Source organism: Diceros bicornis, chromosome 24, assembly GCF_020826845.1.
Source record: "Diceros bicornis minor isolate mBicDic1 chromosome 24, mDicBic1.mat.cur, whole genome shotgun sequence".
Classification (NCBI taxonomy): Eukaryota; Metazoa; Chordata; class Mammalia; order Perissodactyla; family Rhinocerotidae; genus Diceros; species Diceros bicornis.
Window position 1 is genome coordinate 21,358,758 of NC_080763.1, and position 218,651 is coordinate 21,577,408.

The window sequence follows — 218,651 nt, forward strand, 5'->3', positions numbered from 1 at the left end:
CTAGTAGAGCATAGATTGTCCTATCATGGTATCCCCAAATTCTGCAAAACCTTTTGTTTCTAAACAGTGAATAGCATACACAATGTTGGAAATTATTGATCAGAAATAAGTTTGTGGCAGAAAAACCAGAGTTGGCCCTTGTCTTCAGAAGGAGCACATAAGAGATGGATGCATTCCTGGCTACGCTGGCAACGGGCATCAAGAAACAGGGAAGGTGTTCATTCCCTCCTTTGGGAATCGGAAGCATCATTTGCTTTTATGCATCTTGTAGGCAGTGTCACTGCCACAAGTGGTGGCACTGCTACAGAGGCATCATGATTTGTCCTCATCAGCTGGGAGAGGATTCTGATTTTTAGGGGCCTTGACAATGGTGCCCTTGATGAGAATGAAGAATGCCCTCGAGCAGGGTTGAGAAGAAAGAGTAATGAGGCTGGATTTCCTGCATCACTAGGTAAGGACCACGGTTTTCTGCAGCCAACCATTCTCTCCGAGGACTTTTCTGTATGCCGTGTGTGTATGGGTCAGGGGGAGACCCTGCCCGCCGGTAGCTTAGGATCTGGTTAAAAGTGAAATGACAGCATACTTGAGTACAGCAAGTACAACGTTGACTCACTACATCACTTGAATGGGAATGCAGAGTAAAGGAGGGATCCACAAAAGACAGGTTTAAGATGGGAGTTTTCCCGAGAAACAAAGTTTGAAACATGTTTAGGAAGACTCTGGCAAGAAAGCAAAGAACATACACTAAAAACGAAGGAAGAAGTATGTGGGAGACACCCAAGGATAACTGGTCTTTGAGTTCAGGTGATGATTTACCCAGAGGAAAACGCAATTAGCATACCAAATCTGTTTCCATATTTACTTCGACTATACCTCCTTCCTTAAATGACTTGTAGAAGCCGTGGAGGATGATGACCTGACCTACCACATGGGCCTTTCAGCAGTGTCTTATGCTTGACGAAGATTGATTATCTAACATGGGCTGGCTGGCCCTTCTGTGCCTGGTATGCTGTGCCCTCTAAAGGGGAGAGATGGAAGAACCTCAGAAGCCAGGTTTATTGGGTTAATTCTTGGGAGAAGGAGTGACATACTCTTGCTGCCTCTGTTTGTCTTTTCTTTTTTTCTAAAATTGTTTTAGTTATGTAGTAACCCAAGGTCAATTCCTCATGCAGAAAGGAATGGATTTTATTGCCCTTTTAACCATAGCATACCTCAAGGTGGACTGTGGGTAAACTTCTGATTGTGATTAGTTTTCCTGGGTAGCAGACCTACTCAAGAACCACTAAACTCAAGATATGTGTTCAAAGATGATGTAAAAGTGGAAACAATGCTGGGAGCTAGATAAGTATATTTACACTGAAATACCTGAATTAAAGTGAGCTCTTCCTGTGAGGGCTGGTGCATCCTCTCCAGCAGTGGCCATTACAGTGATGAACACATGGTAATCTCTCGAATATCTGCCGAGGAAACTGAGGAGAGATTTTTGGGACTTTATCCTGCACCTAGATTTTCAAAGATTTTGTCCACCAAGAACTATAACTTATTAGGTAATAATTTGTTTTTCTGTTTACTAATCAGATTTTCCTACATATGTCATAAAATAGCATTAAACCTAATTGTTCAGTGAGATGACTGGGTTTTACCTTGCATGAGCCAGATAGTGAATGTACGCTTTCTCCAGATTTTCTGAAATGTTGAAAATGACTTGCATGCCATCCTTCTGCTGTCGTGGAAATCTGCTTGGGAAGCCTTGTTTCTGAGACTCCTGACCCAGCTTCCCCTGACCCTTTCCCTCCCAGTTCAAGGGTCTTCTCTGGAATAACCCAGCCAGAAGGTCACCACGTTTGTTTGAAAACTTCATCAGGCGTGAGGCCTGTAGCATCCTAGTGGAAGGGGGAGTGCTTGTCTATCCTGGGTAACCTGCACGGGGCCCAGGAGGCGCTGAGGACATGAGGAGGGTGTCTGCCTTCACTCTGATTTCTTTCGAGACTGCTCTCTAGGGCAGGAATGGGAGGGCCGGGCCAGACTCCACATGTTGTTAGTGTGGCTACTCTGGCTCTCAGGTTATTCCAGTGGGCATTCAGAAGTGAGTTCCAGGGGTGTTTGTTAAGGGCCTTCAGCCTTTGTCAGAACCCCACACGAAGCCAACCTGCCTGGGGGGTTAATGCTGTTTATGACATTTGACTCTCTGGTGACATAGGATACTGCCCTCGAAGTCAGGGTGCCTCTTTTGTGTCAGATGGGCCCATGGCGATGACCCCGGAGCTGCCTGCTCTAGGGAGAGACAGGGACCTGGGTCTTCTCCCTGCCCCTAACCACATATGGCAGGCCACCCTTTGGGGGACTCTTTCTAACTGCCAAGGATCAGAATTCCCCGTCCTCTCTTGTGCTATAGATAAATTCACGAGATAAGTCATAGACTTGTTATCAGTGATTATACAACTTTTGTCACTAAAGACGATTCACCAAGGCCCACCAAGCATTTGATCATCGTTGCATGGATTGATTTTTTTTTTTTAAGTCAAATGCGCTGGTAAACATTTTTGTGAGGGGAGGCGGGTGATCTGATCCAGAGGGGCCTGGGCCTGGGGGTTGCCTCACTCTGCCAGGCCGGGCTGATGTGCAGCCAGCACGCCGTGATCTGGGCTCTCTCCGCATCGGCGCCTGAATGCTTGGAAGGCTCTGCCTTTCTCTTCCTGGCAGCGCTTCAGCCTTCTGGCGGGCGGGTTAGGCCTGGCTGCCCCCTCAGAGGGCCCCTGCCCCTGGGGCTGGAGACAAGTCTGGCCCCATCTCCCCACTGGGAACTCTGCCAGCCCAGCTGTTTCCTGCAGCCCCTGCCTGACTCACCCCGCTCTGCCCCATCCCCAGTGCATGTTTCTCACACAACAAGCCCCTTCCTCCCAGGATTCTGCCTCCTGCTGGGGGGAACCCCCCAGGACCTGCTTCTTCCCTCCATTCTCCTGAGGTTTGACATTCCTGCAGCTCCCCGCACCCTCCCAGACACACTCCTTGGTCGTTCTCAGAGCGGGCCAGCCTTTGTCTGCAGACTGGCTCTCTGGACAGGGAAGCTGGCAGAGGAAAATGTCTTGTTCACCCTGATGCGTCTGAGCCAGATGAGGGGAACCAACATGGGCAGATTCACACAGACCACAGGGGTATGCCTCCCGGCTGGCCACCCAGCCATCCAGACCTTCAAGTGGGCATCCTGGTCCCTGAGGGGTGGGGACGAGCTGTCAGGGGAGCAAGAGGGAGCTGGGTGCCTGTATTCCCCGTCTTTTCCCTGGGGCTCCTGGGAGTTGCTCAATAGCTGTTTGGTGAATAAATGAAGTAAGAGGTGGAATAGGGGTCCATAGGAGGGGGTTTCCATGCAGGATGATGTAAACAGGACATGTGTGTGGTCTGTTTTAAGTAAGAACAAACATTAACCAATTTTGCCCTTGTTTACAAGGCTGTACTGGAGAGTATGGAGCCTGAAGTCAGTTCGCCTTATCTACTCAAGAGACCCAGTATTTATAAACAGGTGGGTAGGGTTGAATCTAAACAGGATTCTTCCCCAAGGCACGTTCGTGACATCTTGAGAAATGTATGGGTTTGTCCTGGGTCAGTGTCACCATGCTGAAGGCAGGAGGAATAAAGGATAGTACGATTCCTAACACTACTACTTATCCCTTGTTTAACCAAAAAGAGCCCCAGAGGAACCAAAAACCATTGCGCCATAAAACCAATATCTGTTGAGCATTTACTGTTAATGTGCCCCAGACACTACGCTAAGCCCATGACAAGCATTGTCTCAGGTCATCCCCACCTCACCATGTGAGTCGGGGCCTGTTAGCCTCATTTTACAGGTGAGAAAATGGAAGCTTCTAGAAGATGAGTAATATTCTCAGACTCACAGCAAGTAAATGGGAGAGGCTGCTCCAGCCCAGGGAGCTCTGGTGCCAGAACATCTGGACGGGCCTGGAGACCCATTTCTGTCTAACCGGATCACCTCTCTGGGCCTCCCTTTTCTCCTCTCTAAAATGCAGATTCTGACAAAATTTCTCACTAAAGCTGCTCAAACAACGGAGGAACGTGAGAGACCCTGAGGGTCTGGGACACAGCCCAGAGTGGCAGCCACAGGCAGAAATGTCTCTGGAGTTTTAAAAAAACAAAGTTTTTAGTTCATAATGTGTTTTGTTGTTGTTGTTTTATTCTGGTAAAATACACATAAAACTTACCATCTTAATCACTTGTAAGTGTGCAGTTCAGTGGTATCAAGCACATTCATAATGTTGTGCAACCATAACCACCATCCATCTCCAGGACTCTTTTCGTCTTGCAAAATTAAAACTCTGTACCCATTAAGCACTAACTCCCCGTTCCTCCCTCCCCCCAGCCCCTGGCAACCACCATTCTACTTTCTGTCTCTGTGAATTTAACCACACTAGGTACCCCATGTAAATAGAATCATACGTTGTTCGTCCTTTTGTGTCTGGCTTGTTTCACTAGCATGATGTCTTCAGGGCTCATCCATGTTGTTGTATGTTTGTTTTAATATAAAAATAACTACAACTCCATCATAAACCATCACCAAAAGTATTTAACCCCTCCCCCTCACATACACACACTCCCAATCTTAAAGCTGATGTTCCCAGAAGCTGTGCCTTGTCATTTAGTGTCTTTCTGTGTCCCCAAGACTACATACTCCAGTTCAAGGAGCACTTCCTCCCCACTCTAGCCGATGAGTGCAGCCTCATCGGCTGGACTTCAGGTCTGTGCTGAGTGCAGGCCTGTGCTGGAGGCTCTTCCATGGGCCGTGCGTGCGTGTGTGCGTGAGTGTGTTCCCACGTAGAAGGAAGGGGATGAGATCTCTGAGGCTGGAGCTGCTGGGTGGGAGCCAATCAGGACAGGTTTTCTGGAAAGCCTTCCTTTCACCCTTTCTTGCTGCACTCCTGGCTCTGGTCGCCTGCCCTGGGGCAGTGTCCTGCCCCAACTCCACGTTCTTCACCCTCCTCCTGGTGCCCTGTCCCAGGATCTGGATTGAGGAGAAGGGTAGATGGGGTGGGTGTGTATCAGGCTTGATGTCACTGAAGGACATCCCAGGAATTCTGTTCTTTCTCTCTGAATGGCCCTCTTGTCTGTGGGAAGGGTTGGGGGAGCTTTATTTCTGTCTCAGCTTTGAGGATAAAACTCCCCTCCAAAGGCCGGGTGGCTTATCTCATGACAGCCTCTTGTCAGACATACTGAGCATTGCTTTCTCACCCCATGGTCTTGCGTGGTGTTTTAAGATCCTGCCTTGGAGATGGCAGCAAGAGGGAGGAAAGAGGATTGGCGTGGGATCTGGAAGCTCAGCCTCAGCCGAGGGGCCGACTGGCCCCAAGTGTTTCAACACCCCCACCCCCATTCCCCCGACTTTGAATGACTGTATCAAGGGAGATGGAGGTATGTGTTGGAGGGTGGGGAGAAGGTAGAGAGACAAATGGAGAAATCCTCAAATGTGAAGAGTTCCTATTTCCTTTTGGATTGCTAGTTGGCTCTAGCATGGCTTCTGTGACTTTCACAGTGGAATATTCAGGTCGTAAGCTTGTTTTATTCTGACACTAGAATGCAACCCCCTACCAGAATGTAAACTCCCCAAGGCAGGACGGTCTGTAGCTGGACATCTCTTCCCAGCTCCGTGTTAGTGATGTTACCTTGATAGCTTGAACACAGCCATGGAGTATCTACACCATGGAAATTGATAAACGCTACAAAGCCACGCTTTTTCTCTCCTAAGAGCTGGTTGCTAAACATTGACCCCCAGCTTCCAGTACAGAGTAAGCAGCTATTCAAGGAATGAATAAATGAATGAAAAACCACCACCAAAAACAGAAGGAAGAAGAGAAGCAGCGTTCTCTAAGTTCAGTTCAACAAACGCCATGCGCCAGGTGCTGCGGGGAGCAAGCAGACATTTGTTGTCTGGGGTAGCCCGGCGTCTGAACTTCCCTCTGGGGAAACTGCCAATTCTTGTTTCCCACGTCCCTGCAGTGAGGGTACAGGTATGCTCCTGTTGGGGTTGGAGTCTACAAAGACCATTCAGGGCTTTTTCTGGGGGTAGCATGGGTCAGTGTGGCCTAAAAGTGGTGGTGGCAATACTCCAGTGTCCAGCAGAATACGTCCTAACCAGAACTGCTCCTGGGCCGTGATCTACGACCTTGGCAGGGACTCCAACCCATTTCTGTGCCTGATTCTCCAGACTTCCTGTCAATTCCATGATCTCCCAATGTCCTTCCTCTAAGCAACTTTTCTGTTTCAGTTAACTAAGTCCTTTTCTGTGGTTTGCAACCAAGAACACTGTGTGTCAGTTCAGTTTAGATGTACAAGAGGTCTCTTGGGGGAGATGCCTGTGAAGATGCATGGGGAGGGAGCAGGAGCAGGGAGATCCTTCAGAATGTGGTATAGACCTGAGAGGTGGCAGCTGGAGGCTGTGAATCAACCATGCTTCCAGCACCATCTCTCTTGAGGGCACCTGCAGGGTCGCCACAAACCTCTGATACAGGGTACAATGATGAAAGAGACAGATCCCTGCCCTTGCAAAGTTCACAATTTAGAAGGAAAAAGAGAGACAAACGTGTCACTGCAGTAGTTCTAAAGTGTTAAGGCAAACCCCACATGGTGGGAGCACAGAGGAGTGTAAGGGGAGGCTTCCTGGAGGAGGTGCATCCCGGGAGCCCTGAGGCTCTTAGGGTTTTGCTCTCTTCTTTCCAGCTTTCCATCCCAACCCAGCCTCACAAAGAGATCTGGCCATTACTTCTTGGCCATGTCCCCGAATCTGCAATCTGCAGAGATGGTGGAGATATAGGGAATCCAGGATACAGGTGGAGGGAGCATGGGTCAGAAGGAACTACAGTAGTCCCCCCTTATCTGTGGTTTCGCTTTCCATGGTTTCAGTGGTTTCAGACCACGGTCAACATCGGTCTGAAACTATTACATGGAAAATTCCAGAAATAAACAATTCATGTTTTAAATGTCGTGCCATTTTGAGTAGCATGATGAAATCTCACGCCGTCCAGCTCTGTCCCGCTGGGGACTTGAATCATCCCTTCATTGGATTCCCAACCATCAACAACCATGCTCCTGACATCCAACCATCAACATGCTCAATGATCCTCCTTCTGACATATCATTGGAAGGTGAATAGTAGCCTAGCGCTACATCACGGTGCCTACGTCATTCACCTCACTTCATCTCATCACATAGGCATTGTATCATCTCCATCATCACAAGAAGAAAAAGGGTGAATACAACAAGATATTTTGAGAGAGAAAGACCACATTCATATAAATTTTATTTCAGTATATTGTTATAATTGTTCTATTAGTTATTGTTGTTAATCTCTTACTGTGCCTAATTTATAAATTAAACTTTATCATAGGTATGTATGTATAGAAAAAAATAGTATATATAGGGTTTGGTACTATCTGTGGTTTCGGGCACCCACTGGGGGTCTTGGACGGTCTCCCCCGTGGACAAGGGGGGACCACTGTAACTTTTACTGAGTACCCAGTAGGAGCTTTATAGAGGCCAGTTACTTCTCTACTCCCCTACCCTCTGTATGAGGCTCGAGTGAGCAAGTTGATGCGTAAGGAGGTGACATGATTTGCCGAAGTTCACCCAGCAGGTTCCCAACCCAGGTCTGTCTGCCTCCAAGGGCTGTGCTCCTTCTGCCACCCCAGGCTACCCCAGACCCCAAGTGTAAGGGGGTCTCTGGTGCAGCCAGTGAGTGGTGTAGGGCCAGTGCAGAGGGGAATTTACAATGGGAGAGAAGGTTTTATACTATTTCCTGGAATCTTCTTTCTAAACCAACATTTTTTTGGTACCTCAGTTATGTTCTAGGCACTGTCTCATCACGTCCCTCTGAGGTAGCAGGTGAGGATGTCAGGCTTGAAGAGAAGAAGTACTTTGCCTTCACCAGTAACTGCTGCAGCCTGCTGGTGTGTCCAAGGCTGCCCTTTAATACCGTGTGCCGGTTCTTCTTTCCCACCCTCTGGGTCATCTTTGGGGTGGGGAGTAAGAAATCATGCGCCTGGGGGTCTGAGAAGAAGGGATCATGGGGAAAAAAAACAAAACAGGAACAGATCAGGAAGGTGCCTCGGCTGCCGACCCCCCTTGGCAGAAGCAGCTTCCTCCACTTTACAGGGGACCTTTGACCAACCTCAGAAAATTCCGGGCTGGTGGGGGCAGGGAGTGAGGCTTTCTGAATGGAAGGAACTATTTTTCCTTTTCTAGAGAGGTTTTGGGTAATTCCACTCCCTTTCCCTGCCAAGCTTTATCTTTGCCTAGGAATTCACACAAGTCCCTGGGGCTCCGGCTACACAGCTGCTACTTCTCTGCTCTTTGCTGACAGGTAAGAAACGGGCCAGATTTAAAATGCTGTGTGGTTTTTGTTTTTTTTGTGAGGAAGATCAGCCCTGAGCTAACATCCATGCCAATCCTCCTCCTTTTTCCCCCAAAGCCCCAGTAGATAGTTGTATGTCACAGTTGCACATCCTTCTAGTTGCTGTGTGTGGGACGCCACAAGCGGTGCATCGGTGCGCGCCCGGGATCCAAACCTGGGCCGCTAGCAGCGGAGCGCGCACACTTAACCGCTAAGCCACAGGGCTGGCCCCTAAAATGCTTTGTTTTAATAAGCATTTTGTCTGAGCATCAGTGATGGCCCCCAGAGATGAGCTGCAGGAGCTGGGGGTCTGAAGAGGGGGTGAGCTCCCCGCTGGTGACTTGTCTCTGCCCCAATGGAGGCCAGGGGAGAAATGACCAATGGCCAGTGTAGGCAAGGAGCTGAAGGCAGAAGATGGGGGAAAGGGACGAGCCTTGTGACCTCCCCACCTCCCATGTGCCCCAGGGGCAGTGCTATTTTCCTGGGGATAGGTGAATTCCAGTTCCAAAAAAGGGATGGCAGGCAAGGAGTGCCTTGGTTGAGAAAAGGAAGGTCAACTAGGAAAGGAAATTAATCATATTTACTGAGCCCCTACCTTGATCCCAACTAGTGCCCTAGGCACAGGCCCTAGGATGCAAGATTTACGGTCAGGGACCTCACAGCTGAGTCAGGGAGACTCAGATTCCCAGGGCGATGCACCACAGACCTACAGCAGACAGGGACGGAGACAGAGGGAGCAGGGGGACACCAACTCTGCCTGCTATGGTGTGGGGAAGGTGACTTTTGACCAGGGTCTTGAGGGAAGTAGGAATTTGCAAGGTAGAAGGGGTTTCCAGAGTGCATTCTAGGCAGTGGAAAAAGCTGACTGGGAGGTGGCAAACAGCAGCATGTGTGTGGAGAAACTTACCTGTGGCCAAAGTATAGAATTCAGGGGTGGAAGATGAGCCGTCGGCGGGACACAGAGGTGTGTTGTACAGAGGTGTGTCGTATGTAAGGTGGGCGTGGAGCAGGGATGGCACAGAACTGGAAGGCTTGGGCACAGAGCAAATGGGACTGGAGAGATGTCTGGTGCCGGCCCAAGAGAGGAGAGACGGGGTGGGAGGACAAGCCACGCCTTGGCACAGACCTAAGGGGATGGAGGCCCTAGGCATCGCCAGTCACTGTGGGGCCTCTCCACGGGGGCACTGTCCTCCCGCTGGGATTGGGGATGGTTGTCAGCAGGGCTGGGTGGGGGAGATGGGGCGGGGAGGAAGTCAGCCAGCAGTGGGGAGAGTTAAGTCCAACCTCCGCGGGCGTTCCTGGTGGCAGGGCCGACCTCCCGGGCTCGGGCTCGGGCTGGGGCGGGCACCGACGGAGCGGCACTGCGGGCCTGCGCGCCCGGGAGCTCCCGCAGACAGGTAGGCAGGCGGAGGGACGGGAACCCGGCGGCCGGGCGCCCCATCCCGGGGCTGCTGCAGGAATTTTCCCCGACCCGTCTCGTAGGGAAAGCGGAGTCGGAAGGGCGGGGTGGGGCCCTGGAAGAGACCCCGCCTGCGGCTCTGCGCTCCGCCCCGCGCGCCCCGGGGCAGGGGTGGGAGGCCGCCGGCGGGAAGGAAGCGCCGGGAGCCGCGGGGGCCGGTGCCGGGCGGGCGGACGCAACTCGGGCGGCCCCGCGCCGACGCCTCCCACCTCCTCGGACCTTCCCTCCGTCGGCCGCCGCCCCGGCCGGGGCCCCGGAGACCGAGCGCGCCCCTCCCGGAGGTGCGGCTGGGGCTGTGGGCTTGGAGCGCCCGAGCCCCGGGTCCCCCGTCGGGGTCCGCACGCTCCCGGCCGCCACGCGCCTCGCTTCCCGGCGGGGGGTAGGGGGGTGGGTGGTGAGAGGCACGTGCCCGGAGTGGGGCGCCTCCCCGGGCGGGCCGGACGCGGGGAAGATCCTTGCAGGGGGGACGGACGGAGAAGGGTGTCATGCTGGCCTCGGCCACCCCCGCATCTGCCGGGGACCCCGAGGTCCTGTGTGCGGGCGGGGCGGCGCGGGTCCCTCCCTCCGCGGGGACCCCTGGCGCCCACCCGCCCCCGGTAGCAGTTTTAAGTGAAGTTCTTTCCTCCTGTCCTTTCTACAGTCTCTCCCTTAGTGATGCTCCCCACCGCCCCTAAAGGCAGTCTCTCCTTTAGAGAAGCGTCACCTGTCGTTTAGGTCCGGCATCAGCCCTAGAACGAGGCTCCGGCAGTAAGGCGGGCTTCCCCTCCCGCGCGCGGCTCTTCCAGGAGGTGCCTGCGCGGAGCCGGGCGGCGGGGCCGCGGCGAGACAGCGCCCCATCTCTCACCCCCGCGGGCCCCAGGAACCTCTGATTTGACTGTGAAAATAACTAAATGAATCACCCTTGGTGCTTAATTAACAGAGCATGTACGTCGTTAAATGTGCTAGGTTACATTTTGCTGAATTTGGCTTACATAGGTTGTTTTATCCTTGTAAACTGGTCATTTTATTCTTAAAGAAAATTAAAGAGAACATTGGTAGAATACAGGTTTTTAAATTTAAGCATACAAGTCAGTACTTGTTTAATGTTCTGTACTGAACAGAGCACGTTGCTTATGTCGTTCTCCAACACGTATACACACATGCACGCACACTGCACACACACACCAGACTGCACTCAGACACTGTGCACGCACACACCGAACTCCACACAGGCACTCTGTTCACACGCACACACTAAATTGCACTCGTGCACACAGTGCACTCACCCTGCATACTCACACACACCGCTAATTCACACACCACACTGCACACACATACTGCTTATGGGAGCCTGCTTGTGGAACCGCCGCAGCAGAGAAATGCTGGCTTGGGTTTGAAGGAAGATACAATTAACATTTTAAAAGCATTTGAGTTGAATTTTGAGAGTGTCTTCGGAGACTTGTTTTTTAATCTATTAACGAGTTTTTAAACAACTGGTGTAACGGCGAATCTCTCGCTGAATTAAAACGGTGAGTCTGATAGCTTTAATTCTGAACTCGCCGTCTTTCAACAAGGAAGCGTTTTTAATTGCCCTTTTTTTTTTTTCTCTGAAGCCCTGAAAGAAGTTACTCTTGAACTTTTAGAAGCCAGTTGTACACGGGGCTTTTGTCCCCTGCGTATGTGATGGCACGGCCGCTGCCCCACGGCGTTCCCTCTGTCGCTCCGCGGCTCTCCGGGCCACCTGTGGGCCCCGCGGAGGGAGGGACCCGCCCGCACACGGGCCTCAGGCTGGGCGGCGCCTGTCCCTGCCCCGCCCGCTCACCCCGGCCTCTCCCGCAGGCCGAGATGCGGCTGCTCCTGCTCGTGCCCCTGCTGCTGGCCCCGGCGCCCGGGTCCTTGGTGAGTGCGGCCCTGCCCGGCCCCGGGAGGACCTTGCTGGGGAGGTGGGGACGAGGGTCTCGGCGGGGAGGTTGCGCCGGCTTAGGACCCGGGAGGAGCCGCCCTGTCGCCGGCCGGAGCCCCTTGCCTGCTGGAGCCCCCCGGCGGCAGTGGCGACAGTGACATCCTCAGGAGAGGGCCAAGGACGGGGAAGATGGTGTGGGGGGAGGCGAGACCCTGCCCCACTCCCAGCTTTCAAAAAGGGGTGTGCCAGGCAGGTTGCGGGGGCACAGTGTGCAGGAATGGTGACTTCCCAGCGCCCTCCCCTTTCAGAAGGTGCTGGGTGCTCGGTAACGCTGCAGAACCCCCTCCCTCGGGTGGTCTTCCAGGGCGGAAGGAGGGGCGCGGGCAATGCTGGCACCAGCCAAGGTGCAGCTAGGTGACCCGTCCCACCAGACGCCTGCTTGAGCCCAACCTCGGCTGCCCCTCAGCTGGGCTGTTTGCGCCCAGAGATTTGGGGTCCAGTCATTCCCCCCACGTGGGGTTAGCATCTCGAGCAGGGCTGTCCAATAGCACTTTCTGAGATGATAGACATGTTCTGTGTCTGCGCTGTCCAATAAGATAGACACTGGGTTCATGTGGTTAGTGCTACTGAGGAACTGAGTTTTTTTATTTGATTTTAATTAACTTAGGTTAGCCACACGTAGCTAGTGGCTGCCGCATTAGTGCCAGTTTAGTGGACACCGGAAGCCAACTGGCAATCAGAGGAACTGTTTCATTAACAGGTGCCCAAGGGATGGGCTCCCTGGAGAACATACCTGGGTCGGGAGGATATACAGGGACTCTTCTAGGCCACAGGACTCACCTTGGGGAGGGGAGGGTCTGCAGAGCAGAGCCTGGTCTGGAGGCCACTCCTGCCAAGCTTCTCCTGTTATGGACAGGATGGAGGGTGCAGAGGAAGCCAGGCCCTATCCTGCCCCTGGAGAGCTCTCCACACCGGGAGACCCTCAGCCCTGCCCAGCCCTCTGTGAGGCAAGGTGGCAGGGTCTGAGAGACCAAGGTCCAAAACTCTCTGCTGCTTGGGGAGGGCAGGGGCAATGCGCCTGTGGAGATGTGGGTCCAGGATGGGAAGGGCCACGAGGGGCAGGCAGGGATGGACGGTAGTGGTGGGCAGCGAGCGCTCCTCCAAAGCCCCACGGATATCCAGCACGGGCCACAGTCGGAGAAGTGGGCGGGCTAGAGTCCTCTTTCCTCCTGTCACCTCCACCACCTGCCAACTTCCCACGGTCACCTCTGCCACCCCTGTCCTTGCTCCCTAAATGCCACACTCTGAGGTCCTTGGCACAGGCTTCTTCCTGGTGCCTGGCTGCATGAAGACAGCAGCTCAGGTGGAGGAGCCTTGGTGCCAGTGTCAATACCCCAGGATGAAATCCCAGAGCCACCCCTTAACAGCTGCGTGACCCTAAGCACTTCACCAGCCTTAGATTCCTTTAATTTGTGGTAATAACACCCATCCACAGGTTGCTGTGCAGATGAGATGAGTCAAGGTTCACAAAGTGCCCTGGTCCTTTGGGTGCTTTCTCCCTTAGAAACACCTGAGTACCTTCTCCTGCCTCCTCCTCCTCCACAGGTGTGAGCCTTGATGGTGCTGGGCCTGGCCAGGCTGAGAATCTCCTCCCACCATCCTGCATTGCCAGCGGGAGGGGTGCGGTCCTGGCTCACAGCTCGGTTGCCACCACCACATCCCCCAGCACTTCTCAGCACCATTCTCAGTGCTGACAGGGATCAGCTTGAACAGAAGGAGTAGATGATTAAGGATGAATAAAGCAGAGGTGCCCCTTGTTGCCCCCCAACCCCAGACTGGTCAGGGGGAGGCTTCTTGAGGGGGTCTCTTGGTCCCCTAGTCTCTGCTTCCATTCCTACCCGCACACACCCTCTCATACACACACACACACCCATGCACAGTAGGCAGCTGATCCCCCTGGGAACAGTGCAACAGGAAAGGGGGCTCCTGAGTTGCCACAGGTGGGAGTTGGAGGACTGGGTGAGGTGCTAAGAGCAGCAAGAGGCAGGTGAGGACAGGTCCAGGGTGAGGTAGACCAGACTAGCTCATTTTGGCTTCACACCATCCTGCAGTTTGTGGTGTGGGTAATTATAGACGAACAAAACTTGCCTGTGCTGCTCCTGGTTGAATGTGCTTTCTTTCCTCAGAGAGACAGTGTGGAGTACTGGATGTCAACTTAGCAAATTCACCTATTTTATCCTCAAAATGAGTTTATTCAGGAATAGCCCAAAGAATTCAATTCAGGATATGCATGCTATGGCACACCATAGGCAAATCTAGAAAACAAAGGAGGGGAGCTGCTTTTATAGAGAAAAAGGGGGAGTAGGGAGGGGCTGTTCTAAACTAAAGTCCATTGGGGGAAAGTAACAGTTCAGGGCGGCAACAGCTTCTCATTGCTGAGCTGTGATGTTTCTCATTGGCTGGGCTGTTGCCGAGTGGGGAGAGAAATCTTCCTTCAGTAGTAAAGTAGTTGTACTTCCTGTAGAAGATGCAAATGTCTGTCTCTTCCTGTTTGGTGTAATTGAGATGTATTCTGGGGCGGGAGAGCTCCCCCTACAGACCTTCCTGACTCCAGTTTAGTTAAGATTTCTTTTATTAATTTCAACATTTTTCCCTGTTGATCAAGATCTTTCTCTGAAAGCATCACTGATTAACAGTCAGGTTCTCTGCACGTTGTGGTCTTGTCCCTTGGCGCCAGGAAGGACCTTTCCTAGTTGTCTTGTCTCACACTGGAGGGAAGGTGCATAGTGGTTGGAAACCACTTAGGCCACATTTGAGTAACAAGGAACGTTAGGAGAGAGAACTCTCAGGCATTTCTTATTCAAAGTCTATAGTTGTCTGAGGTCATAAGTATTGGAAATCATTTCAAATTGTTGAGCTAACATCACGTTATTGGGTACTTCATTTTTACAGGGGTTCAACAAGCAATAGGTACAGAACTTCACAACAAGTATACAGGGTAAGATTAAGAGCAAACTATAAGCCCAGTTTGCAGGATAGTTCTAAACCAGGAACCCAGACCTGAAGGTAACCAGTTGAACAAATCAAAAGACAGTGGATTGTTAGGTGAAATTTGTTGTAGCCAATGTGCTTGCTCTCTAATCTTATGTAATTGGGTTTCCACTTCCCCAGAGGCATTTATCCATGTGCAACAGGAGGTGTTCGCCACTGCACAGACACCTCCTTGCTCAGCAAGTAGATAATCAAGAGCCTTACAGTTATCCCAAATTACCTTGGCCAGTGAGTTAAGCAATCATGGCTGAGCTGAAGTTGCTTTGGCTGTGGAGTCGGCCAACTCTTCTAGTGTCAGGGAGAGATTCTCGATCATTTGTTTGTTCGCACTTGCTCCCATCCATGGGAAGAAAGCTGTTCCCATGGAGGCAAACCCAGAGTCACGTATGCCTCCTGGAAGTTCTTGTTGAGAGCAACTATGGAGAGTCAATGGGAGAGACCCGTGAGAGGTCTCTGGTTGTGCAGAGAGAACAGGACAGTGAATATGGCAAATGAGTTGTCAAGGCAACTGTCAAGGCAATGAGTTGCCCAAGCATAAAACAATACTAAAACATCCACAGATGAAGATCTAACCACGGGTGTACATAAGGCTCCCACATAAGTGATATCATCTATAGACTCATTCGTTGGCACAGAGGCATTAGCATTATATAACCAAGGCTCAGATACTATGTTGTTACATACCAAGAGGTTGCCTAAATATATGGATATAACAAGAAATTTACAGATAGCCTGGGTTACATTGGCAGCCCCACAGAATTTTTCATACAAATATTCAAAAGATCTTGTTTTTCCCTCCCAAGGCTGGGTTAAATTAAAGCAAAGAACAGGTTTAGTTGAGCTTACTACCCCAAGTCGTTACACTGGGCCAGCAGAGCAATTTAGACAAACAACAGCATCTAGAATCCCAGTGAAATTACTTATAGGGTGAGCTAAGGGGTCATTACTGTCTTGGACAGATCGAGGTTTCTGATGGCAAATTCAGCAGTCGGAGAGGTTTCCCCTTTCGCAAGGGATTGGGAAACGCAAACAAGGGCATTGTCCTTTTAGGAAAGGGAGGGAGAAAATAAAAGTAAGAAACAACAGTGGGAAGAGGGTATATGGCCCTGGTCCAGTCATCTTGGGAAAGCCGTCTGCCTCAGAGGCCAGCTGCTTCTCTTCCTGGTCAGTGTGCTCTGGAGGTCCCCAGTGTTGGTTCAGGACCAGCTGTCAGGTGGAGCCTTCTTTAGCTGTGAGATGTGTACCCAAGGCTCGAGTCTCTGAAGTTTGGCTGCCATCTGGGTAGTGAGAATGGCCTAGTATATTCCCTTCCAAGGAGATTTCAAGGACAGTAAAATTAGAAATGTCAGTTTGGAATATCATATCCAGACGTTTAAGGAAACTAGAAAAATTTAGGATCCAGTCCAGCTTACAGGTGTAACAAAACCTTAAAGACAATTAATAGGACTAGAATTTAGTATCTACAAACGTGCAAACAATTTCTCTATCCACAATAACCCCCATTTTTTAAATAATCATAGTAAAACTAATTTGTTTGTCTTAAACTTGGCCTGATTATTTATATAAATGCAGCAGGAATAGTGATTGACCACATAAGCTTTTTTTGAAAGATTGGTTTGCTGAAACCTTGTAAGCCGATTTTTCGGCCGATTTTTCAAGCAGTTTCTTAAAGCTGTCTGGTCATATCTGAGTCTATGTACTTCTTTCTTGAATATAACATTCTAGTCAAAGCCTTGGTAATGTAGCCAATATTTCCAATTGTCGTGTGTTGCAAGAACAGACCTCCAATGAACCCATGCGAATACATATATTGTCATGAAAAGAATACTTACGAGTTTCAAAATTCGGGAAGGATCAGGTAGAGAGAAAAAGAGAAATGTTTCAACCCTTGTTGCAAAGGTACACTTTACCAAATTGCTGTAAGTTATAGATAGCTTAAAGGAAAGGAGAAAAGGAGGTCCTTTACATCTGGAAAATAAAACATCAAAGCCATCAATCTTTCACTCAACTTTCAGAAATTCCCACCCTGTTATGGTCTTAAAGTTATCAAAACCTGTATTCCAGAGTACTTATCAAAGTCTTTTTCATGAATCTCTTTGAAAATGAAACATATTTGTAAAAGCACTGAAGTAAAACAGTAACTGTCTATAACTGACAAAAAACTTTTTAAGAAGGCGATGGGTAAATACAATTGACAATAAAATTTGGGTATTTTTCTCCTATACATTTCAGATAGTAATTAGAATTATAGCTAATAACATTATATTAGGACAGATCAGATGTTTAGGAATTTTATACAATTTCTAGAACACTTTTTAGTAATATTCACTCATACAATAAAACCTAAAAAGGCTTATTATCACTTATTCAACCATGCTTCTCATGTAACTTGACATACCAAATAAGCCTAATTAGTATAATCTCTCTTTTTATAAGGAGAGGGAGTAAATCTTTTGAGATGTCCAGGTGCCCTCTGGTAAGTCCCAAAGTTACATCCAGATCGAAAAGATGTCATTTAGAATTTGAATATTTTGGGAAGCTTGTCAAAAATATTTTAGACACTTGACCAAATAGGATCACAGATCATTATAAAATAATACTTAAGTATCTATTTGACCAAAAGTAACAGTAACAGGTTTCAAAGGCAAATACAAAAAGTGACATAGTTGTAAGCAAAACTTAACTCCTTTAATACTAAGAAGACTCAGTTCTCTTAAGTAGTTAAAGACCTGATAGAAACAACACAGGAAATTATTTTGACAAAACATCAGCCTCTGTTTAGGACAAAATCATTTTCTTTTCCCTCAACAAAATGCATTTCCATTCTGTATACCTTCCTTTACTGAAACACACAACCTACTTTCCTTTCCTATAGAGATGCTTCTCTTTTTATTTCTAGTAGCTTTAGTTGCATACGTTAGAATTCTTGACCCTTAGACTCCCCAATTCCTGGTCAACTAAGAAGCAATTGTGAACTATATTAACATTTTGCGGCTTGGTGAACTTAAAAACCTTTTATAAATTTCTAGAAACATGCCTTTTTTTTTGCTGATGAAGATTCGCCCTGAGCTAACATCTGTGCTAATCTTCCTCTATTTTGTATGTGGGTTGCCACCACAGCATGGCTGCTGACATGTGGTGTAGGTCCACACCTGGGACCTGAACCCCAGGCTGCCGAAGTGGAGTGCACTGAACTTAACCATTAGGCCACAGGGCCAGCCCCTAGAAACATGTGCCTTTTTTTCATAGAAGATTTCTTGGCATGGCATAAAACAGGTTCACTGACAGACTCAAATATCTTTAGTTTCTCTGCAATAGGAACCCAAAAGTAGATAAACCTATGTTCAGTGATTAATGTTTTAGTATTTTATCTTGTTTGGAAAATGATTTAAGTATTCAATAACTAACCATTATTTGGTTTAACTTAGTATAAACTTTGATCTTATTTATGTTAATTACTTACTTTTAACAATCATGCTTGGATTAGACATTAAATAGCCAACCATCATCTTAAGTTACTTTCTTGCTGACCAATTTTATAACAGAGACAGCATGAGCCTAATTGACTAGTGAACCCACGCAGAGAAAAAAATTGTACATTTGCATTACACCCAATGCTAATAAGTCTGAAGACATGCCTGTTTTTTATTTACACCACCAACCTTAAGCTAGCTTTTCTTTTTTTTGTGAGGAAGATTAGCCCTGAGCTAACATCCAACACCAATCCTCCTCTTTTTCCTGAGGAAGACTGGCCCTGGGCTAACATCTGTGCCCATCTTCCTCTTATATGGGACACCGCCACAGCATGGCCTGACAAGTGGTGCATTGGTGCGCACCTGGGATCCGAACCTGCAAACCCTGGGCTGCCAAAGCGGAGCGCGCACACTTAACTGCTACGCCACTGGGCTGGCCCCTAAACTAGCTTTTATTTACTAAAGATTAATCCTAAATCATGTGAACCTGAAAAGCATTTAAGTTAGTTTTATTATGTTTCTGAGATTTAGGAATACTTAATTTATAAGTGCTTAATTTCAAGCCAATTAAATAGAGCTTTTTACAAATCAATTCTAGCAATACCACCTGGAGATAGAAAAATATCACATCTCTATAACATACATACATAAATAGACATACATACATACATACATACATAGACACATAGACATAGCTTTCATTTTAAACTTTTAGCCATGTGTCGGGTACAAAACTCAAAAGAATAGTTGGAGCCAAATTGTATTTCTGGCAGAAGGACTGAGGTAAGGTTACTTGTTCAGATGGCCAAAGTCTTTTATTAAAGATTTTTATCTGCATTCTGTGAGAATCCTTTTAGAGCTGTTTTTGGAGTCATTTTGTCTATTATCAAAAGTCTAGACAATTGCTATTTAAAATTTTCCTTCTATGGGGCCAGCCCTGTGGCGTAGCAGGTAAGTGCAGGTGCTCTGCTGCTGGCGGCCCAGGTTCAGATCCCGGGCGCGCACTGACGCACCGCTTGTCAGGCCATGCTGTGGCGGTGTTCCATATAAAGTGGAGGAAGATAGGCTTGGATGTTAGCTCGGGGCTGATCTTTCTCACACACACACACAAAAAATAATTTTCCTTCTAGTCATTTATTTCCTCCAGTTAACTTAGAAGTAGGAGTTAGGGACTTGGCATTTGAATTCTTAGAGGGTCTGATTTTTTTTTTTTAATTGAGGTAACATTGGTTTATAACATTATATAAATTTCAGGTGTACATCATTATAATTCAATTTCTGTGTAGACTACATCATAGTCACCACCCAAAGACTAATTACCATCCGTCACTGTACACATACGCCCTATCACCCCTTCCGCCCTCCGCCCACCGCCCTTCCCCTCTGGTAACCACCAATCTAATCTCTGTATCTGTGTGTGTGTTTGTTGTTGTTTTTATTTTCTAATTATGAGTGAAATCATATGGTGTTTGACTTTCTCTGTCTAACTTATTTCGCTTAGCATAATACCCTCAAGGTTCATCCACGTTGTTGCAAATGGCAAGATTTCACCTTTTTTATAGCTGAGGAGTATTCCATTGTGTATATATACCACATCTTCTTTATCCATGCATCCATTGCTGAGCACTTAGGCTGTTTCCAAGGCTTGACTATTGTGAATAATGCTGCAATAAACATAGGGGTGCAAAATAAATATCTTAACACATTCGTGTTTTCACGTTCATTGGATAAATACCCAGAAGTGGAATTGCTGGATCATATGGTAGTTCTATTCTTAATTTTTTTAAGGAATCTCCGTACTGTTTTCCGTCGTGTCTCCACCAGTTTGCATTCCCACCAGCAGTGTATGAGAGTTCCCTTTTCTCCACATTCTCTCCAACACTTGTTATTTCTTGTCTTGTTAATTATAGCCTGTCTGAGGGATGTGAGGTGATATCTCATGGTAGTTTTGATTTGCATTTCCCTAATAATTAGTGATGCTGAATATCTTTTCATGTGCCTGTTGGCCATCTGTATATCTTCTTTGGAAAAATATCTGTTCAGATCCTTTGCCCATTTTTTAAATTGGGTTGATTGTTTCTTTGTTGTTGAGTTGTTAGAGTTCTTTATATATTTTGGGTATTAATCCCTTATCAGATATACAGTTTGCAAATATCTTCTCCGAATTATTAGGTCATCTTTTCATTTTGTTGATGGTTTCCTTTGCTGTGCAGAAGCTTTTTAGTTTGATGTAGTCCCATTTGTTTGCTTTATGTTTCTCTTGCCTGGTGAGACATGGTATTCAAAAAGATGCTGCTAAGACCAATATCGAAGAGTGTACTGCTTATGTTTTCTTCTAGAATTTTTATAGTTTCTTACATTCAAGTCTTTAATCCATTTGGAGTTAATTTTTTGTGTGTGGTATAAGATAATGGTCTACTTCCATTCTTTTGCATGTGGCTGTCCAATTTTCCCAGCACAATTTATTGAAGAGACTTTCCTTTCCCCATTGTATATTCTTGGCTCCCTTGTCAAAAATTAGCTGTCCATAGATGTGTAGGTTTATTTCTGGGCTCTTGATTCTGTTCCATTGATTCATGTGTCTGTTTTTGTGCCAATACCATGCTGTTTTGATTACTATAGATTTGTAGTATATTTTGAAATCAAGAAGTATGATACCTCCAGCTTTGTTCTTTTTTCTCAGGATTCCTTTGGCTATTCAGGGTCTTTTGTTGTTCCATATAAATTTTAGGATTCTTTGTTCTATTTCTGTGAAAAATGTTGTTGGGATTTTGATAGGGATTGCATTGAATCTGCAGAGTGCTTTAGGAAATATGGACATTTTAACTATGTTAATTCTTCCAATTCATGAGCATGGAATATCTTTCCATTTCTTTGCGTCTTCTTCGATTTCTTTCAACAATGTTTTATAGTTTCCAATGTATAGGTCTTTCACCTTTTTGGTTAAATTTATTCCTAGGTATTTTATTCTTTTTATTGTGATTGTAAATGGGACTATATTCTTAATTTCTCTTTCTGCTATTTTGTTGTTAGTGTACAGAAACGCAACTGATTTTTGTAGGTTGCTTTTGTATCCTGCAACTTTACTGTATTCATTTATTATTTCTAATAGTTTTCAGGTAGATTCCTTAGGGTTTTCTATATATAAAATCATATTATCTGCAAATAGTGACAGTTTCACTTCTTCCTTTCCAATGTATGTCCCTTTTATTTCTTTTTCTTGCCTGATTGCTCTGGCTAGGACTTCCAATACTATGTTAAATAAGAGTGGTGAAAGTGGGCATCCTTGTCTAGTTCCTGTTCTTAAAGAGATAGCTTTCAGTTTTTTACCATTGAGTATAATGTTAGCTGTGGGTTTGTCATATATAGCCTTTATTATATTGAGGTACTTTCCTTCTATACCCATTTTAGTCAGAGTTTTTATATATCTTGTCAAAAGCTTTCTCTGCATCTTGTTAGATGATCATGTGATTTTTATTCTTCATTTTGTTAATGTGGTATATCACATTGATTGGTTTGTGGATGTTGAAGCATCCCTGCATCTTAGAGGGTCTAATTTTAAAGAGGCAGGTTTTCACAAAGGGGAAGAGAGGAAGATGGCATTAGGGGCAGAGCCTGGGCACAAGATGGCTGCTGGGGCAGAGTCTGAGACAAAGGAATCTGGGAAGACAATATGGTGCCTGAGAGAAAGAAGAAGGGGGAGGGGAACATGAGGTTTCAGAAGCCATTTTGTTCTCCCTCACTTTTTCAGTTGTTTTGGCAATTTAGACAAGGTATCTTGTAGTGAGGTGATTTTAGAGCTTTGTGCGTCTCCAGAAGCCTCCAGGTTCCAACTAAAACAGACATAACATTTGTTTTGCTAGTTTTGTTTTCCAATTTTGTTTAGCTAGTTTGGGGAGATCAGAAGTTCCTCATAAGGCCATTGCAATTCCAGACTGCTTTTGATCTGTTTGGCCCACTTAGTTAAAAATGCACATACAGGGGGCCCAAAGTTCTTAAACATAAACCCAGCATCTCTGAAGGAGGGTTTCCCTCAGAACATTTAGATGAGTGGGATCCCACTTTGAAATTTCGTCTGAAAACCTGAGAAAGCTTGCTAGAGTCCTAGTCGTGATCCCCGAAGGAATCGGAAAACAAAAGAAAAGTTGCTGGATTCCTAGCCCTGATTCCAAAAGGAATCTGAAAACAAAGGAAAAACACCTAGATTTTCAACAAGCCTGAGCCCCAAAAGGAACTGTGCTACCTTCGGAAAATAACTGAGTACTCACCAAGGACGACACCTTGAACTCAAGGACAGAGCCTTGAACCGGGAGGACAAAGTCCCTCTCTGGAGAGGACAAAGCTTATCCCAATCCTGAGTGAAGTTGGAAAGCTCAGGACACAAAGGGAGCAGAGCTTGAAATCCAAGAGGCGACTCACCAAACTCAAAGCAGGCAGCAACTCACAGAAGCAGTGAGCACAAGGGGCTCAGTGTGGGTACCTCACTCAATTCTGGGGGTCGCCATCTCTTGGGGGGCCGCCTCCTTTGGATCTCACTTTTCTGACACTATATATGTCTACTTAAAAAGCAAATTTGCCCGTTATTTTACCTCAAAATGAGTTTATTCCAGAATAGGCAAAAGAATTGCAATTCAGGATATGCATGCTATGGCAAACCACAGGCAAATCCAGTAAACAAAGGAGAGGAGCTGCTTTTAGAGAGAGAAGAGGGGAATAGGGAGGGGCTGTTCTAAGTGAAAGTCCATTGGGGAAAATAGCAGTTCAGGGTGGCAATGGCTTCTCATTGGCTGAGCTGCAGCATTTCTCATTGGCTGGGCTGTTGCCAGGTGGGAGAGAAATCTTCCTTCAGTGGTAGAGTAGTTTTACTTCTTGTGGAGGACGCAAGGGGACCTCTCTTCCCATTTGGTGTACTGGAGATGTGTGCCAGGGCATGAGATCTCCCCTACAGGCCTTCCCTACTCTAATTTAGTCAAAGTTTCTTTTATTAATTTCCACATGGACAGGGCAGGCTCTAGGATCTGGCAGACTAGTTCCCTCAATCCCACCTGCTGGTGGCCCCAGGCGAGTAGATGACTGCCTCACAGGTGCTGGGTGTGTGAGGCAAGGGGGTGTTTCTAAGGCCCAGTACTTAGAGGGCTGTGTTTAGGCCAGTCCTTCCTCCACTTCATCCTGCCTGCCACAAGGTAGCTGGGTGGCAGGGGTGCCCCTTGTTGCCTTGCCAACCCCCGTAAGCCCAGCCCAGTCCCAGGGAAGGGTGGATTGGGGAGGCCCAGGTCACTGTGCTTCAGGAGCTGAGACTGACATCGAGACAGGCCATAGTCAGAGGGTAATTAGTAACCACACTAGGGCTGGCGGGACGAGAAAGCAGCAGTCCCTATGGGCCACTTCCAGAATTCTTATAATGTGATGAGGCTGTGTGTGTGCACATGGTGGGGGGGTGGGGTACTGTTCGTCCTTGGGAAGTCACCCTCCACCCCTGACGCTCACTATCTTCTCTTTTAAAATACGAACTTGATCCAAGTACATTTCAATTTAAATTTCATTGGAAGAGCACTTTGATAGTCTGGTTCACTGGTTTTTGAAAGCTTGGCGATTTTGTCCCCGTTAGAACTGAAGGTGTAGATGATTTGAAGAGTGAAAGCTAAGACCTTTGGTCTGGCAGGCCCTTCCCTCTTGGTTTTGTGTGTGGTTCAGCAAATTTAGCTGGCTTTGTTCCAAGTCAGGGTTCTGGCTCTATTATAAAACAAGGGTACTAGCTGCCTGGCACCAGGGGTGTTAGAAATGAGCTCTGAGTAACCTATGGGGGCATAAGCCTCCATCCTCACCTGAGACCCTGTGAGGGTACAGGAGGCTCACAGCAGGAGGATGATCTTGCTTTTCCACATTAGGACTTGAGTTCTTTCTCTGGAAAATGGGAGTGATGTTTTTCCTACAGATTCTTATGTGGTGATGCCCTAACATAAAGTCCCTTGCCAGCAACAGGACATATTTCCAGTGCACCCTCCGCCTCCTGGCAAAACTGCAAAGTCAAGCCGAACAGCTGTCCAGCTCCTCTAGCGTTAGGACTCATCTAGTGTCTCATTTGATCGCCCCAGTGAGGCAGGTGGGAACATAGCCCAGCGTGAGAGCAGAGGCCCGGGGTGAAGCTGACCTGCTGTTGTGTCCACTTGTTCCTGTGGCTCCCTCTCTCTCCACCTCACTTTTCTTATCCATGCACTGGGTCTGTCAGGTTGTTCTGATGATTAAATGAGATGACATGTGTGTAGCGTGTGGAGTTCTGATGCCGTGCAGAGTGTCAGATCTTTCTGGTGAGAAACTCTATCCATTAGGATTATATTCCTGTTACAGAGTCCCAAATAACAGTCCTTCAACAAGAGAGCCTTGATCCCTCTCTCACATAAACACCTAGAGATCCGAAGTCCAGGGACGTTCAGTCTCACAAAGTCTTCCAGGCTCTAGGGTCATTCTATCTTGGCCTCACTGTTGAAGCCTCTATTCCCAAGTTATCTCATAGTCTAGAAGGATGCTCCAGCTCTAGCCATCACATCCACTTTCCAGCCTGCAGGAAGGAGTACAGGAGGAAGAAGAAGAAGGACAAATGCACAGGCAAGCTATCTCTTAAGGAGATTACTAGATGCTGCTGCCCAACATATCTCATTGATGAGAACTTAGTGATGTAGCCACAGACAGCTGCAAGAAGTCTGGGAAATGAATTTTGGGGAAGGCACCCAGGTACCCAGCTAAGAGTCAAGGGTTCTCTCACAATGGGAGAAGAGGAGGATGGATACTGGGGGATTCCTGGGATTCCACAGATTGTCAGGAACCCCCGGCCCACCACACACATACAGAGGATTAGATTAAGTTCTTCTGGTGTGGCTTCTCCACTCTAGACCCTAGTGAAGCATAGCACTGCCCGTGGGCGACATTCCCTGGGCAGATGGAGCCCTACCTACCTTCCTGCCTTTTATATCTCCCTCCTGGAAGGGCGCACTCTGCTGATCCACGGGCTCCCAGGCAGGGGAATGTTTGCAGACATCTCGATTCTCAGACCAGACTCTGCATAGGCTGGGGGATATCATTGTCAGGGGAGAAATTCTCTGCCCCCAGCTTGGTGGTTTCCCCACTGTGCCTGGCAAATAGGAGCTGCTGGTGGTGGCTACTTTGACAGATGAGAGAACCACGGCTGAGCGAGGTTAGGTGATTGGCCCCGAGTCACATAGCTCCTAAGCGAGGAGCAGAGTGGGACCCCCTCATCTGACCCCTCATCATCTGCTGTGCCTCTGTCCTATGTTGCTTCCTTTTTCTTTTAGAGTCCCTACATCAGTGGCAACCCACATATGCCTGAGCCCTTGCACTGCCTCTGGCTGTAGGGTTCCACCCCCAGGTGGCCCCTGAAATTCCAGACTTTTCCTGGCTGCCTCCCCGCTTTCGTCCTCCAGGCTTGGCTCTCAGCTGCTTATGGTGAAAGCTGGCCAGTTCTGTAAATGACTATGTTCAGGGTGCCTGGCGGTATTGCCAAGTCCTGAAGGGTTGGCTCTAGCAGAGAGAATCCCAGGCTCCTTTTAGGCAGGGGGCCCTCGAGTGAGCCTCTGAGTGCCCTGGGGGGACTCTGAGTGCTGACTCCCGCTCCTGAGCCTGTCTTCTCCTCCAGGCCCCCCAGGTGAGGTGGCGGAGTGACACCTGGGGCCCCTGGGGCAGCTGGAGCCCCTGCAGCCGGACCTGCGGAGGGGGCGTCAGCTTCCAGGAGCGCCCCTGCTACTCCCAGAGGTAAGGGAGGCTGGAATGGGCCTACTCATTAAAAGAGGCTGTAAGGGAGTCTGCTGGGTCCTGGACTAGGTGTCCAGGGCCAGCACCGGGCCCCACGGCCAGAGCCCACCACACAATAGATTCATTCTGGGCACAGCATGGATGGAGTATTTGAAATCAAGTTATTTCCCACATACGTATACTCTGATTTCCACAATCTGCCTCATTTCGGACGAGCTGGAGCCACGCCTGCTTCATCCACCCCTGGGTCTCTAGCTCCTAATGCAGAGCCTGGCATGTGGCAGGTGCCGTAAATTCTTGTTGAACTAATTAATAATCTTCAACAATGCCAAACCTGTGCGGTTTCCCTACCCGCAGCCACTTTGTCAAGCATAGATGTTTCCCACTTCAAGTGACTTATTAAGCACCGACTGTGTGCCCTGCACTCTGACAGGTGCTATAGGGAGGTGGGCACAAAAGGAGGGGCGATGGCACCTTGCCTGCTAGTTGGTTTAACTCACTGTTCCTGAGAACCTGTGAAGAGGAAGAGAGATGAGCTATTATTCTAAGCACCTTACACTCATTTACTCCTTAAATGGCAGAATAACCTTACCAGGTGGATATATATTGTGTCTTTATCTCCAAGGGCAGAGTTTGGGTCTTCTCTGGAAATTTGCTTTCAGAGGTAGAGCAGCCCCAAGTTGGACAAACTGCTGGATAGTTAGGATTTTTTTTTTTAAAGATTTTATTTATTTATTTTTCCCCCCCAAAGCCCCAGTTGATAGTTGTATGTCATAGTTGCACATCCTTCTAGCTGCTGCATGTGGGACGCGGCATCAGCATGGCCGGAGAAGCGGTGCGTCGGTGCGCACCCGGAATCCCAACCCGGGCCGCCAGCAGCGGAGCCCGCGCACTTAACCGCTAAGCCACGGGCCGGCCCTAGATAGTTAGGATTCTGAGTCTCATTTCTCCCAAGTATAACATGGGGCTCACCGCACCTACCGGAGGGAACTGATGTGCCCTTCTGGCCCCACTTTGCCCACAGGAGCCCCACAGAAGCTGGGGGGCCTGCGGGAGAGCCCAGGAGGGTCGGGGCGGTTGGGTCGTGGGGGTTCGGGTCTTCTCCGTGCTCTTGTCTTGCAGGAGAGATGGGGGCTCCAGCTGTGTGGGCCCGGCCCGCAGCCACCGCACTTGCCGCACGGAGGTAAAGCCCATGGGGACGGGGTACCAGCTTCCAGGAGCCCCAACATCCAGCCCCAGGGCGCCCTCCCCTGGCTCCAGCCACCCCCACCCAGGCCCCTCGGTTAGCCCGGCCTGGGGGCGCTCCTGCCCCTTCCTCACCCGGCACCTGCAGGGAGAGGCTCCCCTGGGCAGCCCAAAGTCCCCGCACCTGGAGGGGGGTGCACGGCAGCCCTGGGGGCCCACTCTCTGCCTCCAGGAACTCAGCCAGTGCTGGGAGGAGGGGAACGGGACCCTGACTGGGTAGGGAGACCCCAGTGGTGGACCCACTCCCCACTCTCCTACCCCTCCGCCCCGCAGAGCTGCCCCGAGGGCGCCCGGGACTTCAGGGCTGAGCAGTGCGCAGAGTTCGACGGCCGCGAGTTCCAGGGCAGGCGGTACAGGTGGCTGCCCTACCACCGGGGTAAGCGGACACGCTGCTTTCGCTACCCTGGTCCCCATCGCTTTGGAATCTCTTTTATACACTGATTTTTCATCTCACAATTCTTATTACCATACTGTAGACACTCTGCCAAATACGTTAAAAAAAAAAAATCACCAGTGCCTCCAGCACGTGCCCGTGGCAACACAACACTGGGGGTGATTTTTTGGTCTTTCCGTCCTTTTATCAGTCTGTATACATTTCAAACAAAGCCATGGCCGTGTCTATGCCATTGGAGCCCCGTTTTGTTTGGCCTGCGCCCCTCAGCGTTGCTCCGTTGCGCGGAGGCGCGGGGAGGGGGCGCGGGGAAGGGGCCCGCCAGGTTTGCGCAAACGGCAGGATCGGCTGCAGGGGCTCCGCAGAGCGAGGGCCCTGTACTCAGGGTCTCTGGGGCCGGGGGCATGCTCTGGGCGACTTTGAGGAGGGTGTATGTCGTTAGTTTTTAGAGCAATACAGTTCAAGAAAGAAACACTCACTTGTATGTAATTAAAACGTTTTAGATGAGTCAGAAGGTACCTTAGGATTATCCTTCTGAGTGTTAGTTTTCCCTGCTCCCAGCAAATGACTCCTGGAAACTCTGGCACTCTGGATTCCAAATCAATGAGCATTTATAGCCTGTGTGTGCTGTGCGGTGGGGAGGGGGTCTTGGCAGAGGGGGTGGCCCCAGTGGGGCCCTGTGGCATTCATACGTCCTCCTGGATCCTGAGGTGAGCATATGTTGAAAATAATTTAAGTATATCCTTATTACAGAAAAATTGGAACATGGAGGAAGCATTAAAAAGAGTAGTAGAGGAATGTCTTCTTTGTTGTGGAGATTATTACAACACTGTTAGCACTTCTGGGCTGTTTAAACAATTTGTGTATAATATTTAGATAAAAATTAAAACAAGAAAAAAATGACCTTAACCCCGCCTCTTTCATGGCATCACTGCTAGCATTTCATTCTAGCCTTTTTCACATTTTCTCTCTATGTTTACATATTTGTAATTATTACATAGTTCCATTTTGCATTTTGTTATCTTCCCACATAACTATACGGTCTTCATAATCATTTTTAACAGCATAGTCAACATGTATAATAATCTATTGATAGATAATTTAAAGAGTAGATGATTAACACTCGGGCTATTATAAATAATGCTGAGATAGACCTCTTCAAGTGTCTAGCTTTTTCCTTATTTTGGGATTTTTCTTCATCTTGATCCCCAGAGATGCAGCAGTTTCGTGGAGAACGTCCAGTCTCCCTGACATGGGGCAGGATTCTGAGCTGCTTGGGGGGCTGCTGCAAGGGCTCTCCCCCAGCCATTCGTATGCTTCTGGCCCCTGCCCACGCTTCACCGTTGCTAGGATAGGCTGACCCTCTCTGGGGATCTAACTTGCCCCCTTTTGCCTGCCCCAGCCCCAAACAAGTGTGAACTGAACTGCATTCCTGAGGGGGAGAACTTCTACTACAAGCACAGGGAGGCCGTGGTAGACGGGACGCCCTGTGAGCCTGGCAAACGGGACATCTGTGTGGATGGCAGCTGCCGGGTGAGTTGTCCCCCCACCCACCTGGGAGCTGGCTTGGGGCTTATGCAGGGTGTCTCCCTGTCCCACACCAGCAGGGCCAGTGGCTCTCATGAGCTTGATGTTGTCTCAAGACCAGCTTCTAAGGTGCCTTACATCACAGATGCCCTATGACCCTCTTATCTTTGCCCTTTGAAAACTCTAGCCCCACAATAAGGGCAACCCCCTGGGTGGCAAGTTACAGAAACCTGACTAAAACTGACTTAAGCAAAAAAAAAAAGGCCATTGAAGTCTGGGCTGGCTGGCTGGCTGCGGGTGCCTGAATGATGCTGCTGGAAATGTCTCTCTCCTGGCCTCTTGGCTCTCCTCTCCTCCGGGTCAGCATTGGATCAGGCAGCTTCTTCCTGTGACGTGTGAAGATGGCCACCAGCAGCTCCAGGCATCAGCCGTCCCAGCCAGGCAACTCCCTGGGAAAGGGCACCCCATTCCCAGGAGTTCCATAAACCTGGGGTCACCTCTGACTTGGCTTGGGGCTCCCCCTGGACCACTCTCTTTGAGCAAGGTGTACAACCCACTGATATGCCCAAACCCACTGTTGGGGAGCTCTATCCAAGTGCTGTGGGAGAGAGGTGGCCCCCAAAGGAAAATCAGGTGTTGTTGCCAGAGAAGGGGAAATGGGTGCTGAGGGGGCAAAAGAGTTGGCCTGTCAGGCACAGGCCAGATCCAAGGTTTACTCAGATCAAGGTTTACTATTCACGGCTAATGAACAGTTACTGCTCCTCCCTGACCTGACCTGGCTGGTCCACCAGGGTTCGAGTCCCAGTGTGTCAGGGACTCCCTCTAGTCTCTCCTGTCTGTCGCCCATGTCTGCCTGGCAGGTTGTCGGCTGTGACCACAACCTAGACTCGTCAAAGCAGGAGGACAAGTGTCTGCAGTGTGGGGGTGACGGCACGACCTGCTACCCCATCACAGGCACCTTTGATGCCAATGACCTCAGCAGAGGTGGGGTCCTCCGGGGGTCCACAGGCAGTTGACACAAGGGTCTGTTGCTTGTCCCTTCCTTGCCTGTCTTCCGCTCTGGCTGCATCACCCTCATGCCACTGAGAGGGTCTGATCTGGCACTCAGCTCATGCCTCAGGGTGGAGGCCAAACACTTTCACAGGAGCCCATGGACTATGCTGGTTAGGACCCACTTATCCAGTCTCATCTCTTACTGCTGCCACCTGGATGCCCTCCTCAGCCCTTCCCCCATTGTCCCCATCTGTCCCCTCCCCCTCTCAGTCAGTTTGGGTGCCCAAGCCTGCCCACCCCTCTGGCCTGTGTAAAGCTGTTTCCTCCTCCAGGAACACTCTTCCCCAGGCAGCCAGCCCTGCCTGTGTCCTACTTGCCCTTCCCTGACCCCATCTGTGCTGCTGGGCACTTAGCATCCTCAGGGCCAGCTCCTTCCTGTGGCTTGGGTGGTCCCAGAGTTTCTCTGCCCCTCAGGCTACAACCAGATCGTCATAGTTCCCGTGGGGGCCACTAGCATCCGCATCGAGGAGGCGGCCGCCAGCAGGAATTTCCTGGGTGAGAGCACAGTTGGGCAGGGGCGAGTTCGGGGTGCGGCCGGGCTGCGGGTCCTGCCCCTGCCGCTGACTGGGGCTCCCTCCGACAGCGGTGAGGAACGTCCGCGGGCAGTACTACCTCAACGGGCACTGGACCGTCGAGGGCGCTCGGGCCCTGCCGGTGGCCAGCACCCTCCTGCACTACGAGCGCGGCGCCGAAGGGGACCTGGCGCCGGAGCGGCTGCACGCACGCGGCCCCACCTCGGAGCCCCTGGTCATCGAGGTGAGCGCGGCGGCCGGGAGACGGCCTCTGGGGCCAGTGGGGGGCGCCTGGGCCCCAGGAGGCCGTGGGCCGAGGCGAGCAGGCCCCACCTGGCCCTTCCTGCGCAGCTCATCAGCCAGGAGCCCAACCCTGGCGTGCGCTACGAGTATCACCTGCCTCTGGGCGCCCCGCGGCCCGGCTTCAGCTGGAGTCACGGCTCCTGGAACGACTGCAGCGCCGACTGTGGCGGAGGTGAGGGGACCTGGGGTGGCTGGAGCTTTCTCAAGGCTCCAGCCCTAGGGGGAGGTGGACTAGCGGGTGAGACAGCTGCGTGTCATGGGGGTCACCTTGGGGAAACTCAGGGGTCGGGGAACTCTGTGAAGGGCTCCCACCTAAGCTAAGAGAAGCAGAGGGGGCTTTCCGGAGGCCGGGGCATTTCACAGGAGTCGGTACTCTATTGGCAGCGGAGGCCAGGCCTAGAGCCAGTGACCCGGTGTCAGAGCAGGGCTGCATCACTCACAGCTAAAACTCTCCCAGCATCAGTTTCCTCAAATCATTTGAGACTTAATCAAGATGACACTTGGGACGTGTCCAGATGGTGGGGGGCCCAGAGTATGTCTGGTGAATGTTCACTGACTGGCTGCCTGTGGTGGCCTGGCCTCTGCAGGTCACCAGTCCCGCCTGGTGTTCTGCACCATTGACAATGAGGCCTACCCTGACCACATGTGCCAGCACCAGCCGCGGCCAGCCGACCACCGTCCCTGCAGCCCTCAGCCCTGCCCGCAGACCAAGCGGTGAGGCCTTTGCCAGCCCCCTCCACCCAGGCCAGGGCCCAAGCATTTGGGTGGGAAGGGGGCAAGGTCCCTAGGCTGCCTTAGGTGTGGAGCAAAGAGGTTGGGTGGCCCAGGGCTCCCCACAGCTGTGGCTGGAGTGGCGAGGAGGCAAGGGTGGGCCCTGAGCGTGAGGCCAAGGGCTATACTGTCCACCCTCGTGTGCCCACACAGTGACCAGACTGTCCAGGCTGGTGGCAGGAGGGCTGGGGAAGGTACTGGACGCCCTGTCTGTCTGAGCCGGCAGGGAGCTTGGCTTGGCAGAGGCCAAGCTGTGGGCCAGGGATTGGGCCAAAGGGCCTGTGGGCATTGGCAATGCCTTTGTTCGTGCACAAAAGACGTCTTACCTGTATGAGCCCAGAGTGTGGCGCCTTGCTGGGGCCCAGCATGTGTGCGGGAAAAGGGAATCTGCAGGCTACAGGCTCCCTGCAGGGCTGGTGCAGTCCTTCTACCCTCCTGGCCTAGGTGGCAGCTGGTCTCGCGGGATGGTGGTGGGCTTGGCTTTGCACGGTGCCATGGGGGCTGCCCTTTCCTCCGGGTCCCTGTGCCCCAGGGCCAGGCAGGGCCACTCCACACATGGGTGAGCATGGCCGCTCTGGGAGATGCCCCAGCTAAGGTCAGACCTGGAGGTGATGGAGTCTGGCTGGGGGTGATAGGGCACCTGGTGAGAAGGAGAAAGGAGGATGCAGGTGAGGACAGGAAAGCTGAGAGGGAGGCCGTCAGGCTCCGTGTTGCAGGGACCAGCACACGGTGATGGGAGATAGCGAGCAGGGCCCGAGTCTTGGCCTTTGTGCAGAGCTCTTCGCCCCTTACCTGCACAGGCCCAGATGTTCAGAACTCTCTGTCCCTCACCTGCACAGGCCCAGATGTTCAGAGCTCTTTGTCCCTCTACCCACACAGGCCCAGATGTTGAGAGCTCTTTGTCCCTCACCTGCACAGGCCCAGATGTTCAGAGCTCTTTGTCCCTCTACCCACACAGGCCCAGATGTTGAGAGCTCTTTGTCCCTCACCTGCACAGGCCCAGATGTTCAGAGCTCTTTGTCCCTCTACCCACACAGGCCCAGATGTTGAGAGCTCTTTGTCCCTCACCTGCACAGGCCCAGATGTTCAGAGTTCTTTGCCACCTGCACAGGCCCAGATGTTCAGAGGATGGGTTGGGGGGGGTCTCCAGCCCACTCCGGTATGTGAGAGCTGGTGCCCCCTCGGGCCTGGGCTCCAGCCCCTGCTCCTGGGCCAGCCTCACAGATTCCTGCTCCCTGCCAGCTGGAAGACAGGGCCCTGGGCGCCCTGCTCAGCCTCCTGCGGAGGCGGCTCCCAGTCCCGTTCTGTCTACTGCGTCTCGTCCAATGGGGCTGGCATCCAGGAGGCTGCCAAGGAGGCTGAGTGTGCAGGCCTGCCTGGGAAGCCCCCTACCACACAGGCTTGCAACCTGCAGCGCTGTGCAGCCTGGAGCATGGAGCCCTGGGGAGAGGTGAGGCCCCTGTCCAGACAGGATGGGGCGGAGATCAGGAGCTGGGTCTTGGGCCTGGGGCAGTGGCGGGGTAGGGCTGGGTGCTTGTCCTCTGCTCTGGAGACAGATCCTGGGAGTAGAGTGACCTGCTAGGTCGTCTTGGGAACTAGGAGCAGGTGCTTGGACTCCTCCTCTGGTGCTCTTTCTCCTTGAGGATCCCAGGCAGGGTGGGAAAGGCTTGACCTTGGCATGAAGAAGAAGCCAGGCGCATTGTATGGGGGCGAGGGAGGAGCTGGCACTGCCTGGGGCTGCTGGTAACTGTTTCCAGCACCTACATGTGATCAAGTTGCAAAAGAGGGGATGTGGAAAACGCTCCTCAGCCTGGTGTCAGCAGCCATGGTTCAGGCTGTGTGACCTCAAGAGAGTGACTCAGCCTCTCTGGGCCTGGGAGCTGGACATGGGCAGTAGGGTGCTGTCCATGCTTCATGCCAGGCTGGTGGGCCTCCAGCTGTCGACCTGGCATGGAGCCTCTGGGCAAGGACAAGCTCCTGCTGACAGCCTTGTCTTTACAGTGCTCTGTCAGCTGCGGTGCTGGGGTCCGGAGGCGGAGCGTCACTTGCCGAGGTGACGAAGGGTCTCTGCTCCATGCCACAGCGTGCTCCTTGGAGGACCGGCCCCCACTCACTGAGCCCTGTGTGCATGACGACTGTGCCCCCCTTGATGACCAGGCTTGGCGAATAGGCGCCTGGGGTCTCGTGAGTAATTGCTACCCCCCCAGACCTGCTGCCAATCCTGATCCCTCAGGTCTCTGACAGGTGGATGCCCATGTCCCATCCTTGGGTCTGACGTGCGTTACCAGGCGCCTCCCCACCCCAGCCCTTGTGGGCGCCCTCCCTCACCACCAGCCTCGGCACCTCTCTCCTTATGCATGCATTTCTCTCCTCCATCCCCATCCCGCGGGCCCAGTGCTCCAAGAGCTGCAGCTCCGGCATGCGCAGGCGCCAGGTCGTCTGTGCCATTGGGCCGCCTGGCCGCTGCAGAAGCCTGCAGCTGTCCCAACCTGCGGATGTGGAGCCCTGTAACACGCAGCCCTGCCATCTTCCTCCGGGTAAGGACAGGAGGGGCAGGGCGGAGCCTGGCCTGACCTCTTCTGCACTACAAACCTCACCAGCACCTCCTGCCTCTGGGTGTTTGCCTGTAATGTGTGAGCACTGGGACCGCTCTTCTCTTGCATCTCTGTCTACCGAAGCCTTTGCCACCCAAAGAGTCCAACTCTCTGCAACCTCACGAGCCAGCCCTGTTTCCTCCGTCAGAGGCAGCATCCCTTCCCCTACCCCCCATGGCTCATTGTAACCACTGTCACCCTCCGGTTGCTTTCCTTGTACTGCAGTGGTTGTATATGACTTCTACTAGCTATAAGCTTCTTGAGGGCTGAGTCCCTGACTTCCTTATTCCTGTTTATACTGCCACAGAGCTTAGTTAGCACGCAGTAGGCACTCAGTAAATGTTTGTTGAATGACTGAGTGAGTGCAGAGGAGGGAGGTGGTCCAGGAAAGACTGTCCTCACGTGCTGCTTCTGCCTCTGTCTTTGCCCTTCCCCTCACCCCAATGCCCACTGCAAAAGAAGGAGTCCTAGGCATGAGGGGCCGCAGGAGCAAGGGCACTGAGGCCAGCACTTACTTGGTGTGAGGATGTGATATGGAGGAAGGGTGAGGGTTGGGGCTGAGCTGGGGGAGGTGGTGGGTGAGGGGGTGGCCTTCTGACACTGCGGAGAGGTGTGTTTGGCCCTGATGTGCTGATGATGGGGGCCTGTGAGCCATGAAGGGGAGTGGTAGGATTCCAGTGAAGACACATGGCATGGTGGCTAAGAGCCTGTGGCCTGGAGTCACCAGCTAACCTGGGTTCAAATCTCCACTCTGTTGCTGACCGACCGTGGGGCCCGGGGCAGTGCTTCTCCTCTGATTCTCGGTGTGCCGTTCTGTACAATGGGTTGATGAGTGACTTCCAGGCTCATGGTGAGTCACTCGCACAGTGCTCAAACACACAGCGCTGGATAAGCAAAGGGTCTGGAGTAGTGGTGGTGAGGCCATGAGGGGGCCCCTGGGGTCCCTCAGCCTGAGCCTCGCCCTTGGGGTGCAAGAGCCAGAGGATCCTCAGGCTCCCATGGGTCCAGCTCCCTGGAGCCACTCAGTATCCCAGGGCCTTGGACGCCTTCCTGGAAGAAGTGGCCCTGTGCCGGCCCCAGAGACTGGTAGGATTCACATAAATAGAAAGGAAGGAAACGTAAAGAGAGTTTCAGGCCAGGCTGAATTATAAAAGGAAAAACCTTGATTGCTATTTTTATAATTATAAAAATAATGTATGTTCATTGTGGAAAATTTAGAGAAATTAGAAAAGTAGAAGAGAGAGAGAGACTTAAATTGCCCTTGACCTCATCCATTGGTGGGATTCATCTTTAGTGTATTTGCTGTGTGTGTGTGTGTGTGCTTTTGTATCTGCTTTTTCCCCTTAATGCCATTTGGTGTGTGAACATTTTCTAGTCTCATGATTTCTGGGGGCTCCACAGAAGTCTGTGATGGGTGAGAATTTAGAATTTCTGGTGTTTTTGGTACCTAATGCTGTAGCGCATAATGCGTCTGCCCAGGTGGAGGGGCTGGGGGTCCGATGAGGAGGCTCCCTGAGGGGTGGGCCGAGTGGACACAGGGGACTCACCATGGCCACTTCTGCGTCCTCCTCCTCCTAGGTTCTAGAGCAGTGCTTGTCAGTCAAAGTAGAATGCAAGCCACATGTGTCATTTAGAATTTTCTAAGAACTGCCTTAAAAAAGTAAAAAGAAACAAGTGAATTTACATATAATAACATATTTTATTTAACCTAATAAAATATTTTTAACATATAATTGACAAAAATTACTGATGGGATATTTTACATTCTTTTTTTCCACAAGATTTTTTTTTTAATTAAATCTTCAAAATCCAACGTATAGTTTACGTTTACAGTGCATCTCAGCTCAGATGCTAAAATTTCACTGGCATACATTTAGAGTTCATAAAATGTACAGTTGAGAAAGGAGATTCACATACATACAGTTGTTCCAGACATACTGGAGCGTTTTCCAACAAATGAATCAAGTGGCAGTTTTTAAATTTAAAATTAATTCTAATTAAATAAAATTTAAAACTCAGTTTCTCAGTCACTCTGGCCACATTTCAAGTGTTCATAGCTCTGAGGCCAGTAGGGTCCCCAGAACTGGCCCTCGGCCCAGGGTGGGGATGATCTTATCAGCAGACAGGAGGTCTGTCTGGGGGTGGTGCTCTTAGTGTTGGGCCAGATGCTGGAGGGCCTCCGGCTTCCGATTAAATTTGTGTAATAGGCCCTGGGGAGCCAATGAAAGTTTTGGAGGGAGACACCATGAAAGCTGTTTAGGAAGACAGATTTGGCACCTGCCTGAGGGTCAGACGGAAGTGGAGGCAGTTGGGAGGAGGATCCTGGTGGGGAGCGGGCTGCAGAAATCCAAGTGCTAGAAAGAGCCATGGAAATGAAGGGACAGGCTCTGGCCCAGCAGAGCCTGATGCCCAGAGGGTATGTGGGAGGGGGCCTGGGGCTCTGAGTTAAGCCCAAGAAGATGGAAGGGAAGAGTCCCAGGAAGGGAAGCCAGAGGCAGGATGGGCATGGCAGAAAGGTGCCTTTCAAGTTGAAGTGACAGAGGGACAGCAGGCAGAAATTCCCAGGCTGGTTGGGGACTGTGAACTCAGGGCCCAGAGAATGTTGGGAGATGACAGAACTGGGGAGAGAATTTGAATCAGCCTTATCCAAGGTTTTGGCCTGAGTGGGATAGGCAGTAAAATGAAAACAAAGATTTTACCAAGTATCTGGTAGTCTTCCAACCCTAAATAATTATAGTTTAATATTCCCTGGGGACTGGCAAGATGTAGTCCATATGGGAATGGAATTTGCACTTATTTTTTCTAACTTCATTCCATTATATAGTAATACGCTTATGGTGAAAAATTTGAAAACAAATAGAAGGAAGAGAACTCCCTCCCATACCTCCACACATGAAGCACTCAGAAACTTTCACTGTGAGCATTTTGGGGTGTGTCTTGCAAATCGTCTTTTATGCAGCATAAAAAAAAATCCTGTTGTCCTAATTTTCTCTACTCAGCCTTTTGCATTTTTATCTCAAACACTTTATGATGAAATTTTTTTGTCTTTTCTTTCCTTGCTGAGGAAGATTAGCCCTGAGCTAACATCTGTGCCAATCTTCCTCTATTTTGTATGTGGGTTGCTGCCACAGCACGGCTGATGAGTGGTGTATGTCTGCACCCAGGAACCAAACCTGGGCGGCTGAAGCGGAGTTTGCCGAACTTAACCACTACGCCATGGGGCTGGCCCCAAAAATCTTTTTAATAACTTTGAGGTGGTTAAATATCATATACCATAAAATTCACCCATTCTAATGGTACAATTTATGATTTTTAGTAAGTTCACCAAGTTGGACAACAAGATGATGAAAAATTTTAAATATATAGAAAAATTGAAGAACTGTATCCTGAGCTGCCATGTACTCACCATCTAAATTCTACAATTGATATTTTGTTATATTTGCAATTTCATTATCTACTCTTTCATTCCTTCATCTATCAGTCCAATTGTTTGTATTATGGAGCTTTTTTATTGAGATGAAATTCACATAACATAGAGCTAACCATTTTGAAGTGTACAATTTGGTATATTCACAATGTTGTACAACCACCAGCCCTCCTCTAGTTTCAAAGTTTCCATTAAGGAGTCACTCCCCATTAACACTAACCACCTTCCCTGGGAACCTGATCTGCTTTCTGTGTCTATGGATGTTTTTGAGGTTCATCCAAGTTGTAGCATGCATCAGCACTTCATTCCTTTTTATGGCTGAATAACATTCTGTTATATGGATATACCACAATTTTTTTGTCCATTCATCTCTTGATAGACATTTGGGTTTCCACCTTCCGGCTATAATGAATAATACTGCTGTAAACATTCATGTACAGGTTTCTGTGTGGACATATGTTTTCGTTTCTCTTGGGTGTGTACCTAGGAGTGGAATTGCTTGGCCGTATGGTGATTCTATGTTTGACTTTTTGAGGAACCGCCAAACGGTTTCCACAGTGACTGCACCATTTTACATTCCCACCAGCAATGTACGAGGGTTCCAGTTTGTCCACATGCTCATCAACACTTGTTATTATTTCAGTCTTTTGATTGGAGCCATCCTAGTGGGTGTGAAGTGGTACCTCACTATGGCTTTGACTTGCATTTTCTTAGTGACCAATGATGTTGAGCATCTTTTCATTTGTTTGTTGGCCATTTGTTTATCTTCTTTGGGGAAATATCTGTTCAAGTTCTTTGACCATTTTTTTAATTGGACTGTTTGTCTTTTCATCAGTCTAATTAAAAATTTGTGTATCATTTTTTGTTTGATGTAATCGGGATCAAGCATAGAGGCTAATTTTATATCTGGCTTTTCTTTTTGCTAAACATGTAACATTAGCATTTTCTCTGTGATTAAAGACTTCTGAAACATGGGAAGGGTGTTTTATGAAATCACAGGTACTGCTCATTTTCACTTCTGTTGTCCTGGGTTCCCCAGGCCCTGCCTGAGCAGTGGGGTGGGAGCAGATGTTGGTCAGGGCTGGCCACCACTCAGGCCCACTCTCTTCCTCCTCTCTGCACCCCTCCCCGACTGCCCTGGATCCCTGCAGAAGTCCCCAGCATGCAGGACATGCACAACAGCCCCCGGGACCCCTGGATGTCTTTGGGCCCTTGGGAGGCCCCCACCTCAGGTGAGAAGCTCAGTGGAAGCCCCCAACCCAGGGCCCTCTTGTCTTTGTGTCCTAGTGGGTGGTGCCTGGAGATGGAGGTTGAGGGTGGGGCTAGTGGTGTAGGGGGGATGGAGAGAAGCAGGTCTGATGTGGACACAGATGGAGGAGGAGGGGCCTGGTGGACACATTAGCTTCTCTTTTGTTTCCTCTTCTTTCTAGAATCTAGAAACCAGTGGTGGGCACCCCAGGAGAGACCCTCAGCCCAGAGTAATCCCAGAAGAGATCCAGACCCCTACCTGCCAGGCCTGGGCTCAGCACCCTCTCTGCAGCAGTCCTCACACCAGCAGCCCCTGTGGTCTGGTTCAGGCCCCCGAGACTGCAGACACAGCCCCTACGGGTGCTGCCCTGATGGCCACACCACATCTCTTGGGCCAGAGTGGCAAGGCTGCCCTGGGGCCTCTTGTCAGCAGAGCAGGTAGGTGCCCAGACAGCCTTGTCCTCCTCACCAGCTCAGAGAGGGAAGGCGGGGGGCGGGGGGGGGGGGCGGGGCGCTGATTGTACAACCTTGAGGACTTGCTGCTTCCTCTTGCCAAGTTTCCTAATGTGCCAAGTGGGGGTAGAAATCCCTGCTCTCTCTGCAGAAGCCTGTTGAGGTGTAACCTGAGGCTCTGAGAAGGCACATAGGGTATGATTCTAGCTCTCAGATCCAAACCAGGCTCGGGGAACCCAGCGTCAAGGCTGGAAAAGGCCGACCAACTTTCTTCAATTCCTAATAATCCCACCCGCTTCAGCCTTGGAGAGGGGCTGAGCCATCCGAGCTCCCCAGATGCCCTCCGTGTGGCTCTCCTCCTCTCCATGGCCTGCCCTGAACTTGTCCCAGCATGTGCCCACTCCCTCAGGGGCTGGGGTGCTAAGGGCTCAGACTTTGGGGCCAGCAGCCTGGGGGTGATTCCCAGCTCAGCCACTTCCCAGCTGTGTGCTGGGTGGCTTGGGGCAAGTTATTTGGGGGTCTGGATTCTCTCTGATCTTGGCTTCCTCTGCTGAGAATTAAGAACAATGACAGCCACTGGCTAGGGTTACTGTGAGGATGAAACGAATCACACGGTGCTTCACACATAGAATATGCGTCGACACATTCCTTCTTTCGCCTTCCTTCCCAACACCTGGTTGTTGGAGGTGAAATAAGTGGTGGGCTCCTTTGACACCCTTTTCTGCCCCATCTCCCATCTGCTGCTCTTTTGTAGAAACTCCCTAGGAACTGATATGTGGGCAGGCTCAAGTGAACTTCCCCCTCCGTGGTTTTGTGGTGGGATGTGTGCATTGAGGATCTGTCAATTGTTAGGGGCACAGTTCTGCTTACTGTGTCACTGTTACCCTCCCTGGTAGCCACTAAGTGGTCACTAGATGTGGGCAGAGACCAGGGTACTCCAAATGGTATGCCCTGCACACAGGGACACGCCACCTGGTCAGCCCCCAGCTCAGGGAGGCTCAGCACCTGGGTCCTGGGATGCTGGCGGCTCAGGGTCCCCGGAAGGGTGGGGATCAGGGCCGCGTGGTGAGGGGAGGCTGTGTGATGTCTGTCTAGGTACGGGTGCTGCCCTGATGGGGTGTCTGTGGCTGAGGGGCCCCATCAGGCTGGCTGCACAAGGTCTTATGGCAGTAACAGCACCAAGAACAGGCTGGGGTCGAGAGCAGTGACTTCCACAGTAAGTATCTGGTTCATGTGAGGGGGCAGGAGTCCAATGCCCTGGGTCTGCTCAATGCCACTGTGACCCAGGCTCTTTGCAGCTTTGGCTTTGGAGAAGAGAGGTACCTGAAGCCTACTGGCCTGGGCCATCCTCTTGAGGGCTCAGGGCTTCAGAGATGGGCCTGGGCTGGGGCTTGGGGGCTCATCCGACATTCTCTTGGCCTCTGATCTCCCTGGGCTGGGGTTATGCCCTGTGGGCTTATAATTCTGTGCCTCCCTCTTCCTGCCATCCTCCCCCAGGCAGCCCAGAGTCCCCCAAGAGTCAGACCTATTCCCAACTTCCCAACCCTGGGCTTCCTCCCCAGGCTCCCAGGGCCCACCGGCCCCAGGCCCAGCAGAATGAGCCCGGTGAGTGCCGGGGCTCCCAGTTTGGCTGTTGCTATGACAACGTGGCCTCGGCAGCTGGCCCCCTTGGGGAAGGCTGTGTGGGTCAGCCCAGCTATGGTGAGTGGATGCCCCTACTCATCCTTCCTGGTGGGTGGGCTCTGGTCCCACTGTGCCCCCCAACCTGAGGCAAAGACCTTCCTATTAGCTCAGTTATTCATTCATTTGTTCCACAAATGTTTATTGATCACCTACTGGGTGACAGGCCAGAGAACAGTGCCAGATTGTTCTTTTTCCAACAGTTTGCACTCGAAGCCTCTGGCTGCTTATGGGAGTTGGGGAGGGTTGTAGGTGAGGATCCTATGAGAAAGGAAGGCCTATCCGGCCCCCTGGGGGCTCAGCCTCTTCCAGAGGGAGAGATGGTGCGGAGTGGTCAGTACTGGGATGGGCAGGGGTGTCCCCACTCTGCCTGGGATGAGTCCTGGAGGGAGGTCATTGAGGCTGGACCACGGGATACATGGGTGGAGCTGCCAGGGGCCATTACAGGGAGGCTGAAAGTCAGACTGGAGCTGGTGGTCGGGGTCTGCAGGAGGCTGGGTACCTGGATTGGCTTTAAGCAGGGGCCATTGTGGTTACATCTGCATGTGGAGAGGTGGAACAGGCTGTGCTGGGGAGGAGGGCTGTTAGAACAGGCAGGCTGGGGGCTGGAGGTGGGTTCAGAGGCTGGCACAGTGCCCTGAGAACAGGAGCAGGCCCCTCGCTGGGCATCTGCACAGGCCCAGGAGCTCAGGGTTGGGTCAAGGTCAAGCCTTTGGGTTGCTCTGTGCATGCACTCCATGGGGGGGTGGGGCACGAGGAAGCAAGCCCAGGGACCTCCTGGCCCTGACCTCCTGGAGGGCTCTAGTTCTCTTGGGGGAGGTGTACAGGGCTGATTCCAGAGGCTGCTGTGGCCCCCGCCTGGGGCAGGTCTGGGCAGTGAACAGATTCTGCCCCCAGGGCCAGGTCAGGGGCCCAGGCAGGGGTGTAGACATGCTCCATAAACTGGGAATGGCCTTGCTCCTAAGTCTCTGAGGCTGAAGGGATGGTGGGTGCTTCTCAGCAGGGCTCCATTGGGCAGCATTTGAAGCTTTATTACTGGGCACTTTGGTGACATGGATCCTCCCTGTCCCCTTAGCATACCCCGTGCAGTGCCTGCTGCCCAGTGCCCATGGCTCCTGCACAGACTGGGCCGCCCGCTGGTACTTCATCGCCTCCGTGGGCCAGTGTAACCGCTTCTGGTATGGTGGCTGTCACGGCAATGCCAATAACTTTGCCTCGGAGGAGGAGTGCATGAGCAGCTGCCGGACGCTGCAACTTGGGCCTCGCCGACTCCAGCCTGGGGCCTCTGGCCAGAGCACCCACAGGGATGGTGGCAGCAGCAGTCCTGGACGCCAGCAGGAGGCCAGCCAGCACAGGACGGGGGCCACAGTCCAGAGAAAGCCCTTGCCTTCTGGTGGCCTCTGGTGGCGAGACCAAGAGCCTGGTCGGGGGGAGGCCCACCACACCCAGGCCTTTGGAGAACGGCCCTGGGGCCAGGAGCTTGGGCTCAGTGCCCCTGGACTGGGTGGAGATGCTGGGCGGCCAGTGCAACACCCCCACAGCTCCTCCTACAGGTGAGGCCCACCTTCCCCAGGTAGGAGAATAGGGCACCCAGCCCAGGGGCTGAGCCTATTGGAACTAAAACTTTGAGGTCAGCCAGCCCTCCCTCCCCATCCCTTACCTTGAATCCTCCAAACAGCCCTGTCTGGAGGGCCTTGTTACCTTCATTCTATGATAGGGAAGCTCAGGCTTCAGAGACGTGAGACTCACTTGAGGTCAGGTGGCCAGTAGATGGTGGCACCTGGATTCTCGATCAGATCTCACCAGTATACCCTGGGCCTGTGTAGCTGGAAAAGTTTACAGGCTTTGTGACCTTTGGCAAGTCACCCAACTTCTCCAAGCCTCAGTTTCTTGATCTGTAAAATGGTGATATTATCCCATAGGTTTGCTGTGGGTTCCAGTCGTTATTACTCTTGGGTCTGTGTCCTATTAATGAGAGATTTGGGAAGATTAAAAACAAAATAAACAAGCTAAAACTTTAAATTCCAGGGAGGCCAGGCATGTGGTTTAGCTCCCACACGAGTCTGGTGTGTGCTGCCTCTCCCAGCCTCTCCATGCCCTGGGCTTTGTGCCTACCCTGCTGCTGTTGCAGGAGCAGGTTGAGGTAGCAAAGCCTGGGTGTATGGTGGGGAGGTTGGGGAGGGCGGATTCCTGAGTCCATGGGCTTCTAGAGCTTGGCCTCCCATGGGACCCTCAGGCAAGTGCCTGCCACAGGATGGGCACCAAGCTATCCAGTGGGCACACTGATGAAGTGGTGGTCCCTGGTCCTGGCACTTGCCGGTAGGGCAGATCCTCACCTCCCACCTTTCTAGGATCAGCTTGGCAGGCTCAGAGCCCTCCTTGGTGCAGGCAGCCCTGGGGCAGTTGGTACGGCTCTTCTGCCCAGATGACACCTCCCTGGACCCCCAGGCCCAGTGGCAGAAAGACGGGGGACCCATCTCTTCTGACAGGTGTGCAACAATCCTCCTGCTGAGGCAGCCCCTTTGATCTCTCCTGGGATGGGAGGGTGAGTGTGGGGCTATGGTCTCTGGCAGGAGCACTGGGGGCTGCACTCATTGTTGCCTAAGGAGCCCAGAGCTCAAGCCCCTACCCTGTCATTTAGGCACAAGCTGCAGCCTGATGGCTCCCTGGTCATCAGCCCTCTGCGGGCAGAGGATGCTGGCACCTACAGCTGTGGCAGCAGTAGGCCAGGTGGTGACTCTCAGAAGATCCAGCTTCAAATCACAGGTCTCTGTCCCGCCCACCCCCATGGGTTCCCATGGGCCCCAGGGTGGGAGGGCCTGGGCCAGGGTGCCCCCACACTGGAGGGGCTAGGGTGCTTCCTTGGGCCAAGGCATCCTCGTGGTAGAGACCATGCTCCAGTTGGGCTGGGGTGGCTGTCTTAACCCTTGTGGCTCTCATTTCTCCACATGTCCGCTGCCGGCCTCATGGCCTACCCTCCCCTCCACCCCCTTTTCCCCACAGCTCACCTCTTGCTTCTCCTGGCCTCATGACAGGGGGTGACATGGCCGTGCTGTCTGAGGCTGAGCCGAGGCACTTCCCTCAGACCAGGGACCCAGCCCAGGGCCACAGTCCTCAGGACTCTGGCCTAGGGAGGGAAGCTGGGGGCCTGGGGGCTGTTTCCTCCTCACATCCACGGTCCATGACCAGGTAACAGTGCAGCAATGCCATCCTGCTCTCAGCCTCCCCTCCCTCTCAAGGGCCAGGGCCGATGGAAGTCTCAGTGGGTGAAAGGAGGGAAGGTGAATGTGTCCCCATGCTAGTGTGTGCTGTGACCAGGCTTGCTGGCCCTGCTCAGGGCTCTGCAAACTGAGGACTAGAAAAACATGGCTCCCTGAGCTTGGCCTCTTGAGAAGGAAGGGGAGCCCTCCCCCCCGACCCCACGCAGTGGGGAATGGTGCAGGTCCATGGGCCCAGGACTCAGAGGCTGAAGGAAGGGAAGACACCGGGAGCTAGAGGGCCTGAGACGGGCTGGAAGAAGGGTACAGTTTACAGGGGGGATGCACAGGGCTGGGGGTGCCCAAGTGAAGGACCTAGTGGCAGACGTGCATGGCGGGGAAGAGACAGTTGGAGATACTGGGTGGGGGGATGGAGAGAGGTAGAAGGTAGGTGAGAAAGCCAGAGGTGGCTTTTAGACTTTGCCCCAGGTAGTTGTGATGGTGTCCTAACCAGAACAAGCGGGGGGGGGGGGGGGGGGGCGGCGGTTATGGAAGCCGAATCTGGCTGCAGAGGGAGAAAGGGGCCATGACCTGAGGCTTGTGCAGAGGTCGTCCCCAGGCACGGATGGGAGCCGGGAAGGCAGCGTCAAGGACTCCCTCATGGCTGTGGGATGCTTGTTCTGCAGGCTGCGTCTGGACCGGAACCAGCCTGGGGTGGTGGACGCCCATCCAGGCCAGCGGATCCGGTTGACCTGCCGTGCTGAGGGCTTCCCCCCACCAGCCATCGAGTGGCAGAGAGATGGGCAGCCCCTCTCTTCTCCCAGGTTTGTTCAGCTCTTCCCACCCCACCCCAGCGTGTGGAGGCCATTGGGGGAGAGAGCTGCCAGGTGTCTCTCCCGGTCAGTCCTGAGCAGGACTCCAGGGGCTCTTGAGATGGAGCTGCTGGGTGCAGGGCTCCTTGGGCAGACCAAGATTTGGGTCTCCAGGCCTTTCCAGAGTGTAGTTAGTGGACAGAAGTAACAGGCCGGCTGAGGGAGGAAATGGAGGCAGACACATTTCTGGCTGTAATCATAATAGCTAACATTTATTGAGCTCACAGTGAATATGAGGCTTGTTCTCCATCACACAATCTGCAAAAGAGCCACATTGAGGTAGGTGCTATTTTATCCTCATTTTACACACAGAAGCTTACCACCACACAGCTCCTAAGTGGCAGAACCAGGATTTGAGCCCACTAAATGAGTATATGGCAAAAGTTAGAAACCTAAACCAGAATTATCTTGTATCACAAAAATTGAAATGATTTTATTGCCAGGCTTAAAAGCCAGGCATTTTCAATTGAATGAGAGTGTTGGCAGGTGGAGGACCTCAGGGCCTAAGGCAGACCGGCCTTTGGCCAGACCCCACTGGACAGCCTTTCCCGAGGGAAAGGAAGACCCTGCCCATCCCTGCCCCTCGCCGGCCCCCTAGGGCTGGAGCCAACTGACTATGCTTGGTCCCTAGACACCAGCTGCAGCCCGATGGCTCTCTGGTCATCAGCCACGTGGCTGTGGAAGATGGTGGCTTCTATGCCTGTGTTGCTTTCAGTGGGCAGGACCGAGACCAGCGATGGGTCAAGCTCAGAGTTCTGGGTAAGGTGGCAGTCCTGAGTGGAAGGGTGAGTGGGGCCAATGGCCTTTGAGGTCAGATGGCAGGTGGGGCAGGATCTGTGTCGTGGCTGACAGTGCCTCCTCCTTGGGCCCAGGGGAGCTGACAATCACCGGGCTGCCCTCTACTGTGACAGTGACAGAGGGTGACACAGCCAGGCTGCTGTGTGTGGTGGCAGGAGAAAGTGTGAACATCAGATGGTCCAGGTAAGGCTCTTTTCCAGGCAGGCCTGGTCCTCAAACCCTCATACCTGAGGTTGTACAGCCCCAGAGGTGGTCCACCTTTCTGCGGGCATGTTGCTGTTAGCACTGCCCCCACCCCTCATTCTTCTACTCCTGCCTCTAGGCCTGGTGCCATGGAGGGGGCTGCAGCACCCTCATCCCACACAGTGAAGCTCCATAGGACTCCTGTTTCTTCTGTTGGTTGGGCTACACCAGAGCTTCTCAACCACAGCACTATTGACATGTTGGACCCGATATCTTTGGGGTTGTCCTGTGCGTTGTAGAATGTTTAGCAGCATTTAGGCCATCTACCCACTAGATGCCAGTAGTACTCTCTCCCAAGTCATGACAATAGAAAATGTCTCCAGACATTGCCAAATATCCCCTGGGTGGCAAAATCTCTCTTGGGGTTGAGAACCACTGGGCTACACTCAGTTTTGGGGACCTCAGTGGTCTTTTACCTTAGATCAGTTGGCCTTTTGTTCATTCATCAAACATTTTTTTGCCCACTTCCTCCTTGCAATGGGTAGGACTAGGCTGGGCTCTGGGAATCCTGGGGTCATCTGAGCCCCCAGGATACTCCCAGGGAGATAGCCCAGGGTCCTATGAGCTCCAAACGAGGTTTGCCCTAAGTGCTGTCTGTACACAGAGGAGTGAGGCTGCCTCTTGTCTGGGAGAATCAAGGAAGGGGTGGCCATGGAGGTGACTTTGGCTGGGCCTTGAAGGCTGAGAGGAAAAGATGTTCTTGGTTGAGCCTCAAAGGTATTTGAGAGTTGATGCCAGGAAGGGAAGGGCCCTGCACACTGGAGGGGAGAGGTGATAGGCACTTAGAGGTGGGCTGCCTCTTCTGTGGCCTTAATGCCAGGGGAAGGCAGAGGGGAGCCCCTGGAGGCTTTTCAGCTGGTGCTCTCAGTCCAGCCTGCCCTGAGCAGGTCCTGGCTCTGATTATCCTATCAGGCCTGTATTTTCAACTTGGCCTCTCCTGGATCTTCCCAGCAGCAAACATGCTCAGGACTCCTCTCTTTAAAACAAAACCAACATAAAAAATACCCTTCTCTGAGGCTGTATTTCACTGCAGACCCTGGCCTTCCATCAGGCTCCCCTTCACAGCACAGCTGCCTATACTGGTTGTGCTGCCTATACTGGTTGTTTCCACCTGTTCCCTCATGGCTCAGCCCTTGAACTGGGGCCTCACACTCACCTTCCGCTCCAGGGATACAGCCCTGGCCAAGGCCACCAACTGCCTCCCTGTCTCTAAATCCTCCAGACACATCTCAGTCCTCACATGACCTGCAGTCCTCTCCCGCTGACCACTTGCTCCTCCTGAAATACTCCCTTCCCTTGGTTCCAGGAAACTACTGTCTTTGGTGTTCTTCCTGCTTCTCTGGCTGCTGCTTCCGTTTTCCTGGCTGGCTCTTCTTCTCGTACGCATCCCTTAGAGGCCAGTGTACCTCAAGGTCTGTCCTTGGATCTTGGTTTGTCTCTCTCTAACTTCACCTTGGGCAATCTTGCAGATACGCAGTTCCTGGGACCATCCAGTGCTGATACTCTCTGGGTCCAGACCTCAAATCTGACACCTCCTGGAATCTCACAGGCACCCCAAATTCAAAATGGTGGAAAATACCCTCACCCTTTACCCTCGTCCCTGCCCTGGATCTCACCATGTTGGAGGGGCACCACCATTACCCAAGCTAGAACCCTCTGTCATCCTTGATTTCTTCTTCTCTCCACCTCCCACATCTGACCCTCACCCAAGTCCCTTTATTTTACTGCCTGTGTCATCTACCAGGCGTGCACTACTGCAGCAGCCACGTACCTGGTCTCTGCTTTCAGGCTTGTCACCCCCACTCCCCCACTGCAGGCTGCCATCCTGTCAAAGTGCAAATGTTGTGTCAGTCCCTTCTCAGCTTACACCCCTCCATTACCCCAGCAGCCAGTTCAAACTCCTGACCAGAGCCGTGTACTCTTCCTTCCTCTCTCACTCTCCTTGCTCCGGCCATGGCCTTCCTTCCAGCTCCTGAGTCCCCCTATTCTCCCTCTCTGTTGGCCAGCCACTGCCTCCTCCTCCTCAGGTCAGAGAAGTCTCCCCTAAACACCAGCACCCCCACCCCCGTGCCCTGGAGGCAGGCTGTGCTTATGTCCTTCACCCAGCACAGGGCCTGACACCTCACGGCTGCTTAAAAGACCTTTGTTAATGAAAGGTGCGAGTGGGGTTCCTTTGTGGCTAAGAGGCAAGTTTACAATAACTTAGATCAGTGTGCTCAGATGGTGTAAGTTCACCTCACTTTTGAGTTATTTTGCTTTGTTAATGTTCTATCTTTTTGGTACTCTGTCCCATCTCTTTCTTGAAGTGAGGGTCATTTGTCCACAAAGAGGGAGTAGTTGGAATGGTCTTTGATTATCTGCTTCCTCTGTCTCCTGGCCCTGGGGCCCTGGACAGCTCTCCCAGTGTCCTCTCCCCTCCAGGAACGGGCTGCCAGTACGGGCTGATGGCCACCGTGTCCACCAGTCCCCCGATGGCACACTGCTGATCCACAACCTGCGGGCCAGGGACGAGGGCTCCTACACGTGCAGCGCCTACCGTGGAAGCCAGGCAGTCAGCCGCAGCACTGAGGTGAAGGTGGTCCTGCCAGGTAAGAGAGGCCTACCCCAGGCATTTGCTTGTTCTTGAGGGCTGCCTGCGTGCTGCGGAACGCGGGAGAGAGTGGGCTCTGCAGTCTGAGGGACTCTCGTCCAAATCTTGGCTCACTCTGCCAGTTACTGGTAGTGTGACTTGGGACCAGAGGCTTAACCTTCCTGAGCCTCACTCTCCTCATCTGTACAGTGGGCCATTCCACTGCCTGATAGTGTTGTAGTGAAGATGAAGGAAATAATGCGTCTGCTGGGCACCTGGTAATGGCTTAATAAATACGTATTGTTATTTAGACTTACTGATTTTGTTTTGAGAAATATGATTGATTGGAATTTCATTATAATACTTAAGGCAGACAGAACATTAAAATCTGTCCATTTTAATCAGGGTGGCAAAGAGTGGTTCTATGATTGAAAAGTGCCTTTTCGGCCATTTGACCATATGCGATGGGATTATTATTACCATCTTACAAATGAGACAGATATCCGGAGCTTAAGTGATGTTTCTGTGAGTCACACAGCAAATTAGTGGCCAAGTTGGGACTAGAACCCAGGTCTTTTGACTCCTTATATTTAATGTTCTTTTCATAAACTACCTGTAATAGTAGTAATGCAGGCAGAACTTGACCTGCATTCTTCAATAATTTGATATTTTAGCCTTATATTCTCCAGCTCTTGCTCTTTGACTTATATTTCAAACAATCTAAATACCATATTGTAAGATGTGTAATTTTCATACTACTAAGAAAAAATGCTATCAATTAAATGACACAATGCTAAGACACCATCAATTAAGATGCAGTCCAACAGAGGTGTTAAAATGTGAAAATAAGTACATCTCAGAGTTGATGAAATAGACTGTAGTTTAATGTTCAAACTCATACGAGCTCTATGTTCAAATAAGCCAGAGGGGAAGGGGAAGGGGGAGCTGACTGTCTGAATGGCAGGGTGGTGCCCTGGGCCGAGTAGCTGGTTCTCTTGGGGCCTGATACAGACCTGGGGGAGAGTGTGCCTCTTCCCTTACAAGGCCCTCCCTGTGCTGGTCTGCCTGGACGGACACGACTGTCAGGGCTGCAGCACTGCACCAGGAGCACTGTTATACTCAGGGGGTCGGGCCTGGCTGCCTCCTGTGTGCCAGACTGAGGAGGGTGGCCGGCCAGTGCTAGAGGTTGAAGGGTGTCTGGTAGAAATGTTCTTAGTGAGTTGGACTGACACGTAGGCTTCCAGTCTGTGAGCTCCTTAGGACAGTGACTAGGACTTGTGTCCCCAGGGCCCAGCCCAGTGCATGGCATCACTAGGTGCTCACGTGCATGAAGGCATTACTCCAGCAAAAGCACCATACCACAGGGGCTACTCTTCACCTCTATCATGTCCAGCAAATTGATCTCTTGTCTACATACTAATCAAACGTACAAGACTAGAGACAAACCAGAATGCAGATTTACTAAGAAAGGGAGCTGTTAGGAGGACCCAGATGATCATGTATGAGTAGCTATAGACATGTCCACGTGGGAAACCAAATTATAATCTGAAACTTGCTTGATGACAAAGTCTGGTGAGGCTCCTGATGATGTGTTGTCGGCCAAGCTGAAATCATGTGACGTGACTGCCTCCTGGACAGGATACTTATGGCCTCAGTCAGGCTACCTCTCTCCTGCGCTCTGCTGGATGAGTGTTGCCAACCTTAGATAATTTGGGGGCACCTTTCTTGACTAGAAGCTGTCTCCCTCTTCTCTTTAGCTGTATTCCATTGATTAGGCTGCAGATATCTGCTCTCACCTATTTGTCCTACTTGTAGGGTCTCACTGCTTGAGGTTGCCACACTTGGCCCTATTCATGGTTTGGTGACGTACTGAAGGCTACTCACACTCTGCTGTAAGGGCCATACTTCTACTGTGAGAACTTCTCAACCTTTTTGCCTAAAAGACTGGGGTGAGAAACAGAAAACACTGTAGGGATAAAATATAGGGGGTCACTCACTACGGCGCAGTCTCATTTTTCAAATGAGGGAAAGAGGCTATGGGGCAAAAAAGCACTGTTAAGCACTCAAATTTTAGCCATGGTTACTAGGTGCCCAAGGTGCTATTATGATCTCCACTTCAGATGGGGAAACAGAGGCAAAGAGAGCTTAAATAACTTGTCCAAAGTCACCCAGCTGGTAAGTGGGAGAGCCAGGATCGCACCCAGGCAGTCTGGCTCCAGATCTGGTGTGCTTAACCCAATGCTGAGCACCTCCTAACTCTGGGCCCTGGGATAGGCCCAGGGCTGCAACAGCTGAGATAAAGTTGATACCAAATTACTGATATCTTTAAACAATAGGCATAAATGGCTTGCTATTTATATAAATGTGGGAAGTTAGTACTCTTGTTATATTGATACACCAAACCTTTATAAAGTCATTCACTGGTTAGGTATGGTGTTTTAGAGGTAGTCTGGGAGGAAGCGAAGGGAGAGAGGATGAAGATGAGCTTTCCCTGGCCCCACAACGTCTGACGTTAGGGAAGGTTCTACTCAGGCCTATGCCAAGCTGAGTCATAAAAGCCCCTTCCTGAAAGAATAGGAAAGTTAAGTAGATGAGGCCACTTCAATTCTAAGATGAAGCAGCAGAATGAAACACAGGGATTTATGAGACACAGAAGCTCCTAGTAAATTCAATGCGGGTGGGGGGGCCACCCAATGCTTTCTGGTCAGTATAGTATTAGAGCCATAGTTCACAAGGCTGTTTTTCTATCACCTTGCTTAATACTTATTGCTTTCTCTGGGGAAAGTGGAAAAGTTGGAAAGATGGGGAACTAAGTGACTAAGATAAGCTGGGGTTATTGAAGGCACAAAACTTTTGAGGTTGGAGGAAACCAGCAGTGAGAGAGAGAAGACAAGACAGCTCCTGCCAACTCAAAATTTTACTTAGGGCTAATCCAACTCTCTTCTTCCCAATCCAGAGACCAAGGCAGTTGACATTCAGCTCTTCAGGTCTCCATAGTAAGGGCAGGGAGTTAACTTTGAGATGTTTAATCGTCCACTCAATATTTGGGAGTCTGCGATGGGCTATGCCCAGGGCTGCAGCTGCAGAAGAACAGAAGGACCACTGCACGCTAAAGTGAGGCCAGCAATGGGTGGACACTGTGATCCCTCATGTAGTTGTACACACAGGTGTTAAAAGGTTATGGAGTAGCTGCACTTGTTTTAGAATCTGGCAGTTATAGTGCTGCTTTCCCTTTAAGGAAATGAAATGGTAGGTGAGCATTTTCAGCATACACAGAGCTTCCTTACCACTTTGTCTCTCCCTGTTGTTTTGCAGCACTGGCCGCCCAGACGAGGGACCCCAGCAAGGAGTGCATCGACCAGCCGGAGCTGGCCAACTGTGATTTGATCCTGCAGGCCCAACTCTGTGGCAATGAGTATTACTCCAGCTTCTGCTGTGCCAGCTGTTCCCGTTTCCAGCCTCATGCTCAGCCCATCTGGCAGCAAGGATGAAGGCTAGCTCCAGCCCCAATTCTGAAACAACTCGTAGGGCTGGGAAGAAGACAAGACAGACTCTTGGTCTCCCCTCTCTGGCTGGCAAAGGGAGTTATCTTCTGGAGACAATAGCCGTTTCCCTCCCACCCCCCACCCACACCCCAAATCCCACCATGTTTAGCCACAGCAGCAGTCAGTACCACCATTCCCCTGTAGTCCCCAGCAGTGTCTGCTGAGTTGTCAAGAAGAGGACTCTGTTTGGATAAGGACACCCTTTACTTTATAACTTCCCTCTATAATTTCTGTTACACAGGATCAGTTCACTGCGTTTTAAAGCAAGCTACCAGGGTTCTCACTTCATTTAAAGCTGAATAGGGAAATGTGTAATGATTTCAAAGTTAAGACCTATCTCCCAGGGAAATACCAGCTCCTGCTGTGTCAGGGAAGTATTCTTTGACGCCAGATGATCTAGTTCTAGCAAACCGTGGTCCATTGCTCTAGTCTCTCTCGCCCTTCTAGGTAGTATAGCATTCAGCTTCAAATCCCATTTGTGTATACTGTTAACAGCATAATGTTTGTGAAAGCTCTCGGCAAAGTGGAATATAATGTAAGGCTCAGTATAGGGACTTGGGGTGAAAGAGCAGCAGTTGTATTAGTGTCTGCACATGAAAGAACTGGAAAAGCTCCTTACTGTCATCAGGAAGCTGTAGCCCGAAGCCCTCCACCTGAGGCCGACATGCAGCGCCTGGCTGTGAGGATCGTCTCACACCTGTATCGAGCTGATGGGCCTGCTCTGTACAGTGACCAACGAGGAGCTTCTCCTCAAGTAGGACTCTGTGAAGCAAAATGTTTGCTGCCAGATAAAAACCAGACTGTTATTAAAAACAGCATCAGCAGGATGGGGGGACCAGTGGTGGGGAGGGCAACGTAATAACAGGAAAGTGATTTCAGAAATGGTTTGTGTTGGAGGAAGTCATTCATGATCTCTCAGAACCTCTAACAACTCCTCACTGTAAAACAAGAGGCCTGGATTCAATGAGCTTCCGAGTCCCTTTCTGTGTGAACCTTCTAGAAATCCTCCAGAGGGCCAGCTGGGCCTAGTAACAGAGGTTATTCTTGGACAAAGGAAAGACAGGCATTACAGGGACTAAAGCTCTCAAAGGTGACTTTTATTACCAACACACTGGCTGGAAGAGACAAAACTGCATCAAGGGTGAATGACTTCTTGGTCTACCTCTCATTCGACAAAGGAAACATGGGCCAGGAGCAGAGGTCTTTTTTTCTTTCCATTTAAAAAATATTGAAGAACATTCCCTTTCATTTACTACGGCTGGTTTTGCTATAGAAATTGGAAAATAAGGGCCCCTTTCTTGGACTCCCCAGCTCTTTAATTAAACCAGTATTTGGCTAATTAATTGGCAACACGCTTCAGAAAGTAAGTTGGTTAGAGGTTAGCTCTTAGAACTAGTCACAGTATAGTAGGTAAAGGTTAGAGGCTGAGAATAAAACTCAATCTAGACCAGTGGTTCTTAACCCTTTTCTATATTGGGAGCTTTTTAAACAACCTGGAGTTCCACTCCCCAGCGATTTTGATTTAACTGGAGGATGGGCCGGGCACGAAGATTTTAAAAGCTCCCCAGGTGATTCTAATATGTATCCAAAGTTGAGAATCACCGCTCCAGCCCCAGACTTCTCAGAATGTGAACAGTGGTGAAATGCAGATGATTCTGATTGCGAGGTCTGGAGTGGGGCTGAGATTCTGCATCTCGAACCAGCTCCTAGGTGAAGTCCATGCTGCTGTTCCAGACCACACTTTGGGCAACAGGACTCTGACGTTAGAGATGTGCTTAGGATCAACCAAAGCCTAAAGTATGAATACCAATATGAATTTTAAGAATATATCATCAATCAGTCCCAATAAAAGATTTTCTAGCCACCAAATGAGATTTGCAGCAGCAGTAGAATGGAGAGAGAACAAGAACTAAAACCCATTTGCTAATAAAGGGGAAAGAACAGCCCTTCATGGGCAAAAGCTTCTACCATGAACATTTATTTTTGTTAAAGCAGATTATAAATTCTCATCAGTACAAATATATATAACTTACATTTGATTATAAGGCCAACGTTCAAAAGTAAAAATGAGATGGAATCTCACATTGTTACCAGAGGTCCAGTGGCTGCAACTGGCAATGGGATGTTCTGCTCACCACGGGGAGGGGAAGGACACACAGACACACACACACAGCTAATAAAACCAGAATCTCCATCCCCACAAAACTCCTGTGGGAACAAAACTTAAAGGACAAAACAAAACCCACCAAGACCCACATGACAAACCAACACAGTAACCTGCATTGCCGTCTATGGATATGATTATGTCATTGTCCCTTAGTGTTACAACAAACAAAGGATTAACATAAGGAAACAGCAATATATAAAAAAGTACATATTCTCTGTAGAGCATATTTAGATTGATTCCATTAAAATAATGACATTAGAATTTCATCATAGGTTTAAAACCAGGACAATACTGCTCTTTCATTTTATTTAAAACTACAACCTAGTGACTATATTGGTCATAAGCATGATTGTTGTTGCAATGTGCTACTTACAATGAATGATATCAAATAAGCTAGGGATCCTGTCTGCAACTTCCAATCTTTCCTCTTTTTTACTTCAATAGGCATCGATGATAAAGCAATCTTATGTACAATTTCTTACAGCTAACCCTTTTACCTTTGGCAAGATTACTTACAACTCATACAACTTTTTAATATTGAGAACTATTTAAAATATTCTAAATGCATAAAAATAAAGATTTTGGCTTTTTTGATATATATTTATAATATTCTTACTCAAAATGGAAGCTCAACTTTACCCCTAAAATATAGCTCTGCTGGGCAGCTGCCAATGTGCCCTCCTGGGAATTCTGGCAGCACAGCATGCTTCTTGTCCCCAGCCCAAGCATAGGCCACCCTGTTCTTGACCTTTAAGACAGGCCAGCACTAAGAGGAGGCAGGTGAATGGCCTGAAACACCAAGGGAGATCGTTTTGCTTCCCGTTGTTTTATATTCCAGGAAATGTGCTTTGAATACAGATTCTTGTTCAGATATGTCTGCCTCTCTGTTGCCAGAGATTTGTAAGGGCTGAGGAGGAGGAGGGGAACAGAGGGCAACATTTCCTTGACTTCTTTAGCCTAACCGCAAGACAGCTCTTCTCTAGGAATGTTTTTTTTCCACTTTTTTCAAAATCACCCCTCACTGCACTCTGTGCCTGGACTTGCTTCTTGGGGACCTTTGGGCTTAGTGAAAAGTATACTGATGGGGAACACAAAGTCCCCTTTGCTCCTTTGACCTCCACCCCCACCCTTGCCTAAGTATGGACAAAATGCATAAGCCATAGGGACTGCTTAAAGTTCAATTTCAAACGTCTTCTGTAAGTCACTGGAGAAAGGGTTGGTGGGGGAGGGGTTAGTACGCTGCTTGGACTTGCTTTCTAATGCAGCCCACTGGGCTTCGAAAGGATCCACCAGGCAGGTGCCTGCAGGAACCTCTGTGTGCTTGTCTCCTGAAGCCAACCTGCCATCATCTACACCATTGAAAGCGGCAGAACCATTGAGGTGCTGAGCAGGAGGCTTAAAGAAGGGACTGGCAGTAGCACTGCTTGTTTCATACTGAGGGAATGTCTGTTGCTTGACCAGGCTGGGAGACGGATGGGGTTGGGCAGCCTGAGGGTGGCCTGCAGTGCCAAACACGTTGGCTACCATCTGGGAGGGAGTGATGCCCACCACAGGCACATTTGGGGCTGGATAGGGCATCCCATTGGCCACAGGATAGGACTGGGCAGGGACAAAGGCTGGCTGCAGGGGTGGGACCACACCCACTGGCACAGGCTGAGAGGTGAGGAATGCATTCCCTTGGAAAGGTGGCGCTGGCTGGGAGACGGCTGTGGGTGGAGGTGGCTGGAGAACTGGCTGCAGAGGAGCAGCTGAGGCCTGGGGCTGCTGAGCTCGGACGCTCTTGGATACTTCCTCTAACCAGCGGTCGGCCTCAGAGGGAGTTCGTCTATGACCAGCCTGGAAGGGACCTGGAGAGGCAGCACCAGAAGATTGACCCCACTCAGTCCCTGGAATCAACAAAATGAAGAGGAAAAAAAATCAGTCATTAGGGGCTTCTTTAGTCACCTGATAACCCTGGTTATTTGAATGATCCTAATATGTGGAACAAGTCCCCCTAATGGGACATTTTGTGGTTTTGCTAGGTGGGAGGGGAGTCTCTATTAACACCTGAGGAGGTTGTATAGAAGGACAAAGAAAATCTGTTAGACCATGCTGCTGCTGTCTTAGCCACGTTGAAGAGCTGTCTAGATACGGCTCAAGTGCATTGAACCAGGGCAGCTGGCTGGCATCAGAAACCCTTCCCTATTGCTGTGGCTCATCCATGGTAGAGAAACCAGCTTACACATGCTCTAAAGGGCTTGAGGTGATTCACCTTCTGCTGTGGCAGAACTAAAAGAAAATAATCAGTGACTTGGTGCCATAACTGTGTCATAACTTCTGGCTCCTGCCTGGCTTCTAGACACCTGTTATCTTTCTGGTGAACTGCCTTTATTACTACTTAAAGTTTTTTGGTTTTATAGTTAATAAATGTGCATTATAGAAAAACTAGAAAGTACAGAAGAGCAAAAATAAAGTGCTTTTTGTAGCCCTTTTCGTAGGCCTGCCACTGTAGGAGGCAGGGTCTCCTCTTCCTATAGGCATATCCATATATCTCCAAATCCAGTGATAGACTCTCTCGGGGTAGGGTCCAGGAATCTGTACTTTATGAAAGCTCTATGGGTGCTTCTGTTCTATATTCCTAAGAACTATCAATCTAACCTTTTAGTTCCTCTCCTTCACTATCCCTTCTTAATAGCAGTTTATTTCCAGGAGGGAACATACTTTTCCAAAAAGGACTCCTCCCTGGTTCCCATTCAGGTAAACGGCTGATTTTGGAACCAGGGTCACTTATCTGATCCCAGAATCCTCACCACCATCTGTGGCCACCTTACCCGAACGTGTGGCTGCAATTTCCTTGTTAGCAGCATCAGGGGCATGGGCCCAAGGGTTGGTTTCACGCACAGGCATTGCTACAGGTGCTAGAGCAGTATGGGCTGGCTTAGCAGCAAGCACATGGAAGGCTGAGTCAGTGCCATTAGCTACAATGGGAGCAGACAACATCAATGGAGTTAATTCATGCAGGGTGTACAGGCGACCCCTTGGAGCTGGGTCAGTCAGGCCAATGTGCAATACTGGTGGAACAGATCAGACAGAAAGTTGCTGTTGGGATAACCATGCCAACTTGCAATGGATACAAAAACCTTTTGGCAAAGAGAGAATTAGAGGTTGTAATTAAAATGGCTGTCCTGATAAAGTCAATGACTGTTCTAGGAAAATATGCGTATGAGAAGAGAGGAAATGAAGCCTAGAAAAACAATTTTTCAAATTAATTGAACAGAGCTCCTCTGTCTTAGAAGCAGCAAAAATCTAATCTATATGGCTTAGCCTTTGGCAAAATGACGTAAATAAAGCATTTCCCTCTTCTATCACTTTTCCAAAAGATCGAATTATGCCAACAACAATAATAATGGGTTAAATACAATGATTCCTTATTATGTGCTAGGCACTATGTGCTAGGCACTATGTTTTTAGTACTTTAGTATGCATCATCTCATTTAATTCTCTCAAAACCCCCACAAGGCTGGTATTATCCCCATATTACTGATGAGAAATCAAACTTGGTATATGTTTTCATTTGCTTAATAAATTTGTAATTTGCTACAGAATTAATTTCATCTCTTTTTTGAAGATTATTTTTCCTTCAGTAATGTTCATAATATCTCAAAGTACCTACTATTCTTTCCTTGTCTCCCTTTATTAACATCTCCTAACCCTTGCTCCTTTACTTCAGATAGCTATTCCATCAGCTGCTACTCCTGAGCCCAGATCTCTATCATATTTAGTATGAAGCAGACAAGCAAGCACCTTCCCCTGCCCTATGGTATAATCATTCCCTCTTTAGGACTGGGCAACCATGCTTATGGTATTGGTACTATTTACCCAGGGGTTGTCGAAAAGACTAGCTCACCCATAGACTGGGAGCCCCTTAAAGGCAGGGAAAGGATATGTTCTATTCAGTTTTGTAGACCCACTGCCTTATAAATAGGCATAGAGTCAGTAGAATGTAACAGGTATTATATTCAGAAAGACCTGGGTTTAAACCCTGGCTGTGCAATTTGAGCAATTTCTTTAGCCTCTCTGAGCCTCATTTTCCTTGTCTGTAACACCTACCTCAAAGGATTCTTGTGGGGATTAAATGAAATGAGAAAATGCATGAGTCCTTACCATGATGTGACAGGCACTGTGCTAAGTGCTCAATAAATTATGCCTATTATTATTGGTATTATAAATATTTGTTAGATGACATGAAAAACCATTTGGTGTACAAGACTATAAAGTTTTTTCTTTTTTTAAAGTGACTGCCTGGAGGAAAAGCGTTTAGTACCTTTCTCCAATAGGAGCGGGGATACTGTCTCCGTAGCAAAACTTTTTCTGATCACTCTCTCTCATAAGAAAAGAAGAAATGGCAATTATACGAGCTCAAATTCTAAAAGTCTATAATTTAAGTTATATAGAGTCTTTGCTGAACTCTCAGTCAATACAAACTATTAACTCAGTATCTCTGAAAACAACTTTTAGTAACTCTTCAATGCCACAAAGGCAAATATTAGGACATTTGTTATAGAAGATGAAATGAACTAAGGAGACAAAAGAAGTGCCTTTTTCTTTATGAGCCTCTTCTGACAGGGTAGAGACGAGACGAGTCTAGGGCTTTTCAACTTTGGCACTAGTGATATTTTGGGTGGGGTAATTCTTTGTTGTGAGGGTGGCTATCCTGTGCACTGAAGGAGGTTTAGTAGCATCCCTGGCTTCTACCCCAATGGCAGTAGCAATCCCCCCACCCAAAGTTGTGAAATCCAAAAATGTCTCCAGAAAATGAAAGCCAAATTTTCCCTGAGGGGGCAAGATCACCCCAGAGTTGAGAACCACTGTGCTAAAGGAAGCATAATACTAGAACCAATTCAGGACTGCTGCTTCTGGAGAACTGGCTGGAACTCTGACCCTTAACAGTCAAGTGGCAAACAAAGCAGTGGGTTGGGACTACAGAAGCTCCTAATAGAATGGTATGAAAGACAGGTAGGTACATGCAAAATGACAAACACAGACATCTTAGGAAACAGGAAGGGAACAAAGCACAGAAACATTGTCCAATAGGGAAATTAATGAATCTGAGACATTATCAAACAGGGAAATTCAGGGGTCTAACCAGCTCTTGGGAAGCTCAGGATGCCAAGTGACAGTTAGTGAGCAGCATCATAAAAGTACTAGTTTCAAAGAGAACAGCTAAGCAGGGTAGGAGAGCACCAACCTTGAAAGGCAGGAGATTGTGGTGCCACAACTGTCACTGGTTTGGTCATTGGAGCGGATGAGAAGGGATCCTCGGAGGGTGTGCTGAAGGCATTGGTGATCTGTGAGCACAGGGAGCTGATACTCTCTGCTTCCCCTTCTACCTCTGGCACTGCAAGACAAACAGAAAGTAGTTCCAGAGAGAAAAACTGAACAATCCAGAAATGGAACAGTATGATACAGGTGGCATTTTATACTGCATCCCTTATTTGTGGAAGGAAAAGTCTCAACTGTCAGGTGGGGCTATTAAAAGCAGATTCAAAAAATTTATTGACCACTATTTCACTGACTTTTCAGATGAGAAGGTATAAAATGTCAACGATTCATGTTCTGAGGTCTATCTTCTTCCCTTGCAAGTCCCCAGATTTCTTTATTTCCTCTCCTGTGTGACATTGTTAAGAACTTGGTGTTTTTGTGCCAAGATGTTCAGTTAGCTAGATCTTTCTGGAAGACGGCTGCAACCTGCTTGTCTTCCAACCAGTTCCCAAGGCTGTGCCTGAGTTAAGTTCTGGAACCACCTGGTAACTCTATCAGAAAATGGGTTAAAGTCAGGGGCACCAGTGGATGCTCCATCCTTGTCTCTGTAATAAGCTATGACAATGTCATCACTCTCATTTTTCTCTAAAGTACCAAATATATGAACTGTGATAACAAGAAAAAGTGAACTGAGGTCCAGGACTCTAGAGGCTTTGTTCTTAATATTGACTCTGGGATATTTCTGTGTCACTGAGGAAGCTAATTATGTGTGCTGAACCTTTGTTTGCTCAACTGTGAAAAGAGAATAGTTTTTGTTCCCCATCTGCTCCAAAGGGAGACTGAAAACGAGGTATCTGAAGCATCCGCAGTTTCACTTTTTATAGGAGTTGAGAGCTGGAAAGACTCTCAGTAATCATCTAGTCCAACTGTTCTTTAGGCCTAGTTTCATCCATCAAAAAAAAGAAGGTAACTCTCTGTACTTTATACCACCATGAGTGGGAGTGCCCTACTGGGACAGAGCTTCCTCATATTCTGTTATAGCACTGGCTTGACATGTCTCAGAGTGAAGTAAAACAGGGCCCAATAAAAGTACTGACCAGATCTCACACTTTAGCTCCGGATCTTATGATGAGGATAGAGCTACCAGGGCTAGCTCAGCTGTACAGAGGCCAAACAAAGGCCTGTGTGGCAGTTCTGAAAGGTAATGATATGTGTGAGCAAGCCCACTGTCTCTGATGAACAACAGATCTTAGATTTATACAAGAGACCCATTTAGAGTTTCCTCCCTATGGAGCTAACCAGCCACAAGGACAATGAGTACTTATTCATTTCTTCTGGTACATCTGACAGTAATGCTATTTAACTCGATGTGTTTCCAAAGCCTTTTTGGTTAATTCCCTGCTGGGTCCCAAACGACAGAATAAGAATGTAAACTTGAGACCCCTGATGTTTGGAAGCAGGTTGGTTGAGATGTAGTACACTTCCATCAGGACAAACCACGAACCTTGTAGCTCAGGCAAGGAATTCCCACCATAGCTCTGTTACCTATTTGTTGAAGAGAAATGAATGATTCACGTCCCTCTCTGTGAACCTTAGTTTTCTCCCAGTGGGAAATGATACAAGATACATATAAGCATCAACCACCCTAAGAGAGAGAGGGGTAGCTAGTTTCACGGAATTAGTGTCTCCACGGGAAGTGATGATAATGCTTCAGTGCTAGAGCACCCAGTGAGTTAGATGGATGCTGCATTACCTGCATTTTTTATGGGGAAATCAGTCTTCCTCTGCATAGTGGAAGGCAACTCGTTGATGCGCAGGGATAGTTGGCGTTTAAAGGGTGACATCTTCTGGCTAAGAGCAGGAAATCCTCGGAAAGAGCCTTGGCGAGCAAGTTGTTCAATCGGTGCGTGTCGACGTGGGATGGCATGAGGATTGTTCATCTCCAGAGAGGCAGTGGCATCCGAAGTGGGAGAGGTGGGAGAGGACGGGGATGAGGCAGTGTTGCCAGGGGCCACTGATGAACCAACAACTGTCTTATCTGTTTCAGCTCAAGAAAGTCGAGAGAGAGAGGACCTTAGCAATGCCTTCAAATAATTTGAACTTATACACCTGAGGAACTCCAAACCCCTCCTAGGTCCTTTTACCCATCTCCTTCCCAATGTCTCTTAAAAGACACATTAGAAGCAGGGCTCAGATCTCCCATTTTTCAGACAAATAAAAGATTTAAAAGCCTACTATATGTCACATGGTATATCTACTGAGACACAAATATTAGATCTTTGATTCTTATGCAGTGATTCATAACTTAGACTCTGAACAAGATTAAAAAAACACAGTACCAGTGGACTCCTAATGTGAGGTCCTTTAAAGAATGATGGTTCACAGTTTTCAATGTTTGTCTGCTTGTTTGTTTGGGGGAGAGGACTCTGGGAGTGGCAGAGTCAGAAAAGTCTAAACAAAGTGTTAAGTTTGACTAGATGTTAAAGAATGTTATTAATCAGTCTCTAAATGATGGGCAATATGCATTTGAGGCTCATTTGAATAAAAGCATACAGAAGTAAAATTTTAAATTGGACTAAACCTAAATACAAGACTCTTTCCATGTGAGTACCAGCTGAGTCCCGTTCTGATCACGGTAACTCTCTACCCCCTCCCTTCACAATCCTCTGTAGATGTTAGTACTCAGATACTTTGGCAGTTGCTGTGTGTAGCAAAGAGTATTATTTGGTGGTATTAAAGAAAATGCTTGTAGTCTGAAAATCACTGAAGCACACTAAATAATAGCTATATATATTAACTTTTCTACTAAAAATAGCATGGTGTTTTTTATTCTTTGGTATTCTGGCACAGATGTTTACAAGAAATGAAAAAAATCATAATAACAATTTCAAATAAAAACATATCTTTTTTTGGCTTAAGAATTAGAACTGTTTGGGTCAGTATTACATTAATGATGTTATCTAAAATAGCTGGTTTAAAACTAAAAGGATATACTAAAAAATTAGCAAAATTATATTAATGTATATTTAAACTGAACTGTTTGATTCCACAATATTCCTTGTTGCTTTCAACCCTAGCTATCCACAAGAATGCAAAGCATTTTCCCCAAGGCTTATCACTTAGTTCTAAAATACACCCAACCCAACTTTAGACAATAGGCTCCTGAGTAACCTGAATGCTTCCGCAGGCATTTCAGTTATGCTGCCACGTGTACCTGAAAAAACTCACATTCTGCAAAATCACACAGTAAAATTAACAGGGCTATAGGAAAAAGAGGGGATAGCATCTCAAAATCTATGGACTTGTTTTTACTGAAGCACTAAAGAACAGCAATAGTCTAATAAGAACAGTATCACTCTGAAACCTCTGCCTGCATCTGCACCACATCACTGTCAGTGGATCCTTTGCAGCCTCACCCTGGGACTTGCTTGTACTTCTTCCTTCAAGACGTAGGTCCTTGGTAGCATTTGCTTCTCATAGAGATCAGATACATCAGAATTAAAAATCTGTTCCAGGATGTAGATTTTCCCAATTTTGTTTTTAAACACAGGGGATAATGTCTTTGCAACTTCTTCAACGGCACTCTTAACTTCTCCAGATAGTTTAATGTAATGGAAAGAGTAAACACTTTTGAAGCCACTAATCTAGCCACTCTAAAGGAAAGGACTTTGTTTAGATTTTCAGCTTTGTTCTTAAGATCTTCATATATTGCTTAGAGTTCTCTTTGTGAGAAAGCTTGTCCATGATAGCTTCCAAATATTAACCTGTTGAGAAAAACTGCTTAAATAAACACACATTGTAGGAGAACAGATTGTACCTTTCTTGGCATCTTGGATTTGTTTCATAATCTCCTCTCTTTCGGCTTGCTCGGTGGCTGTTGTGACACGGAATGATCCTTCTCTAGTAAAAGTGGTTCGACTGGCATCAAAAGTAGCAGTTACTCCACATTCCTTCTCCCGCTTCTGCTTACGTTCTAAACAGGCCGCAAAAGCACAGCCTACCGCATGGCTCAATCTTTCACCCTGTACATAACAGGAGGTTTGAAGAACTTTTTTAGAGGTACAGTACCAACAGTTACAAGTTAGCCTGGACCACAAATAAGTCTGTTTTCAAACAAGGCAAAATGTTGGGAATTCCAGCTTAAAGTTAGATTTTAATATATTAATATGCCAAATTAATTTAAATTAATAAATTACCTTAGGTAATCATTATGATACTTCACTATAGCAGGCACCGGGTAAAGCGACCACCAGCAACCTGTGCCTCTCTGAGCAGCCACCGAGACCTCCTTATTAGGCTCCCTCTGTCACTCATGTTAGCTCTGGCCACCAGCCTAGGAGACACTGCTCAAGGTTCTAAGCCCTAAGTCTTGACATGCAAACCTCTATTTGCTGTTTAGGGGAATATTTACCAAGTGTTTCTAAGAAACCACTGGAAAGGCAGGGCAAATTTAGGGAACTTAAATACACTGTTAACATGTCTAAGAACAAAAGGTGCAAACTTAAAAACTTCAGATAAATAAATACAACTCTAGCAATGAGAAGGGATCAAGGCAAAGAAAAGCTTCACTTTCTCAGTCTCCCCTTTCTGAATGCTCCCCTGGCCCCAGCACCCTTTCCCTTTCTAGGCCCTCGGTGCTTTCAGGCTTTCCCCCATACCTTCCCTATCTTCTAGCTCTCTCTAACCCCAACTCTACCTCCCAACCACACACAGGCAAAAGTCAAAGCATGCTTTCATCCACACTCTCTACTTATAAAGTAATTAAACAGATAAAAATGATTTACATATGGGAGGAGAGGGGGCTTATATGAACTAAAAATTGTTTTAAAGATATACTAGATTACCTAGAGCAAATTTAATAAATTCAATGGATTATTTTTACCAGAGTTATCTGTATTTACTACAGTTATCTGTATTAAACCATATCCCCAAATTGTGGAATAAAAAAGTTAGAGATGATATAATAACTGTTGGCATCATTAATAGTGAGAAGACATATTTGAGAACAGGGAGCCCTTTGTGGAGTTTTCAAAATCACACCATGTAGGCAGCTGCTCCTACATATGGCTCTGAGCAAGTAATTTCACTGGATTTTATATGCCAATATCAGATATCATAAGGAGAGCTAATTCTGAAATGCTTTTTGTCCCTAAGATTTCACATGACTGTTAACTAAGATTTCACATGACTGCTTATCTAAAGACTGACAGACTTACTCTTTATAAATCCACATGAGTTTCCATCTAATTACTTAGTAGGATGATACAAGGCTAGGCACTGAAGCATGCAATAGGAGAGAGTACCAAAGGAATCTTAGAACCATTTGTGTTTGAACATAGCTCTATTACAACGACAGAGGTAGAGGCCAAGGAAGCTTATTATTTCTCCTAGGCCTAGGGCCGAAGTTCTTGAAGATAGACCCCTCAAGCCCCACTCCAGACCCACTGAATGAAAAACTCTGGAGGTGGGGCCCAGCAATCTATTTCAACAAACCCTCCAGTAATTCTGATACAGGAAAACCATTGGCCTAGGAGATTCAAACAGCCCAAAGTGTCATAATTTACCAATAACAATTTTAAGGGGCCAGCCCTGTGGCGTAGCAGTTAAGTGTGCGTGCTCCGCTGCTGGCGGCCCGGGTTTGGATCCCAGGCGTGCACCGATGCACCGCTTGTGAGGCCATGCTGTGGCAGTGTCCCATATAAAGTAGAGGAAGACGGGCATGGATATTAGCCCAGGGCCAGTCTTCTTCAGCAAAAAGAGGATTGGCATGGATGTTAGCTCAGAGCCAGGTGATCTTCCCCACACACACACAAAAAAATCAATTTTAAAATTAACATAGGGAAACTCTTGAACTCTTTGGATTTTGTGAGTGTAGTGATAGCAAAATACACTGCTTCGTGGCTTAACGTCTGAGAGACAGAGGAAGAAAGAAAGCGTAGTTAGTTACTTCAATTCATTCTCAAAGTACTTCTGTCAAACCAAGCAGGAACGGCTGTAACAGTATTAGTCACCATTTTTGGAGCAGTTACTATGGGCCAGACCCAATGCTAAGAGTGCTTATATTCATTATCTAATTTAGTCTTCACAACTGTTATCTCCATCTTACAGAAGTGGATACTAAGACTTAGAGAATATTAAGTAACTTGCCCCAAATCCCACAGCTGAACCAAAATCAGGACTGGAACCCAGATCTGATTCATTTATACCACTGTCTCGAAGAGCTTTAAAAAAAACCTTCTGGTCAATTTTAGAGTATGGCCACCACTTCCCTTCCAGGTTAAACACTGGCAGGAGTTTATTCGGTTGTAGCCTTCATGAATGGCTATACTGCCTTATATTGTCTAGACTTTTAAAAATTCAGAAGTTACACCCTCAATGCTATACTATAGTTAAGATCATTATCATCTAAGAGATCTGTCTTTCATGTCAGAATTTTGGGCAATTTACATGAAGGATAATAGATTATTCTCTATTTTAAAACAAAATCAAAAATTTCTACCAGGTAATAATTCCTAGCATAGTTCATTGTACCATAATTTAGTATTTCTATTTTTTTAATTAACTGAAAATATACTCCAACTCAGTTCTTTCATTTGTTGTAGAATCTCTTTGTAAATAAATTTATAAGCACCTTTCAAATGCTAGTATCTTCTATCCAGATGTATTAGCAAACAAATACACGTAAGAATCTTGAAAAGAGTTCTAATAATGAAAAGTTTCAAATAAAGTCTAGCAGCCACCATCATCAGAGCACTTTCACTCTCCTTTAATAACCCTGGATCTCAGCCAAGCATCTTGATCTGTGAGTTGCAGGGTCACACCAAGAGTGTGAACTACTTGAATAAAAGGAGTGAAAGCATCCTAGTTTAGGCACTTACAAGTGCTGAAACAACACGTTCTTGTTAAAAATGTAGTGGAAACTGCTTGGCTGAGCCAACCCGGAAGGAGCTTGGCTAACTGAGGCTAGTCATGATGAAATCCACACTGTTGGACTCACCGTGTCCTTGACAGCCATGAAGCAATGACAGATCCAGCGCCGAGTGGTGCCATCACGACATATGTAAGAGAAAGCTCTATCAAAGTTCCTATCTGGGGCACAGAAAGACACTTTTTCTATTGTCTGGTCAACTATGAGGTCCTAGAAAAGGGAAGCACAAAGGAATAGAGGACTTATGAGGTTATTCAAGCTTTTCAGAAGAAACACAGATGTTCATTTCACAATACAGACTCCCTACATCTGATGCATCAAGGCTATGGAAGAGCTAGATCTGAGGCCAGCAGTCTGAATACTAAGAATTTGAGGGCCGGCCCCGTGGCTTAGCGGTTAAGTGCGCGTGCTCTGCTGCTGGCTGCCCAGGTTCGGATCCCGGGTGCACACCGACGCACTGCTTCTCTGGCCATGCTGAGGCCGCGTCCCACATACAGCAACTAGAAGGATGTGCAGCTATGACATACAACTATCTACTGGGGCTTTGGGGAAAAAAAATAAATAAATAAAATTAAAAAAAAAAAAAAATTTGACCTAGGAGAGATCCTAAGAGGCACTTTGCCCAGATGCCTGCCTCATCTCATCCTCCTGTTCTAAAAGAAATGCTTGCTGATTCTAGTTTTATCATGGTAGATTCCATGTTCAATTTGACAATATATGTCAATCAATATATTTAATCTAATTCCCATAATTAACATATTGAATAAAATCATTCCCAGAACAGTTCTATGTATTTATTAACTTACTGATCATTTAATTTTGAGCATGACTTTCTCTGTTTATATACTTGCTAAATGGCATAGTATAAACATTACACAAAATGTTTTCAAAAATCTTGAGGTTCTGAGGCTCTTTTGTGTGATATTCCCACGGCCTAGAATCCCTAGATGCTGAGGTGGGGCTGTAAGTGCTAAAACATACAATCAAACAAAATGGGTTTTATAAAACATCACTATGAGAATTCCTGTTGCTCCACAAACTTGCCAGTAAATTTTTAAAAATTTTGCAATTCTGGTGGCTCATTATGATTTTATTTTGCATAATCTTGATTACTATGAATTTCCTCTTTAGAAAAGAAGTCTTCAAGTCTTTTGAATTGTCTGTCATTTTGCTTACTGATAGGTAGGAGTTCTTTATATATTATAAATATGAACCATTTATAGATTATTTGCAAAATTACTTTCCCATTCATGATGGGTCAAAGGGTGACAAGCCACTAATTACTATCATCACCGAATGTGGAAAGAACCAAACTAATTAATGCCAGCCAGTGGTATAAGTAGCCACTAGGGGGCAACATCATTTTCTAACTATTGTATAAGACCATTAAAAACATAGCCTCCAGGAACAACAAAGATCATCCAAAACACTAATGAAAACTACACAAGTTCTTGAAAAAAGCTAATTAAAATGACTGTTATTTCCAACAGTAACGTACATTTAAGACTACCACTTCTCTTGAGCTTAGGAAAAAACAAAGCTTAGATGGAAGGTCGAAAGCTAAAATGCAGCTATATTAAATCACTTAAAATGTACCAGACAAGTTATCCATCAAAATTGCTCTTTACCTGCCAGACTTTCTCCCCCTTCCAGTGACATCTGAGTATTTTGAAAAATTGCCTTCTTGTTAAAATTTCACCAGACTTTAGGTCTCTTAGGACATTTTAATTAATAATCAAATGTACTTATCTAACACCTTATGCTCTCTAAGGGCAGAGTCTATGTCTCTCTTTTTATTTAGGCATGGAGGATCACTTTCTTTCAAATGCAAAATGCTACCTATGATTTGAGATATTGTGTGGATTTTAGATAAATGTTAACCAAAATGAGCCATTTATTAGTTAGTCCTTAAGATTTCACTTAAATTAGTTTTCAGTTAAATAGCCGGTTAATCAGTTCAAATATCACCTTCCAAAATTACAGTGTTTTATTAATGATCAAGAAGAAATTTCAGATGTGGTCCATCATCCTTTTTTTTTTTTTTTTTTTTAATTTTTAACTGTGGTAAAAGGTCCACCATCTTTTACATCAAATTTGTGAGGGTAAACTTTTTTTTAAATGTGTAAGAACAATAACAGAACTGAGATCTTAACATTAAGTGCAAATGCTTAGTACGCTGAACATGGCTGTGTCATGCACAGCAAAACGTTGAGAGAACTCTGTTCAGTTCTTCATAAGGTAAATGAGTAACCAAATTGGTTTCCAGAACATTAACTAGTCTCTCAGAAGATTGTACTTTGAACAAAGTGGAAGGACACAGAGTGACTACAACAGCTTAACGGAATTATATTTGATCACTGGGGATAAAAAAAATCCATATGAGCAGTAACATTTAAGCTTATAAAAATTTTACCTTAGTTTTTTCATCCACCACTCTGAGTCCGTCTGCTGATACCCAGAGGACTGCCTTAACTGCTTTCTTTCCAGTCTTTTAAGAGAAACCAAAAAGGAAGAGGGGGAGACAGACATATATAATATTAAAAAAAAGTCATTTTTCATAGAAAACACTGACTTCTGCCTTCCAAAAGTCACAAGTACAGATGGAGTCCAAGTTCAGGAGGGGTGCCGAAAGCCAGATACTCAAACCAAACTGCAGAAACATTCAGGAAAAAACAAGCCAAAGCCATTATTTTAGAAACACAATGCAAAACAATAAGATAAAAGTAAGTAAAGGAGAAGGGACAGATGGAATCAAAACGAAGATATCACATTCCATAACGGGCAAAGAATTCATAACTAGATTCTTCACCCGTTTTAAAAATCAACCAAGAAAACTAAGAGTCAGATAAATTTAAATACATAAGGAGTTACACCACAAGTAGCTTCTACGAGTGTATTTAGAGTAGAAAGTGATACATAAGTCTAAATTGAGATGCTGACCTTTCTACTATCCTTTGACCCCTATGTGTTTAGCAGGACCCTTGGTTACCTGAAATTTTCATGTTAAAAACCCAAGAAGTCTTCATTATTCTATTAACAACCTTTAAAAACCATTATTTCTTCTCTCAGGATTAACACAGAAATGATTTAGTTTTTAATTTGACATTAAATGCATGGAGACATTTTGGGGACATAGGAGGATTAAAAAACTGTTGAAAAAATATTGTTATTATAACATGAATTCTTTTTACTGGTTGAGAAAAGACTTCTTTTGGCACACAAGAATCACCGGAGAACAAGCTGATGTATGATTTCTCCTGTGATAGAATGAAAATGGGACAGTGGAGGTTTGTAATAGTAATTTAACAGCTTCCTTTCTTTTTAACTGATCCAAGGATACAAACAAAATAAAACAAAAGCAAAATGAAGGCTGAGAATAGATATCAGAACATCATAAAAAGCATAGATCAAAAGGAATCTGGTACTAAAGGTTGGAGCAGCACCCTCTAAAGGGATAAAGGAGGATTAAGAAATGTCTGCCATTCTCCTCTGGGTGTGTCCAAGCCCAGCACTCCTTGATATAGAAGGTGTGGGCTTATTTAAATAAACTGTGCAAGGTACTCCAGGGTCACCATCTCCACCACCACACATGTGATGAGACCCTATTATATGCCGGGCAGTGGAAACACTTGAAGAGTTCACAGACCTTTGAAAGGTGACATTCATATAAACAAAAAATAAATAATACAGTACTAAGTGCTACAGTAGAGCTGGAAACAATGTATAATGATGTCAGAAAGGAGGCATGGTCACATCTATTTGTGGAATCGGGGAAGGTTATTCAAAGGAGAAGATCAAACTGAGTACTGAGATAATTTTTCTGGATCCTCAGGTGGGGTAGGGAGGCAGGGAAGTGACAGAGGTAATGGACATGCCAGGCAGAAGGAACAGCAGTACAGGACATGGAAGCAAACAACACGGCAAGTCTGGGCTCCATAAACATTTCAGTATGGCCTGAAAGTAGGATGGGTGAGCGAGGTGCAGTGGGAGATAAAGAATAGGGAAGGCCTAGCCATGGAGGGCCTTGTATGCCTGCTAAAGAATTTTATCTTAATTCTGTGGGCAATTAGGAGCTACTAAGGAATTTAAACACAATTAAACAGATTTGCATTTTTAAAATATCACTTTGGCAGCAGTGTAGAGGGGTTGGAAAGAGACTGACAGGAGGCAGGGAAAGACCACAAGATTCTAGGTGAGAGAAAATGAGAGTTGAGGTCTCTTGGTGGAGATATGGATGGAAATGAGAAAGTTTTAAATGGTAAGTGTAAGGGAGAACTTGAGGATTTCTCTCTGGTTAGTGGCTTGGGTAACTGGGTGGAGAAGATACCACAAACTAAGAGAATAGAAGCAATGCAAAAACAAGTTTGAGAGGGGAAGAACAGGATTTCAGTTTTAGATGAGCAAAGTCTGAGATGTCTGTGCAACATCCAAGTGGAAACGTCTAACAGGCAATTGGATATACCGGTTGGAAGCTCAGTAGAAAATTCTAAAATGGAATTTTAGATCTGGGAGACATCAATCATGGGAGTAATAAGAGAGCCAAGGACAGGAGAGAATATCAATAATTAAAGAATTGGGAGAAGATGAGCAAATCCTTGAAATATTAGAAAAGGAATAGCCAGAGGGACAGGAGAATGCAGAGAGATTACGGTCATGGAAACTAAGTGAGAAGGGTTTCAAGAAGTAACAGGTAGTCCAAAACGTCAAATGTTGCAGAGTGATCAAGTAAGGAAAGATGTGAAAAGCATCCATTGGATTCAGCAATGAAGAAGACATGCTAGAGTGATAGAGGTTGTGATGGTTCATTTTATGTGTCAAATTGGCTACATTATCGTTGCCCAGTTGTTTGGTCAAACACTGGTCTAGTTGTATCTGTGAAGGTATTTTGTAGATGTGGTTAACATTTACAGTCAATTGACTTTAGCTAAAGGAGATTACCCCTGATAGCATGGGTGGGCCTCATCCAATTCACTGAAGGCCTTAAGGGTAAAAACATTTCCCTGGAAAAGAAATTCTGCCTCAAGTCTGTAACACAAAAAGTCTTCCTGAGTTTACAGCCTGCTGGTCTGCCCTATAGATTTCAGACCTGCCAGCCCCCACAATCATATGAGCCAATTATTAAAATAAATCCCCCCTCTCTCTATAGATGTGTATAGATAGATAGACAGATATAGATATCTAAATATATAGAGAGAGCGAAACTGATGGTGGCTCTGTTTCTCTGGAGGACCCTGACTAATACAGAGGTGGAAGTCAGACTAGGATGGATTGAGAAGTAAATGAAAGGCAAGAAGAGTCTAGGAATATTAAATACTCCCTTTAAAAAAGCTTTTCTACAAAAAGGAGAGCTATAGGGCAATGGGGGATAGGCAGAGGATCAATGGAAGTCTTTAAGAATTGTGATAGGGGCCAGCCTGGTGGCATAGTGGTTAAGTTCCCGTGCTCTGCTTCGGTGGCTTGGGATTCACAAGTTCAAATCCCGGGCGCGGAGTGACACAATCAAAGCCATGCTGGGGAGGGGTCCCGCATACAAAATAGAGGAAGATTGGCAACAGATGTTAGCTCAGGGCCAATCTTCCTAACAACAACAACAACAAAAAATGTGAGAAGCATGATATACTAGAAACAGAATGGGCTTTGGAGTAAGACAAATAGGAGTCTGAATTCAGTGCCACTATTTATAAGCTAAGCAAGTTACATAGCCCTCTGAGCTTCCATTTCTTCATCTGTAAAGTATCCATAGGGTTGGTGAAAGGATCAGAGAGATACACAGTACTTGGAACTTAATAAACAATAATAATAAATAATTGGTAGCCATTTATCATTATATTATTAAGAAATTTTATAAAACTTCTCCCAACAGTAAAGCTTCTTGAAAGAGTGATACATACTTTCAACAACAACAACAACAGATCACGCTTCCATGCTGCATGGGGAAAGCCAGTGGAAAGATGGAGACTGAAGGCCCAAGAAAAAGAGAAGAGTAATTTAGAGAACAAAGCCCTCCAGGAGGCGGGATGGGATGGGCTAGAATACAAGTTAGACAGGAAGAGGGAGGTCCTTTCCTTGAAATGGAGGGATGGAAGCTGAGTAGAAATGAAGATAGACTTGTAAAGGGGGAGTGGCAAGTTGAGGAAGTACACTCTGGAGAGCCACAAATTTATCTGTGAAGATGAGATTACCTGCTTTACTTTGCTGGGGGAAGGAAGGCAGACAGGCAGAGTAAGACATAAAGATTTAGAATAGCAGTATAGGGGCAGCAGAGCAGAGTGACTCAGAGCACAAACTCTGGAACCAGGCTGTTGTCCCGGTTTGAATTCTGGTTCTGCCACTTACTAGTATGACCAAGGGCAAATTGCTTAACTTCTCTATGCTTCAATTTCCACACCCGTATAATGATGTTAATCATCTCATATACCTCATGGGATTACTGTGAAGATTAAATGAATTAATATACGTAAAAGGTTTAGAACTAGAGAGGGCCACGTAATTCACTGTCCAAACTGGGGTCCCTCTGCAAGTGAAAGGGGGAACTACTAAAACCCAGAAACAGGTGTTATACTGGGACTGTTCCAGGCAAAGTGGGACAATAGTCACCCCACCAACAACAGTAACTGCCCATATTTACCTAACACTTATGCAGCATTTAGTGTTTTGTTGGAAGGTAAGCTCCGTGAGGGCAGAGTTTTTTCCATTTATATTATTCCCTGCTGTATCATCAGAGCTTAGAACAATGCTTGGCACAGAATAGGAGTTTAAGAAATATTTGTTGAAGGAATAAATTTGCTAAATATCTACTGTAGGGAATAGGAAACAGCAGATCAGTGACACAGAAGACTGCTAAGTAGCACTGAAAATGCTGTGTATAAAATGTGCAGTTTTATCAGTCTGCTCCCTGTGCATTTGTAGCCTGCAGTGTTCAGCATCTGAGGCAACAGACAGAACCACTTCAAGGTTGGGATGCTGAAGGCGGGAAAAAGAAAAGGTCATTTTAGAATGGGGCCGTTCTCCCATTTAGTCTTCTTACCATATACAGGGAAATATAGCATTTTCTTGGCCCAATTATATTGTTATGAAAACATCTCTGCTTTTTTGAGGTATGTCTTTATAATAATTTTTATGGTGTTATGCTAACGTATCAGTGAGGCACTGTATTTGTCATATTTCATGGCCTCTGATCTCTCTAAATAGGGGAAGAAAACAGATAATATGAATTCTTCTTGTATTTGTTCATATATTTGGGTGCTGGTTCTTGGGTGTCACTATAGTTGCCACATCACAGTTACTTCAGTCAGGTACTGAGACATTAACGCTCACAGAGGCCTGTAGCTGGAATTAAGTGCAGAATTTCTCTCACAAATTCTATAGTAGCAATGCTTCTGTACAATTTGTGAAATTTAGAGTCTTTCTTTCTGATAATATAAACTAAAATTCCTAAGCAATTTTTAGAAAATAATAAAAGTCACAGAGAGAAGATGAAAGTTTTTGCTTCTGTTTACCCTAAAACTGTCTACTTAAGCCAATACCCTATGAGATAAGGTCAGAATTAGCTCACCAAAGGACTTAAAAAAAAATAAAAAGATAACCCAGAGTAAGTGTAGAATTTACATACATCTTAGTGACACAAACATCCCTTAAAAAAAAAGACTACATAATACTTCAGAAACTAATAAAAAATGTGATAGTGGTAATGTAGTTATGAGACATTAAGAACTATCTCATCACCACTGTTCCAACACTTTCTATTTTAATAATAATTTCCAGGTTATATGTAGAGTTCACACTGACTAGTGTCAATGTATGAAAAACACAGTTTTATGACAAAGAGAAAATTGCTTATTCTTCAAGGAAAGAGAATGGGTCCAACATGGACAGAACTTCAGTAACTTAGAATTTAAACTAGTGAAATCTGAACAGAAGGATCAAGCTAACCTATGAGTGAAAGATGGAAAATGTAAGTATAACTGTCGAGTAACCACTCAACTCCCTAACTATCCAATTTAGAACTTTAAAATTAACATCTGCCTTAAACACCTTTTATTATGGCTAGATATAAACCAATACAGAAATTAAGCAGGCTCTGACAGTAGAGAGAATGATAGAGGTAGTGGATCTATCACAAATTACTAAATCAGGAAACTTGCTCTGCAAGTAAGAGAAATGCACAGATAATCTTAACATACCCAGTGAAGAAACACAAAAAAGTTGCCAAAATGACACGAAAATAGTTAGTTAAAGAAGCTCAGTACACTGTAAGATCACTTTCCCCTAAATATAAAAGCTACTCACAGTAAAAGGCAGTTGAAATAACCAAGTACAATAAAGAACTGCCATCTACCTACCTATATATTTATCTATCTCCAGAGTATGTTTTTTTTTTTTAGTGGAAACCACTTTTTAAAAAAATAAGTTGAAAAAGGATGAAGATCATACGTTGGACAGATCCTTACAGTTGCTCTTTAATTTTACATACTGCTATTATCTGGGGAAGTACTTTAGATTTCCAGTTGGAGAAATAAGTTTTTAAACTGTTTAAATCAGGGATTAGCAAACTTTCTGTGAGGGACCAGATATCAAATATTTAAGCTTTTGCGGGCCATACGGTCTATGTTACAACTACCCAACTCCGCCATTGTAGCACAAAAGCAGCCGTGGACAACATGTAAAGAAATGACATGGCTTTGTTCCAATAAAACTTTATTTATAAAAACAGGTAGTGGGTCACAGTTTGCCGACCTGTGATATAAATCATCATAATTCCTGGAAAGTGACCATTAATTAACGAAATATTAGGCCTGTTTGGAACTGCATCCCTGAATTCTTTTTCTTTCCCGTTTTTGTTTTTTTTTTTTTTTTTACAAATGTGTTTATATCCTATCTATTGTTTTAAACTGTGACTCAGATCTCAGGTGCTGTCCAACTCTGAAGTTCTATGATTCCCAAGATCACCAATGAGATAAGAGTGTGCAAATTAACATAAATAGAAGTGATATTTGGCGGCAAGACAATTCTGCTGGGGAGAATAGATAAGAGCAAAAGGGTTAAGCAGATGTTCTATGTAAGCCAAAGCAAAGAAATGCCATAAGGACACATGGAAGTCTAATTTGGCATGGTTATGAGATGTTTAGAAGCAACAGCAGCAAACAGACTAATTTGGGCAGGAGGGGCAGAGCAAGTCACTCTGAGCAACAGTGATTTGCCATTCTTTCTGCTACAAACCAAAGAGGTCTTCAAGGGTACCCAATGTGTAAAGAATCGCTGGTCAGTTTTTCTGTCACACCTACATACAGAGATAACCCAGTCATTACAGAGTAATAATCATATATTAACAGGCAACCATAGTATGGCATGCCTTGTATTAAATGAACAAGAGATTTTTCTTTCACAAGAAACTTGGCTTTTTAAAAAAAATCTTAGAAGAGCTAAAGTCTATAATTTGACGATATTTGAATTTCTGAACAGAATCACGTAATGAACACATTTTGTCTTATAACTCCAAGATACAGTGTGTATTACTCAAACGACAAAGTAGTGAAGGGAAAGAAACACAACTGTCTACAGCATTTGAGATTGACACTATCTCTAATGGCTGCTTCATTAAAAGTACAGCAACCTCTAATCTGGGACACTAAGACACACTATTTCCTGTACTCTCTTAAGTGAGAGGGGCCTTTAAAGGCTTTTGGAAAAAAATAAGGACGGTAGCATGTCATGAACCAAACAGCAAAGGAGAGATTTTTGGAAGCAATTTAGCTCTTCTAGTTTGCCAAGTCACTTTCAATTGAGGGGAGGGGAGAACCTAGGGATTATTCTAATATTAAGTTCAAATTTCAAATGTATAATAGCAGAAATGAAAATTCTACAGGCATCACAAATTCAACCTGTCCAAAACCAAAGTCATCATAACCTTTCTCACAATGAATGATTGCCCCATCCCCTTGGTCATCCATACCCAAAACTTGGGTCTTATCTTCTGTTTCCTTCTGTGTATCCTTAGGTTGAAGGAATAAATGAGTTGGAGCATGTTCTCTCTCATCCCAGTGGTCCTGCTCATGCTGTTCCTTCTGTCTGAAATGCCTTTCTCCTCTAACTTAGTTTAACTGGAACTCATAGTTTTAAGTCTCAGGCTGAGGTGTCATCTCCTTCCGGAAGCCTTCAGCACAACCTCTCACACTCATTTTTCCCCTCTGCTCCAGTAGTTCCTGCTATTGTTACACAACTTGGTAACCATTTTTCACCTGATTTCTCCCACTACAGGGTGAACTTGAAAGCAGTGCACATTTGCCATTCATTCACTTACGAAAATATTTTGGAGCAGCTACTATGGACCACATACTATTCTAGGCATTGAAGATTCAGCAGTGAACAAAACAGGTGAAGATCTCTGTCCTCAAAGAGGTTATGTTTTATTGAGGAAAAGACGAACAAACCAAGAAGTAAAATGTATGGTATGATAATGGTCATAAGCCCTATCAGAGAAAAATAAAGCTAGGAAGGGGAATAGTGAGTGTGTGTATACAAAGGAGTGTGGTATTTGGAATTTAAAATAGCGTTCTCAGTGAATGCCTCACTGAGAATGGGGCTTTTAAGCAGAGAATGGAAAGAGATGAGGAAGTGAGCTATGGACATATCTGGATGACGTGTGTTTGAGACGAGAGGTTATAGCAAGTGCGAAGGTCCTGAGGTAGAAGCATACCTGGTGTGCTCAAGGAATAGCAAGGAGGCTAGTATGGCTGGAACAGAGGGAGTAAGAGCGAGAGTAGAAGATACAATAGGAAAAGGGACAGAGGGAATTCATGTACAATGGCCTACAAGGCCCAAAAGGCTTTGGCTTTTACTCTGAGTAGGTGAGGAAGCTACAGGAGGATCTGGGGCAATGGAGCAACACAATCAGACTTCTGTCTTAAAAAGATCACTCAGGCCGATGTCTTGAAAACAGGTGGTAGGGGGACAACAATAAAAGCAGGGGAAGTACAACAGTATTGCAAATGATTCAGGTGAGAGGACAAACTGGCTTGGACCAGGGCACTAGTGGTGGAGGTAGTGAGGCAGGAACTGTCGATGGACTGGATATAGAGTAAAAGAGAAAGAGAGGAGTCAAGATCAGATCCACGGCCGGCCCCGCGGCTTAGTGGTTAAGTGCGCGCGCTCCACTGCTGGCGGCCAGGGTTTGGATCCCGGGTGCGCACCGACGCACCACTTCTCCGGCCATGCTGAGGCCGCGTCCCACATACAGCAACTAGAAGGATGTGCAGCTGTGACATACAACTATCTACTGGGGCTTTGGGGGAAAATAAAAAAAAATAAAAAAAAAAAAAGATCAGATCCAAGATTTTTGCCTAGAGCACAGGGACAGAGTTGCTGTATACTGAGAAGGGGAAGATTAGGAGAGATGTGAGAGAGAGAGATTAGGAATTTGGTTTGTGACATACTAGCATGAGATGCCTATTAGACATCAAAGTGGAAATGTTTAATGATGATGATGATGATGATACCTAACACTTATCCACTATGGCAGGCTGTTGTGTATAATTTGCTTATATTTACTCTTCACAACAATCGCATGAGGTTGGTATTAGTATTATCCTTTTTTTAAAGGTGGGGAAACTAAGGTACAGAATGGTTAAGAGTATGACTTTTCTCAAGGTCACAAAGCTAGTAAATGACTGAGCTAGGATTAAATGCAAGCAATCTGGCTCCCCAGAATCTGTGCCCTTGACCCCTATACTATACTGCTTCTAAGATGGAAATACAACTATGGCATTCAGGGGTGATGTCTGGAGAGATAAATTTCAAAATCATCAGCATAGAGATGGTCTTTAAATCTATGACACTGGATGAGAACATCAAGGGAGAAGTGTAGGTAGAGAAGAGTCCACAGACTGAGAAGTAGGCAGCAACATAAGGGAAAACCAAGAGAGTATGACCCCTGAACTCCAAATGTACAGTGTTTCACGGTTGGTGAGGGATAGGCTATGTCAAATGCTGAGATAGGTCGAGTAAGGTGACAGGACCATTGGAATCGTGATATAGAAGATTTGACAAGAACAGCTTTGGTGGAGTGGTGAGGGTAAAAGCCTGATTAAATAAGTTTAACAGAGGAAAGGAGAGCAGGAACTGAAGGCACCAAGAAGGAACCTTTTTTAAAAAAGTTTTTTTTTAATGCTAATGGGTGATCCACTAGAGAAAGGAAAACTTCTCCCCTCTCTGGAGGGGAGAAGGGGCAGCGTTGCAGGAATAAGTAAGAACTGGAGCAATAAGAATCTAGCAGAGGAATTGGCCTCAGCTAGGAGCACAGACAGTTCAGCCCTTGAACAGGAGGGAAAACAGAGCATATGGGCACGGGTGCAGGTAGGTGAGCAGATGTGGGGTAGTACATGTGAGTTTTCTTCTGACTGATTCTATTTTTTCAGTGAAGTAGGAAGCAAGGTCATCAGCTGAAAGAGAGATCAGAGTAAGAAATTCTGGAAGTTTAAGGAAAAAGAAGGAGGCATCAAATAGTCATCTACAAATGAGAGAGAAAATGGGCTGAAAAAAATGGAGATTGTTTTCTTCATCTTTGTATCTGGATAGCCTAGCACAGTTTTTAGATACTGAGACTTGAGGCGTGAGAACCACTGGGTTTTTATGAATACAAATGAAAAAAGATAACTCTAAAGGTTAATGAAATTTTTAATCTAGAAAAGGTCAGTGACCAAGTCATTTAACATACTAATTGATCATGACACAGGAAATAATGAAACCAATAATGAATGGAAATCTTCTGATTACTCTTGGGATTGTCTTTTTTTTCTTGAAGAATTTGTTATAATGCACTTCAAAAAGAAAAAATAAACAAAATCCTAATAGATGCATCTAATAAAATACAAGAGAAAGTAAAATTTACAGAAGAAAGGGCATGGGGATTTACAAAGCAAGAAGGAAGAAATGGAAAGAGGCAGCAGAAGTTCCCTCATTTTTAAAGGACCAAGAATGAAGATGAGCACTAAGTACAACTGTCATAGAGGAGAAAATCTGGGAAATCTAAAATAGAAAGTAGATGTGAGTACACTAATTTAAGAGTGGTCATTAATACCATGAAATGTTTTACTCTCCAGACTTAGGTGAAAACAATATAACCATGCATTACTTTTCAACCATGCATGCTCTAAAAAATAACCATTTCTAATGATGCCATTTAACAATTGTAGAAGCATAAAAACTAGAAAAAATATATATTTGGCAGTACATTAACAGGATCTGTTAGAACAGATACTATAATATTTTTGTTTTGATTATTATACAGTTAGAAGTGGCTACCCACCGCTCACCCCCCTCAAAAAAAAACTCAAAGTGACATAATTGCTGAGGGAGGAGTTCATAAACCCAAATGCCTACAGGGTTGACAGCAGGTAACCAAATGAGTGAAGCAGGATGAGTGTAAGGGCAACAGGGAGCTGCAGGGATTGTGGCGAATAGGCAACCAAAGGGCACAGTCACTACTCAGCTCAAGCCTCAAGCCACTGTTGCCACACAGAAAGCACACCATTTTGCCAGATCTTCTAGTTCTTATATCCTAGTTTTTATGTGAAAGCTTTCAACGTTTGAAATACTGGTAACTAATTCCAATTTATAAACTGTGCACAGGCCATATAACACGTTTGTGGGAAGCATTCAGGCCTTGAGCCGTCTAGTGTCCTCTGCATTAGACACTTCTCCATTCAACATAATTAAGGCATACCAGAGGAAAGCAGAGGCCAATACTTTTGAATGAGAGAGCATCAATATGGGGTAGGTGAACGAACTCTGCACCAAGTTTCAGAAAACCTTGGTTTCAGACTAGGCACTGCCAGTTACTAATAGCTGGATGACTTCTTTGAGCTTTTTTATTCATTTGTAAAATGTAGTTTCATGAACTATCCTGACTAATGCACTGAGCTGTTGTGAGTAGCAAATTAGAAGTAGGTCAAAGCACATTACAAACTATAACGCTCTATATAAATACAAGTAAATGGCTGTGAGATAATAGAAAATATATTTGGTCTCTGCCCCTGGTTCCTGAAACTCTTGTAATTTCCTATGTGACAAGAGCACTAGGAGCATCTGTTGTTCTAGCATTTGGTCTTTGACCCCGTCCTTGACACAAGGCTCCTAAAACCCTTGTAAATTCCTAAGTGATAAAAGCACTAGGAGCATTTTTCGCTCTATTGAGGCAACTCTGGGTGGGCTCCTGGATGGGGGTTGGTCAGCAAAAAGACCAAGCCAGGATTAGAAACTTGGAATTCTCAGCCCACCCCCCATCCTCCAGGGAGGGGAGAGGGGCTGGAAATGGAGTTAATAATTGATCATGCCTATGTGAGGAAGCCTCCATAAAATCCCAATAGTACGAGGTTCGGAGAGCTTCCAGGTTGGCGAACACATCCACACCAGGAGGATGACACACCCCAACTCCATAGGGATAGAAGCTCCTGCCCTTGGGACCCTCCCAGACCTTGCCCTGTGTATCTCTTCATCTGGCTGTTCATCTGTTTCCTTTATCATATCCCTTAATAAACTGGTGAATGTAAGTAAGCGTTTCCTTGAGTTCTGTGAGCCGCTCTAGCAAATTAATCGAAACTGAGGAGGGCATCATGGGAATCTCCAACTTGTAGCCAAATTGGACAAAAGTTGTAGGTAACCTGGGCACCTACTACTTGCAGTTGGCATCTGAAGTGGGGTGGAAGCAGTCTTGTGGGACTGAGCCCTTAACCTGTGGGATCTGATGCTATCTCCAGGTACATAGTGGTAGAATTGAGTTAAATTGTAGGACACCCAGCTGGTGTCACAGAGAATTGCTTGGTGTGGGGAAAAATCTCTACACATTTGGTGACCAGAAGTGAAGTGTTTTGTGTAAACAGCAAAAGAAACAGGAGAAAGACTCACAGGAGGTAGACAACTGAGTTTCCCTAATACAATAGCTTTAAAAAGAGACCAAATAGGGTGGCCTAGAAACATTTTATATCTCTTATGTTCAGTCAGTTCCTCATAAAATAGGAATACAGATTACTTAGCTCATGGGGTTCCTCAAATATATTAAAATTATAAAATCCTTTTCAAATGTTAAGTGCCATGTAATTACTTGGTAATAAAGTATTTGCCTAGTATGGCCAAATACACCAATGAAGCTGTCTATAATACTCCCTAAAAAGTTGAATACATTCTTGGCTTTCCTTAAAACAATGAGCAATTTAACGTAACTAGTTTGGAAAAAGTTATTTCAGGTTCTCAGTTTTTTTCCTTCTAAGATGTGTGTAAGCTTACAATGGGTTAATAATACAGTGCTGTTAACAGAGCCAGGTTTATCTATTCTCTAAAGCTAAAGCTTCTGGAGGCAGTGTTCCCATCAGCTGGTGATGCAGAAATAGGGAAGTGACTGAGTGGTCAGGTCCAGGATGCAACTTAGGGAAAAGAGGAAGCAGTTCTCCCAGCCATGATTTATAAATTCAGAATCAGGGCTAATAATTCTTCTATCTACTTACCTTTGTGCAAATGTGTTTGATGGAAACACTTCTTGATAACTATTGTTCTCTTTACCTTGGACCATTAAACCATACATTGATGTGAAGGCTAATAAAGTATGAAAATTTATGAGGAACTGTACTGGATAAAAACTCCCTATTATATGGTGTTGTATGAGATTCATTTTCAGTTTTCATCAGATCACAATTGACCTAGCAAACTCAACAAGCCAAGTCTCTTTCACCAGCCTATTTCTTGTAGATTAGTGTGAAAAGTGAGTTGAATGATGGCAATTTGAGAGATTTAAAAGGTTTCAAATTAAAGAAAAGTTTTTCATTTAAAAGCACATTTCTGGTAAGATTACGCGTGATGTTTTTCTCCCCCTCAGTTTTCCAAACTCTTCGAATGACTTCCTGTAATTTAAAAAATTGTATATTAGAATAAAATTGCCCTGCCATAAAAAGAATTCTCCCTGCAATAACATAAGAAAAGGATTCTGATAGTCACATTTGTTCATAGATGCCATTATGGGATTGCTCAGCATTTTTAAGGAAATCCTGTGGGAGTCAAACTCACTAGTATGATTTAAATATCTCCAAACAAATAAAATGTTAGATTGAATCACTGAAAAGTTTCTTTAAAGCTTTAATAAAAAGTAAACTGACTAGAGGTAAAATCCAAAATTAAATTACTACCTTTAAAGAAGAAAGTTAGAAAGTAAAGGTGAGTTTCCAGGAAGCTCTTTATTTACTAGCATGTTTTAAGGCTAAATCTTTTAAACTTCACTTGTAAACAATATGAAAAAAGAGTGTTTGTATAGCATAGTGATTAACAGTGTGGGTTCTGAAGTCACATTATCTGGGTTCAAACCCTAGCTTCTACCACTTATTATATCTTTGAATTCAGGCAGGTCACTTAACCTCTGTAAACTTCAGTTTCCTCACTGTAAAACATGGAAGAATAATAATTTCAGGATTTTTGTAAGGATTAAGTGAGATGATTCATAATTTTTTTTCTCATGCCATATAAATTTATCATGTAGCAAAATGCAGTGAAAACAGCTAAGAAGCATCGTGTGACCCAGTCCAGCTACACTGTAGGTGCACCATGACTCCATTATATATACAGCAGTGAAAACTGCCACCTTGGGAGTGAAAGCTATCTTTGTTCTCTAACACCATGTTATAACTTTTTAAAAAATATACTTTTAACATGTTTGTTTTTTTTTTTTGTGTGTGAGGAAATCAGCCCTGTGCTAACATCCGCCAATCCTCCTCTTTTTTTGCTGAGGAAGACGGCCCTGGGCTAACATCTGTGCCCATCTTCCTCCACTTTATATGGGACGCCGCCACAGCATGGCTTACCAAGCAGTGCGTCGGTGCACGCCCGGGATCCGAACCAGCGAACCCCGGGCCGCCGCAGCGGAGTGCACGCACTTAACCGCTTGCGCCACTGGGCCGGCCCCACTTTTAACATGTTTTTTATATAAACCAAATCAATATTTTCTACAACCTAGCCTTCATAGACAAGGCTGTTTTACTAAAGTAGACATATTAAAAACTGATCATTTGGAAGATAATTAAAATTGTATGATAATTGTGGTGATGTGAAATTGCTTTGAGAAATTCTATTTGGGAAAGAATAAATACTCCACAAAAAAATTTGCTTAACAATTATAGTGCCTATTTATAATGATGTAAATATCTATAGAATTAATTCTTTCCAGATATGGATCTCACATTCTGTGGACCTGTTAATTTGACTCAGACTCAAAATACCTACTAAAAAATTTTATTGTGACATGTGTGAGTAGATTATGACTTTTTATTTCAGATTGACAGCAGTAACTGAAACCATTCAGTCCAAAATCCTTCAAATTTGTTAACATTAGTATAAAAGTGACCTGAATAAGAACATGTAAAAACAGTTACAACTAAAATATTTACTTGAGAAAGAAATGGAAACTATTTGTTCTTTAAAATAAATTTCCAAGTAACAAAACCACCCAGTAAAGAACCAATTGTGATGGGATTTTTATATTTACATAAACTTTTAGCATTTACACTCAGTTATCCAATGACAATAGTTTTTTCTTATACTGCCTCAGTCTGAATTATTTTGCAGCACTTACTCAAAATTAAACCATGATAAACTTGGACACAAAAATGTTAGAAATGTATTTACCTATTTGTGTACTGTCACCCTGCATATTCTTAATTCTAAGGACATCTGAACATTAAACAATCATTACCTGAAAAGCATCTACATAAAGAACATTCCACATATGACAGATATTTGGTAGACTAATAATTAAGATAATTTTTCTTAGATTAGCAGCCCAGGTTAAAAATCATAGGATCCCCAAAGATAAGTTTATGTACTTTTACTTAATTCACCTGAAATTTAACTTAGATTGAAAAACAGTAATAGCACTGAATGTAAAATTTGGGGTGCATTTAATTTTCACTTGAATTTAATATTTCTTCCCATTTCTCTGTCAATATTGAGCACGAAGTAAAAGCCACTTGTTAAAAATTCAGCTACTATGCTAACATAAACAGTTTTGCAAGATCAAATTAAATTTATTTTAACACCTAGTCTTGAGGAGACAATCCTTTTTTAACCTACTTGATTTATTTATTGGACTTTCCTAGGAATCATCAGATTTAGTATTAACAGACACACAGGTAATATCATAGACAGCAACTTTCCAATTCATTAATTTCCATATACAGTCAAATCAATTCCTGTATTATAAAGAAACCAAAGTTGTACTTCTTTTTTAAAAATACGTCAGTGCTATACTAGGGGTGTAACTCCTTATAAAGCAAGCACAAATGTGGCATCAAACTTACTTTTCCAAAGAAGCCTTTGAAGAACTTCCTTTCCTGGAGGAACAGGGGGACAAGTCGAGCGCTATTATTGTATGGGCTAAATGTCCCAGGATTTCACACCAATAAGCAAATACAGAAGTCAGGTAAAGGGCAAAGTAGGAGAAGGGGAGGAGTGAGAGTTTTAAAGAGTTATCCATACCAGGAGTGACAGGGAAAAAGGAAGGGTGCGTGAAAATGCAGGGAAACATACTGTATGGTCTAAGAATCCAGGGAAAGAGTGAGAAGAAATCAGAACCTACATCCATGCAGAGCAACTAGCTAATCTAGTATTTTCTATTTACTTTTAAAACAGAAACTATCCAAATTTGGCAGCAGAGAAAAAGATTAGGACATACTGGTTTGGTGAGATTTGCATTTTAAATTTCATAATAGTGAGTAGTAAATAGAAGATTGGTTCCATATATATTTTTCAATTTAAAATCAGTGGTCAACTATCTGGAAGTCATCAATTAAAACCAGTCCACATTTGAATGACCGCATAATCACATTAAAAACATTAAACATCAACTTAAATTATGAGAGTGCAGCAAGGGTCCTTGTCAGACTTTTTCGTACTGAGTTCAAGACGTCACTTAGAGAAAAATCCTTACTTATGCATTAGGATCAATTTGTATGTATGTGTGTGCTGATCAATTCCACAAAAATCATGGGGAAATAACATATATGTTCTATTCCAAACAGAATAAATTATCTATACAGAACACAAGGCTAATGCTTTCACTGGAGCTGAGAAAACAAGCATATCTGAGAATCAAACCACATCTGTGGACCACAACTGAAATTTAAGGAATGGAATTTTGTTTTCTTTTTAAATGTTACTGTTTTAGAATAAAGAAACTTGTACTGACAGTTATAAGTATACAATTCTGAAACTATGTAGATAAGAGAGACATAGCTATCTATGGTCCCAGCACCAATTTTTAAGTATACACAAACTTTGAAAACTGGCCGCCATTTAAAATCTGAAGAACTTATGCAAAGTAGATGGGTTCTAACTCACCCAAGCTAGCTTAATTTTACATTTCCTACTTTTGGTTGAACTATACTATAAATCTTTACTTTCTACAATCAGTTTTTAATGTTGGATAAATGTCTAGAAAAAGACAACTATACTGAAATTTGACTCAGACAATTTATCAACTCATTTAATACTCTCAAACATTGAATAGTTTGTTTCTCCCTAAGAAAATCACAAACAGCATCAAATATTTCCACAGAATGTTTTGAACTTAAGCTGGAAAAATAGTAAAGTAATTGGGATAGTTATCCCAATAAGACTAAGCTTATTTCTGCTGCCAAGTTTGGTGACCCTAGTTTTGTTAGACTGTGAGTAACCATCAGCTTTTAAGGATGCAGCCCAAGTTAAAAGAGTCACCATTCTTGAGGGAGAGGGAGGTAAGGGAAGGAGATTGTTAATACTTAATTTAGCTCCCAGAAAAGCTCTTGTTAAACATAGTTTGCCTTCTTTTTATAAAAGACCTTCGATGTTAATGAAAAAAGTTGACGTGCAAAATGCATAAAAAGGCAGTTATTAGATTAGAGAATAACATTTATGTTTTTTTAAAAAACTATTAAGTTATGATTCTTTTACCTGCTAAAACAAGAACATATATTAAAACAAATATATCAAATAGTGAATAAAAAACCAACATATTAGAAACTGGTGGTATAATGAAACTAGTCTAAAACTAAGACAGAGAGGGTGAGACATTTACAGAGACAACGGGAAGAAAAGACCTTTTAAAAGGAAGGGCATCTTGGACGATGTCAAGCAAGATAACCAAAGACCCGATACACTTTTTACAAAATAGACTGATAAATGACATAACTCCTCACCTTGCAACTGATATGCCATAAAGGCACTGAAAATGGGCAAGAGTCGTTTCTGTAACTTATCTTATACAATCTAAGTTGCTAAGTGGCTAATTTGTGAATTATGTCACAAAGTAAATGAGTTGAAAATAGCTGTAACTAACTTTATGCATACAAAGTAAAAAAACTGTAAACATATTTATGCTCTGAGAGGCATATGTTTAAAACACTATAGTTACACTATCTTTTCATTTGAGAATATTAAGTACACAGATAACTTTTAACTGAAGTTCAAGTCTAAATTGTAAAGGTCTACTTTAAGGGGAAAAAAAAAAGCTATACTTGCAAATTATCCTGCTTCCTCAATTCCCCACAAATTTAGATGGTACTAGAATGTTACATTTTTAGTTCAAGGATCATTCAAGTGATAGGTTTAAGATGTTTGTTTTGCTACTTAACTGGTACATCTGAGCTATATAATTCTTTAAAATTTAAAACTCTGGCATTCAAACTAGTTCCATAAACATGCTGTTTCTTCTTTAATCTGTAGGCTTATACACTTTTACATTTGCTTCCATTTATTTGAAACTCTTAAGAGGAAGCTTTATGATCTATAAAAAACAAACAAAAAAAACCTCCAGAGGCATAGCTTTTGGCACAATATAAGCACCTGGCGCAGAAGATTTTAGATGTTTGTTAGATGAATATTTGGTAAGATGGGAGAAAAAGGCAACTATAATTTTCTGCATAGTAAAAATATGAAAAAAAGAAAAATCATGAATTTTTGTAAACTAGTATTATCTCAGAACAACAACATCCTGAAGACTTCTAACTTTCTGCAAGCTTCCCAGTATAGCATTAGAAAGGATATTTATAGAAGGGGGAAGTTTCATTGAGTATAGTAAACAGGAAATTGATCCCAGTTATCCAGGAAATTGATCCCAGTTATCCAAAAATACAATCTTTTTTTTAAACAGTACGTGTTTGCCCATGCAAAATTATATACAGCATTTGCTCCAAGTCTGAAAAATTTTGAAGAATTTCTTGAATGAAAACTTCAGAGGTGGTCAGTTTTCTCTCAAAGTTCAAAAGTTTAAGTATGTCCAGAAAAGCAATCAACATATATAAAACTTCATTTTAGACATAAAAGACCATAGGAAAATAAGGATCTTTTAGAGATACGCAAAAAGGTTTTATAAACTTTAAAACATTAAATACAAGATATGGTTATGATGATTATCATGTGTTTCCATTTGACCACATACTGAGGACTGAATTGTTTCCTATATATTCATTACAGAAACTTGTTTTTTTTGTGAGGAAGATTAGCCCTCAGCTAACATCTGTTGCCAATCCTCCTCTTTTTGCTGAGGAAGATTGGCCCTGGGCTAGCATCCGTGCCCATCTTCCTCTACTTGATATGGGATGCTGCCAAAGCATGGCTTGACAAGTGATGCATCCGTCTGCGCCTGGGATCAGAACCTGTGAACCCTGGGCCACTGAAGCAGAGCACGCAAACTTAACCACTATACCACCGGGCCAGCCCCTACAGCAATATTTTTTGAGTGGCTACTATGTGCCAGAAGACACTGTTCCAGGCATAGGTATAATTTTTTAAATGGCAATTTGGATGCCATTTCTGGTGAAAATAAAAACTCATTAAATTTTATTATCTAAACAGTCCTGTACCTCAAATAATCAGGCTTATAGTTTACAATCTTCTTGGTTAAACAAAAGGTAAAATAAAAAATAATTCACTCAACTAAAAAATTAGTTTTAAAACTCGACAGTGAATAGTGGCTATCTCTGGGATTGCAAGAGATTTTGTGTACTGTTTTTGTTCATTTGTATTTTATAAAATGAACATACACTACCTATATAATAAGGAAATGTTTCTAATTAAAAGCACGTTAAAAAACTAGACAGTTAAGAGGATTCATTGCTCTTTAAACAACTAAATACCATTTCTTAATATCTTCTGGGTAAACCTAAACCATCCCCAGTTTTTCCTTATTTAGAGAGTGAACATTAAGCCATACTCTGAATTAAAAGACTTTCTAAAGGCTCATTCCACAGTGACCTTCTAACTGTTAAGTTACGTAAGTTATAAGATTTAATAACTACAGTTTGTTTCAGGTCTAACTAGTCTGTTCATTAATTTGTCTGTTGTTTTCAGTCATTGGCATTACCACGTTTCAAATATTCTTTAACGACTAGTAGGGCAAATCACTGCATTACTTTTATGTGTTTTTTTTTTTTTTGAGGGAGATCGGCCCTGAGCTAACATCTGCCAATCCTCCTCTCTTTTTTGCTGAGGAAGACTGGCCCTGGGCTAACATCCATGCCCATCTTCCTCTACTTTATATGGGACGCTGCCACAGCATGGCTTGCCAAGCAGTGCATCGGTGCGCGCCAGGGATCCAAACCGGCGAACCCCGGGCCGCCGCATGCGTGCTTAATTGCTTGCGCCACCAGGCTGGCCCCTGCATTAGTTTTAAAAATGTTCTTAGTTAAACTTATTATTCTTGTAGTAAACTTAGAATTATTTTGTTAAAGAGATTGGACTTATATTTCTTGGAAATTTCTCGGAAATATATTATCTAAGGCTGTATGTAACTGGGGAATATATTCAGGTGGACATGGCAAGTCTATAAATTACAGTTTCATGTACCATAATACATGAATATGTCTCTTTAACATTAATGATGATTAATTGGAGGGCACAGATAGACTAGGCAAGACTCCAATCATTTAAGAATTTAAATGACCAAAATATGAGGTAAAGGGTATGTGTGTGTATATATATATGTGTACATGTGTCTATATATTAGCTTATTTATTTTAGTTCTTTGCATACTATAATCCGTTATTTTTCTTCTCCTTTCTGTTCTACACAGTTTCAGGAATTTGTTCCAAAATATAATCCACCTCTCTGAGTTGGTTGTTTCCCTAATTTTATGTCTTTTATATTAAGGAATTATAGATAAGAGGTCATATAAAATGCATCAAGAAGCAGACAAGTTTTGATTATTAAGCAAATTGAGAAAAAAAAGCACTCATTAGTAGCCAAACTTATGGCAGCCCGCCATACCAGCAAACCCAAAGCAACAAAGTATTTAATGCTGTTTGGGGCAAGGGCATGCAGAAGTAATGCTTAAAGCTTTCACAGCAAAGGGGGGGAAAGGCCACACGTTGGAGAGAAGGAAGGTTGTGAAGAGGGCTGTCAGAGTTTATGAAACATTCATCAAACCTATCCAAAATATGAAATTAACACTTTAATCTGAACCTTTATGAACTCTGAACCCATTCTCTCCTTTTATTAAATACACAGGCATAAGCCTGGGATGTGTTCTATGGCATAACAGGCAAAGTAAACATTATTTATTCTGGAAAAGGACTCTCAATTTCAAGTATACTGAAGTTTGTGCAGAAGGCAGGGGAAAAATACTGTTTATGTTAGAGGAGTAAAGAAAAGGAAATTGGGGAGTAGCAGTCAAGATAATAATAAGTCCTCCTAAAATGTAAACCTCACCAGCACCAACACAGATATCTTTATCTTCTACTTTTTCCTGGAAAGGTGTTTTCTTATAGATTTAAAATTAGTAATTTATAACCCAGTTATCACAGGTTAAGACACTAACTGTAACAGCTTTATCCTAGTTTTAGAATATTATTCATCTATAAGATTTCATATCACTGTTTAATATGGGTTCTGAATCAAAAGTACCTTTTGGATAATATTTGGCCTAACTTGAAAAAGTTGGTCCTTATAATTTACACCTTTGGATGGACAACATGAGATGCTCTTTATTAGTGAGCCCACATCTTTTGCCTTAAGAGAAACACTGTTCTTAGTGGACAGTGGGTCACTAAAATTTCCTGAGCAAAATCTTTTAAGAAAATATTTACAGTATATAGATAAACACTGGCAATCATCAAATACATACAGCTTTCAATCTCTTTACAGCATCTTCACAAATGTGCATTCCTCTTGATTCATCAACTTCTACGTGGCCAAGATACTGTAGAAAAAAGAAAAAAGTTAGCGCCATTGCTATGTTCACTGAGTAGCTACTATACGATAGGTATTAGGTAGTAGAAAATTGAATATGGAAATTCCTATACCCAAGAAACTCACAGTCATTGTAGAAGAGTTAAGATGATGTTACTTTACTTACTCTCAGTGTCCTCATATGAATGAGATTTAGAATAAATGTCTCAAAGAGTTGTTATAGAGGAGTAAGTGAAAAAGTACATGGTAGACACTAAATGTTACCTGAATCTACCAGATTTGAGGCATAATAGCCTGTGCTAGGCACAGTTACTATATTTCTAAACATAAAAATAATCCTAAAATGAAGTGTACGTGTATGCATACGTATAAATAGGTATATATACACAGGTATACCTGTATATACAAACATATTGAAAAAGGCACAAATAAAAATAACAGTTATTCAAAGGCTGAAAAGATCACATACTCCTTTTATGGGGAACACATAAGAGCAGGGTAGAAAACTAAAACAAATTTTAAGAAGGTAGTGCATCTGAGTTTTAAAAGATGTGTAGAATTTGAAGAGGTAGAAAGGTCAGGAAACTATTTTAGGCAGAGAGAATTTAACAAAAGTTACAGATGTGCAATAGGATATATCAGCAAGTATTCCTGTTTGGCTGGGATATGAGGTATATGCAGCTGGGGAATTTGAACGCTGAAATGAGTCTGTACTGAATCCTAGCCACAGCAGAGAGCTAATAAAGCTTTCTTTTGCAAGGTAGTAATACAACTCAAATTGTACCTTATTATGGGAATAGTCTTGGGTTAGAAAAGCAGAAGGTATGGTGGCGATATTACAAGTGCTCTCTTTTAAAAGGAAATTTAAGGTCTGGTTCTGGGTAAGATGGAGTAAACATACTCTACACTGTCCCACCTACTGAATGAAACCATAAAACCTGTAGGTGCATGGAGCACCTATCTGAGGTCTCTGTAAAGAGTAGAAGATGAATCAGAGAAGAATCCCAGAATTCAAGGTATCTCTGAATGGCAGGGAGTTTACCTCCCTCTCCCCTCCTCCTCTTTGGTAACTCCAGCCTGAACTTAACGCAGCCAGATATCCAAAAGTGAATGCTGTGGCACTGAGAGAACTCCGGGAAAAGTACTCCAGCTTTGGCTCAAGTACCAGGTAAGAGAACTCCTTACCCTCAGAGAGAATACAGAAATCCCTTTCCCTTTTATTTCTCTCTCTTTTCTTGGTTCTCTCCCACCCCAGCCCCCAAGAAATCCTATGGTAGTGGTGGTGGTGGCAGCAGCAGAAACCTGCAAGAGCCACACCTCTGAGGGAGGGAAACCTTCCTCTCTGTTTAGTAGAACTGTGATTCCAGGAAGATGGGGCCAACCCCTCCTATGCTTTTTTTCCCCTCTCTCTGTATCTCCCACCATTTGGTCCTAGATGGAGGTGAAATAAGTGGGAATGCATGGTGGAGGAGAATAATCAAGAGCCCCAGGAAACACAGGCATAGAGAGTTTATGTAACTTGCCCCTTGTCATTCAGCTAGTAAATGCTGAAATCCAAGCAGCCTGACCCAGAACAGTCTTAAAAAGCTCATATATCGAATTTTTCATTTTTACTCATATCTTTCCAATACTGAGAAAAGGCATAAAATCAATGTATTAAAATCAATTTAGGAAACTGCTGGACTTTAGGTAACAACGTACTTGACATCAATCATAAAGATGATAAACTAAGGCCAAAATCATTAAGTGTCTAAAGAATTGTAACAACTATAATTCTGAATAAATATTATATAAAAGAGCAAGGATGCTCACTTTTTAGTGAATCAAATAATACATCATACATAGTTCTAAGCTGAAAGAGTATAACCTCTTTAGGGCAAATATGAATAAACAAAAGCCAAGAAGATATAAATACTTACATATTCTATTGTGGATTCTCATGGATCTAATCAATTTTGGCTACAAGTTTCATTTTCGAAACCCTCACTTTCTATCTAGATCCACATTTAGTTCCATTCCCTCGTTTTACAGCCAAGGAACAGTGGTGCAGCAATGTGTCTCAAACTCAACATCACTGAATCCACTATGGATATTCAGTATACATAAAAACCTCAACTTTTAGAGGATTTTTAAATCACTACATTATATAATAACGTTTCATATCAATAAGAAAGGATACTGATAGCAATTTTTCACCAATGTATCTGTGTCTGGTTTAGTAAGGGATAGCATGAGCTTTAAGACAGATTCCACAGTTAATCATCTTTGCTTATCTCTTTTTTCTATTAAATTAGAAAAATCTGAATTCAAAATTATAGGCTGTCAGAAATGTCAAGTGTTTGGTGGCTCTGTTAAATAGTTTTGGATGTTCAGATTGAATTCATACCCAGAAATAATAGAGTATTTTATCACTGAAAACTACTTTTTATCATTCAGTCAGATGCTACAGCGATAGGCATATCACACTCAAATTCTGGAAAGCTGTATTTTTCAGCTTAGAAGATAGTGATGAGTGGACTTTTAAATAATTCTTTGGTTGAATTCAGCTCTTAGAAAGTATTTGTGGGGCTGGCCTGGTGGTGTAGGGGTTAAGTTCAGCACACTCAGCTTCGGCAGCCTGGGTTCGTGGGTTCGGATCCGAGGCGCGGACCTATACCACTCATCAGCGGCCATGCTGTGGTGGCAACCCACATACAAAATAGAGGAAGATTGGCACAGGTGTTAGCTCAGGGCCAATCTTCCTCAAGCAAAAAGAGGAAGACTGGCAACAGATGTTAGCTCAGGGCCAATCTTCCTAAAAAAAAAGAAAGTATTCCTTTATGTTCTGTTGATAGTTGGCTTTTTGCAAAGCCCAATAATATATTCTTAATTTATTGGTCCAATGAGGAGAGAAAATCAAGTACTGGGAAAGGGTAAAAGATAGCAACTGAGCTATCTGCATCACTGTTCTGACATTTTAAGAAATTCTGACATCTCATTCTTGACACCTTATCACGTATATGTCGAGTTTTTAAAATGTTACTTTGTTTTTTAATCTACTCTCTATCCTGATTACTGACTTGAAATACCAAATATATATTTTTAAAAATTACATTATCCTGGACTTTCTATTTTGTTCTATTGATATGTCTATTTTGGCACCATAACAAACTATTTTGATTATTACAGTTTAAGAATATATTTTAATATATTTTTTGGTATGATCACTTCCACTAATTTTTCTCCAACAGAACTTTCCTGGTTATTTCCCATGTTTATTCTTGGGGATCAACTCTGGAATAATTTTGCAGTTCCTGCCCAAAAAAACCTTTAGGATTTTAATTAACATTGCCTTAAATTCATTGGTTAATTTGAGAAAAACTGACATAATATTGACCCATTCCATCTAATACTAACATAATATTGACCCATTCCATCTAATACTATTTATTCAAGTCTTTTATGTCTCTGAAGTTTTATGGTAGCCTTCAAATATACTCTTGCACATTTCTTTCTAGATTAATAAGTATTTAATAACTTTTGTTGCTACTATGAACTGATTTTGCCCATTATTTATATACATATATGTGTGTATATATATTCTTTTTAATAGACTTTATTTTTTAGAGCAGCTTTAAGTTCACAGAAAAATTGAGCAGAAAGTACGAAGAGTTCCCAAACACTCTTGGTGCCTGGTCCCTCCTCCCCTCGCTCCCTCCATTATCAACATTTCACACCAGAGTGTACATTTGTTACAACTGATGAACCTACATCGACAAATCATTATCTCCCAAAGTCCATAGTTTACATTAGGGTTTACTTTTAGTGTTGTACATTCTATGGATTTTGATAAATGTATAATGACAGGTATTCACCATTGTAGTATCATACAGAATAGTTTCACTGCCCTATAAATCCTCTGTGCTCCTCCTATTCACCTCTTCCTCCCCCCTAACCTCTGGCAACCAGTGATCTTTTTACTGTCTCTATAGTTTTGCCTTTTGCAGAATGTCACAGAGTTGGAATCATACGTATGTAGCCTTTTCAGATTGGCGTCTCTCACTTAGTAATATGCACTTAAGGTTCCCCCATGTCTTTTCACAGCTTGATGGCTCATTTCTTTTTAGCGCTAAATAATAGTCTGTTGTCTGGACATACCACAGTGGACATCTTGGTTGCTTCCAAGTTTTGGCAATTATGAATAAAGTGGCTATAAATATCTGTGTGCAGATTTTTCTGCGGATATATGTTTTCAACTCATTTGGTCTGAGTATGATTGCTGGGTCATAGGGTAGGAGTATGTTCCGTTTTGTAAGAAACTGTCAAATTGTCTTCTAAAGTGGCTGTCCCATTTTGCATTCCCACTAACAATGAATAAGAGTTCCTGTTGCTCCACATTCTTACCAGCATTTGGTGTTGTCAGAGTTTTGGACTTTGGCCATTCTAATAACCCATTACATTTTTATTTGTATATAATTTGTTGTTTTCTTTCTAGTTACTTTTAAGATTTTCTTAGCCTTTGATACCTGCAGTTTCATTCACATGTCTGGGAAACAGATTAACTTTTCTTAGTAGCTTTATTGAGATATAATTCACATAGCGTACAATTCACTCACTTATAGTGTACAACTGAATAGTTTTGGGTATATTACATTATTAATTTTTAAAAATTCTGGTAAAATACATGTAACATAGAATTTGCCATTTAAACCATTTTTAAGTGTAGAATTCAGTGGTATTTATTATATTCACAATGTTGTTCAACCATCACCACTATCTATTGCTTAAACTTCTTCATCACCCCAAATACAAACTCTGTAACCATTAAACAATGACTCTCCAGTTTTCCCTTCCCTCAGCTCCTGGTAACTTCTAATCTACTTCCTGTATCTATGAAATTATCTATTCTAGATATTTCATATAAGTGGAATCATACAATATTTATCCTTTCTTGTACAGCTTATTTTACTTAGCATAAAGTTTTCAAGGTTCATCCATGTTGTAGCATGTATCAGAACTTTATTCCTTTTAATGGTGGAATAATATTCCATTGTATGTATATACCACATTCTGTTCATCCGTACATCTGCTGACAAGACACTTGGGTTGTTTCCACCTTTTGGTTATTATAAATAATGCTGCAATAAACGCTGATATATAAGTATCTGTTTGAGTCCCTGCTTTTAATTCCTTTGGGTATACGGCTAGGAGTAGAATTGCTGGGTCATATGGGGTAATTATATGTTTAGCTTTTTGAGGAACTGCCAAACTGTTTTCCATAGTGTTGCATCATTTTATATTCCCATCAAAAAGTACGAGGGTTTCATTCTCCACATGCTTGTCAGCACTTCATTTTCTGTTGTGTTTTTTTTTTTTTTTAAATTATACCATCCTACGGGGTGGCCCCAATGGCACAGCGGTTTAGTTCATGCATGCCACTTCGGTGGTCCAGAATTCGCGGGTTCGGATCCTGGGCATGGACTGATGCACTGCTTATCAAGCCATGCTGTGGCAGCGTCCCATATAAAGTAGAGAAAGAGGGGCACGGATGTTAGCCCAGGGCCAATCTTCCTCAGCAAAAAGAGGAGGATTGGCAACAGATACTAGCTCAGGGCTAATCTTCCTCACACACACACACACACACACACAAAATAAAAAATAAATTATACCATCCTAACAGGTGTGAAGTGGTATCTCATGATTTTGATTTGCATGCCCCTAATGACTAATGATGTTGAGCATCTATCTTTTCATGTGCTAAGTGGCGATTTGTATATCTTCTTTGGAGAAATATCTATTCACATCCTTTGCCCTTTTTTAAATTGGGTTGTATGTCTTTAAACTGTTGAGTTATAAGAGTTATTATATATTCTGGATATTAAACTCTTCTCAGATATATAATTTCCAAATATTCTCTGTTATTCTATAGGCTGTCTTTTCAATTTCTTGAAAATGTCCTTTGATGCACAAGTTTTTAATTCTGATGAAGTACAATTTATCTATTTTTTCTTTTATTGTTTGTGCTCTTGGTGTCATATTTAAGTCTCCACTGCCAGATCCAAAGTCATGAAGATTTACTCCTGTGTTTTCTTCTAAGAATTTTATGATTTTTACTCTTTTATTTAGGTCATTGATTCACTGAGTTAATTGTTTATATGATGTGAGGTAGGGATCCAACTCTATTCTTTTGCATGTGGAAATCCAGTTGTCCCAGTACCACTGGGTGATGAGCCAATTCTTTCCTGTTGAGTGGACTTTGCACCCTTGTCAAAAATCAATTGGACATAGGGGCCGGCCTGGTGGCGCAAGCGGTTAAGTGAGTGTGCTCCATGGCGGCGGCCCAGGGTTTGCCAGTTCAGATCCTGGGGGTGTACCAATGCACTGCTTGTTAAGCCATGCTGTGGCGGCATCCCATATAAAGTAGAGGAAGATGGGCACGGATGTTAGCCCAGGGCCAGTCTTCCTCAGCAAAAAAGAGGATTGGCATCGGATATTAGCTCAGGGCTGGTCTTCCTCACAAAAAAAAAAAAAAAAATCAATTGGACATAGATGTCTCCGACTAATTTTTATTTATCCTATTTGCTTCTTAAATCTGAGGATTCAATTACTGCTTTGAATGAATTCATCCTCTTATTTCCTCCTGGAGCTTCCATTTGGCCTGTTAGTGCTACCAAACTTTTAAATTTGTTCATCCATGTTTCTTCATCTCTTTTTCATATTTACTCTATATCACATTATGCCTCAATTCTGGGTAACTTCATAAAATCTATCTTCCAGTTTGCCAATTCCCTTTTCAGCTAGGTCTAATCCACTATTTAATCTATCCACTAAATTCAATTTCAATAACAGTATTTTTCATTTTTAGGAGGTCAGATTGGATTCTTTGTCAAATCTGCCTATTCCTTTTTTCATTGTCTTTTTTCCTTATGGTTTGAATTAATTTTTTTATGTTTCTAACGATTTTATATATACATATATTATAATCTCCTCTATAGTCTATTATTTCAAGTTCTTAGAGTGCTAATGCTCTTGCCCTTTATTGTATAATCCTTTATAGCATCTGATCATTTCCACATAGGATTTATAACTTTTTTAATATTTTAAGTTCATCTTCACTGAAGCTCAATTTTTCTGAGGGAATTTCATGCATTCTGTATTGTTGAAAGGTTTTACATTTGCTTCTAAAAGGTACCCCAGATGTACTAGTAGCCTAAGACCTACTGATTATTAATTTGAGGATTCTTAGACCATGCAGGTTATAGCATATGAAGTCCAAATCCATGGTTTCAATTTTTCCAGGGAGACTCCTTTTTTCACCCAGGGTCTGGGTAGAGGCAAGTTTCCTATTTTTGTTTTTTGCTTTTCCTTCTAGTTCTCTATTTCACTGACTATAAGGCCCATTAAAGGTTCTGGTTCTATGCTGGGTTCTCAGTTCTAATTCTCTGCTTTTTATGAGTCCAAGACCTTCACAGAATGGTTGTGAAAACCAAAGGCTATCTATATCGTTCACAAATCCTCTCCCTCTTAGGCTGCTCCATCAGCTACCATGATTCCTGTCTTGCTTTCAAATTCCCTCCTAATTTCTGGTCACTGGAGAGAGATTTCTTTTTTTTTTTGAGGAGATCAGCCCTATGCTAACATCTGCCAATCCTCCTCTTTTGTTTTTTTTGCTGAGAAAGACTGGCCGTGGGCTAACATCTGTGCCCATCTTCCTCCACTTTATATGGGACGCCACCACAGCATGGCTTGCCAAGCAGTGCTTCGGTGCGCGTCCGGGATCCGAACCGGCGAACCCCGGGCCGCCACAGCAGAGCGCATGCACTTAACCGCTTGCGCCACCGGGCCGGCCCCAAGAAATTTCTTTATTGACAGTTCAGCTATGCTTTAAGAGAAAAAGCTTGTTTGTTTGAAAATGTATTCTGAATTCTAGAATTCAGAAATTCTAGAAAATTTCTAGATATTTGTATTGGGAGTATGCCTATGTTAGCTTAATCCACATTCTGCCAGAATCAGAAGACTCAGTATTTTCCAACTAAACTAACTGGTTTTTCTATCTCTTGAATTCAGTATATCTTATAAGTAGCCAAAATACCGAAATTTCCTATCATTGTAAACAATTTTTTTGATTAATTCCCTTGGGTTTTTCAGATAGACATCATCTACAGAAACAGACAAACAAATAAGACAAAAAATGTTGTCCTGATTTCCCACATTTACAGTTTTTATTTATTTTCTTATCCAAAGGTACTGATCACCATTTCTAAATCAGTGTTGAATGATAGTGGTGCTCAAGAGCTATCTCATCTTCCTCCCAAATCCAATGTAAATGTTTCACCATTATGCATGACTCTGGGATAGTTTTTCAATCATTTAAAGAATGTATTATGCTATTCCTATTTTGCTAAGAAGATTTATTGGGATTGAATAATAAATATTTTTAACACTTTATCGAGATGTAATTCACATCACATAAAATTAACCATTTTAAAGTGAATAATTCAGTGGCATTTTGGTACATTCACAATGTAGTGCAAGCACATCTTTATCTAGTTTGAACACATTTTCTTCAAACCAAACGGAAAACCTGTACCCATTAAGTATTTACTTCCCATTGCCCCTCTCTACAGCTCCTAGCAACTAATAACCTGCATTCTGTCTTTACGGATTTCCCTACTTTGGATATTTCATATAAATGGAACCATACAATATGTAACTTTTTGTGTCTGGGATATTCCACTTAGCACACTGTTTTCAAGATTCACCACATTGTAGTATGTATGAGCACTTCGATTTTTATAGCCTAGTAATATTTCATCGTTATGTATGTACCACAGTTTGTTTATCCATTCTTCCACTGAGGGACATCTGGGCTGTTTCCACCTTTTGGCTATCATGAATAGTTGTGCTATAAACATGAGTGTACATGTATTTATCTGAGTACCTATTTTAGATTATTCTGGGTATATACCTAGTGGAACTGCTGAGTCATATGGTAATTCTATGTTTAGCTTTTTGAGGAATCACCAATCTGCTTTCCACAGAAACTGAACCATTTCACATTCCCATCAGCAATGTATGAGAGTTCTAGTTTCTCCATATCCTTATCAACACTTATTTTCTGTTTTTTTTTTTTTTAGGTATAGCCATCCAAATGGGTGTGATGCGGTACTTCATTGTGGTTTTGATATGCATTTCTCTAATTACTAATGATGTTGAGTATCTTTTCATGTGCTTTTGCCCACTTGTATAACTTCTTTGGAGAAATTTCTATTCAAGCCCTTTGCCCATTTAAAGTCAGGTTCTTTTATATATTCTGGATACTAGACTCTTATCAGACATATGATTTCCAAATATTTTCTCCCATTCTGTAGTTGTCTTGTCACTTCCTTGATAACGTCTTTTGATGCATAGAAGTTTTTAGTTCTAATGAAGTCTACTTTATCTATTTTTTCTTTTGTTGCTCATGCTTTTGCTATCATATTTAAGAATCCATTGCCAGATCCAAGGTCATGAAGATTTATTCCTATATTTTCTTCTAAGAGTTTTACGGGTTTTACTCTTATCTTTAGGTTGTTGATCCATTTTGAGTTAATTTTTGTATATGGTGTGAGGTAGAAGTCCAGCTTCATTTTTTTCCATGTGGAAATCCAGTTGCTCCATCACCATTTGGTGAAGAGACTACTCTTTCCCTATTGAATGGTCTTGGTACTCTTGTCAAAAATCAATTTGCTATAGATGTATAGGTTTATTTCTGTACTCTCAATTCTATTCCATTGTTCTATGCATCTATCCTTATGCCAGCACTACAATGTTTTGATTATTACAGCCTTGTACTAAGTTTTGAAATTGAGAAGTGTGAGTCCTTCAACTCCGCTTCCATTGCAATGATAAAGTCCTTTTCTTTTTTTCTTAAGCCCACCAATGTGACAAACTATATCAAATTTCTAATACTGAATCATTTGTGGATTCTTGAGTTAAATCCTACTTTGGTCATTAGTATACTTTTAGATCCCCTTTGTTCTATTTTTCTGCCTACTTTTTCATCTATATTGACACATGGAGTCGGTATATGGTTTTCTTTTTGTTTCTGTGTTAGCCTTGTTAGGTGGTTGCATCAGGATTTTGTTAATGCCATAAGAAAATCTGGAAACCGTTCTCTTTTATTCTTTTTTTTCTACATGCTCTGGTATAGTTAAATAGCATAAGAGTTATTCTTTGAGGTTTTGAAAGAACTGACCTGTGAAACTATCTATATGCAGTTTTTAGGGAGAGAGAGTTTCACAGTTTCAATAACTTTCTCTATTTCCTTCATGGTTATTGAGCTATTCAATTTTTCTTTTTCTACTTTAGCTAATTTTAGTACTGTATATTTTCCTAGAACGTTCTCAATCTAAATTTTCAAATTTATCAGCATAAACTATACAGTATTCACATAACTTGAGTCTGTGACTGAGTCTCCCCACTTTCTTATCTCTAGCATTATATATCTGTGTTTTCTTCTTTTTCTTTATTAAGGTTCATTTCTAACACTACCTCCAAGTAATTTAATCTCTGTTTCCATTTTATATTAATAATAAAATGAGAAAGTAGGGTTTTATGATCGCTTTTAGTTTTTTTTTTTTTTAATTAATTAATTAATTAATTATTTTTGGTGAGGAAGATCAGCCCTGAGCTAACATCCATGCTAATCCTCCTCTTTTTGCTGAGGATGACCGGCTCTGAGCTAACATCTATTGCTAACCCTCCTCCTTTTTTTTCTCCCCAACGCCCCAGTAGATAGTTATATGTCATAGTTGCACATCCTTCTAGTTGCTGTATGTGGGACGCGGCCTCAGCATGGCCAGAGAAGCGGTGTGTCGGTGCGCACCCGGGATCCGAACCCAGGCCGCTAGTAGCAGAGCGCACGCACTTAACTGCTAAGCCACGGGGCCGGCCCAGGTTTTATGATCTCTAAGTTACCATTAGGTGCTGAGAAATGAATAAGGGCTTCAAATTGTTTCCATGGGATTTTATTCTAACATCTTGATCAGTTCAACTGGTCACATATGAGTATTTGTGCCAGCAAAAAAAAAAAAAAAAAGGGTAGGGGGAGACTTGGTGGAAAGAAGCGAACAAAAATGTCTCATATATGGACTGACTCTTAGCTGCTTAATCTATTTTAGAAATGAGGAGATGGGAATCAGCCTTGTGTCTAATACGACTGAGAAAAACATGCCCATTGAAATAAACATTATTAAAGAGGTCTGTTTTCTTCTCTGAGACACTATCTCACTGAAGAATTGCAGCTGATTTATGCTTTAATGGCTAAAATATTTGACACTGGGACTTCTTTTGTCTGTATGCCTTTTCTAAATTCCCTCTGAGTAAGGGACTTTTATTCACAAAAATGTACTTTAGAAAAACTAGTATGTGGAATTTCATTCTTAGATGAATTAAGTCATTTTTCTTTTCTTGAAAAAATTATTTAAAAAGTACATTTTTTCCTCCTGCCTTGGTAATGTTATCCATGAGAAGAAATGCAAAGCTCTGATGTGAGAGACTATACAGTCAGCAGTTCCCAACATTAACAAAAAGTGACATAATAATCATTAATTTATAAGAAGCTATAAGGCATATTACCATATGTACACAGCCTATGTTATATATCACATATAGCAAATATAGGATGCAGATGTGCAGAACATGACATCAAAACTTCTTTGGGGTCTTTAATCAAAGAAAGTGGTTAAATCAAATTAAAATAGGCTATTCTTTAAGCATAAATTTGGAGTACAATTACATTTGAACAAGTCATCTGAACTAAGCATATATATTAAATCTAATCACATAAGTTTAACACTGAAAAGAACTTAGATAAAAAAACCTTCACGTTTCGAATGTGACACTAGATGTCAAAAAAATTAAGTGATTTACACAAGGTCATATAACTAGTAGATTAAAAGAGCCAGGAATAGAACTCTGATCTTTTAACTTGTAGATCTATCTTCTTTCAACTCTCTCACTATCTTCTCTCAACTATCTCACATTACCTCTGCAATTCTCCTATTTAAGCAAGAGTTTATAGTTTACTGCTCTTACACACATTAACTTAATGTTATCCTTCTTTAAAAAAAATGTTCAATCAAATAGGGAGAGTCATCCATTTGGGTAATGTTGCTTACGGCAGAAGTGAGGCCTGATCTTCCTAACAGCTCATTATTTCTTTCATAAATAAAATTACCCTGCCTATCCTAATTAAACTATATCACTGTTAACCAAACAGTAGATATGGGGAATTTTGCTTCATAGAAATATTACAGCTGATGAGCCGGCCCCGTGGCTTAGCGGTTAAGTGCGCGAGCTCCACTGCTGGCGGCCCGGGTTCAGATCCCGGGTGGGCACTGACGCACCGCGTCTCCGGCCACGATGAGGCCGCGTCCCACATACAGCAACTAGAATTCTGGCTGTGCAACTATGACATACAACTATCTACTTGGGCTTTTGGGGGAAAAAAAATAAAATAAATAAAAAAAATTAAAAAAAAAAAGAAATATTACAGCTGATAAATGAAGAAGGGATGACAGAATTGGAGTATTATCACTTTGCAACCCTTAATGAATTAATGAGGCAGTGATCATCATTGGCTACTGTGTCCACAAAAAGATCAGGTATTGTGTGCCTTCTGATAATAGCTCACACCACCAATGAAGTATTCCTGGAAAAAAAAAAAATCAAAACTAAATCTGATCAAGCCTCTGAAACCACCAATTCACAAGAAGTACAGGAAACTTGGGGCTGGCCCAGTGGCGCAAGCAGTTGGGTGCGTGCGCTCCGCTGCAGCGGCCCGGGGTTCACTGGTTTGGATCCCGGGCATGCACCGACGCACTGCTTGGCAGGCCATGCTGTGGCGGCGTCCCATATAAAGTGGAGGAAGATGGGCACGGATGTTAGCCCAGGGCCCGTCTTCCTTAGCAAAAAAAAAAAAAGAAAAAAGAGGAGGATTGGCAGATGTTAGCACAGGGCTGATCTCCTCACAAAAAAAAAAGAAGAAGTACAGGAAACAGAAGAACATATTAAACAGAATGAGTTTTTGGCATTTTCAATTTGCTGAGGAGTGAAGAATTAGAGTTCACGACCCACCAGAGGAATGGGTTCCAGTGAACACCAAAGTCTCTCAGCCAGAACACATGGAAAAGTATGCCTTATGAGTGGAAATAAACCAGAAGTAGCCAGAGCCTTGCCAAAACTGTAATCCAGCCTCAATTCTGTTAATACAAAACCTGACAAGGACATTATAAGAAAAAAAAACTTACGGGCCAATCTGTCTCAAAAACATAGCTGTGAAATATCTGAACAAAATATTAGCAAACAGAATCTAGCAATATACTCAATAAACTCAACTTGATCATGATGGATATTGATCAAGTTGAGTTTATCAAGGAATGTAAGCTTGGTTGACTATTCAAAAAATCCAATAAGTGTAATTTACCTAACAGAATTAAAGATAAAAATTATAATCATCTCAATAGGTGCAGAAAAAGGTTTCGATAAAATTTAGTTTCCATTCATAATTTTATTTATTTATTTTTTTTGTGAGGAAGATCAGCCCTGAGCTAACATCCATGCTAATCCTCCTCGTTTTGCTGAGGAAGACCAGCTCTGAGCTAACATCTATTGCCAATCCTCCTCCTTTTTTTTTCCTCCAAAGCCCCAGTAGATAGTTGTATGTTATAGTTGTACATCCTTCTAGTTGCTGTATGTGGGACGCGGCCTCAGCATGGCCAGAGAAGCGGTGGGTCGGTGCGCGCCCAGGGTCCAAACCTGGGCCGCCAGTAGCGGAACGCGAGCACTTAACCGCTAAGCCATGGGGCCTGCCCTCCATTCATAATTTTAAAATTATTTCTTAACCAAGAATAGAAGGGAACTTGTTTAATCCGATAAAACTGTGATAAGATCAGGAATGAGGAAAGGATTCTTGGTATCACCAATTCTACCCAGTTTTGTACACCAGGCTCTGACCAATGCAATAAGGGAACAAAAAGAAATTTAAAAAGCTTGGAATGTAAGAAATAAACCTATAATTATTCATAGATTATATAATTGTATTAGTAGAAAGTCCAAAAGAATATACAAATAAATTACTAGAATTAATAAGTGAGTTTAGTAAGGTTGCTAGATATAATTTCAAGACACAAAAGACGATTGTATCATTTTGCAATATATACAAATATTGAATTATTATGTTGTACGCCTGAAACTAATATGACAATTTTAAAAAGTCAATTGTATTTCTATAACAGCAATAAGCAGAAAATGAAAATTTTGGGGCTGGCCTGGTGGCGTAGTGGTTAAGTTCATGCGTTCTGCTTTGGCGGCTCAGGGTTCTCGAGTTTGGATCCTGGGTGTGGACCTACACACCGCTCATCAAGTCATGCTGTGGTGGCATCCCATATACAAAAAGCAGAGGCACAGATGTTAGCTCAGGGCCAGGCTTCCTCAAGAAAAAGAGGAAGACTGGCAACAGACGTTAGCTTAGAGCCAATCTTCCTCTCACACATACACAAATAAACAAACAAATAGACAATGAAAATTTTAAAAAGATACCATTTATAACAGAATCAAAACTGAATGCTTGACATTATCCTTCATTCACAAATCTACTCTTCTATCAACAGTCTTCCCCAAAATAACATATGGCAACTCTACTCTTCCCATTGCTCATATCAAAAACCTTGGCACCATCCTTGACTTCTCTTTTTCTTTGTGACACTTCACAAATCTAATCCATCAATAAATGCTATCAGCTCCATCTACAAAATACGTACAGAATTTTACCCCTCTCAGCACTTCCACTACTATCACCCCGAAGTAACCCACCATCATCTTTCGTCTGGATTTTGCAATCTCTCTCCTTTCATCCTTGCTCTTCTACAGCTGATTCTCAGCACAGGAGTCAGAGTGATCCTTTTAAAATTTAAGTCATTTAATGTTACTCCTCTGCTCAAAACTCTCCAATGGCTTCTCATTTCACTCTAAATTAAAAGCCGAAGTCCTTAAAATGGTCTATAAGGCCCTACACCAGTGGTTTTTCAAAGGGGAGTGTTTAGGCAACGTACAGGGGCCTTTTTGGTAACAATGAGAAAACTACTTGTAGGTAGTGGGCAAGGGGCCATACATGACAGACATCCTGCCTCCTCTATGACGTTCACTTAGAATAGATTAAAAAAAACTTACTCGTAATTATTTTAGATTAGACCCTAACTCCATTTTACATATAAACACACACAGTAATTTTTGCACAAATGCAATTGCTGTGTCAATCAAGGGAAGACTGTACTTTGGTAGGAATTTTACCAAAATTTTTTACCAAAAGGTGTTTACCATTTCAGAAAATAACATCACCACTTGCAATCCACTTGTGGTATACGAGTTACCAATACATCACATCAGTCTACATTTGCAGGTATCTCATCCACAGTGATTCTATGTAAAGGTGTACTACTTTAGGTCTGCTAATGTAGTTACGTCCAAGCATTTACACGCTAGTATAATTTTATTAAAATTTTTTTTCTTCTTAATATATTTGTGTAAGAATAAGTAGGTTATACTATGTACATATTTTATTTAGGTTAGTATAAGGAATATTATAAGATATTTGTAGTAAAAATCCAGGTGATAGGTCTGATAGTACTGAAAAGTACTCACCTACATGATCTGGCACCCTGTTACTTACCTGAACTCATCTCTACTTGTACCATCTGCTCTAAACACATGGGCCTCCTGGCTGTGCCTCCAACATACCACACATTCTCCCGCCCCAGAGCCTTTGCACTTGCTGCCCCCTCTGTCTACAATCTGCTTCCTCACATACCTGAATGCTTGTTTTCTTACTTTCTTTGAGTCTTTGCTCAAAAGTCACTTTTTCAGTGAGGGCTTCCCTGACCATCCTATTTTAAATTTCACCTCCCATGTGCTCCCTTCACACCTAATTCTCTTTTGATATACCAGGTACTTTATATATATTTATTTGCTCTTTGTTAACACCCACTAGAATATATGCACTGTGCAGGGATTTTTGTCTGTTTTGTTCACTGTATTCTCAGTACCTAGAACATTGCCTGGCACACAGAAGGCACTCAGTGAATATCTTTTGAATATATCAATGAATTTCTACACTCGAAGAAAAGAAAATATTGCACATTACTTAGCTCTACATTAAACAATAATAAGAGTCATAATAATGAGATCTTTTATAATAAACTCAAGACAAAGAAAAGGAGACCATTTATGGCTGTAGGACATATATAATGTTAAAAAGAAAAGCATAGCTGATATAAGTTTGAAGGTAAGAAAGTAGATGTTGTTTTAGTATTTTTATCTTATATGGTGGGGAATCAAGATATACCATCTAAAATTAATACAACAAAAAATTTATGAGGCTGGCCCAGTGGTGTAGTGGTTACGTATGCATGCTCTGCTTCAGTGGCCTGGGGGTCGCGGATTTGCATGCTGGCTGTGGACCTATGCGCCACTCGTCAAGCCATGCTGTGAAGGCGTCCCGTATACAAAAATAGAGGAAGATGGGCACAGATGTTAGCTCAGGGCTAAACTTCCTTGGCAAGAAGAGAAAGATTGGAAACAGATGTAAGTCCATGGCCAATCTTCCTCACCAAAAAAAAAAAATATATATATATATATATATATATATATATATGAGTATAGGAAACCAACAGAAAAACTAAAAATAATAATCTAATTCCAAAAGTCCGGGGGAGGAGAAGGGGCAAAGAGAAAATGGAAGGGCAGGATGTGTGGGTTAAATTATCTTTTCTCTTCTTTATAGTGGGAAACCAACAACAAATATGGGTAAATTAAGAACAGACAATTAAATCATATTGTCTAAAGAAGTTAAAATATTACCAATGGTAGAAGCAGAAATAAAAAATGGTTAAAAGTGTCACTGGGGAGTGGGATTAGAGGTAGGGAAGGCGTTCTTGTTTTTTAACCACAAAGCATATATTACATTTTGATGAAAATTTTTTGAAGTTTAAATTATATTCAACATTATTTTAATAAACTAATTTTTAATTGGCATATCATGTTATAAAATTATAATACAGTGCTTAAGAACACAACCCTCTAAATCTAAACCACTGGAGTTCAAGCCCTGGCTTCAAATAATCAGATATCATCAATTGTTCCCTAACAATATCATATAACAGAAATCTTACTGCATATTATGCCACAAAAAAATAAGTTCTTAAGAGTTACTGAATAAAGTTGAAACAACTTCTTTTTTTTTTTGAGGAAGATTGGCCCTGCACTAACATCTGCTGCCAATCTTCCTCTTTTTTTTTTTATCTTTTTTCTCCCCAAAGCCCAGTACATCATTGTATATCATAGTTGTAGAGTTGTAGCTCTTCTATATGGAACGCCACCTCAGCATGGCTTCATGAATGGTGAGTAGGTCTGCGCCCAGGATCTGAACCAGCGAACTCCAGGCCGCCAAAGCAGAACGCACGAACTTAACCGCTATGCCACCAGGACAGCCCAAGTTGAAACTTCTTTGCAAAATATACAAGCAAATCATGAGTAACTGAAATGCTTGGGATGAATAAACCATTAACATTTCACAATTTATGTTAAAAACTTATCTGAAATATCTTACTGTTCTGATTCAAAGACACGTTTTTCCAAATTTTTAATGTTTCAGACAGAGGAGCAAGTGATGTAGTTGTCACTGCCAGCATGCTAGCAAACTGAGATGTGTATACACTGTATCTGTTCAACCAATTGTCACTTAAGTTGATTTATTTCATTGGTACCATGCATGGTTGAACATTAGCTTAAGTTCGGATCACTACTTGTGACCTAGAGTATGTTCCAAAAAATTACAGTGTGAGGCAGCTTTGAAATGACACATTATTGTGTATGCAGAATACTGTCTGTCACACTCAGGCAATAAAATTATAAGCAGCAGAAAATGCCCCATCTCTTGGGATAAACAGAATTTTTAAAGCTAAGAGAGGTTGGTGTGACCAATGCATAAATCTTCAGGCACCAAACATCTATCAAAAGCTTCTGGCTCCTATTCAAGAGAAGATATTTAACTTTCAGTGCTAAAAATTTGATTAAGAGAAAAACCTAAGAAATAAGAAATGCAGATAAAAACTCCAGTATTCAGTTGGCATGTAACCAATAACAACAATAATAACAGCAGCAGCAAACATTTATTGTGCATCTGCTATGTATCAGGGGAGTGTTGTGTTTTTCATGTTCTGTATTTACTCATTTAATTCTCAGAACACCTCTACTAGGCAGGTACTAGTTCTCATTTTACAGATGAGGAAACTGAGGCACAGAGAGGTTAAGTAATTTGCTTAAGGCCACACAGTTAATAACAACTGGCATAGCTCAAACTCAAACTCAGGTAGTTTGGCTTAAAAGCATACGGTTTCAGAGAGCTCTAGATGCCTCTCTAAAATTTTGTTACAGAGCCACTGAAGGACAGGAAGCAGGTAAGTGACAATCATATTTGCAATTTAGGAAGACCACTATTATAAGCACTAAGACAATAGTTTGAATGGGAAAGAAGATCATAAGCAAGAAAAACAGTCAAGAGTTCTTGTAATAGTCGAAGGGAAAAAAAAAGGATGAGGTCCTGATTAAAGAAGTGGTAGTAGGAAAAAGAACAAAAAGACAGGGAGGATAGATACTTAAGAAGAGCAGATATGATACAGTGACTGTGGGTGACATTGTTAGTTGCCTACATGACAGCCATTCTTTCAACTGGCTTCCCTGCCAGAAAAGCCTACCTCCATGGTACAGGCTGAAAATACCAAATTGCCTTCTTGGCTTTCCTTGCAACTACAGTATGGGCACTTGATTCAACCCTAGCCAAGGGAAAGCAGTGGGAAGTCTCTGTGTGTATGTTTATAAGGGGCTATCCCATTCTGATATAAAAGATATTCTCTCCCTCAGTCTTTATCTTTAGGTAATGATGAGCTAGGGTATAAATTCTTCTTTAATTGGGTTGCTGGATTCTGTTTATTAATATTTTATCAAGAGTTTTGTGTCATTATCTATAAGATAATTTAGTCTGTAGTTTCCTTCTTTGAGGCTCTGTCAAATTTTGAAATGTTACATATATAAAAGAATTTATAAGCTTATAAAATGAATTTCAGGATTAGTATTCTCATAAGAAGTGATCATATATGTAATGATTCCAGATTATATACCAGAAATTCTTATTTAAATATAAAAAGACAAATCACTAATTATAATCATAGGTATTTTTCTGCTTATTAATTCTACCATTGAAGAAGAACATGAAAGGATTAGTTTTTAGAGGATTCTTTTTTAACTGTCCTAATTAATGGGATTTCACATACAATAGACTGTCAATTCTTTTTCACATCTAGATTTATAGAAACATGAGCTCTTACCTTAACTGGGAAGCTACATTTTCCAGTACGAACCCCTTCTTCATCTGTCTGCCACTGATGTGGACGACTGGCTTCTGGAACATAAACATCTTTCTTTCTCCTAAAACTTTGCCGTAGTTTGTTCATTTTAATTTTCACAACCTGTAGACAGAGTAAAAGAAATATGAAAAAGAAGTTATTACCTTCTCATATATTTAAAAATAAACTGATTACCATACTAATAAAAAAACTAATGTCCCAAATTAAAGTTTTTGGTTTAGGGGAAAATGGGCAATTAGTACACTTCCTCTTAGAGTCACTCTAAGCTCAAAAGAACAAATCATTTCACTCTTTGAAAGGACAATTATAATACTAGTTCCTGTAAAACAACAACCACCTCTAGTACTATTGGAAGAGATGTTATTTTAAGAACTTTCAAGCACTTTAATCCAGTGTGTAGTAACTCTCTAATCCATTCCTCCTCCTGAATAAGGAAATTTGTACATGTAGGTCAAATTATAGACTGCTAACAATTTCTGAAAACTTTTATCTTTATTAAGGAAAAAAATCATTCTCTGAAACACTGAAATTTAGGGAATCTTTTTGGCTTACTGTTAGAAGACACTAAGCAAAGCAGGGATTATAATCACCTTTTTATAAAAGATGTTTTATAAAAAGGAATAAAATAAAGTTTCCTTTGAACATACCTGAAGAAAAAAATTCTACTAAGATTAAATTATTGTAAAGAAGAAATTTCTTGCAAGCAGTATGACATCAGAATGTACTTTCATATCTATAATCATTACAGATATGAAAGTAATACGATTTTCAATGACCACGGTCCAAGTCTCATCTTTAACTCTGTAAATTAAAAAGTATTAAATTATAGTCAGTTTTTTGTTTTGTTACTGCAAGAGGCACTTCTCTAATGCTTTCAAAAGTGCAGCAGAAATCACCAAACTACAGGGAAGGAAGACCTAACTGATAAGAAACAACAGAACATTCAAGAACCAATGAATAAATGTAATGAGTAAGTGTCCCTTTACAGAGCAAATCTCAAAATCTGAAACCAGTACCTCCAGTTTTCTGTTAAGCAGCATTGCTCAGTCTTTCCCTGAAGGATTTAAGCACCTCAATCAGCCTAAAAGAGATCTTAACTTGAGAAAATGATATGACAAAGCTATATAAAGGAAACGTCCTCTCTGTCAGGAATGTTAAATAGCAGGGACTGAACATTAATTCCCACATGACATCAATGAAAGACTTGAAAATCAAAGTTTACATTCTGAGGAAAATCATTTTGTATTTTAAAATGCATAATGCCACAGCAGAACTATTACCAAATTAGCTAATTTACACAGACATGCCAATCTTACCAAAGAAAAATTCTGACAGATGAATGGCAATGTAAAAATCCCTGGATTTTCTAAAAATGAATTTATTATTTCTCAATTCAAAATTGATTTATAGAATATATGAAGTAGATATTAAATAATCAAAGAACTGGACAAAAGGTAGTCCATTCCTTTGCCTTTAAGTAAACCACTTATTCCTGAACTACCTTAAATGGGAGTCTACCTTAATCTAATAGACTTCCAAAAGGAATTCCATACCTTCCCTGATAATACATCCTGTTATACTCTTTCATATCACATTTTAAAAATATACACAAATACAAATATAAGAAAATAAAAAGCACCCTTGCTCAAGTTGGCACTCTAAGAATCTTGAGGCAAAAAGCCTATATGATTCCTTTCTTCTTAATTTCTTTCTCTTAGCAAAAATGACTACCCACCTACTCAGGTAGCAAAGCCAGACACCTGAAAGTCATCCCTGCATTCACTCTTTCTCTGACCAATAACTCTATCGATTTCATCTCCTTAGTATATCTTGAATTCATTCTCCTACCCACCACATCAGTTCTACCATCCTCAGACATTTTTGCTTAAATTATTGCAAAAGCCTATTACTTAATGGTCTCTTTGCTTCCAAGAGAGGTCCATTTCAATCTGTTCTCCTGACTACTGCCAGAGTGCTTTCTAAAACACAAATCTGACCATGCAATTTACTCTGCTTAAAATCCTTCAATTGATTCACATCACTTTCAAGATAAAGCCCAAATTTCCAAGCACGGCAAACACAGTACTTTTTCCTCTGGCTTCACTCACCAGTCCCCAGTCACATGCTAAGCTCCAGCCATACTCAACTACTTACAGTTCTCCAAACAAGGCATGTCCTCTTTCAGAGCCTCTGTATATCTTTGACTCTCTGCCTAGAAAGACTTTTCCCTACTTGCTTCTGGTTAAAGTCTACTCATCTTGAAAGAGTCAGCTTGGAGTCTTTGGGGAAGCTAGTGTTTTTTCTGACAAGCCCCTACCTGGCCTGGGTTAGGTCCTTCCATTTCCTATGATTCCCATTAACACCCTGTACTTACTTCTATTACTGTACTCATCAAACGTTATAGCAATTTCCTATTTCCTTAATGGTAGACTGTATCTTGTTTGTTTAAATAGTACCCTGGCATCCAAACACAGTGCCTATTATATATATGGCATATTATAAATTTGAAGAAATGAAAGATAAAATAGACCCCCATCACAGTAAATATTTACTAGGTAGAATAAATGTAGAGACATAAGACCAGAGAACCACTGGTGTTGGAAGAGATTGCAGATGTAATAGTAGCCCAACTTTCCAATGACAAAGGAACCACTTTGACAACTTCCCTTAAAAGAAGACATCCAACCTCTTCCTAAATAACTCTAATACAAGTTTATTTGCTCTTTGGGGAGTTATTTATTGTTATACCATTCTATCAACCAACAAGAGAATAGACTGGAAGTGTCAACCAATTTGGGGTCTAAATATCTTGTCACTTTCAATACTAAAATAGTTTGCTAACAGCACTTCTACTGAGTATTACATATCAGTGATTCTTAAACTATGCTTTAAGTAGTCCTAGGATTTCCATGGAAGAGACTAAGAGCCACTGGTTGTTTGGAGGGAAAGAGAAGGAGGTTAGAAGACTGGACAAGCTCCACTTTATCTGATTTACATGGTGGGGTTCCATGTAAAAGTCTGAGGAAAGAGTTTCATGGCTGGAAAAATTTTGAAAATTAGTGATATAATCATACTAGTTCTAAAATGAACTTGGCAAAATGAAAATACATAATGATAATATCCTGCTTGCTACTTCTTAATGAGTAAGTACCACTGGCCTGTAAAATAATCCTGCAATTAAGGTAATAACACATCAAGGGAGAGATCAAACATTCTGTTTTCATGTAATCTATACATAACGATTTTGCTTATAAAGAAAAAACAGATAACAAGAAAAAAATAGAAAACATGTTAATTCAAAGTAACATTTACTGTTGGTCCTCAAGAGAGTTGAATTTTACTCCTAAATAAAGAAAACCATACCCCTTGGGAAAGTACTGGTTGAACACAGGTAAAGAACATATTTTTGTAAGTATAAAAACTGACAACAAATTTATTTGTCCTACAAACTAAATTTTAAAAAAAAGAAATGACAGTGTGTTGTTGAGTACTGTCAGCATCATGGCGGAGTGAGTTGTTCCCTTTGTCTCTCCTCTCTAAGCTACAACGAAATGGACATTCATTAACCAGCAGAGGATTCCCTGCACAGCACAACAGGATGTCTGAGAGATCTACACAGCTGTGCACCTGAAGGTAGGTGGACTGGATCCCCGGAAGGCAGAGGAACTAGGTGAGCACACTCCTCCCCCTCCCAGGGGGCAGCAACCTAAGTCGTGGGTCCCCACACAGTAGCCAGTGTGATTGTAAGAGGAGGCGGGGACAGCCTGGCCTGCACGAACGCTTTTGGAGTTGCAGCCTAGCTTGAGAGAGTGCCCACTGTGCCACAGCAGCCCCGCCTGTGGGAATGCTCCCCACAGAGTGGTGTGACTCAGCCCCTGAGAAGGAGCCCCCATCAAGCACAACAGATCAGCCAAGCTGCCTGCAAGTGCAGAGCTAGCCTGTCCACGAAAGAAATCGCCCCTCCCCTCCTGCCTAGTGCACCAGCTTGGCTGGTGCCCTGCTAAGCACAGCAGTCCCGCATCAGAGCAACCTACCAGCGGAGCACAGAGGCCCTGCCTGCACGTGCATGTGTGACCTGCCAACCGGCTGTGGCCAGCATGCAAAAGCAGAGAAGCCCTACTGGCACAACTTCTAGCAGATGGGGTGGGATCAGAAAACACAGATCCTTCCCCACCCTCGCCAGTGGTGGCAGGTGGAATCTGTGACCTGATACTACCACAGATGTGCCAGCAAAGGATCACTTCATCAAACACTATGAAGAACTGTATTAACAATTCAGAGCAGAAGGAAAACGACAAGTCTCCAGAAACCAATCCTGAACTCTCAGAAATTTACAATCTAAATGACAGAGAATTCAAAACAGTTATCATAAAGAAACTCTGCAAGTTACAAGAAAACTCAGAAAGACACTTCAATAAGCTCAGGAATAAAATTAATGAGCAGAAGGAATACTTCACCAAAGAGATTGAAACTCCAGGGGGAAAAAAAAAAAACCCAAACAGAAATTCTGGATATGAAGAACAAAATTAATGAGATAAAAAATAATCTAGAATCCATAAAAAATAGAGCTTACGTTATGGAGGACAGAATTTGTGAATTAGAAGATAGAAACACAGAAATGCTTCAGGTGGAGGAGGAGGGAGAACTAAGATTTTTTAAAAAATGAAGGAATTCTTCAAGAAATATCTGACTCAGTTAGGAAAAGCAACATAAGCATTATAGGTATTCCGGAGGGAGAAGAGAGGAAAAAAGAAGCAGAGAGCTTGTTCAAAGAAATAATAGCTGAGAACTTCCCAAACCTGAGGAAGGAACAGGACTTACAAGTACATGAAGCCAATAGAACTCCTAATTACATCAATGCAAAAAGACCTTCTCCAAGACATATACTATTAAAACTGGCAAAAGTCAATGACAAAATAAAAAATATTAAGGGCAGCAAGGCAGAAGAAAATAAGCTACAAAGGAACCCCTATCAGGCTTTCAGAAGATTTCTCAGCAGACACCTTACAGGCTAGGAGAGAATGGAATGATATTTTCAAAATACATAAAGACAAAAACTTTCAGCCAAGAATACTCTATCCAGCGAAACTATCCTTCAGATATGATGGAGAAATAAAAGCTTTCCCAGATAAACAAAAGCTGAGGGAGTTCATCGCCACTAGGCCTGCATTACAAGAAATGTTGAAAGGAATCCTCCCATCTGAAACTAAAAAGCAAAGGTTTACAAAACCTTGAGCAAAGAGATAAACAGACAGGATCAGAAAATTGCAGTTCTATATCAGAATAGATTAGTAAACACTTAATTATAAAAGACAAAGGAAAGGAAAGCATAAAAAATAAACACTTCAATTTAGTCACAAACTCACAACACAGAAAAGAACAATTTGTGACAACAATAACTCAGAAGGGGAAGAGGAAAGGGATGAAACCCGCTTAGGCTAATGGAGATAAGAGGCTATCAGAAAATGGACTATCTCATCTACGAGATCTTTTATGCAAACCTTATGGTAGCCACTAAACAAAAAATCAGAGCAGAGCCACAAATCGTAAATAAAGAGAAAACTGAGAAAACCATCACAGAAAACCACCAAACTGAAATGGAAGTCAGAAATACAAGGGAAAAGAAACAATGGAAATATAGAACAACTGAAAAACAAGAGCTAAAATGGCAGTATTAAGCCCTCATAATATCAATAATCACTCTAAATGTAAAGGGATTGAATTCCCCAATCAAAAGATACAGAGTGGCTGGATGGATTAAAAAACAAGACCCAATGATATGCTGCCTCCAGGAAACACATCTTAGCTCTAATGTCAAACATAGGCTCACAGTGAAGGGATGGAAGATGATACTCCAAGCAAAAGAAAGCAGGTGTTGCCATACTTATATCAGACAAAGTAGACTTCAAGATAAAAAAGACAATGAGAGACAAAGAGGGGCAGTATATAATGATAAAAGGGACATTCCACCAAGAGGACATAAAACTTACGAATATACACGCACCTAACACAGGGGCACCAAAATATATAAAGCAACTATTAACAGACCTAAAAGGAGAAACTGACACCAACACAATAATAAGAGGGGACCTCAACACCCTGTTCACATCAATGGACAGATCATCCAGACAGAAAGTCAACAAGGAAACAGTGGCATTAAATAAAATACTAGACCAGATGGACTTAATAGATATATATAGAACATTCCATCCAAAAAGAAGAGAATACACATTCTTTTCAAGTGCACATGGAACATTCTCAAAGACAGACCATATGTTGGGAAACAAGGGAAGCCTCAATAAAATTAAGATCGAAATCATATTAATCATCTTTTCCGACCACAATGCTATGAAACTAGAAATCAACTACAAAAAAAAGGCTGGGAAAGTCATAAATATGTAGAGACTAAACAACATGCTACTGAATAACCACTGGATCAATGAAGAAATCAAAGGAGAAATAAAAAAAAAACCTGGAAGGGCCGGCCCCAAGGCCTAGTGGTTAAGTTTGGCAGGCTCTGCTTCGGCAGCCCAGGTTCAGTTCCTGGGCACGGACCTACACCACCTGTTGGTGGCCATGCTGTGATGGTGACCCACATACAAAATAGAGGAAGACCGGCACAGATGTTAGCTCAGGGTAAATCTTCCTCAAGCAAAAAGAGGAAGATTGGCAACAGATGTTAGCTCAGGGTGAATCTTCCTCAGCAAAAAAAAACTCCCCCCAAAACAAAACAAAACAAAAAAAACCCTGGAGACAAATGAAAAAGAAAACACAACATACCAACTCCTATGGGATGCAGCAAAAGCAGTGCTAGACAGAAATTTATAGCAATACAAGCCTACCTGAAAAAAAAAAGAAAAATCTCAAATAAGTAATCTTAAACTACACCTAACAGAAATAGAAAAAGAAGAAAGAAAGCCCAAATTCAGCAGAATGAGGGAAATAATAAAAATTAGAGCAGAAATAAATGAAAAAGAGACTAAAAAAACAATAGAAAGGATCAATGAAACTATGAGCTGGTTCGAGAAAATAAACAAAATTCACAAAACCTTAGCCAGACTCACTAAGAAAAAATTAGAAAGAAAGCTCAAATAAATAAAATTAAAAATGAAAGAGGAGAAATAACAACAGACACCACAGAAATACAAAGGATTATAAGAGAATACTATGAAAAACTATACACCAACAAATTGGACAATGTAGAAGAAATTGATAAATTCTTAGACTCATACAACCTCCCAAAACTGAATCAAGAAGAAATAGAGAATCTCAATAGACCAATCACAAGTAAAGAGATTGAAAGAGTAATCAAAAGTCTCCCTCCCAAAACAGTCCAAAAAAGTCCAGATGGCTTCTCTGGAGAATTCTACCAAACATTCAAAGAAGATTGAATACCTATCCTTCTCAAACTATTCCAAAAAATTGAAGAACACAGAACACTTCCTAACTCATTCTATGAGGCCAACATTACCTCAATACCAAAACCAGACAAGGATAACACAAAGAAGGAAAACTACAGGCCAATATCACTGATGAACATTGATGCAAAAATCCTCAACAAAATACTGGCAAACCAAATACAGCAACACATTAAAAGGATCACGCACCAAGGTCAAGAGGGATTTGTACCAGGCACACAGGGATGGTTCAACATCTGCAAATCAATCCATGTGATACATCACATTAACAAAATAAGGAATAAAAATCACATGATCATCTCAATAGATGCAGAGAATGCATTTGACAAGATCCAACAGCCATATGAGATAAAAACTCTCAATAAAATGGGTATAAAAGGAAAGTACCTCAACATAATAAAAGGCATACGTGACAAACCCACAGCCAACACCATACTTAACGGTGAAAACCTGAAAGCCATCCCCAGAGGTTTTGGCCAGAGCAATAGGCAAGAAAAAGAAATAAAAGGTATCCAAATTTCAAAGGAAGAAGTAAAATTCTCCCGTTTGTGGATGACACAATTCTATGTATAGAAAACCATAAAGAATCCACCAGAAAGCTATAAGAAGTAACCAACAACTACAGCAAAGTTGCAGGGTACAAAATCAACTTATAAAAATCAGTTGCATTTCTATACACTAGTAGTATTATAGAACTAGTAGAAAGAGAAGTCAAGAATCCCATTTACAATTGCAACAAAAAGAATTAAAAAATCTAGGAATAAATTTAATCAAGGACGTGGAAGACCTATACACTGAAAACTATAAGACATTATTGAAAGAAATCGAAGACGATAGAAAGAAATGGAAAGACATTCCACGCTCATGGATTGGAAGAATAAACATAGTTAAAAGGTCCATATTACCTAAAGCAATCTACGGATTCAATGCAATCCCAATCAGAATCCCAATGACATTCTTCATGGAAACAGAACAAAGAATCCTAAAATTTATATGGAAAAGGAAAAGACCCTGAATAGCCAAAGCAATCCTGAGAAAAAAAGAACAAAGCTGGAAGCATCACGCTCCCTGACTTCAAAATATACTACAAAGCTGTAGTAATAAAAACAGCATGGTACTGGCACAAAAACAGACACACAGATCAATGGAACAGACTTGAAAGCCCAGAAATAAAACAACACATCCATGGGCAGTTAATCTTCAACAAAGGAGCCAAGAACATACAATGGAGAAAGGAAAGTCTCTTCAATAAATGGTGTTGGGAAAACTGGACAGCCACATGTGAAAGAATTAAAGTAGACCATTATCTTACACTATACACAAAAATTAACTCAAAATTAACTAAAGACTTGAATGTAAGACCTGAAACCATAAAACTCCTAAAAGAAAATACAGGCAGTACACTCTTTGACATTGATCTTAGCAGCATCTTTTTGAATACCACATCTACTCAAGGATGGGAAACAAAAGAAAAAAGAAACAAATGGGACTACATCAGACTAAAAAGCTTCTGCAAGACAAACGAAACCACAAACAAAACAAAAAAGACAACCCACCAACTGGGAGAAAACATCTGCAAATCATATATCCGACAAGGGGTTAATCTCCAAAATATATAAATAACTCATACAACTCAACAACAAAAAAACAAACAACCCGATCAAAAAATGGACAGAGGATATGAACAGATATTTTTCCAAAGAACATATATAGATGGCCAACAGTCACATGAAAAGATGTTCAACGTTACTAATTATTAGGGAAATACAAATCAAAACTACAATGAGGTATCACCTCACACCCGTCAAAATGGCTATAATTAACAAGTCAAGAAATACTAAGTGTTGGAGAGGATGTGGAGAAAAGGGAACCCTCATACACAGCTGGTGGGAATGCAAACTGGTGTGGCACTGTGGAAAACAGTATGGAGATTTCTCAAAAAATTAAAAATAGAAATACCATACAATTCAGCTATCCCACTACTGGGTAATTATCCAAAGAACATGAAATCAACAGTACAAAGAGATCTATGCACCCCTATGTTCACTGCAGCATTATTCAGGATGGCCAAGACGTGGAAGCAACCAAAGTGTCCATCAACTGAGGAATGGATAAAGAAGATGTGGTATATATATATATATATATATATACAATGGAATACTACTCAGCCATAAAAAAGGACAAAATCGTACCATTTGCAACAATGTGGATGGATCTTGAGGGTATGATGTTAAGTGAAGTAAGCCAAACAGAGAAACACAAACACTGTATGATTTCACTCATATGTGGAAGATAAACAAACACATGGATAAAGAGAATAGATTAGTGGTTACAAGAGGGGAAGGGGACGGGGGGGTGGGCAAAAGGGGTAAATGGGGCACACGTTTTGGTGATGGATAAAAACTAGACTATTGGCGGTGAGCACGACGCAGTCTATACAGAAACTGATACATAATAATGTACAATTGAAATTATACAATGTTATACACCAATATGACCTCAATAAAATAAAAAATTTTAATAATAAAAAAAGAAATGAAATCCCCATTCTAATAGAATTTTCAAAGGTCACTAGATACAATTTAATTGCCAATTCAGAAAATCTTTTCATGGTTCTCATTCTCCTTAACTGCTCTGTAAAATTTGACTCTGATTCCAGCTCTCCTTTGTACACTTCTTTCCTCCCTGCCTCCTCACCCCCCTGCCCCCAATACTCTACTCTGGTTTATCTTCTTCACCTCTGTTTCTACAGACGCCTTTGAGGGCTTCCTTTACTTTCTCCCACCCATTGAAGGTATTCCCCAAATTTGTTGTTACGTGCCTTCAAGTCAGCTCCGACTCCTGGTGACCCTATAAATGAGTGATGTCCACAACGTCCTGTCCTCAACAGCCCTACTCAGCTTCTGAAGACTCATGCTTATGGCTTCCTTTATGGAGTCAATCCATCTCATAGTTGGTCTTCCTCTTTTTCTGCTGCCTTCTACTTTTCCCAGTATTATTGTCTTTTCCAAAAAATCCTGCCTTCTCATGATGTGATCAAAGTAGGACAGCCTCAGTTTTATCATTTTTGCCTCCAGTGATAGTTCAGGCTTAATTTGCTCTAGGACCTACTTGTTCCTCTTTCCAGCAGTCCAGGGCATCTGTACAGGGTATCTGTAGAGCTCACCTCCAACACCATATTGTAAATGCATCAAGTTTCTTCCTGTCAGCCCTCTTCACTGTCCAGCTTTCGCACCCGTACATAATCAACACAAACTATTACCCCAACTATGATGATTTCCCAATTGTACTTTTAAGTCTTGCTCTCTTACTCAAATTTCTATATTTGGGTGCATTGATGTTGCCTCAAATACATTAATTTAAAGTTAATCACCTCTTATCTCCATCCCTTAAGTCCTCCCCCTTTGACCCAATTTAATGCTAGTGGATACAGAAATTAATAAGACAACTTGCCTTTAGGTGGCTTTCTTCCCTCATAAAAGGCTAATTTCTGCAAAATATGGTGAACATAATAATAGTACTATATACAGTATGCTCTGGAAGCATAGTCTAGGTTCAGGAAACATTTCCTATAGGAGATATGGCCTAAGTTTTTTTTTTTTTTTTGAGCAAGATTAGCCCTGAGCTAACATCTGCTGCCAATCCCCCTCTTTTTGCTGAGGAAGATTGGCCCTGGGCTAACATCTGTGCCCATCTTCCTCTACTTTACATGGGACGCTGCCACAGCATGGCTTGATAAGCAGTGTTTAGGTCTGCGCCTGGGATCCGAACCCATGAACCCAGGGCCGCCACAGTGGGGCATGCAAACTTAACCACCACACCACCGGGTCGGTCCTGGCCTGAGTTAAGTTTTAGTGGAAGAACAAAAATTAGCCACACACAGTGGGAAGTAGGAGAGAAATGATATTTCAGGTAGAGGCAACAGCATCAACAAAAGCATAGACGCAGCAAATGAAATCCTAGGCAGCAATGCAAGAAGAGGAGTGCAGAAATGAGTTTGGAAAAGTAGGCAAGGATCAGGTCCTGATTTTATCTTAGAGACAACTGGAAGCCACTAAAAGGTTTTAAACACATCAGTGAAATGGTCAGAGTTACGATATAGTTAGATTACTCTGGTGGCAGTATGGAAAACAAATGTGATGGGGTGAAGACTATAGATGAGTTAGAAGACTTTTTAAATAGTCTAGGCAAGTTATGATGAGAGCTTGAACTAGGGCAGTGGTGGTGGTGGAGGTGGAGAAAAGGAGACTGAAGAAAAGTTCAGAAGGCAACAGTAGCAGTGAGAATTGAGTCAACATGAGGTAACTACGCTTCAGGAAATTATTTTGCCCAGGATGATAAGACTGTAAACCAATAATTAGCTTCACTGCTCGTTTCAGGAAATTCTTGCCAACAAATTTATCTGAGCAAACAGCTCTCCTGAAAGGATAACAGACAGCTTCAAGACCCTTTCCCTGTTATGTCTAATTCAGGAATTCTAAATACTGTGTGACGAACTTTGCCCATTCCAACCAGTTCCCTACCTTGAAGGACCTGCCTTAAACCACGTGAGTCCAGATCTCAAAACCCTAGAAATACCCTTTCCTAACTTCCTCTAACTATCAAGACTCTGTCAAAGTGGTGCTCTCTCTTGCTCAGTAAGTTTAATAAACAGCTTTCCTTGATGAACAAGATTCTCTTTGTGGGGAAAATCAACAGCAGGAATTGGTGATTGATTAGGAAGGGTGAGGAAGATGGGGAAATTCAAATGATTCCTAAGTTTTAGGCTTCAGCAAACTGAATTGTTCAGTTTGAGTGGCTTGTTTATAGGGCTTCCAGGTAGAGATGTGTGTAAGCCTGAAGTTCAGGGGAGAGGTCAGGGCAACTATAGGCAGTCATTTTCTTGTGACGATCTCTTTTATTTCCGTCTTTTTTCCTAATTGGAGTTAGGATACAGTAAATAGAATTAAACTTAACACACTCAAACATGATAAACAGAGGTGCACACACCATATAAATGGCCAGTACATACTAATACAGCCATACTAGTGATTAAATTTTCACATTCTAGATAGTAAACAGTCACTGTGCTGAGCCCCTCTCCTAGGATCTACCCCAACCTTTCACAATCCAACAACTAATAGGTTAATACCTGGTTTAACAGAGTATTAAGGCCATTGAACGTTTCTATTGGTAACAGTGCAAGCCAGACTCTGAAAGTCCCATCTCTCAGGCACAGTTATTGGCTCCCTCCAGGGTCCCCAGAGGGTTGGCCTACCTTCATGTGCCCCTGCCTGGTCCCAGGTGGGCACAGAAAGGAGGATACAGTAGTACTTACCAGCCCTCAACCTTGTCCACCATGGTCCTGAATGTTGGCCCCCATTGCCAAATGTTCCCCCAGTGAGATCAGGAATAAACTTGTTATGGGAGACAGCACCTTTAGCAGTGACACCAGCTTCCCAGAAATCAAACAAACCAACTAGCTTTTCATCAGACTGGATAAAAAAGCAAGACTCAACTATATGCTGCCTACAATAAACCCACTTCAAACATAAAGACACAAATAGGTTAAAAGTAAAAGGATAGAAAACAATATAACATATTACTACTAGTCAAAAGAAAGCTGGAATGGCTATATATTCCCCTCTCAATAATTACTAGAACAAGGAAGCAGAAAATCAGCAAGGATATAAACAGCAAAATTTGAACAACAGTATCAACCAACATGACCTGATTGACATTTATAAAACATTCTACCCAATAACAACAAAATACACATTCTTCTCAAGTGCATGTGGAATATTTACCAACATAGACTATATTCTGGGCCATAAACCAAGTCTCAAATTTAAAAGGATTCAAGTCATACAATGTATGATCTCTGACCACAATGGAATTAAATTGCCTAATATTTGGAAACTAAATACAGCCATGCATTGTTTAATGACGGGGATATGTTCTAAGAAATGTGTTGTTAGGCAATTTTGTCGTTGTGGGAACATCACAGAGTGTACTTACACAAACTTAGATTGTATAGCCTACTATACACCTAAACTCTACGGTACTGATTTTATGGGATCACCATCATAAATGTAGTCCGTTGTTGACTGAAATGACATTAGATGGTGCGTGACTGTAATACAGTTCAATATAGGCCCTGGGTCAAAGTAGAAATCAAAAGGGAATTTAGAAAGTATTTTGAAATAAATGAAAACACAATATATCAAAATTTGTGGGATGCCCCAAAGCAGTACTTAGAAATTTATAGCACTAAACCATGGTTCTCAACTGGGGCAATCTTGCCCATGAGGGGACATGTGGCAATATCTGAAGAAATTTTTGGTTGTCACTGGGGGGATGCTACTGGCATCTAGTGGGTAGTGGCCAGGAATACTGCTAAACATCTATAACGCATAGGACAGTCCCCTACAACAAAGAATTATCCAGCCTAAAATGTCAATAGTGCCACTATTGAGAAACCCTGCACTAAAACATCTATATTAGAAAAAAAAAAAAAAAGGTCTTACTTAAATAAGTGATCTCACTTCCACCTATGGAAACCAAAGGGACAAAGAAATGCACAGAACTTATGTTTTATGTTTGGCTGCTAGGTTGTGAATGGATTGCAGGGAACAAGAATAGAAGAAGGGAGACAATTAGGAGGCTACTATAATAATCCAGCAGATGACAGTGAAATGGATCCAGAGGATTAATGGTAGAAGTGCTCCTGATGGGCCGGCCCCTTGGCTTAGCGGTTAAGCGCACGCACTCCTCTGTTGGCAGCCCGGGTTCGGATCCTGGGTGCGCACCGAGGCACCGCTTCTCCGGCCATGCTGAGGCCGTGTCCCACATACAGCAACTAGAAGGATGTACAGCTATGACATACAACTATCTACTGGGGCTTTGGGGGAAAAATAAATAAATAAATAAATAAATAAATAAATAAATAAATAAATAAAAAAGAAGTGCTCCTGAATCTTGTTTCCATACCAGCTCTAGAAAATGCACTATTCACTGATGTAGCATCTGTTGAAATCAGATTTAGACTATTTAAATGGGAGAAAGGTTAGATTCCACTATTAGATCATTAGACTTCACTATTAATGGTGCAATTAAAGTCAGTTTTCTAAAACAAAGTAATAGCGCAACTATTTCAAATAGGAAGTCTCATCTACAATATCAATCAAAAGATAAGCTGAATTGTTGTATTTTTCATGGTAACCTTACGCTTGACAAGATAAACAGATTTCTTGAACACTGCCTAAGTATATGAGTGTATGATGGATGCGCACACACACAGTAATTTGCTCTACTCAAGAAAGAACAAAAAAAGAACAAGAAGAAATAATAAGTATTAGGCATTCACTGTGGGAATGGTACTATATTAGGAGTTTCATGTTCAAGCTTACAGATTTGTTAAGAAATAACTGTCTCTAATCACAGGAAGCATGCAGTAAAGGGAAAAGATAAACTAATTGCAGGGTCAGTTCCTAAATGCTCCTTATAAAACATCATATACAAAAAATGACAAAATAAAACTCCAAATAAAGCAAATCTTTCTAAATGAATTCTCTGAAAAAAAAAAAAAGACTTAACTGGTAAGCAGTTTCATCTGATTTGTTATACTCACCAACTAAGGAAGTTAAAATTTCTAAAAGAATCTTCTTTTACAGCCAGTTCAGTCATTAAGGTACACTACTACCATGCCTTTAAATAAACAAAAATTCTCTAATAGAGAATAAGGAACAATAATTATGTTTCATATGGTAAGCTACAAGCTGGAAATGGCCTTATCTGTTGGAAAAAGATAATAAAACTAAAGAGACCAAGAATTAGTAGCACAAAAAGTATAATTTCTAACAATGTCTTATCAATGTGGCATATGTAGTCTGCTTTATGGTTCTAAAGTTGAATTATTTTAATACAAAAAAAAGCTTTAATAAGAGCTATTGGTCAGTAACTCTATAAGAATATAAAACTTTTTCTATAGTGGTTATTTACATTGGAAAGGACTGTAAAAGTCTCACTTTTTTTTTTTTAAAGATTTTATTTATTAATTTTTTTCCCCCCAAAGCCCCAGTAGATAGTTGTATGTCATAGCTGCACATCCTTCTAGTTGCTGTATGTGGGACACGGCCTCAGCATGGCCGGAGAAGCGGTGCCTCGGTGCGCGCCCGGGATCCGAACCCGGGCCACCAGCAGCGGAGTGCGTGCACTTAACTGCTAAGCCACGGGGCCGGCCCAAAAAAGTCTCACTTTTTTAAAGTATGGTTCAAGGATTCTGGGAACTATATTTTATACAGCCGAAACAAGATACTGGTCTAACAAAAGAATTTCCCCTAATCTGTAAATGTTTGTGAAAAATCATCCACCTGAAAATGAAAGACAAGCCACAAACTAGGAGAATATATGCCATATATATATATATATAAAATATTAGTATCCTAATATTTAAAGAATTTTTAAAAATCAATAAACAAATTAAATATCAGTTTAAAATAGAATGTCACTATAAAAATGGGCAAAATATACAACAAGCATTTTACAAAGTAACAGAAACAGCCAATGAAAAATGCTCAACCTCATTAGAATCAGGAAAACGCAAATCAAAACACTATATACCATTTTATATCTATCAGTTTATCAAATATTAAAGAATCAGACAATAAAACATGGAGCAACAGGCACTCTCATACCCTTTTAGGAGTGTAAATTGGTGCAACCATTTTGAAAAGTCATTTGGCATTGCCTAGGACAACTGAAGACGCACACACCCTTACAACTCAGCAATTCCATTTCTAGGCACACATCCCAGAGACACTCTTAAACATGTGCACAAGAAGGTGTGCAAGATAACGTCTATGTAGCACTGTTTATTGTTTGTAACAATAAAATAACAACAAACACTAGAATCTAATTATCCATTGACAGAAGAAATACAGAATATTCACACATTAGAACACTATTAATGCAGTTGTAAAAATGATATTTCAATTTAAAAACCTCATTTAAAAATAAATTAATCAAGGGTCCAGCCTCAGTGGCCTAGTGGTTAAGTTCAGCACGCTCCGCTTCGGTGGCCCAGGTCCAGTTACTGGGCATGGACCTACACCACTTTGTTAGTGGCCATGCTGTGCTGAAAAATAGAGGGAGACCGGCATGGATGTTAGCTCAGGACAAACCTTCCTCAGCAAAAGAAATTTAATTAATTAATTAATCAAGAGAAAAAGTAAAAATGAATGATCTATAGCTATAACAACCAACATGGATGAATCTCACAATCATAATGTTAAGTTAAGGGAGGATGGAAGCAAATTGCTTATATTATGATTTGTATAAATACTAACAACAACAAACACTTGGAGAATACTGCAAGTACCGGTATTTGTACCAGGCACTCTGCACCGTGCACTTTGCATATAATGACTCATTTATTTCTCACAACAGCCCTATCAAGCAGATTCTATTTTTAATCTTTATTTAGTAGATGAGGAAACAGGCACTAAGAAGTAATCTGCCCAAATCACATGGTTAGTGAGTGGCAGAACAGCCTGGCGCCAGGGTCTGTGCTTTTAGTCCCCTACTTTATACTGCCTCTCAAAAATACGCAAAACTGAACAAGATAATATTTAAGGATATGGATATAATTAGCAAAACTACAAAGAAAAACAGGAGAATGATAAACATAATTAAGGACAGTGTTACTTTTTTTGTGTGTGTGTGAGGAAGATCAGCCCTGAGCTAACATCCAGGCCAATCCTCCTCCTTTTGTTTCTCTTTTTCTCCCCAAAGCCCTAGTAGATAGTTGTATGTCATAGTTGCACATCCTAGTTGCCGTATGTGGGACGCCGCCTCAGCATGGCCAGGCAAGCAGTGTGTCAGTGCACACCCAGGATCCAAACCTGGGCCTCCACTAGTGGAGCACAAGCACTTAACCGCTAAGCCATGGGGCCGGCCCCTACTTGTTTTTTTTTTGAGGAAGATTAGCCCTGAGCTAACATCCAATGCCAATCCTCCTCTTTTTTTTTTTTTTTTTTTTGCTGAGGAAGACTGGCCCTGGGCTAACATCCATGCCCATCTTCCTCTACTTTGTATGGGATGCCACCACAGCATGGCTTGACAAGCGGGGCATTGGTGCTCACCTGGGATCCAAACCTGCGAACCCCGGGCCGCCGAAACGGAGCATGCGCACTTAACCGCTGTGCCACCAGGCCGGCCCCAAGGACAATGTTACTTTCGAGGAAAAAGAAAGGGGGACATAATCAGGAAAGGTTCACATGGGGACTTCACAAGTTTTAGTAATGTTCTAATTCTTAAGCTGAGTAGTAGATATACAAGTTTTCATTTCATTATGCTCTTTAACGTACATATGTTACATATATTACACACTTGTAATTATGAGACATCTAATGAAGGGTAATAAAAATAAGTCACATTTAGTCATAAAATTTAAGTCTAACTTTTACTAAAAAGAATAAAGTTATTGAAATTTAGTCTGTCCAGTCAAATCTGGAATGAACCAGAGGCTTTTGAAGGGCCATCAGAGAGCTATAATTCTTAGGGAAATGGGGATTTTTCTTTCTAGAGTTTTCCCCCCCCTAAATTATGCTTGTTTGCTCTTCTTTGTTCTATAGTTACAACTATACCTCTAACTTTAGGCCCCTCTCATATATAAATTATAAAGAAGAGTGGACAAGACAGGAGTATTGCCTCAGGAAATTTACTATCAGAAAAAGAACCCAAAAACCACAGCACATACTTGATATACATAGGAGATATACAAGACACTCTCAGGAAACTCGACCCTGACACTTAAGATTGTTTCCCTACAGGAAAAAAAAAAAACAAAAAAAGAGACCAAAGTTAGCCAAAATGGTAAAATTACTCTAATTTTTACAATAGTATTAGTTGGTTCCAAATGTAACAATATATAAACTAAAATATAAAACCATGGGTCCCATTTTGAATATCTGAAAAAAAAAAATCATAAACTCACAAATTTCCTGAAATTAGCTAAACTTCTTTTTCCAAGAGATTCTAATCTCACAGGGTTAAGTTCCAAAGATAGTACTAAAAGCAGAAATCACATAAATTCAAAATTATATTGCAAATACCTTAAATCATCCATAAAGTACAGTACTACACTATTTTGCAATAAATCCAACACAGCCAGGGATTCTTTCTAGTATGGAACAGTTTGCTGTTTTCAACTGAACACAGTTGAAGTAGCTGGCTTATGTTTAGGAGCTCTGCTGCGAGAAAAATATCTATCTAGCACTAGAACCACACGGCATGCTCACACTGCAAGAGGCACAAAAACACTGTACAGCAGAAACTCACTGAGTACAACAGCAGAGAGAACCTAAATTTAAATTTAATTAAATTGTTTTTAATTCTTTTATTTTTACTGTTTTCTGAACAAACATGGCTGAATGTGAATATATACAATTCTACTGTATTCTTCATCACACTTCTATTCCAGAAATCTACAGGAAAAGTTACAAAAAAAAAATGCACTGATTGTCCACACGCCCCTCCCCTCAAAAAACAAAAAACAAATCATTTGTTCACTCACTAAAACCTAAGCCAAAAATGCCATATTAAATCATCATTACATTGAAGTAGAATACTGTACCACAAGCATAAAGTATTTCATTTTTGAATTTTCTTTCTTTGATTTCTACTGTTTCATATGATGTGGAACTTGCTTTCAAGACTTAGAGTGAAGAAAAAAATCTTTTTATTTGATCAAGTTAAGTAAGTGAAAAAATGTAAGGAATCCTAGACTCTCAGCATGGCCAAAGGATTTAGTGGTAGGTGATCTAGTCAATCCTCTCCTCAACCAATGAATCCTAAGAATGCTGGATTACATTAAATATTAGTCTAACTGGCATAATTTGTCTAACAGGAAACAATTTATAACATTATAAGTTGCGTCACTGGCTCAGTGTTCCACTTTAGCCAAATAAACAACAACAAAGTACAGCTTCATCACCAACAGTGAAATAAATATGCCCAGTACTTAACTTACAGGACTAATAAAATTCATTTTAAAGTTCATAGTCAGTTTGTGACAAAAGTTAATTTACAAATAGATTCATGGAAAGGTAGGGAGAACAAAGGGGCTTGTTTTTTTTTTTTTAAACCTACTTCTCAAAGGAAACACTCATTCAGCTCCTGTATAAACCCAGCTGTCAGTAAATTTGAAATTTGTTTATATTTCAGTTCAACTTTTTTATTAATAGGCTACATATGATAGAGTATCCTGACTACTGTATTGCCTTATTTCAGAAAACTCTGCCATCTACGGCATTTTCAAAGAAAAAAATTTAAGAACGAATTATTCTAATTTTCTAATAGCTAAAATTAAAAATTATTTTCCTTTATTAGCTGTCAGACCAAAGGTTTAAAAACAACAACAAATTAAGTCTTGACTGTTCTAAAGATTGGTATTTGAGAAAAGAACACTATCATAGTTTGAATGTTGAAGCTTTCCAGCCACAAACTCCTCAGCCCTGATTACCATTTAGACCATGTGGTTCTCAACCAGGGCATCACATACCCAACAGGCTCTTCAGATTGAGCAATGCTCTAAGATTATGTACAAATCTGAATGTATACGTGTCTGTGCACTTTCTGGGGCCAAATTCTTCAACCTTCATCAGAATCTCAAGGGATTCTGTAACTACGAAAAATTTAAGAAGCACTGATTTAAACAGTATTCCATGATCCTTATCTATTATCTGACTTTAATTTTAGGTTTCTGCTTTACTAATTTTCATCTTCCCACTCATCCTGTGCACAAAATTCTTTCTTTTGTTTTGATACCTGGCTTCTTTTTTTTATTTCCCCCCAAAGCCCCAGCAGATAGTTGTATGTCATAGTTGCACAGCCTTCTAGCCGCTGTATGTGGGACGCTGCCTCAGCATGGCCAGAGAAGCGGCGCGTCGGTGCGCGCCCGGGATCCGAACCCGGGCCGCCAGCAGCGGAGCGTGCGCACTTAACCGCTAAGCCACGGGGCCCGCCCAATACCTGGCTTCTTTATTCACTCCTTAAAGATAACAACGGAAAACTAGAGCTTCACAAAATGAGGAAAGACCCTGTCTACTTACAACTGAAGTCAAATGGTTTCAAAAGCTGAACCTGTATATGTGTAAGAAACACTGAAAAAAAAAAAGCTATCTCTTCTGGGAGCTTTTTCTTTCAGTTACATAACAAATTTTATCTTTTAGTTGATCACTTTCAATGGAGAAAACAATTGGTGAACCGAATTTGCGTTTCAGCCATACTTATTTTACTTTTAAGGCATGTTAAGACAGATTAAAAAAATACATCTGACCATCACCCCTAGCCCCACAACACACATATACACAGAATGACTTCATTAGGATGGTGTTCCTTCAAGAACTACACCTTTACTTATAGAACAAAGTGGTTTTGCTCTGTTATAGCAAGGACTGATTTAGCAAAGAACATTTTGACGAATAAAGGGCAGAACTGCTGAGAATGCTAGCCTACTTTTTACACTGACTTTCCTCCTCTAAGCATCTGTCAAGTGTGGGATGAGAAAAAGGTGCTGGAATCTGGAGAGGCAGACTAGAATAAAAATATATTTGGTTCCAAGAATTTAAAAAAGAGAGACAGAGACAGAAATGCCACTGGAAAAATTATAGAAATAAGAAGGTTAAAAACAGCTCTGCTCCCCTTTACTGACAAATAACTTCACAAATTATCTACATATGTCATCCCGTCAATTCTTTAACTCGCTCAGATCTGACTCCTTCCTTTCCTTCACAACCCTCTCCCCTTAACCAAGTCATCAACAAATACTTGTAAAATATATCCTAAATCTGTCCATTGCTCTTCATCTCCACCATCAGAACCATGATCCCACACAACTTTGTCTCCTACCTGGACTAGTAGAAGCCATCAACTAGGATTTATTTCTATTTCCTCTATTGTCCTCCTCTGATCGACTGTGTACAAAGCAGCCTGTGTAATCTTTAAAAATGTAAAGTGAATCTTGGAACTGTGTAATAGTTTCATGGCTTTCCAATGCATCTTCAAATTAAATCCAAACTCTTAGCATTCAGAGAGTAGGTATGGCATAATAATTCACATTGCCCAAGAAGAAGCGCTTGGAACAGTGCCCACTACATCACAAATGCTCAGTAAATGTTAGCATATTAAAGTATACAGCCCCTGCCTCTCTCTCTTACCTTGAGGTAGCACTCTCCCCAACTACGATCCTTTCAGTTAACTGCAAGCTCTTTCCCACTTTGGGCCTGCTATCTCCCTCTGTCTAAAACGCTTTCTCTCAGACCTTTCAAGAACTTCTGTCATCCACTCATACTTTAAGTCTCAACCTAAATGTCATCTCGTGGATGAGGCTGCTTTTTCCTCTCCTTCTAAATACCATCCTCTATAATTCTTTATTGTACTATTTTCATTCCCTTCACAGTGCTTTATATTTTGTAATTATTTCATTGGTTAAAATCTTTCTCGAATATCATCAGATGACTAAGAATCCATCCAATAAATTCTCTAACTTGCTTAATGTAGGAAGCATTGGGTTCTGTTCTATCTAAAATAATCTTAACTAATGTAGGTATTAATCTCCTCTCACCAAGAAGCTAAAAAATTGGTCACCTATATAAATATGTCACAGCCTTTGCTTTGATTCATTATACCTACACACTTCCCTTAATTGTTGATTAAATAAAATCCTGTGTCCAACAAAGTATTGTGCTAAGTAATGGAAGAACAAGAGCCAGGATGAGAAAATAAAGATTATTTCCTCCCGTAAGGTCTTGAATGATATAAGCATAGGACAGAAGAGACAAAAAGAGGGCATTTCAAGTAGGGGATGGAGAGGGATGAAGAGTCATGGTATGTATGTAAAAATGTATATTTCATCAAAGCTAAGATACCATCAACTGCAAAATACACCATTATTTTATGTTCCACTAAAAAAAAATGCTGCCAAAATTAACCATTAATTAATTGTTCATTAATTGTGAAATATTAATAGTAAGATGTTAAAGTGTGAGGGAAAGAGGAAGAGGACAAGGGAGAAGAAGAGAAGAAAAAGAAGGGGGAGGAGGAGAAGAAAGAAAAAGAAAATCATCATTCTATTATTAACAGAAAATCAGTCTTCCAGGAACCTCAAAAAGTTTCAATGACGTGGAGTATTGGTTATTCATTCATTGGTTATTGTTATCCGGAAGGGGAGAAAAAGCCACTGAAAAGAGTGGTCACAGAGCAACCCCCTTGCTTTCTTGTTTCCATTTGCCTTGTATATCTTCACCTGTCCCTTTATTTTTAGCTTTTCTAAGCCATTTTGTGTGTCTTGTATACAGCACACAGTTGAGTCTTGTTTTGTAATCCAAATAGAAAATCCTGTTTTTTTTGAAAGGTGAGTTAAACATAACAAAAAGATAAATTTTTTAAAATCCACATATTTTAAAACTCCTAATTGACCTGTGGATCATAGGTCATAACTTAAAGAGGGAAGTATAACTGAAAATCATAGTAGCATATTAAAAATCTTAAATACATATAGCTAATAATAATGAAAACACTCCATTTCAAACCTTGTGAGCTACGTATAAATGTATAGCTTTAAATGCTTATATTTTAAAGAAGATGGGCCAGCCCCGACGGCCCAGTGGTTACAGTTTGGCGCCCTCTGCTTTGTTGGCCCAGGTTCGGTTCCTGGGCACGGAACCACACCACTCATCTGTCAGTGGCCATGCTGTGCCGGCAGCTCACATCAAAAAAAAAAGAGGAAGATTGGCAACCAATGTTAGCTCACGGTGAATCTTCTCCAGCAAAAAAATAAAACAAAAATTTTAAAAATGCTAATAATTGATGAGTTAAGCCTCTATCTGAAGGAATAAAGAAAACTCAAAGAAATTAGAATAAAATACCACTTCCAATAACACCTTACGCTAGATTATTCACCCAATTCTCTCACCGAAAACAACTAAAAGTGATGGATACAATTTTATTTAAAAAAATATTAAAAGTATTAAACAGCTGACAAGATGGTAAAGGAATAACCAGACCAAAATCTATGAGAAAGCAGAAACTCAAAGAGATAAGTGGCATAATGAAACTGTTTTTGTCCTGTAGACATCTGACTAAGTCACAAAGTTGAGCTTCAGCTTTGATGATCTCTTGGGAGAGAACAGAAGTCAAAGTTCAAGATCCAACCAACAGGGAAAAATCTAATAGGAGACCCTTTTGCCATAAAACTGGGAGCCCCAGAAAGTTTCATCCTCAGGAAAAGAGTGAACCAGAAGTAAATCTAGTCCACCCATTCCCATATGTTATCCTTAAAGGACTACAAGAAAATTTGTCTTCCTGTTACAGAAGAGAACAAGGATTCCTAAGAGGTCGTAAAGAGAAGCAGGCCCACACACATATTTGCAACCCAAATTCACCCCTTTTGGGTCGTCCAAAACCTCCAGGGATGAATTTAGTCACCAAACTCTAATACCTTGAGGCATCAGGGAAAAAAATAAAGGTAAATCCTCTTGAAGCAATGCATTTCCTTCTTGGGCCTCAAAGAATACACACAAAATTTTTTTCCAGGGAAAATAAGCAGTTCATAGCCAAAATCTCACATAGGATAAATGAAATCTACTCCTAGACACAGCATATGAAACTTCAGAAAACCAAAAAAGAAAGAACAAAAGCAGCCAGGGGTAAAAAAAGACAGATTCACTCAAATGAACAACTATTAGGCAGTTGATTTATCAACAAAAACAATGGAAACCAGAAGGGAGTATAATTATTTCTTCCGATGGCTAAAAAAATAACTGCCAACCCATCATTTTATACCTAATGAAACATCTATCAACAATGAGGGTGATAAAGACACTTTCAGACAAAAAACAGAGTTTACTACAGAAAATCTCATTAAAGAGAATTCTAAAGAAAAAAAATCTTCAGAAAGAAAGTGATCCAGATGGAAAAATCTGAAATGCCTGGAGGAATCAAGAGCACACAAAGTGGAAGTGACATCACATTCAGAGGCTCACTGTCACCATTTTCTGCCATGAGGACTGAAGAGTAGAAAGCAAGTTGACAGCAAGAGAGAAAGAAATAGACCCATAAAGGAAAGAGGATGAGGTAAGGTCCTAGTAGCATTGTAAGCCCCTGGTTCCAGCTGTTCTTAAGGCCCAACGAAATGCTGTCCCTGGAAGTTGAGATATACTCCAGTGTCCTTATGTTAAATTCTGATTTTCACTAAAAAAAAGCAGAAAGGAGAAAGGCCAGAAATTAATGAAATAGAAAACAGACAATAGAGAAAATCAAAGTCAAGCACTGGTTTTTTGATAAGGTTAAGAAAATATATAAAACCTCTAGTAAGACTGATGAAGGAAAAATGATAGAAGGCACCAAAAAAAATTAGAAATAAAAAAGGGAGAGAAATAGCAGAAATTTAAAAAATAACAAAAGAATGCTTTGAACAACTTTATGCTAAATACTTTTAAAACTCAGACAAAATGGATGGATTGCTAAAAAAAGGAAACAACTTCCAAAAAACTGATCTAACTAGAAACAGAAATCGTAAATAAAACCATTTAGAAAATTGAATACATACCTCCCAAAAAAATACTAAGTTCATGCTCCCCCTGCCTCAAATACTAAGCCTAGACAGTTGAACAGAAGTTCAACCAAACTTGCAAGAAACAAATCATTCTAGTCCTATATAAATCCTTTCAGAGGGGAGGAAAAATTAGTTCCCAACTCGTTCTTTGAGGTTGGCATAATCTGAATACCAAAATCAAATAAAGACAATATCAGAAATAAAAATTATGGCCAATTTCATCCATGAACATAGATACAAAACTCCTAAATGAAATATTAATAAACTAAATCCAACTGTATATAAAAGATGCCCACCATGATTAAGTTGGGTTCATTCCAGCAATGCAAGGGTAATTCAACATCAGAAAATCTATAAATGTCACTCACCAGAACAACATTTATAGATTAACAGAATAAGGGAGGACAACCATATGATCATCTCACAAATACAGAAAAAGCATCTGATGAAATTCAATACTTATTCTTCACACACACACACACAAAATCTTAGCCCACTAGCAACAGAATGTCTTTAATCTAGAGAGTATCAAAAATCTACAGCAAACATTATTATTAATGACAAAACATAAGGAGCACTTCCTTTTAAAAAATTAGGTGCAACCTAAGAATGCCCACTATTAACACTTGTATTGAATACTGTACTGGAAATCCTAACTAGTATAGTAAGGCAATAAAAGAAAAGATGTAAGTATTGGAAAGGAAGAAACAATCTGCATTCCCAACAGTTTAACAAAATAATTTAGTACGGTGGCTGAACGCAGATCTACAAACCAAAAAAAGCTTTTATATCAGCAAATAGAAAATGGGAGGGGAAAATACACTATTTACAACAGTAACAAGAAATAAGGTATTTAATGATTAAATCTAAGAGAAGACTTGAGAGATCTTTATGGAGAAAAAGTAAAAGACCTTACTGAAAGATATTTTTAAATATCTAAATAACTAGAAAAATATACCAGGTTCAAGGATAGGAAGACTCAATATCATAAAATAGAGAATAAATTAAATGCATGCATAGATTAAAAACTACAGAGATCTTGGGCTCATATACAAGGCAAGTCTCATTTTTTAATAATAGCTTTTGATTTTTTGCATAATGATTCAAATTACTCCCATTTATGGATATTTTTGCAATTGGTATAAACTGGTTAGTCACTAATTATTGTAGTAATAGTTGATATAGCACTTTGGAATTCTGACAGCTGCAATAAGCAAGTATGAGTGAAGAGCACATGATCAGTACATGGCTAAGTTCTAAATTGTGCTGTGGTCTCATTGGTTCAAAGGTCAGTCAGCGTGCACATTCATCACAATGTAAGTTCTGATAATCACTCCTGCAAGTCACAGAACGTTGCCGACATTTTACATAACACGTAAGATTTTGGTTCTTGGTAATTACCTGTGAACATTACCAAAACATCATCTCCTTAAAAGCCACCTAAAAATGTAGACATTTGTCCTGAATACAAATTGCATTTACAAAAGGAAAACAGACAAAACACATTCATAATACAATGATCACATTGGGCTCACAGGGTACCTCTAGTAGACCTATGTGTGGTCCTTATACATATAATACCCTTGTACACGTGAGACCTATAAGCAATTGCCCAGTCTGCTTTACAACAGATATGAACTGGATCAAATATATGATTTTCTTTAGGTCTAACTTATTCAAACTTAATTTTGATTATGTATGTTTTCTGATATCTTATATTGCTGCTTAAACTTTGCTTTGTTCTAATTTCCTAACAGAATTACAAATAATGATCATCTGTTTTACCAGTTGCTAGAAGATGATAATACTAACATTTAACATTTATTGAATGCTTATTGTGTGCCAGGCCCTGTTATAAGTGCTTTGTACATATTAAATAATTTAATCTTCACAACAACCCTATCAGGTGGATAATACTATCACCATTTTATAAATCGGAAAACTGAGGTACAGAAAAGTTAAGTAACTTGCCCAATGTCACACAAGTAAGTAAGTGGAGAAGCTTAGGGATTCATTCCCAGGTAGTCTGTCTCCAGAGTCCAGACCTTCAATTACTATGTTATACTGATTTCCACAATATTTAAAAGATACATGAAATTATTACGGAAAAAAAAACTCACTCAAAAAAATTATCAGTAATGTTAGCTCAGCGACAATCCTCCTCAAGCAAAAAGAGGAAGACTGGCAACAGATGTTAGCTCAGGGCCAATCTTGTCCACCAAAAAAAAAATATATATATATATCAGTAAGAGTTAAACAACAGTTAAGCAATATTAGTATCAATACAACTTATCATAGGTTGATACTTCACAGCTATTTCAAAGTTTGATGGCCATGATTAAGAGTTTTGAAGTTGGACAGACCTGGCTCTGAATCTTGGCTGTGCCCTTTACAAGCTGTGTGACTTTGGACAAGTTTCGTAACTTCAGCAAGTCTCAGTTTCCTCATCTGTAAAATGAGAATAATAAACATCTCACAAAGTTGTTGTTAGTAACATAATTATTGCTACATTACACTGATATGGTAACTCCAAATAAGACACAGGTACACAAAACAAAAAGAGAAGGAGGTGATCAATTTCCCCCAGAAAACATTACTTTATTACAATGATATAATGAAGATGACCACTCAAGTCACCACAGCAACTATAAGATCCATACACTAATGCAGACCCACAATCCCCCCCTAATTCATAAGAAATAATTCTCCTACACAAAAGTCAAATGCCTAGAGGTAAATTACCAGATCTTTGAAATATAAAATACTGTATATACACTGAAAAAGAGACAAACAGATAAGACATTGTTTGTTGAGAACAACTCCCACAAATCCCATTCCACACATATCCTTTGTAAGACTAGCAGTATTCAAGGGGCCCGGAATAGGAGGAGCTATGTCAAGAAGGATTAATTCCTGGCACTGGTAGGAAGGAATTTTTGTAAGAGGAAAACAGAAAGAAACAGACATGTCATCAAAGTAGGGTAGAAAATGGACCTAGAGCCACAGGAACACAAGGCAATTTATTTAAAACAACCTAGAACATCTCCATGTTTAACAGCACAATCATATCTGTAGCCCCCTTTTCACAAGAACTAAAATTGAAAATTCTACTCATTTTCTTGTAGCAAACAGTAGTTCTGCAAAATGTTAAAAATTTATTTGCTTGGAATTTGGGGGTGGTTTTTTTTTTTTTTTTTTTTTTTGATGAGGAAGATGGTCCCTGAGCTAACATCTGTGCCAGTCTTCCTCTACTTTGTATATGGGACACTGCCACAACATGGCTTGATGAGTGGTGTGTAGGCCCGTGCCCAGGATCCGAACCTGTAAACCCCAGGCAGCGGAGCGCATGACCTTAACCACTACGGTACCAAGCCGGCCCCATGGAATTTGTATTTTTATTTTGCTTATTTCTTCCTGTCCCTAAAGAAAATATATGGCTGGTAAAAGGGTAAATATTACAGAATTACAATTATAGAACTAGGATTTAGCTTTCAAAATGGAAAATAGTCAAAAAAAGAATATTCCGCTGCATATTAAAGATCTCTGATTTATGGAGAAAACCACACAAGCAAAGTTAAGCTACGAAATGGCATACAAAGTTAGAAACAAGGAACTTGGGAATTCCTTTAATTTAATAAGACAATTCAGATAAAATATTTAGAGAGCATCTACCGTGTGCAGTACAATCACAAAACTACTTACTATTAGGTAGGATACACAAAAGTCAAATGCCTAGAGGTAAATTACTGGATCTTTGAAATATAAATAATTTCTGACCTCTAGGTTCTCATAATTAAAGAAGGGAATATTAAAAAAACCACGTGATAGGGCCGGCCCCGTGGCTTAGTGGTTAAGTTCGCGTGCTCTGCTTTGGCGGCCCAGGGTTCATAGGTTCGGATCCCGGGCGCGGATCTATGCACCACTCATCAAGCCATGCTGTGACCTCGTTCCACATCCAAAACAGAGGAAGATTGGCATAGATGTTAGCTCAGGGACAATCTTCCTCACCAAAAAAGAACCAAAACAAGCAAAGAAACAAAAAAACCACATAATGGAACATTGCAAATGCTTTAAGGACAAACTGCTATGTCCTTAAGAAGGAATGAGATCACTGAGTTGAGAGGAATTATTTCATAGAAGATGTAGCATTTGAAAAGTGGGATTCTAATAACCCTAACTTCTGAATATAAAAACAATTTAAACTAAAAAGCTTTCCTTTTGTTATTATAGAGGTGTATATTGCCTCTTAGTTACTACAGACATTCATTGCTTAACCACAAGGATATGTTCTGAGAAATGTGTCCTTAGGCGATTTTGTCCTCGTGAGAACATCACAGAGTGCACTTACACAAACCTAGATAGTGTAGCCTCCTACACACCTAGGCTGTATGGTACTAATCTTATGGGACCACCGTTGTCTATGTGGTCCGTCATTGACCGAAACGTCAGTATGCAGCACATCACTGTATTAAGACAGAAGGTAGAAAATGAAAATGTACTCAATACATCTAAGAAAATATTTTCAACAAGGAGTTGATAGTAACAGCCATATCTTCAATTGCCATTTACCTTCATATACTAGCTTAGAATTTTACACTAAGAAACTTGAAAAACTAAGAGAAAAAACAAACATTTAAAATAACTGAGGCTATTCACTCATTCACTTATCCAACTTCTTAAGAAAGAGAACTAAAAAAGCACAACTGGGCATAAAATTCAGCTCTAAGAATTAAAGCAGCAAGACACAAAGGAACGCGAAATGAGTTACACAGACCTAGCAAATAAAAGGAAGCCTAATTGTTCATATCTGTTTCTACCTCCTAAAGAAGAATTTATCATAAGGATCTTTATGAAAAAGACACTAAAAATGGGTCTTTCATAATAGATTTACAAAAGATACAAAAATCTTTTTTGGTAAATTTTATTGAAGTATAATATATGTAGAAAGCAGCGCACAAGTCATTAAGTGTACAGCTCAATCACTTTTCACACAGAAACACACTTATGTTAACTAGCACCCAAAGCAAGAAGAGAACATTACTCCCACACCTCAGAAGCCCCTCTTCCAGTCACTACTCCTCTGCCCCCATCAAAGATACCACTATCTTAACTATCTTTAACTTCTAACATCATAAATGTGTTTTGCCTATTTTTGAACTTTATAAAAAAAGAATCCTACAATATGTACTCTTTTGTGTCTGGTTTCTTTCACTCAACGTTATGTTCATGAGATTCATTCATACTGTTGCACACAGATATAATTCATTCACTCTCTTGGATGGGGTTCCATTGTTCACAGAGTTGTGGGGTTTTCTTAATCAATGCTTGATAAAAGCTGAAAGCATAATACTAAGACAAACTTGAATTAAAATTCCCATTTCAACAGTGTGTGACATTAGGCAACTTACTTGGGAATCTCAATTCTCCATTATAAAAAAGGAATAATAATGCTTATAAAGTTGTCATATAAGGTTTAAATAAACAAATGTACAGTAATTGGCATAGAAAAGATGCCTTCTCAAAATATTAGTTCCCTTCTTTTCCTTCTCCCTAATCAAGATGAAATTATACTACTGGTAGCCCCATATACACTTTCCCTTCACCCACATAGTTCCCTCTACCTAGAAGGCTCTTCTTTGCCATCTCTCCCATACTCAAATCCTACCTCTTCTTCAAAGTAATGCTCAAATATCATCTCTTCTATCTCCCTTGCCATTTCAACTATATTTCACCCATGCCATTTAACATTTTCTATCTTGTATCTTGTATTCAACTGCCTACTTGAGGAAAGTGAATATATCTGATTCATCCTCATCCCTCTTACCACACAAAGCACAGAGTTTTGCACATAGCAAGTACTCAAATATTTGTAGAGTAAGTAGCATCATTCCAGAACTATTGTTACCACCAAAGAGGGATTTTGTCCATTCACACCTGGCATTTAATAGTCAAAACAAGTTAAACTGTCACTATTGCTGTCTTCAGAATCTCAATCAAATAATTTTACAATAAATAACCATATTTCGATCAATACCTGCACTGACCAGTAATATATCTATTTGTAATAAGGTTAGGTGCTTTTTTGAAGGGGAGAATTTTAGCAATATAATCTGAAAATCTTTTTTTTTTTTTTTTTTTTTTTGTGAGGAGATCAGCCCTGAGCTAACATCCGCCAACCCTCCTCCTTTTTTGCTGAGGAAGACGGCCCTGGGCTAACATCGGTGCCTATCTTCCTCCACTTTATATGGGACACCGCCACAGCATGGCTTACCAAGCAGTGCGTCGGTGCGCGCCCGGGATCCGAACCAGCGAACCCCGGGCCGCCGCAGCGGAGTGCGCGCACTTAACCGCTTGTGCCACCGGGCCGGCCCCCTGAAAATCTTTTATAGAAAGGAAAAATAGGAATAATATTTTACAGAAATCCATAGGATAATTTTGTTATAGGATAATTTTGTTAAACAGCTCATCAATACTATTATCAAGATGAGTTTTTATGAATGTTGCCAGTCTAATAACATAAATTATATCATGTTATATTTACATATAATATAAAATGACATTACATAAAAATAATTATTAAAATGACTGTGTTCATTGTAGCTCAAAGATTTAATAAAGAAATGTTACCCCCCCCCCCAATATCCCCTTTTAACAACTAATTGCAAAACTGGCCTTCAAATTTTCTTAATAAATTTATAAAAGTATCTGTCTGGAACAAAGGCGATCTAATTTTTACAAAGCACCCTTTTTAAAGAAAAATTATTAGTTATATAGGAAATCCTTAAAATATCCCATTTATAGACGTTTAAGGAACTGCCTATGAGGTATTCAAGGCTACCAGACCATGACAGAACTCCAAACAAAAAAATCAGGCCCTTCTGCTCTGGATCTCAACAATTTGGAATTTTTCTGTTTGATCAGCATTTCCTTCACTGCTTTACTTCACTTTCTCTAAATAATAAAAATAATCTTTTGTCCCTTTTTATGAATTTTATAAATAACTAATAAGGTCAAGTTGTTTGGATCACAATCAGACATATGAAAAGATTTTAATTAAGGAATTTTTAGGTAAATTTTTATCTTTATATAACAGAGAAAACTTGCGAATACCACCAATTATTTACATTTTACACCAATTGCTTTGTCATTCGTTCTCTTTCTCTCTGATGGCACATTTTTTTCTAAACCATGCGAAAGTGACTTGCAGACATTGTATCATTTTAGCCCTCAATATTTCCGTGTATTTTCCTAGGAACAAGGACATTTGCTTAGATAACCACAGTATAGCTAACCAAATCAGTATTTTATCAATGTTAAAATATCTATAATATAATTACAGTCCATATTCAAATGTCATTAATTGCCTTAAAAAGTCCTTTAAAGGACTTTTCCCCAGTCCATAATCCAATTCAGGTCATGCATTGCATTTAGTGGTAATGTCTCTTTAGAATTCTATTATCTGGAACAGTTCCTCAGTTTATGTCTTTTAAGACTGATATTTTTAAAGAAAACACACCAGTTATTTTGTAGACTGTCCCTCAATTTAGGTTCGCTTGATGGTCTCTCACGTTTAAATTCAGGCTATGCATTTTTTGTAGGAATGTCACAAAGTAACATTGTGTCCTTCTCACTGCATCCTATCAGAAGCTGCAAAACGCTAGCGGGTTCTATTACCAGTGATGCTAACTTTGATCAGTTGGTTAAGGGGTATCTGCCAGATTTCTCCACTGTAAAGTCTGTTTTTCTCTTCGTAAAATACTTTATGAAGAACTATCTTGAAGCTATGTAAATATCATGTCCCTCATCAAACTTTTACCCAATAGTTTTGGTACCTGCAGATGATTCTTGTGTGCAAGTACTATTATAATTGTTCTGAACTAGTCATTTTCTAACTCTAACAGTTCTACATTTATTGCTGAAAAGAACTTTCCCTTCTCTCCAACTTAGTTATTTATTCATTCATTTACTTATATTTGTCTGGACCTACGGTTCTTATTTTTTCCATGGATTATAATCTATAACTACCATTATTTATTTGGCCAGAGAAAGTTCTCCAAACTGGCTCTCACTCCTTTTGACATGTCCCCATCATTCTTTCACTACCTTCCTACTTTATGAAACAATAATATGTTCCAGGCTCACATCCAGTTCTTCCTGGGATCAACCAATTCTCCAAGGAGTTCTGATTTCCTTTTAGTGGAGAATGGTTTAGAAACCAACATATGGGAGTTAGGTGTATTCACTGTTGTCACAGAAGTAATTGCTTCTAGGCCCTTTTAGCAAACAAAGCTGCAATATACATATATAACACACATATGCATATGCATGGACATACATATGTATACATATATACACACATGTCTATGAGAAATATATAAATATACACACATACATACGTATATTTCTCTACTTTTATATAAGTAAATAAATATTAAAAACCATGAGTTCATAACCTCCAATTCAAATCCAACATCACAAGGTTCATTCTAGCCTTCTCTTCCATATATAAAACTCCCTTCTCCAACAATGATACACCTGGCTCCCATTATCCTCAATACACTTATTCATTTGTTTAATCCTAGAATAGACAGAAAATAGTTTCAAAATTGCCAATTTATACCACTACAAAAAATCAGCCTACAAACTAGGGTTTGTTATTTGTTTATACAGTCATGTGTCGCTTAACGATGGGGATACATTTTGAGAAATGCATCATTATGCGATTTCGTTGTTGTGAGAACATCATAGAGTGTACTTATACAAACCCAAATGGTGTAGCCTACCACACACCTAGGCTATCTGGTACTAATCTTATGGGACCACTGTCATATATGTGGTCCTCCGTTGACTGAAACGTCATTAAGTGTCACACAACTGTAGTTCTTTTTAACTTGAGTTTGAAAGTATACTATCCTCAAAAGTTACTTGGGTTACTTATCTTTGCTCCTTCAGTGTGGTTATATTATTCATCTGAAACACAGGTTCATTTTTTTCTGTTTATATATTAGGGTTTTATCCCCATCTTTACTGATTTTCTTTTCTTTTTTAGTATCTAAACCATTAGCATGGCAATGTTCTCTGATATTTTGAATTGATGAATATGCATTGCTACCAGGGTTCTCTCTCCCAGAGGTTGCAATAGAGCTATACAGTTTAGGAAGAATATTTCCCATAAGAAATTAGCCTTTTTGTAGACAACTACATGTATCCACCATCACTTGACTCCAGCCTACCTGTTTTCTGGGAATTCTGTTTCTAGATATAGAAAGAAGGATAAAATGAAATGGGTGAACCCTACTCCAGCAACCTCATAGATCATTACTTGTAAGATAGTTTTCAAACTGTGCTCCTTAGGGATGCCACAGGGTGGAAGAGGGCAGGACACAGTGGGTAGAACTCCTGGTTCCCGCCTTGACTTCAACTAAAGCTTTTATTGGTATAATATATTGGGCTTCAGCCTAAGATTTTGTTCATTCAACTCATTCAGCAAATATTTACTGAACGTCTATGCTGTCCCATGCACTGTTCTAGGTGCTTCAGTGAATAAAGCCTTCATTGGACTTAAATTCTAGTAGTGGGAGAGACAAACTATAAACATAAGTAAATTATATAATTAGTTTTAAAAAATAGAAGTTATGGAAAAAATTCAAAAAGATAAACAGGTTCAGAAGTACCAGCATCAGGGAGAACGAACACAGTCTGTAGTATTAGACAATGTTCAGTCTCCTTTTATATAAATAATTTTTTTAAGTTTGTAAGTCACTAGGACAGAAGAAGAGCAGCCCAATTTTCCAGTTGGTGCTAACCCTGTGTCTACAGGTCCAAGGACAGGCCATCAGAAAGAAAGACATCAAACATCTTCCTTCCTTCTTTCACAGAATCTCATGGCAAAATCTAGGAATGTTTAGGTTGGTTTTTCTCAATTCAGCTCCTCTACTTTGCAATTAATTGAATATTTCTCCTAAATTCTGACAAACAGCTTTCCATCAATCTCAATTTCAGAAATATTAAAATTTTATTTTTCCTCAAACTATTTTATTGGGAAATTTGTACAGGCAATATCAGAGCTGTTAATTACTCTTTTAGACCTTTAAACTACATTAACTTTTATCCTATCCAAATTCAAAAACCTCCCTGAGTTAACAATCAGCAAAAGACTAAGATACCTAATATTTCTCAATTGTACTAAGTCATATCCCTCAAATCTTAAACAACTGAATTTGTTAGAATCTAAGTGCAGAACTTCATAATAATCACAGTAATATTTAATCAGCTCTTACTATGTGTCAGCTATTGTTTTAAAGGCCTTATGTGAATTACTTCTTTTATACTTCATAACAACCCTATGAGATAAGCACCATCAATGAAGATATACAGATGGCAAATAAGCATATGAAAAGATGTTCAACCTATGTCATTAGGGAACTTGCAAATTAAACCAACAATGAGATACCACTACACATGTATTAGAATGACCCAAATCCAGAACACTGACAACACCAAATGCTGGAAAGGATGTGAAGCAACAGTAACTTTCATTCATTGTTACTGGGAATGCAAATGGTACAGCCACTTTGGAAGACAGTTTGGTAGTTTCTTACAGAACTAAACATACTCTTACCATATCATCCAGCAATCCCTCCACCTTGGTATTTACCCAAAGGAGTTAGAAACCAATTACAGGACAGGTACTCTTCTAGACAGAGTCAGAATACACTTAATGGCACTAATGACAGTGTATTATAACTATTGGTGTATCTTATGTTCCTATAGTTGAGAGTAGAGTTCATGGTTTATAATTATATGATAATAGTAAAAAGGACCATAACTTATTTATCACTTATTAAGAGCACATTTATCAATTAGTTCATTTAATGTTGTCTTTAACCAACCTCAGTACCTAACTTAGAACCTTGTCTACAAAAGGCACCTAATATATTTGTATTGAATAAATAAGAAGATAAATAACTAACTCTGTCTTGGGACAGAAAGTGAATTAGAGCCAGAACAATGATCAGATTAGAATTGACGGAAACAGGAAAAAAGCATAAGAAAATCCTTAATAAGGCTTAGAAAGCTTGGCATGATACAGCCCTTGCCTATCAGACCAACCATACTGGCCACGTTTGATGCCTTAAACCTGTCATGCTTCTTTTTACCTCAAGGTGTCTAATCCATAGTTCTAACAACCTCTTACTTTTCCCTAAATTAATTCTATTCACTCTTCAGAGCTCTGCTCAAATATCACTTCCTCAAAGTAGCTGTCCTTGACCATCCCCTTCATCTGACCTAAATCTCTATAATAAGCTCATAACACCCTTTACTGTTTATCACAATATAAATAAATAAGTGTGTACAGTCATGCGCTGCATAAGGACGTTTTAGTCAACGATGGACCATGTGTACAATGGTGGTCCGATAAGATTAGTACCACATAGCCTGGGTGTGTAGTAGGCTACACCATCTAGGTTTGTGTAAGTATACTCTATGATGTTCACAAAATGACGAAATTGCCTAACAACACATTTCTCAGAACATATCCCTGCAGTTAAGCAACGCATGATTGTATTTAACATCTTTCTTCCCTACAAGAATATAAGCTGCATGAGGGCAGGATCCTTATATGTCAAGTTCACTGTAATGATTAATATATGCTTAAAATTGTTTATAATATTGTTTTATTATTATAAATTATTAATAATATAGTTTAATAAATTAATTTATAGTAAGTATAGACATCCATTACAAATTATTACAGAGTAAATTGTATCAGACCAATTCTCCTAGCAAGAAAAACTATAAAAACTGGATTTAAAACCAAAAAAATAAATAAAGAAGGCAGCCAGCATGTGAGAAGCCAAAATACCAGAGAAAAAGGAAATTCAGAGTTAAGCCTGATATTCTCCACTACTTTTTCCTCCTAAGGCAACTAGCTGCAGACTAGAGCTGTTGGCAATCTCACAGGGCTGCAGAGACAAAAATTAGAGTTTAGGGCTTGTCAAGACAGGTTTGAGGGGCTAAGATTCAAGCAAAAAGGCAACCACAGAAAAGTGAGTACTGCTTTCGCCTTTAGGGTATTTACTGAATCCTAACCTGTGTGAAGTCCAGGGGCCAAAAACAAAGTGAAGTGTCTATTTTAAAGCAAAAAAGGCAAGCAGAGCTTTTGGTAGTCTCATAGTGCTAGGAAAAGAAAAATTACAGTTCAGGGCCTGCCAAGAAGGAGAGGCCCTGGCAAACACCCCAGGATTCCATTTGATACCTACGAAGGCCAATACTCTTGGAGTAAGGGGAAACAGCCTTTAAGAAGCCTAAAACAACGCCTCAAGTCATCTCAAGCCTGTGTTAGATCAAGGTCATCTGCTCCTACTTTTAACTACCACCAGAGGAAAATCAAATCCTCTCTAGAGAACAATATCACCATCAAGAGCCTCTATAATTTCTTAGGCACAATGGCTGACATTCATTTAAAAAATTACCAGGAATGCTGGGGGACAGGACCAAATGACTGAAAGCCACAAGAAAAAGGAGACACTAAAAAAAAAGACCAAAAGGAGATCCAGATATTGTAATCATCAGACACAGACTTTAAAATAATTATGATTTATATGTTCAGGAAAATAGATGGCAAAATGAGAATTTCACCAGAGAACTGGAATCTATAAAAACAAACAAAAAAGAATTAAATTGAAATTCTAGAACTAAAAAAATACATACTATGAAATTAATAATAAAACAGATGCTTTGAACAGTAGATTGGACACTAAATGAACCAGAAAACAGGTCAATAGAAAATATCCAGATGAAGGACAGAAAAGAACAAGAAGGAAAATACAGAAAAGCACATGAGAGACATATGGGACACAGAGAAAGATCTAACATACAGATATCTAGAATCCCAGAAGGAAGTGAGTGAAAGAGGTAAAAGGAATATCAGAAGAAATATTCCAGACCTGACAAAAGACACCAAGCTACAGATTTAAGACAGTCTATGGAACTCAAGCATCTTTTTTTTTTTTATTGATGTTTTATTTATTTATTATTTTTTTTTTTTGCTTTTCTTTTTTTTTTTTTAAACTTTTATTTTATTTTATTTTCCCCCCAAAGCCCCAGTAGATAGTTGTATGTCATAGCTGCACATCCTTCTAGTTGCTGTATGTGGGACGCGGCCTCAGCATGGCCTGAGAAGCCGTGCGTCGGTGTGCACCCGGGATCCGAACCCGGGCCGCCAGCAGCTGAGCGCACGCACTTAACCGCTAAGCCACAGGGCCGGCCCTTTATTGATGTTTTAATGGTTTTTAACATTGTGAAATTTTGGGTTGTGCATTTTTGTTTGTCCATCACCATATATATGACTCCCTTCACCCCTTGTGTCCACCCCCCACCCCCACTGCCCCTGGTAACCACAGTACAGGAACTCAAGCATCTTAAATATAAAGACCACCTAGATGCATTATTGAAAAATGCTGAAAACCAAAGACATTGCTTCTCTAATGAAAACAATGGAACGATATATTTAAAATGCTGCAAGAAAATAACCGCCAGCCTGGAATTCTATGTCCAATGAAAATATCCTTTAGAAATGAAGACTAAATAAAAAAAGCTTTCAGACAAAAATAGAACATTGACTACCAGCAGACTCACACTAAAAGAAAAGAATTATCTATGAAGAAAGAAAATAATCTCAGATGGAAGTATGGTAATACAGGAATGAATCAAGAATACTAGAAAGGGGGTCGGGCCCGTGGCTTAGTGGTTAAGTGCTCGTGCTCTGCTACTGGTGGCCCAGGTTCGGATCCCGGGCACGCACTGACGCACTGCTTCTCCGGCCATGCTGAGGCTGTGTCCCACATACAGCAAGTAGAAGGACGTGCAACTATGACACACAACTATCTACTGGGGCTTTGGAGAGAAAAAGGGAAAAAAAAGAGACGGATTGGCAATAGATGTTAGCTCAGGGCCGGTTTTCCTCAGCAAAAAAAGGAGGATTGGCATGGATGTTAGCTCAGGGCTGATCTTCCACGCCAAAAAAAAAAAAAAGAAAGAATACTAGAAAGAGGAAATATGTGAGTAAAACTAAATAACTACAGATTATTTAAAACAATAAAATTAAAACCAAGCCAAAAAAAAACAAACAAAAGGGAAATGATAAACGGAATGAAAGGGCTGTAGGGTCCTTGTACTGTCCAGAAAATAACAACAGTAGGCTGTGTGCAAAAATGCCCACAATAATTCCTTCCATTCCTTATGCACACTCCTTTACAATGTGACTTTGCTACTCTTCCTATCAAGAGGTAGAATGTATTTCTCTACCTCTTGAAGTTGGGCTTGGCCATGTGACTTGATTTGGCCAAAGGGACATTAGAAAATGCAATACAAGCAGACACTTGAAAGGGCTCGTGTACTAGGATTTGTCCTCTCTTGCTACTCTTAGAACTTTGAGCCATCAGGTGAATGAATCTGCCTGCTGGAAAGGCCACGTGGAGAACAAACCTCCCACCCCTACCCTGGCCAAAACCCTGCCAACCAACAAACACATAAGTGAGGCTATTCTATACCTTTTGGCCCCAGCCAAACCACCAAGAGACCACAGAGATCAATATAGCCCAAGCCAAACTGCCAATCCACAGAATTATGAGCTATTAAATGATTTATTTTAAGCCACTAAGCTTTTTACTAAGCAAAAACTAGCTGATACCAAACTAATATATGTAAGTAGATCAGTGGTTCTCAAACAAGGTTGATTTTCCTCTCCAGGGGACATCTGGCAATGTCTAGAGACATTTCTCATTGGCACAACTGGTTGGATGCTACTGGCATCTAGTGAGTAGAGGCCAGGGAGGTTGCTAAACATCCTACAAGGCCACCACAACAAAAAATTATCCAGCCCAAAATGTCAACACTGCCAAGGTTGGGAAACCCTGAAGCAAAGCAAGACAGAATGAGGCAGCCTTTAGAACAATCCTATCCAACAGAACTTTACACAATGATGAAAATGTTCTATATCTGTGCTAGCCAATATGGTAGCCAATAGCCACGCTTCGCTAGTAAGCACCTGAAATGTGGCTAGTTTGATGGAGGAACTAGAGTTTTCATTTTATTCAGTTTTAATTAATTTAAATTTTAATAGCCACATATGGCTAGTGGCTTCTGTATTGGACAGCACAGCTCTAAAATTTAGATGCTAGTGATATTGAGAGTAGTGAAAATTAGGTTGAATAATAGTGGAAACAATGAGTTTAATAAAGTTAAGACCCATAGTCACTTGCTACAAATAAATATTCCAAATATTCTTTTTTGTTTCAATATCTATAAATTCTGAAATGTACCACACTGATAAAACAATAAACTGAAAAAAAAATTTTAAATAAATTTACCATATCTTGCAGAAAACAACTGTTCATGAAATGCTCGCTGACAACCTTAACTAGAGGGCTTTTCTAGACTATTAACATGAAAGCCCTAGAATTTCCTCGGCTTTTTTTTTTTTTAAGTTTAAAGTGATTTAAGAACTACTGCATTTTATTAGAGGCCTTCGAACTGCACTAAATGAATAGCTTTTAATCAGATCATTTCAGGTAATTAAATATTCATTTACTGTATTACTTACTCCCCTGCAGCAGTTCACTATCCTTTCTTTTCTTCTCTACCCCACACCATCCACCACAAGAGAAGGAAGTTGATCCAATGCTGGTACAATTCCAAAGATTTTTTTTAACTTGTCAGCATTAAGTAGGTCAGTTTTTTGCTCTAGCGGGTGTTTTGGCAATAAATTTTCTTACTAGAGTACAGTGACTACTCTGCCTGGTAAGCACACACCACAAAGAAAAAAAAGAAAAAGACTTTGAATAACTCTCCCTTAGGCTGCCTGATCTCCAGAAGAAAATCCCTGAGTCTTAACTGAATACTACCAGGAAATTGTGACAGAAAAACAAAACAAAACAGAAACAAAGAAAACTCCAATTCAAAATTTGCTCTATATAGTGAAGTCTAAAGATTTTAAAGGCCCTCAGTATCTAGCAACCCACAAAGATTTTGTTAAGACTCTGATATGTGCTCAGCCCAATTCCACTCACTGAGGTTACAGATCAAAGGAAAAGTAATAAAGGACACTCAATCTACCAGATGTTTTGTTAAGAATTCTAATAGAAGAAATTTTCTCAGTAAAACTAAAATTCTGGAAAATCCCTTATAAGATACAACTCCCTTGTGAGGAAATATTTTTAAAAAGTCAGAAATAACTTAAAACTTCTAATGACTGTATTATAGCAGAAAGCAAATTTGATAGAAGTTTATTAGAATAAATGGTTTATACATAATTATGTTATTGTTACTTCTTTTAAAAATCAGTATCATCTCTCTATTGTGGGTCTGAGAACTCAGTGTTACATTTTTAATCATTTGTAAATCAAATATTAAAGAAAATGCTTGACAGGTACACATGCAACCAGTTAATTTATCTCATATCAGATCAAAAGTTCCTGCAGGGGCAAGATTAATATCCCCTATTAATAACAGTGGATCAAATGAAGAAAGGTTGAAACCACTATATTTACTGGATTTGTTTTCCAGAAAATTCCAAGAATTTTGACAAATCCTAGAAGAAGAAAACGTAAATCTTGCAAGCCAGATCAGTAAATGATATGACTATAGAACATACTAAAGCTCACCAGGAATAAATTACATGAAAAAATAAAGTACTGTGACCAATATTCATATTGCTATAAAACATGTTGACATTCACCTTATCACATTGCACTGTCAGAAACAAAATATTTAGAAATATAGAAAATTCCAGAAAAAAAGTCAGAAATTCACTCACGTACACTTTTACTTAAGAATTGAAATAAAAATGCACAGCTAGACTTTAGTTTCCTTAAAAAAAGTAGTTTCTCTCAGTGAGAAGCTAGTTACTCTCTTTTCTACCGCTAGATACCAAAAATAGATAAAATCAAATTTAAATGAGTAAAATATTTTACATCTGAATGTCAAAATATACAATGGTTATACAGAAAAAAATTCCCATCATCGTGACCTATTAAGTTTTCATCTCTCATTATATTCTATTTGTTAACGTACCTACTCCTTGACAAAAATGTCATAAAGTTAGCTGAATAAGGAACTGAAACAGAAATAGATCATTTTCAAGACCAAGAGAAGCACGAAGAGATATGAGAGAAATTTTTTTTTTATTTATACATAAAGTAGTTGAAGATAACAAGGTAACTAATTTGCTACACGGGCCATCTAACTTCTATTAGTTCAATTCTAACTCAATTCCCAGAATGTAGTTTTAGTCTGAAAAGTCCCCAAGATGACTAGGATAACTTTGTGAACCGTGGAATCATTCTGGAGCTAGTAAGCTAATAACAGCCCGTTAATAAGACTCAAATTTACAGAGGGTGGAGGTGTGTGTGCATGTCCAAAATCAGCTCCATCTTTGAGACCAATAATCACCTTAAGAGAACTTTCTCTACCTTAAGGATGAAAAAAAGCTGGCTTAGAGTAACAATGTTTCTATTGTTATACATAGATTTAGAAAATAGATTTCTAAAAACAATTTAGAAATATTGTTCTAAAAAAAGCTACTGAGTAACAATATTTCTATTCTTTAATATTTCCATTTCTGCTTGTTTGTCTTCCTATATCCCAGTATCATCTAGGAAGACAGTGTTCTTCTAGCTCTATGTTAGAATTTCTATCATTTTCTCTTTTATTATCAGTATTCCCCTATCCATCTTAGAATTCATTCTTCTGTTCACTTAAAATTCTACCCTAATCTCCCCCATTAACTTGCTGGGAGGGGGAGTGGAATTCAAAGGCATGTTTTTTTAAAAAAGACTATGGTATCATAGCAAAAACTAACAGATGGTGTGACATTGCATATACTTTTTGTTCCACAGTTCTTTTGCTCTGTACCATATTTCCAATGGGGCTGTAATACAGTAAATAGAATACTGGACTTGAAGTCAGAAGACCTTTGCTAAAAACGTGATGCTACTTTCAAACTGTACGACTTTAAATATGCCTCTACCCTCCACTTCATACATCTCTTCTCTTTTCATTTTATAAGGTGGGCAACAGCTTAAAGCTAATACTATTCTCATGTCATGGATAGGCAAATACACACACGACAAAAATGACTTTAAAATCATATGGTTAAACAGTCACTCTTTAAGATGGGACCATAATGTATATCTTCTGATTTCCACTGGCATTTTTTCCTCTCCAATATACTACCTTAAACTATACTATCAGAGATACACTCATTATTTGTATCAACTTACTCTATAGGTTGACATGCCAAAAGACCACTAGAAATTAACCTAAGTTTTATCTACTTATCAACAAAAATGAAAAACAAATGTTCCCATGTTATATAACATATAACATAACCCATGTTATGAAAACATAACATGTCAAGAGCATTTTAAAAACAAAAAAGGGCAAAGAACAATGGCAGAGGACAAAAGAAGAAATATAAATCCATAATAAAAATATTTGTTCCAGCAATTCTATTTGTAGGAACTATACTAACAACATAAAAGTACACAAAGGTAACTATAATGTTCACTGTATTACCATTTATAATAGTAAAACTTACTAGTAAAAATAGTAAAATAGCTTAAACATAAAAAAAAATGGGGACTGGTTGAATAAATTACAGTACATCTAAACCATGGCATACAATCTAGCTTTTAAAATTATGAAGTGCTAAAACAAGCCTTTTCTTCAAGAACACATTAGAAGATTGGGATAGAGGGCAAACATAGTTTGAAAAAACATTACATAATTATCATTGCTTTGATTTGCTTTTAGAAACAGTAATTAATTTACTTTGAAATTTTATTAAACACGAAAGTAAAATGAGATTTTTGTGTTTATCAAAGGAATTTTTAAAATGTTATCTACTCAAACATCAAAGATCACACATCCTTCTTTGAAGCATTCCCCAATCCTCCAAAGCAAAGTCAGATGCTCCTTCCACTGTTTCCCAAATCACTCTTTCGATATCTCTGTTATAGGAGTCATTACCCTGGACTGTGTTTTCTTCACAAGACTGAGTTCTTGAAGACAAAAACTAGCTCTTAAGCATTTTTGCACTCTTGATATTTACAACAGGTCCCAGCAAACAGTAAGCCCTCTATAAAATGCTTGCTGAATGTCCACGTTCAAACTCTACTTTTCCACTTACTAGATACACCACCTTAGACAACTTTTTTTTTTTTTTTTTTTTGTGAGGAGATCAGCCCTGAGCTAACATCCGCCAATCCTCCTCTTTTTTTTTTTTTTGCTGAGGAGGACGGCCCTGGGCTAACATCTGTGCCTATCTTCCTCCACTTTATATGGGACGCCGCCACAGCATGGCTTACCAAGCAGTGCGTCGGTGCGCGCCCGGGATCCGAACCAGCGAACCCCGGGCCGCCGCAGCGGAGCGCGCGCACTTAACCGCTTGCGCCACCGGGCCGGCCCCATAGACAACTTTTTAAACCTCTCTCAGCTTCGGTTTTCTTTTCAGCAACCATGGAATACAAAACGATGACCTATTTTACAGCATTGTGTGAGGGATTAAACCACCATATATAAACATATTTGGCCTGAGTGGTATACAAATGGCGCTCAAAAAAATGCTACTTTCCTTTTCCTTTCTCCTCATGACAGTGCATCATAAAAAATTAGAGAACTGCATCTCCTTAAAGAAAACTGAAATGCTTGAAATGACTTATACAGACAAAAATCTTGCAGAAATTTAAATTAAAAAAAATTTCCAGCTGCGTTTGTTAGGGAATGTAATAAAACCACTAATTATTCTAATGGTGAAGAGTCCGTCTCTTATTTCAGACAGCTGTGAGCACCGATGATATAGATCAGTGGTTCTCAAGCTTCAGCATACCTCCAAATCACCTGAAAGGCTTGTTAAAGCACAGAGCGCTGTGCACCATCCTCAAGGTTTCTGATTCAGTGGGTCTGGGGAGAAGCCCCAGAATTTGCACTGCTAACAAACTCAGAGAAGACGTTGATGATACTAGACCAGGGACCACACTTTGAAAATCACCATGTAGATAATTCAGCAATCAAGTCCAAAGTCTTCCCCAGGAATATTTTCTCTGAGGCTGTGGGGAAGATGACCTCTCTTTCTCTGGCATTGCAATTGTAAAACCAATATAAACTGGAGCTGCTTGCAGCCATCTTCCCTGACTAAAAGAAGAAAGCTGTCTTAGAAGTAAGGCAAAAGGCAAAGAAAACAGAGCTAAGAAATACAAGTGAGAGCTGCTGACAGTGACTTGAGCCCCTAAAATCTCTGCTAAATCAGATTTGACACTGGATTATTCAATTACTTGGGCCAATGATTCTTTTTCCCCCTTAAACTGAGTTTCTGTCCCCTGCAACTCTGTCTTCACTAAAACTGTGGGGAGTAGAAGGAGTGGAAGAAATGAAAGCAAAAGACTAATAACATCCAGTCATCCACGATAACACCTGAAAGTGAAACAGCGAACTTTTAAATGAGATTACATTTTGGCTATAACCTGTAATCTGAAAGAAGCTACCATATTTGGTGGTTTCTTGAAAACTGATTTCCTGGCTAGAATTTGTGACCAAAACTCTTTTCACAAGTTTACAAGTAAGCTTCAACGGATACCGGATGAAATTAGACAGTTGTGCCTTAGTCAATATCTAATCTCACTTAACTTTATTAGCTATAGTTTACAGTGAGCACAGATCTCTAAGTCTAGCCAGCGTCATAAAATTTATTTGGCCTATAATATCAATAATTAAAATGCGTGATTTATTCCTCCACTTATTAAGTCTCTATTACATAAAGATACCATGATAAATATGTCCAGCAGGTAAAAGTTCACAAGATAGAGAACCAGATTTAGGAGCCATCTATACTGAAATGACAATCGAAGCCAGGAAAATTAAGTCTGCCAAGGAGATGTTCTGCAAAGATCTTTAACCTAGTTCATAGATAAGCTTCGTCTATGAAGTCTCAAAACTACAAGTTTAACAGATAAGTGCATTTTTCTGGGAAGAGGTGTCATTGCTTATGTCAGATTCTGAAATGAGGACAAGACCCAAAAAGGGTTAAGAACTAGCGGTGTAAAGAGAGGAAATATCAAAGGAGAGACCTATGAAGAACACTTATATTAAGAAGAGACATTGAAAGGAATCTATCAATTACTAACTGCCTATGTGAACTGTGCTATGCATATTGCATATCATATTGCATTTAATCCTGGTAATAATCTTTTGAGATGGGTATCAGTAGCTCAATTTTACAGATAAAAAAACTGAGGCACGGGGGCCGGCCCAGTGGTGTAGTGGTTAAGTCCGCGCGCTCTGCTTCGGCAGCCCAGGGTTTGCAGGTTCGGATCCCAGGCACGGACCTACGCACCGCTTATCAAGCCATGCTGTGGCAAGTGTCCCACATATAAAGTAGAGGAAGATGGGCACGGATGTTAGCCCAGGGCCAATCTTCCTCAGCAAAAAGAGGAGGATTGGCAACAGATGTTAGCTCAGGGCTAATCTTCCTCACCAAAAAGAAAAAAAAAACCTGAGGCACAAAGAAATTAGGTAGTTTGACTAAGGCTAAGTAGCTATCCAAGCTACCACACTGTACTGGAAGGAAGATGAAACATCAAAGAATAAAGGCGCTATCATTACAACTCTAACGTTCATCATTTCTTTCAGAGCAGTATCTCTGAGAACTAATTGTTCTGGTCAACAACATAAACTTTGGAGATATCAATAAGAAAAAAATTATTAACTGCTTAATTAAGGCATTAAATTATTAATTAATCAAATTATTTTTGAGGCCGTATAAATCTGGAAGCTTGGCAATTTGGCAGACTCCATTAACGCCACCATAAAACTAACAGTTTGAGTCAAAGCACTCATTCTAGAAAAAAAAAAAGGCACTGAAGGATGAAGGTTGGGATAAGGGCCAGTTCTAGTGTTTACAACTTCTCTTATTTTAATAAAAGTTCAAAATAAAAAAACACAGGTGTCAATAATCAGAGCCAATGAAATATGGCAAACCTGCCTAAATTCTCCTTCTTTTCACCAATACTTGTAAATTCTGGCTCATAATCTTATAAAAATCTTTAAAATAAAGTCGTTCCAGGTTATTGTCTGTATTAGCCAAGAAGAGTCACAAGTTCTTGCTGGGATCTTTTTCCTCCTTCTAACAGCCTGGCACCATTAGTAGCAACTTGCATAGTAAGCAGGTCTTAATACATTTTAAAGTAGTGTTTCAGAATGATGTAACATGCCAGAAGTAAGGAAAGAAACATGATCTAATCATTCACACAGGGATTAAAAGTAAGTACTCACAGGTATAGGTACACATGATGCTAGATGTGTTCTGCATGCAAGGCATGTTTTTTCTGTCTCAAATGTCTTCTTTTTAAAGTATAAATAACATTAAAATACTGTGGAAGACAGTGAAGGTGACTGACTTCTAGGATGGATAAACGGATACAGATACAACTAAAAAAGATCTTTAACACAGCTGTTTTTCTCTATATGGAAAAAGAACCTAAAATGAAATTGATGTAGACTTCAGGTGGGAATGGAAATTAGTACAGCCTTTTTAGACTACAATTTGGCAATATGCATCTAAAGACTTTCAAATGAACATATATCCAGGAATTTATTATACAGAAATCATCAGACCAATCAGGTAATTTATGGTATATCTACACCAGCGGTTCTCAAGCTTTAGCATGCATCAGAATCACCTAAAGAGCTTGTAAGACTATAGACTTCTGGGCCCCAATGGAAGAGTTTCTGATTCTGTAGGTCTGGGTAGAGGCCAAGAAGTTGCATTTCTGACAAATTCCCAGGTTAACACTGATACTGCTGGTCTAAGAGACCACACTGAGAACGACTGATTTATACAACAGACTTCTATGAGACCATTAAAAGATGAAGTAGATCTGTATTTATTGATATAACGTATCTATGCAGTAGTGTGCTGATAAATAGGATCTGGGAGGAATTGGGCAGGGAGGAAGAAGCCCTGATTTGTAGCATTTGCCAATTTCCACAGTATAACTTCTCCCACCATAGCTAATATCGAGCTACCAACGATTTGGGCTTATATAATTCCTTAATTATTGGCTCTGGTGAGCCAGGGCTAGCTGGTTCAAGCACACCACCTAGAAAAACATCTAAAAGGATATAAGGCAAAATGGTAATAGCAGTTCTTTGAGTAGAAAGATTATGGGAATTTTATTTTCTTTATGATTTTCTATATTTTCTTAATTGTTTTAGGAACATTCTTTTATAATAAAAAGCTATTAACTTCATTTTATTTTTCAGAATGTTATCAATTTAGATTAGAGTTCTTTACAGTTGAAATTTAGCAGCCCCTCTATCAGAGCGGACAATGATATTTAAATGAAGGTCTAAGTTCACTCTTGCACTATCCTTCTATGCTAATACAACCTTGCCAAAGTGAAAAAAAGAGAGAGGATAAGGCCCAATTGGGAAATCTTTGCACTCTAGAGTAGCTATTAATGCTGCCCTAGAATTCAAGTGGAAAATAGACCGAGACAGCCTACAACTTGCTATAAACCCAGTTTCACAAAGGGAGCAAGAGCATAATCCCTCTAGCCTTGCCTCATCAAAATGTAGGCTTGATTAACATTTCATCAAAGTATTGTTAATGAGAGGAAAACCAAAAATAGCATAAATGTCCCATAATAGAAGATTAAATAACTTAAAGCCATAAAATGGGATGATATGCACCTATCTACATGGTGATACAGGAAAATTTCCAACATGGGAACATGGTCATAAACTATTGTGAAATGAAAAGTTTAAGTTACAAAACTGTGTATATGATCCTATTAATAAAGAAAAATACATATTTGTGTATGTGTATATATATTTGTATATGTATTAGTATTTAAAGACCAGAAAGATACAGCCAATGTTAACAGCAATTATCTCTGGATTGGGATATTACAGATGATCTTTTTATATTTGCCTATTTGTATTTTCAAAAATATCTACAACAAATATGTATTATTTGGGTAATTTTTTTAGTCAATATGCAGGGGAAACCCAAATGGTATCAAGTAAATAAAGAGATACCCAACCTCACTCTCAATCACAGAAATGTAAATTAAAACAAAATACTACTATATACCAATCAGATTGACAAGACTAAACAAATGGATAAGACCAAATGCTGGTAAGGATTTAAGGAAATGGGAACCCTAATACACTGCTGGTGGGAACCTAAACTGGGCAATCATTCTGGAAAACAATCTAGTAATATTTAGTGAAAATAAGTATGTATATGGACCATACGTCAGCAATTCCTTTCCTCAGTATATACTACAGAGAAACCTTTGCATAGGTCAATAGGGGATATGTATAAGGAAGTTCATAGCAGTACTATTTGTGTTAGTTTTCAAGCCACACCTAGAAATCCATTATTAGAGAAATGCATAAGTAAAATGTAGAAATGCGTATACTATGGAACATTATGCAATAGTCAGTAGTTATAAACTACATTTACAAATATGTTTAAATCGTAAAAAAGTGTTGAGTAAAAAATAAGTGAGATTCACAGCACATACCATTACACCAAGCTTCCAAAATTCAAGCCACATTTCATCTTGCATAACCAAAAACTCACCTTTACAACTAAATTTAAGTCTTTTCATTTCCTACAGTAACAGTGTTTAGTTTCTGCTGCTGACCAATTTTTTTTTTCACTACTAGTCAACAATATCCCTCTTATCACAAAGTAAACCTCACATAAACTTCTGAAGTAAATTCAGTGACTGATTCCCCATCTATTACATGGACCCCAAAATACAGAAATAATAACTAAAAAGTGCAGGAGCAGATGTCTTTTACTAAAAGTCTACATGAGTACACTGTACATATATAATCTGTAATCCTAACAATCCTGAGAGACAAATTTTAGAACCGAGAAATACAATAACCAAAATTAAAGTTGTGGGGAAAATTTCAATGCCTTTGAATTAAAATACACTTTCTCTCTCTCTTCTATTTTAATATTTTCCAAAAAAACCAAACTACTTAAATATATCCAGTCTAAAAAAAGAAAAAATGAAAAAAACTCAGAAAACATTCATCTCACTAATGAACAAGAGGCACCTACCATTCTTCCTCATCTTTAACCAATCCCTCCATGTAGAATGACCTATTTTCAGACTCCAATTTACCTAAAATCCTACCCAATCTTCAGGAAACAGCTCAAATGCCACATATCCTCTTCCAAGAAGCAAGTAAGAAAGAACATTTCTCACCTATGAACTTGAGAAGTAATTATAAGTTAACACACTGTCTTTTTTTATAGTTATTTACATGTTCCATCTCTCCTAATAAATTTTAAATTCTTTAAGAGCACGAAGCTTGGCTCCCATCTCCTACCTACCTCCCCCTCTTACACTAAGTTCATTAGTAAAAATTTGTTGAAATGAACTTTAACAATTAAAAGATCTTTGAAACAAAATGCAACAAATTAAAGAACTAACTTTGAGCTACATCAAAGCTTTCACTTTCTGTGCTTATTAGTTTTATGAGTCGAAATCTACATAAATAATGACAAATCAGTATTTTTCACAAAAATTTGAAGAAATAAAGTAACATGTAAAAAGAAGACAATTTCTTAATCCTCTTTTAGAAACAAAGCTTCCTTTAAAAGGGAAAGGAATAATGTTATAATTTAGTTCCCCCATTGTTTTACAGGCAAATAGAACACAAGGGAACTTAGTTGTAACTTGTTAGGATAAAACAATTAAAACTGATCCTTTAAAATGGGATTAATTTAAATTGAAATAATTGCCTTCAACTTTAAACACACAGCTGTGATGCTATCAATTATCGCCTGCCCACAAGTTTCTTACATATACACAATAATACCATACTATAAAATAAGCACATAAGGTGACTATAAAATCAATCTTCCCTTCTACCCTCCCAGAAGTCCAATTTAACTTCCATCCCTTGAGCTAAAAAATACAGTTAACTACAAGTAAAATGGACTCAAATCAGTACAATGGGCAGTGGAAAGATCACACCCAGCCTTTGGAATTAAACAATCCAGGATAGGAATTCTCATTCTGGCTTTCAAAATCATTTAACTAATCTAGGCTTCGTAGATTGCCTCATCTGTAAAACCAACTACCTCATAAGGATTAAGTAAGAAAGTACACAAATGGCTTAACATAGCATTTGGTATGAAATAAATGCACAGTAAATGGCAGTTGGTATTATTATCATTAAGGGAACCCAATGTCACCACTGGCAGGACTACTAAGAAAAAGTTCTTTTTCAGATCCTCTAACCCCAATTGTCCTGCTCTCCTTAGGATTTCGGATATCATTCATTCTGTTTACTAACGAAAATCTTAAACTCCTAAGACGGCTCAATACCAAGAGCCTTCTTCCTCTGTGCCCCGGATCCAACTATCAGCAGGCTTTAAACGAGTCTTATGAAGAAACATCTCTCAGATACTTCTAATGCGACAGAAGTCTCAACATATCTGACTGTCCTGAAGCCTTTCCATTAACAACTGCTACTATCCTTTCCAAATCCTTAATACCCTTTTTAAAAAACAAAACTACTCCTAATCTCACACTATATATTGTGGCACCACATTAGGGAGGAAAAAAAAGGCAAGACTTTACTTAGAAAATGGGGAGGGAAGCTAGATTTCTAAATGATTCAGAAAAAGTTAATAATTCTGCATCTAACAAGAAATTATCCAAATCTTGACAGTATCCGGATGTAGGAATTTCATACCAAGGAGGTAAGTACCCAATTATATATTTTTAAAAAGAAAAAATTTAACCTCAACTATATCTTCTTTCAAGTAGATTTTAAAATATTAATAGAAACATACAATAGGCCAGGCAATTTCACACATTATCTCATCTAATCTTAATGACCATAAAAGGTAGGTATTATGTTCTATTCTCCCCTTTTTACAGACGAGGAAACAGAGGCTTAGAACAATAAGGTAAACTTCCCAAGGTAACAGGGTTTGGTAAGCAGCAAAGTTAGCATTTAACTTTTCTAGGTAGCGGGGACACAATAACGACAAGAAGATCAACAAAAATCCCTGCTCTCATGAAGGTAATTATAGTCAAAATAATTATGTATATTTTTATAATTGGGAAAAAACATTAAACATTTAAAAAATATTTTAGGGCCAGCCCTGTGGCCTAGTGGTTAAGTTTGGTGTGCTCTGCTTCAGCAGCCTGGGTTTGGTTCCCAGGTGCGGACCTACACCACTCGTTGGCAGCCATGCTGTGGTGGCAACCCACATACAAAATAGAGAAAGGTTGGCACAGATGTTAGCACAGGGCAAATCTTCCTCAAGCAAAAAGAGGAAGATTGACAACAGATGTTAGCTCAGGGCTAATCTTCCTCAGCAAAAAATAAAATAAAATAAAAAATATTTTATAAAGTGAAAGGCTACCCCCCTACTTTAATTTCTTAGTAAAGTCAGATTTCAAATACTGATTCTTCTCAAATTGGGACATACATACATTTCTCAATTTCACTGAACAAACTATAGTTGGTGGGTACAAGTGGTTAATAAATCAAATTCATTGTTGGTTATCCCTGATGACAATAACAAGAATAATAATAAGTTTTCACATATTGAGGTATATGGAGAAGCCATTCTGGTTTAAATTTGATTCAGCCTAAAACTTGTTTTTTCCAAAGCACCCTGACTTATGGCCCACCAAACATGCACTGTATGTCTGCTTCAAACATTTTCCCAAAACAAAGAATGCACTCTTTAAAGATAGGGAAGTAATGTCTCCCTCTCTCTGACACCAATACCAGTACTTCTTTGAAGATAAGCTTTTCTTCCCAGAGAACTGTCATGTTGACCCGCTGTGTATGTGCTAAACTGTGGCAAAACATCTCTTTGCAACTCTGGGGAAAAAAAACTATATTCCTGTCATGTTTGATGTACATTCATTGTTCTGTAAGGGTATATAGCCACGATGTAAACCACGTTTCCCCAGAGGGTTTTCTTTCTTGCAAAATGGAGTGCTTCCCCTTGGCTCAAGTAAATACCATTCTATCTTTCTTATCTATTGATTGGTTATTGATTATTTGCATCGACATCGTGATTGTTAACAATAAATAACATTTATATACGTCAAGCACTCTGCTAAGGCTTTTAGATGCATTTTCATGTAATCCTTAAAGCCATAAAATAATTGTTTTAATAATATACAAGGTTGTTATACTTCCACAAAATTTTATTAACATAGATGCCAAATTTCAGACAGGTAACTGTTTTGAGAACCCTTGGTTCACAATGAACTAAAAATACACCAACAACCTCTGAGAAACTATTAAAGTCTTTTCTTATCAATGACAATAATTTTTATTCATTCAAGAAATATTTACCCAATACGTTTTCTGTGTAAGTCACAATCTATATAAAATATTATGGAAAATAGCAGGAACATGCCCTGAACAAGCTTGTAGTATAATAAGAAACATAACAGAAGTACACATACTAGAAGGAATAAATCACTATACATAAAATATCCTACAGGAATTATTAGTACAAAAGGTAACTTCTGGCAGGGAGAAAAAACATCTAGGGCTGGGGTAGTGTTTAAACCAGGTAGCAGAATGGAACTTAGGACAAGAGGACTTGGGTTACAATACCAAACTCACCAATTTATTCATTCACCTTACACTTACTGAGCAGCACCTTTGTGTCAAGCATTGGGATAAAAAGCTGAGTAAGTCTTGTCCCTTAAGTAGTTTAGTCTACATAGAGAAACAAACACAAAACACTTAAGTGTACTTAAATTCTTTAAAGGGGGCTAGAGAACAGAGACTAAAAAAAATCAGAAGCTTCCTGGTGAAGGTAACTTTTAAGCTAAGTCTAGAACAATAATCATTCCTAACACAATTATAAGATGGTCAAATTGTGTCAATAAAAGAAAGACTTACTCTAAGAGGATATCTATTTATCTTACCTGAAAACTATAAAAAAGATCACCCTACCCGAAAAATTAAACCTTTTCCTATGCTCCACTGCAGGAAAGTGGTTAAGTGGGCTGGCTTTGGAACCAGATTTGCTTGGGTTTGAATCATAGCCCCTTCACTTACAGGGAGATTTGAGCTTCAGGTTCCTCAGGTGCCAAATGAGGATAACAATAGTTCCTACCTTAAGAACTTGCTATGAGGATTAAATGAGTTAATACACGTCAAGGATTTAGAGCAGTACTCAGCACACAGTAAAACTCAATCACTCTTAACTATTATTATTACTATTACATTTACCAGATCATAATTAAACTTCTATTATGTACCAAATGTAGTATGCAGTGTGTGATATAAGAAAAATTAAGGGAAAACTGATCTCCAATTTTCAGTCTAAATATATTAAAAGTCTCTTAATGAAGATTTTTTTCCTGTGACATCAGCTGTTAAAAATAGAAAGGAGCATGGCCAATCTAAAGCTTATCGGGTCTAGTCACAAGCCAGGGGAATCTAGTCTAGCTTTATCAGATACAAGCAGGGCTGAAACTAGGGTGAGGCAAGAGAGATGCCTAGAGCACAAAATTTAAGAAGGCACTCACTCACCCTCAGGATCATGCAAGTGCCTCACCCATGAGGCTACTCCCCATTCATTTATTCAACAAATATTGGATGAATAAGGCCCATTCCTTGTCCTCAAGGAGGTAAGTCTAGTAAAGGATGCAGACATACTAATAAATAACTGCAATTTATTTGAGAGCTGCTATAATAAAGGCACAGGCACAGGCACATACTAGATACAGAAGTATCACAGAAGATGAAGTGATTAAACTGACTTGGATAAGCCAGAGAGCATTTCAGAGAAGTGATTCAGCTGGAGCTTAAATAATATATCATGGTTCCCCAAGGAGGGTAACGTGGGCAGGAAACAGCATTCTAGGCAAAGGGAACAGTTGGCCAAAGCTCAAAGGCAGAAGAGTATTATGTAGTAAAGGAACTACAAGGAACTTGGTGAGAAGAATCTAAGAGGAAGCACTGAGCTGTAAGACTGAAGTGGTAGCTACAAAGTAGATCAAAAGTTTAGGTCCATAAGGTAGAGCTCCTTAAATATCACAGAAATTTAATTTATTTCACAGGTAGTAGAATATGATTATGAGTGGTTTAATCAAATCTGTGACTTAAGGATAATTCTGATTGTTTTCTGTTTTCTCACTGCTCTGGATTAGAACAGTGACCGTCAGACTTTTTTGATCCTGTATTCCATTACTAAAAAACTTTGAGCATACCCCTCAATATATGTATATTACATTTTGACATTACTGTGGTCACATATACTAAATACATACAAAATAGGGCCAGCCCCGTGGCTTAGCGGTTAAGTGCAGGCGCTCTGCTACTGGCGGCCCAGGTTTGGATCCCGGGCGCGCACCGACGCACCGCTTCTCCGGCCATGCTGAGGCTGCGTCCCACATACAGCAACTAGAAGGATGTGCAGCTATGACATACAACTATCTACTGGGGCTTTGGGGGAAAATTAAATAAATTAAAAAAAAAAAATTTTAAAAATTTAAAATACATACAAAATAGAAAATGTTTAAAGGATGAAATGATAAATATGGTAACAGCCAAAAAGTAGAAACAATCCAAATGTCCATCAACTGATGAATGATTTTTTAAAATGTGGTGTATATCCATACAATGAAATACTATTCAACAATAAAAAAAAAGCAATGCTGATACACACTACAATATGGATGAACCTCAAAAACATTAAGCTAAGTGATAGAAGCCAGACACAAGACCACATACTGTATGATTCCATTTATATGAAATCACCAGAAAAAGCAAATTTTTAGAGACAGAAAGTAATTAGTGATCACCTGAGGTTGGGGGTAGGAACAGGAATTGACTGCAAATGGGCACAAGGGATTTTTGGGGGGGGTGATGAAAATGTTCTAAAACTAAATTGTGGTGATGGTTGTTGTACAACTTTGTAAATTTACGAAAAATCACTGATCTGTACACTTACAACAAGTGAATTTTATGGTATATAAATTATCTGTCAATAAAACCGCCTAAAAACAAAAAATAAATATGTGAATATCTTAATGCAGATATCTATGCAAAGTAAGTTCCTAATGGACTAGAAAATAGCTGACAGTATAAAGGCTTGTTAGAGGGCCTATTTGATAGTCGAAAGACACCACCAAGACCTAAATGTAAGACAGTGACAGTGAGAATGCAAAGAGGACTTGCTTAAAGGCAAAATGCAGAGTAAGGCTATTTAATTATCCACACCAAAAATCATTCTGAGATTACATGCTTAGCAGGTATATATTACAGTAATAAAATAAACGACAATATTCTTATTAATCTTAAAATTCCAAAGAGCAGACCCAATCAATACAATCTCAGTTTTGCTCTGGCAAAAGAGTTAACTTTAATAGAGCACTGTGAGCTTTGGGAAATTCCTTCTTACGGCATTGTCATCACTTTACAGACTAAACTTTGCAAGGTGTTCAAGCCTCTATTCTCCTTTATTTCTTCTTAATCAGTGTGTCACAAATCAGATAAACTGCAACTTGCTGGAAAGGGGTACAGTTTTATGATATGAATAACCAGGTTTTCCTTATATGGTTAATGGACTCAGAAAATAACACATTTTTCATTTGATCATGTTTTTCTGTGAAACAGGATTTTTTAATAAATATGAACTATTATTAACATTATATTCAAAAGGATGGGACACAATTTAAAGCAATATCAATATCAAAATATCCCGTTAATCTTTAACTCATCCCTCACTGCTCATTCTAACCCTGGTTTCACCAAGCATTGAGTTTTCTAATTTACCTTTAACCATTGTCCGAACTGGACTTTCCTGGTGTTTATCCAGTTTTAAGACTCGCAAGAGATTCAAAGATGTCAAAATTCTCAAAGCCTCCCTTTTCCAAAGATTAAATTATCCTAATGGGAGGGAGAGCTCTGACTTCCTTCTCTACTCAGAAAAGGCTCTTAGGATTCACCTTTCTTGTAAATTTAAGCAGTTCTCAGAGATTCAGAGTTAACAAAAAAGCTTTCTCTTCTATAGCTAGAGGATAAAACAGAAACATCTCTGAAAAATATCTCCATTAATGACAGTAAGACTTTCTTTCATTCAGACCTCAATAACTTCCCTCACCTATTAATTTCTCTTATTCTTAGGTCACTACCTAATGTTAATGTTTGCTGATTAACACACAATCTGTGCCCTTAAGAACAGGACTCATGTCATGAAGTTTTTACTGTCAATCCTCTGATACACACTGCTCAATTTGCAAAGTAACGTGGAGTTAGTAAACATCCAAACTCTCTCAGAAGCTAACATTTTTCAAAATATTTTTTCAATATATTATAATCAGGTTAAAACCAAGATAAATCTATATCTCTACTGATATAATATAAAAAAAGCCCTGTCATTATGAATGATTAAGCTATTTATAATATACAGAATTTCTAATTTTGAATTGATAAAAAGGAAAAGTTAGTATTTCACATAACACGAAACATCATAATATGTGTCAAAAGGCAAAACTCCTTGGTAAAATGCAGAAAATAACCTAGCTCTATTAAACACTGTAAACAGTTAACCATTAAAAAAAATGTCCTATTCAATATTGTACTAGACATTCTAGCTAGAGAATTAAGTAAGAAAAATAAATAAAAGAAATCCAAATTGGAAAAGAAGTAAAACTACTCTATTCTCAGATGATGTGATTCTATACATAGAAAACCCCAAAAGAATACACACAGCAAAAAAAAAAAGAAAACCTATTAGCTAATAATCGAAATCAGCAAAGTTTGCAGGTACAAGATCAACATACAAAATCAGTTGTGTTTCTATATATTAGCAATAAAATATCCAAAAAGGAAATTAAGAAAACAATGCCATTCACAACAGCATCCAAAAGAATAAAATACCTAGGAATCAATTTAACCAAGGAGATGTAAGACTTGTACACTGAAAACCACAAAGCATTGCTGAAAGAAATTAAAGAAGATCTAAATAAATGGAAAGACATTCCATGTTCATAGACTGGAAAACTTAATGTTGTCAAGATGGCAATACTACCCAAAGCAATCCACAGATTCAATGCAATCACTACCAAAATTCCAACAGCCTTTTTTGCGGAAATGGAAAAGCCAATCTTGAGATTCAGATGGAATCTCAAGGGGCCCAAATAGCCAAAATTATCTTGAAAAAGAACAAAGAAGATTCACATTTCCTCATTTTAAAACTTAACTACAAAGCTACAGTAATCAAAACAATATGGTACTGACATAAGGATAGACATACAGACCAATGGAACAGAATGGAGAGACCAGAAATAAACCCAAACATCTCTGGCCAATTGATTTTCACAAGGGTGCCGAGACCATTCAATGAGGAAAGAATAGTCTCTTCAACAAATGGTACTGGGACAACAGGATATCCACATGCAAAAGAATGATGCTGGGCTCTTACCTCACATTATATAAAAAAATTAACCTCACACCATATACAAAAATTAACTCAAAATGGATCAAAGACTTAAATGTAACACCTAAAACTATAAAACTCTTAGAAGAAAACATAGGGAAAAAGCTTCATGACATTGGATTTGGGAATGATTCCTTGGATATGACACCAAAAGCAAAGGCAACAAAAGTAAAAACAGATAAACTGGACTACGTTAAAATTAAAAACTTCTGCTCATCAAAGGACACAATCAACAGAGTGAAAAGGCAACCTACAGAATGAGAGAAAATGTCTGCAAATTTTCTATCTTAAAAGGGGTTAATATCCAGAACTACAACTCAACAACAAAAAAACAAACAACTCAGTTAGGAAACAGGCAAAGGACTTGAATAGACATTCTCCAAAGAAGCTGTACAAATGGCCAACAAGCACATGAAGATGCTCAGATGCTCAACATCACTAGTCACTAGGGAATTCAAATCAAAACCACAATGAGATACCACCTCACACTCATTAGGATGGCTATTATTGAAAATATAAAAACAGAAAATAACAAGTGTTGGTGAGGATGTGGAGAAATTGGAACTCTTGTGCACTGCTGATGAGAATGTAAAATGGTGCAGCCATACAGAAAATGTTATGGCAGTTCCTCAAAAATCAAATATAGAATTACTCTATGATCCAGTAATTCCACTTTTGGGTATACACCCAAAAGAATCGAAAACAGGGGCTCAAAGAGATATCTGCACACCAATGTTCATAGCAGTATTATTCGCAATAGCCAAAAGGTGGAAGCAACCCAAGTGTCCATCAAAGGATGAATGGATAAGCAAAACGTGGCATATACATACAATGGAATACTATTCAGCCTTTAAATTTGAAGGAAATTCTGACACATGCTACAACAAGTATGATCCTTGAGGATATTAGGCTAAGTGAAATAAGCCAGTCACAAAAATACAAATATTGGATAATTCCATTTATACAAGGTACCTAGAGTAGTCAAATTCATAGACAGAAGTACTAGAATGCTGGTTTCCAGGGGCTAGAGGGAGGGGGAAATAGGGAGTTGTTGTTTAATGGGTATAGAGTTTCAGTTTTGCAAGATGAAGAGTTCTGGAGATTGGTTGCACAACAATGGGAATGTACTTTACTGAACTGTACACTTAAAAACGGTTAATACGGTAAATTTTATGCTATGCCAATCACTTCCTTACCACAAACATTAAACACTTTTGTTAAACATTTCATACATAATGGGCGGGGGTACAAGAAGAAAGTCACACAACTTCTGTTTTGCCAAAAACCTATATAAGCATGAACTGAATGCCATTTTTCAACTGAGAATCATTATAATTTTAGGAATAAGAAACTCACCAAAAAATAAGGTAAGTAGGAGAACCACTAACCCCCCAAAAATATAATTTCTGCCTTCCACAATTATTCAAAATTCTTTTTGCATTTTAAAAGAATACTTGCATAGTCATTCACCTCTATAAAAGAAACTTATCATTTGCCTCCTTCCATGGATTGAATCAAGTGCCACAGACCAAACACCACCATATTTGCAATTTCTATAGGGTGCTTTAGGTGTTTTTATTGTTGCTTTTTTTAGCTTCAGTCAAAAAGCAGTATCTCACTCACTTAAGGGATTTTTATCCCCTCATGCACAGGCCTTGTGGAATGGAGGCAAGATATAGCATTCAATAAACCTGGAAAAGATGTTATCAGCAGTTCACCTACTCAGACTTCTTAAAAGCAAAAGTGGGCTAAAAAAATGCTTAAAACAAAAAACAAGGCAAGTTAATTGCTTAAAGGTTTTATATACGTTTATATATATATATATATATATGCATGCATATATTTTGTTGTTAAGATACAATATTTTACACTATCTATAATCATTATTCCCAATCTATGTCTACTGGAAAACATCTCATCTTGTTTTTAAATGTCAAAAAAAAACAAAAACAAAAACAGCTTTCCCAATTTTGTACCTTTTGAACTAAAATATATTGTTTCACAAACTCAGTCAATTCTGATTATTCACAGTTGAAAGCAAACTTCTGAGATTACCTCCATTGTCACAATAGCTGGTTTAGTCATTTTCCACTGTAAAATATCTACCTACCTGTGAGTAGTGGGGAAATAGTACTGAACCAACTCTGCAGAATTAGGCTCATTATGATGTAAATAGCCTAGGAGTGGGAAAGCATCTAGACAGCAAGAAATTTTCTGGGTCAAAGAGTTCCCTAGAGCTTATTTCCCAGCTATAGCGAATGGACTTAGAGGATTATCTGAAAATATTCCATTACATGCAGAAATTGAGTATTAGCTATATTCAAACCTGCCACACGCAATTTACGTAATTGGTGAGTAAGTGTGATCAATAAGACAACCAAATATTCTACAACTTTGCAAGTTTTCTTGTGCCATTGAAAAAAATTTAAATATTTACCAGAAATTCAGAAGGTACAATTTTGTACAAAATTGTACAATCCTGAAAAAGATTAGTTTTCTTTAAAAGAAGCAGACAGACAAACTTGATGCATATGATGATAACATTGGCACTAGTTTCTCAAAACTATTATATTGGAAACCAGTTTCCCAAATAATTCTCAAATTATTAAAACAAACAAGAAAAAAAACTAGACTTGGAACTAAAATAACTAGCATTTTCTCAAAAACAAAAAACCCAAACTATCAATCTTATTTTGTATCTTGTTTCTAAATTTTTGTCTCTACTTTTGATTACAACAGTATGCTGCTTTGTTGATACAAAAGAAAATTCAAAATCTTTCACCTCTTCCTATTTAGGCATCTTATTTTCAATATCATATTCTACTAGACAAGAGCACACAAAATTCTTATTGGACTCATACACCATAATTTCCTGCAAATATTCCTCTTTTTCATATACACATTATTTCTATTCTTTATCTTAAAAGTAATACAAACTGTGGCAGATTATATTTTCCAAAGATGGCTACAATGGCAGATTCCATCCCATATACTCTTCTTAAAATGTGATGTTGATACTCCTGCCTTTAAGTGGTGGGGTCTATGTTCACCCACCCCCTCCTCTGAACCTGGGTGGACCTTTATGACTACCTCAACCAATAGAAGAGGGCAGAGTAACACTATGTGACTTCCAAAACTAAGTCAAATATGCCACACAACTTTGCCTTGCTCTCTTGGGATGCTCTCTCTCAGAACCCAGCCACCACGCTGTGAAGAAGCAAAGCAGCCAAAAGGAGAGGTCATGTGTAGGTGTTCTGGCCGACAGCCCAGGCTGAGGTCCCTGCCAACAGCCAGCATTAACCACCAGACACATGAGTGAGCAAGCCTTCAAATGATTCCAGCTCCCAGCCACTGAGCCACCCCCACCCTTCCAGCTACCCACCTCACACCACATGTTAACAGAGATAAGCTGTCCCCACCAAGCGAGCCTTGCCCAAATTGCAGATACATGGGCAAAATAAATGATTGGTACGTTTTAAATCACTAAGTTTGGGGTGGTTTGTTATGCAACAACAGATGACTAACAGAAGCTCATAAACACAATTTAGAAAATGTACAATAAGAGAAAGAAAAAATTTTTAATTACCCTAAGTTTTACCACTGTTAACATTTTGAGGGCCAGCCCTGTGGAATAGCGGTTAAGTGCGCGCGCTTGCTGCTGGCGGCCTGAGTTCAGATCCCGGGGGGCGCACCAACGCACCGCTTGTCAGGCCATGCTGTGGCAGCGTCCCACATAAAGTGGAGGAAGACTGGCACGGATGTTAGCTCAGGGCCAGTCTTCCTCAGCAAAAAGAGGAGGACTGGCATGGATGTTAGCTCAGGGCTGATCTTTCTCACAAAAAATAAAAGATAAAAAAAACATTTTGACATATATTTTACAATCAAGCAAATGCTTTGCCTCACTCACCTAAGACTCCAAATGCTTTGTTTTTACCAAGATAAAGGGTTAAATTTTTAAAGGCAGTCAACTGTTTCCATCTAACAAGAAACAGGAAGGAAAAACATTAGCATTCATTCTACTTTTCTTATCCTTACTATCTTTTTCACTTACCTGCCCTAAGTGAGGTGTCTGAGGATGGCTGCTCGCCCACCAATATTCCAATCTATGGAAGTGGATCAACACCTTGGGGTTGTAACAGCAGCTGCACTGGCTCTCCTTCCTGGAAGAAGTTGCTTAAGCCTCAAATCTGAAATTTGCAAGGAAAGAAAATGCTAAATATAGACATTTCCTTTCATTCACTTATAATTCCATCTCTACAACTGAATGGGGGCTGACAGAGTAGGTTAAGATTACATGGAAGTGAACACACAGGTTTCACTAAAAATGGAGTTGGGTAATATGGATTCAAGTCTCAGCTCTACTTCTCACTACCCACATGATCTTAATTAAGACACAAATTCTCTGTGCCTAAGTCTCATCATGTCATGAAGACTGAGGGGACAGAATTGAAATTCTGGGCTGGGAGTGAGAAGACCTGGGTTCTAAATTCAGTCATCATTTTGCCTTGCTGTAAAAACTTTGATGCCTCTCTGGACTCAGATCACCATCTCTAAAAGGAGAGGCCTGTATTAGATAATGGTTCCTGAAATCTAACCCTTGAACAGGTGCCAGCCATGACCAAAAAACTGGGTGTAAAGTTACCAATTGTGCTTACTATGAGATTCTCCTTCCTACTTTTTTGGTGTTAAAATGGCTTCTTTCATGAGATGATGTGATAGACTATACTAGCTGTTTTTAAAATACCCTAAAGAGTCAAAATGAAAAGCTGTAGCGCTATGTAAATAATCTAAAATTCCTTTTAGAAATTTAGTGCCTATGATTTACATGAGCTCTAAAAATTCCTTCTACTTCTAACATTCTATGTATTCATTCACTACTCAACTAATATTTATTAGGTACCTAATATGTGACAGGTACTCTACTAGTTGCTGGGGGTCCCCCAAAATTAATATGACTAGTCCCTGCTCTAAAAAAAGCTCCCAATCTAATAGGGAAACAGACATATAAACCTCAAATACAATATAATGGGTTAAGTCTTCTAATAGAGGTTTTGCACCTTATGACGTACAGGAGGTAGAACAGTAGAGTAAATGAGTATTTTTTTTTGTGAGGAAGATCAGCCCTGAGCTAACATCCATGCCAATCCTCCTCTTTTTGCTGAGGAAGACTGGCCCTGAGCTAACATCTATTGCCAATCCTCCTCCTTTTTTTTCCCCAAAGCCCCAGTAGATAGTTGCATGTCATAGTTGCACATCCTTCTAGCTGCTGTATGTGGGACGTGGCCTCAGCACGGCTGGAGAAGCAGTGCGTCGGTGCGCGCCTGGGATCCGAACCCGGGCCGCCAGTAGCGGAGCACGCGCACTTGAACTACCAAGCCACAGGGCCGGCCCCTAAATGAGTATTAAGAAAGGATTTTGGAGTGAGTTTTGTGGTTGTATGAGGAATTACTTAACCCCTTTGAACCTCAATTTCCTTATTTGCAAAACAGGAATGATTACAGATACCACAGAATTGTGGTAAACAGACAAGATACTAAAAATAAAGGGCCAATCCACCAAAAAGTTTGGCTTATACACCTTCCAGAAGACAAGTTAAAAATGTACCATGTACTAATGATCTGGCACAAAAGGGGTTATTTACAACACTGATTTACACTCAGTGATACCTTTCTCCACTAGCCTCAAAGCAACTAAAGGGCACAACCAAGTTGGCTGTACTTTATATTCCTAGCACCTAGTACAATGCATTATAAATAGCAGGTATCAATAAATAGTTTATTAGAAAAAAATGATTGAATGAATGAATGTAGGGCTTCTCTTTTCTTACAGGAATTAAAGTTATAGTAGCTGAAAGTAAAAATTCTTAAGATTTTTATTCAAAACTAATTTTAAGCGTATACTTTAAGTGCCCAAACCTGTCATATTGGAATCTGGATATGCAGGCCAGTTTTAAAAAGCAAAATAAATTCACTAGAGACAATGCAATACAGTAGTTTCCCCTTATTCGCAGTTTTACTTTTTGCAGTTTCAGTTACCCACAGTCAACCGTGGTCTGAAAATATTAAATGGAAAACTCCAGAAATAAACAATTCATAAGTTTTAAGTTGCATGGCTATTCTGAGCAGTGTGATAGAATCTTGCACTGTCCCACTCCATCCTGCCTGGGATGTGAATCATCCCTTTGTCCAGAGTATCCACATTGTATACACTACCCACCTGTTAGTCAGTCACTTGGTAGCCATCTCGATTATCAGATCAACTGCTGTGGTATCGTAGTGCTTGTGTTCAAGAAACCCTTATTTTACTTAATAATGGCCCCAAAGCGTAAGAGTTGTGATGCTGCCAATTCAGATATGCCAAAAAGAAGTTATTGTGGTTAATCTCTTACTGCCCTAATTTATAAATTAAACTTTATCATAGGTATGTATGTATAGGAATACACAGTATATACATACAGGGTTCAGTACTGTCTTAGGTTTCAGGCATCCACTGGGGGTCTTGGAACGTAACCTGGGTAGATAAGGGGGGACTACTGTAGTGGTGTTCCTGAATAGGAAGACTAGCAGCAGCTAACATTTATTGAGCTTTATTTGCCAAAAACTCTTCTAAGCACTTTCCAGGGATTATCTCACTTAATCCTAACAACAACTCCTATGAAATGGACTATTATCATTTTACAACTAGGAAAACTGAGGCACAGAGAAGTCAAGTTACTTCCAGTATCACAAAACAACAAAGCAGTAGCGCTGGGATTAAAAAAAAAAATTCACGCTGTGTGACTCCAGAGCCCTCTTTTTTATTTTTACTTAACTAAATAACTTTGTTTTTAAAAAAAGATGTTACCAGAACTAGGAACATGTGCTCTTAAGGGTTCTTTTTTTTTTTTTTTAAATAGAACAAAGAGTCCTTTAATATGTGTGCTCAACACACATATATGATACAATTCCTGCCCTCAAAGGCCCCACACACCAATGTGGTGGTGTAATATTAGTAAGTCACACCCAAGTTTTACTCCTTTAAATTTAATTACCTCAATGTGAGGCTTATCTGCAATTCCTTTTTCTTTTACTTTAATTCTAGGTACTACTATCTTGAGTTTTCAAAATATATAGGAAAGGTCCTAAGGGAAAAATGAGTTAAAAACCGAAAGACATTAGAAACTTATTTTGTATAGACATCTACATTCAGATAATTATGTTTAAAAAAACCCACAGAATAAGAACAGCTGAATTTCATTTCCAATAGATGCTCTAACAAAACAATTTCAGATGTAACTTGCAAAATGTATTTTTAGCCAACAATGTGTTTCACTTCATTTCTTCATTGGCCTGATTCTAGAATAGACTATAGTGCTTTTGATGTTTCACTTTCAGTTATACCTAAATACCAAAAAGAAAACCAGAGAAATAACTATAGGTGTAGCAAATGCTTTTCAAATATGCCAGAAATCACACTGGGTATGTTACTAGTGAAAACACTTGACATGTATTTGATCATAATGAGCCAATATAATTAAAGGTACATTTAGATTTTCTCCATGATTACATTTCACATCTTTCTGCCTCCATAACTGCACAATAAACTAAAAGTATCCTTAACTATTTGTATCTATTTTCAAGGAAACCAATATTCCAATGACACTAACCAAGGAGCCATAACAAATATGGGTGTTAGTAGTAATTGGAGCAGGCAGGTGTTATAATAAAGAGGAAATACGAATATGGATTATTTCTAAAAGAGTACCAGGAACAAAAAAAAATCTAAACTTCTAAAAACACAACTGGGAACACTAGCACTGTGAATTCACAGAACTAAATAAAAGGCTGCTGGTTCAAAGATTGGGCTTGCCAAATTTTTCCCTATGGATAAATGTTCAATACCCACTGGACATTTTATACTACCTCCAAGATCAAGAGTCTTCTGCTAATTCTATGAAGATACACGAACTCCCAGGTTGCTTACACTCCAAGTAGCTGCCATTAGAGGAACAGATCAGAGAAAGGCAACTTAAGCACAACATTTAAGCTTTATTCAGACCTAGAAAACAAAGAAATCTGACATTCTTTCCACATAAAATATGCCTATGGAAAAAATTACCTATTTAAATAAAAAAGCACTTATTTTTACTGGAATCACTAGGCCAGTTAGAATAAGTATAAAGGGGGGGGGGAATATTCCCAATTACAAATTAAGTCTTTCTAGTCAATACTTAACTCTCATAAATTCTATTTCTCTGACTAGATTCTTACTTGTATCATACCTGAAGACCCTCGTCTCTTTCACTTCCTACTATCTACCATCCAACCTCAATTCTGGATGCCATTTAAAAAATAGGTGTTGATTACCTCCTTAATATCTCCTCTTAACATATAAACATTAACGGCTCTTATTTCATTTCACCAAGGCCAAGTGTGATGTACTGCTGACAACTCCAAGCCTGGCTGCATGGCTCCAAACTACTCTTCTCAAAATGGCAACAGGCTATTCTTTTCCCTTAATTATATACTAATTCCTTGCTATTCAAAGTATGGTTCACAGACAAGTAGCATAGGCATCACCTGGAAGTTTGTTAGAAATGCAGAATCTTAGGCCCTACCTCAGACCTACTGAATCAGAATCTGCATTTTAACAAGACCCTCAGGTGATTCATAGACATAGACAATTTTGAGAGGCACTGTCCCAGTTCACTCATTCAGAGGCCCTTCCTCTTGCTTTATAGTTCCTCATTTCCTATCTAGTAAATAAGAGACCAGATTCTTTTCCTTTTGAGCATATTAAGACTCATCAAAATGAAGTGAGGAATCTTTAAATAAGATTATACAGTTTCTTCAGAACCCTCTTTTCACAAAAGACTGTAAGCTCCATGAAGCCAAGGGACTTCATTGTATCCTCAAGACCAAAACAATGGCAGGCAAACTTTTGTAGAGGGAACAAAATAGACACCAGGTGATCCCTAAAGTCCTCCAACTCTTACATTTTTGGCTCTTCCATTTGCTATGTAAATAAAATTCTATTTAAGGAAAGGGAAGCTAAAGTACGAGATCATCTAAATTTATGAAATGAAACATATGCCACTATAAATGACTTGATCAAGGTCACAAGGCAGGTTCACTATTAAGTTCATAAGGCTCAGCAACATTTTTATCATACCATTAACATTATATTTCATTATTATATTTTAGGTCAAATGACAATAATACTTCCTCTACATATACAATATCACCCAAGTAGCTAGCAAACTCAACTGTGCAAAAAGAGTTGTACACTTAGAGCTTAAGGAAGTCTAAAGAGTACATACTGCTGGAAAGAATCTGTACATAAAAACCCAGATTAAGTGCTTTCAATCCTTATCTAGCTCAAGTCGAAATAGAGGAAAGAAACAGGTGGAAAAGAAAAGAATAAAAGTATGGAAAAGACAGCAAAATATTAGGGACAAGATATAGCAACAGGATAGAGAAAATAAAATAGAGATTAAAAGTAATCAAAGGTCTCAGGAATGTGATTTAGGTACTAGAAAACGCAAAAGTGGCTACAAAGGCAAAGAACAGAATACCAATTGAAGCAGTACCCACTTTCATAACCTCTAACAATGACACACAACACAAGAAATTTTTAGAGCAAGTAAATACTAGAATATCTCATGGAGTTAGTGTACCATTTCTCTCATCCCGTCTATCATATCTTACATATCTAAATTAACAAGGAACACACAGAAGGACAAATATTGTATGATTCTATGTAGATGAGATATTCAGAGTAGTCAAATTCATAGAGACAGAAAGTAGAATGGTGGTTTCCATGGACTAGGGGGAGGGGAGAGTGGAGAATTACTGTTTAATGGGTACATAGTTTCAGCACGGAAAGATCAAGTTCTGGTGATGGATGGTGGTGATGGTTGTACAACAATATGAATGTACTGAATGCCACTGAACTGTACACTTAAAAATGATTAAAACGGGGGTCGGTCCCGTGGCATAGCAGTTAAGTGCACGCGCTCCGCTGCTGGCGGCCCGAGTTCAGATCCCGGGCTTGCACCAATGCACCGCTTGTCAGGCCATGCTGTGGCGGTGTCCCACATAAAGTGGAGGAAGATGGGCACGGATGTTAGCTCAGGGCCGGTCTTCCTCGGCAAAAAGAAGAGGTATTGGCATGGATGTTAGCTCAGGGCTGATCTTCCTCACAAAAAAATATATATATATTAAAACGGTAAATTTTATGTTATGTATATTTTACCACAATTAAAAAAGACAATAATGCAAACCATAACACAACTTCTAGACTGCAATGAACACTGTGTTTATTATTTTGGAGTCCCATGTTCATAAAAAATGAGATTTTGTAAAAAAATAAAACACTAACTTGGTTATTCCTGTTTCTAGTCCTATTATTGAAGACCCCTTACACAAGTGATCAAGAATACGTAGTACTAGGGCCGGCCCCGTGGCTTAGCGGTTAAGTGTGCGCGCTCCGCTGCTGGCGGCCCGGGTTTGGATCCCGGGCGCCCACCAACACACCGCTTGTCTGGCCATGCTGAGGCAGCGTCCCACATACAGCAACTAGAAGGATGTGCAACTATGACACACAACTATCTATTGGGCTTTGGGGAGAAAAAGGGGAAAAAAGGAGGGGGATTGGCAATAGATGTTAGCTCAGGGCTGGTCTTCCTCAGCAAAAAGAGGAGAATTGGCATGGGTGTTAGCTCAGGGCTGATCTTCCTCACCAAAAAATAAATAAATAATTAAAAAAAAAAAAAAAGAATACGGAGTACCAAGGGCAAATATTCCCCCTCTGAGATTCAAAGCATAGCTCTGTAAATTACAGTTTGCATACATATTCCAATAATTAAACACTGAATCAGAGTTAAAACATGTAGCTTCTTTGTCTAACTTTATAATTACTTAAGATTAAAGTAAAATAAATTCCCATGTAAATTAACTCTTTTCCTCTTCAGCAAAAAATTCAAGCTATCTAGTAGAATGCAGAAGAACGAAGAACTCAAGTAAGAGGAAATATCTGAAATATCTGAATATGCACATTAGAAAGTCACCAGAAAACTGAAGAATAAGCTATTGAGATCTGAGCCTTCAAGAATACACAGTTTATGGTCAAAACAGGTAAAAAGGGGAGTTAAGTTTGATATCAAAATAAATACCAAGAATAGAAAGCCCCAACCAATCCCATCCTGCCCCTTGCATCCTCAGAGAATGGTGTGACTCTGACATAACTCAAAATATTTAGTTAGGGCACACCTAGGGAATTCATTCCATCAAGGAGTGGCAGGTACTTCAGGGCTGAATCCAAATTTAGTCCTCGCTGAAACTTCATTGAGCTCAAGAACCAGATGTTTCCAGGTGTGGGAGCAGTGCTCCTGCTTAGCCAGGTGCATGCTCACCTCATGAGATGCTGCCCTGAGTCCACTACACTTTAAAAGCACATGAAAGCCAGGTCAATACACCTGCTCCCCAAAGGAAACCAAGACAACTATCTTGAACTGTGAAATCATTTAGGTCACAATCAGCGCTTAAACAGAAAGAGAGAGATAGAATGGAAAAGATGACTGCATCACACGTAGGAAGAGTGAATACTGATTCTCATTTTTCTTTCAACTCTGTGTGTGTATGTGTGTGTACGGGAGGGTCACCACCAAAATGTTTAAAATTCTGGGCTGGCCTGGTGGTGTAGTGGTTAAGTTCAGCATGCTCCACTTTGGCAGCCCGGGTTCACAGGTTCGGATCCCAGGCACGGATCTACACCACTCATCAAGCCATGCTGTGGAGGCGTCCCACATACAAAATAGAGGAAAGATGGGCACGGATGTTAGCTCACGGCCACTCTTCCTCAAGCAAAAGATGAAGATTGGCAATGGCTATTAGCTCAGGGCCAATCTCCCTCACCACAAAAAAAACACGTTTAAAATTCCTTGCTAGAAAGGGAAAGAGAGTAACTTATAATGGTGAAACTCAGCAGAAACCACCTTCCACGTGATCAAGGTAAACATCATCAGTAACATGACATTTATATCATGAGCCCCTTGATATTTTGCATTGAGAAGTACATATCATTTCTGTGGTATTCTTGCTGAAAGTGCATAACCTCATTCCAATCCTGAAAAAAAACTTTGGACAACCTGAAATTGAGGGACTTTACAAAAAATCATTGATCAATACTGTTCAAAACTGTCAAGGTCATAAAAGACAAGGAAGACCTGGGAACTCTTACAGACTGCTAGAGACTAAGGAGAAATAATAAGTAAGTGCTGTGTGGAGTCCTGGAAAGGATCCTGGAACAGAAAAGGGACCTTGGTGGAAAAACTGGTGACATTTGTATAAGGTCTTTAACTTAGTTCGTAATATCATACCAGTGTTAATTTCCTTGTTGTGATGATTGTACTAAGGTTGTGTAGGATGTCAATATTGGGGAAGCTGGGTGAAGAATATACAGAAAATCTTTTTGCACCTTTTCTGTAAGTCTAAAATATAGTTCAAAATAAAAAGTTAAATTTTTTTTCATTCCAACAAAAATAAAAATTAAAAAAATAAATAAATAAAATTCCTTGCTATAGAGAAATGCTTGTACATGTGCACCCAAAGATATAAGCAAGAATATGTTTGTAACACCAACAAAACGGAAAAAAACAAATGTGCATCTTTAGGACAAAAGATAAGTTGTGGTATAGTCACACATCTGAGAAAACGAACCAGGGTTACACACAGATATGGATGAATCTTAAAAACATAATGTTGAATGCCAAAGCAAATAATAATATATACAGTATAGTTCTATTCTTATAGTTAAAAAATAAGCAAAACTAAACAATATAGTTTTGAAATACATACAAAAATGGTAAATTTAAAAGAAAAGGAAGGGAAGGATAAATAAAACCAAAATAAAATTCTGTATAGTTTTATCCCTGGTGGAGAGACAGGTGAACGGAAATCAAAGAGAAATATGCCAACAATACTGGTAACGTTCTATTTCTCAAGTTGGGTTGGTTTTATTATGTGTTTCACTACTTACATATACAGTATCATATTCTTGTCTATGTCTCAAATACTTCATAATGGTAAGGGAAAACAGAAAAGGGAGAGGGTAAGGAGAGAGAAGGGAAGGAAAGGGAAGAAGAGAAGGATAGACACCTATAACACAGATCAACATGGACCTCCTATCTCTCCCTGGAGAGGCAACATAAACTTCGTTAAATATAGGCTCCATTCTGAAACCCCACTAAAACAAAAGTTTTTTGTTTTGAGAGCATAAACCTGAAATGAAATGCAAGTAGGTAACTTACCTGTCCTTGATCTTTAAAAATTAAGATAATGCCTATGGTAATATAAGAGAAAAAAAGTAGTTTTTAATAATATATTTTAATATGTACATGCTCAGGAATAACCATCCTAGAATTCATATTATTAAAGAAATAGACACTTGGACTTATACATAGAAATGCCATGAACATGACAGTTACAAATGTAAACTGGCACAAATTAGTTGTATTGGAAAATCAGAAACCCTAAGGGGCAGTGCCATTGGTAATATGATTTTCCGAAAAGGTTAACAACTCTTGTTAAAGTTCTGAACAAAACAAAATACAATTTGCCCTCAGTTTACTCAGTAGTTGCATTCCTGGAAAATTCAGTGTCTATTAAAACCATGCAAAAAAATACTTTGTGTTTAAATGTAAAACAGAATTAGGATCAGATAAGTACAAACAGGTTTTTCACCTACAAGAAGGTCTGGGGAAATATTCAAAAATCATGCAGAACTGTCTCATACCTTGTGGGATGTATGGTATTCTTGGCTCCTGCTCATGGAATGCCCATGCTGTACCCACTCCGCCTTAATCATTGTGGCAACCAAAGTGCACTCTCAAAGATCCAAACGCTTCACAGGGCAGGTACTGACACCACTGAGAACCAGTGACTTCAAGAAAGGCTAGGTCCCAGTGTGGCCTGCAGATAGCCCTTGTTTTCATGACAGCATGAAGCTGAACGCAATGATAAAACCAAACCCATTTCTAACTCTGGCAAAGGAGGAATCCTCATACAGTGAAGAAATTTATTATTAGGGAAAATATAAAGGCAGATAAAAACCTGAGGATATTCACTCTAAATGAAATTAATACATTAAACCAAAGGTCGGCAATCTTTGAGGATAGTGTTGTTATTCTGCTAAAATACAACAAATGTCCCAATTGAAAAACACTGTAACACTCAAAGAGTACGTTATAGTTCACAAAGCATTTAATTTTAATCTTTATAGCAATTCTATGAGACAGATATCATTATTCTTCTCATATTACTTATAAGGAGAACAATCTCAAAAAGTCCAAGTCAGGGCTGGTCTGGTGGCGTAGTGGTTAAGTGCAAGCGCTCTGCTGCTGGCGGCCTGGGTTCGGATCCCGGGCGCGCACTGACGCATCGCTTGTCAAGCCATGCTGTGGCGGCATCCTATATAAAGTGGAGGAAGATGGGCATGGATGTTAGCCCAGGGCCAGTCTTCCTCAGCAAAAAAAAAAGAGGAGGATTGGCAGATGTTAGCTCAGGGCTGACCTTCCTCACACACACACACACACACACACACACACACACACACACACAAGGTCCAAGTCACAGAGCTGGTAAACTGACAGACACAGGACTCCAAGCCCTCTGATTTCAAATCCTGTGTTCTTTCCATCAAACTATACTGCTTCACAAAGATCTAATATGGCAATACAGATAAAAAGAAACTTGTCAGTCAATACAACAGAAGAGTTAATGGCAAAAGATCAGTATAAAGCCTCTTGATCTATTTCGATATGACAGACAGTTGTACTACATGTATCAGTTATTTCTCAATATGAGAAAATTTTAAATATTGACACTGTCTTGTCTCATACTGAAAAAGAAGAAAGATATTGAAAAAAAAAAAAGTAAAATTTTAGCAGTTACCATGACATACAATGTCTACTTTCTAATACCAGAAAGATTCTGAATCAGAATCCTAATGAATCTCCTACTTGATCAAACATTCCAGAATCCCACCATTGATTCTGACAATTAAAGAGTTAACAAAGTCTTTTTAAAAACCTTTCCGTTTGGGGAGAAATGCATAACCATTAAGAACTTTATAAAACCTTGGCTTAACCAGAGTGCCTCTAACACAGTCACTGGATCAGTCCTTTCAGAAACACATATCTGAAGTGAATGACTACAATGATGGGATGGCATATTTCATCAGTTCTCATTCATGACTGGTAAATTAAGTTTAAAACTCTAAATGATATTGTGCCATGCTTCTTACTTGATAATACACTTTCATGGTTCCAAACACCTATATGCATGCAACAGTTTACAATATAAGACAAAAATAAAAGCAAAGGCATACTCAGGGCTTGATGTAAGAGGAAAAAGGAAATAGAATGTCTTATTATTTCAGCTGAAGACAGAAGGAAGTAAGATCATTTATCAGCACACACAATCTCCTTAGACACATCTCTAAATGGCAGAATACACCCAGGCTTCACTAAAAAAAAAAAAAAAAGTAGTAGTAGACGATAATTCACAAGACTCATCCCTCCACTAAGTCAAACTCAAAATCCAAGGAGAAAGAATTTAATTGACATTTCTATTTTAAAAGAAAAACTTCTTTTTTGAATTCATGCTTTTGAATTCACGGGTAAAGTTTGACTACAGTGAAGGCTTTAAGAGTTACAATATGCAAGCATATTAGTTATAACCTAAACACACAAACTGGAAGTGTGTCTTATAATATTTGATTCCTCCTTTTTGTTCCTCTTCCCCAAAGAGGATCTTTACCTCAGTCATAAGCATGGCTGTCTAAGTCAAAACCTCTACTTTAAACATCACCTTATTTCCTCACTCACACACACTGTTACATTCCTTTTTCCTGACTTAAAATTCATTCCAACTTCCATAATCTCTATGATATCTACATATGCTGCACTGACTTTTTTGATTAGTAGCTAGCTACTGGAAAGTATAGGCAATAGAGCTTAAAAGAATATCAATTACTGGGGCCAGCCCGGTGGCATAGCGGTTAAGTTCGCATGCTCCACTTCAGCCGCTGGGGGTTCGCGGGTTCGGATCTGGGGCACGGACTGATGCACCACTTGTCAAGCCATGCTGTGGCGGCGTCCAATATAAAGTAGAGGAAGATGGGCACGGATGTTAGCCCAGGGCCAATCTTCCTCAGCAAAAAGAGGAGGATTGGCATTGAATGTTAGCTCAGGGGTAATCTTCCTCACACACACACAAATATCAATTACCTGAATATTTCTAAAACGCTATGGTAAATACAAAGAATGAAGTACTTCAGCACTTATTATATTGAAAAAAATTTACAATTCATCCTGAAAAACCTTCAGTTCAAGGTTGCTACAGCATAGACTAAAATCAGACTTAGGGCCGGCCCCGTGGCTTAGCGGTTAAGTGCGCACGCTCTGCTGCTGGCGGCCCGGGTTCGGATCCCGGGCGCACACCAACACATCGCTTCTCCAGCCATGCTGAGGGCACGTCCCACATACGGCAGCTAGAAGGATGTGCAGCTATGACATACAACTATCTACTGCGGCTTTGGGGGAAAAAAGAATAAATAAATAAAAATAAAATAAAATAAAATCCGACTTAAATGTCTGACCCCAAAGCCTCGAAATACGCCATAATCCCAGACACATCTGCAGAAATTCCAAATACTGACTGACAAGTGTTTTGGGGTCACTATATAGACATAGCTAACTGTCTAAACACAGAAACCAACGAGGAATTACAGGACTCACTTGAAAATATAATAGCTGCCATATATGTAGCACTTACTATATTCTAGGCATTGTTCTAAGAATTTATATACAAATGTGTATATAATCTCATTTCCTCAGCACATAGAAACACTAAGAGATAGGGGCTATAATTCTAATTTTAAAGATGAGAAACTGTGGCTTTGAAAGATTAAAAAGGCTTCTAGTCAAGATGTGCAGTAAATTCACCCAAATAAAAATTACTATAAAAATATATCAAATATATAAATAAACAATGCATAGCTGGCTCAAAAAATAATATAAATATCTCTCAGGCAGTGAGAGGGAACATAAATGCAAAATGGGAAGCAGTGCTGAAGCCAGGGGCCTACAGGGCTCTTGGTCTAGAAACAGGCAGTGGCAGCTGGGAGTTTGGCTTCCCTGGGAAACAGGGACTAAAAGTGTTCCATATAAGACATAGGATCAGAGCTAGGCCAGAGCTAGGGCTGGGGTGGGCTCCCTTACAGAAAAAACAACATGCCAACTCTGTCTGGGGCTACGGCTTATAGGAAATAACTCCCAGGAAGGTTGCAGGACACAGACACAGCTTCAAAACCAAGAAAAGAAACCAGGCCACCTGCCAGCTCTGTGACTGGATCTGCAATATCCACAATGTCACCAATATCTCTGAGGGGTAGGAACTCGAAGCTTCGTTCCAGAAATGGGGTCAAGCGGCAACCATAAAACTACTATACAAGGAGGGAGGTGAACACAGAGGAAGAGTGCAAGTTAGCTGTCTCAAGAATAGAAGACAACTAAAGCTGTTGTTATAATCTGAATGACATTCCATTCTCCATTTCCTCAATGTATAACTATTACGACTGTTTCTAGTGCTTCCTCACAACCCTCAGTATTTATAAGATAAATCCTCACTACTTAAGATAACTAGAAAGCACCTAACACTTTTAAACCTTTTCTACCTTCCCAAACAAACCAATAATCATGGTAATCTGAAAAGATTATTTTTTTAATGCAATAAAGTTACAAAAACCCATTTCTAACCAGTAGCCTTTGACAACTCCAAAACTAAGCATTCAATTTCCCACACAGTTAAAGAAAAGTGTCTTTATAGCTAAACTCGCTGACTATGTCTAAGCAAACTCTAAGTGATGTAGGATTTCTCAAATTTAGCCTTCCTATTATCAACCAGACACCGGACTTTCTTACCACTAGGAAGGGAGTGGTTTCCAGTTTTCGGATGACACAATTGAAAGGTTCTGAAAAGGAATTAAAAATAGTCTCTAGAAAGAATAACTCAGAATATAAAGTGTGTTTTAGTAAAACAAGCGTCAAATTAGTAATCCATCACTTAAATTTTAGACCTACCTGAGCCACTAACTAGCTGTGTGACTTCAGCTAACCTAACCTAGGTTTCAGGTTCTTTATCTGTAAAACATGGAAACTTTATCAAGTCTCTTGGGCTCTATTAATCCTAACATTGCAATACTCTTTTAAACATACGATAGGAATGTTTGCTAAATGCAGACAAATTCAGCATTTCTAGAGCTTCAAAGAACTTTACAAATGCTAATGATGCCTGTCCACCACTCTCTCCTTCCTAAAAAAGTCACATAAGCAGAATCTAAAAACAAAACAACATTTTCTTGAGATAGTTTTCCAAAATACTTTTTAATATGGCAACATTTTATATGCTAGAACTTTGAGGTATGATTTATATATACTAAAATTCACTTTTAAGTGTATACTTCTGAGTTTGAAAAACACATACAGTCATGTAACCATCACCATAATCAAGATATAGACAGACGTAGACCATATAGAACACCCAAAAAAATTCTCTCATGCCCTTCATAGTCAAACTGTCCTCCTACTCCTTGGCAACCACTAGTCAGTTTTCTTCCCTTTAGTTTTTCCATAAAAATGGAATCATAGAGTATACGGGCCTTTTGAGTCTGGTGACTTTTACTTAGCATAACGCATTTGATATCCATCCATGTTGTTGCATGCACTGCCAAATAGTATTCCACTGAATGGATGTCCCAAAGTTTATCATTTCACCAGTTGAAGTACATTTGGGTTTGTTTCCAGTTTTTGGCATCAGCCTATAGGTTTCTGTGTGACTGTAAGTTTTCATTTCACTTGAATAAATACCTAGGAGTGGAACTACTGGATCATTACGGTAAGTCTATGTTTAACTGCATATGAGAACCTGCCAAACTGTTTTCCTAAAAGACTGTATCAACAATGAATAAGAGTTTTTTAATGGTTTTAAGGAAAAATAAGTTTAGATCTTATGTCACAAATTTCATAGAAAGATCCTAAATAGATCCAGATATTTATCAGAGGAAATTATTTTCTTGTCTCCTATTTATAGAAAGTAGAAGTTAACAAAGGAAGTTGATTTGATAAATATTTATATTTATCAAAGATTTTTTAATGGACTTTAAAATATGTCATGTTTGAAATCACATTCATAAGAGCTCTATAGGTCACTAATTCTGTGTATGTGTGTACATGTGTGCATGCACTTCAATCCATTTGGCTAGAATGCGTGTTTAACCTGTCTATTTAGTACAGGAGATTCCAAGTGGTTAAGTCTGTATAAATTCTGGTCATTTGGGACATAAATGAGAAGCAAGCAGAAAGAAGAAAGACATATAAGATTTGATCTTTCCAACTCACTCGTTCAGCTGGCCCTCAGAAATAATTCTTAGTTCCTAATGAAACCACCTATTTGTGAAACCCTCCACTTTCTTCTTATCAATCTCCTGGTTTCACTTTCTTTTTTATCAGGTTTAGATTTCACAGTTCATCAATATAATCACTCCTCACACTCAAATTCAATGTTTCCCATGTCTCTCTCCTTCACACTCTCTTAGAAAATTCTAGCTAACCTTCTCCGTGACGGCAACAGAGCAGTGGAATCTTGAAGAAAATCACATATCCAGGCAGACTGATTATTGTCCTAAATTCACAATTAACAACCTCAACCACAGCAATATTACTCTAGAAGCTCCCTGTAGTGGCTGCTTTACACCTTTTCCTCAATCCTTAAATATCTCACCTCTCCTCTCCATTCCTCCCACCTCTTTTAATTTAAGACACTTTCAATAAGAAAGCAGAAGCCATCAGATGAAAGCTCCCTATTCTTTCCACAACCAAATCTGTAACACTCCTCTCAAACTGAACCAGTAATCTCCTTTTCCCCCACTTTAAAATGAGTAAGCATCTGATTACTATTAAAGGGCCATCAGTTTGCTCCTTGCATTACCTCTCACTTAAAGATTTCCTTTCTTCCATAATTCACTCTCTCCTGTATCATCAATCTTTCCTCCTCTACAAGATCATTCCCATTATCACGTAAATATTAACTCCCATATTTATATATTCTTAAAAGTATCTCATGATTCTCTACACAGCTATGCTCTGTCTCCTCTCTCACTTCTCAGTTACCCTTTATAGCCACACTTCTCAAAAAAGTATCAGCTCTCACAGTCTCTACTTCCTAACCTTCCATTCACTATTCAATCTGCTCCAAACTCGTCCACCTCCACAAGTTCACTGAAACTGTCCCTTAGACTTAAACAGATGGCACACTTAAAAGGATAAATGAAGAGAGCTTAACGGAGAGACTATTTACAAAGGTGTGGACAGCACTGATATATATTTATCAATCACTCAGGGATTAGCAATCAGGAAGCTATTATCTCTTCTAAACTCGTAGAAAGTACAAGGGGTACAAGTGCTCACCCCTCTGAAGCCTGAGGTTACTGGAACCAGAAAAAGCTATGGCAGTGGAAAAGGTACCATGCAGCTATGGGTAGAGGAATGCAGCCTCTGCCTAAACTGCAGCCAGGTAGCGAAGAAGGAAAGAGAATAAATACTCTAATCTCTTTTTCTTTCTGCTGTCCAATCTGTCAATTGTACCTCCACTGGCTGAACACAACCTGAAGCCAGAATGCAAAGAAGCCTAGGTGATCTAATCCACAGAGGTCAGCCTTCTGAGGCATCAAGCAAGGAAGAAAGGGGCAAAAATTGGATCTGGAGGGACACAGAGAAATTAATCAACACAAGATCACCAATAATTTCCATTTTGATAAATCAAATGGGCACTGTTCCTCTCTCCTCTGTCGGCTTCCATGACATGACAAATCCTGGTTTCCCCCTATAAAAAGCCACTTCTCTTTCAGCAGACAGCTGTATTTGGAGTTCTTCCAAGCTCAGGACCAGACAGCTGATCTCACCCTTTCCTCATGGCTCTCAATCCCATCTATATAATGACAATTCCCAGCAGTGGCTCTCCTTAAGCTTCAGCCTTCCATGTCCCAATGTTATCATTTAGATGTCTCTTGGAAATTTACAGATTCAAAACAATGATTCTCATCCTCTTAAAAAAAATGCTTTTTCCCAGTCCTCCTCTATCTCAATAAATACCAAGTCAGAAATTTGGGAATAACCCTTCATTCTTTTGATTCCTTTTTCTCCTTCACATCTAATCCATCAGTAAATCTTGAAAATTCTACTGCTAAAATGTATCTTAAATCCATCCACTTCTCTCTCTTCTTCCACCACCCTTCTAAATTCCTCTTCCTGCTTTCCCTCTTCCTTCCTTAAATCCAATTATTAGATAGTAGCCATAATGACCTTTTTAAAATGTAAATCATATTTAGGTTATCCTCTAATTAAAATCCGTCAACGGCATCCCATTACATTTAGAACAAAATCCAAATCCACTACAGTAACCTACAAGGCACTGCATGATCTGGCATCTTTATACCTATCTAACCTCACCTTTCAAGCCACTCTTCCTCATTCACTAAACTCAAGCCTCACTTCAGTTCCTCAAAAATTCAAGCTCCAGCCGGCCCCATGTCTTGGCGGTTAAGTGCACGCACTCTGCTACTGGCGGCTCGGGTTTGGATCCCAGGCGCGCACCAACGCCCTGCTTCTCTGGCCATGCTGAGGCTGCGTCCCACATACAGCAACTAGAAGGATGTGCAACTACGACATACATCTACTGGGGCTTTGGGGAAAAAAAAAGGAGGATTGGCAATAGATGTTAGCTCAGAGCCGGTCTTCCTCAGCAAAACGAGGAGGATTAGCACGGATGTTAGCTCAGGACTGATCTTCCTCACAAAAAAATAAATAAATAAATAAAATAAAAAATAAAAAAATTCAAGCTCCTTCCTACGTTAACGTCTTCCCACATGCACAAAACACTCTACCTCCAGCTCTCTGCATGGTGACTCCTTCTAATTCTTCATATCAATTTAAATGTCAACCCTAAGTGTGGCCTTCACCAACAAGGTCAAAATTGGTTCCCTTGTTATTCTCTCATCACAGCATACTGTTATTTTCATCACATATTCTCAAATGGCAATTTTCCTATGTATTTATCTTCTCATTGTGCATCTGCTTCCACTACACTATAAGTTCCATGAAGGCAGAGAATATTAAATTAATTCAATTCAAACACCATTAAGGACCCACTACATGCAAAGAACTGTGATAGGCAACTGCGGGAATTACAAAGAATAAATCAAAGCAACAAGAATCCTGTTCCCAGTATGTATGTAATCTATTTAGGGAGAAAAACGTATACTTAACTATAACGCAAAGCAGACAATATGCCATATAATATTGGTATAAGTGCTATGGAATCAAAAGAGAAAGAGATAAAATGTAGAGAAAGTGATAAGAAAACCTTCATGTAAGAAGATGGTTCTATTATGGCTTGGAAGGATAACAAACAGAAAGCGTTCAAAGCAGACCAAACAGCCTTAATAAAAAGACAAAAAGGGAGAAAGTAAAGGGCATACAGGGAGAGAAGGTTAAAAGATCAATGCAGTTAGAGCATGGAGGAACTGTAGAGTTCTACTACAACGTTTGAAGATGTTAGGAAATAGGAAACAAAATTTTCAATGAGGGTGATACAGAACTCAACCTTGCCCACTATAAAATGAAAATATGAGGTATTTTCAAGTAAATGGAAACTGATGTCCTTTCCAGGTCTAAATTCCAAGTAATGGAAGTCATATAGACAACTAGTTTTAAAGTAAAAGGTGCTCATTAAAAGCATATTTCATCAATTTCATGTGGAATTTATCACGACTTTTAAGGTGGTTTTAAACTATCTGTCTAAACAACAATTTTTCAAAAATCCACCTACTCTTTCCAAAACTTTAATCCAAAGGGAGTATGGAATAGGGTGGGAGAAGCATTCAAGATATTTAATATTACACCCAGTCCAAATTTCAAACTAATTTAATTAAATACTTCCAAAAGGAAAAGCCAAGTATGTTAATGGTATTCTCAAAAGTCAAGAGTCATAATTTTACTGATATTAACTTGTAACACATTGTTATCCATAAGCCTTTATAGAGTATAACTGGCTGTTGTTCATTCCATTCATTCAATGAGAACGTACTGATTACCAATCAAATACCCAGAGACTCTAGGCAGTACTACAGTATAATACACAAAATCACAGAATTTTAAAGGTTAAGTGAGATTCAGAAGAATAATCAAGATAATTTTAAAGAATAACAAAGTAGGGGGATGGGGCCTCACCACATCAGATATCTGAATTTATTACAAAGCTACAGTAAATAAAGACAGTATAGTACTGGCTCAGGGATGGGCAAATAGAGCGTAAAAAAAGGCCCACATGTATATAGAAATATGACATATGATTTCAGATTCTCACTGAAGATCAGTGACGGATACTACTCAATAAACAGCGTCGGTACTACTTACCTTCTATATGAAAAAACTGAATTATATTCATTATATTATTCACTATAATCTTTTGAATAATTTAAATATATCAACATCAAAAAAACTTCAAAGATCATCCAGTCCAATACCATCACTTAGTAAAAGAAGAAACAAAAGACTCAGAGAAGTGAAAACATTTAGCCAAATCATAGAGTGTGGCAGCACAGGAGTTACTCATATCTCATGATTTACTTATTCAAGAATTTACATTCTCTCATTCAACACACGTGAAATGCTTCCCATCCACCCTAACTTCTTTAAGTCACCCATGATATCAACGATGACACCAAATCAGAAGTGGAGAAAAGGAAGCCACAAAAGACATGGTGAAGGAAAAAGCCAATATATACTTTCATTTCCCTCAATTCCCAAACCTTCTTTCAAGTAAACTGACCAAAATATCTAGCCCTCTCCTCAAAAATTAATCTTATCTAAACCCAAACTAATGACAAAAAAGAATTCCATGGTTTCAGTATGCGGGGAATTTAGAAAGAAAAGAATTTTAAGAACTGTGATTCTCGTGTCAACACATCATAAATTTCTATGAATATGAAGTATTTAGGTAGTGCTGTTATTAGGCCCAATATTTTTCAGACACAAGTTCCATCAACCTCATATCTCATTCAGTTTGTTTCCAGAGGATGTTAAACATTTACATTCAGAGATTTTCACAAAGACCAGTTAAACAAACACTGCTGAAGACAGTCTGAAAAGAGTTGCTCCAATTCTAAGACTCAATTAAGGTATAGAGAGAAATGACATGATCTCTAAGAAAGCACTCAATCTCAGGTTACTAGGGTTGTCCACCATCTGTTAATTTTGCTTCCATAAATCATCCCCCTAGGATACAGGACAGGAGTACTGATAATGAAGGGAGAGAGACCGGTAGACAGCATATGTGCAAACCTAGAAATCCCATTTTAAACTTTGGCCACCACTACCACACAATGATATGTTCTATAAAGAATGCAAAATTGATTGCATTACACTGAATCACTATAGTGCTAAGGGTAAGAGCATGAGCTCTGGAGCCAGACTATCTAGGTTTCAATACCAGCCCACCACTTGCTCTATGATTTTGGGCAAATTGCTCAACCTCTGTGCCTCAGATTCCTCAACTGGAAAATAAAGATAATAATAGTACCTACCCTCATAGGGGTTATTACGAGCATTAAATTAGTGCATGTAAAGCACTTAGAACAATGCCTGGAACATAGCGTTAGCTGCTGCTAGTGTTATTATCACCTGATACTCTTACTAGACTAACAGTTCTCATGTGTGGCTCAAATACAGCCTAGTTTCCTAGCCAGATCATGCAATTTTAATGTTTCTGAATCAATGATTCAATACACAAAACTCAAAAAGCAGTTCTACAAAATACAGCCTGAAGTCTTCCTTCTGAATCATTTATTTATCAGTCAAAGTTCTCACAAATATTAATCAACAGCAAATGTTTACTTAACTCCAAGAAATCTATATGAATTATCACCATGATATGGAACGTCTAAAAAATCTTTTATAGGTGAAATAAATGTTTTTCATGTTACTTTTAATTACAAATTAATCTCTGATCTTACAAATCAGATTAATAAGTCTAGATCCATATGTAGTAATAAAACACACTGAATCTTCATTAAGATATTTATTAATCTGCAAATTTGCCTTTGTAAAGATTTTTTTTTTTTTTTTTTTTTTGTGAGGAGATCAGCCCTGAGCTAACATCCGCCAATCCTCCTCTTTTTTTGCTGAGGAAGACGGCCCTGGGCTAACATCTGTGCCCATCTTCCTCCACTTTACATGGGACGCCGCCACAGCATGGCTTACCAAGCAGTGCGTCGGTGCGCGCCCGGGATCCGAACCAGCGAACCCCGGGCCGCCGCAGCGGAGCGCGCGCACTTAACCGCTTGCGCCACCGGGCCAGCCCCCCTTTGTAAAGATTTTAACAAGAAAAAAAGAATAAGTGCTCAACATCTTTATTCATCTGAAAAATGCAAATCAAACCCATCCTAAGATATTACTTTATAAGCACTAGAATGGCTAAAATTCAAAGAGACTAACAACCCAAGTGGTGGCGAAGATATGGAGCTACTGGATCTCATACACTGCTACTGGAGAACCATTTGGCAATTTCTTATAAAGTTAAACATACATCTACCCTGTGACCCAACAATTCCACTCGTAGGTATTCAACCAAGAGATATAAAACAAATGTTCACGAAAAGACTTGGACAAGAATGTTTATAGCAGTCTTATTCACAACAGGCAAAAACTGGAAATAACTCAAATGTCTATCAAAAGAAGAATGGAAAAACAAAGTGTGGTATATTCATAAAATGGAAATCTGTGCCACCTAGGAAGTTACGTGTTGTTTGCAATAATGATTAAATTTACTATTCAATGAGGATGTCTTATTTTTATTTTCTTCAAATTATGTCTCATTTTAAAATATATTTTAAACAATCCCTCGCTGAAGATAATTTTTGTTCTGAAAATAATCTTATTTTTTGTTTAGTAACTCACTTGAGTTTTCTTGCTACAATACAAACTTTTGAGGAATTTTTTTTTTTTTTGTGAGGAGATCAGCCCTGTGCTAACATCCGCCAATCCTCCTCTTTTTTTTGCTGAGGAAGACGGCCCTGGGCTAACATCTGTGCCCATCTTCCTCCACTTTATATGGGACGCCGCCACAGCATGGCTTGCCAAGCAGTGCGTCGGTGCGCGCCCGGGATCCGAACCAGCGAACCCCGGGCCGCCGCAGCGGAGCGCGCGCACTTAACCGCTTGCGCCACCGGGCCGGCCCCAGGAATTTTTTAATTGGTGCTTTTAAAGAGGCAAATAAATCCCAGGGTTTTATTAAGTGATAGTCCCACGGAAACCGTTAAATTATTTGCACTTTCATATTTCTTTCTTATGCATTCTTGGTGCATGTTCATCCTGAGTAAAGCATTCGCTCTAGAAATTACCCATGTATAAAAAGAAGACTGGCTTGGGGCCAGCCCCAGTTGCCTAGTGGTTAAGTTCAGCGCACTCCACTTTGGCAGCCTGGGCTTCGGTTCCCAGGCACAGACCTACACCGCTCTGTTAGCAGCCATGCTGTGCTGGTGGCCCACATACTAAAAAACAGAGGAAGATTGTTATGGATGTTAGCTCAGGGTGAATCTTCCTCAGCAAAAAGAAAAGAAAAAGAAAAAGACGACTGGCTTAAAATGGCTACTATGATGGAAACAATGTCTTAGGGAGATACAACTTGGACTTGAGGTAAACTGAATATTTAACACTGTGGTCTAGAGACTGCTTCAACGGCATTGTATTTCAAAGGGCATACTACAGCTGTAATTTTCTATTGATTATTCCCTAAATAAACAAGTAAATATAGGGCTGGCCCTGGTGGCCTAGTGGTTAAGTTTGGCACCCTCCACTTCGGAGACCCAGGTTCAGTTCCTGGTACCCAGTGGACCTACACCACTTGTCTGTCAGTGGCCACGCTACGGTGGTGGCTCACATACAAAAAGAGGAAGATTGGTAGTGGGTGTTAGCACAGGGCAAATCTTCCTCAGCAAAAAAAAAAAAAAAATTGGGTAAAGAAGATGTGGTATATATATACAATGGACTACTACTCAGCCATAAAAAAGACAAAATCGTCCCATTTGCAACAACATGGATGGACCTGGAGGGTATTATGTTAAGCGAAATAAGCCAGACAGAGAAAGACAAACACAGCATGATTTCACTCATATGTGGAAGATAAACTAACACACGGACAGAGAGAACAGTTTAGTGGTTACCAGGGGGAAAGGGGTTGGGGGTGGGCACAAGGGGTGAAGGGACGCGGTGACTGACAAACAATAATATACAACTAAAAGTTCACAATGTTACAAATTACTATGACATCAATAAAAAAAAGAAAAGTAAATGTACAAAACAAAATGAATTTCAGAAACACGTTAAGCAAAAGAAGCTAGATAAAAAGAGTACATATGGTATTATTCTATTAATGTGAAATTTAAGAACACACAAAATCAGAAAGTAGTTGTGAAGAGGGAAGGAAAAACTAAATTGAAACGCGCATGAAACAATTTTTTGCTAATCATTTATGTAAATTATATAACAGCTTTGAATATTATCCATCCCTAGATTCCACATAAAAATTAGAGGCCACTCAAAAAAAAAAAAAAGTCAAAGAACAGAAACATAACTTCACTTAAAGGAAATAATGATCACATTTAAAATGTTCCACTAACGATCAAATAAATAAAAATTTCAGAAACCAGTTACTATTTTCTCCCTATCAAATTAGCAAATATTTTTAAATGATAACTCTGCTGGCAAAGTTATATATCTCAATCTCATATATTGCTAATGGGAATGTAAACTGGTACAACCTTTCTAGAAAGTAACTGTACAATGTTTTGCTCTAGAGTGTCCTAAGAAATGTATACCTAGATTTCATAATTCTACTTACAGGAATCTATCCTAGGAACACAGAAATGTGGACAAAGATTTTCGTTTAACAATATTCACTGAAGTTTGGTTTGTAATCAGAAAGTAATAAACAATCTAAATGTGAACACTATGGAAATTGGTTGCACAAATAATGATATATCCATTAATGGAATATTCTTCAGTTGTTTTAAATTCTTTTCAAATAATTCTAATGATATTAAAATGCATGTTAAAAAAAAAAGCAGCTCCAGGGCCGGCCCCGTGGCTTAGCAGTTAAGTGCGCGCGCTCCGCTGCTGGCGGCCCGGGGTTCGGATCCCGGGCGCGCACCAACGCACCACTTGTCCGGCCATGCTGAGGTCGCATCCCACATACAGCAACTAGAAGGAAGTGCAGCTATGGCATACAACTATCTACTAGGGCTTTGGGGGAAAAAATAAATAAAATTAAAAAAAAAAAAAAGCAGCTCCAAAATTATGTATAAATATATAGTAAAAATATGCATGAGGAAAAAACAGAGACAATAAATGTTGATGTCATTTAAAAAAAATAATTAGGGGCCAATATCACAGAAACTATGATTACATTTCACAAGTGTCTGGGCTTCACTGTAAGAACACATAGGATACCCCTCACTAACTAGGTCTACTGGAGGGGGAAAAAAAAAAAGACCAAAAGAATAAGAACATTCATTAAAGGAACACACCATTAATACTATTTCAGATACAAATAGCCAGCTTATCAAATGAAGACAAAGTCCTTCAGGGTATGCCAAGAAATCTATAACAAGAAAAAGTTACAGAATTCAGTACAATGCAAATATATACCAATCATGTTTAATTTGAGCTAGGGAAAATAATTAGATGATTTAGTGATTTTCCACAGGACTGAACTCAGCTCTTTTACAAAGCAACAAAAGAAGAAGGGAAAGGCACAGCAAGAAGTCAAGTCAGCAACCTGATTTCCCAGGAAATTGGTTCTTACTTGGCAAAGTACTGGCCTCATATTCTAAGCAAGCAGAACTCTACAGAGATGAGACACATAAAATCCAAATACTCTGTAAATGATGTATACTTTTCCCTTTGCTCTTAAGATCTCCAAAAGAGAATAATTAATGCCTATTAAAACATAGGAAAAAAGTTAAAAGCCCAATTTAAGAGTTAAATGTTCTATAAACAAAGAAAAAGTTTTTTTCAAAATGCTAAATCTCACAAGGTCTAAAATAACTATCATATTTTTATTATTCTTTAAATGAAAAAGAAAATACCGTGTTATTTCTAACCTTCAACTAGGATTACATGGAAAAGAAAACTTTGATATTAATGATAAGTCTGGATTTTAAATTTACCAAGGTTAATAAAAATCCTTATAATTTTTCTCTATAATGTTTTAAATCATCACTATAGAACATTTCCTTGAATTTCCAACTTAAAAAATAAAGTCTTAGGGGCCGGCCCGGTGGCGCAAGCGGTTGAGTGCGCGCGCTCCGCTGCGGCGGCCTGGGGTTCGCTGGTTCTGATCCCGGGCGCGCGCCGACGCACTGCTTGGTAAGCCATGCTGTGGCGGCGTCCCATATAAAGTGGAGGAAGATGGGCACGGATGTTAGCCCAGGGCCGTCTTCCTCAGCAGAAAAGGAGGAGGATTGGCGGGTGTTAGCTCAGGGCTGATCTCCTCACAAAAAAAAAAAAAAAAAAAAAAAAATACAGTCTTAGTATTTGATCTCCTTCAGAAAAACGCTATGTGTAATAACCCAAAACAAGAGTCTTCTTAAGATAAAAAGGTTAGGAGGTGAGTTCGAGTTTTAGGAAAGGAGGGAGTGAGGGAGAGAGAGGAAAAGAAGAAGGGGCATAATACAAGCTTTTCTTAAGTCACGTGTTTAAAAATCTGACCCTGATTTCCATTAAATGGTCCAGCATTGAAGTTTCTGTAGAATTATGGACACAAGGTTGCCCAGTAGGCAGAAAAATGTCTGCTGAACTTCATTTAATGTTCAAGTATAAAGTAATTTAAGGATGAAATTATACAATTGTATACAGTCATGCTTAACAACGGGGATACATTCTGAGAAATGCATTGTTAGGCAATTTTGTTGTTGTGCCAACATCATAGAGTGTACTTCCACAAACCTAGATGGTATAGCCTACTACACACCTAGGCTATATGGTACTACTGTTACGGGACCACTGTCGTATACGCGTTCTGTTGCTGACAGAAACGTTATTATGTGGCACATGACTGTATTTAAATCAGTGGGTTCATATATAACCCGTTCTTGTAACTCTAAACTGCTTCCCTCCGCACCATGACCCCAATTGCCACCAAAAGGTCAACAAAGTGCTACTTTGAAAAATTAGTAACAAAGCAGAAAATTTTAAACTTTTCTAACAAGCCAATAAACAAAAAATAATGGTCTCAACAAATGGTGCTGGGACAACTGGATATCCATATGCAAAAGAGTTAAGTTGGACCCCTTCTCTACACGATACATAAAAATTAACCCAAAATGGATCATAAACCTAAATGTAAGAGCTAAAACTACAAAACTCTTAGAAGAAAACATATGCATAAATATTCATGACCTTGGATTAGGCAATAGTTTCTTAGATATTATACCAAAAGCACAAGCAAAAAACAAGTTGGACTTCATCAAAATGAAAAACTTTTTGTGCTTCAAAGAACACCATTAAGAGAATGAAAACACAACCCACATATCGGGAAAAAATATTTGCAAATCATACCTCTGATACGGGACTTGTATCCAGAATATATAAAGATTTTTCTTATAACTTATAACTCAATAATAAAAGATAAATAATCTCATTTTTTAAATGGACAAGGGATCCGAATAGACATTTCTCCAAAGAAGATATACAAATGGCCGATAAACCCATGAAAAAATTCTCAACATCATCAGCCATCAGGGAAATGCGAAATAAAACAACAATGAGTATTCACTTCATATCCACTGGAATGGCTATAATCAAAAAACAGAGATAATAACAAGTGTTGGTGAGGATGTGGAGCAATTGGAATGTTCATTCCCACTGCTGGTGGGAATATAAAATGTTGTAGCTACTCTGGAAAACTGAGTTACCATATCACCCAGCAATTCCACTACTAGGTAAAGACCCAAGAGAAATGAAAACACATGTCCATACAAAAACTTGTACACAAATGTCCATAGCAGCTTTATTTGAATTGCCCAAAACTGGAAACAATCTGATGTCTATCAACAGGAGAATAGATTTTAAAAATTGTGATATATCCATATATTAGAATACTACTCAGCAACAAAAAGGAATAAATTACTGATACACAAAATAACATGGATAAATCTCAAATTAATTAGGCAGAATAAAAGAAGCCAGACCTCCATCTCAACAAAGGAGTATACGCCATACAATTCTCTTTCCATAAAATTCTAGAAAATGCAAACTAATCTATAATGACAACAGATTAGTGGTTACTTCTGGGGGTGGAAAGGGAGAGTGAGATTACAAAGGGGCAGAAGGAAACTTTTAGAGTGGTGAGTATATTCCTTATCTTGATTGTGATGTATACACAGGTAAAAACTCATCAAACTGTATACTTTAAATACATGCAATTTCACTGTATGTGAACTATACCTGAATAAAGCTGTCCCCAAAAAAGAAAAAGAATGCACATGCCATGTTGGGGGAATACTAGTGTTTCTGAAGTGGTATATTTGGGTAAGAAAAGGGTAGAAAGAGTAGGCTGAGAATTTTTAAGTATGATGAATCTTTTTAAAAGTCAAAATATTAACTGATCCCTACATGGTAATAGCTGAATTTCCAGCATCCACTGATGGAACAAATAGTCAAAACAATCAAAGTTACTATGAATTCAGTCTAGCCTTTAAAATAGAGATTTTTAAGATTCATCTCAACATTTATTTGAAGAATATGGATACTGTTCAAATATATTTGTATATATGGACAAAAATAATAAGTTCTAAACATATATGCATATACTTGCTAAATATATATGCATATGCAACTTACAATATATGCATATATTTAGAACTTATTATTTTTGTCTACAAATAATATTTGATGAGCAAACAGATTTTAAGAACCCTTTACTAACTACAGAAAACATCCCTCCCCAATCCAAAGAGTTGCAGGTAATAGTTTGAGAACTGCTGATAAAGATATTCAATGCCACGGATATTCAGTACTTAAATATTAGCTTAAATGAAACAGAAGTCATATCTAATGAAAAATTTATGTAAAAGGTTCCATAGCTACACCCTATAATCCTAAAAAATTTAAGAATTAGTTATAACACTGCTAAGCTGGGTGTAAATAATTAAGAATTTACTGTGACTTAAAGGCAAAAATACAGCTGTATTAAAATAAAGATTCAAGTTTTTCCACAGATTGACAGGACTAAAAATAAGACAACAGAGTCAAGAATTCAAGATTGCTTTTAATGTCTAAATGAAGTTTAAGTTTCATAGTTCAACTTAATATACAAGACTCTTTTATAGTCCATGCAAAAAAACACAGAAAAAGCTTTTACCTCCTATCTGCAATCCTGAATCCCTACAACAGTAGCTAACATTTACTAAGTATTTATTATGAGCTAAACACTGTATTAAACACTTTACATGAGTTATCTCATATAATCTCCAAAGCGATTTATCTCACAGATGAGAAAACTGAAGCTAAAAGAGTTAACTTGCCTAAAGAAGCAGAGCTGGATTTGAACTCAGGCAGTCGGAGTTCATTTAGCTGACGTCATAAACTCAACTCTCAATCAGGGCCTTCCTATCAGCACATTTATGTATGCCAGAAAACACCAAAAAAGATAAAACAAAGTCCTTACTGCAAAAAATTTACAACTTCATGAAGAGATTAAATCCAATATCACAAAATAACTTTTAAAAAAAAATTCTCAACAATATAATACCAAAATGTATGGTTTCTACAATTAGGCTGAATATAAGAGAAAGAGATCATTAAGAAATGAATAGCTTTTGAGGTAACATGTTAACATTTTTAGAAATGATGACCAGACATACATATGAACATTTACAGTTCATTTTCTTCCCAATATTTTCAATACAGTATTTAGTATTGTATTCCTTGCAAAGGCAAAGAAGACTTGGCTATCATAGAAAATATCATCCCTCCATACTAGCAATAATAAATAATTTTCAAAAGTAAGAATGAATCACTCTTTAAAACAGTTAACCATTCAAAAATTATGTTCATTGATAAAATTTAAAGAAAACCCATTATATCATGAACGTTACGGAAATTACACACCTGCTTTCATCAGAGACAATTTAAGAGATAATACAGCTTTTAACAGCTTTCTATAGATGCAGAAAGATTTTTCTTCACCTTTGACCGAATCCTTAACTAAGGAGGTACAGGATTTAACTTATGAAATAAAATCTACTTCTAGGGGCCAGCCCAGTGGTGTAGTGGTTAAGTTTGCGCGCCCCATTTCGCCGGCCCGGGGTCCGCAGGTTGGGATTCCCAGCAAGCACCGACTCACTGCTTGTCAAGCCATGCTGTGGCAGCGTCCCATATAAAATAGAGGAAGATGGGCACAGATGCTAGCCCAGGGCCAATCTTCCTCAGCAAAAAGAGGAGGATTGGCAACAGATGTTAGCTCAGGGCTAATCTTCCTCAAAAAAAAATTTTTTTTACTTCTACTTGAATAGTGAAGTGGAATGTATTAACTACAGGGGAAGATAAACTGATTCTTTCTAACAGGCATTTAGAACTAATTCAAAATCATTAACTCTATAGTGTTCAATTGTTTCTTCTAGTAGTAAGGTTAATGGTTCCCACCGTTAACAAAAACTCATACATAGGTGGGAGAGGATTAAGTAATATGCTAAACACAGCCTGTAACCATATGATAAAATATTAGCCTTAACTGCCCCATGTGTTAGTCTAATCCACCAAACTAAACCAACCACAAAAACAAACTAAGGTAGCAAATGCTTAAAATACATGTAAAATTTTAAAGTCAACTCTGGTTTTCCTAACTGCTATACTGCTTATATCACAGTATGTGGAATATTAGCCCCTCCTAGAAACAGAAGTCTATAATAGACCTCATATTGTTACGATTATTAATAATTAACACCACCAAGTATTGAGTGTCCACTATGGGCAAGGCACTATACAAAATGCTTTTCATTTAAGTCTCACTATCACCCTGGTAAGGAGGAGAGTAAAAGCTCCATTTTGTGGATGACAAAACTGAGGCTAAGAGAGGTTTAATAAACTGCCCAATTAGTAAATGACAGAGCCAGGATTCAAAAATACGGTCATACAATTACAAAACTTGGATTTTGTCCATTCTATCATGCTTCCTCAGAACACAAATGATACCTTTTTCAATTTCATAATATGATAGTTACAAATATACTTCTGTCATTATCAGGCTAGTCTATGGTTCTGTGCGATTCTAGATTGAAAAAAAGGTTTATCTTGATTAAAGAATATTGGGAGCTAAAATTCCTTATAATAAAGTTGGTTACATTAAAAACAATTAAGTAGGGGCTGGCCTGGTGGCATAGCGGTTAAGTGTGCGCGCTCCACTGCAGCGGCCCGTGGTTCGGATCCCAGGGGCGCACCTACACACTGCTTGTCAGGCCATGCTGTGGCGGCGTCCCATATAAAGTGGAGGAAGATGAGCAAGGATGTTAGCCCAGGGCCAGTCTTCCTCAGCAAAAAGAGGAGGATTGGCGACAGATGTTAGCTCAGGGCTAATCTTCCTCACTAACTAACTAACTAAATAAATAACTAAATATAAATAAAAACAATTAAGTAAATAAACCTTCATAAATTATGCAAAGCAGCACCACGTAACACAAGTGAAAGGTATTGTTACCAATTTCACCTCACTCCGGTGGGACTCCAACCCACACTCAGAGGAGCTCCAAGGAGGGACCCATGGGTGGGCCTTGTACCCACAATCGATCCCTTCCTCAGAGGGTTCTTTCCTGGTTGGTGTCTCAGATTTGAAAGGTAATCAAAGCTGAGCGTTTCACAGCACAAGCTTTATCCAATGGCCAAAGAATGGAGAAGTGGGAATTAAGTTCACAAAATGAACTTAGCTCCTGGGGTGATTAACCAGCTACTATAAGGGGTCCAGGTAATGAAGGGGAGGAATATCCGTAGTTATTCAGGGAAATGGGTAGGCTTTTTTGGGGAGCAAGGGTGCCACTTCTTTTCTTTCCTTATTTGATTACATCCTGCCGTTGCCAAGGTAGCTGTAAACTGCTAAGGTATACTTGTGCATAGATGACCAGGACAAAAGCATCACTAATTTTTACTTTTCTAAGGTCAAAGGTAGCCAAGGTCAATCTTAAATAAAGTTATGAATTTTGCTTTTTTCTGTGTTCCTAGCTTCCCCAGTGTTGCCTTTATTCAGGAGCCAAGCAGTGTTCTACAGCTTTCAAATCTTCTTTCTAAAAAATCTGATAATAATCATTTTCCTAATTAACTATATACACCTTAATATAAACAAGTTACCACAATTAAGATTTTGCTATCTAATCAGAGAACTCAAGATTTCGACCCTGATTAGAAGAATGTAAGGAATCAGCAAGCCAGTGGGAAGAAACAGAGTTCTGGTGAGGAGAGGAGGAGTCCCTGAATATTCATTATTAATATAGCTGCTCCATGGTTAATCTATTTAAAATGACTGGGGGCCTCTTTCTACTGCTTAATCCCAGACGCCACTGGAAAGGACAAGTGAGAAGGCTTGGCCTAGTTACAAGTGCCAGGGACCTATTCCCAAAAGCTGCAAAAGTGGAGACAAATGTCCAGCTTTCTAAATCCCCATGGTCCTGCCCAGGCTTCCATCCTCTAGCACTAGCAATTCTCAGTCTATTCACTTACATTCTGACATGCTTTCCTGAGCAGAAGAAAACAAAGGAAGAGTTATAGCAAGCAGTGGAAACTGTAGAGAATGAAAAATATGTCCATGGGAGAATGCTGCAAATAGGATCATCCTCCTTTACATATGTCACTCCAGGAAAACTGCCAAGAACGGCTCACTCCTCTAGACATACTTCCTGCAGATCCTCCAGACTCCTCTTTAAACACGTCAGTATTCTCCTCATTCTCCCTTAGTTTCAATCCTCCTTTTGCCCCAAGATTTCCAAGTGCATATTTTATATTCTCAAAAATATATGGCTATATCATAATGACATACTATTTATCCGTACCTGTGTCTCACATCTGAACAAACATCCTAAAGTCTTATATAGTATTTCTACCTTTAATAATGAAATTTCAATGTTACGTTACTGAAACAACTTTTCTTTGCAAATAAAGGATTTATCATAATGTCAAGATAAAAAAATATGCAATTTTTTTAATATTTAAAGAGTATAATCTAATTGTTTTCTTTCTCCCTAGCCCTATTAAGGAAACATATATCAGAGTTCAGAAATAGGCAGAATTCAAGATCCTGTCTGTAGAAATCAAAATCTATTGAACACAACAGATGTGTTTCACAAGTCCAAAATGAAATGTAGCATTTCAGGTACTCTATTAAATAAAAGACTTTTTTTTTTTTTTAAGATGATAAGTTTACCAAAGGACCTTTTCCAACAAAAGGAATTCTCCCAGCAAACTAAACACCAGACACAGGTGTTTTGTACTTGTACAGAACTAGATCTTCAGGCTCCAACATTTCCATTAGGATTTATTGGATGAGTAGTTGGAGGGCAAGAAACAGAGAAAGGAGATCAGAAGCTATTTACAAAAGAAGACAAAACTTTACTGAAACAGAAAATAAACTTAATTACTAGTGTTAATTGAACTTCTACTCTTTGAAATCATTTACCTGAATAATCTTTGATATGTGAAATTGGGTCTCATAAATAAATTGTACAGTCAGGAGCACACAGTTTCTTTGGGACTTAAAAAACCACCATTTAGGGGCCGGCCTGGTGGCACAAGCGGTTAAGTGCGTGTGCTCCGCTGTGGCGGCCCAGGGTTCATGGGTTCAGATCCCGGGCGCGCACCAACGCACTGCTTGTCGAGCCATGCTGTGCTGGCATCCCATATAAAGTGGAGGAAGATCGGCACGGATGTTTAGCCCAGGGCCAGTCTTCCTCAGCAAAAAGAGGAGAAGTGGCATGGATGTTAGTTCAGGGCTGATCTTCCTCATAAAAAAAAAAAAAAAACCACCATTTATTCAACTACAGAGTAACAAATCTCACTGTAAAATGAGTTGAGCAATCAGAGCTATTCATAGATAAGTATAATTAAATTATGAGTGAATAAAGTCCATTTATTAAAAAGCAAATAATTAAACTGGTTAATGTTCACAATTATGAAGAACAAACTTTTATATTTTTCCCACACTCGATTATTAAGATTTTACATTCCTCCATCAGTTAGTAAAGAACTGAATGATCTATACAAATGTGCCCACCAACTGTACAATGACTTAAAGAACAGCCATTTTGCTGGTAGGGCTACTCCATTTAACTCAATGCAAGGAATTCAAAAGCTTTCATCCTTGGAACCTTTGTCACAAAAAATTAGTAAATTTGTTTTGTGAAAAGACTGCTTATGTTTTTCAACTCAAACATGCAATGATTATGTTTTGCAGTCCTCCAAACAAAAATAAAAATTTTAATGAAATATAAAAATCTGAAATACAACTAAAAATGATTTTTGAGAGAGAAAAAATTACCTAAAAATCCTGATGCAAAGCTACACCAATAGTTTCTTCACACTTTCATAAAACATTAATAAAAGGGTTACATAAATCCTTGGATTAAAGATTAAAGATTTTTAAGAGAGCTGCAAGAATCTCTTTCAGTTTTCAATACTGCTTTCTCTGTTCTTCTATCCACAAAAACAGATCTAAATTGACTCTTTCTAAATACAAATCATCTACTTTTCAAGAGAAGAAAAATCAAACCAAGAACAGCACAAAACTTACATATATATTCTTAATATAGCTTAAAATAAGTATTGTAGATTACATTTAGGTCCCTCAAATAAGTTAAATTTACAACATATGCGATATCCAGTTCCTTCTCCAACGAGAAAACCATCAACACAATAGCTCCCGCAAAATAAACTATTTACTTTGTAGTTAAGCCTCTATCCCAGGTGTATTTTACTGTCAAGTATTATCACTATTCCCTCTTCAAAAATCTAGATATATAAAATACACAAGTATATCCGGTTCCCTTAAAAAGGCTTTTATATTATATGCTTTGTATTAGTGTAAGGCAATAAAAAGCTTTAAGATGCATTTACTCTCTAAAAAGGAAACACCCTTTCACTTTTCTCTTTTGAAAAATGTGCTTGGTTTTTACTTATTTTCTATACATGAACTGTTCTCAAACCAGCCCATTTCAGTGTTAGTTGTTTACTGTCAATATGTCTGTGTATACTCAGGTTTTTTTTACAGACACTGCTTTAAGGTACAGTGGGAAAAAAAAAAAAGAGAAGGTAAACAAGAGGGCACAAGAGAGACAAGAGTGCACCACATCTGAGAAACACCAGTCAATTTCATTTCCCTGCTTCAAATTCCCTTAAATCCTCACCCCCAAGATTCTCAGTTTCTAAAAAGAGGCATAACACAATATGCGATAAGGCAAACACAGGAGAAACCAAATCAGAAACTGAAGAAATTTAATAGACTGTATCACCACCTGAGAAAGAACTACCACATAAAGAAGAAAAATAAAGAAATAAATAATAAACCCAGTCCCTAGATACCCCTAGTGCTTTTGCTGCACTGCATGGCTCAAAACAATTTTTCAAACTCTTTTCACTGTGAGCAATACATTTTACATTGTGACCTAGTTCACGCATGTATGAGAAAAGTTTCCCAGAACAACACTTTTCCCTACTAAGTGCAGTGCCAGTCAATTCTGTTCTATTCTATTTCATTTTATTTTCAATGCTGGTGGTAACCCACTAAATTAATTTCATAAATTACTAATAAATCATGATCCACAGTCTGAAAAAACATAGCCTTAAAATAAGGTATCCCTTATATTAGGATCTTTTTTGCAATTTGCCTCTACCTGTCTCTAACAGGGTAGACAGATATTTTCAAGTTGCTACATTATTACTGTTTTCATTAAAGCAAGCTCTTCTTAACCTGTGGTCCCCTGACCATAAGCATCACCTGAGATAAATGCAAATTCTCAGGCCCCATCCCAGACCTACTCAATCAGCAACTCTGGGTAGGGTCAGAAGTCTGTATTTTACCAAGCCCTCCAAGTGATTCTGGTGCAAGCTAGTTTGAGAACTGCTGCGTTAAAGAACTCAGGTCTGTCTTTATCCTTTATTTAACAATCCAGTACACAGCGCTTACTCTGTGCCAGTCACTATTCTAAAAGCTCTACAAATACTACGTCATGAGGAAAAAAAAAAACCCTATGAAGTAGGAACTATTATTATCCCTATTAAACAGAGGAGGAAACTTTTGCACAGAGAGGTTAAGTTGTTCAAGCTAAGTGGTGGAACTGGAATTCAAACGTATTTCTAATTTAGCAAGGATATGCCTATCCTTTTCGCGACTCTCCTGTCTTATCAAGTCCCCAGTCCTATTCCTTTAGTTCAGCTACTCCTCCCCTTTCCCCTTTCAAATTCCCCATCCTGTCAACGTCCTGATTTTCTAATATTACTGCTGTCATCTTAAAACAATTGTTTTTTCTAAAGCACTGGAATGCAAGTCACTTAGTCTTGCTTTTAGGACCTTTCCTCAGGTCCTAGACGGCATCTTAGTATTATGAAGCTAGGAAGTGTCTTCTATTTCTGAAGTCCTTAGAACCTATTAATGACCCCACTGTTAACTTCTCATATCTACTATTCTGGCTGGTTTCCACAAGACCACTCCTCTGTTCCGAAGCAACTTTCTCGCTCCCTCCTACTGCGCCCTAGCTACTACTCCCTTCCTACAAGGAAATTATTTCTCCCCGCCCACCCCCGTGTCATTTTGCTTGACTCCTCTCCAACTGAGAAAACTTCCACTCCCCTGCCAGACCCCTCACCCCCGTCCCCAGTCTTAAACCCGAGGTACGCCTCGAGGATATTTTTCCCGGTCCACCGAGGATCCTCAGCTCCAGGAGGTCCCAGCCCAGTCTGGGGTCTCCCATCCCAGACCAGCGGCAGGGGGCCGGGCGCTCCGGGTCCTCCCCAAGCTGGTCAAGGTCTCCACAGGTCCGACCCTCCTAACTCCCGCAGCTCCCTAAGTCCCCAGGAACCCTCCTCCCTCGGACAGCGGCCTTTCTCAGGAGGGTCCCCAGCCCCCTCCCTGCCTTTCCTCAGACGCCCTTGCCCCAACCCAGGCCGCTCCCTGTCACCTCGGACCCCGGCCGCCCTCGGTCTCCCCACCGCCCTTCTCCCTCGAACCCGAGCCATTCCCAGTGTCCCGGCCCCCCCAGCTCCCTCCGCTCGGGCCGCTCCCGGGCTTCCCGGGTTCCCCCTCTCCCTTGCACCCAAGCTGTCCCGGGTATTCCCGAATCACTCGCCCTCGGATCAGATCTTTACCGGTCACCGCAGGTCACCCCCTCTCTGGGACTCCGGCCGCTCTCCCGTCTCCCCAGGGACCTAACCCTCACACATCAGTCGCCGGTCAGTGCCCCAGACCCGAGCGGCTGGACGTCCCAAGGGAACTCCGGCCTGACCCACTTCGGTCCGGCCCCAGCCTACCTTGCCGACGCGAACTCCGCGGCCGGGAGCCACGCCATTCTCCCACCAGCCCAGTCAGCGCGAACTCGTCGCCGCCGCCGCCGCCGCCGCCCCCGCCCCGGCCCCAGCCCCGGCGCGACCCGGCCCGCAGTCCAGGCCCTCTGCCTCTGGCCTCCGCCTCCGGAGCGCCAAGCTGGAGTTTCCGCCCCGCGACGGCCCCAAACCTCAGGCCTGCGTTACAGGCACTCACCTGCCGCTGCCCGCGACTAACTCTAGCGCCACTGCCTCTACCTCGGCCGCCAGCAGCCACCTAGCGCCACCACCTCCCCCATGACAACAGGCCCACCCCGTTTCATACTTCCTACCTGTCCATTGGATAGTGGGGCGGCTGCTCTCTGCTCTGACTGGCTTGATTTACCTGTCCGTCATAGCCTCCTCACCGCCCCTTTTCCTGGACCCGGTATTAGCACCCGCCCGGACCTGGAGCGTCCCAGACCAAGCTTTAGTCGTAATTGGTTGACGGTTGGGCAGTTCGAAATTATGATAGGCTGGCGAAAGTGTCTGTTAAGTCAACTGGCAAGGGATATGACCGCCACGGTTGGTTCAAGCTTAGGCACAGTTTGGTTGCGCAGTAGAAAGCAAGGAAGGGGTTGACGCTCACATCCGAGGTTACCGGAGAAAGGTTAACTCTTTGTTGTAGAGTGCAGACTGTAAACTCATCACTTTCTCCAGCTCCCTCCCTATAAGGAGAAGCTTATTTCCCCTTCTTTTCTTGAGGTCTCAATGCGCTCAATTTCCTTGAAGTTCTTTCCAGAAGTCTCTATGCTAAAGGGCAAAGCACAACTTTATTTAGAAGAAATCAGTCCACTTCGGTTGCAATTATAAACGTCGTTAATAAACTGAAGCGGCGTGTGGAGTGTTCTCCAGCTTCCAGACTCACCCCTGCTCCTGCGAAGTGACCAGGCAGCCATCGGCAAGTTTGGACTACAGTTTACCCTTGTGATGCTCTGGAAATGAGAAGTCCGCACCCCCCCGCCCCCGCCCCCACAACGTGATTTTTATATTCAGCAGTTCTTAAATAGCCGTAGTAGATGTGTGTCAGATACTTAAAAAGCTTGTCTTTTTTTCTAAACCTCTCTTCTTCCTAGTGGTCTAAATTAGAACCATTGAATGAATTGCAGTTCTTTTCTCACATTGGCACAATGCGCAAGAATAAAGGATTGCTTTTTTTTATTCGTTTGGGTACAAATCACAGTAGGCACTTTTGAGAAATCTGGTGTTGCTATAAAAACTCTAGTGCTCCTAGAAATGTATCTATCATTAGCTTTTTGCTTTTCTTTTTTATGTCCACTCACTTTTCCGGCTCCTAAATAACAAAATGCTGGCCTGATTACTCTTTCAATTTCTAAAGCAAATTTAAACGCACCTCCCTCACAACTCCATCTATAATACACAAACCCATGGGCCATGAAACATACACCCAGGGATGGGTTGGGACAGGGCAAGGAGGTATTCCCCTCACAAGCGGTGCTTTATGATTGGGAACTTCCTGTGGGACCAAGAATCTGGACTTTGGAAATTTTGTGCTTTGCCCCTTTCTTCTTCCTGCTAACTCTTTGTCTCATATCTCCTATTTACCCTCCTGTCCTTTGCAGGGCAAGGACTCTAAAACTGTATGGTGCGTTTTCCAGGAAAAAATTGTGTATTTTCTAGCCTATATTTTTAGTCAAATTTGAATAAACTACATACCTCTATAACCAAACTAAGCGGAAATTATTCCTCCAGTAAATATACATAACAATAAGGTGTCTTTTCCTAGTTATTTTCCAGAACTTTCCTCCCCCTTCTCTCATCCCCACCTTCCAATTTAGAAGTAACCTCCCCTTCAATTCAATGACTCATAAAAAGCCTGTAAAGGAAAGTGGAAAAGCGAAAATAACTTCAGAGATGTCTGAATCATTCAGTTGAAGGAAAGATCAGACATTGACCATGATAAGATGGAATCCAAGACATAAGGCAAGCCTGAACTAATATCCCATAACAAATGAAGTAACATGCAAATATGAAGATGCTCCAATGAGAAGGAGGTATCAGTATGTCCTTTCACAGGCTTTTAATATATTACCAGCAGCTTTCTTCTCTCTAGTCTTGGCAGTGTGCCCTACCTACCAATTTTAGAGCAAGTTAGAAGGCAATTAATGTCCTGGCAGATAGGAAACAATAACGTCATGGGAGGGCATGGCCATTATTATGGTACTTTGGGTAATAATGACTCTTGCACAGCCCTAGTGACTAGGTGCCACAGAGAACATAGACTTAGGCCAGCCTCACTAAGAGGGCTTGCCATCTAAGTTCAGGAACTCAACAAAATTACTATCACAAAACTAGGAAAATTGCCACAAATGTCAGCTATTCACTCTATTTTATACACTAAACGTTTTTGCTCATACATGCATATACACTTCTACCACTCCCATTCCTTGTGAAAATCAGTGAAGAAAAGAAATGTAAAATTAAACATGTACAACCCAGTAAGAAGAGAGAAAACCTTAAAGAAAGAAAGTTTTAAGGAATGTTCTTTGATCCAACAGAAGGCTATTGTGTTATGGAGGCCAATGCAGTACTGGAAAGGTTATTGCTTGGACTCTATGTTTTGATTTTGCGTGCACAAGGTAACCTTAGAACGTAACTGCTCCATCCAGCTTCTCTTTTCTGTCCTGTGTTATGTGCTTCTCCACCACTCTCAAGGCCCCCTCTTAGAAAGCGAGAACTCCAGGAGTCAGGAAGTCTGCAGCTTTGTGTTGTGTGGCGGGCTGTGGAGGTGGTGCAGATGGTATCTCTTCAGAGCCACTTGAGCAAGACCAAGATGGCAGGTATGTTAAAGGCAAAAATAGCCTCTATAAATCCTGATTAAGTGGCAAATGAAGGACTCAGAGTGATGTCCCAATATCTAAGGAGCAGAGTGGTTTGCCTTGGGCCTTAGTGTATGCCAATGCTACATTTTACTCTCTTTTCTTTATCACTCCTGCCCTCTTTTCATCGTATCGCTTTTTGAGGGAGCAGAATCTGAGTCTCCTTTCATTCCTATTTTAGTCCATGGGGGAAATCTCACTCGGGAAAAGCTCCATTTTTTGTTTTTGGACATTTTCCTCCTGGATTCTACACACAATTCCAAGTGGGTTAGAGAAACAACTGGTGGAGAAGAAAATCACTCAGCAGACAAGAGCCAGAGCCACCTGCTCCTAGCAGTTGGAGGCAAGCCAAGATATTTGATAAGAGGTGGTTCCCTGAGTTAGGAATCCCTGAAGGTGGAGGCTGACAGGGACGAAGGGATTGGAGAGGAGGGAGGGGGAGACAGAGAGAGATAGACATAGAGATATAGAGATAGAGATGAGAGAGAGAAGGCCAGTAGAGAAGAGGGTAAGGAAAGCTGGAAAGAGTCAAGAGGCCACAGAGTGCTGAGCTAGCTTAGATAGAGTCATAGCCTCACTCCCTGGCTGTGGACTTTACACCAGGTTGCACAATTACGCCAACAAAAGGCAGCCTCTGCCACTAGTTAAAAGGAGAACTGTGCCAGAACTCTACTCTGTGGGACCATTGCTCTATTGCCACCTGGAAATCCTCCCTGAGCTTAAACCTGCTGCTCTGGCACAGGGCAAAGCTGACAAGGAAGGATAGATTCATGCAGCCCGCCAATGAATGTATCTTTATTAGATTTCGTAAAACTGACCACTGGCATGAAGCTCTGGATGAACAAAGGGAAACTATCTAGAAGAAGACGTTTTTACCGTCCCAAACTGGGGAGCTTCCAACACAGGGAAGTGCCAAGCTGCTTTCCATGCAGGAACAAAGCTCTGTGATTTCAAAGTTCAAGGCTCTGTTCTACGGAGGGGAAGAAGAGCGCGCGCGCACACACATCAGTGGAGGAGGGTGTTCTCTAGGGGAGAACCATTTGTTTTCCAATTCGAGGGCTCATATGATTTTTAAATAGCAAACCATACCTTCTCATTACTCAATGCAGCCATTTTCATCCTCAAGAAAAGTGTGTGGGGGCCGGCCCCCTGGCTTAGTGGCTAAGTGCGCGTGCTCCACTACTGGTGGCCCCGGTTCAGAACCCCCGGCGCCCACCTGATGCACGGCTTCTCTGGCCATGCTGAGGCCATGGCCCACATACAGCAACTAGAAGGATGTGCAACTATGACATACAACTATCTACTAGGTCTTTAGGGAAAAAAAGGAGGAGGATTGGCAATAGATGTTAGCTCAGGGCCGGTCTTCCTCAGCAAAAAGAGGAGGATTGGCATGGATGTTAGCTCAGGGCTGATCTTCCTCACAAAAAAAAAAAAAAAGAAAGAAAAGTGTGTTTACCCCTTTACCCGCCTTACATATTATAGGTAAGATGGCTTGAGTGCTTGTAAAATGGATGGGCTGCAGCTTTTAGCTCTGCCATTGTGCTGTTGAATGGAGACCCTGGTTACTATCACCAGATCTATGGCTAGATCAGCCATTCTTCTGCAGCAGGGAGTAGGCCGCTTAAAATACTCAGCACCATTTAAACTTTTGTCCATCCCTGTTTTACACACACACAGAGTTTCTTGGAAACATGGCTACACTCCAAGGATTTCAGAGAGTAGAATGCCTTATAGAACTCCAGTTTCCCCATCACTTGGAATCTCATAAGAAAGTAAACCTGGGGCCGGCCCAGTGGCTTAGTGGTTGAGTTCATGCACTCTGCTTTGGTAGCTCGGGGTTCGCAGGTTCGGATCCTGGCCGCGGAGCTACACACCACTTATCAGGCCGTGCTGTGCAGTCATCCCACATATAAAATAGAGGAAGATGGGCACGGATGTTAGCCCAGGGCCAGTCTTCCTCAGCAAAAAGAGGAGGATTGGCAACAGATGTTTGGCTGATCTTCCTCACCAAAAAAAAAAGAAAGTAAACTTGAACCTAAATGTGTTCAAATCCTGGCTCTGCCATTTACTAGCTGTGTTACTTTGGGAAAGTTGATTCATCTCCCTAACCTTCAATTTCTTCATCAACAAAATGGGATATGCATTAGTTATCTTTTGCTGCATAACAAATTACCCCAAAACTTAGTAACATAACATTTATTATCTCCATTTCTGTGGGTCAGAAATCCTAGTGTAGCTTAACTGGGTTCTCTGGCTGTGGGTCTTTCACAGGGCTGCAGTCATCTCAAGGCTTAGTCAGGATGGATCTGCTTTCTGGCTCACTCACAGGACTCGGTAGCTCACAGGTTTTAGGCTAAGACCTTAGATCCTCATGAGCTGTTGGCCTGAGGCCTCCCTCAGTGCCTTGCCTTGTGGCTCTCTACACAGAGCATCTCAAAACATGGCAGCTTACTTCATCAGAGCAAGCAAGCAAGAGGGCAAGAGAGAGGACCAGCAAGAAAAAGACTGCTAGCAAGACAGAAGTCCTAGTCTTTTGTAATCTAATCATGGCCACATTCTATGAGTTAGAAGTCGTTAGGTCCAACCTACACTCAAGGAGAAGGAATTACACAAGGATGTAAATACCAGGAGGAGGAACATTGGAGCCACTTTAGAAGCAGCTTACCTTAGGATAATAGTAGTACCCACTTGTAGGTTTTCTTTAAAGATTAAATGAGAGAATATGTTCAATTCAGGGCCTGGCATATATTATATAACTGGTGTATATAATAACTATTATTACTATTAATTTTATTATTGAGTATATAATGATTGGTTTTCTCTCCCTTCCAGCTACTAGAAGGAAAACTTTTATGAGGAATAAATGAGATAATCTACATAATTCAGGAAGGATCTGACACACAAAAAAGTGCTCAGTAACCATTAGTTATTATTAACGTTATATGAGTGTGTGATATCTGGTTGCCTCTTCAAGCTACTGAAAGGATATGCTATGACTATGGTAATTTTTTCAGGATGGTCTTATTTTCAAATATTTTGTCTCATTTATCTACGTGTACTCTATACTTGCCAGACCACAATTCCAGATTCTGGGTTTATAAAATATGACCAACAAAGCCACGATCTAGTCTAATTTCATGCCTGCCCTATACTAAGAAAGATATGTTTAAAACCAGCAAGATGGGCTAATTATGGCAGCACCTCCTATATGTGGAAAACCGAGCCTGGCTCCGTGCAAGTTCCAGAGAGAGGGGAGTGTGCCCAGAATGAACAGGGACTCAGCTATGTGATCTTCGTCCCTTTCACAAGAAGCTGGTGACTGTGTGGTCTGCTGAGTCAGTCCTCAACTGAGGATGAGAGAAAGGGGGATCCTGCCCAGGCTCTGTGGATGGAGTAAGGGCACCCAAGAGGAGGTTTCCACCCTGGATTGGGAGTAATAAGAACCAAGAGAGTGAAGAAAGAGCAATTTTGCAATTAGAAAATTGGAAGAAGAGAGTCGAGTTTGCACGTGATAGAAAGATCACTGCGACGTTGGAGTGACCCAGCAAAGCTGGATTGAAGCTGGGTTCCTTACAAGGGAGGAGGATATTTAGGGCTGGCCTGTGGCCAGAGAAAATGAGGAACTATAATCAAGGAAACCCCATTATTTTGGCTTTGAGTCATTTCTCAGGACTCACCCATGATTATTGTATGAGAAAGATGGAAAGAAAAAAAAAACCTCCTGAAGTATAAATGATTGTTAAACCAAAAGTACTGCAGAAAGACAAAGGTCCAAGTGCACAGCTCAGCTCGTCTCATCTTTTCAGGCCAAGGGTATCTATTCAATTTCTCTCTCTCTTTCTCTACCACCTCCCTCCCCAGACCCCATATTTGTACACATTCTTTCTTTCTGTCTGTGTTCCATGAAGAAGAAAAAAAGTATCCTCACAAGGAAATGCCTTAGTATCCTTTAGACTGGAACTGTTTTCTGATCCGGAGTCACCTTTTTGAGCAGTTTCTGCTGTGGTGCTGCACCATTAGAGCTCAATAAATACTCACAGATAATGACAGTTTACAACTCTGCCTCCAAATCAAGTCACCTGTGCAGCTGTGATTTCAGCTGGCCCACTGATTTTTGAGATGCACCAGCCCTGGCCCCCTCTCCTCCTGACAAGTTCCCAGACGTTACCAGATTTGTGCATAGAAGGGCTCAAAGCAGAAGTTGCCGGGAAAGTTCTTTGAGGTTAGAGGAGAGGTGTGTAGCAACACCAAGTTCCTCTTCATGTGACTCTTGTCTTCTCTCCTTCTAACTCTGTGTTTCCTCTGTGTTTGAGAAAGAGGAGACTTGTAAGTCTCAATGCCTCTCAGTAGCCAGAGAAGACCTCTGTCTGCTCCTCTGCAGGATGGCTAGTTTTAGAAGGGAAAGAAGGGGTGAGGAGAAGAGGACCTGCCCCCAGGAAGTCTGCCTACACAATAGGGATGGTGTATTTATTTATTCAGCCCTTTCCTGCAGGCAGCCAGAGCAGCAGTCATTTCATTTTGCCCTCAGGAAGTGTATTTAGTGGGAGGCTTTCTTTCTTTTCCTGTTAGTTTCCTGCAAAAGGACATTAGTGTCTTCTCAGTGCAGCAGCTGATAAGAAAGATGTTGTTGCTCAAGTGGAGAGAGACAAACATATTTCTCATTACAGATCCACACCATCCCAAGGGCACTGAGAATTGGGCCTGGGCATGGAAATAGAAGAACCTGATTTTCACGCCTATTTCCCTGGTGCTGTCTTCCTCCCTGAAATACTCTCTCTACTGGGATACAATTCTTACATCTTCCACTTGTGTAGAATTTCACACTTTTCCAAGGTAGCAGCACACTGTACAGAAGCAGAGTTGGAGGCACTGTATTTGGCACAGCCTGGGAGTTACTTTTGGGGGTTAACATGAGGAGACAGCTTTGGGTGTAACATTATGTTCTGGGGAAATTATACAAATAGTATAGGTTTATCCTAAGTAGGATTCCATTTACTAGCTCCTACTCATCCTACAGATTGCACTTTCAAAGATACTACTATGGGGGACCTCCTGACATCCCCTTTCCCAGCCACCTTTAGGTTGGGTGCCCCTCTTTTACACACTGCACTTCCACATTGGATATACACATCCTGTGTGTAACCTTGCTTAGTGCCTATCCCTCCTGCAGTGTGTCAGCATTGTGATACCAAGAACCACATCCGTCTTGCTCACAGTTGCCTAGCACAGAGTCTGGCCCACAGCAGTTCACTAAATATTTAGTGAATGAATGAGTGAGTCAGGTGTTGTCTCTAAGAGCAGCCTTGCCACCCTACACCATCATTTATTTTGGGGTGGTGCTCTGGGAGTTATAAAAAAGGCATGTGCTAATTATCACATAATGATCACTAGTGGTTATAGTAATTAGTAGGTAAAAGCACGGTGGTGGAGTATGACTAAATAAAGCCCTCCACCAGGGTGCTTGGGACCATGCCTGCACTCTGAATTTGGAATCCCACTGCCTGTTCTCTTTTGGACTCCTGTAGACAGGATCATTCCTTTGGGGAAATTCTGTTCAGAGTTGCCAATACTGGGGAGAACTCAATTTCCTCTGCCTCAGTAAAACCATTCTGATCTTAAAATTAAATTAAAATACTGGGTCAATGGTGGCCCTCTGCTACTTCACCCTCAGGCTCTGAGATGGATTTCCCCATCAAGGGTCTGCAATGAGTCATCCTTCCTCCAGATTTAAAAAAAAAAAAAAAAAAATCAACTCCCTCAGGCTGATGATGCAAAGACTCATCCTGCTAATCTCCTCCTCTTCCCATTGGGGCAAAAGTTCATGGCCTTGGCATGACAGGAGAATAAGAGGGCAATCTGAGAGAAAAGACTTTTCTTTCCCATTCCTTCCTACTTCACAAGCTCTTGGTCTGTGGTTTCCTCTTTCCTCTGCTGAGGGGAGGTGAGGGTGGAGATAGAAAAGGAAGAAGAATAAGCCAAAGGACACAGTACTTTGATGGCGCTAAGATTGTTGTGGGGAGATGTCAATTGGGATGAAGGAAAACAAGACATGAAGAATCCCTGGAGATTCTTCAACAGTTCTCACATCCCGGACAACCAAGGCATGGCCCAGTTGCCAGGACACCAGGGAACCAGAAA

At 40.9% G+C, this 218,651-nt stretch overlaps 2 protein-coding genes across 11 annotated transcripts; one reads left to right on the forward strand and one right to left on the reverse strand.

The window, feature by feature from the left end:
• The first annotated feature begins 11,516 nt into the window (after window positions 1-11,516).
• On the forward strand, window positions 11,517-53,081 carry PAPLN (papilin, proteoglycan like sulfated glycoprotein). The gene is made up of 26 exons (XM_058566874.1): window positions 11,517-11,732; window positions 25,912-26,027; window positions 27,150-27,210; window positions 27,546-27,648; window positions 29,066-29,196; window positions 30,051-30,174; window positions 30,658-30,738; window positions 30,827-30,999; window positions 31,107-31,230; window positions 31,646-31,772; window positions 33,072-33,279; window positions 33,831-34,013; window positions 34,225-34,366; window positions 39,002-39,082; window positions 39,281-39,536; window positions 40,647-40,767; window positions 41,114-41,252; window positions 42,307-42,784; window positions 43,583-43,720; window positions 43,873-43,997; window positions 44,267-44,420; window positions 45,115-45,252; window positions 45,932-46,059; window positions 46,173-46,281; window positions 48,763-48,929; window positions 52,226-53,081. Exons 1-26 carry the CDS (start codon window positions 11,517-11,519, stop codon window positions 52,399-52,401), a joined length of 3,999 nt encoding a protein of 1,332 aa, XP_058422857.1. The 3' UTR covers window positions 52,402-53,081.
• A 1,327-nt stretch (window positions 53,082-54,408) lies between these two features.
• On the reverse strand, window positions 54,409-209,936 carry NUMB (NUMB endocytic adaptor protein). Of its 10 annotated transcripts, XM_058567279.1 has the most exons (13): window positions 209,852-209,936; window positions 173,017-173,152; window positions 137,806-137,890; window positions 110,390-110,530; window positions 90,922-90,996; window positions 85,124-85,156; window positions 69,205-69,279; window positions 66,861-67,001; window positions 63,681-63,885; window positions 61,617-61,910; window positions 59,850-59,999; window positions 57,433-57,579; window positions 54,410-56,508 (listed from the first exon to the last, which is right to left on the reverse strand). In XM_058567279.1, the coding sequence occupies exons 4-13, from the start codon at window positions 110,513-110,515 to the stop codon at window positions 55,793-55,795; spliced, it is 1,962 nt and encodes a 653-aa protein (XP_058423262.1). In that variant the 5' UTR covers window positions 110,516-110,530; window positions 137,806-137,890; window positions 173,017-173,152; window positions 209,852-209,936; the 3' UTR covers window positions 54,410-55,792. The 10 variants fall into 10 exon arrangements, with proteins under 10 accessions (XP_058423268.1, XP_058423266.1, XP_058423270.1 ...); XM_058567285.1 differs by lacking the exon at window positions 137,806-137,890 and having other exon boundaries at window positions 54,409-56,508; window positions 61,617-61,901; XM_058567282.1 differs by lacking the exon at window positions 173,017-173,152 and having other exon boundaries at window positions 209,852-209,924.
• Window positions 209,937-218,651: the final 8,715 nt, after the last annotated feature.

Coding starts and splice junctions, on each gene's coding strand:
- PAPLN (XM_058566874.1), top strand. CDS start 11,517: ATGGCACGGCCGCTGCCCCACGGCGTTCCCTCTGTCGCTCCGCGGCTC. Junction 31,231..31,645: donor CAGCGCCGACTGTGGCGGAG/GTGAGGGGACCT, acceptor TGGCCTCTGCAG/GTCACCAGTCCCGCCTGGTG. Junction 43,721..43,872: donor GGACCCATCTCTTCTGACAG/GTGTGCAACAAT, acceptor CCTGTCATTTAG/GCACAAGCTGCAGCCTGATG.
- NUMB (XM_058567283.1), bottom strand. CDS start 110,515: ATGAACAAACTACGGCAAAGTTTTAGGAGAAAGAAAGATGTTTATGTT. Junction 67,002..69,204: donor TGGTGGATGAAAAAACTAAG/GTAAAATTTTTA, acceptor TCCCTTTTCTAG/GACCTCATAGTTGACCAGAC. Junction 63,886..66,860: donor TCATGGCTGTCAAGGACACG/GTGAGTCCAACA, acceptor TGTTATGTACAG/GGTGAAAGATTGAGCCATGC.